Below are 259,472 nucleotides of genomic sequence, written 5' to 3' on the forward strand. Positions count from 1 at the left end.
CCTGATGGCTTGCCACCCCTCGCTTTTAGGATAACAAGTAGATGGCCCTGGATTGTTCTGGCAGTGGGGAGTTCACCTCTGCTTCTCAGAGCTGTAGAAAGTGCTAAGGCAGAAGCCTATGTGTAAGCAGAAAACCGAAGGACATGCCTGCAAGTTTGGAGTGGGACTGGAATAAATACACAGAGACCTGAGCTGCTCTCTGCAAGAATCTTGGGGTGCTGGTGCCCCCCTAGAAATCTGGGTGCAAGGCGGGTGAGCATCCAAGAGGAACACAAAAAGAGAGAATAATCTCAGGATGCTATAAACAAATTTAACAGAGAAAAGCCCAATATGTTTCGGCCTTGTGCTTTTTATCAGGCCTTCTTCGAGGGACTGTAAGAATACACATATGCAACATGGATGAGACAACACAAAAAATAAATTTTCAGTTAGAAAAGCACATTGCAAGCATGGCCTGTTCATACATGCAACAATAGCTGAGTCTAGATATGAGACAACCTTGAGTGAATTGCTCTGTCACGGTAACACCTGTAAGGAACTCTTTTTGTCCAACTATATTAAAAACATAGCCTCCAGCACACCTGACCCGGTCGCCAGTGTTTATAGAGAGATAATCTGCTGAAAATAATGTCTGCAGACGTTGTTACAAGCATGTAACATTTTAACTGTTTTGTACTATTTAAATATATCCACAGGCCTTACTTTCAATGTGCCCTATGAATCATTTATGTGTAATATTGAAACTGTGTTATTATCAATTATTACCTATATTATCTTTAAACCACAATGTAAAGTAGGCTGGTATTATCGCGGCCATGTAGTAAGGGCTGGGGAATCAGGCTTAAGGCTCAGACAATAGTTACAAGCTTGAGGCCACCTCGTGAGTCAAGGTTTGATTTGAAGCAAGAATTTCCTAGCTTATTGTCTATGCCAAGGGTACTGCTAGGGCCAGGCCTCACACAAATCTGCATATAATTGGCACATGTTGATTTATTGGACTCTTCTCCCCGCTGCAGGGGTAATGGACATCTTGACCCTGTGGGGAAGTTTTCCTTGTGTGTCGTGTCTTTTTTTAGATTGTAACCCTGAGGGCAGGGACTGTCTTCTTTGCTAATTGATTGTAAGCCACTCTGAGAGCCTTCTTTTTGGTTGAGGAGCAGGGTAAAAATCTGATAAATAAATAAATAAATGTGGAAATAATTACTAGGGCCGTAGCTAGACCTAAGGTTTATCCCAGGATCATCCCGGGTTCGTCCCTGCCTGAGCGCTGGATGCCCTGCGTAGCGCTTAGATGAACAGGTTTGACCCCAGGACAATCCTGGGATAAACTTTAGGTCTAGCTACGGCCTAGGATTAATTTACATTTCACTGGTGGAAAGTGATCCCAAATAAATTAATTTTACAAAATAATTTGCACCTTGCTATATCAACTCATACCAATGGAAAAAGTTGTGTTCTAAGTTTCATTGCCATGCAGGGAGATATTTATTGTGTGGGGTGGGTGGGGGGTGTTGCAGCAGGTGGGGAGAGAAGTTAACCCTGGCCTCTTCAGCTGCAATCCCCCTTGAAAGAAAATCTTCCATAGGCTCCAATGGATATTCAAGGCCCTGGAGAATAGATCTAGTGTCGTAGGCAATAAATCCAGAGATAGCAATGCCCCTGGCTCACGCTTTTTATTTATTTATTTAATTTATTTATTGCATTTTTATACCGCCCAATAGCTGAAGCTCCCTGGGCGGTTCACAAAAACTAAAACCATTCAAAATATAAAACAAACAGTATAAAAACATGATATAAAATACACATTAAAACTGATTAAAAACATACCATACATGATTAAAACAACTTTAAAACATCCTAAAAACATCCTAAAATTTCATTGGATAGGCCTGCTGGAATAGATTATTTTTATTTATTTATTTATTTATTTATATTTATTTATTTATTATATTTCTCTACCACCCAATAGCCAAAGTTCTCTGGATGGTTCACAACAATTAAAACCACAAAATACAGCATAAAATATTTTATGAAAATTTGAAAGTTTAAAATTACAGTATAAAATCAAACCTATCAGCAATGCAGAGATTTAAAATACAATAACAGATTTGAAAGAACAGAATTCCTAGCAACTATGCTTCTCAAACAAAAGGAGTGATAAAACAAGGCAATCTGAGTCAATGCTAATAAAATTATAAGCACTGTATGATGGGGTGGGGAAATATTAAATCCAACCACTATATTTCACTGGGATCTAGTAACTTTGGTGAAGTTTACATGAACATATGGAGGGAGAAAGAGAGGTTTATCAAATTATACATGATGTGGAGCAAGTGGATACAGAAATGGATAGAGAGCCATGCTGGATCAGACCAAGGGTCCATCTAGTCCAGCACTCTGTTCACACAGTGGCCAACCAGCCATCCGCCAGGGATGAACAAGCAGGACATGGTGCAACAGCACCCTCCCGCCCATGTTCCCCAGCAACTGGTGCACACAGGCTTACTGCCTCGAATACTGGAGATAGCACACAACCATAAGGGCTAGTAGCCATTGATAGCCTTCTCCTCCAGGAATTTATCCAGCCCCCTTTTAACGCCATCCAAATTGGCGGCCATCATCTTGTGGTAGTGAATTCCAAAGTTTAACTTCCTTTTATCTGTCCTGAATCTTCATGGGATGACCCCATTGGGTTCTAGTATTTTGAGGGAGAAAAATGTCTCCTGATCCACTTTTTTACACCTCCTCTTAGCCTCCTTTTTTCTAAGCTGAACAATCCCAGCTGTTGTAACCTTCACTCACAGGGGAAATGCTCCAGCCCCTTAATCATTCTACTTGCCTGTTTCCAGCTCCATAATATCCTTTTTTAAGGTGTGGTGACCAGAACTGTAGAATCACAGAATAGCAGAGTTGGAAGGGGCCTACAAGGCCATCAAGTCCAACACAGTATTCTAAGTGTAGTGGCACCATAGATTTGTATAAAGGCAGTATGATACTGGCAGTTTTATGCTCAATTCCTTTTCTTAGAATCATAGAATAGCAGAGTTGGAAGGGGCCTATAAGGCCATCGAGTCCAACCCCCTGCTCAATGCAGGAATCCACCCTAAAGCATCCCTGACAGGTGGTTGTCCAGCTGCCTCTTGTAATGTAGGCATTATAATCTTATAATGCCTAACATGGAGATTGCCTTCTTTACACTGGATTAACATTTTTATTGAGCTGTCCACCACCACGATATCTCTTTCTTGGTTGGTCACAGCTATCTCAGATCCCATCAAATTATACTTGAAAGTGGGACTTCCCACCCCTCTGCCCCTGTCATGTATCACTTGCTTACATTGAACCACATCTGCCATTTGGATGCCCATTCTCCCAATCTGGAGAGGTCCTTTAGGAGCGTCTCACCATCTCTTTTTGTTCAGCAGGTGCACACCTGGGGCGGGCTCAGCTCCAGAACCTGCCCCCCCCACCCCAAAATGCAGGCCTTAACTTCCATGTCTTTTACCCTCGATCTCAGACGCATGTAGGGGGGAGAGAAGGGACGAGGGCGGAAAGCAGGCTTGCGGGCAGATGGAGGCGCTCTCTGCACACACTCAGAGGTACCCTCTTCTTCCTGGTCACCTCGAATGCCCCGGTTCATGGGTGGTGGGGGGTGATAAAAGAAGGAAGGAAGGAGCGTCTCTGAGAATGTACAGAGTGCGCTGCGTCCACCACCTCCTCCCCAAACATGACGGCTGCGGTGGCAACAGAAGCCGCCAGGAAGCGAGGGAGGCAGCCGGGCCCTCGAGGGTTGCCCCTTTAACGGGCGGGGAGGCGAGGCGAGGCGAGGCGGCGACGGACGGCTGCCTGCCTGGGTGGATGAAGGGCCGGGCCGACGCCGCGGACGTGCCGGTGCCGCCTCCCCCTCCCTCGCTCCCTCTCCGCCCCGAAGGCCCGTCGTGTGAGGAGGAGCCGTCGCCGCCTGATCATTACTGCGCCGCCGCTCCTCCTCCTCCTCCTCCTCCTCTTCTCCAGCTCGCCTGCCTGCCTGCCTGCCTGCCTTCCCTTTTCTGACAAGCCGCCGGCCGCCCGGGCTCCTTTCCTCCCCTCAGGTACGTCGCGGCCGCCGCCGCCGCCGCCGCCGCCTCCCGCTCCCTGCCTCTCAGCGAGAGCGGCCGGTTAGTCAGCGAGCAGCCGGGCCCGGCTGGGAAACGGGCGGGCTGGGGCGGCTGCTTGGCTTTCGTGGCACTGCTGTGGTGGCGGCCGCCGCCACTCCGGATTCCTCCGCCTTGGCCCGCTAGGCCCGACGCCGTGAGGCGAAGTGGCTCAGGACCGGCTGGCGGGGTCTCCCGGCCTCACGCCTCAGGGGTCGCCTCGTGGAAGACGAGGAGGAGGAGGAGGAGGAGGAGGGGATGGGAATTGGGGCGGGGGGCGTTGAAGGGAGCGATCCCCGCTGCCCTCACGCCTCTGCAGGCCCGGCAGCTTTTTTTGGGGGGGGGTTCATTAGGGGAGGAGGCACTGAACCCCCCTTTCTATTGAGTGCTCTCTGACCTCCTGTTTCTCCTGCTCAGAAAGAAGCACCTTTGCAGACCGGGGGGGGGGGAGGAAGGGAAGGCGAGAAGGGGACCCCCCCCTCTTTGCTACACGCCAAGAGGCGTTTGGTTTTGATACACCCCACCCCACGCACCCCAGTGGAGTAACTCCTTGAGCCCACGGACAATTTGCCCAAATCTAAGGGGGGGGGCTCTAGAGGTGGGGGGACACTATGTTCTCTTTTGCCCCCCTTTTTTAAATGGGAGAACCAGGACCCCCAGTTAAAATTATAACCCCTAGAAGGCTTCACTTTTGTCACCTTGTGTGGAAATCATGTTCAGGGTGCAGTGGAGATACAAGGGGGCCCTCCCTGAACTCCCCCCACCCCACAATATGTGCTGAAATGATGTAGGGATCCCCCATATCTATCTATCTGGTTTTAATCCAATATTTTGTCTAAACAAGGCAGTGGTGGTCCAGACTAAGGCAGCAATATTATGCACATAACTGGGAGTAAGTCCGATTGAGCCCAGTGAGGTTTACTTCTGAGTAGACATGCATAGGATTGTACTGCATTTAACAGAGAATACAAGGAGTCCAAGTGAGGTGTCTGGGGTCAGAATGGAGGAAGTCCTTGGGAGGGGGACCTGCAATCCTAGACATATTTAGGGGCCAATGGTTAGGCAGAAAGTCCTACAACTCCCAGCATCCCCCAGTCAGTATGGCTCATTGGAGAATGCTGGGAGTTGTAGGACTTTTTTTCTGTCTAAACATGCAAAGGATTGTACCTTTAATTGGAAGTAAGTCTGTGGGGCTTACTTCTGAGTAGACATGTGTAGAATTTTACTGTGAGGGCTGGATAGGAAATTTTTGTATCTCTGATTGAAAAATGCCAAGCTATGTTTTGATGTATTTGGAGGGTGCATGTCCCTGCTCAGAAAATGTGTGTGTTTTCTTTCCCCATCACTGATCCTAATTCTGGGGTCCTCGTGAGTATGTTTGAGGCTATCAGGACTCTTTTGAGTAAAGTAAGACAGTTTGCTTTCCCAGGAAATTGATAAACTGCACTGAGATGGGTCCATCTCGGGTTCCCTTGCTGACCCCTTGCAGTTGAGGTCAGCAGGGATAGGTTTGGTAACAGGGCCTTTCCTTTCTCAGAGTTGAAAGGGTGATGGGCTTGTGGGAGGTTATGTTGGCGTAAGCCTTGGTATGAATAATTTTTGAAAGACTATTCATGCTTCTGTGCTTGCTGGCCATGGGTGTGGGGTGGTAAACAAAGGCCTAGTTCAGACATAATGTTAAACTATGGATTTAGTGTTACAGGAACACGCTGGTACAAGCTTCGGGAAAGCACGCTCCCCCCTCCTCTGTATGACGGGAGATAGAAAGCATCCACCTTAGAACTATCCACAGTTTCCTGTGATGATTAAACACAGGAGAACTGTGGTTTGTTCTAAAGCAGGAACTCTTAATCTCCTTGCACATACAAAGGAGGGGTGCAGGGAAGCTCATGAGGAACATAGGAAATTGCATTATAGTGAGTCAGAGCATTGGTTTATCTCGGCCTTCCCTAACCTCGTGCCCTCCTGATGTGTTGGACTGCAGCTCCCATGAGCCCCAGTCAGCATGGCCAGTGGAAAGGTATGATGGGAGTTTTAGTCCCAAGCATCTGGATGACACCAGGTTGCCTACTCCTGGTCTATACTGACAGGGATTGTTGAGTTTGGAAAGAAGGAGGCTAAGGGGAGACATGATAGAGGTGTACAAAATGATGCATGGTGTGAAGAATGTGGACAGGGATACATTTTTCCTCTCTCTCAAAATACTAGCACCCGGGTCATTCCATGAAGCGGATTCCTGCATTGAGCAGGGGGTTGGACTCGATGGCCTTGTAGGCCCCTTCCAACTCTGCTATTCTATGACTGCTGGGAGATATAAGGAAGGACTTCTTCACACAGCTCATAATGAAACTACGGAATGTAGTGATGACCAGGTGTAGTGATGGCCACCAATTTAGATAAATTTAGATAAATTCCTGGAGGAGAAGGCTATCAGGGGCTACTAGTTCTGATGGCTGTGTGCTACCTCCAGTTGCTGGGGAACATGGGTGGGAGGGTGCTGTTGCACCTTGTCCTGCTTGTGGGTCTCTAGTTGATAGCTGGCTGGGTACTGTGTGAAGAGTGTGCTGGATTAGATGGACCCTTGGTCTGATCTAGCATGCCTCTTCTTATGTTCTTATGCCAGTCTGTTCCTCTGAAATTCATACAAATTTGGAGTGTTTCTAGCGGTGCCTGGGCTGAGACTGACTTTCAGTTAATGCTATTGTTGACTGTGTAAATTGTAAAAGCACAGTGTCACTGAGCTTAATTTTGTTCGGAGGGGAGTTGTATTAGAACATAAATAAAATAGTCTATATGATAAAATAGATGTAATTAATTTTGTCACTCGTTTTAATGCATTTCTCTCCCCCCTCCTCCATTTTACTTCAGTATCAACATTTAGTACATTTACTTCAGTATCAACATTTATATAAAAGAGGGCAATCTTTCCATTGCATTTAAAAGTGAGCTTCATTTGGTGTTTAAAAATTATGGAAATGGACTTAATGCTGTGGTGGGGAAGTACAGAACTACTGCAGTAATATATCCTGGACGCAACTATTGCTATAATGGTATTCTTCTTCACTCTTGTGTCACAGCTGTATGATGAGCCTGGTATATGCAGTCTTCCTCATGGTTTAGTAATCAGGTTTAGCTTGATAAAACTGCTTTGTTAATAGATTCTCTGAGATCTTTGCTTACTGAGAAGGTTTAGGGACTTGGATTTCTTTAGAAGGAGCGGTGTACTTTGCCTCAAATGTCACTGACTTTAGGGAAGTAGCAGCTTTTAATAGAGCAGCAAATGAAGTCTAGCCCTGCAGTCCTAAATATACTTATCTTGGATCATGTCCCACTCAATTCATTGGAACGTCCTATTTAAGTATGTGCTTTGGGTTGTAGCCTAAGACCAATAGATTGTGTAGTTCCTCTTCCTAAATAAGCTAAAATTACAGTAGTGCTCTTCATCCTCAAAAATGTTTTTCGAAAATTGTAAAGACATCGCATTGACTCCCTGACTGGGTTTGGATGTCATGATAACCAACAGTTATTATTATTATTATTATTATTATTATTATTATTATTATTAATTTATATAGCACCATCAATGTACATGGTGCTGTACAGAGTAAAACAGTTAAATAGTCAATGGTGGGTTATTGTGCCATCTCTTGGGTCTTTTTCCCATCACGGTTGGTTATTCAGCCAAAATAACCAATGCAAATAACCAACGCAAATAACCAGCCCTATGGAGAGTTGATTATTTGAACAACTGTTAGTTATCGTGTCGTATGTCGGGCACAGTTGACTATTTTGTCGCACACGTTTGGTTATTTTCGGCCACTACAGAGTCCCCTGGCAAGAGCAACCAAAGTGGTGGCTGACGCTCTAGTCCAGCTGCAGAACTTGCAATGGCTGATGGGATACCAGCGGGAGGACTGAGGGAGGGAGAGAGGTCGGGGCATGTGTTAATCAAACACACCATTAACTAATAGTCAAGTCGGCACTGGCCTTAATCCACACCACAGTAGATTATAATAATGTCGTGTGGGGATAATCAACCATGGAGTGGACTATTAACTCACCATTGACATTTGTGTTGTCTCAATGCAGCCCCTGACTAGTTCTTGTTCTGTCTCCAGCCTCCCTCTTTTTGGGGAAAAGGCTGTGATGAGGGTAGTCATTCTGCAGTCACTGATGCACTTGGATTCCTACCAGCCTGACTGCTGCTATTGCTATCAGTAATAATAGCATTCCCCACTTTTGTGACTCAAAATGGAACCACCAAAGGTGATTATTCACCCAAGTATGGTACTGAGATTGTGCTTATTGTGCAATTGCCCTGCTTCACTCACGGAATTTGATCAGACATCGTTGTCTTCCACTAGTGATTCTCATGTGGCTTCTAGCTCTTCTCTTACCACAAGAAAATCCATTAAAGAGGAGAAGATAGAAGAGATGGACAATGTCTTGGGGGGGGGTTGGACTTGATGGCCTTATAGGCCCCTTCCAACTCTGCTATTCTATGATTCTAGGAGCTGTGGGTTTGGAAGCACCCTGTCTCTTTGATACTTTAATAACTTTTGGTGATGCTTGATGCTGCTGTTTATAAATGGTGGGACTGGCTCATAATTTCCTTGGGATTTTCCTATAAGGTCTCATTGGAGGATGCTCTGAAGTCATCCCCCCTGTATATGAGACTTGTGGATGGTGAAGGATGAGATTACATCAACTGATTTTCCTGTTCAGCTGCCTGCACTCTTGTTCAGCCTTCCCCAACCTGCTGGCCTCCATATGTGTTAGACTACAACTCCCATAATCCCCAGTCATCATGGAACCTAGGAACCTAAGAAGCTGCCCTTATAGTGAGTCCATCTAGCCCAGTTTTGTCGACACTGACTGGCATCAATGGCTGTTAAGGGTTTCAGGATGGATTCTTTTCTAGCCCTCTCTGGAGAAGCTGGGGATCGAACCTGGGACCTTCTACATGCAAAGCATGTGCCCTATCACACTGAGCTATGGCCCCTCCCATGCTGCCTGTGCATGGCGAGAGTTGTAGTCCAACTCATCTGGAGGGCATCAGGTTGAGGAAGGGTGCAGCTGTTTCCCCTAGGTTTGACTGTGTGTAATTAATGACATTTCATATAGAGATATGTACTAAAAGTACTATAGCATGTCCTGTTACAATTGCTAAGACTTAAGAATGCTCTCATGATTCTTATATGTGCATTGGCTGTATGATAAGGGTGGAGAGAGATGCTTAGTCAAATCTTTTCAATGACAGAATTCTCCCCCTGACCTGCTAGATGTACGGTGAAATCATGTTCATATTTATAAGAACGTGAGGCTGCAGTCCTATGGACACTTACTGGGAATAAATCCCATTGAACCCAGTAGTACTTACTTCTATGTAGTAAGTACTGTACTGTAAGTTTTACTTATGGCAGCCAGGTTGGTCACCGGTGCATCTTGGGGTGAACATGTTACCCAACATTAAAATCACTCCACTGGCTGCCAATTAGTTTCCGGGCAAAGTACAAAGTGTTGGTCATTACCTTTAAAGCCCTAAATGGTTTGGGTCCAGGTTACCTGCGGGATCGCCTTCTCCCATACAGTCCGCCCCACACACTCAGGTCCTCTGGGGTGAATTTACTTCAGTCAGCTAAAACTAGGCTGACATCAGTTTCCCAGAGGACCTTTTCTTCTGTCGCCCCCAGATTGTGGAATGGCCTGCCGGAGGAGATTCGTAAAATTAACTCTCTGTGTGATTTTAAGGCGGCCTTAAAGACTAGCCTTTTCCGGCAGGCCTATCCAGATCAATGTTAAATCAAGAATTTTGAAGATGTATTGATTCCTGTTCTAATGTTGTTCCCCGCCTTGATCCAAAGGGAGAGGCGGGTAAGAAATTATTATTATTATTATTATTATTATTATTATTATTATTATTATTGTAAGTCTTACTAAGCTCATGGGGGTAAATCCCCTTGTAAGTGTGCACAGGACTGCAGTCTTTGAGTTGCATTTTGAAACTCTTGTAAAAGTTTAACCTGATAGTGGGGATGAAAGAGGTGGGATTTTGACCTTATTGTAAGCAGGGCTTTTATCTGTTTCAAACTTATCTGGCAGGATTTTAAAATGTCATGTTACCTAAATATATGAAAACGCCTTGAATGAAATTATTCTTGAGTAATCTGATGAATATGCCAGATACTGTAGACATACTGTATAACTACTGACTCTGCAAACAACTATGGCATGGTAACCTTTTAATCTCACTCGTTGATCTTTTTTCTGTATGCAGGAATCTTTTAACATAAAGAGGGAGGAAAAATGTTTTATGGACATTTCAAGGCACTGAAATATTGCTAACAGGCCTATTCTATGCAGAATTAGGTGTGTGCCCAAACCCATTGGAATCCATGCCCTTGGAAATGCATGACATTGCATAGGAACAAGCTGCAAGCAGTAGTCCATGAACTTCAGCTTGCTTTAATAAGTCGTTTTACCAAAGAAATAAAGTGAAGGGTGGAGAATAGCATGCCTCCAAAATAAATGTCGTTGAAGCATGGTGCTAAGTCTTCATAATGGGGTAGTGTATGTCTTGATTGCAGTATTTGGTCAGCTAAGGAATGTGTTAAGTAAGATTCTTAGTGTGAGTAAGAACTGTAAACCGGAAGTTGGTTCTTGAGAGGATTGTGTGAGGTTTTTTTAGTGGTGATTCCCTTGCGCGCCTTCTTAGGTCGAGTTTTTTCTCTCTCAAGGAAACACTGTCCCACTAAGGATAAGTATACATTTCTTGGACCTCTGTCTTCAAACGTGTTACGAAAAGAAAGCGCTGCAGCTCCCAACCTTTGGAAAAAATGATGCTTGTAACTGACAGACACAATTTCCTTCATTTAATGCTTGCTTGTGCTAAGTAATGTCATTCAAGCTGCACATTCCCCCACTCCCTTTGTTGACTGTTATAGACTAGTCCAGTCTTCCCCAAACTTGTGCCCCCCAGTATCTTCCGGCTGGCTGGAGGGTACTGTGAATTACAGTCCAACACATCTAGAGGGCACCAGGTTGGAGACGGCTGGAATAGACGCCATCGATTGTAAGACGCACACTAATTTCAGTACCACCAACAGAAAAAAGCTTTGATTCTAAGAAATAATAAATGACCTGCGATTCTAAGACGCACCCCGTTTTTAGAGATGTTTATATGGGGAAAAAAGTGCGTCTTAGAATTGAAGAAATACAGTAAGTTGTGGGACTAGTCAGTCTCTTAACAGAATCCTGTAATTTATTTATTTTTTTAAAAAAAATCTCCTCCCTTTGTTCAAGTTGGTTTTGTAATAATTTAATTCTCTCTATTCTGAGCAGTTCCTATTCTTGACACTAAATAAAGACTAAATAGCAGTGGCAGCCATCCTGGATGCTGTTGAAATCCCTCAGCCAGCAGTGCCATTGCATTTGCTGCATTTCTCAGATTGTATGCTGAATTTTCATAATTAAAATAATTCCCCTTTTCTGCATAAACAGGTGAACAGTGGTTTTGGAGGAAATGGCAAATCTGCATTTTATAAAAGTGTGAAAACCCTGTCATTGTTCTTTTATTAAACTTTCTGGATTCTTACTTAGGGCACAATCCTATGCATGTACATTGATGGTACTATATAAATAAATAAATAATAATAATAATGTTTATACAGGAAAAAAGTCCTACAACTCTCAACATTCCCCAGCCAACATGGGGAAATTCTAAACATGCATAGGATTGCTCCCTTAGTCATAGAATTATAGAATAGCAGAGTTGGAAGGGGCCTATAAGGCCATCGAGTCCAACCCCCTACTCAATGCAGGAATCCACCCTAAAGCATTCCTGACAGATGGTTGTCCAGCTGCCTCTTGAATGACTCTAGTATGGGAGAGCCCACAACCTCCCTAGGTAACTGATTCCATTGTCGTACTGCTCTAACAGTCAGGAGGTTTTTCCTGATATCCAGCTGGAAATCTGCTTGCTCACTGGCTCTCTGCCTGTCAAGCAAGCAAGTAGAATCAAATAATCATAGACTAGAAGAGTTGGAAGGGGCCTATAAAGCCATCGAGTCCAACCCCCTGCTCAATCCAGGAATCCACCCTAAAGCATACCTGACAGATGGTTGTCCAGCTGCCTCTTGAAGGCCTCTAGTGTGGGAGAGCCCACAGCCTCCCTAGGTAACTTCTAAAATCTTTTGCTAATATTTGCAAAACTGCCTTAATGCTTGGCTGATAACAGTTCCACTCCATCTGTCTGAAGGCCATCACTTTTGAAAGGTTATTCTGTAAATATTACAAAGTTCAGTCTGTTACGGGGCTGTCCGGCATTCACTCTTCCTCTTGGTTGGGAGCTGTGCCATCTTTCATACCATATCAAAGAGAGAATTGGACTTGCTCAAGCTTGCACAGGGTGGTGTGATAATACAGCAAGCTGTGTAACAGCTCCCCCTCCCTCTCTCAAGTCATTCTGTACTCCACCTATTTCTGCTTTGGAGATTAGACGATCATGGGTCAAAGTACTTCCATTTGCTGCTTGAACCAGATTACAGTATGGTCACTGAAGCTTAGCAGTGGGTGTTAAAATAATTTTGGTAAATATAGGAAGCTTTATGGATACAGAAAAGTCTGTATGCCTAAATTGCAGTGGCCGGGTTGGGGTGGGGGAGAAAGAAGGGAGGGTCGTTTTCTGGAGTTGGGGTAGAAGAGGCATGGAAGTGGATTGCTGAGGCAGGTTATTCATGAAAGTTTCCTTGGCTGCCATTCACTTATGCTCAGACCTGGAAAAATATTTCAAATTCCTAATAGTCAAAAGCAAATAACTAGAAGCTATCCTGTACAATATTGAAGGGGGAGACCCAATTAAATTTCTAAATGCTAGCACAACATTTTTAGGAGCCTACAGCCTTAGGCACCAAGGACTTCTCCTGATCCTGCGAGAAATTGCAAACACACACACATATTATTTTGATAGTGGTTTGAGGATTCATTTAAACTTATTGTTTTCTTTTGTTACTCTGGAATAAAGTGCCGAGTGTTGCTAATTGTTGTCGATTCATGGTGCTGGAGAACCCACTGAAAGGTCACATAGTACTGTGAATGTACATGGTGTTTATAGAGTAACATGAGCAAAAGCCAGGCCCCTGCCCTGAAGAGCTTACAATCTAAATATATTCTCTGGTGCAGCTTGAGAGGCAAAGATAAGTACATGTTGTTATTCATATTGAGGATTATGACTAAGATCTTGATGGATACTTCAAGGAGGAGGTGAATTTTATCCTAGATCTGCATTTTTTTTTTAAAAAAAAGTATTCATGTTTTAGGACTTGCTTCATCTTGTTCAGGTTTTATAAAGCAGACTATAATGTGGGTTACAGTATGCTTTTCTGTTGAAACTACTGTGAACCCAGTCACTTCTAGTCAGAGATTTATCAGCACCCAGAGCTTGGAACGAAACTTCCTCTAGAATCTGGGTTAGATGAGTCCCTCTCCATGTGTTTGTAGATGTACACACTCTCTCATGCATGCACAGGGGCACCCACACGGGAGAGGGGAGGAGGACACAGAGAGAAAGGTGTGTGATAGAGAGAGAATTGGATGAGTTCTTAGAAAGACAGGAGATCAATGATGTACAAAAACAAAACCCCACCATAATAAAGGGGGGGGTGAGAAATAGCGAAAGGAGGCAGTACTTGAAATGATGGTGCTATCATGAAAGGGATAGGACTGCAAAATACGCTTTTTGGATGCTTGTTGAGGCATACTCGATTCGAGGAGATCTTTTGGTTATATTGAAGGGCGGCGAGAAGTAAAATCTCTTATTGGAAGTGATCGGATTCATGACAACATCACAGGCACTCTGTGCATTTTTAAAAATTGATATAATTGTGGAAATAAATGGGAATGAGAGCAAGCTCAGCAACTCCCTCCCCCAAAATTTGAGAAAATTGAATATTTTCTTGAAGTTGGGAGTATCCCCTTTCTGCAGCTCGCGGATGCTTTTGACTATTTTAAGAGGGGGGGGGAAGCTGACCAGGAAAAGTTTGCATTCCTTGGTTTTAAGGTGTTTCATTCTCCATTTGTGCATGAGACGGCTCCACATTCCAGCGAAGAGAATTTGTGTCCTGTTCAGTGTCTGTTTTGGCTCTATTATGAGCTTGCTTCGCAAAGGACCTGAAAGTAACTACCACAGGCAAACAATGCCTAATTGCTCTGCTGCGACTAGCTGGACTTAATGAGTACGGTAGTTTAATTAGATTATATTTGAGTGAATAAGTAAATCTTCAAAATGAGCTTGAAGGCATATTAGCGTGTCAGATAAAGGCTTGGAGAGAGGTTCTAGGCTTGCATCAGTAGAGGCAGCTTTCAATGAGAACTATTGTGGTACACAGTGGCCTTTGCAGGCCACGTAAATTGCAATACCTCCAGGCCTTATTTATCCATGCATGGGACCCCAGAAGGGCCTGGATAAATGTTCTCTTTTTGCCTCTTGGGTTTTTAAAGTACCTGACAGCAGGTACTCCAGGGGGCCCTTGACAATTCATGGGCCCCTCCTACATTGCAGGTCCTCTGCTGTCTTGCGTGGCGGTGCTCTGATCAGTCTTGGGTGGCTAGTTATAGGAACCACCCTTTTAATTCCCCCTGATGTTTGTTTATTTATTTATATGCCAGCTGCGCCCCTTCCTAGAGTCGGAAGACCTAAAGACGGTAGTGCACGCACTGTAACTTCGAGGCTCGACTTCTGCAATGTACTCTACATGGGGCTACCTTTGTGCCTAGTCCGGAAACTTCAACTAGTTCAAAATATGGCAGCCAGGCTGGTCACCGGTACACCTAGGGGTGACCACATTACACCAGTTTTAAAATCTCTTCACTGTCTGCCAATTAGTTTCCGGGCAAAGTATAAAGTGTTGTTTTCACCTTGAAAGCCCTACATGGTTTGGGTCCAGGCTACCTGTGGGATCACCTTCTCCGGTACAATCCGCCCCACACACTCAGGTCCTCTGGGAAGAATTTACTCCAGTCAACAAAAACAAGGCTGACAACTAGTACCCAGAGGACCTTTTCCTATGCCTCTCCCAGATTATAGAATGCCCTGCCAGGAGAGATTCGTCAACTTAACAGTCTTCTGGATTTTAAGAAAGCTATAAAGACTGATCTCTTCCGGCAGGCTTACCCAGTTGAATTTTAAGATGCCATTTAATAATGTGCTGCTTTTAATGATGTATTCGTTTTGAATGTTTTAATTATATGTATTTTATGGCGTTTGCATTTGTGTTGTACCCTGCCTCGATCCGGAGGGAGAGGCGGGTAACAAATAAAATTATTATTATTATTGTTGTTGTTGTTGTTGTTATTATATGTATAAACAGTTCCACATAGAGAGATAACTAAATGGTGTACAATAAATTAAAACACAACATCCAAAAAGTTGTAGTAAAAGTAAATAGATCAATAAAAGAATAGCTGGAAGTAATCATCAGTAAGGAAATGCTTGCCTGAAAATAAAAGTCTTTCAAAAACAAAGTAGTATCGGTGCGTGCCTTATCTCAGTTACAAGGGGCATTTCATTAGGTGGGAGCGTCTGCGTTAAAGGCTCTGTTCTTGGTGGTTTCAAAGCAGATTTCTGACCCATGTGGGGCCATCAGGAGGGCTTCTTTTGAAGACCCTCTGTCATTGGGCAGGATGATAAGGATTTTGTATCATTCCAGGGCATTGTGGGAAATTAATATGGCTCCTAGACTCTGCAGCTCTTTTGAAAAAGACTGGACCAAGGCAGGAATCATCAATGGGTGGACACTGGAACCCAGCTGCTGAATGATGATGCCATTGTGTTGACAGCAGGCCTGCCTTGCAGACCCATCATTGGCTACTGGCGTGTCTATCTTGGTGGGCCACAAATTATACAAGTCTGGGTAGGAGTATTGGATTTATAAAAACCTGGGTTCAAATTCCTGCACTAATATGAAGCTGGGTTCCAAACTGGATGGGGCTATCTACACCTCAGGACCTGATTGTGAACTACCTTGCCAAGGTCAGCTAGTCATGGCAGGGCTTTTTGGGTAGGATGGAAGAACTCTCAGGTTTTGATTTAGAGTGCTTTCAGACAGAAGAAAATCACGTTTCCTTACCATTGCTCTGCTTCTCTTCCACGTTTGAAACGAGCTGAATTACACGGGAAGAGATTAGCGACCACATGGTCTGTTATTTAAAACTCCCCAGTTCATATAGTTCAGTGGGACAGCATCCTCTAGTGGATGTTTTATAGTGCAACTTTCAGAGGAATCGGGTTTTCCTAGGTTTATTTTTGAACGGATTAACTGGGAAAAGGATCAGGAGACACACAGGAGGCTCACAACGTTGTCAAAATAACCCATGAACTTCCATGAGTCATGAGTGTGTTATAAATTGCTTGTTTAAAGAAGCCCTTAAGGTGCATCTTATGAAAACTGACTTTTGGGGTTCTTAAGCCCCTAATGGTTTATACATTATTCTGGTCTCAAATAGCCCTTTGGATAACTTGAGTATGTTGCTGCGTAAACTTTTTCGAATAATCTTCTTTGCTCTGAAGGTGATGGATCAGGAAACTAGTATAGTGCTAGCATATCCTGGTGGTTTGCCTTCATGGTTAAGTTGTTTGTTTCTAAACTATACTAGCACCTAGGTGCATTTTGGGGATCATTTCAAATTCCCAGTGTGCTTGAAGATAATGTTACAGCCGCAGCTATCTTGTCTCAAATCTTGGCTTGGTGGTAGTTATTTCCATGCATGGTATTTCATGAAAGGGATTGATCTCTTCTTGCCAGTCCTGTGAGTTAGTGAGTGGGGTTTTTGCAGGGGTTGTTATTGAAGAATTTAGTGGTGGGAGTGAACCGAGTTTGAGTTAAGAATGTTCCTTAGTGAGGAGAGACCTGGGTGAAAAAAGCAGGGGATGATTTCCAAGTTGCATATAGCTATTTCTCAAAGTTATGGAGTGTCTGTTGCTAGATAATGCCATTGAAGGTAGACTTATTTCTAAACTCCAGTAGGAATTCTTAGTACAATAAAATGATGACCTCAAATGTTCCAAACTTCTTTACTGAGCATAATACCTGTACCAAGCAGGCCACTTTTTGCAGGGGAGACCATGAGAGAGATGGTAGTTCTTTTTCCTTTATGAGGTTCAGTGAGTTCACATTTCCTAACTCACTTTTGTCATGTCTGGACAGTGTAGTGTGGAGAGAACCTGAACTTTAGGCGTTAAGGAAGTTGATGTGTGCTCCACACCTGAAGTATTTTAATATTCACTGCTGAAAGCAGTATTTACCCCCTGGCTAAAGCTGTTTCTTTTATGTACCTGATTTTTGTTTATGATCTAGATTGCATTGGCTGAAACTGGCGTGGCGAGGGGGTCTTCTGTTTTCCTCACTCCAAGCACACCCAGTTTGCACGTAATGACAAGCCATGGTTGTTTAACCTTCTGCCCACTCACTGCTTCTACTTTGCATCCAGTTTCTCAAACAACCCAAGAACCCCATTTAATGTGATGTCCGAACCCGGAACTCTGGGTTGTTGGGGGACAAACAACCCTGAGTTTTAACCCATGGTTTGCTGTTAGGTTTAAACGCTGGGTGGTTTGTGCCTCAACAACCCAGAGTTCCAGGTTTGGATGTCACATTGAACAACCAAGGAACAGGGGGTTGCAGGAACGTTTGAGAAAGCGGATGCAAAGTGGAAACTGCAAGCCCACAAGAGGCAGGACACTTAACAAACCATGAATTGACATTACGTGCAAGCCAGGTCAATGTGAGGATGTTCTGTTGTGGGTAAGTGAAACTGTACATCATGGAGTAGAATGGGAAGAAGACACGGGGAGACTGTTTTCCGCAGCAAGTCTGTGACTGCAGTAACATGAAGTTTGCCCCTAAAGTGTAGTACCATGCATGTCAGGAAGAACAACGTTCAGTCTGCACCTCATCAGTGGTGGGAATGTTAGAGAGTGGTGCACCCGCATTTTAAATTTTAAAAGTACTCTTGGTTTAATTTAATTTATTACCTTTCTATATTGCCTAATAGCCAAAGCTCTCTGGGAGCTTTACAAAGATTAAAAACCTTAAAAATGCAATATTGTAACATAATATAAAAACCATTTGCTGACAAACATATAAACACACACACACACGTTTAACAACCGACAATTTAAAAAAAATCCCCAGACCCATTAAAAACCATGTGCTATCAAATGCTCGAGCGTTGAGGAAGCTCGTAACCTGGTGCCGAAAAGATGACAGTGTTGGCTCCAGGCGGGCCTTACTGGGGAGATTGTTCCATTATCAGGGATTTCAACACTGAGAAAACCCTCTCTTCTGACTTATTGTGTGGCTTTTTCATTCTGTTTTAAAATGCAGGAGATCCAGACATAGTTCTTAGCATCTATACCAGGTTAGAGAAGCATGACTTCTATATGGAAAAGTGAGATGCTTCATCTGCGCATGCTGTTGCCATCCCCTTATGTTTGTGCACATTCTTCAGCATGCTGCAGTGACTGGGATGATTATGTTAAGCCCAGCTGCTGAATAAGCTATGAGTGTCTAAAAAATCTGCCTGTTTCTTTGTTTAGTGGCTTGATCCTGCTTGGAAAAACCTTTATAGCATTGGCCTCTGCTTGCCAGTTGCCCACAGATTAAGTGTGAAGGGCGAACTATTCAGAGCCAACAACTTGACCTGTGGAGTTAAGGGAGCAGACTTGCCCCAAGCACAGTATAAGGGGTTTTTTTTGGAGGCCATTAAGAAAGAAACTGGCTTCTGGGTTAGACAGGAAGTACTTGGTGCCATATTATTAGCAGCAGCAAGAGCTGTGATTTCTCTGCTGCTGCATTTCAGGAAAAAAAAAAGACTTGTTTTGGTTTTCTGACAGTTGATAGCTTTATTGAACGGCGTATTTTGCTTTTAACCAATGTAATAAGTTAATTGATTAACTTGCCTAGGATGGTTTGGTTTCTGTGATTGAAGATATGATTGAATGAGGCAGACCTCCCTCCCCCCCCCCCGCCAGTAATCTTCAACTTCTTGAGATGCAGGTAGCCTTCATTCTCTGTTGTTGTTTTGTCAGCAGGAGGTTTTTAAATTGAGATTTCATTCAAACTCTTAAAGGCCAATGCTACAAATATTTACTCAGCAGTAAACTTTACTATGTTTAATAGAGCTTACAAGTAAATGTTCATAGGATTGTGCTCTTGGATTTTTAATATAATGCCTCCATCTCAGTTATGTTGGCAACTAGGAGGAGGGCTTTCTCCGCTGTGGCACCCCGGTTGTGGAATGAGCTCCCCAGAGAGGTCCGCCTGGCGCCTACACTGTACTCCTTTCGTTGCCAGCCGAAGACGTTTTTATTCTCTCAGTATTTTAAAACTTAATTTTAACTTAAATTTAAATTTTACTGTTTTAACTCTGTATTTTAACCTTATATCAATTTTTGCTGCGTGGTTTTATCCTGGTTGTGCTTTTTATACTGTATTTTGTATTTGTGCTTTTAACTTGTTGGTTGTTTTATTATGGTTTTAATTTTTGTGAACCGCCCAGAGAGCTTCGGCTATTGGGCGGTATAAAAATGTAATAAATAAATAAATAAGTTACATCTGTAACTAGCAGACCGGAGTTGTCGGTCCAGGCAGGAACATATAAATCTGCCACCCAAAATTTCAGATTCCAGCAACAAGGAAACGAGAAATTCCCAGTGTAGTGTGTGTGCAACTGCTGGATTCCAGCTGCAGGCATTGCATTAACTTGTTACGGAATTTGGAGTGGAGTGGAGTACAGGGGTGGAGTAGAAAGAGAAGCCGTGGAAAAAGTGGGGCCCGAAAAGCAGAGAAGCAACTGGGTGGAGCTGAAGAAGGGCTTGGCATCATGCAATGGGAAGGAAGTGATTCGCAGGGTCCTCCGCTCTGTCCACCTTCGTAGGCAAATCCACAAAAGTTACAAACCCGGACATTTTTGCCTGCTTGTGCTGTAAGGCAAATCTCTGTGGCGCATGAAGGGTGTGTGTGGTGGTTGGTGGTGGTGGTGGTGGTGGTGCAGAAGAGAGGACCGACAGTTGATACTTCCTCTTGTTCTCCACAGGCAAAGAAGTGAGTAGTTCTTTTCTCAGGCCTGTCTCATTCGTAGTGATGAAAACTCTCAGTACATGTGATGACTGCTTTAGTCCGGTTACCGATTTCTTTTTCACCCCTAGCTGTGCTCTAAACCTCGGAATATAGGAAGGAAGCTGTTGCAACGTTGTCTCGTCATGCATCACTGCGAAAGGAATATGTCTGTCCTTAGAACTGCGGTTTTGATTTATTTATTTTTGTTCCTTGCGATCTTTCTACCAGATGCCTGGGAGTTTTATCAGCAGCATTCAGTTGCTGGCCTTACAGGATTATTTGAGGGTAGTCACAGCCTATTTCTAATAGTTTTGATCTTAGGAAGATGACTAAGCAGTTGGACACCACTGTGAAGTCCTTTGGGCATAGCTGTAGGCTGACTGATACGTGGCAGCAAAATGGCCTTCATAAATTGGGTTGATCGTTGATCCTGACTGAAGCCCCTCTTCCCCCACCCCTTCCATTCAAAAATAACTTTTTTTCGAACTCTTTAAAACTTAAAGCAGAACTGGAAGCAGTAAAAGGACAAATTTCAGAATTCAAACATTACCTCTGTATAGGAAACACTATGTCTTGGTCCGGTCCTACTGATGATTGTAAAATAGCACCATACAGGCAGGTAGGAATCCTTCTCTGTGACCTGCTAGCTTTCTACATGCAGAGGTTTGGGGGAAACCCATAATCCTCTATCTGTATTTCTAAATGGTCCAGACCTTGGAGGGTTGTGTCGCATAATTTCCCCCACCCCCCAGTCATTTGAATTGGCTCAGAGTTGAGCAGGAAACTAGGATTTGGTTTAAGCAGATTTGCTCTGCACCCTGTATATCTGAAGTAAGTGATTATTGGTGCAGCATTTAATGATCCACAGATCGTCTCTTATTAAAACTTATGCTAGAGCTCTGGTGCATTGGCTCAGTTCAGACAATACGCTTGTCAACGGTGGTTTTAGAACTTCACGGTGGAGTTTTTACACCACCATTGAGAAATGTGTTGTCTGGAGGGAAAACTCCCCATGGTGTAGGGTTTTTTGGGGGAAAACACTCAACATTGAATATCCATGCTGTGCAGAGGAGAGTTCCTGCACAACCATTGTGTTGCGTGTTGTGTGGAGGGCTCTGTGGAGTTTCCCATTGTGTTGAGTGGACTTTTACCACTGGCTAGAGCAAAGAAAGGTGGGAGTGTCGCTCTGGGACAACTGCTGGGATTAGTTTCCCCCCCCCAGCAATGGCTGATGGGATACCATCAGGAGGACCAGGGGAGGAGAGGAACTGTCAATCAAACATTGTGTTGCATTTTACTCAAGTCCACGGGAGCCTACAGCCTACATGTTGTGTGGGGAGAACCCCCTAGAAACTCAACCCTTGAGTGGAGTTTTCTGAACTGAGCCATTAGGATGGCTCAAAATTGTGACAAATGACTCCCTGTTTTCTTTGGATTTGCCATGGTCTGTAAAAGGAGGGTGTCCCTTGCAGCTAAGGAACACTTGGCAACATGCCCCTTGGGGATTCTCTATCTCTGGAGCTTTAGTTCTAAATTGCAAGTTCAAGAATTGGTCGCTGGAGCCACATCACACCGTGAGATTGGAGGAGTTGTACACCAACACTCCTGGCTGCAGCATTGCACAGATATGGACAATGTGCAAGCTACTACATGGTTTTGGTGTAACCTACCGAGTTTTTCATTTATGTTTGAAAACAAAACAACCTTCTAGTCCTCATTGGTAAGAGTTAAAGATTCAAGTGTGCTTGTGTTCTCTGCCTGCATTGTGTTTCTGTTCTATCTGGTGCTACAAGCAGTTTTCTTTGTCTTTCTTATATAATGTGCGAAGAAGGCAACTCTTCCTCTGGAAAAATGGGGAAAAAAAATAAGAAGAAAAATCACTTGGAAGGTTTCCCTAAATTTCTTATTTTTGAAGTGGTTGTGGAAATAGAATAAATGCATGTGTAGTTCTAAATTCTCAAGGGACTAGGTAATTGTCACAGTGAGTTAGCCTATCGCTTCACACTGTAGAATAATTAGTTCCCTAAATTGGAACTTGAGTGGATACTGTTTTCTACTTGTAGAAGTGAAAACCATTTTATTCTCCAAGGCATTTTAAGAATTGTTTTTAGTGGTTTTAGATTACTGCACAATTTTGCTGCTGATTTTACTCTGGTTTTATGTGCTGTAGCGTTTTTACTCTTTGCTGCTTACTTTATTATTGTACTGTTTTTGTTCACTGTTTCATTGTTTGTATTTTATGTTTTTATTTATTTGTATACCGCCAAGAGAACCTGGGTTATTGAGCAGTATAAAAATATGATAAATAAAATAAAATTACCTTGGGGGCATGTAAGTCTTCCCAGGATATGTACATAAAGCAATAATACACACTTGTGGAATTGCTACATGTGATGCTGAACTGTACCTGGGATTAGGGGTATTTCCAACACAGAAAGAGGGCATAATATGTGAAGTAGCCTCAGGATGGGATGAAGAGAAAACTATGTGTAAGGTAAACATTCCAAGTCCTGTAACTAGGAAGGCAAACAATTGTGGGTGCAGTGATACAAGGTAGTTTATATACCATGTTGCTGTTTTTAAATCCTGCTTAACCAGCCTTATTGGGCTCTTGAAACAGTTTACAACAACTAATCATTTGTTGGAGAAGATAAGATTGAGGGGAGACATGATAGCACTCTTCAAATACTTAAAAGATTGTCAGACAGAGGAGGGCCAGGATCTCTTCTCGATCCTCCGAGAGTGCAGGATACGGAATAATGGGCTCAAGTTAAAGGAAGCCAGATTCCAGCTGGACATCAGGAAAAACTTCCTGACTGTTAGAGCAGTACGACAATGGAATCAGTGACCTAGGGAGGTTGTGGGCTTTCCCACACTAAAGGCATTCAAGAGGCAGCTGGACAACCAACTGTCAGGGATGCTTTAGGGTGGATTCCTGCATTGAGCAGGGGGTTGGACTCGATGGCCTTGTAGGCCCCTTCCAACTCTGCTATTCTATGATTCTATGATTATAATCAAAGAACGGAATAAAACCATAGGCTTTATTGAGACTCCTCTTGTTAGTGGGGTGATGTGAGCACTCATCTGCTGCACAGGGGCCTCCCTGCATATGTTTCTGTGATCCCAAAACTAGTTTGCAAAGAATCTGGTCCAATAGTTACTGCTACTTTAGTTTTGGGGGGAAACACACCACTTGCTCATGCTAGTAAAGGTAAAAAAATAATGGCTTGTCTTTTACTGGGCTAGTAAGTATGGATTGGCTGGACTGTGGAAAGAAAATCTTGGCAGCAAAAATGTGCAGGGGACAGACAACCTTATTCCCCCCACTCCACCCCACCAAAGGGATTAGGAGGATTTAGGCTTAAACTGAAGTTTAGAAACATATTTTTGGAAAGACACCAGCAAGTGCTCATAAACATACTGAAAGGTCCTCATTGAACCTCGTCTAATAGTTTTGAAGCTTACATAATAAATTCATAACTACCATTTACATATTGCTTATGTATGTAGCTTAACTGTGTACGTAAATGGTTGCATACGTTGAGCAGGGTAAGCAGTATATAAATTGTAATGCATGTAGTTTCTGCTTGTTGATGCTTACAGCTTTTCTGGGATGTGTTTTGTGGTATGTGGAGAAGTACCTTCTTCAGACTAATTTGTTAGGCTGTCATGGTTGCTTCTTCCCTCTGCAGTTACATACTATCAGTAACGCCTTTCATTCTTGCTATTTAACAATAGTGCTATTGAATCTACAGAAGGTTGACAAAGCAGTTTTCTTCTGTAAACTGCCCATTCTCTTTGTATGTGTGAACAGCAGGCTGAACAGAAACAAAAGACAAAATGTTACTACCAGGTCACTGTGATGTGCTGCTTCAAGTTGAAGACCTATTGGGTTTACAGATAGCAGGCTCCCTTACTAGAAGCTGAGGTCCTTCACTCATTTCTCTCTCCTCATTTTGTTTTATGTTGTTGAAACACAGGCACATCTTTCTCCAGTCAAACTGTAGTTCCTAGGGCAGTCTTAACATACTTTTAAAAATCTCTTTCCCACTCCGATCCAAAATGTGGTTGGCCCATCATTAGGTCTGGATGATGGATTGGGATTATGCTGTGGTTGATTTTTGCTGGGACTGCAGTCTGGGCGGAAAGGCTTAAATTTGCTTGTGTTATGGTCACCATCCAGAACTGGGGGGCAGGGGGGCTGCAGTTGCCATTTAAAATTATATATCTAACAAACCAACATGGGCAAATATTAACTTCTTTATTTAAAATTATTTTTAGGCTGAATTTACGGTTAATACACTCTCTAGTTTGGCCATTGGGACCCACCGGGAATGAAGATTTGATTAAACATAAGAGTAGTACTGCTAGATCAGACTAAAGGATGTAAAGTCAGGGCATCTATATGGATCCTCCTTGTTTAAAAACAGTGTGCTTCTGAATACCAGTTTCTAGGATCTTTGTGTCATGGACATAGAGCACTTGCTTTGCATGCAAAAGTCCTAGATTCTGTCTCCAGTATCTCCAGATGGGGCTGGAAAAATTGCTGCCTCAAACCCTGGAGAGCCAATACTGGGCTAGATGGGCCTGGGGTCTGATTCATCATGAGATAGCTCCCTATAATGAAGTCCTAAACAGCTTGGGACCTCGATACTTGAGGGAGCGCCTCTCCCTAGATCTGCCTGCTCAAGACCTGAGATCTGTCAGAGAAGCCCTTCTCTGTGCCCCACCAACGCGAGATAGACGCTAAGGTGGGACATGGGAGAGCGCTTTCTCTGTGGTGGCACCCCGGCTGTGGAATGCCCTCCCCCTGGAGGCCCGCCTGGCACTGGCACTGCCTTCATTTTGGCACCTGGTTAAAACATGGCTTTTTAACAGAGCCTTTGATGGCTAAATCCACCAGCCTGCACACTATCCTGTTTTAATCATATTTTACTGCTTTAAATTTCATATTGGGTTTAACATATTAATTGTTTAATTAATTGTAAATTTGTAAATTTATATGTATGATTTTATATATAACTTTTTAAATATATATTTACATTTATATGTATGATTATGATTTTATATGTACGCCGCCCTGAGATCCTTGTGATATAGGGCGGGATATAAATGTAGTAGTAGTAGTAGTAATAATAATAATAATAATAATAATAATAATAATAATAATAATAATATAAATAAATAAATTCTTGACTTGGGGAGAGGGCTCATTCCGTCATGCCTTTTTTGTAGGCTCCCCAGCGGCATCTGTCTGGTCACTGTGGGAGCAAGGTGTTGGACCAGAAGAGGTCTCGGTGTGATCCAGGAGGGCTGCTCTTAGGTTCACTTATGCATATGAAAGAGACCTGGAATTGGGTTGTAGTATAGCTGGCCTGCGATGATCCCTGACTGTGTTGGTTATCCAATACGATGTAAGACCAAGCACAGCGGCACAGTATGAATGCGGGAACCGGCCAGTTCAATGTTAAAATACTGGACCAGCTGCTTGGGAAGCTGTCATGCACGGGCCCCTAGAGCTGATACGCTGTTTAAATGCTGCAGGTGGGGGGAAACCGCCACCCACATAGACATCTGTTCGCACTGAAATTTCTGTTCTTGTCTGGCACTTAGCGGAAATTACTAAACAGTCTTAACTTTCTCGGTCATATCCATGCTAACTTCTCTTTGTGCTTTTTGTTTTTGGGAGAACTTAACCCCTCTCCTTTCCTCTTCCCATTTTTAAACTTTTTTTTATTTGGTGCAGTGGTGACATGTTGTTGTAAACCGCCCAGAGAGCTTCGGCTGGGGGGGGCGGTATATAAATGTAATAAAATAAAATAAATAAATAAAATAAATTGGTCCCATAGAGCTGGGACCCTTTTCTGGTCTGAGACCAGAAGGTGAATTTTTGCACTAAACTTCTGTTTTTTGTGTGTGTCCTACACTAATGAGGACACTTAATTCCTCTGTCCTTTCCATTGTTGATTTAAAGAAATAAGATTAAAAGATGGGGAGCATTCTTAGTTCTATATAGAATTGATCCTGTCTTGGGCTCACCTCTGGTTTATAGCTGAAGTTGGAACTGGCCAGGGTATTATTTATTTATTTATTACATTTATATACCGCCCCATAGCTGAAGCTCTCTGGGCGTTTTATTTGTTGGCTAGCATGGGGTGGTGGTGGGGTGAGCAGACCTGAGGCTTGAGGGATCTGATTTGTATTTTACTAGAATGCTGAGGTCTGCTAACCAGACATAGACCCGTAATAGTGGCTGTGTGGCAGAATTAATTATCAACTGAATCCCATCAAAGATATACTGGATTATATACAAATCTACATTTGAGTTGCCATAGATAAAGGATTCTGACAAGTCACTCTGAAACTCACCAGCAGACCCAAACAAAGACCTGGTCAAAGGCAATAAATTATTATTATTTATTACATTTCTATACCATCCCATAGCTGAAGCTCTCTGGGCAGTTTACAAAGAATTAAACATTAAAAACTGATAAACATAGAATCATAAAAATAGACAACACGCAAAGACAATATACATTTAAAAGCAACTTTAAACTTTCAGCCAGGCCTAAAGATAGCTCTGGGGTCAATTAAAAACTCAACTTATGCCTGGGAGAAGAGAAAAGTCTTGACCTGGTGCTGAAAAGGCCACAACGTTAGCACCAAGCGGGCCTCATTGGGGAGATCATTCCATAATTGGGGGGAGGGGGGCAACGCAGAGGAGGCCTTCTCCCTTGCTGCCATCCTCTGAGCTTCCCTCGGAGTAGGTACCTGGAGGAGGACCTTAGTTGTTGAACATGGTGTACAGGCAGGTTCATGTCAGGAGAAGGCGTTCTGTCAGGTATTGTGGTCCCAAGCCATGTAAGTACTCTATTCTCCAAAGAAGGAACATTGGAGCTGAGAGATAAGCAATTAGCACAATGCTAGCCATGGCAGAGTTTTTTTAAACTCCCCTTGCTCTCGTTAAAGTCAGAAACCTTTGGAGATCTACTGCGAACCACCCAAAGATCTACCATTAGCTCCTTGTTCATTCTGCTTATCTCTGGGTTGGCAAATGTAAGAACAAAACTATGCCCTCTTCCCCCTCGCCATTCCAGGACCTTGAAAACTTGCCAAACAGCATTTTTCTATGCACGTATGTGAGAAAGAGGAATGCGCTGCTTCCTATTTGCACAGTGATTAAATTTGAGTATAGTCACATGGGGGACCTTGACTCTCCTCTCTTCTTTGATATGTATTATAGGTAGCTCAGTCTTCAAATCTGTTTGCTGATATTGGGATATGAGTGTGGTTGGTTGTGATTTTACACTACCTTCTCCCTTATAATTTTCCAACATAGCCTTTGTAATCTTGAGATTTGTGCTGGTGCTGCACATCTGAACAAATTAAACACCTCCCCCTTGCTATATCAGTTGCTAGGGTCGCACAGGGCTAGTGTGAGCAAGGATAGGAACAAGCAGTCTGGAGTCTGAACAGTGAACGGACGGACAAGTCCAATACACGTCCCAGCTAACGTTCCACAAATATCTTCATTTGCTAGCCAGGCATCCGTTTGACCTTGCTACCAGTTCCTTACGCCTCCTAGCAAGACGAGTTCTGGAAGGCAAGGCAAGTCTCTCGCTTGTATAGAGGCTTGGATTAGGAAAGAAAAGGCAGGAGAAATACCTGTTTGTGTCTTTCCTTCCCTGAACTGAGGTCAAGTAAGCACTTGTCAGAGGCTTCTGTTGTCAGAGGGTAAAGACGCACGCTCCCCCAGTGAACAGGTGAGTGAAATTCTGGATGCCTCCTTTCAATAAGTGACAGTCTGTCGATTCTATTTATCAATGGGGGGCATGGTGTTGGCCGCGTTCAACCCATGGAGTGTAGGGGTTCTGTGGATCCAGGCCTGCTTCTTGAGAAGCAGGTTGGAGCGGTTCTCAGGAGGGTCTTTTTTCCACCTCCCCTTAGAGTATAGATTCAGTCCCTTCCTGGACATGTCTGACCTTACTATATGACTTATGCTCCTGTCTCTTCCATGCTTGAACACTGCAGCAAGGAGAATACTATTCCAAGGCTACCCTTGGAGACCGCTCCAAGCTTCAGTTGGTGCAGAATGCTGTTGGGTGTTTCCTGACAGATGTTGGGAGATATTGATGTGTACACCTTGTTCTGGCTGGGTACACCGTTCATCAGTTTGCTTCTGGGCAAATTCAAGGTGCTGTTTTTTTTTAAGTGCTAAAGCTCTCCAGCCTGGGGCACTTGGATTTTAAAGACCACTTCTGTCTCTATGAGGCCACCTACCAGCTTGCTGCCCTGTCCTTGTAGTGGGTCAGGATAGTCACAGCTAGAAGGAAACCTTTACAGTCTTGGTCCCCAAACTCTGGAGCCTCCTTCATGAATAGATCTTATGATGTCCATTCCTTAACCCATCTCTTTCAGTTGAAATCTAGCCAAGAGAGCGTGTTTCTGGTTGTTCTGTGACTTTTAATATTTGTTTATGTTTGCATGTGGTTGTTGCGGTGGTGTGAATCTTGCGTTCCACTTGTGTGGAAAAGATATATCCCAGTGTGTTAGCTAATAAGTTGGAGGAATGGCGAGAGGAGAAAGCCTCTGTTTTTGCCTGTTTCCACCTGCCTTGCCCCACGCCCAGCCCCAGAAGCCTTCAGGAGGAAGCAGCAGCTGCTGCCTCTACGTTGGGTGTGTGTGAAGGGCCTTGGGCTGCCTCCAGGACAGCTTGAAGGCATCTACCCAGAGAGAGGCATTTCCCCTCTCCAGGTGCTCGGTTGCCAGGAGATAGCCAGAAGGAGAGAGGCCGGGGGCTGCAGGGGTCTCTTTCTGGGCTCAGGACATGAGACCCTGGGGAGAGGAGGGTCTCTCTTCCATCAGCAGCTTGAGGGTGGGCTGCGCAAAGTGCCCAGTGGGTTCTTTTCGTCCCTCTTTTCGCCATGAGTTTCATGTGGACGAGATGGTCTTACTGGTCCGTCTCTTCACCCAAAACCGCTTAGTGAATCGTTTAATGTGAGCAATGTTGATTTTATTGGTACTGGATCTTGTTAACTGATCTGTTGGTATGCCCTTGTGCTCCTTTACATGGTAATACTTTTAAAACGAACTGTAGTTGAGTTAATATTGTATTATAATGATGGCTGTTGCATTTGTTTCTGTGAACTGCTTTGAGCGCAGTGGATTGTGGAATATAAATTGATTATGACTGTAAGCCGGCCAAGTGTGTGTGGGGGACCCCGTAGTCACTGGGAGCACCTAACATCTGAAAGGGCAGCAGATTTGGGGATAGGTCTGGCTGTCCTGGCAAATTTCAGGCTACGCTGCGTGCATGTGTTCACGCCGAATGGCTACAGTGCTCTTTGCAGTCTCTTGTGTCAAGAGTGGCATAGGGTTTGCATCCATAACGGCTTGCACAAGACTGAAAACCTATATTGCCATGAGCTTGTCACATCAACTCGGTTTGCACATAACTCCTCTCTCGCTTCCTGGGCAGCTAACTGGAACCACAGAATCCTTACGGGAGGGCTCTTTATTTTAGTAATGTACACGTGGCTGTTGAAGCCTTGAGAGGGGAGGGTGGAGCCAGAGCATGGAAAAGTCTCAATGAAGCAGCGCTGGCAATAGGCTGTTCTAAGTTGGAGCTTATAACGTGTTGGCTGTGGATTTGAGTATTTAAGCGGAAAAGCCTCTGCAGATGAAACACGTTTTGTTTTCTTATGATTGCGGAAATGGCGCTGCTTTTCTGTGAGGCTTGGGGGTGGGTGAAATAAGTTAGGATTGGATCTCATCTTATCGTTGCAACACGTAATAACGAGCTGAAGAAGCAAATCGTGAGCAAATTTCCAAAGCTGTGGATTAGCAAACCGGAGAGGAGATTACTACTGTTAAGAACAAAGTGCTGGCGGCTTATCCGTTGCTTTTAAATTTCTGGAAAGCTAATTTTGAAGCGCAGATCTGCCATGGAAATGGATTCTGTGAAATTGGAGGCTTTTTACCTGGGCAGTTAGAAGTATTTTTTTTTAAAAAAAAAAAAGAACAGCAAGATCTTATTTTAAAAAATGGGCTTTAAAAATAAATCCAAATCTAACTTATTTTGATTTTAAAATGAAAGCTGAATCAAATGCAAACACATTATGTCTATACCCGTCTCTTAAAACGGAATCTTCCACTGTTACAATTTTTAAAAAGTTCTTCCCCCCCCCCCAATTTTGCCTTTTAAGAGCCAAGCATTTACAAGGCTGCTTACAAAGTAAAAATTGGGACTAAGTAAAGGGATAGTGGTATTGGGGAATGACCCACCAATTGGAGGCCAGGGGTGAGGATTTAGTGCCTGGCACACAATTCAGATTCCATAATGCTGATGTTTTTGGAGGGTGGGAGGGAGTGAATGCATTCCTGGCTCTTCTGAGTTAGAAATCTGGAGTGTCTGCAGCAGTCTCCAAAATTCAGATGGGAAGGTGGCCATTTCCTCCGCAGCAACTCTTTCCTGAGCCCTGTGTGTGTTTCTCCCTCCGTAGGAATGTCTCATTTCTGTCATCGCCATGCTGGAGGGGAATACTGCTAAGACAGCCATTCCCATCATAGCGCCCTCTGGATAATACGGACTTCACTTCTCTTCTGCCCCGGCCAGTATGGCCAATGGTCAGGAATGCTAGATTTGTAGTTCAAAACAACTGCAGGGCGCCAGGTTGGGGCAGGCTGTGCTAAGCTTATGGCATCTAGGATTAGCTCTTGCTGAACAACCATCCAGTTTGGACAAGGAGGAAGAAGAGAAGAAAGGCAAGAGTTTCAGCTGAGAAATGTTAAAGACCATAAGTCAGCCTTCCTCAACCTGGGGCGCTCCAGATGTGTTGGACTACAACTCCCAGAATGCCCCAGCTGGGGCATTCTGGGAGATGCAGTCCAACACATCTGGAGTGCCCCAGGTTGAGGAAGGCTGCCATAAGTGGTCCTCGCTTGGATCAAACCAAGGATGGTAGTTCATGCTGAAGTGTTTCTTCTTCTTTCCTTTGCTCAACCACTTGCTGCTCTTAAATTTGGATGTTGGCTTGGAAACAAAGGGGCACTATAGCATGATCTTCCTGTTGTCTACCTTGCACAGTGACTATTCCTTCTATGGTTTGTTGATTTAGCGGGTAATTCTTGCTCCCCTCCCTCCCCTTTACCAGTTGGGTCTTTGCCAAAACATTTTAAACCATGTGTACATGCAAACACAGCAACTGGCACAAACTGTGCGCATTTGGCTGGAAATCAGTATAATTTGAGCTCAGACCTCAATGCAGAATTTCATCTTCGTAAGAAGCGGTGTAATTTCACTCCTTCCCAGGCCAGGAAAAATCCCAGGCATCTTAAAGAAAGAAGTCTTCTTTCTTCTCTCCCTGCAAGGAACTGTGGTGAGGGGGGGGGGGAAGAGAACAAAACCCACCCCCAAACTATCATACTTGTGCCTAGGACCCCTCCAGCCCAGATGTCTGAGTCTCTGTGTTTTTCTTTGAACCACTTCTATTCCTACGGGGTTGGAATAGATAGATCTGTCCACTTTGGTTTCTTTTGGTTTCTTATTTTTGCAGTCACCAGTTAATTCTGCACGCCTTTTTTGCATCAGTTCATGACTTCTTTTTTTTTAAAAAAAATGTGCATGAGAATTCATATGCATTTCCATGAGCGTTTCTCCAAGTACATGTATTTTTGTATGCACTTCTGCCCAATATACAAGTTATTTGGAAGCGGTTTTCCAACATATAATGGTGTTTTTGGGGTGGGTGGGTGCATGGGTACATTTCCTACTAATACGTGGATTTTTGAATGCATTTTCTATTTGGAGAACAGCATTGCAACGTTCTGAGACGTGAAAATAGCATAGGATAACTGCATTCTGGTTTGGGAAGTGCAAATATGGTAACTTACTAAAATGCAAGTTGAACAAATTGATCAAAAATCTAGCAGCCAAATGGACCAACTTGGTATAAAGCAGCTTTCTATGTTCTGCTTTTTTAGAGAACCTCCAATCTTTCACCTTGGGAAAGAGCCCTCCTGCTCTGAAATAGTATAAAGGAATATTATAGCTGCTTCTTAAACTATCAATGCCTTCTGCACCATGAGCAGCCGTTGTACCAATCTCTGCTGTGTTTTATGTGGGATCCACACAGCTGTGTTCTCACGTAACACTAAGCCATGGTTTACATTCACCGTGGTGTATTGCTTTAGCCATGAATTGTCTTGCAGATGAATTTTGTTTCTCTCCTGTCCATTTTGCCAGCCTTCAGAGTGTTTTCATTTCCAGACTGCTCTTGCTGGGCATTTCTGTTCCAGAGCAGACAGCAGCAAAGACAAGCCATGGTTCTGGGTTCAGACATCACAACAACCTGTGGTATAAACAAACCAGATTTAGTAAGCCAAAAACAAACCCTGTTTTCTATTTGTGGTTTGTAGCTGTTTAACAAAGCATGGTTTGTTTGCAGGGATGGATTCAGACACACCAACAAGCCAGCTTTCAGCAAATTACACCATGGCTTAGTGTTATGTGCAGACCAGGGCGATGTCATCATCTGTTTATTGTCCTCCTGTATTTTCCCAGTGCTGTTTATTTATTGTTATAGAAAGTCCATTTCTTTTAGACGGTCAGGAGAGGGAGGGTAACACTATCTCCAAGGTGTAGATGCTGCTACCTTTTTAAGAGGTGTGGTTTTGATGTGTGCAGTGGCTTAGTACACAACTCAACACACATTCGCTATAACCTTTGTGGTGGGTGCCCCATGCCTTTTGGTTTTACCAGTCTTAGCAAAATCCTCCTTCAACGAAAGAGCGTTAACCCTAATTTTAAAAATGATTTAAATGACTTTCTCAGTAACCATTTTAGCAACATTTTTTTTTTTAATGAAACGCTTCCAGACCAAAACTAAATATTTTTTTGGGCGTTTCATGGGTAGCAATGCTAAATAAATAGTTGCGTTGTTTACAAAGATTGCTTGGAAATTTTCTTTTTTCCAATGGCTGCTTGGCTGAGTTGGGCCTTTTCTTTCCCCACCTAAAGTGGGGTGGACACACAGAAAAAGTCCCAATGTTGCCAGTAGAGGGGATAGTCAATTGTAATTCTGCTTGCACCGGTGGCTACTGGGGCTAGGAACCATCCATCTGAAGGCAGCCCTTAACTCAGACCTGGAAATGAAGAGCTAAGAAGGCAATGTTGTCTTCACCAACCTGGTGCCCTCCAAATGGGTTGGACTGCAATTCCCATAATTCCCAGCTGGCATAGCTAATGGGAAGTCTGACATAGAGAAATGAGCCAAAACCCAGCACAGTTATTCCATGCTGATTTCTACTTCAGCTGCTCGGTTTCACTGGAAACCTGCTATTTGTATTCTTGCCCCTCCTTAAATTAACAAGATTTGCAGGTTATGTTGCAAAGCTGAAGACTTCAGTTATTTTGCACGATGTCAGAAGCCAGGCACCCAGGTCAGTTGAATAGCTTGAGGGCATCTGATGGTAGCTCACCAGATGGTACAGACTCTCTGGTACGACTGGAATGGAAAACATTTACCTAGAGGGTATTTAGAGGGCTGAGATTATTGTGTTCAGCAAATGGCTTAATTGGATCTGTTCAATCAAGAGAAGAGCAAGAAGATTTGAGTGAGCTTGTCTTCTGCCTGTGTTTAAAAGCAGACCAAACAACTTCATAGCAATAACAACTGTAAGAGCAATACTTAAAACTGAATTCCATTAAAGCTTCTCTCTTAAATGTTAGGGGCGAAAAGGATAATGGTAGAAACGCAGCGCTGCTTTTTTTTTTTTTTTTGGTCAGTTTAAAATTATCCTGCTTGCTTTTTGTGGATTTGTCATAGCAGATCTTAAAAGGTACGAATGCCATTGCATGTCACCTCCCCTTTGATCAAATTCCTTAAGCTTATGTTGACAGCACCCAAAGCAAGCCACTGTCTGCACAAAAACATTCTTGTAGTGGGGAAGAAGAAAGACCGAGGGGACAGGAGCAGGCTGAGGAAACATCGGGGCCTGCTCCTGTTGGACTCTTCCCCCACCCCCACAAGGCAAACTGCCATCTTGGCCCTGTGGGGAAGAAGAAGGACCGACGGGACAGGAGCAGGCCGAGGAAACATCGGGGCCTGCTCCAGTTGGACTCCCCTCCTTCGGGAGCAGGACAATCCCATCAGCCCTTTTCCCAGTCCACTTAATTTCTCTCTCTCTTTACCTCTTCCCTCCTGAACTCCTTTTCCTTGTGTGTCATGTCTTTATTAGACTGTAAGCCTGAGGGCAGGGACTGTCTTTTTTGCTAAGTGTAAGCCGCTCCGAGAGCCTTTTTTGGCTGAGGAGCAGGGTATAAGTATGATAAATAAATAAATAAATAAATAGTTAAAGCTGTACTCTTAAGGTTCTAGGTCTTGTTGCATCATCATGTAAGATGCATCATTGTGTGGAGGGACATCACACACACACACACACACACACACACGTTGGTTTCATTAACTTTCTTTAGAGTTCTTGCAGTCTAAACCAGAGTTCTTGAACCCATTGCACTGGGCCTCTCTAAATGTTATTAAGTACTTCAGAGTGCCTAGGTATCTTTCCTATCCTTACATAAGAAAAGTACCACTGGATCAGAAAGAAAGGCCTATCTGGTCCTGCCTATATCTCATGGTGGCCAATCACATGTCTACGGGAAGCTCACAAGTAGGACCTAAGGACAATAGTTCTCTCTTACTGCTGTTCCTCGGTGACTGGAACAGCAGTAAGAGAATCTGATTCTGGAGGCATAGAGCCAGTAGGACAGAGGGAAGACTTTTCATTAAGTACCCTGGAACCATGGCTCTAAATCTCAAGATGAGGACCTTTGGATTGCACCAGTGCAGCTTGGGAAGAATAGGGGTGATTTGTTCCCTGATGCGTTCACCAGTTAATGACCAGCTGTCCAGCTCTGTGATTCCCTTGACGGGACGCTGGTTGAAAGATCAAGACAGGAAGAAAGGACCTTGGATAGCTGCAAGTGGGTTCTGCTGGCTGAAATTCTCTCCTAATGGAACAGTAGGAGAGTGTTGTCTCAGCAGGGTGTTAAAGGGAACTGAAGCCTTATGTAGGCTGAGAAGACCTGTAGTGTGGTCAGCTCCACCCCTCCGGGAGGAGCTTACTAATTTGTTAAAGAGCCTTTGCCTGATTTTGTAGCTGGAGACTTCTGTGAGGCTGGGGAGATGGAGGTTCTGCCAGAGGACAATGGCAGGGCTGTGTTCTCTGGCCAGGGGGGCTCTGGATAACACACTGACTGTCCTACCACCAAACAAGTAGGCTGTGTCTTGTCCTCATCAGAATCTCCTGCGTAACATTGGAAGGCCCAAGGGCTGGGGAGGTCATTTCGTGATTCCAATCCCTCCACTGAGATGTGAGATGATCAAGTGGTCTGCCCTGCAATCCACAAACCTTCATTCAGTAAATAGACATCTCTTCACACCTGAAGGGAGTGTGAATGCTAGGAGCTATCCTCTAAGCTTAATTAGCCAAACGTAGCTAAATAGACAGTTTCCCCGTCATGCCCGACAGGCTATAATGAACCCCTTTCAGGAAGGGTGTTATGAGTGGCTAGCCTAGCGGACCTCCTCCTGCCTCTTCTCAACTCTGCTTGCTTGACCCTCTGGTGGACTCTGGGATCTGTCAATTCTGATGTTTGCTCCCCCTCCGACAAATACTGAGTTCCCAGGGAGGGGAGGATGATCTCTGAGCCTGGGCCTCCTGTTTGATAAGCTCCTGGGAAGATTCCTCCTCGATTCCTGGAGAGTCTTGGAGAATTTCCTTTCCCACTTCCTGTCTTGGCTGGTATACTTCTTCTTCAGGCTCCGAGTCTGAATCGGAATACACACTAGGAAGACTGGGCCTGATCCTGACAGGTCATGGCATCAGGTAGTCATGATTCAAAGTGTTTCTGAAGTCAGCCCCACATTACCTGAACATAATTGTGTAGTTACGAGGATCCTTGTTTAAAATTCAAATATATTTTCATTTTTTTTTTAAAAAAAAAGACGGCCATTATTTGTGTTTTACAAGATTCACTTCCAGGACTATTGCATATTTGGATTCTAGTTTGCAGAGTTGTAGCAAAGATTAGAAAAGTTCCTTTCCTTCCCTGTTGTTCTTCCCGGTATGTAATATATAGACCTGTTGTCTATATATTTCATACCGTAGGGATGCTTATAACTTGCTTCTATATGCAAAAGATTATATGGATTCCCATTAATATACAAGTTGTATTGGCTCCTTGGACATACAAATATGAAAAAACCCTCTTCATTTTTTTGTTTAACATGCAGAAGTTCTAGTTGAACTTGACTATCGTAGGTGCATGTATAGAGTTGTGGCAAAGAGAAGTCTACTGGGCATATGTAGTTGCTTATTCGTTCAGTCGCTTCCGACTCTTCGTGACTTCATGGACCAGCCCACGCCAGAGCTTTCTGTCGGCCGTTGCCAACCCTAGCTCCCCCAAGGTCAAGTCTGTCACCTCCAGAATATCATCCATCCATCTTGCCCTTGGTCGGCCCCTCTTCCTTTTGCCTTCCACTTTCCTTAGCATCAGCATCTTAAAATATACATGAAAAATTGACTACCTTTGTTCTGTAATAGTGGGTTAAATCTTGATTGGATGAGAAAATAATAACTCTTGCCCAGGGATTGGCAACTGTTGACCTCTGGATTTTTTTTTACTGCAGCTCCCCCATTGGCCATAACTTGGTGCCCTCCAGATGTTATCCAAAACATCTGGAGGGCATGAGATTTCCCATGCCCCTGTAGTGCTTGGGGACAGTCTGTTTGATTGCTGACTAATTCTCCTCTTAAGGATTCATCAGCTTGGTGCAGCTGATTGGTGAAGCCATCATAGTACTCAGGAGTAAGTGGGGTCATGAACATCTAGAGCAAATCCTTAAGAAAGTTCCTGGCTAAAGCCGCCGCCGCCGCCACTGTAACTGAATATTAATGCATCTTCTAGAACCCGCATGATAACTCTTGGAGTTCAAGAATCTGTACAGAATATAAAGAAAGAAGCATACAACTCCCCTGTTGAGGAATTTCATCATTTGGAAGTTCACAGCGGCTTCCTATTTTAAGAAGAAATATGATTTAGTGCTCATTAGCCAGATGGAACGGTACATTTTCCTAGGGTTAGAGATTAAAGTTTGAAAGTTTTCATCTTTTCTGAAAGAATTGGAGCTCTAAGTACTATAACACAATGATCCTTCAGCATGGAAAAGTCTGCACTATTATTAAACTTTGTATGCTTTTTTTTTTTACACTGACGTCTGTGGCGCTTAACTTGATGTTCTAATGAAACAGCTGTCTGTGAGCAAACCCCTGTCTGAGCACCCAAAGGGACTCTACACAACACTTTCTCTCCCTTCCCAAGTCCCTTGGCCTGTGGGTGCTCAGTGTCAGAGTTCCCTCTGGATTTTCAGGAAAAGTAGGAGACTTGGGGTTCCAAGCAGGATATTCCACTAGGAAAGCGGTATATAAAAGGAAGGAGCCACACAACACAACTGCTTTATAGCAGTATTGAAGTGCACTGCAGGATCTACACTACTGCTTTATAGTGGTACTGAAGTGCACTGACAACTGTTGGGGACCATCGACACATCTACACCACGCAGGATATAACACTATGAAAGTCATATGAAAGCAGTCTGTGGTCTGTGTCAATGGGCCCTAACAGTTGTCAGTGCACTTCAATACTGCTATAAAGCAGTCGTGTGGCTCCTGCCTTTTATATACCGCTTTCATAGTGCATTATCCTGCTTGGTGTAGATTAGGCCAATGACATTCGTTACGGCATTTTGGATAACGTGGAATAAAAACCAGGACATAACACTACGAAAGCGGCATAAGGGATGTGTCATGTGTCAATGGGCAATTCAAGCAGTCGTGTGGCTCCTGCCTTTTATACACCGCTTTCATACTGCTTTCATAGTGGAATATCCTGCTTGGTGTAGATGAGCTTTTAGTTGAAGTATGCTATACTGGGGACCATGAAATTCTTTCCCGACTCCCAAGTGTGGAAAAAAAGCAGAACAGTTACCATGTGTGGAGCGAAATGACTGAAGCACCACCAGAGCACAGGCATTCCTTAGTGCGGGAATGGGGAACGTGGGACACTCCAAGTATTGTTGGACTGCAACTCCCATAATCTCTCATCATTGGACTGTAACTCCCATAATCCCTCACCATTGGCTACCCTGGCTAAGGCTGATGCAAGCTGGAGTTTAACAACGCCTGGAGTGCCAGATGTTACCCACCGTGGCTTTCGTGGATTTTTGTGAAAGGAAGCCCTTTTAGTGCCCAACAAAAGTGTTTCTCTCTTTAAAGAAATGGTTGTACGATTGACTCTCACTTCAAGAGTGAGGAGCCATTCCTGCAGCCCAGATATGTGGAGGGACCCAGTGGGAATAGAGCTGTCAAGTGCGGTTGGTTTCCCACACCTGTCTGGGACTGTGGTGTGTGTGTGTGTGTGTGTGTGTGTGTGTGTGTGTGTGTGTGTGTGTGTGTAAGAGTCTTCTGCCTCTCCCCAGAGTAGTTGCCACACTCCTAGTAGAAGGCAGAACAACAGGGTATAAAGCGCATGAACAAGACAAACAACTTAAAACAAACCCTCAGAACATAGCATGGACGTGATTGACTGAAACGTAACTAGTGGGTCAGGGGTGGAAAATGTGTAGCCTTCCAGATTTTGTTGGACTGCAATTCCCACCACCATCATCATCATTATTATTATTATACCCAACTTTTCCTCTTGCAATGAACCCAAGGTGGCATACATAGTCGTCCCCTTCTCCATTTTATCCTCATAACTACCCTGTGAGGTAGGTTAGGCTGTGAGTCAGTGACTGGCCCAAAGTCACCCAGTGAGCTTTATTTATTTATTTATTTTATTTTATTTATTAATTACGTTTCTATACCGCCCAATAGCCGGAGCTCTCTGGGCGGTTCACAAAAATTAAAAACATTCAAAGTATAAAACAACAGTATAAAACCATACTATAAAATACAATTTAAAAGCTCAACCAGATAAAAACAGCAGCAATGCAAAATTACAAATTTAAAACACCAAGTTAAAATTTATTTATAGACTGTTAAAATGCTGAGAGAATAAAAAGGTCTTCACCTGGCGTCTAAAAGCATCTAATGTAGGTGCCAAGCGAACCTCCTTAGGGAGCTCATTCCACAGCCGGGGTGCCACAGCAGAGAAGGCCCTCCTCCTGGTAGCCACCTGTCTCACTTCCTTTGGCAGGGGCTGGCGGAGAAGGACCCCTGAGGATGACCTTAGGGTCCGGGCAGGTACATACGGGAGGAGGCGTTCCTTCAGATAGCCTGGCCCCAAGCTGTTTAGGGCTTTAAATGTTAATACCAGCACTTTATGGCCAAGTCGGGACTAGAACCTGGATCTCCTGAGTCTTGGTCAAACCTCTAACCATGATGCCACACTGGCTTATCATCCCTCACCATTGACTGTGTTGGCAAGCGGCGATGGGAGATGCAGTGCAGCTGTGGGCCTGACCCTTTCCCCCACCCCTCACCCCGGATTGGCTCCTAGTTGGGGAGGAACGCTGGTGCTCCTGAGATCACCCTTGCCAGAAAGTACTGGTGGAACACTTTCCATGGTGAGCAGAATTGTGACCTCTGCTCAGTTGGAAGCCCAGGCTCTTGAGTTGCAAACCCTTCAGGGCCTCGCAAAGCAAATTCTGCTGAATTTCAGAGCAGCCTCCATGTTATTCACTCCCCAATGAAGAGGCCGCGTGAAGGGGTTCCACTAGAAATGCGCAAATGTGTCTCAACTTCGATGGAAGGCCTGAAACCTCCCGTTTCACAGCATGTTCTAAACCAGCCTGCTCCAACCTGGTCTCCTCCAAATCTGTCAGACCGCAACTTCCTTCACTCCCAGCTAGCACGGCCAGGCTGGCTGGGAATGCTGGGAGTTGTGGTCCGACACACTTGGAGGGCACCAGGTTGGCGAAAGCTGTTCTCATCCCTTTGCTTTAAAAAAAGCAAGGAAAAAGCTGGGCTATTTTGGAAATTCTTTGGAGAGGAAGCAGTCAGTGTTGATGTAAGGCCATGCATTGCAAGAATGAGCAACTTAAACTGAGTCAGGGTGGAAAAGTAAATGTCCTGATGAATTTATTCCAAAGGTTTGCTTCAGTCTTAGGAGGAGAATTTCCCTTGTACGTGGCTAGCCAAATAACTAAATTTATGCAAGTCCTCCCACCCTTCCACCATCGTGCGAAACAAGAATTTCAACAGCGGAGTTGCTTAAGAGATCCAGAGCAATATATGTTGGTATTTAGGGTGTGTCCCATAACCTTTAAATTGCTGAAGGCTAGGAGTGGGTGACGGAGTAGCTCCGTCTTCAGTGACTTGTGCAATTTGTACACTTCCCCCAATTTGGAGCCAAACCGCTGCTGGGACAAATGGACTGGTTGGTTTATAGGGCTGTATTCAGGTCTCTGAAGGCACCTTTAGTATGCAAGAAGAGCTCTGTTGGAACTCCGGGCCAGATACCCAGTGTCTTGTTTCCAGTGGTGCCTTTGCAAAATTCACAAGAAGGGTATGGTAGCAGCAGCCTCCCTTTGTTTGTGCCCCACATTCAGTACTCTCAGGTACACTACCCCTGAACATTGAAGTTCCATTTACTGTGGTTGCTGATGAGCCTGCATTTCGTGAATTGATCCAATTCTTTAAAAGACATGAAGCTAATCTAATGTCTGTAATCACATCCTTTGAGCTTGCATTTCATTGCATTTAATGTTTCCCCCTCCCCACTGTTAGTCTTTTTCTGAACACCAGCTTCATTGGGAGACTCTGACTTCTAGTGTTATGAGGGAGGCAGACCTTTCTACTCTTCTTCACATTGTTTATAACTGTATAAACATGTACAGCAGCTTTCCCCAACCTGATGCCCCCCGGATGTGCTGGACAAAGCTCCCAGGATTCCTCAGCTAGCCAGGCCAAATTGGTACCACCACAGAAAAAAAATCCCTGGCCTTCATGAAGAGAGACTGAAAGAACTGGGCATGTTTAGCCTGGAGAAGATAAGATTGAGGGGAGACATAGCACTCTTCAAAGACTTAAAAGGTTGTCACACAGAGGAGGGCCAGGATCTCTTCTCGATCCTCCCAGAGTGCAGGATATGGAATAACGGGCTCAAGTTAAAGGAAGCCAGATTCTGGCTGGACATCAGGAAAAACTTCCTGACTGTTAGAGCAGTACGACAATGGAATCAGTTACCTAGGGAGGTTGTGGGCTCTTCCACACTGGAGGCCTTCAAGAGGCAGCTGGACAACCATCTGTCAGGGATGCTTTAGGGTGGATTCCTGCATTGAGCAGGGGGTTGGACTCGATGGCCTTGTAGGCCCCTTCCAACTCTGCTGTTCTATGATTCTATGCCTACCCACCATTGTGTGGGGTGGGGGTCTTCTGTCCTGGAAGATGGGCAACAAAATTTTAAATAAATAAAATTAAATTAAATAATTCAAGCAGTGCAGGACCTTGGACAAGCTCAGGGGCAGGTGGGCAAGGCTTTTAACGCACCACCGCCCTGGTTCATTTGGATGCGAGCTACCTCCAGAGGCAGCAAGCCTACGTATATGCACCAGTTGCTGGGGAACATGGGTGGGAGGGTGCTTTTGTACCTGTATCCTGCTTGTGGTTCCTGGCTGATGGCTGGTTTGTCTACTATGTGAACAGAGTGCTGGACTAGAATGAACCCTTGGCCTGATACAGCAGGGCTCTTCTGACGTTCTTATGCTCTGAGCCCTCCTGCTTCGTCTGCCTTTTGTCTTTCCATGGAAAACCTGTGGAGTAAGAAAAGAGTGAAATGAGAGCATAGGCAGGTACAAGGAAGGGAGTGACAGAAATAATGTTCAGTGCTAAATGTTTTGCAACAGCTTTACACTTTGACCTGGTTCGCATTGCCACGACACAGGCTCTGAACACCAGACCCGGCTGCGGCTACTCCCTGCTCAAGCCAAGCAGCGCCGCTTGATACGCCTGAGGCAAGGGATAAAAACCACCTTCCTCCAAACTATGTGGAGAAAGGGGTTTAAAATGGAGAAGGATTTTAATATATAAAATAAAACACTGTGAGTTATATGTGCTTAGGTGAATGAATGTTAGAGTGGGTGCTGAATGTGTAAACTTAAGATGATAAATGCCAAACAGACATGTGGGATTTTTGTGGTAGTTTAAAAACAAAACAATCAAAATTTATTTTTAAAAGTTCACAAGCTTTGTTTCAACTAACAACATTTAAAAACCTTTTTGAAACCTTTCATGCAATCCTGTCACTCATTCACATACATGCTTTCCTTCTTCTCACACAATCACTCTTGAGCTTTCTTTATTATCAGTATTGATTGATATACATCAACTACGTGCACACCACACTCCAAAGACATCACTCTCTACCCTGACTCTCAAATTTCCCAAAACTTAAGTACCATAAACACAGAGAGCACTACGGACTCTAAGAGTACCTAACAAGTCTCCCCGAAAAGTTTTCCTGAAAAGAATCTCTCAATCCCCTCAGTCCTTCCCTTATATATCACTCCTCCCCCCTCCCAAAACATTCTAACTCACTCAGGCCAACATTCTAAAAACCACAGACTTACAAACTGCAGACATACATTTGGAATTGACTTGTGGGGTGTAACGCCACACGCATGTCATAACAACCCAGGGTTTTCTTAAACCCTGGGTTGTTGTGAACAACCGAGAGCAAGGGGGCATGCTGGCTCCCCCTGCCTAATCGCTCCCCCTGCAAGCGGGAGGTGCTAAACAACCCAGGAACATTGTGTCCCTGGCTTATTTAGCATTGCATGCGCACTGGGAACGTTGAGTTGCTGAGGGAATTGGGGTCCCGGGTTTGGACTCTGGGTTGCCTCTCCCCCCAAAATTCCTGATTCACACACCACCCTAAACAACTGGGTCCCTGGGTTGTTTAGTTCTTCTTGCAGCAGGAGGGATCAGGAGGCAGTATGCTTCCTTGGTCCTGTTTGTTTGCAAAAATCCAGGGTTGGAAAAAAAAATACCTGGGTGCAAATAGGGCCTTTATGAGAAACGTTGATCATGTAACATTTGAGGACCAGGCAGCTGGACAACCATCTGTCAGGGATGCTTTAGGGTGGATTCCTGCATTGAGCAGGGGGTTGGACTCGAGGGCCTTATAGCCCCCCTTCCAACTCTGCTATTCTATGATTCTATGAACACAAAGTATCTGAAAGCATGAGATAAATGTGCTTCCAGAATCCTTGGCTGGTTGTATATGAACATAAGCAGAGCTCTGCTGGATCAGACCGAGGGTCCATCTAGTCCAGCGCTCTACTCTCACGGTGGCCAACCAGCTGTCAACCGGGAACCAACAAGCAGGTCATGGGTGCAACAGCACCCTCCCACCTATGTTCCCCAGCAAGTAGTAGATATAGACTTATTGCAGATATTGGAGGCACGTTTACCGTGTGTTTAAAGACACACCTGCTCTGTCAATATTGGAGAAGGCATGTGTTTGATCCACAGTGACAGCACAGGGATTTCGCTTCTGGACCACTGAGCAAAACTGCCCCCCCCCCCCAAAAATACTGTCCTACTGGTTGTGTTCACCAACTTCCAAGCCCTGTCGTGTCTTCCGTTTTTCGACTTGCCAAGTCGTACTTTTATTAATCACTTTGGAGCAGTGCCCGTGGAGGTACCTGGGCAGGGCACTAAATGACCTTGAACTGTGAGCCTGGGAAACTAGCAGAGAGGGAAGTCAGTTCATTCTGAACTAGGGCGTGTTTTACAGCCGACGGGTCCCGTGCTTAGCGCATGGCAGGAAAAAAGACGGCAGCACCCATGTCAAACAATGGAAAATAAATGTTAGGATAAGATTATATTCAGTGACCTGTGTCATTTAAAAATGCTTTTTAATATAGAAAGAAAAGATAACTGCACTGGTCTACGAGGGGGAAAAGACTTCATAGACCAGCACGGTTACCTTTGCTTTTTATATGTCTTGGAAAACATTGCATTGAGCCGTTTGGGGCAGAATCTATGGGCCAGAAGGAGATGATTTTCTACCACCCCAAGAAGGACTTGGTTTTGAGAGGGCCCTTTCCCCCAACCACTAGGTAATACTACACAATTTGGCTTCAGTTGAGGATTTTACCTACTGCACCACCTAAAAATTATTTCCGGTTTAAGGCAAAGACTCTCATGAACCATGTGTTTTACCCATTTCTTCTTTGTCCCAGAATACTTGGTGTAATCCGATACCTGCAACATCTACCAGTGACTCATTCATTCAGTCTGCAGTTTCCATGGCCATAAAAACTGCCCGGACCTTTTTACTTCTTTCTTTCTCCTTCCCTCATTGAGCTTGATTAAGAGTTCTGGAGAACCTGAAAGCTTGCACACTCTTTTGCGGCATTTTAGTGATCCTAGTAAAAGGTATTGCCTAACTGTGGATTTTTTTTTAATCCATTGGGATGGGGGCGATGGGACCCCCCAACATAAAAGATATATATTTTTTCTCTTCCAAAAGGATCTGTGTGGCGAATGTTTACAGCTGTAACCTCTGTGTTTTTCTTTCCGGCCAGTGCTAAGTGCTCCTTGTTGTTGGGTACCTTGAGAGAGTTAGTATAGATGGTTCTTTTATTAAATCACTGAGGTTTGAAATTGAATCGTAAGACAAGGGTCTCCGCCGTCATTGCTACTAAACAGCAGGGATGTTAGTGTGGACTTTTCTTCTATTGCTGTTCCCTGTGTAGTGTAGCTAAGTGAATAAAGTATGATTGAGAGTATCTTGGTGATAGATATGGGCTCTCGATCCACAGACTCCTCAACTCTTGACTTTTATTCTTACCGCTGCAGACAAGGCTGTGTATTGTACTCTTGCTGTATAGACTCAAGTTATTATTGTAACATTTGCCATGGTTTTGGAGGTCCCCACCCCACGCAAAGAAAACTTCAGTTTATGCTCCCTCTTTAAGCTTTACGTAAGCTGTCCGCAGGGTGGATTTGATTTAAATCAATTTGATTTAAATCTCGATTTAAATCACTACTCAGAAAGACTCGATTTAATCATGTGACTCCCCCCCCAAAAAAGTGCACTCTATTCACTGAATTTCTTTGAAACTTAGCACTTAAGAGGTAAGGGGTTGATTCTGTGTACGTAGATTTGCAAAGGCACAATGGGATTGTGATCTCTGCAGACACAAATTCACAGTTTTGTGAACTGTAAAACCAAGCATCTGTGATAATATCTTCTAGATAGAAAAATTGCCCAATCTTGCAGAAACGTCTGGAAGAGCATGAGACTGTGAATGGATTAATGGAATTCATTTACCAAAAAAATTAAACTTTGCACGAATATACAGCCTCATGCTACATAATTAAAAACGAATCCTTATTTCATGATGAATAACCTTTGGACTATAATGTATCTTAAATAGAAAACTATCTTTAGATAGATTTTTCCTCAAAAAGCATTTTATTAAAAAAATCATATTTAAATAAAACAAATCGATTTTTTTAAAAAATTGATTTTTATCCACTCTGGCTGTTGGGGGCTTTTTTACCCCCCCCAAATAAACCAAATTTGCTTTCAAATTGGCTTCAGATTTTGGCCTTCTGCTTTTGTATTCAGCTGGGATTATTCAGCTTGGAAAAAAAGGAGGCAGAGGGGAGACATGACTTTGTTGTTTATTCGTTCAGTCGCTTCCGACTCTTTGTGACTTCATGGACCAGCCCACGCCAGAGCTTTCTGTCGGCTGTCGCCACCCCTACCTCCCCCAAGGTCGAGTCCGTCACCTCCAGAATATCACCCATCCATCTTGCCCTTGGTCGGCCCCTCTTCCATTTGCCTTCCACTTTCCCTAGTCTCAGCATCTTCTCCAGGGTGTCCTGTCTTCTCATTATGTGGCCAAAGTACTTCAGTTTTGCCTTTAATATCCTTCCCTCAAGTGAGCAGTCTGGCTTTATTTCCTGGAGTATGGACTGGTTTGATCTTCTTGCAGTCCAAGGCACTCTCAGAATTTTCCTCCCAACGCCACAGTTCAAAAGCATCTATCTTCCTTCACTCAACTAAAGGAGGACAAAGTTATGCATGGTGTGGAGAATGTGGATCTAGAGACATTTTTCTCCCTCTCCCATAATACTAGAACCTAGTAGGGTCGTCCCATGAACCTGATTGGTGGGAGATTCAGGATTCCTGGAGGAGAAGGCTATCCATGGCTACCAGTCCTGATGACTAAGTGCAACCTCCGGTATGAGAGGCAGTAAGCCTGTATACATCAGTTGCTGGGGAACATGGGTGGGAGGGTGCTGTTGCACCGTGTCCTGCTTGTGGGTTACAGTGCTGGACTAGATGGACCCTCGGTCTGATCCAGCATGGCTCTTACGTTCTTACGTTTTACCTTGCTATTGGTTTTATTGTATGAAATTGAATTTTAATAGCTTGGATTTTTAAATACATCTGTCTGCTGTATTTTAAATGTGTTATGAATGTTTGTTAAGGGCATAATCCCATGCATGTTTAGACAGAATAATGTCCTGAGGGGCACGCGTGGATTTGGAAGACGTCTTTCTGGCTAAGGACTCTTTGCCAAACCTCTTGCTTATTGTCTTCTCTTTGTCTTTTACTTTCCTAGATTTATTCTTATCGGCAGTAGTCAAGAGAAAGCACAATGGAATTCTACGAGTCCACCTATTTCCTCGTCCTCGTCCCCTCTGTTGTGATTGCCGTTATCTTCCTCTTCTTCTGGCTTTTCATGAAGGAGACGCTGTACGACGAGGCCCTGGCGAAACAGAAGAGGGACCAAAAGTTCCCGCCTGCCAAGACTGATAAAAAGAAAGCGGAGAAGAAGAAGGGCAAGAAGAAAGAGGCCCAGAACGGGAATCTCCACGAGTCCGACTCGGAGAGCACCCCTCGAGACTTCAGACTCTCTGATGCTTTGGGGGCAGAGGAGGAGCCCGCCGTCCCTGTCTCGCTGGGTGTGACAGAGGCCCCCAGCAGCCTCCGAGAGCGCAAGAAGAAAGAGAAGAAGCACAAAGGTAGCCCAGAGGACCAGGCGCCAAAGGAGTCCGATGGATCCAAGCCTGCTGGGAAGAAAGTGGAACCGGTGCCTGTTACAAAACAGCCTACCCCACCGTCAGATGGAGCCGCGTCCAAAAAGAAAGCTGGACAAAAAAAGCAGAAAAATGGAATAGGTCTGTCCATGTTACAGGGGTGGTTTTTTTTGGGGGGGGAGGGTGGGGGAGTTTAGCCAACTCTCTGTGTTAACTTTATTTAAAACATTATTTTTATCCCTGCTCTTCAGCTTGAAAGGCTCCAAGAGTGATCCATAACTAACAAGAGAGCTCCTGCCCACAACCTTTACAGTCTAAATGACATAACGCAAAAGGAAAGGGGGATGAGGAGGGAAGAGGAAAACAAGGAGACTCGGGCACCAGTCCTTAATGTGACAACGTTCTTGTTATGAAATGAACTGCTCACAATTCAGAAACAGATACTGTCAGCCCTGTGAAAAATGTCTGACAACCATTGACTCCTTATAAACCGCCCAGAGAGCTTCGGCTATGGGGTGGTATATAAATGCAATAAATAAATAAATACCATTGATAGTGGTTATAATGCAGTGGTGGGCAGAAAGCAGATCTAGAGATGTTTTGATGTTCTGGACTTCAACTCCCAGCATTCCTGACTATTTGTCATGCTGGCATGGGTTTCTGGGAGTTGAAGTCCCAAACGTCTGGAGATCTACCTTCTGCCCTGCTATTATACAGCCTGAGGTTGCTGGCTTGCAGGGTGAGGCCTTTCAGCATCTGCCAGCTTCTTGTCCCTCCTGCTGTGACAGGTAAGGCTTGGTGGGGGAAACAGATGACTTCCACCCCTGTACAATTCCATGAATGAGGCAAAGCAATGGTGTGAAAAAAGCCTAGTCTGGAAGCACTCCAGGTCAGGGAAGGCTGAAGTAAAGGGAAGGCAGAATAGTTGCAACACAAAGTCAAAATACAAATGCAGTTTTTAGCCTGCATTTGATCCCTAGTTTGAAGATATAGTAGATGCTTTGGCCTGAAGCTCTCATAAGGACATCAGAAGAGCCCTGATGATGGATCAGACCAAGGGTACATCTTGTCCAGCACTCTGTTCACACAGTGGCCAACCAACTGTTGACCCATAAGCAGGACAAGGTGCAACAGCATCCTTCCACCCAGGTTCCCCAGCAACTGGTGTATATCGGCTTCCTGCCCCAGATACTGCAGGTAGCACATAGCCATCAGGGCTAGTAGCCATTGATAGCCTTCTCCACCAGGTCTTTATTCGACCCCCTTGTAAGGCCATCCAAATTGGTGGCCATCACCACATCTTGTGGTGGTGAATTCCGTAATTTAATTATGCGCTGTGCAAAGAAGTCCTTCCTTTTATTTGTCCTGGATCTCCCACCAATTAGCTTCATGGGGTGACTGCAGTGGGTTCTAGTATTTTGAGAGAGGGAGAAAAAATGTCTCCCTGTCCACGTTCTCCACATCATGCTTAATTTTGTTCACCTCTATCATGTCTCCCCTTAGCCTCCTTTTTTCCCAAGCTATGGACATATAAAATGAAACTTGCATTTATTTATTTTTTGTAAAAGAGCCAGGAATACAGAATCTGTATTTATGCCCATTGAATTTACTTACACGATCAAAAGAGATGTTAAGATCTCATTTCTTGATACTCAGAGAATGGGCAGGGTAAGAAACGTGACTTTTCTGTACGTTTCTATTTGTGAGTAGCCACAAATGTATGTGTTCTTACTGCTGTCTTACACAGAAGGTAGCTGGGAGAAAATCATTACCGCTTTGCATGAGGATCTAGTATCCTCTGCATATCCCAGAATTCCTTAGGTAATAGCAACAGTAAGTTGCGTTAAGTAGTGATGGCCACCAATCTGGATGGCTTCAAAAGGGAGTTGGATAAATTCCTGGAGGCAAAGGCTATCCATGGCTACTAGCCCTGATGGTTGTGTGCTGTCTCCAGTATTCGAGGCAATAAGCCTGTGTGCACCAGTTGCTGGGGAACATGGGCGGGATGGTGCTGTTGCACCATGTCTTGCTTGTTCATCCCTGGCCAATGGCTGGTTGGCCACTGTGTGAATAGAGTGCTGGACGAGATGGACCCTTGGTCTGATCCAGCATCAGGGCACTTCTGATGTTCTTATGTTCTAAGTGTGCAGGTGCCTGGGACGGAAAGAGTGGATAATAGGTTGTGCGTCTTGTGATAACACTGGAAAAATACTATTTTCTTTTTTGGATTTTGAGAGATTTGACGAGAGGCGTGGCCCTTTGTAGACACAGTTCTAAACTGCCGCTTGCTGGCGTGTGTTTTGAAGGCTTCTGCAGGTGAATTCTGCTCTTAGATTGTGATTAAAATATAAGTGTTCAAAGCTAAAATGAAAAATATATATGTGACCCTGGTGTTTACCCAGTGAAATTGGGTATGACCCATCCCAAGCAAAATGCTTTAGGCTGCAATCCTGTACCCACTTAACCTGGGGGGTCAGCTGCATGAAACTCAAGTCTTACTTGTGTTCTGAATAGATGTATTGGATTGTTCTGCTGTTAAAAGTTGTATTGATTTTCAGTGGAGGGGGATTAGAGCATCTCCCACTGAAACCAGAGGGTCTTTAAAAGTGCTTAACTGAGGTTTGCAGCCCACAGTTCCTTTGGACCGAAAGAGCAGGAAGGTTCAAACAGGTAGCATGATTCAGAAACTCTTTGGCAATGCTAAGAGAGCCAGGCAAGCCATTCAGGAAGAAGTTGGCTAAAAAAGCAATCTGTGGGGGAAAAAAGGTGTGTGTGTGTGTGTGTGTGTGTGTGTGTGTGTGTACTTAATGAGATAATATTTGAAATGGATTGCAAGGTACCTTTGTACTAGATGTGCAGTGGGGATTCCCAGAAACGTTGAGAGGATTGATAAAACAGGTTCCCCCCCTTTAGCTAATGTGACAACTGATTGAAAACAACAGAATGAAATTTTATAGGGATAAATGCCAAGTTCTACATTTAGGAAATAGAAACCAAAGGCACAGTTACAAGATGGGGGATACTTCGCTCAGCAATACTACAAATGAGAAGGATCTTGGAATTGTTGTAGATTGCAAGCTGAACAGTGCGATGTGAACAGTGAACAGTGAACAGCCAACAGTGTGATATGACAAATGCTATTTTGGGCTGCATTAATAGAAGTATAGCTTCCAAATCACATGAGGTACTGGTTCCTCTCTATTCGGCCCTGGTTAGGCCTCATCTAGAGTATTGCGTCCAGTTCTGGGCTCCACAATTCAAGAAGGACGCAGACAAGCTGGAGCGTGTTCAGAGGAGGGCAACCAGGATGATCAGGGGTCTGGAAACAAAGCCCTATGAAGAGAGACTGAAAGAACTGGGCAGGTTTAGCCTGGAGAAGAGAAGATTGAGGGGAGACATGATAGCACTCTTCAAATACTTAAAAGGTTGTCACACAGAGAAGGGCCAGGATCTCTTCTCGATCCTCCCAGAGTGCAGGACACGGAATAACGGGCTCAAGTTAAAGGAAGACAGATGGACATCAGGAAAAACTTCCCAACTGTTAGAGCAGTACGACAATGGAATCAGTTGCCTGGTGAGGTTGTGGGCTCTCCCACACTAGAGGCCTTCAAGAGGCAGCTGGACAACCATCTGTCAGGGATGCTTTTGGGTGGATTCCTGCATTGAGCAGGGGGTTGGACTCGATGGCCTTGTAGGCCCTTTCCAACTCTGCTATTCTATGATTCTAGGTGCACAAGATTGGTTCAGCTCAAGCTGGATGGTATTACCTAGTGGTCAGAGAGCGTGGCGTCTGCTTGTGGAGAGGGAACAAAGTTTGTTTCTCAAGAGTTTTGCAGGGTCATAATGACTGTAGTGCTGGGTTGCCGTCTTCCTTCTTCTGTAGCAGTCCTCTCCTGGATGGATAAAATAGGACATCCTCCTAGGTTGGAGCCTTAGCAACTGTGTGGGTTCAGCACAATGCGAGTGAGGCAATACTTTATTATTAACAGAAGGCGTTTCAAAATAGGATGCAACTCTTACTGCTTAGAACCCCCTGGCTTTCTTGAGGAAGAGGCTGTTGTGTATTTCCGTAAGTGCTTTGCCGTATAAAGCCTTATCTTGATTGTAAAATTTCACCTGCTGCCTCTTGCATCAGAATGCTTAATTCATGAGGCTTTTGCACCTCCTGATCTTTTTTGGAAAGAAGTTCTGGCTTAATCTGTGGAATTCAGCTCCGAAAACAGAGGAAATATTCTGTTGGACTAAGCTATGCCGAACTTGACCCCAGCTCCAGATGTTCAGAGAGAGAGAGAGAGAGAGAGAGAGAATAGTTGTGGTATGAGTAACCACTGAGCAGTCTCAGTTGCAGTTCTGTGCTGATATTTAAAGCCTTTTCAGGTGCTTCTGGTAAATTGATTAAAACAGCAAAGGATTTTATGACACCTTAAAGGCTGCCCACATTTATTCTGGCGTATGCATTCGTGGACAGTGACTTCTTCATCAGATGCATGAAGTGTTAGCCTCAAACTGGCAGATCTGTATACTCATGCTGTGTGTGTGAGGGGGGAGAGATGGACACTGTGTTGTCATGGGGAACTGAAATGCAAAAAGTGCAGTCATTGATGATTATCTTTACAGTTACCATTCCATGATAACACAGTCGATAAATTGATCATTGTGCCGTTTTAAGTATTCACACAAAGGAGGGCAACCAGGATGATCAGGGGTCTGGAAACAAAGCCCTATGAAGAGAGACTGAAAGAACTGGGCATGTTTAGCCTGGAGAAGAGAAGATGGAGGGGAGACATGAGAGCACTCTTCAAATACTTGAAAGGTTGTCACACAGAGGAGGGCCAGGATCTCTTCTCGATCCTCCCAGAGTGCAGGACACGGAATAACGGGCTCAAGTTAAAGGAAGCCAGATTCCAGCTGGACATCAGGAAAAACTTCCTGACTGTTAGAGCAGTACAACAATGGAATCAGTTGCCTGTTGAGGTTGTGGGCTCTCCCACACTAGAGGCCTTCAAGAGGCAGCTGGACAGCCATCCATCAGGGATGCTTTAGGGTGGATTCCTGCATTGAGCAGGGGGTTGGACTCGATGGCCTTGTAGGCCCCCTCCAACTCTACTATTCTATGATTCTGATGTCTGCAATTATGATGGGGAAGGCTGTGAATGGAGCTTTTACATGGCAAGGACCATGTGTGGATATTTATTTATTTATTTTAGCACTTTTTTCCCGCCCTTTAGCCAGAAAAGGCTCTCAAGGCGGCTTACAAAAATAATTCTTAAGTCCCTGCCCACAGGCTTACAGTCTTAAAAATAAACATGCCGCAAAAGGAAAGGGGATTGGGAGGGTGGAGGAAAAAGCAGCAGCAGCAAATGTAGACACTAGATTCTTAGTTGGAAAGTTCAGAAGGTCATGGCACACAGTGGAAGGGCTGCCACTTCCTCTCTTCTCCTACTAATAGCCTCATACAGATCCAGTCATGGTAGAGGGATGCCTGGCTACTGCTTCCTTTCCCTCTGATGGCCACAGCAGCGACAGTTAGTAGCAGGAGGGAAATGGGTGTGTGTGTCTCAGCTGGGAGAGAGTGTGTATCTATATGACCTGTGCGTGGACACACAGGGCACCTTTTTTGTGGGCCAGCTGCTGGGCCATTTTTTCCGGTGCACAGCTTTTGGGTAGAGGCGGACAGTGTCACCAATTTTAGTATGTGCCTATCATCATCATCATCATCATCATCATCATCATTATTATTATTATTATTATTATTATTATTATTATTATTATCCTGCCTTTTGCCCAATGCTGGGCCTCAAGGCAGCATCACAAAATTTCAAACATACACATTAAAAACCTATAAATAGAGATATACAAAAGTTAAAAGTATATTAAACATATTCCAATATTAAAACATTAAAACATTTAAAATGACAATTTTAAAAGTCCTTGGCACAGACGGAGGTCCAGACCGTTAAACCAAAGGCCTGCTAGAACAAAAAAGTCTTTGCCTGCCTCCTAAAGCACATCAGGGAGGGAGCCAGTCTAGTTTCCCTGGAAAGGGAGTTCCAGAGTACTGGAGCCGCCACCGAGAAGGCCCTTTCCCGCATTCCCACCAGGTTCCCCACAGGAGCGAATGACACTCAGTTACATGATCAGTGAGTAAAGGTGAATACTTGGACACCATTGGAGTGGTGGCTGTATCTTCTCCTTGTGTCTGGACACCCCAGTCATTGACATTTGAGCCCCAGCCTGAGTTTGATTTTTTTGGTGGGGGGGCCCCCTCGCTAGAGCGTGATAGGAAGTTGCAGAGCTGGCTTGGCAGTGTCGAAATAAAGATATGTACATGCACACACATCTACGCAGAAGAGGGCTATAAAGGCTGATTTGTCTCCTCTTGTCTTTTTTATAGATGACCAGGATGCCAAGAGTGATTCGTTTCTATCTCCAAGCAAAAAGCAAGACCCCGTCCTGCTGCATCATGAGATAAAACAAGAAAGTGGATCAGGAAAGAAGAAAGTTGCAGCAAAGAAACAAAAGACAGATAATGGTAATACACAGCTCTCAGTGTGTGTGTGTGTGTGTGTGTGTGTGTGTTTAAAGTCCCTTTAATCATAAATAGTTTTTGGCAAATGTCCCTGTGCTTAATTTTTGGAAATTGGGCTCAGCACACTGAGGTACATGCCACTTGGTGGTGATGGTGGAGATAGCTCTCTCTCTCACACACACACCCAATGCCATATCAGTATTATTGGGTGGGTGGTGGGTGGGATGGAGTCCTATTCCTTCCCTTCAACGCTTCTTCATAGAATCATAGAATAGCAGAGTTGGAAGGGGCCTACAAGGCCATCGAGTCCAACCCCCTGCTCAATGCAGGAATCCGCCCTAAAGCAACCCTGACAGAGGGTTGTCCAGCTGCCTCTTGAAGGCCTCTAGTGTGGGAGAGCCCACAACTTCACCAGGCAACTGATTCCATTGTCGTACTGCTCTAACAGTCAGGAAGTTTTTCCTGATGTCCAGCTGGAATCTGGCTTCCTGTAACTTGAGCCCGTTATTCCGTGTCCTGCACTCTGGGAGGATCGAGAAAAGATCCTGGCCCTCCTCTGTGTGACAGCCTTTTAAGTATTTGAAGAGTGCTGTCATGTCTCCCCTCAATCTTCTTTTATCACAAACTTACTTGGCAGCAGGGTAATAGCATCGGCACCAAGGCCTTTCTCCTCCTCCTCCTCCCTACCCCTTGGTTGGTGCATGCTGTATTCTGGGTGCCTCCAGTGAAAGATGGCAAGGTGAGAGACACCTTGCTATCTGCTGCCAGGGAAGGTTGGGATGGAAGGCAACCCCAGGAGATTTCTGCGCTTGCTTCGCACTGGTGGAATATAAACTCCCCCAGTTTAGAATTCATTCACATCACAAATGATCAAAACCGACAAAGCCTTCTGGTGATTACGACATAAGCTTTTGCGGCCTAGAGTCCACTTAATTTGGACTGTACTCCACAGAGGCTGGTGCCATAATATAATACATTTGTTGGTCTAAACAACACCAAAATACCTGCCCCTCTGGAAGCTATTGCGAATCGTAAATGTTTTAATGTTGCATGTATGAGCTTGAATCGGCTGCGGGCTGGCCCTTTAAATATGGAAATGCGGAGAAACCTGAAGGTGAACAATTTGGTCTCCCGGGGCATTTTGCTTCTGACCCTGACCCCAAGGTTGCTTTACTTAAGCAAAATGCGTTTGGGGGCAGATAAACCATGAGGTTGCTGAACTGGAGTTCATTGACTGATTTGATTCAATTGGGCTGAAGTCCGACCTGGGTTGACTAAGTGACCGCAGACAGCTATTATCTCCCATGCAGCGATGGGAGAGTCCGGCAGCAGCTACTCATAAGGGTTTGATGTATTTGGACCCCATCTCTGTCTAATGGCTTGTTGTCCCCGAGTGACTGGATCTTGTGAAACTCAATAGATAAGGTTCACGTATGGTATCTCTGCTTCCAATTTATTTATTTCAGCTTTGCCCAGCCAAGCACCCTCCAGACGTTTTGGACTATAACTCCACTCATTCTGGGAATGATGGGAGTGGAAGTCTTAACGCATCTGGAGGACACCTGGTTGAGCAAGTATGAGTCATTAAGTTTATATTTCACCTTTCTCCGCGCTCGTGTTTAATATCTCGTTGCAAGCAGTTCCCCCCTTTACTCTGCGTGCATTTTTAAAATAACTGTATCCTTACTTCTATAAATACCCCTTTTATGTTATATGTATGGTATCCAAACCATCTTCGTTGTTCATTTCATGCAACCTGGTGAAGTAGGCTCTGTGCTAGGAAGTGCAAAAGCAAGGAAAACCCCATGGGGGAGTAAAAAATAGCCAAAGGCAAGGGTGGAACCAAGTAATCTTCAACAATAATATTAGTAAAAGTTTTATTAAAGTGCCTACGCATTTCGAACGCAGTTGCTTTCTAGTCTAGCAGCTTCTGCAGACAACTTCACGAACGTTATAAAGCCCTGAGGAAGAACGCAACCGCGTTCGAAACGCGTCGGCACCTGGCACTTTAATAAAACTTTTACCAGTATTATTGTTGAAGATTACTTGGTTCCACCCTTGCCTTTGGCTATTTTTTTCTGTGCTAGGAAGCCTTCTCCGCCAGGAACGACTTAGCAGTAGGACTCTTCCTCCGCTTTATAGCTACTTTTAAATGCTTAAAGCTCAGCGCAAGCAGTGCGCTCTACTTCTGCTGTTCCTGTTTCCCCTCGCAGGAATGTGCCATGTCACTTCTGTGGTGGGAAGGGATATTGCGACCTGGTGTGCTTGCAGCCACCACTACTTATCTGTCCTGGAAAACTCTGTTTCGCTTTCCCGTAAGCTGCTCAAGGCAGCCGGGTTTGACTCATGGGTCAAGCAAAGGCATGCCAGGAATCCAGGCAGCAGCTTCATGTCAGGGTGTTATCTCGCTCTGCACAAGTCACTCTCTGATGTTGTTCTCTTGGTCACGAGAGCGGCATGGAGATACTCAGAGGATCCTCTTGAAGGGGGCTGAAAGAAGCCCCACGTAGAAACGTACTGTGAGTTTCCACATTCTCTAAGGACACGGTTGGGCAAATTGTGGCCCTCCAGATGGTTTAGCTTCCAGCTTTTTTCATCCTTCACCATTAACTCATCTGGCTAGGGCTGATGATGGGAGTTGTGGTCCCAAATTCCCCTCCCATCTTAGGGCATGAGTAGGGAAGGCCTGGGCCGGTTCCCGTTTGCAGCCAGACTTTTTCCGGCCTGCATTGTCTCAAGGCTCCGTCTCTTTCCAGTGTGCCTTTTTTCCACCTCCTGCTCCTGGCCTGCTGGAGAACAACAAGCCTTGGGTTTACAGGACACGAGTGCAGAAGCTCTTCCAGCTGATTATGTTTCGGAGAAGCTCTTGGGGGCCTCGTTCGAGTGGTGGGTGGAGCCAAAGGCCCAAACCCCAAATATCCAAAATACCTGCTTAGTCCAGCTTAAATCTCTTCCTGCCAATAAGCTAAGCCTTATGAGAGGCATCTCAGCCTTTTAGAATGGGGAAAACTTCACTAAGGCTGGGGAACCTAGAAATGGGGAAAAGGAACGTGGCCTTCTTGGGTTGCACCCCACCCCCACCCCCCGAGGGCTGGATTTGGCCCCCGGATCTGAGGTAACAGCCCAGGAGCGAGGTGTTCCTGGATTGCTGATTGGAAGTGGAAGCGCTGAGCGCGCAAGAGGCGCCACGCTCCTTCCCTGGCCCGTGACCCTGACAACCCACGGTTTAGACGACCCATGGGTTGTCATTAGGTGTGAACTGGGCCATTGTTGGTTGTTCATGATATGAAAACGTTTCCATCGTAACTTCTTTGTATTTATCGAAATGCCCAAGGTGGCTAGCATTCCTACTTGAATACAAAGAGGTTTAAGGCAAAACAAGATGATGATGATGATGATGATGATAATAATAATTTATTTATTTATTTATTAATTACCCTCTGGATCGAGGTGGCGAACAACACCAAATAAAATACAATGCATAAAATTAGTTAAAAGAGCATATAAAACCAATACAATATCAAAATAACAATCACAACATCATAAAATTCTTAGGTTTAAAATTAAGATAAAATAGACAGGAGCAGTAGAAGAAAAATTGCCAACAGTGTGTGATTAAGCAAAAGCAAGCTCTGGCAGGTTGGCTGAAACTGCCTGCTGGAAGCAAAAATATCTCCATGTGGCATCAGAATAATATTGGTGCATGTTTCATAAGAAGAGCCCTGCTGGATCAGACCAGAAGGCCATCTAGTCAAGGACTCTGTTCACACAGTGGCCAACCAGCTGTTGATTGGGAACCCACAAGCAAGACATGGTGCAATAGCACTCTCCTGCCCATGTTCCCCAGCAGCTGGTGTATATAGCCTAACTGCTTTGATACTGGAGATGGCACATAGCCATCAGGACTAGTAGCCATAGAATCATAGAATAGCAGAGTTGGAAGGGGCCTACAAGGCCATCGAGTCCAACCCCCCTGCTCAATGCAGGAATCCACCATGGATAGCCTTCTCCTCCAGGGCCAGATTGATTTGCAGGAATTCTACAAGCTGGGACAGGAGTTCCACAACTTGGGTTTCGCCCACCCCCCCACCCCCAGTGTAGAGCCAAGACAATGTCTTTCTCACAATAAAACCAGCAACAAGTGGCAACTCATGATAACCACCAGCACTAAGCACATGCACACTCCTCAGATCCGTCATTTAAATAAAAACAAATGTCCACTGTATTAAAACCACATTCACAGGTTATTTACAAGGAAACGTTTTCATCACAAGTAAAAAAGTGCTTAGCTTTACTTTAAAACGAGCTCAATCTTGCCCAACTGAGAACAGAAATCACAGCTTAACTCAGGATTTCAAAACATTCAGAAATACGATCTGATTACATGTGGTCACACTAAAAACTTACACACACACACCCCTACCATTAGGTTAGGAAAACCTAAAATGATTCCAGGTTGTTTTAACCTTAACCAAGATAAAGATTAAGTAAGGACCTTGACTCTCACTGAATCATCAGAATGCATTATGCAACATTACTCTAGTTCGTCGCTTAGTGGCACAGACTTCTGGGTGCACAAATGCGCATGGGCTAGAACAACGGGAAAGCTTTAACGGTAGGATATGGTTGGGCAAACCCCATATCTCATCATGACAACTTGGGGCACAATAAAAAATATGGTTAGCATTTATATAGCACTTTCAAGCATTCAAAGTATTTCGCATGCATTCTCTTGTAATCCTTAGAAACAATTTTGTAAAGTTAACTGTTCCTGTTCCTGTACTACAGATAGGAGGAGGGCTGAGGCTTAGAGAGAGTGGCTTGCCTAAGGCTAGCTAATAAGTTCATGCCGGAGGCTAGATTTGAATCGAGGACTTAAGTTTCTTAGAGAGCGATCCTATGGCCCCTAGACAGAATCCGGGAGTCTGTAGTATACTTCAGGTTCCTGGATTTGAGATCAGAGACAGTGCTCAGATCTCAGACCCAGGAGTATGAACTCCCCTCCCCCTGCCTCTCCGAGGTCACGAAGGCAACCTTGCAGAGGATCAAAAAGGGGGAGGGAACTGAGGAAGTGGGGATATGAGCAATCCTCAGTCTTCCACGGCCTCCTTCCCTCGCCTGTCTAGCTAAAACGCAGAGCTATGGGGAGCATGGAGGCAAAGATTGAGAGCCAGTGTGGTATAGTGGCTAAAGCAGCGGTCCCCAACCTTTTTGGCACCAGGGACCGGTTTTGTGGAAGACAGTTTTTCCACGGACCGGGGGGGAGGTGTTGAGGGGATGGTTTTGGGAAGCCCACCCCACCCCCCCTCCAGCGTCCTGGCTTCGCTTCGGCTGGACAGGTGAGATGGCTCCCCGTGCCCAGGTATGCTGGGGTGGGGGTGGGTGGGTGAAAGCTGCTCACCTGCGTGGCCCGGTTCCTAACAGGCCATGGACTGGTACCGGTCCATGGCCCGGGGGTTGGGGACCCCTGTGCTAGAGTGTTGGACTGGGAGTTGGGAGATCGGGGTCCTAGTCCCCACTCGGCCATGGAAACCCACAGGGTGACTTTGGGCCAGTCACAGACTCTCAGCCCAACCTACCTCACAGGGTTGTTGTTGTTGTGAGGATAAAATGGTGAGGAGTAGGATTATGTACGCCGCCTTGGGTTCCTTGGAAGAAAAAAGGCAGGATATATATGTAATAAATAAATAAATAAAATAAAAGATTGGAGGCTTACGGCCATCATCCCCATAGGATTGTGCCCTTAGCCACTGTTTTGAACTGAGCTGGAAGAATGTAAGTGAAGGTATTACTATTACTATTTTTAAAAAGGTGATTAAACAAACACCCATTCCAAATATCCTTTACTATATTCAATGTGTTCCCTCGTTTCCCAGTTGCCCCGTTGGTGGACGAGCCTTTGATTCATGCCACAACTTACATCCCCCTAATGGATAACACCGAGCAGAACCTGCCGGTGGAAAAGAGAGGCGCGGCCGACCTGGCGAAGCAGGACGGGATCGAAGGGCTGCAGAAAAGCAACGCGAAGAAACTGAAGAACGAAACCAATAAAGGTAACGGGGGCCTCGCAGCGGGAGCGACGGCGCGTGGCCGTGGGGTCGGTGCCCCCGACATTCTGAGAACCCGAGGTTTCCTTTCGGTTGAGTTTTCTCTCCCGTGTGGTCGGCAGAAGTGTGACGACATGGGCAGACGTGTGATTTTTTTTGTCAGTGGGTTGCGAGAGGTGCGGATTTCCCTTTCCAGCTGTTCGTAATTGGGAGAGTCTTGCAACTGCATTGACACCCCCCCCATGCTCCCTTCCTCTTCCTCTCCCCCATCTCTGCAGCGTGCCGCTCTGAATCACTTTTCAGTCTAGTTAGTTAGAAATACCGTAGCTATGACAACATAGAATCATAGAATCATAGAATAGCGGAAGGGGCCTACAAGGCCATCGAGTCCAACCCCCTGCTCAATGCAGGAATCCACCCAAAAGCATCCCTGACAGATGGTTGTCCAGCTGCCTCTTGAAGGCCTCTAGTGTGGGAGAGCCCACAACCTCCCTAGGGAACTGATTCCATTGTCGTGCTGCTCTAGCAGTCAGGAAGTTTTTCCTGATGTCCAGCTGGAATCCGGTTTCCTTTAACTTATGTGCATCACAACTGACCCCAGAATAGTTTGTTTGAAATGGATATTGTTCTTATGCTTTTGATGGTTTAAATTTTTTGTTCCGTATTTCTTCGATTGTAAGACGCCATCGATTGTAAGACGCATACTAATTTCAGTACCACCAACAGGAACCCCCCCCCCAAGACACATCCGCGATTCTAAGACGCACCCCATTTTTAGAGATGTTTATATGGAGAAAAAAGTGCGTCTTAGAATTGAAGAAATAGGTATATTTGTTTTTAATGTTCACTGGTTTTAGCTGTTGTAAACCGCCCAGAGAGTTTTGACTATGGGGCAGTATATAAATGATGATGATGATGATGATGATGATGATGATGATAATAATAATAATAATAATAATAATAATAATGAGGGACAGAAGCAGTTTGGGCCGAAAGACTGGACTCGCTATTATCTGGAAACGGAACCGCGAAACGAGCGGGTCTTTGGTGTGAATATCGGACGGAGGGATTGAAGGTACTGCTGCATGTCATTACCGCAGCCGGGGACACACAGCGGTGTTCACACCGGGGATCTCCTTAGCAGACGACGTACCCGCGTGCGTGTGTGTGTGTGTACGCGTTCGTTTCGAAACTCTCGGATGCATTGCAACGTCGATTTGTCTCCCATCCGTAATGTGCGTAGCGTTGCCGAGAGAGGTGCAGCTGATTCTGAAACCTACATCTGGCCAATCGCGACGGCGGGCAGGAAATTGTAGGCGTCGCCGCTGGCCTTGCCCACTCCGCTCTGTTCCTGCAGTCCAGCTGCCCGGTTTCGTTCTGCCTGTGCAACCTTGTGGCTTGCTCTCACGCCCTTCCTGTGTTGTTGATTCTATAATCTGTAGCCTTATCCAAATGTAGCTAATTCTTTCCGTGTGTAGCCTAGGATTTGCCCACCCAAATTAGCAACACTCCCCTTTCTTGAGCAGGAAGCTTCTTGGAGGCACGAGCAAAAGGGTTTCCTGTATTTATTGGAAAACCTCCCCCCCCCCGCCCCCGAGGACACTGTTTTGAAGAAGACGCCTTCCTCTCCGTGGTCAGAATGTGTTGCTGCCTCGTTTGCATTGCCCTGGCCTGTTTTGGTTCAATTTTGATACTGCCGGCAGTTAGGGCTGCTGCTTGCTAGGGTGACCATATGAAATCTGGTCAAGAGGGCAGGGCTCCTGCAGCTTTAACTGTTGTGATGAAGCGGGGATTTCACCAGGGGTTGCCTACATACCAATGACACCTGCTGAAATTCCCTTTTCTATGCAATTGTTAAAGATAAAGGAGCCCTGTCCTCCTTTCCACATGGTCATCCTATTCATGCACCCCCTGGTGAAATTCCCTCTTCATCACAACAGTTAAAGCTGCAGGAGCCCTGCCTTAGAGGGAATTTCACCAGGGGCTGTGTGCATACAAATGACACCTGCTGAAATTCCCTTTTCTCTACAACTGTTAAAGATCCGTTTCAGAAGGCGTCAGTGTTCTCAGGAGCCTTTGGGCTACCTGGGGGCTAAAATAATCCTTCGCAGACTGTTGGATTCTGTATGAAAGTTGGCAACACCTAGCACGAAGGAACACATGTACCCTATTAGGATGAGGCAGGGGTGTTGCACCTCAGGGAACAGGTCCCAATCCATTCTTTTGGGGTTCTTCAGAGGGCCCCCCCAATCACTGATTGATTGGGTAGTTTCCCAGCTTTTGTGTGTGTCCTCCAGCCATTCCAAAAGATTGCAAATGCCTCTCCTAAGACCTTGTTATTGTCAGTGGGCACTTTAAGCTAAAATACGGTGGCATTTTATTTTATGGCTCGGGTCCAGGTTATCTGAAAGACCGTATTCTCCCTTATGAGCCTGCCCGTGCTTTGAGATCTTCTGGAGAAGCCCTTTTTTCAGTCCCACCATCTTCACAGGCGCGCTTGGTGGGAACATGGGAGAGGGCCTTCTCGGTGGCTGCTCCAGTCCTCTGGAACTCTCTTCCTGGGGAAGCTAGGCTGGCTCCCTCCTTGATGGGCTTTCGGAAGCAGGCTAAGACTCATTTGTTCCAGCAGGCCTTTGGAGAGTAATCTGGTCCTCCATCAATGTTAAGGACTTATAATTTTGTCGTGTATTTTAAACATTTATGTTTTATTTTTATTTTGTACATTTCTTTTCCTAGGTTCTACAATGTATGTTTTAAACTTTGTAAAGCCGCCTTGAGGCCCAGTATTGGGCAAAAGGCAGGATACAAATAAATATTATTATTATTATTATTATTATTATTATTATTATTATTATTATTATTTTGGGTTATTTTGGCCCCATTCCTTTTGGCTTCAGCGCTACTCACTGCTGGAATGAGGCCCCCAAGAGCGCCACCCAAGTTGAATTCGGCCCTCGGGCTGAAAAATGGAAATTACTACTCTTGTATTCTACTTAACTTATAGTGGTAATTTCCTCTTTTGTGATGATGCCTACATGACAACCCCACCTGAAAATAAGATTTATGGAGACTTACCATGTCCTTTCGTGCCCATAGAGAGGGGAAGCCATGAGCAAAATGTTCTAGCACAGAAGTGGTAAACCCCCATTGAGTTCAATGGAGCTCACTCCCAGGTACGTGGGAATAGGAATGAGTCCTTTTTAAAATCAGCAAAGGCTATTAGGGTGGGAGGATTCAGTCTGTGGATTGACAGTTGCAATCTCAACGCACCAGAGAGCAAGAAAGTTGCCCTCGGACATAAAAATAACAGTCGCAACATCACCATTATTATTATTATTATTATTATTATTATTATTAGTAGTAGTAGTAGTAGTAGTATGAATAAATTGAGGCCTTAGCTAGACCTACCGGTTAGCCTGCTACGGAGGAGGGAAAATCTTGCTTTGTGTTTATCGCAAGATCCCTCCTCTGTTTACGCGCAACGACCTCAGAAGGAGAGGCGTCGCGCCCGCCATTTTTTTTTTAATCCCAATGGGCGGCTTCTGGCTCCTTGCAAGGATTGCATGGAGCCGGGTCAACCTGCGGCGCCCAGCCACACATTCCGTGGTCTCGGGTTCAGCCCGGGACCGCGGAGAAACCGGGGCCAAAGTGGAGGGCGAGATCCAGGGGCAAAGGAGGGATCATCCTTCCCTGATCCCAGGATCCCCTGTGCGTCATGTGGATGCACAGGGACGATCCTGGGGATCGCCCCAGGATAAAGCCCCTTCTCTCTATGGCCTGAGTTCACTGCAAAACATGGCAGGGGGCGAAAAAGCTTATGTGAAAAATTTATTTATTTATTATATTTATTTATTTATTACATTTTTATACCGCCCAATAGCCGAAGCTCTCTGGGCGGTTCACAGAAATTAAAACCATCATAAAACAACCAACAGGTTAAAAACACAAATACAAAATACAATATAAAAAGCACAACCAGGATAAAACCACGCAGCAAAATTGATATAAGGTTAAAATACAGAGTTAAAACAGTATAATTTAAATTTAAGTTAAAATTAAGTGTTAAAATACTGAGTGAATAAAAAGGTCTTCAGCTGGCGACGAAAGGAGTACAGTGTAGGCGCCAGGCGGACCTCTCTGGGGAGCTCATTCCACAGCCGGGGTGCCACAGCGGAGAAAGCCCTCCTCCTAGTAGCCACCTGTCTCACTTCCTTCGGCAGGGGCTCACGGAGAAGGACCCCTGTGGATGATCTTAAGGTCCGGGCAGGTACATATGGGAGGAGGCGTTCCTTCAAATAACCTGGCCCCAACCGTTTAGGGATTTAAATGTCAATACCAGCACTTTGAATCGGGCCCGGACCGGACCACAAACAAAATGTATGTGTTCCCACCCCGCCCCCCAATGTGTTTTAAGTGTCGCTTCTGGTTTTATTATAGAAAATGCAGAGGTGAAGTTTAAGGACTTTCTCTTGGCTATGAAGAACATGATCTTCACCGAAGAGGAGGCCTTGAGCATAGTGGAGTTGCTAAAAGAGAAAACCAACGTGATACAGGACGTTTTGCAGAAGGTAAGTGATGGCTCGGTGTTTGGGAAAGTGGCTCCTTGGGCAGGTTTGTTAGGCCGTACGGGTGAGGGCTTTTCCTGAAATCCCTCTGTGTGTTTTTTATATATTTAATGAAGTTTATATTGACATTTTTCTATCTTGCTTGCCACCCTGATAGAATTACAGAAGGGTGGGCCAAAAATCTTTAATTAAAGTAAACTTCAGAAAGAAAGCAGATGCCGACCTGATTCACACCTAACAATTACCCATGGCTTATTTAACCCTTATTTAACTCATGCCCTATTCAGGATTTGTGTAGCAGACGAAACTAGATTGTTTACTCAGTCCCTGAGTAGTCGTTTCTCTCCTCCTTTGCCTATTCCCTCCCTATATCCCAAAGGCCTTTGTAGTACTGCCATGTAGAGCGACATATATGTATTTTTGATCACTCTTGCACATTACCTGTGTAGCCTGGTGAAACAACCCATGGTTCTGTATTCACATATAATAACGACCCATGGTTTAAACAAAGCAGAGTTCATAACCCAACAATAAGCCCTGGTTTCTTTTCTTGGTAAACAAATCATGGCTTGTTAGCACAACTGGGTTCACACATCACAACAACTTAGCAATCAACAACCCATGAGTTAAATCAAAGGTCGGGAACCTTTTTTGGCCGTTTGAGAAACTGTCCCGGCACCACCACAAAGCAGCTGCCAGGGAAGGACAAGTAACTTGTTCAAAAGATGAAGTACTAAGTATTTTATTAATTTCATTTCTATACCGCCCAATAGCCAAAGGTCTCTGGGCAGTTCACAAAAACCAAAACCGTAAGTACAGCCTAAAATATAATAGAAAGACTTAACATGACTTATTCCTGACTGTTAGAGCAGTACGACAATGGAACCAGTTACCTAGGGAGATTGTGGGCTCTCCCACACTAGAAGCCTTCAAGAGGAAGCTGGACAACCATCTGTCAGGGACGCTGTAGGGCAGTGGTCCCCAACCTTTTTGGCACCAGGGATCAGTTTCATGGAAGACAATTTTTCCACGGACCGGGTGTGTGTGTGTTGAGGGGATGGTTTTGGGAAGCCCCCCGCCCCCCTCCCCAGTCCAGCCTCCTGGCTTCGCTTCGGCTGGGTGGGTGCCCAGCCTGGGGCGGGTGGGTGGCTTCGGAACGGCGCGCCCAGAAGTTGCTTCTCCAGAGCGGCTTCTGACCGGGGGCGCCGTTCCAAAGCCACCGCCCCCACCCCAGCGTCCTGCCTTCGCTTCGGCTGGGCAGGCGAGATGGCGCCCTGCGCTCAGGTACACTGGGGTGGGTGTGGGTGGGTGAAAGCAGCTCACCTGCGCGGCCCGGTTCCTAACAGGCCATGGACTGGTAGCGGTCCATGGCCCGGGGGTTGGGGACCCCTGCTGTAGGGTGGATTCCTGCATTGAGCAGGGGGTTGGACTCGATGGCCTTTTAGGCCCCTTCCAACTCTACTATTCTATGATTCTATGATTCTAACATCACAATATAAAACCACAATACAAAAATACAACCAGAATAAAACCGAGCTGCAGTTCAGAGATTTAAAATACAGAGGGGAGGCTTAATACACCACGGCCCCATTCAGAAGACACCTTAAACCATGGTTTTAACCATGGTGGGTAAGCCAGAGAGCCTTATTCACCATGGTTAAAGCCATGGTTTAAGGTGTCTTCTGAACGGGGCCAACGACTCTTTTGAACGCACAGTTTATAGCACCAGCAGAAACCTATATCACAGCAATCCTATCTGCTGCTAAGAAAACGTGTTTTTAAAAAGTGGGAGGGGGGATAGGGCACCTTGGTGGGCACCCAGAAAGGTGGCCAGGGGCGCATTGGTCCCCACGTGGCCTACCCTGAGTTAAATAATCCATGTGCTTCGTGTTATATGCGAACCAGGTCACTGTTCCTCCCACACTGCAGGCTATATTCTTTTTACGGACACTGCCGTTAAATATAGTGGACCTCGGAAATTCCGTTCTTGAAGTTCCCATCTTCTGGAGCTCAAGTGAAATCATTTTATTAGGGAAAAACCAGCTGTGGCAAAGTATCGCATGCAGTTGCCTTTGAAGAAAAATTGCGGCCAGCGGAATGCGTTGGGCTTCTGTGTAGTAGTATGTTACTTTTAAGGCATTGTGTCATAGCAGATTTTGGTAGTTTGCTTTTGCTGTTACTCCTTTTGGTGCTTTTTTGCAAACTCTTTTCCTTTTTGGCTGGTTTGGGTTCTTCTCCTTATTCTAACCCCATCTGTTGGGGGCCACCACGGTTAGCCCTTGCTGAATGCGAGATCTGTTTAAGCTTGTCCGGATACCATAATAAACCATGGTTTATCATAACAGGAATGAGCTGTAGCAAACCCCGGGCTCTCCTCCTCCTGCTTTAGTGCAGCCACGAGAAGGAGATGAAACGTTTGTATTCCAATTTTGATTAACGACATTTTCTCCGAACCCTAACCTGTGGTTAATCCTTAACTATGGTTTGTTGAAACAAGACGTAGGGCCTGATCAGACAACATGCTAACCCATGGTTAGGCCGCTAATTTATTTATTTATTTATATTTATTTATTTATTTATTACATTTTTATACCGCCCAATAGCCGAAGCTCTCTGGGCGGTTCACAAAAATTAAAACCATCATAAAACAACCAACAGGTTAAAAGCACAAATACAAAATACAGTATAAAAAGCACAACCAGGATAAAACTACGCAGCAAAATTGATATAAGATTAAAATACAGAATTAAAACAGTAAATTTAAGTTAAAATTAAGTGTTAAAATACTGAGAGAATAAAAAGGTCTTCAGCTGGCGACGGAAGGAGTACAGTGTAGGCGCCAGGCGGACCTCTCTGGGGAGCTCGTTCCACAACCGGGGTGCCACAGCGGAGAAAGCCCTCCTCCTACTAGCCACCTGCCTCACTTCCTTTGGCAGGGGCTCACAGAAAAGGACCCCTGTAGATGATCTTAAGGTCTGGGCAGGTACATATGGGAGGAGGCGTTCCTTCAAATACCCTGGCCCCAAACCGTTTAGGGCTTTAAATGTCAATACCAGCACTTTGAATCGGGCCCGGACCTGGACTGGCAGCCAATGAAGCTGGAAAAGGACTGGCGTAATGTGATCGCATCGGCCAGTCCCTGTTAGTAAACGGGCTGCCCTGTTTTGTACCAGCTGAAGCTTCCGGACCATTTTCAAAGGCAGCCCCACGTATAACGCTAACCCTTTTTCAGCAAATGGTTGGTGAGCATGTTTAAACCATGGTTGTTCGCTGTGGTCTCTGTGCATCACACACATGGGCTCTGCGCCTGCGTGGAGTTAAACCATGGTTATGTAGCCACCATGGTTAGGAATGGTTCACACGACACAGTAAGCCACAATGTTTAGCTTAAAGTGCCTAACCGCTGTGGCTTAGAACAGGGTCATATTCAAAGCATGGGGGTTTGAAGCTGGCTTTTTTCCAGCAAACCATAGTTAAGATTAACCACCGTTTAGGGTTCAGACATAATGTGGAACTGGTCAATCCAAAACGGAAGCACAAGCCTGATGGAACTCCGTCATGATAAACCGTCGTGATACGACTGTGGTTTATTGTGACGTCTCATCCGGCCCTTTGTCTCCTCTTATCTTCATTATGTAGCTGTTGTTTGTTGCAGGCCAATAAGGGAGACGCAGCGACCGCTCTGCATCAGCTGCAAGAAAGGGACAAGCTGCTTGCAGTGATGAAGGAAGACGCTGCCGTCGCAAAGGAGCAGTGCAAACAGCTCTCGCAGGTACGGTGGCTCCCAGGGTGAATCTGTGCACCTTTAAGGGTTCTGGTAGAGCCAGGTCTAACGGGGAGGAGGGAGCTTTATGGAAACACAGGCAAGTTTATCGTTGCTTCTTTTAAGGACTTTCCGTAGAACAAGGTTGGGCGGCCAGGGGTGGGGGTGGGTCTGTGGTGTTGCGCTTTCTGCCGAAGAGGTGGAGAACAAAGCCTAAGTCAAATCCTTGTAAGGGAAATGCAGGTCAAATGCTAAGATGAGGGAGGCGGGAAAGAGATGGTCAGAGGGAAGCACGCATAACTATCTCTACTCACTCCTTAACTATGGTTTGTTGAAACAAGACACATTCAAAGCATGGGGGCTTGAAGCTGCCTTTTTTTTTTTAAAGCAAACCACAGTTAAGATTAACCACAGTTTAGGGTTCAGACGTAACGCGGAACTGGTCAAGCAAAAATGGAAGCACAGGCATTCTCATGGAAAACCATCATGATAGACCATCATGGTAGACTGTGGTTTATTGTGACGTCTCATCTGAGGACGACAACAGCTCCTCGTCCTTATCCTGTTCAGTGCCCTGCCTCCGCCTCCCCCCAGCTAATCAGGAGTAATTCTGCCATGATCTTTCCTCTTCCAGATCCTCCACCCTTCCTAAAATGACTCCCTCATTGCTGCCTTCAATTTCTGGAACCTCCTCCAGAAACAAACATATCCATGGAGCCGCCCCTTTCTCCCTCAAGGTCCTACCTCAAATCGTGGGCCCTGTTCAGAAGACACCTTAAACCATGGCTTTAACCACGGTGATTAAGCCAGAAAGCTGGGCTGTGTTCAGAAGACACCTTAAACCACAGCTTAATGAATAAAGCAAAAAGCCTTATTCACTGTGGTTAAAGCCGTGGTTTAAGGTGTCTTCTGTACACAGCCCGGCTTTCTGGCTTAACTACCATGGTTAAAGTTGTGGTTTAAGGTGTCTTCTGAACACAGCCCAGCTTTCTGGCTTAACCACCATGGTTAAAGCCATGGTTTATGGTGTCTTCTGAACACAGCCTGACTTAACCACCATGGTTAAAGCCATGGTTTAAGGTGTCTTCTGTATACAGCCCGGCTTTCTGGCTTAACTACCATGGTTAAAGCTGTGGTTTAAGGTGTCTTCTGAACACAGCCCAGCTTTCTGGCTTAACTACCATGGTTAAAGCTGTGGTTTATGGTGTCTTCTGAACACAGCCTGACTTTCTGGCTTAACCGCTGTGGTTAAAGCCATGGTTTAAGGTGTCTTCTGAACGGGCCCATTGAGACTTCGGCCTCCTCCCCAGCTTAAATGAAATCTCAGCCTGCGTACTAGCTTTTGCTGGGCATCCTGTGCCTTGAAGCCGTTGGTCTGCCAGAGCGAGACATCATTCGATGTTGCCCTAGGAGCTGGTCTCGGAGAAAGAGCGAAGCACCTTGGTCACGGCGAAGATGAGAGATCGGATCGGCACCCTGGAGAAAGAGCACGGAGCCTTTCAAAACAAAATCCACGCGGGCTACCAAGAAACCCAACAGATGAAAATAAAGGTAAAGACACAACCTTTGTTTCGCGTGGGAATGATCACTTCTGCTTGGCTGGCGGCACAGATGCTTCAGGCGGCAACCGTTGCCTTAAGCAAAGAGCCCTGCATTTTGCTTCTCCAGTGGGGCGTGTGGGATTTTAATGTGAGGTTTCTGGCCCTTCGGAGCAGCCTCTTAGGGACGTTTTAATTCATAAGGCTTAAACTCTTGCACTATCGACACAAGTTCTAGTGCTCCTTCAGAATGCAAATGCCATGTCTTGATGTTCATGCAGAAAAGAAAGCAAATCAGGTGATTTAAGGAGGCATAAACTTGTGTACACCAGTTGCTGGGGAACATGGGTGGGAGGGTGCTGTTGCACCGTGTCCTGCTTGTGGATCCCTGGTCGACAGCTGGTCGTGGACTGTGTGAACAGAGTGCTGGGCTAGATGGACCCTTGGTCTGATCCAGCAGGGCACCTCTTATGTTCTTAAAGTTCAGGTGTGAAAACATTTCTTGACGTGATGGGTGGAAAATGAAAATGAATTTCTAGTCCATCTCAGGGTTCATTCATTCTTCCATCCTGTCCCATTTCTTCATCAATCTGCATATTTATTTATTTTTAGAAACCATGAAAGTTTGCATTATTACTGATGTTTTCACAAAGCATTTTATACACATTTTACTCTGCCAGGCACATTTTTATATTCATTTTGGTACGGTTTTTGAGCTGAGAACTATAGAGCAAAATCCAGAGAGGTGCAAAAACTGCGGTATAATTGTGTTCTGATCTGCGTATTAGTCTGGAGAAATGAACATCAGGTTGCTTCTCTTAAAAATGTGGCCTGGACAAAATCCTCCAGCACCCCGAGCTGGGTGGGGGATAGCTCAGGAGTGGAGCCTCTGCTTTGCATTCAGAAAGTCCCTGGTTCAGTCTCCAGGGTTTCCAGGTAGGGCTGGAAAAACCCTGCCTGAAATCATGAAAAGCTGCTGCTGCCAGTCAGTGTCGACAATACTGGGCTAGATGGACCCAGGGTCTGATGGGATAAGGCCGCTTCCTATTTGGTGGTGGTGGTGAAGGGGGAGGCGGTAGCTCGGTGGTAGACGGCACAATTTGCATGCGGAAAGTTGCGGGTTCGATCCCTGGCATCACCAGGGTAGGGCTTGAAAAATTCCTGCCTGTAGCTCTGGGCAGCTGCTGCTGACAGTCAGTGTCAACAATACTGGGCTAGATGGATCTAGGGTCTGTCTCAGTAGAAGGACCCTTCTGATGTTTTTACCTGTCTTCTAGACCTTGAAGAATGACTGCTATGATAGACCAATAGTATATGGCAGTTTCTTACGTTCTGGAAGGAACAATAAGCACTTCACAGTGTACATTGTGTACACCATGTACATTGATGGTGCTATATAAATAAAAATAATAATAATAATCACAGTGGATAAACCTAAGAAGGGCCATGCTGGATCAGACCAAGGGTCCATCTAGTCCAGCACTCTGTTCACAGAATCATAGAATCATAGAATCGCAGAGTTGGAAGGGGCCTACAAGGCCATCGAGTCCAGCCCCCTGCTCAATGCAGGAATCCACCCTTATTATTATTATTATTATTATTATTATTATTATTATTATTTATTTATTTATTTATATAGCACCATCAATGTACATGGTGCTGTACAGAGTAAAACAGTAAATAGCAAGACCCTGCCGCATAGGCTTACTAAAGCATCCCTGACAGATGCTTGTCCAGCTGCCTCTTGAAGGCCTCTAGTGTGGGAGGCATTCATACAGTGGCCAACCTGCCATTGGCCAGGGACCAACAAGGCAGGACATGGTGCAACAGCACCCTCCCACCCATGTTCCCCAGCAACTGATGCGCACAGCCTTACTGGCTCTGGTACTGGACGTAGCACATAACCATCAGGACTAAAAGCCATGGATAGCCTTCGCCTCCAGGAATTTATCCAACCCCCTTTTAAAGCCATCCAAATGGAAGGCAATTACGACATCTTGTGGTATAGTGAGTTCCGTCATTTAACTGTGCGTTGTGTGAAGAAGTCCTTCCTTTTATTTGTCCTGGTTCTTTGAGACTTTAAAAACGGGATTGTCTCTCTCCCCCCACCCACCCACCCCCATCTCTAGTTTCAGCAACTTCGTGAGCAGATGGAGGCTGAGATCAATCGCCTGAAGCAGGAGAACGGGATCCTGAGAGACGCTGTCAGCACTTCCACCAACCAAATGGAAAGCAAGTACGCTATGGTGGTGCTTTCGGTTCGCATCCGTTTGTGGCTTTTAATCTGAAAGGATGATGAATATGAAAGCTCTTATGATGATGAAGCGGTGGGCGCACATGGTGTTCCAGAAGGCTGGTGGTGCATGGCTTGGTTTCCATCAGATGCCTTCATTAGATGCGTTGCAGTGTATCGAGGGACGTGGAGGCATTGAGGAAAAGGCGCCGATTTTTGGGGTTTCTGTATCGTCGGTCATAAAAATGGGTGTGTCTCCCCACCTCCCATCAACCACAAAGCAGGATGAGAGTTTTTTGAATTCACAGTTTACTGTAGATTCAACTTCTTCCTTGCCTTTTTGCTCATACAATATGTCCGGAAGACCAGTTTTCTGCAAGATCTGGTGATACGTAACGTTCAGTTAGAGGTTCGCTCTTAGTTGTCCATTGGTTTGAGTTTTTGAGCTGTTATGGCATAAATGCACAAGTGCTTCTCCCAGTTTGTTCCAGGGAAACTGGGAAGGAGAATTCCCACCCTTGGGGAACTTAAGGAATTCACAAGTGGGACACTTAAGGCTTGGCTCCAGGTTATCTGAAAGGCCGTATTCTCCCTTACGAGCCTGCCCGTGCTTTGAGATCTTCAGGGACGGCCCTTCTCTCAGTCCCACCACCATCACAGGCACACCTGGTGGGAACGTGGGACAGGGCCTTCTCGCTGGCTGCTCCAGTGCTCTGGAACTCTCTTCCCAGGGAAGTTAGACTGTCTCCCTCCCTGATGTGCTTTTGGGAGCAGGGAAAAACTTTTTTGTTCCGGCAGGCCTTTGGTGAATAATCTGGATCTCTGTTTATGCCAAGGTCTTTTTAAACTGTCATGTATTTTAAATGTTTTAATATTGGAACATATTTCATATATTTTTAACTTTTGTATATTTTTATTCATAGGTTTTAAATGTATACCGTATTTCTTCGATTCTAAGACGCCATCGATTCTAAGGCGCACCCCATTTTTAGAGATGTTAATTTAGGGGAAAAAGTGCGTCTTAGAATCAAAGAAATACTTCCCTCACCGCCCAGCCAACCTCCCCCCCTCCGCTCTTTCTTCTAATGGTTGTGTCCTTTTCTTTTTTCCCTCTGTGAGAGAAGAAACTGCCGTTTGCGCGGGAAGAAGGGGGGGCGTTGAAACAAAGAGTAAACAATATTTTCAGGTGGGGAGAGAGAGGAGAAGACGCAATTAAGGAGCTAAAACGCTTAACTCTCCAGTCCCGCTCTTTACTTGTCTGTGCACCAGGGGACGACGACGCGCGAGTAAGTCCCATGGAAATCGATGGGACTTACGACTAAATTTGACTAACAAAAAACCAGGTGCTTACCCTCCCAGCTCCTCCTCGCTCGCACGGCTCGAGGCTGCTGCAGGAGCTTCCTCTTTTCCTCTTACCGTATTGCTTCGATTCTAAAACGCCATCGATTCTAAGACGCACTCCATTTTTAGAGCTGTTAATTTAGGGGAAAAAGTGCGTCTTAGAATCGAAGAAATACGGTATGTTTTAAATTTTGTAAGGCCGCCTTGAGCCCCAGCATTGGGCAAAAGGCGGGATACAAAAAAGTATAATAAATATAAATAAAGGAATTCACAAGCTCCCCCTCTGACTTCGCCCATTTTCACCCAACTCTCCCCTCCTACCCAAAAACCTTCTCAGAACATTCGCTATGGGGGAGGGGTCGGGGTCTTCACAAGGTGGTGCAGTTCGAGGACTAACCTGGCTTCCGAAAGCAAAAGCAGCCCTCGCAACACTGACAGTGACCCTGTTCAGATGACACGCGGTTAAGCGTTTTGAGCTCAACATTCTGACTTAGCGTGTCGTGTGAACCATTCCTAACTGTGGCGGCAACATAACCACGGTTTAAACACACTTCGGTGCAAATGTGCTTCATTCACGCGGCCAGACCCTGCCTTGCCTATCATGTGAAGGACAACCTCCTGTCTTTGTATCTAGACAGTCGTCGGAACTCAACAAACTGCGCCAGGATTGTGCCCGGCTTGTGAACGAGCTGACGGAAAAGAGCAGCAAACTGCAGCAGGAGGAACTCCTCAAGAAGAATGCGGAACAAGCCGCCAGTCAGCTAAAGGTGAGCGCCATCTTGTCCCCACCGTGGTTGTGGTAGGTAAAGACGTCCTCTGCCCTGGACAGGCAAATCGGAGGCGCTCAAAGCGGCCGGGGGAATTGTGGCTTTTGAAAACTCTCCAGTTAGGCGGCTGCGAACAGGATGCCACCACGATTTCTTAGAGCCTTCGTTGATCTGCAGAGGAGGAATGTGGAAATAATGCAAGTAGCTTCTCCTGAAAGCTGAGAAATGGGCTGGGATTTCGGGAAAGTTGCTCGTGGGAAGAGGAGGTGCATTGGAAACCCCATAATGCCCACCTCCTTGGTCAATTGCTTGGTTCCAAAGCAATGTGAGGTTCTCCTGCCCAAGGCAGCAGCCTCTGATGTCCCCGGAACAAAGCCCTATGAAGAGAGACTGAAAGAACTGGGCAGGTTTAGCCTGGAGAAGAGAAGATGGAGGGGAAACATGATAGCACTCTTCAAATACTTAAAAGGTTGTCACACAGAGGAGGGCCAGGATCTCTTCTCGATCCCCCCAGAGTGCAGGACACAGAATAACAGGCTCAAGTTACAGGAAGCCAGATTCCAGCTGGACAACAGGAAAAACTTCCTGACTGTTAGAGCAGTACGACAATGGAATCAGTTGCCTGGTGAGGTTGTGGGCTCTCCCACACTAGAGGCCTTCAAGAGGCAGCTGGACAAGCATCTGTCAGGGATGCTTTAGGGTGGATTCCTGCATTGAGCAGGGGGTTGGACTCGATGGCCTTGTAGGCCCCTTCCAACTCTACTATTCTATGATTCTATGATTCTATGAAAAGGCCCTCCTGACGGCTGGGGGACCTTGTGGTTCAGCTTTCCAGGGTGGAAGGATGAGAGGCTGCACCCACTCCTTGGAAGACGTCTTATTTATTTTCTCTCATTGCTAACTATCTCTTCTGCCTTCTCTATTCCTTTCCCTATGGAACCGCTGCGTTAATGAGGCCAGCAATCCATCCATCCAAATTTTATTGTACTAGCCGAAGGCCATGACAAATACATCAAAACAAAGCATCCATACATTTATTTATTTATTTATTTATTTATTTATTTTATTCTACTTATATACCGCCCCCATAGCCGGAGCTCTCTGGGCGGTTTACAGAAATTCTAAAATTGAGATAAAAACAAGTATGCAAAATTTAAAATTTTTTTGTGAACCGCCCAGAGAGCTCCGGCTATTGGGCGGTATAGAAATGTAATAAATAAATAAATAATAAATAAATAAATAAATAAAATTTTAAAAACACAGAACATACACACATAAAGCATTAAAAACTGTTAAAAAAAACTAAACATGTGGGTGATTAAGATGTGCCGCCATATGCCTGGGCAAAGAGGAAAGTCTTAACCTGGCGCTGGAAAGATAGCAGCGTTGGCGCCAGGCGAGCCTCGTCAGGGAGATCGTTCCACAGTCTGGGGGCCACCACCGAAAAGGCCCTGTCCCTCGTTGCCACACTCCGAGCCTCTCTCGGAGTAGACATCCGGAGGAGGACCTTAGATGTTGAACGTAGTGACCGGGTATATTCACGTTGGGAGAGGCGTTCCATCAGTATTGTGGTCCCAAGCCATGTAAGGCTTTATAGGTCAAAACCAGCACTTTGAATTGGGCCCGGAAACATACAGGCAGCCAGTGCAAGCAGACCGGAGCAGGTGTTACACGGTTGAACCTTCTGGGTCCCGAAATCAATCTGGCCGCTGCATTTTGCACGAGCTGCAGCTTCCGAACCGTCTTCAAAGGCAGCCCTACGTAGAGTGCGTTGCAGTAATCTAACTTGGAGGTTACCAGAGCATGAACAACTGAAGCCAGGTTATCCCTGTCCATATAAACAGTAATACAAATCCCTTGAAATTACACAGATAACTTGAAATTTACCTTAACTAACACTCAGCTTTCACTCAGCAGTCTGAATCTCCATAGTAGTTTAGGGCAATTTTGTCTAGTTCTCTCTTCCTGATCTTTTTTGCTGCCAGTGCAAACACTTCATGTGTCACATAACTGTTGGTAACACTCAGAAGAAAAAGAACCATTTCTGCCAGGGCATTCCTATATCCGTGTGTTAACAAGGGTTTCAGGAATCTCTCTCTTCGGTCCTTTTTCAGAGGGCAAATTAACATGTAGTGAACAGTGTCTTCCACTTGATGTTGGCCACAGATGCAGAGTCTGCATTCAAATGGCACCTTGTGGTACGTAGCGTCGATCCAGAACTGGAGTTGGCATCACTTGGAATCTCAGTTCAATAAAAGCATTTCTTAGAGCAGCCTTCCTCAACCTGAGGCGCTCCAGATGTGTTGGACTACAACTCCCAGAATGCCCCAGCTGGGGCATTCTGGGAGATGCAGTCCAACACATCTGGAGCGCCCCAGATTGAGGAAGGCTGTCTTAGAGGAACGTGGCCTCAGATTGGACAAATAGCTGGCTCTGAAATGTTCTGTTTTCAAAAGAGGGAACCACCGGGAGAATTTAGAGTTTTGAATTATTTGCAGGTCCTTCCTAGAATCTATCCAAAATAGCCAAACCCTTAGTTGGTTCTTATCCATGTCAAGGACGGGCTTCAGCTCAGGAAAGTAATAGCTATGCAGGAGTTAATGAAGTCAGCTAAAACAGTCCTGCCAGAGGGCAGTTTGACCCCCAAATGGCTCCGAGGACAAACAATGTGCTACTTGTTCAAATAGGCAGAATATGCAACAATTGTATACTCTCCTTTTAATTAGTTACCAGCTCTAGAAGCAGGTCAATAGATTATTTTTTTAAAACAACCCTTTCATTGCCCAAGTGGGTGTCACAGCCATCCTACAAGAATCTAAATACATGCAGAACCAGGGCCCCAGGGACACATCTGAATTTGATCAGTTTGAACCATCAATTACATACGTGTCTGTCCCTGTTTTCTCATTGGTTGTAGTCGGATATAAAAAGGCTTTTCTAAAAAAAAAATTATAACCGGCACCTTCAGCACGGAAGTGCTCCCAATTTTATGCACGTTCAAAGCAATGGAAAACTCACATAAAATCTGTGAAATGGAGAGTAAAACAGCAGATAAAACAAGATAAGAAATAGCTTTCTTTTTTTCTTTTTTACAGAATAGCTTAAGGGTGCATTCCTATGCATGCTTAGACATAAAAATGCCATGCTGGAGTTACAGAGTTTTTACTGTCTTAACATGCATACCTTTGCACCCAAAAAGCATTTAAAAACCAGTATAATAATCAGGTCTTTGCCTGGCACTGGTATGACATCAATTTATTTATTTATTTATTTATTTATTACATTTTTATACCGCCCAATAGCCGAAGCTCTCTGGGCGGTTCACAAAAATTAAAACCATAATAAAACAACCAACAGGTTAAAAGCACAATTACAAAATACAGTATAAAAAGCACAACCAGGATAAAACCACGCAGCAGAAATTGATATAAGATTAAAATACAGAGTTAGAACAATAAAATTTAAATTTAAGTTAAAATTAAGTGTTAAAATACGGAGAGAATAAAAAGGTCTTCAGCTGGCGACGAAAGGAGTACAGTGTAGATGCCAGGCAGACCTCTCTGGGGAGCTCATTCCACAACTGGGGTGCCACAGCGGGGAAAGCCCTCCTTCTAGTAGCCACCTGCCTCACTTCCTTTGGCAGAGGCTCACGGAGAAGGGCTCCTGTAGATGATCTTAAGGTCCGGGCAGGTACATATGGGAGGAGGCGTTCCTTCAAATAACCTGGCCCCAAACCGTTTAGTGCCAGGCAAGCTTTACTGGGAAGAGCATTCCAAAAGCTTGGGAAAAGTATCCTACAACAACATTTGTAATGTTATTGGGGCTGGCCAGACCCTCTGCTGTGACAATTTAAATGTAAGTTAAAATTAAGTGTTAAAATATTGAGAGAATAAAAAGGTCTTCAGCTGGCGACGGAAGGAGTACAGTGTAGGTGCCAGGCGGACCTCTCTGGGGAGCTCATTCCACAGCTGGGGTGCCACAGCGGAGAAGGCCCTCCTCCTAGTAGCCACCTGCTTCACTTCCTTTGGCAGGGGCTCACGGAGAAGGGCCCCTGTAGATGATCTTAAGGTCCGGTTAGGCACATATGGGAGGAGGCGTTCCTTCAAATAACCTGGCCCCAAAGTGTTTAGGGCTTTGAATGTTAATACCAGCACTTTGAATCGGGCCCGGACCTGGACTGGCAGCCTATGAAGTTGTAAAAGGACTGGCGTAATGTGGTCTCGCCGGCCAGCCCCCATAACCTTACCAGGCTTTCCCGCCCCCACAGGTCTTTTCATGTTCACTATGGGCTTCTTTAGATGTCAACCAACAGAGACCACGAGATTTGTAATTGAAAACTTCCCCTCTGGGCAATGCTCCATAATGTTCAATGAAACAGGGCCATCCATTGGCTGTATTATTGTGCAGTGCTGACTTTACAGGCTGGGGATATCCTGCACTATTTTAAATAGTGTATTATCTCTGATCTTTTTAAAAGTGAGATTACGAGGGGAAGGCACAGAAGATGTCCTGGAGGTTAACGGCGTAATGTAAAGGATCCACAAACTTCCATGAGTTGCCAATCATGAACATGCGATAAATCATTCATGTAGAGAAGCTCAAAGAGAGCAGGGCCAAAATGATCAAAACTCTGTTTGTATTTTAACTTAAAACTCTTGCCGCTAGTAACCAAGCTTAAGGGGAGGCAATTCAACTTTTTTGAATGGGGAAGAACTGCACATAAGACTGGGAGCTCAACACATGACCGGGGGTTGTGAGGTAGGGGGCGAGGCCGGAGGAAGGTCGCATGGTTGTGGGGGGAACCCCGGAGGGCCGGATTTGGACCCCGGGGCCGAGGTTCTGTACCCTTGACCTAGATGGTAAGGGCGTTGAATTCTCAGGGTGGGATGAAGTTAACATGACAATCCAAAATAACCTCCAGAGGTGGTGCTCGGCAGGCAAGGGAGACTTCTGGATGACTCAGTGGCTAAATTTAACGTGACATCTTTCTGAACTGTCTCAGTACGTTAGCTCCCTTGGTTTAGCAGGATGGGCTGTATCTGTGTGGGTGCTGGACCACTCTCTTCACGCTTCCTCGCACTTGTGGATGGAAAAGAGGAAAAGCCGCCTGCTTGCACATGGGGGCGGGGAGGGAACGGGCGTGTGAATGGGTGAAAGCCAATGGCTCTTTCTCTAACCGTAGCAGGCGGCTGTTGTCTTTGCCTAGATTCTGGATTCTGTAGCACTCCCAAGTGTGTGATCCAGGAACCTAGGCCAATAAAGACAATCCCTGCAAAAATGCATGATCTACGCTGTTCCATTCTTCCCTTCTCAATCCCCCTTCCTGAAGTATTCGTTCATGTAGCCTCAGTAACTTTTTTCAGAATATCAGGAAAATGAAACAAAAAAGTAGGGTTGGATGGTTTTTGCTTTGCTAAATTTTTGTCCCCAAACGGCGAGAGCAGTAAAAGACCCGAGAGGCTTCTCTTCTCTTCCCTCCTTTCATCTTATTTTCAAATCTCCGGCGTTTTGAGGGGGGATGCAACAACCCAGGGCAGTGATGGGTATTGTTTTCGGTCCCTTTTAACTTCAAGGCGCAACAACAGGAAGCCGAGCGAAGATGGGACGAACTGCAGAGCTATCTCAGGAAACGGACGGCGGAGCACGAGGCGGCCCAGCAAGGTGGGTTCGGAAGGGTCTTCCCTGCCGCGGACGACATCCTGCCTTTTTATCCCTTTCCGTCTGTGGGAAGAAAAATGATTTCTCTAAGGGCCCCTTCATGGGGGTCGACAGAAGCAGGTGCTCCAGCTGGCTGCTCAAGGAAGACACTGGGTTGTATTCAGTGTACAGTTTTACGAGAGATTCAGTTCAGTTCGTTTCAACTAGAATTTACCCGGTTTGCACCTTGCAGAACCGCAGGCCCACGCGAACGCATTCTTTGGTCAAAAACTGTACTTTTCCAAGCTTGTGATTCATTTTGTGCCACAAAGACATAAGAACATCAGAAGTGCCCTGCTGGATCAGACCGAGGGTCCATCTAGTCCAGCACTCTGTTCACACAGTGGCCAACCAGCCGTCGGCCAGGGACCCACAAAGCAGGACATGGTGCAGCAGCACCCTCCCACCCATGTTCCCCAGCAACTGGTGCACATAGGCTTACTGCCTGGAATACTGGAGATAGCACACAACCCTCAGGGCTAGTAGCCATGGAGAGCCTTTGCCTCCAGGAATTTATCCAATCTCCTTTTAAAGCCATCCAAATTGGTGGCCATCACTACATCTTGTGGTAGTGAGTTCCATAATTTAACTCTGCGCTGTGTGAAGAAGTCCTTCCTTTTATTTGTCCTGGATCTCCCACCAATCAGCTTCATGGGATGACCCCACTGGGTTCTAGTATTATGGGAGAGGGAGAAAAATGTCTCCCTATCCACATTTTCCATACCATGCATAATTTTGTACACCTCTATCACGTCTCCCCTTAGCCTCCTTTTTTCCAAGCTAAGCAATCCCACTTGATGTAACCTGCCCTTCTAAGGGAGATGCTCCAGCCCCTTAATCACAACACATACGTTTGAAAACTGTGAACTGAGAAATGTGTACATTTCAAACATGTTTACAACTGATGCGTGCATTTGTAAAAATGCACACACAGAAGGACACAGATCCCTGCAACTTCTTTATTCCCAGGTTCGGAGGTAATATTCCTCCAAATACCAGTGGGAGGTTGGGAATCCGGAGCAGAGGCCCTGTTGGCTTGATTCTGGTGGCCAGTTATGGCATAGATGTCCCCTTGGTCTGATCCTGCAGGGCTCTGAGGCAACCGGGATGATCAGGGGTCTGGAAACAAAGCCCTGTGAGGAGAGACTGAAAGAACTGGGCATATTTAGCCTGGAGAAGCGAAGATGGAGGAGAGACATGATAGCCCTCTTCAAATACTTGAGAAGTTGTCACACAGAGGAGGGCCAGGATCTCTTCTCGATCCTCCCAGAGTGCAGGACACGGAATAACAGGCTCAAGTTAAAGGAAGCCAGATTCTGTGTGGACATCAGGAAAAACTTCCTGACTGTTAGAACAGTATGACAATGGAACCAATGACCTAGGGAGGTCGTGGGCTGTCCCACCCTAGAGGCATTCAGAGGCAGCTGAACATGGATCATAGAATCATAGAATAGCAGAGTTGGAAGGGGCCTACAAGGCCATCGAGTCCAACCCCCTGCTCAATGCAGGAATCCACCCTAAAGCATCCCTGACAGATGGTTGTCCAGCTGCCTCTTGAAGGCCTCTAGAGAAATATTTATTTATTATTTACACTACATACTATATTTATATACCACTCCATATCTAAAATAGATTCTGGAGCAGTGAACATCAGAATAAAACAGTACAATGATTTCAAAAAAACATTACAATGACATATTAACATTGTTCAATTTAAAGCAATTGAACAATAAAAAACGGTGGTTGATCAGCTGAGGAATGCTTCCTGGGAAAGAGCTGTTTGAGGTAGATTCCTGCATGCCTTATAGGCCCCTTCCAACTCTACTGTTCTATGATTCTATGATCCTTTTTACTGAGTGTCGACTTGGTTGGCCAACCTGAGTCTGCTGCCATGAAATAGCCCAAAGGGAGGCAAAGTACTGGTGACTTTTGTAAGTCTAAGCTGTCTAATCACACACACCCCTTTCCACTCCTATTTGTGCTTCTAATGGCAGACGTGCAGAACAAGCTGGTGGCCAAGGACAAAGAAATCCAGAGCCTGCACAGCAAACTTACTGATACGATGGTCTCAAAACAACAAGTAGAACAAAGGATGATGCAAATAATGGAAGCAGAACAGAAGAGGGTCGCATCTGAGGATTCGATCCAGAGACAGGTGCAGGTATGACTCTTAATGCTTGGGTCATGTTTACCTTTGTTCCTCCTCTCCTGGGGCGGGGGAGATCTACACTACTGCTTTTAAAGCGCTTTAAAGCACTTTGAAAACGTTTTGAAACCTGTATATGCAGTGTGTCCTGGGCCCCAACAGTTGTCAAAAATGTTATAAAGCGCTTTAAAGCAGTAGTGTAGATCCCCGCCCTGCTCCTTTCACCTTTCATTCCCCCCCCTTTTTCTTTACTGCACCAGTGTGATAGAATCCTTTCCACTTTATACGTGGATAGTTTGATTATCTCTGTATGGTAAACTTGTAGCAATGGCAGAAATACAAGCGCATCTATCTGGCACTGGGATGATCAGCGAACCGTCTCCTCCTCTCAGCCTGTCTGCTGTAGTATCGGGAGTTTAAGCAGTCCTGATCTGGCGCCACTCAGCATGTGTTCTAATTAATTAATTACATTTCTATACCGCCCCATAGCAGAAGCTCTCTGGGCCCTTCACAACAATTAAAACCACAAAAGGCATCACGAAACAAATTATAAAATATAAACGTTTAAGACTACAGTATAAAGCCCAACCCACAATAAAGCTTAGCAGCAACGCAGATGTTTAAAATGCAATAGCGGAAGAGCTAATGTCACATTATGCAGCTCGTTCTGGGTCCATACCTTTTGATGACTGTCACCCTGGGCAAGTGAAGCGAGGCGCCTGAATGGCCTGCAGCAGACCTTAGCAGGGTATTATTTCAGGTTCCAAGGTCACATAATACAGTGTATTTATTCTAACGCTTATAGCTTGCTCATCTAATTAGAAAACACTCTTGCAGCTTATAAACAATTAAAAAACTGAATTATTAACCCCACCCCACCCCAAATTAAACTGAAAAACGTGATGCCACCAGCTTAACATAATATTCCAAAGATGTTTTGATAGCCAGCTACTAGCTCCAGATCTATGGCTGTTCCTGGGCAATGCATTCCTCATTTAGAGTGAGTTAAGTGTCCTTAATACTACTTACAATAATTTCAGGAACTTGGACGTTGTATGAACATAAGAACATCAGAAGTGCCCTGATGCTGGATCAGACCAAGGGTCCATCTAGTCCAGCACTCTGTTCACACAGTGGCCAACCAGCCTTCGGCCAGGGATGAACAAGCAGGACATGGTACAACTGCAGCCTCCCACCCATGTTCCCCAGCAACTGGAGCACACAGGCTTACTGCCTCGAATACTGGAGATAGCACACCACCACCAGGGCTAGTAGCCATGGATAGCCTTTGCCTCCAGGAATCTATCCAACCCCTTTTTGAAGCCATCCAAATTGGTGGCCATCAGCACACCTTGTGGTAGTGAATCCATAATTTAACTCCGCCCTTTGTGAAGAAGTCCTTCCTCTTATTGAATGTCTCACCAATTCGCTTCATGGGATGACCCCACTGGTTTCTAGTATTTTGAGAGGGGGAGGAAAGTGTCTCCTTATCCACATGCTCCATGATACAGTTTAGGACAGCTTCCAGGTTGAGCCTCGTGTGGCGCAGAGTGGTAGAGCGGCAGTTACTGCAGCTGAAACTCTCCCCACGGCCTGAGTTCGATCCCGGCGGAAGCTGGTTCTCAGCCAGCCGGCTCAGGTCAACTCAGCCTTCCATCCTTCCAAGGTTGGTAAAATGAGTACCCAGCTAGCTGGGGGAAAGGTAGCTGCGACTGGGGAAGGCAACAGCAAACCACCCCGCTACAAAGTCTGCCAAGAAAACGTCAGCGAAAGCAGGCGTCCCTCTAGGAGTCAGCAATGACTCAAGTGCTTTGCACGAGAGGTTCCTTTCCTTTCCTTTCCTTTCCTTTCCTTTCCTTTCCTTTCCTTTCCTTTCCTTTCCTTTCCTTTCCTTTCCCTTTTCCTTCCAGGTTGAACAATTTTAGCCTTGAGCTTTTTGTGTGCGTCCAGAACTCTTTCAGAGCAAAATGCTTCTAAACACTTTACTTGCTTGACCTTCTGTGTCTCCTTTTTCCCCCCTGAAAGGAGCTGATGGAACAGAATGAGGCTTTAAAAGCTCAGCTCCAGAAGTTCCATTCACAGATAGCAGTGCAGGTATGGAAGCTTTGGTGTGATCGATGTCGCTGTCATTGTTGCCTTCCCCTTCCCCTTCAGAAACCAGCACCAAAGTACCTAACTGTGGAGTCGAACGCCAGGAGTGGCAACCCACCACCTTTGCACCCTCTGATTTGTCCGTGCGTTCAGATGGTGAAGGGGTGGCTGGATTGAGTCGAAAGGGAGTAAACCTCTTGGGAAAACCGGCAGCTCGCTGTGGCCAGGTGTAGACGTGACATTGGCTCAGTTCAGACAAGACGTTTCTCAGCGGTGGTTTTAGAACACCACAGTGGAGTTTTTACACCACTGGTTGAGAAACGTTTTGTCTGGCGGGAAAACTCCACCCCACGGTGAAGGTTTTTTTGGGAAACACTCCACACACAATATCCACGTTGTGCTGAGGAGAGTTCCTGCACAACGGTTGTGTTGCGTGTTGCGTGGCATGTTCAGACAACACATTTGTGAACGCAGTGTGAAAACTCCACTCAACGGTTGAGTTTCTAGGGTGTTCTCCCCACACAACATGTTCTGTCTCCACCATTGTGTGACTGTGGGCTACCCGGGAATTGAGTAAAGTCCATCGCAATGTTTGATTGACAGTTCCTCCGCTCTCTGTCCTCTCCCAGTCCTCCCGATGGTATCCCATCAGCCATTGCTGCGAAAAAACAATCCCAGCGGCTCTCCTAGAGCGGCACTCGCTCCTTTCGACGCTCTTGCCAGGGAACTCTGTAGCCAGTGGGAAAAGTCCACTCAACGCAACGGAAAACTCCACGGAGCCTTCCACACAACACAACCGTTGTGCAGGGACTCTCCTCGGCACAGCGTGGGTATTCTGTGTGGAGTGTTTCCCAAAAAACTCCACCGCTGTGTGGACTTTTCCCGCCAGACCACACATTTCTCAACGGTGGTGTAAAATCTCCACCGTGGAGTTCTAAAACTACTGTTGAGAAACGTCTCGTCTGAACTGAGCCAATGACTCCTTAAGGAGATCTGTTTAAAATGGGTTGAAACCTCCTCTTGAATCAGGTATCTGGCTACGAAAAAGGCTGTGTGCACTGACTTTAAATCCCTTTTTAAACATGCGATTTAAACATGTCCAGGCATTCAGAGTGAACGTCTTGTGTTTTTCAGTGGTACCTTCTCTCTTTCAGAGCTCGGCTTCAGCCCTCGCAGAAGAATTGCAGAAAGTGTAAGTATCGCCTTCCCGATGCTGTTTGCGGTTATTAGTTGCTTTACTGAGTAGGGCCCTTCGGCATGTGAGAGAGATTATCCGAAAGGAAATGTCGTAATCTCCAATATTTTTACCCTCTATTGTTACAGATTCCCCTTAGAAGCCATAAACATTCTTCCTAAGGATTTCCCTTTTATACTCAGCGCATTGTTTTGTGCGTTGTTTTAACGGGAGAAATTAGCAGCGTTCCTGATCATTGGCCAAACTGGCTGGGGATGCTGGGATTGATGTCCACAACATCTGGACATCCACAACATCTGGAGGGCCCCATGTTTAGAAAAGCTAATATAAATCATTCCTAAATTAAAAAAAAAGCATGTTCTCAGCCACTGAACTATTCAACACCCATCCCAAGGAAAGTTTCTCTAGCTCTGTCATTCCCACATCCAGTCTTTACAACTGGGCATGTTTAGCCTGGAGAAGAGAAGATTGAGGGGAGACATGATAGCACTCTGCAAATACTTAAAAGGTTGTCACACAGAGGAGGGCCAGGATCTCTTCTCCATCATCCCAGAGTGCAGGATATGGAATAACAGTCTCAAGTTACAGGAAGCCAGATTCCAGCTGGACATCAGGAAAAGCTTCCTGACTGTTAGAGCAGTACAACAATGGAACCCATGACCTAGGGAGGTCGTGGGCTCTCCCACACTAGAGGCAGCTGGACAGCCATCTGTCAGGGATGCTTTAAGGTGGATTCCTGCATTGAGTGGGGGGGGGGTGGACTAGATGGCCTTGTAGGCCCCTTCCAACTCTACTATTCTAGGATTCTATGATTCCAGTCATAGACATTGGATAAAGTTGTTATCTGATAAGGCTTCAATTATGCAATAGGGCGGCTCATCTTTGGCCCCGATTAGGACCTGCAGATCAAAGGAAAGCTCAAGCCAGGTGGGATTAAATACTCTGCCTGTGCTTGCATTTCTGTCCTCTGCCTTGTGAGTAGGAAGGTCAGCTGCTCCTTCAGAGGGAGCGCAACCCCATCCAGAACAGGCAAACACCCCAATTCCCAGACCAGGGAGCCATCAACCCACAGGGTCTCTGTCTTATCGGGATTCAGCTTCTTCTTCTTCTTCTTCTTCTTCTTCTTCTTCTTCTTCTTCTTCTTCTTCTTCTTCTTCTTCTTCTTCTTTATTTATATAGCACCATCAATGTACATGGTGTTGTACAGAGTAAAACAATAAATAGCAAGACCCTGCCGCATAGGCTTACATTCTAATAAAATCATAATAAAACAATAAGGAGGGGAAGAGAATGCTCCAAACGGGCAGTATAAAAGTCAGAGCAAAATCAAGTTTTAAAAGCTTTAGGAAAAAGAAAAGTTTTTTGCTTCAGCTTCTCGGCCTTCATCCAATCCATGACTGTATCCAGGCGCTGGTTCAGAATGTGCACGGCTTCTCCCGAGTCAGATGTCACGGAGAAATAGAGCTGGGTGTCATCATAGAATCATAGAATCATAGAATAGCAGAGTTGGAAGGGGCCTACAAGGCCATCGAGTCCAACCCCCTGCTCAATGCAGGAATCCACCCTAAAGCATCCCTGACAGAGGGTTGTCCAGCTGCCTCTTGAAGGCCTCTAGTGTGGGAGAGGCCACAACCTCCCTAGGTAACTGATTCCATTGTCGCACTGCTCTAACAGTCAGGAAGTTTTTCCTGATGTCCAGCCAGAATCTGGCTTCCTTTAACTTGAGCCCGTTATTCCGTGTCCTGCACTTTTTCCTGGCCCTCCTCTGTGGGACAACCTTTTAAGTATTTGAAGAGTGCTATCATGTCTCCCCTCAATCTTCTCTTCTCCAGGCTAAACATGCCCAGCTCTTTCAGTCTCTCTTCATGGGGCTTTGTTTCCAGACCCCTGATCATCCTGGTTGCCCTCCTCTGAACACGCTCCAGCTTGTCTGCGTCCTTCTTGAATTGTGGAGCCCAGAACTGAACGCAATACTTTAGATGAGGCCTAACCAGGGCCGAATAAAGAGGAACCAGTACCTCACGTACTGCATACGCACCAGCATACTGGTGATACCTTGCCCCAAATTTCCTGATGACCATCCCAGCCAGCCCGCCCCCCTTGCTGGGTTTGCACTGTAGGTAGTATGAGAATAGCTTGACGAGTGTGCAGACGGACATTGCGATAAGCAGTCTGCCAAGACTTATGGTCAAGGTGAAAAAGAAAACGGCTGATGCTTTATTCCAAGTGAAAATAACATCCGTCGTCATCTCATGTCCTGGAGATAAAAAACAACCAACCTCATTGCAGAGTGAGGAGGCAGGAGATAAGAAAGGGGAGGAGAGAAGCCAGATTGGAAGGGAAGTGGTCTAGATATAGGAGCAGAAGAAAAGAGCAGAACCAATTAAACCAATAAAGCCAAATCAAGGTAGCTTAATCACGTTAACCCCTTCCAACCAACCAACCAACAGGCATTGTTGCTCATTTCCAACATGCAGGTAATGACCAACTTCATCCGGCACGTTAATTAGGAAAATCGGGCGGCATGCAACCGGCATGCTGAGGGAATTGCACTGGCTGTGTATTGGCCTCCGGGCCAGGTTTAAGGTTTTGGTACTAGCGTACAAAGCCCTAAACAACTTGGGACCAGGATACCTGAGAGAGCCGCCTTCTCCCTTACCAACCTGCCCTGTCACTGAGGTTGTCAGAAGACATGCTCCTGGTGGTTCTACGTGGACCTGTGGCCCGATTGGAATCCACCAGGAGAAGAGCCTTTAGTGTGGTGGCCCCCTTCTCTGCGGAACTCCCTGCCCCTGGAGGTCAGGCAGGCGCCAGCACTAGGCTGCTTCCGGCGCCTCCTGAAAACAACTCTCTTTCGAGAAGCCTTCCCCAACTATTATTATTATTATTATTATTATTATTATTATTATTATTTATTTATTTATATAGCACCATCAATGTACATGGTGCTGTACAGAGTAAAACAGTAAATAGCAAGGCCCTGCCGCATAGGCTTACAATCTAATAAAATCATAGTAAAACAATAAGGAGGGGAAGAGAATGCCAACAGGCACAGGGTAGGGTAAGCAGGCACAGGGTAGGGTAAAACTAACAGCTTCCGGCGCCTCCTGAAAACAACTCTCTTTCGAGAAGCCTTCCCCAACTGACTAGCCACTGTTTTTCTAGTTCCATTGTTTTTAAGTTGAACAATTTTAATTTGCTGTTTTTAATCTTCTTTCTTTTACTGTTTATACCTGTGTTCACCGCTCTGGAATCTGTGTTAGATAATTGAGCAGTATATAAACATTGTAAATGCTAACAATTTTATTTATTTATTTATTTATTTATTTATTTATTACATTTCTATACCGCCCAATAGCCGAAGCTCCCTGGGCGGTTCACATAATATTAATAATAATGCTTAGTGGAGGTTACTGTGGCTGATTAGCCACCTGTGTGCATGTGAACCCGGTCGGTGCGCAGACTTGGAACTTTCTAGCCCCACCAAGGCACTTTTTCTTTAGTTGGCAGGAAGCTCCCTGTTCGCTTAGGATCTGCCTTGGCCTCCCTCTGGTGGTCTGCCCTGAGAATGGCTCATGTGAAGCCAGAGGAATGCCCCCCCCCCCATGCATCAGTATTGGCTTCTGTAGGACTCCTTACAGGACCAGGCCTCTGGCTCCCGCACTTGTGTTCCTTCCCGGCATCTACACGGGAAGGAACACAAGTGCGGAGTTGCCACCGCAGCTACCGCTGCGCTGAGCACCTAGAGGGATGGGGCACGAACGAGACAGCCAGAGGAGGACAAGGAAAGGGACACAGGGCACCCGAACCACCTCTCCTCCCTCTGGCCACCTGTTCCTTCCCCCCATTTTTTTTATCTGTACCTACGTAGCTTCGCAGATACAGATTTTTAAAAATTGGGGGCAGGAACGGGCCCTGTTCCTCTCCTCTCTCCCCCCCCCATTTTTATTTTGTGTTTACTTACCAGGACACATGGGGCTCTCCTGAGCTCCGGGAGGTCCGCCCCCTTCCCCATCCAGCCAATAGCGACCAATCTGGAGGCGCCATTGGCTGTGACATGCCTCCGCAGACAAAAAAAATCGGGGTAAGTGCCCGGCTTTTTTTCAGTGGAGTCTCTGGGGTTTGCCCCCGGATGGCTTTGCAATGGCAGCTGCGTCATGTAGATGACCCGCCGCTACCGCGAATCCACCTCGGGGGAAACCCATCGTCTAGAAACTCCAGCTGGTTCAAAGAGCTGCAGCCAGATTGTTGACCGGTGCTGGTTACAGGGAGCATACAACTCCCCTGTTAAAACAGCTCCACTGGCTTCCAGTCTGTTTCCGGGCACAATTCAAAGTGCTGGTTATGACCTATAAAGCCCTCTATGGCTCGGGTCCAGGTTATTTGAAAGACCGTATCCTCCCTTATGAGCCTGCCTGTGCTTTGAGATCTTCTGGAGAGGCCCTTCTTTCAGTCCCACCTTCTTCACAGGCACGCTTGGTGGGAACATGGGAGAGGGCCTTCTCGGTGGCTGCTCCGGTGCTCTGGAACTCTCTTCCCGGGGAAGCTAGGCTGGGTCCTTCCTTGATGGGCTTTCGGAAGCAGGCTAAGACTCGTTTGTTCCAGCAGGCCTTTGGAGAATAGTCTGCCCCTCCATCTATGTTAATGTCTTATAATTTTGTTGTGTATTTTAAACGTTTATGGTTTTGTCCCCGTCCCCCCAATGTATATTTTAAACTTTGTGAGGTCGCCTTGAGGCCCAGCATTGGGCAAAAGGTGGGATACAAATAATAATAATAATAATAATAATAATAATAATAATAATAATAATAATAATAATAGACAAGCCCCAGATTGTGTGTTTGGCTGTTGTTGCTGCTTCATGGGCCGTGTGGCTTTGTGTGCATGCACACGCCCACTGTTTTCCGCTTGGTTACTGCATCTGTTGTGCAGAATGTTTGGCAATAATAATAATAATAATAATAATAATATCATTTCTTACCCGCTTCTCCATTTTGATCAAGGCAGGGAACAACAGTAAGTATAAAATACCTAAAATACTGATTAAAAACATAGTATACATTGTTAAAACATCCTAAAAAGCATCCTAAAAGCATCCTTTTGTAAACCGCCCAGAGAGCTTAGGCTATTGGGTGGTATAGGAATGCAATAAATAAATAAACAAATAAATAAATAAATCCTAAAATTCCACTGGATAGGCTTGCCAGAAGAGATCAGTCTTGATAGCTTTCTTGAATGCTAGTAGACTGTCAAGCTGATGAGTCTCCTCCGGCAGGCCATTCCACAGTCTGGGAGCAGCAGAAGAGAAGGTCCCCTGGGTTATGGTTGTCAGCCTAGTCTTTGCTGACTGAAGTCAATTCTTCCCAGAGGACCTGAGTGTGTGGGGCGGATTGTACGGGAGAAGGCGATCCCGCAGGTAGCCTGGACCCAAACCACGTAGGGCTTTAAAGGTGATAACCTTTAAACCAACACTTTGTACTTCGCCCGGAAACTAATTTCCGGGCGAAATTTCCAGGCAAGGCATGTGATGGGTGTGTGTGTAGTTGTGCTCCCCAGATGAAAGGCACGTATCGTTTTTAAAATTCAAGTCCTGGCGCTTGTTGTACGTTCTAAAACCAATCGCTGCTGATGCGGAGTTGTAAGGTGCATCAGTCTGAAGCAGCTATACCAGTAGATGCCACCTACCTTTTGATTCACACTGGATTTTCTTTGGGTTTTTTAATTGTTCGTTTGTCCCTTCTTTTCAACGACAGAATTGCAGAAAAAGATAAACAGATAAGCCAAGCCGAGGAGTCCTTAGCTAACGAACGCCTGAAGCTAACAAGCAAGGAGGAGGATTTCATGGTACGGTAAAAGCTCCAGTGTTATCTGTGGAAAAGTGGGGCAAGTTCACCGCCGAAGCTTTGATCCTGGTGGGTGGACAGAGCGTGGGCATTTTAATCCCAGTATGTGGGATTGAGATCGTGGGTGCGCACGTCACATCTGTGTCTGCGCATGTATGCTGCTGTGGGTCACGTTCCATGTGCACAAGAGCTGAGCCCCATCCTTTCCTCTCCCCTTCCAATGATGGTGGAGTTGACTCGAGGTGGGGGTGTGGCTTTCTTTCCTCTCCCCCTGCCCAAATTTATCACGGGGGGACGGGGCGGGGGGACTGCCTCCTGCTGCTTCCGCTTCCACTCCAGGCCTCCAGGACTTCCTACTCCCTTGCCTCCAAGGGAGGGGACATGCCTGGGCAAGCAAGGCAGAGGTCATAACAAGGCGTGCTCATTCCAAAGCACGCTGAGTCTGGACAGGCTCCTGCTCCTAAGTCTTGAGAGCTAAATTATGCCTTGGGCAGAGGGCTGGGGGATTATGGGAGGTGTAGTCCAACACATCCGGCAGGTACCAAGTTTGGGAAGGCTACTCTAGAAGGCCCTGTTGACGTAAAGATCTGTTGGTTTGCAAAGCCAGTGTGGCGTCGTGGCTAAAGCACCGGGCTGGGAGTCGGGAGATCCGGGTTCTAGTCCCCCCCGCGGCCATGAAAACCCACTGGGTGACTCTTGGGCCAGTCACAGACTCTCAGCCCAGCCCACCTCACAGGGTTGTTAGGTTCCTTGGAGGAAAAAAAGGCGGGATACAAATGCAGTGCAGGGAAAAAAGGAGGGAGGGAGGGAGAACCCCGTAGGAGTGTGCGGAAAAAAGCCAGACGGCAAAAGGTGAAACCGAAAAAGGAGTTCTTAAAGAATGTTATTTCGATAAGGCTTTCTTGAAATAATGTTTATTCAGACAATCCAATGCGTTTCGGACTCCACACCCCCCCCCCCGGGTCCTTCCTCAGGGCAGTCTAAAAACATCATGAAGATATATGCCTTTTAGAAAGAGGTATACATGCAATAATAAATAAATACCTACAATACCTCGGGTTGCTGAGGTGTTGTAAGGGCACTGAAGCAAGCCCAGGCAAGCAGGGAGTGCCTGGCTTGACAGCCGTGGCAGTAACCCTGAACGGCTCCTTCTTCGCAAACCTCTTGGGGGTCACAACCGGCCAGTTTATACTACAGGCACTGTTTGTTTCAGCCCTCTTTGCCATATCCCTGGGTCTGATCTACACGTGCAGCCCAACGAGGTGGTAACGGCGCCACTTCAGATTGCTAGAGGAGATGCCATCTTTGGATGCCCTCTACCCCGTCCCCCTGAGATGCATGACAAAACAGAACCCGCCCTGCGAGTGTGGAGAAGTGAAACAGACGCCCCTCCCCGGCAGAACTAGCCCATTCGAGAGGGAGGTTTTAGCCCAACCTATTCTCTGGTAGGCTAGTTTTCTACTTGCAGAGGGACGTTGTGTGTCTGTGTCTGGTTTTCTTGATGCAAGGGAGCTGCAGTGGGCCTGATCAGACACCACGCCAAGCCGTGGTTAAGCCACTAGCCCTTTTGCAGCAAATGGCCAGTGCCCGTGTTTAAACCGTGGTTACGTAGCCACCATGGTGAGGAATGGTTCACACGACACACTAAGCCATATTGTTTAGCTCAAAACGCTTCACCACTATGGCTCAGTGTGTCATCTGAACACAGGGTCAAACGGAAATGATACTATTCCCCAAAACCATTTCATTCTCCTACATTCGTAGACCTTTTGCAGCAAATGGGCCTCAGCCTGGGCAAACTGGTTTCACAGCCTCCCCGTTGCAAATGGCCAACACAATCCTCTGCGTTGATCTGTCATTAGTTTAGGGAAGGCTTTGAGTGTTAAGATGGTGTGGTTGAACTTGGCCAGCGACCTAGTGTGGAAGAACTGACAGCTAGCCGGGTTTTTTTCCCCCTCCTTCCAGGTTGTACAGAACATTAACATGTCTCTGAAAGTAGAAGTACAAAAGTTTCAGGCGCTCATGAACGAACAGGTAAACTTTTTTAAAAAACACCAAAAAAAACCTGGCATGTCCTGGGGTGAATACTACTTCTGCTCTCTCGGTGATGACCTCGCTCAGCACAAGCAGGAGAAAACTGTGCCAAATGAAAGAGAGAGGGATCGTTTTGTGTCACTGGATGTTAATGGGGTCCCCCGGTTTTGAAGTCCTGCCACTCGCTCCATTAGAATAAGTTTGGTGAATATTATTATTATTATTATTTATTTATATAGCACCATCAATGCACATGGTGCTGTACAGAGTAAAACAGTAAATAGCAAGGCCCTGCCGCATAGGCTTACAATCTAATAAAATCATAGTAAAACAATAAGGAGGGGAAGAGAATGCCAACAGGCACAGGGTAGGGTAAGCAGGCACAGGGTAGGGTAAAACTAACAGTATAAAGTCCGCACAACATCAAGTTTTAAAAGCTTTAGGAAAAAGAAAAGTTTTTAGTTGAGCTTTAAAAGCTGCGGTTGAACTTGTAGTTCTCAAATGTTCTGGAAGAGTGTTCCAGGCGTAAGGGGCAGCAGACGAAAGTGGACGAAGCCGAGCAAGGGAAGTAGAGACCCTTGGGCAGGCGAGAAACATGGCATTAGAGGAGCGAAGAGCACGAGCGGGGCAATAGTGTGAGATGAGAGAGGAGAGATAGGAAGGAGCTAGACCGTGAAAAGCTTTGTAGGTCAACAGGAGAAGTTTAGATTGGATTCTGAAGTGAATTGGAAGCCAATGAAGAGATTTCAGAAGTGGAGTTACATGGTCAGAGCGGCGAGCCAAGAAGATGATCTTTGCAATATCTGCTATTCTTTGCACAGAACTTAATTTTGAACCTGGGCGTTTCCATGGCTCCAAGCGGCTCTCCTTAGCCGTACAAACGCCCTCTGCACGTACTCTGGGGCACTCTCTTCCTGCTTATTTCATGTTTCGCAGCGGAGCCCTAGCTGAAATGTCGCTCTGTTCATTCAGCCCAAACCCAGACTTGCGCATAACATGAACACAGCAGACGGTTGTGCTCCTAGGTCTACATTCTGCTCACGTAAACCTCTCTCGAGACAAGAGGCACTTGGTTTGGATGGCATATAAAGCCGCCTCCCCCAACCTAGGACCCTCTGGGTGAATTGGACTGGGATTTCCATCCTCCCCAGCTAACATCTGGACTGGTGCCAGGTTGGGGAAGGCTGCTTTACACACGTGTTGCAACTGGGGGTCCATGATTCCCCCCCAGTCCTTCAGCTTACCAGTTTCCTTTTGCAAAGACGGGATGCCCCACCTGCGCTGGTGAACAATTCCCGAACACAGAAGAGCATTCTCACTAGCCAGACTTAACGTTCTTCCCTCTAAACTTTCAGATGGCAGATACAACAAAATCCCGCTGCTCAACAGATGTTGTCCCTGTAAAAATACCGAGGTGGAAACCATATCACATGTAGATTTTACCAAGGGGCTAAAAATGATCTTCTGAACCCCATTTTACAATCTTTTCCTGGTCACCCAGCTGAATTCCTAATGTCCCTATTACTTCAGAGCTCAGACAATTCAATCACCGAGCAAGTGGCCTTTTAATAATACTTGTCCTTTTAATAATTAAATGTACGCTCAGTCCTTTTGTAGAGCCTCGTGTGGCACAGAGCGGTAAAGCACCAGTTTCTGCAGCTGAAACTCTCCCCACGGCCTGAGTTCGATCCCAGCGGAAGCTGGTTTCAGGCAGCCGGCTCGGGTCGACTCAGCCTTCCATCCTCCCGAGGTTGGTAAAATGAGTACCCAGTTAGCTGGGGGAAAGGTAATAACGGCCGGGGAAGGCAACGGCAAACCACCCCGCTATGAGGCCTGCCAAGAAAACGTCAGCGAAAGCTGGCGTCCCTCCAAGAGTCAGTAATGACTCAGTGCTTGCACAAAAGGTTCCTTTCCTTTCCTTTTCAGTCCTTTTGTATGTAACTTTTGGTGGAAGGGTCTATTGACTGCAATAAAATTGTTGTTGATCGTAAGGATCGTTCCCTGCTCCCGTTGGATTGAACTGGCCAAGGAATGGCTAAGTGTAGCAGGAGGCTGGAAAAGCCCCTCTTTGCCACAAAGCGAGCTGAGCTGCCTTTGAGCCTCGTGCTGATTCTCACTCTAAAAATCTTGCCACCTTACAAATTTAGAGCAGCTTTGTGCCTTGAGTAGCCGTCGTGGTTCCTACCTGTAGCATTGAAATGACAAACCCGTAGCCCAGGCACGTCTACATACCAACCACCCCCCAACCTGGTGCTGTCCACCTATTTATTTTATTTATTATTTTATATTTATTAAAATGTTTGTATCCCGCCCTATAATCACTGGGCTCTCAGGGTGGCGTACCGATGAAATGAGAACAATATACACATAAGTAATTCACACAGCTAAAAACGTATTCAGTCGTCAGCAAATTAAAACCGGTAGAAAAATTTAAAAGCGATAAAACAATTAAAATCAATTAAAAGTATGTGTAACCATGGAGAATTTAGCCCTTGAAGGCTTTGATAAGAAGCCATGTTTTAACTTGGCGCTGAAATTAAGGCAGTTTCGGCACTAGTCAGGCCTCCAGGGGGAGGGTTTTCCACAACCAGGCTGCCACCACAGAGAAAGCCCTCTTCCACGTCCCACTGTAATGTACGTCTCATGTTGGTGGGACACAGATCTCAAGTTTCAGGCAGGCATCTATAGGGAGAGGCGCTCCCTCAAATACCGAGGTCCCAAGCTGTTTAGGGCTTTGAATGTCATTGCCAACGCCTTGGATTCCAACTGGAAGCGTGTAGGCAACCAGTGCAGTTCTTTTAAGACTGGTGTTATATGGTCTCTATAGAATGTTCCAGTGGGCAGTCTAGCTGCTGCATTTTGCACTAGCTGCAACTTCCGAGTCGTCTTCAAGGGCAACCCCATGTAGAGTGCATTGCAGTAGTCTAATCGGGAAGTTATCAGTGCATGCACTACTGTGGCTAGGGCCACAACGAGACCTAAGGTTTATCCTGGGATCATCCAGGGTTCGGCCCGGCCTGAGCACTGGATCCCCTGTGTGTCACCTAGATGAACAGGTTTGACCCCTGGACAATCCAGGGATAAACCTTAGGTCTAGCTATGGCCTAGGTTGTCCCTGTCCAGGAAGGCCGTAGCTGGCAGATCAGCCAAAACTGACCCCAGTACTCGGGCCACGGAGTCCACCTGGGCCTCCAGTGACAAGGATGGGTCTAGGAGTACTCCCAAGCTACGCACCTGCTCCTTCAGAGGGAGTGCAACCCCATCCAGGTCAGGTCACTTACCCAATTCCCAGACTCGAGAACCACCAATCCACAGAGTTTCCGTTGTATCAGGATTCAGCTTCACTTTATTAACCCTCATCCAGCCCATTACAGCCTCCAGGCACTGATCCAGCACCTTCACCCCCCCAGCCGACTCCGACGACAAGGAGAAGTAGAGCTGAGTATCATCAGCATACTGATGGCACCCAACCCCCAAACCCCTAATGATCTCTCCCCGCCGCTTCACATAGATGTTGAATAGCATGGGGTCTAGAATAGAGCCCCTGTGGCACCCCACGGCTTAATAGCCCTGGGGTGGAGCAGGAATCCCCCAGTACCACTCTCTGGAATCGGCCCTGGAACAGAACCACTGTAACACTGTGCCTCCTACTCCCATCTCGCAGAGCCGGTCCAGTAAGATGCCATGATCCAATGGTATCGAAAGCCGCCGAGAGATCCAGGAAGATCAACAGGGTAGCTCTTCCCCCGTGTCTTTCACCCGGAGTAGGTCGTCGGTCAGAGCCACCAAGGCTGTCGGTCAGAGCCACCAGCTCCCGTCATCCTTTCAGCCAGCATGGCCAATCTGGCGGACACCAGGTTGGGGAAGGCTGGCCTTCACAGATGCTTAAAGGATGCGCCTTTCTCGTTCACCCTTCATAGATTTGCCAGCAACGCCAGTGTAACTGCGGGAAAGGCGGCGGCGGTGGCGTAAAGCGCAGAGGCCGCTTCCGCCTGTGGGGAATTAAGCGCCCGTTGGCCGATCCTTTCGTTGCAGGCAGACGTTCCGCTGCGTTTAGTAGGAGGTCAGCTTGTCCTGAGTGCTCCTCTGCCTTAAAGGGAAAACCCTCCTTTTTTCAAGTCCTTTTCACGCCATTAGGGTAATGGAATTGCTACCCACCCCCCAAACTCCAGATTGGGTTTATGCCAGTTATTATAGGAAACCCCCCCCCCTCCTTTTTGTTTTGTTTTTTGCTACTGGCTTTGGTTCCATTGCGTTTGCTTTCAAAGCCTTCATGCAATCAGATACATCATTATCCAGGCAGGGCAACGTTGCCCGGAGCGTTTCCACTTTCTAACCCATTACCTAAACTAAAGTGCTTTCCTTCCTCCATCTGGCTGCTTCGAAAGCCTCAGAGCTGACCACAGTCCTTTGAGCAGAGACCGAGTGCGTGGAAGTTCCTTTTTTCAGAGGCAGGCAAACCATGTGTTGCTCCTTTGCTTATCAGAGAGAGAGAGAGAGAGAGAGAGAGAGGGAGGAGTGGGTGGGTGGGGGCACAGCAAGAGGCTGTATTTCAGGGATCCCTTAGATGTGGGTGTTTTTGCCGAATCTTGCTGTGATGTGACATATTAAATATTCCTAATCCTCTTTACATCTAGGCTGCCGCTGCGCATGAGCTGGAAAGGATGCAGAAAAGGTAAATAAACAAAGTGGCATTTGAGGAATTGTTTTTTGAGCATTATGGCTGGGGGCGTGGAGCGTGCCTGATATGAGGCGTTGAGTGAGCAAGGGGGAAACACACACACATTTTTTTTAAAGAAAAGCCCCTTTCCTTTTACCCTGTTCTTCAGTACTCATGTCAAAGAGGACAAGATCAGAGCCTTGGAGGAGCAGCTGCAAGGGCACCATGCCAACGCTTCAAACGCAAAGGAGGAACTTCAGGTACCACGTTGCACAGAGCGTATTTACTCACAATGGGTTAGCTGGAGCCCCCTCAGCAGTGGGGCTAGGAAGGCCATGGGAAGGGGGCTGGGTGGTTCTGCAGCACGCTGCAGTGTTCAATCCCAGATCAAATTGGGAAGTATATTGGGTGATATGTGTGTGTGTGTGTGTTGGGGGGTGGGATGCAGTTGGTGATGCAGAGATGGGAAGTGGGGGACCCATCAAGTGGAAATCCTGGCTGAGTGTACAGTGAGCATTGCAGGGTACAGCAGTGCCGTGCAGGGAGCACATCACTATGGGAGTGACTGGGTCCCAGGCTCTGAGCTGAACATGGATTTGAATATGGGGCTTCCTGCCTCCAGGTGTAACAATAATCACTCGAATGCTTGGAGAAGGTGCAGAAGAGGGTGACAAGCTTAGTTTTTCCTGAGTGTGTGTGTGTGTGTGTGTGTGTGTGTGTGTGTGAGAGAGAGAGAGAGAGAGAGAGAGAGAGAGAGAGAGACTGTACAAATAGCCAGAGGAATGCACCTTTGGCTATTTTTTAAAAAATCAAAAAAATCAGGAGACTTAAGGCCAAACGACATATGTTCACGTTATTTTTTAAAAAGTGATTAGCCATGTTTTATTTTTTTTAAAAAAGCAGCCGTGTGACACCAACCTGGACCTTGCACTGAATTCAAGGCCAGTTTCTTGCTGAAGATATCTCACACCCACACATACACCCACACCCCTCTTTGCCTCTGAAGGTGCTGTTTGCAATAATATCCTTAGTAAAGATACTGGATACAGGACTTGGGATGCTGCTGGAGTCTTCTTCTTCTTCTTCTTCTTCTTCTTCTTCTTCTTCTTCTTCTTCTTCTTCTTCTTCTTCTTCTTCTTCTTCTTCTTCTTCTCCTTCTCCTTCTCCTTCTCCTCCTCCTCCTCCTCCTCCTCCTCCTCCTCCTCCTCCTCCTCCTCCTCCTTTGCATTCTTTTCTTTGGGGCAGGGCTCTATCTGGTTGTCTAAATGCCCTTGAAATGCGGCCTGCTGAAGGTGCTGTTTGCAATAATATCCTTAGTAAAGATACTGGATTTTTCCCAGGACTTGGGATGCTGCTGGAGTCGTCGTCTTCTTCTTCTTCTTCTTCTTCTTCTTCTTCTTCTTCTTCTTCTTCTTCTTCTTCTTCTTCTTCTTCTTCTTCTTCTTCTTCTCCTCCTCCTCCTCCTCCTCCTCCTCCTCCTCCTCCTCCTCCTCCTCCTCCTCCTCCTCGTTATTTGCATTCTTTTCTTTGGGGCAGGGCTCTATCTGGTTGTCTAAATGCCCTTGAAATGCGGCCTGCTGAAGGTGCTGTTTGCAATAATATCCTTAGTAAAGATACTGGATTTTTCCCAGGACTTGGGATGCTGCTGGAGTCTTCTTCTTCTTCTTCTTCTTCTTCTTCTTCTTCTTCTTCTTCTTCTTCTTCTTCTTCTTCTTCTTCTTCTTCTTCTTCTTCTTCTTCTTCTCCTCCTCCTCCTCCTCCTCCTCCTCCTCCTCCTCCTCCTCCTCCTCGTTATTTGCATTCTTTTCTTTGGGGCAGGGCTCCATCTGGTTGTCTAAATGCCCTTGAAATGCGGCCTGCTGAAGGTGCTGTTTGCAATAATATCCTTAGTAAAGATACTGGATTTTTCCCAGGAGTTGGGATGCTGCTGGAGTCGTCTTCTTCTTCTTCTTCTTCTTCTTCTTCTTCTTCTTCTTCTTCTTCTTCTTCTTCTTCTTCTTCTTCTTCTTCTTCTTCTTCTTCTTCTCCTCCTCCTCCTCCTCCTCCTCCTCCTCCTCCTCCTCCTCCTCCTCCTCCTCCTCCTCCTCCTCGTTATTTGCATTCTTTTCTTTGGGGCAGGGCTCCATCTGGTTGTCTAAATGCCCTTGAAATGCGGCCTGCTGAAGGTGCTGTTTGCAATAATATCCTTAGTAAAGATACTGGATTTTTCCCAGGACTTGGGATGCTGCTGGAGTCGTCGTCTTCTTCTTCTTCTTCTTCTTCTTCTTCTTCTTCTTCTTCTTCTTCTTCTTCTTCTTCTTCTTCTTCTTCTTCTTCTTCTTCTTCTTCTCCTCCTCCTCCTCCTCCTCCTCCTCCTCCTCCTCCTCCTCCTCCTCCTCGTTATTTGCATTCTTTTCTTTGGGGCAGGGCTCCATCTGGTTGTCTAAATGCCCTTGAAATGCGGCCTGCTGAAGGTGCTGTTTGCAATAATATCCTTAGTAAAGATACTGGATTTTTCCCAGGAGTTGGGATGCTGCTGGAGTCGTCGTCGTCTTCTTCTTCTTCTTCTTCTTCTTCTTCTTCTTCTTCTTCTTCTTCTTCTTCTTCTTCTTCTTCTTCTTCTTCTTCTTCTTCTCCTCCTCCTCCTCCTCCTCCTCCTCCTCCTCCTCCTCCTTTGCATTCTTTTCTTTGGGGCAGGGCTCTATCTGGTTGTCTAAATGCCCTTGAAATGCGGCCTGCTGAATTCAGTGTCTTTTTAAACAAAATAAAAATAAAGGGCCCAGTGCGTACTGAAGTGCCCTCTTGGTCGTCCTCAACCCCTCTATGCCTTTTTACCCCTTATTCTTCCTTCTGCTCAAAGCACTTGACGGACAGCATGTGAGTACATCTGTGTGAAGAGGCTCTGGGAGGCTGAGCGTTGAGGCGGTTTTGAGGTCACATCAGTTGAACCACCTCCGGATGACTGAAGCGAGCGAGTGTTGCGGAGTGTGAGTGTGGGTTGCCCTTTCAGTTCAGTAGCTGGCTCGCCACCCGCGCGGGGATCACTTAACATTCTTTCCCTTGTTCATTCAAAGGCGCCGTTTCTCTTACGTAAAGGAAATGGCAAGATCAGGGAATGCCAAATTGACCAACACGGTCTGGTGATTTCATTCCAGGTTCTAAAGGATCAAAACCAAACTTTGCAGTTGGACGTTCAGAAGCTGCGGGCTCTCTTGTCCGAGCAGGTAATGACAGATCTTTGCTGCTGATAACTACTTCTTTGTTCAGTGATGTCTGTTCATGTGGGTGGAGCTGATTTGGAGGATAGGAAATAGGAGCAAGCAGAGGGATTTTGAAAGGATGCTCAGCCTGTTACTTCGAGTTGCTGCTAAGCCTGCGCTCCGAACTCTTTCCAGATGGGGCGTCCTTTTTCTCCAGGCCTCTGGAAAAATGCCTTCACCCTTGAGAGGTGGGGTGTTTCCAGAGGAGGCTTTTATCATGCAGTCACCCTGTCTCTTTCACATAATTGTACAAGAGGTTGTGGGCTCTCCCACCCTAGAGGCCTTCAAGAGGCAGCCGGACAACCATCTGTCAGGGACGCTTTGAGCAGGGGGTTGGACTCGATGGCCTTGTAGGCCCCTTCCAACTCTACTATTCTATGATTCTATGAAAAAAGGGTTTGGTTCATTTTTGATGCCCAACGGCTGGGAACGGAGGCCAGACTGTAGGGTCACAATATTCCTGCACACTCCAGATGGTAGCAGGGTATTAGCCCCTCTGAGCTCAAGCTACCTGACCTAGAAACGGTCGCTTTGGAGGTGTTAGAAATACAGCTGCCATCCAGTTTGATGGGATCCAATTTGCTGTTGCTTTTGGCTCCTTTTGCTGCTTTCGCTCCTCTAACTTTGCCTCCTGCTGCTTAAGGTAGCAGCCTGCTCTGGGCACACGGAGCTTGCCGCAGCACCCGTCAAAATTGGCTCTTTCCAACGCCTACAAAAGCTTTCGCCGTAAAAAGTACTCACCGCATTTCTTCGATTGTAAGACGCCATCGATTGTAAGACGCACACTAATTTCAGTACCACCAACAGAAAAAAAAAAGCTTTGATTCTAAGAAATAATAAACACACCCACGATTCTAAGACGCACCCCGTTTTTAGAGATGTTTATATAGGGGGAAAAGTGTGTCTTAGAATGGGAGAAATACGGTAAGTGTTTCAGGTGTCACAGAGCGCATGGCCATGTTTTTTATTGACTGTAGACCAACAGGGCTCCTCCTCGTAGAACTTCCAACTGTGAAGTTACAGAAGGGGCGGGAATTGTATTTTTGGGATCCAAGGAGCTCCGTCATCTGGGGACCAAGCAATGCTTCATCAAAGCCAGGGGTGCGGAACCTCAGGCGGGCCAAATACGGCCCACCTGGGTTTCAGGGTTCTTCAGAGGGCCCAGTCCTTTTCTCGTAAGCACCAGCCATTTGCTGGTTTCCTGGATTTTGTGCACTTTTCCCTCCATTCTGGAAGGTTGAAACACCTCTCGGAAGGCTCAGTTACTGGAAGGAAGAGCTTTAAGATGCAGTATACCAGCAGTGGGGGAGGTGGGGTTGCATTTTGAGGCCCACCCCTTTGGCCCTGCTCCCTCTCCCATAATGCTAGGACCCAACGGGGTCCTCCCATGAAGCCGATTGGTGGGAGATTCAGGACAAATAAAAGGAAGGACTTCTTCACAGCCTCGTGTGGCGCAGAGCGGTAAAGCAGCAGTTTCTGCAGCTGAAACTCTCCCCACAGCCTGAGTTCGATCCCAGCGGAAGCTGGTTTCAGGCAGCCAGCTCGGGTCGACTCAGCCTTCCATCCTCCCGAGGTCGGTAAAATGAGTACGCAGTTAGCTGGGGGAAAGGTAATAATGGCCGGGGAAGGCAACGGCAAACCACCCCGCTATAAGGTCCGCCAAGAAAATGTCAGCGAAAGCTGGCGTCCCTCCAAGAGTCAGTAATGACTCAGTGCTTGCACAAGAGGGAAAATGCAGGGTTTTCGAGAGACATGGTGCCAACCTGGTGCCGTTAAGACACCTCCCCTGGTGGGAAGGATACTCCAATTGTCCTGGGAGCGGTTTGAAGGATGGCTGATCCCGGGCACCATTAGGTATTGAATTGATGGTTAACAGAATGGTTATTATCATAGAATAGCAGAGTTGGAAGGGGCCTATAAAGCCATTGAGCCCAACCCCCTGCTCAACGCAGGAATTCACCTTAAAGCATCCCTGACAGGTGGTTGTCCAGCTGCCTCTTGAACACCTCTAGTGTGGGAGAAGAGTCCACAGCCTCCCTAGGTAACTGGTTCCATTGTAGTACTGCTCTAACAGCCAGGAAGTTTTTCCTGATGTCCAGCCGGAATCTGTCTTCCTGTAACTTGAGCCCATGCTTCCGTGTCCTGCACTCTGGGAGGATCGAGAAGAGATCCTGGCCCTCCTCTGTGTGACAACCTTTGAAGTATTTGAAGAGTGCTATCATGTCTCCCCTCCGTCTTCTCTTCTTCGGGCTCAACATGCCCAGTTCTTTCAGTCTCTCCTCATAGGGCTTTTGTTTCCATCCCCACCTGCATTTGGAGAAGGGTAGCGTTTGAATTTTCAGCTGTAGACCTTAAAACGTCTGGCGTGGATTCCGTGTTTGGCCTTGGGATGAGCGGCACAACTGCAAACCATGGGACGCTGAACAGTTACCATATTAACTAAAGTTGCCAACCAAAACTGACTCTCTCTCTCTCTCTCTCTCTCTCTCTCTCTCTCTCTCTCTCCCTCCCTCTCACCCCTGGCTACTTTTTAGGATAATAAAGAGTTGTTGGAGCAAATGGAAAGAAGGTAAGAGATGGGGGAATCGATGGCCTCATTGCTTTCCAAGGAAAATAGAAGCCTTTTTAGAAAACAGGATTTGCTGGGATTTTTGGTCTAAAGACCTGCCGCCCAGTGCGGTGGGGTGGGAGCCTTGCTCTGGGGTGAAGCACGTCCCACCCTGACCGATCCCATCTCTCACATCAGTCCTGTGGGCCCAATCTAGCCCACTTGGGGCCTCCATCCACGCTTCTGTGTTTCCCCTGCCAATCATTGGGCGGCATCCCAGCTTTTACATGTTTTCCCCTCCCCGCTCGAAGAGGCTGTAACGCCTCTCCTAAGGCTTAAGTTACGTGCAGGAAGTGCTTTACGCTCTCATAGGCTGGCATTTTGGCCCCACCCCCTTTTGCCTTCGGCTCCTCCCACTTCTGGAATGCAGCCCCCCAAGAGCTTCTCTGAAATGGAATCTGGGCCCCGGGCGGAAGAGGTGCGACGCCCTTGCGTTAAAGGACCTCAGGTGGGTGGGCTAGGAAAGGCTGCTCCGCTCCAGGCTTGGAAAGCTACTGCCAGCTAGGCCGAATTGTACGGGGCTAGATGAAGCCACGGCCTTGCTCTGATTAAGGCAATGCCATATATTCAGTGCAAGTTCACCCACCGGTAAGCGCCGGATAACTTCATTAAGATATCGTTGCTCCAAAGTAAGTGTATGTAGGATTGTAGTCGTGCTTACCTGATCTCGAGGCAAATTGATTCCTGCCTTGAGCAGGGGGTTGGACTTGATGGCCTCAGAGGCCCCTTCCAACTCCACGATTCCGTGATACTACTCTTCATCTCCCCACACCCCTGCCCCCTTCAGTATTACAGACAAGGATGACAAGATAAAGACGGTCGAAGAACTCCTTGAAGCCGGGCTCATAGAAATGGCAAATAAGGAGGAAGAGCTGAAGGTAACGTCTCTCTAAGAGCCGCACTTATCCTCTTGCTGTGGCATTGAGTAATACTCTGGGCATGTCTACACCATAGCAGGGTAGAGGGAGGGAGGGAGGGGGGAGGATCTCACGATATGATTGTGGGATCCTCCCCCCTCTGGCTACGTGCGGCATCCCGGGAGGAAGAGGACGTTGTGCCCACTGTTTCGTTTCGTTTTTTAATCGGGAAAAAGTGCAGGAGCGCTCTTGCGCAAAATGAAAGTTGTTTGTTTTTTAAAAAAACACCCTCCCCGCTCCCCCCACCCCACCCCCGATGGGCACAGAGCTCCTGAGTTGCTCTGTGCCCCATGCCCGGATCCCAGCTCCTCGTGGTTCCTCGCCAGGAGCCGGGACAAAAACGGGATGCCCAGCCGCACGTCCCGCGGTCTCAGGATCAGCCCAGGATTAAAGGGCAGGGCGATATCCCGGGGCAAGGGTGGGATCATTCCTCCCTGCCCCCGGGATCATCCCTGTGCGTCCACATGACGATCCACGGGATATTGCCCCATCTAGCCATGCCCTGTATTGTACTTCACCCTTATTGTCTGCCCCCCCCCCCCCCAAATCCATAGTAGTGCTTACAAGCCTGGATTACAGCAGCGAGAACTCCTTTGCTTTATTCTGCAGCTGTGCTGACTCGGGGACTCTTCTCTGCTCCTCTTCACTCCTGTCCACGGATCCTGCTTCGGTGGAGGGGCAGTGAAAGACTGGGCAGAGGCAGAGCAGCCCCATTGGGGAGTGGGTTGAATCCCTGGTAGTGCACTCAGCAGCATTGGCTGAGGTCAGCCAACGCCAGATCTCACTGGATGATGGTTTGGCGCTGGGGGACTTCACACAGGAAAAGAGTGGGAAGGCGGGTGCTTTAGGGTGGATTCCTGCATTGAGCAGGGGGTTGGACTCGATGGCCTTGTAGGCCCCTTCCAACTCTGCTATTCTATGATTCTATGATGCCCTCTCAATCATCCTAGAGTGCAGGACACGGAATAATGGGCTCAAGTTACAGGAAGCCAGATTCCGGCTGGACATCAGGAAAAATTTCCTGACTGTTAGAGCAGTACAACAATGGAACCAGTTACCTAGGGCGGTTGTGGGCTCTCCCACACTAGAGGCATTCAAGGGGTAGCTGGACAACCATCTGTCAGGGATGCTTTAGGGTGGATTCCTGCATTGAGCAGGGGGTTGGACTCGATGGCCTTGTAGGCCCCTTCCAACTCTGCTATTCTATGATTCTATGATTCTATGATTCTAATCTCCTGCCCTCATCACTCCATTCTTTCCTCTAGAAGCCTCCTCCCCTGAGCTGGTTGGGGTTTGTGTGTGTGTGTGTGTGTGTGTGTGTGTGGCGGGGGGGGGCTTTTTATTTTTTATTGTGAATTTAACAGAACAGAAAACAAATCGTGGGCGGGGCGAGGGAAGAAAAGAACAAATGTTACATGCATAGAATACACCATTCATAAAAAAGGGGGGGCGGGGAGAGAGAGTTATGCATAGATTTTAGGAAAAGCAGACCAAATATCCATGTTCTTATCCACGCGCAAGTGGCGTCTACATACCACCCGTTCAAATGTTGATAGAGTTGTTAAATCCTCAGTCCATGGCATTATGAGTGCTTCGGCTATTAGGCGGTATAAAAAAATGTAATAAATAAATAAATAAATAAATAAAAAACCCGTTGCTTTTGGCAAATCTATCCAAAGTATTCGAAGTTCACGCTCCTCTTTGCGTCAGTAAGTATCAGTTGCAGCTCTTCAATAGTGAACAATGTGTTTCCTCTTAAAGGCACTGAGAACACAGAACACATTCTTGAAAAGTGAAGTTGAACACCTGCAGGGGGTTCAAACAGAACAGGTAAGTCATCCGTAGCTTAAATGCATTTTGTTTTGGGGGGAAGGAGCGGGGCGAGGCCTTCAGATTGGTTATTGCAAATGAGGAGGGCAACCAGGCTGATCAGGGGCCTGGAAACAAAGCCCTATGAAGAGAGACTGAAAGAACTGGGCATGTTTAGCCTGGAGAAGAGAAGATGGAGGGGAGACATGATAGCACTCTTCAAAGACTTGAAAGGTTGTCACACAGAGGAGGGCCAGGATCTCTTCTCGATCCTCCCAGAGTTCAGGACACGGAATAACGGGCTCAAGTAACAGGAAGCCAGATTCCAGCTGCACATCAGGAAAAACTTCCTGACTGTTAGAGCAGCACGACAATGGAATCAGTTACTGATGGAGGTTGTGGGCTCTCCCATACTAGAGGCATTCAAGAGGCAGCTGGACAACCATCTGTCAGGGATGCTTTAGGGTGGATTCCTTCATTGAGCAGGGGGTTGGACTCGATGGCCTTGTAGGCCCCTTCCAACTCTGCTATTCTATGATTCTATGATAAACTCCTGTTGGAGGATTTCAGTCAAAACGTTATTTATTTATCTCAGTTTACAGCTGACTTTAATCGTTCCATCTAAACACTCGTGTGTCCTTTTGCTTCCTTCTCCGCTCCAGGTTTCCTTTGCATCCTTGGTGGAAGAATTACAAAAAGTGTAAGTAGCACCACGAATCCTGTTCTTCCATACTTTTCCCTTTTGCATTTTTGTTACCCTTGAAATCTAGGTGGGAGGTTGTTTTTTTAAAAAACTACAGGAATGCCCAGAATTTGCTGGGAATGATGGGAGTTATAGTCCAACACATCTGGAGGGTGCCAGATTAGGGAAGGCTGCCGTACCATATGAAGAAAATTACTTGCAATAATGGTCTCTCTGGCACAGTTCAGACAACACGTTACTCAACGCAGTGTGAAAACTCCACTCAACGGTTGAGTTTGTAGTGGGGTTCTCCCCACCCAACATGTTCTAACTGTGGGCTGCCATGGAGTTGAGTGAAATCCATCATGACATTTGATTGACAGTTCCTCCGCCCTCTCTCCTCCTGATGGAATCCCAGCAGTCATTGCTGCAAAAATCCAATCCTGGTGGCTCTCCTAGAGCGGCACTCACTCCTTTCGCCGCTCTTGCCAGGGAACTCTGTAGCCAGTGGGAAAAGTCAACGCAACGCAACGGAAAACTCCATGGAGCCCTCCACACAACACAACGGTTGTGCAGGAATAACAACAACAACAATAACAATAATAATAATGTAATTTTATTTCTTACCCACCTCTCCCTCTGGATCGAGGTGGGGTATAACACAAATACAAAACACCATAAAATACATATAATTGATTAAAAACATAGAAAACTAATACATTATTAAAAGGCAGCACATTATTAAAAGGTATCTTAAAATTCTACTGGGTAGGCCTGCCGGAAGAGATCACTTTATGGCTTTCTTAAGTTGATGAAATCTCTCCCAGCGGGCCATTCCACAGTCTAGGAGCGGCAGAAGAGGAGGTCCTCTGGGTAACAGTTGTCAGCCTTGTTTTTGTTGGCTGGAGTAAATTCTTCCCAGAGGACCTGAGTGTGCGGGGCGGATTGTATGGGAGAAGGCGATCCTGCAGGTAACCTGGACCCAAACCATGTAGGGCTTTAAAGGTGATAACCAACACTTTATACTTCGCTCGGAAACTAATTGGCAGCCAGTGAAGAGATCTTAAAACTGGTGTAATGTGGTCACCCCTAGAGGTACGGGTCACGAGCCTAGCTGTCATGTTTTGTACTAGTTGAAGTTTCCGGACTAGGCACAAAGGTAGCCCTATGTAGAGCGTGTTGCAGAAGTCGAGCCTCAAAGTTACCAGCACGTGCACTACTGTCTTTCGGTCTTCCAACTCTAGGAAGGAACTCTCCTCTGCACAGTGGGGATATTCAGCGTGGAGCGTTTTCCAAAAAACCCTCCACCATTCTAAAACCACTGTTGAGGAACGTGTTGTCTGAACTGAGCCTCTGTAAGCGGAAGGTTCCTTGCTAGCAAAGCTTCTTCAAATAATCCATGCCCAGGTGAATTTAGGGTTGTGACCCAACCTAACCTCTTGTGAATCGGCAGACTTATTAGGAGGTGAATTGAGTAGGTGCTGCCGGTGTGATGCTCTGTAAATTCCTTCAGATGTGATGTATTGTTTCTTGCCTTTCCAAGCCACTTCCTTCCCTTCCTTCTCCCTCTTCCCCCATCTGATGTCCGTGGTGCAAAAGCATGTTCTAAATAAGAACATCAGAAGTGCCCTGATGCTGGATCAGACCAAGGGTCTATCTAGTCCAGCACTCTGTTCACACAGTGACCAACCAGCCATCGGCCAGGGATGAACAAGCAGGACATGGTGCAACAACACCCTCCCACCCATGTTCCCCAGCAACTGGTGCACACAGGCTTACTGCCTCGAATACTGGAGATAGCACCCAATCATCAGGGCTAGTAGCCATGGATAGCCTTCACCTCCAGGAATTTATCCAACTCCCCTTTTAAAGCCATCTGAATTGGTGGCCATCACTACATCTTCTGGTGGTGAGTTCCATAATTTAACTCTGTGCTGTGTGAAGAAGTCCTTCCTTTTATTTGTCCTGGATCTCCCACCAATCAGCTTCATGGGGTGACCCCACTGGGTTCTAGTATTAAACGGCAGGCCTTTACCAGGACAGTCTCTTAATACCTTCTTTGTTGATTTCCTCCTTAAAGGATTAGTGAAAAGGACGGAAAGATCAAGTCTGTGGAGGAGCTGCTTCAGGCTGAAGTCCTTAAAGTTGCAACCAATGAAAATACTGTGATGGTAGGTGCCAGATCCATCGTGCTCTTCCTCTCTGTGGCATTAACTTGCGTGTATTTTCCCCTTGCATCACATTTTAGTAGTGATCGTGTGTTTTTTGCATCCACTCTTATCATTTTCTGTGAAGTGCTGTCTCCATTGTCCAATCTTGTCTTGTTTTGTCATTGAAAAGGCGTTGACACGGGAAATAGAGGCCCTGAAAGAAGAAGTAGGGAAGTCCCACCTTGAGAAGGACACACAGGTAAAGTGGTGCTCAGCCAGCAGCTGGAGATGCTCTTGCGCCGGGCCCTTTGCTTTGCGGCGTTTCTCTCCCAGCCACCTGCTGCTCTTTCCCCCATCTGACTGGAGGCTCTTGGCAGGAGAGGCCTGGCTTGCTTCCATGCTTGTCGTTGAACCAGGCGCTATAAAAATAATGAACTGTTTTAAGTTGACAAATCAGTTTGATCAATTGAAAAAAAAAATTTGCTTCAGTAAAAAGGGGTGCCCTCAACTCATGGATTAGCAGACTTTTAAATGTTCTTTGAATTATTTTAAATTTAGAAGTACGTATAAGAACTGCCGAGGGCAAGCTCTGTCTTCGAAGAGGCATGCCTTCGTGTAGGAGAAGGACTGCCTCTTCTGACAGGATGCTTGCTGCGACTCAAACGGATCATCCCAAAACAAAGGAACAATGCTTAAACGTTTTCCTCATATATGCAAATTTAAATAATAAGAACATCAGAAGAGCCCTACTGCTGGATCAGACCAAGGGTCCATCTAGTCCAGCACTCTGTTCACACGGTGGCCAAACAGCTCCCATCCATGTTCCCCGGCAACTGGTACACACAGGTTTACTGCCTCTGATACTGGTGGTAGTACATAGCCATCAGGACTAGTAGACATTGATAGCCTTCTCGTCCTCCAGGAATTTATCCAACCTCCTTTAAAAGCCACCCAAATTGGTGGCCATCACCACATCTTGTGGTAGTGAATTCCATAGTTGAGCTAAGAGCATCAGAGGAGCCCTACTGCTGGATCAGACCAAGGGTCCATCTAGTCCAGCGCTCTGTTCACACGGTGGCCAAACAGCTGTCAACCAGAGACCAACCAAGCAGGACACGGTGCAACAGCACCCTCCCACCCATGTTCCCCAGCAACTGGTGCACACAGGCTTACTGCCTCAGATACTGGAGGTAGCACATAACCATCAGGGCTAGTAGCCATTGATAGCCTTCTCCTCAACTAATAATTAACTGAAACTCGTATGACTAACTTCTTTAATTGTGTGTGAAAGCCCAGTCTTCTCCCAGCACCAACCTTTTCCACCAGTCGTAGTAGTAGATCTTTACTTCCGCTCATATCTGTCAAGAATTCCATACGTTAAGAGAGCAGCGACACAAATTCTGACTCAGGAGGAAATGTCGTTGCAACTTGAACTTGTTGAAAGTCAAAGCATTAATTATATTTAATATATGTAAAGCTATTTGGGGCGCCTTTTAGGGCATGGACCTCGAAGGCAGCCCATAAGAACGTCAGAAGAGCCCTGATGCTCCATCTAGTCCAGCATCCTGTTCACCCAGCGGCCATCCACCTGCCTGTTGGAAGAAGGTGGCTATGAATGCATTAGCACCCTCCCACCCATGTTCCCCAGCCACTGGTATCCATAGGGCCTGTCAGAAGATACCTTAAACCCTGCTGGTTAAGGCTTTTGGTTCAGCAGCAGGGTTTAAGGTGTCTCGTGCGATGTGTTTTGCTCAACCTTGCTCACTCACTAACCACAGCAGCTCTAACTGCGGCTTAAAGTGTTATGTGTGACAGCACGGCTTGTGGTTATTGTTAACCCCAGAGAACCACAGTTTTGCTAACCTCAGAGCCTGAAGTGTCATCTGAACAGGCCCGGGGGCACCGTGACTCTGATACTGGAAGTAATGTATTTATTTATTTATTTATTACATTTCTATACCGCCCAATAGCTGGAGCTCTCTGGGTAGTTCACAAAAATTAAAACCATTCAAAGTATCAAACAACAGTATAAAACCATAATATAAAATACAATATAATATAAAATACAATATAGCCATCATGACTGGTAGCCATTGATAGCCTTCCCCCCCCACCCCCCGTGACTTTGTCCAGTTCCCTTTTAAAGCCATCCATGTTGGTGGCCGTCGCTACATCTTGTGGTAGCAAATTTCCATAATTTAACTGTAGAAACTACGTGCTGTATAAACAACCATAAAATATGATTGATTCACGAGAAGATCTCTTCCGCCCCGCTCTTGACTCTGTCTACAGAGATCTGCAGCATCTTAAGGAGCCCCAGATGCTGTCTAGGGGCCCATAGGAGTGCTCTCTCCATGTATTTAAGATATTTGTGCTCAGTTCCTCAGTCAAAGCCGCTTGCAACAAAAATTAGAGCTTTCTAAGCGGGGATTTTGTGAAAGAAAGAAAGAATAATCGAGCACGAAATAAATAGAATATTGTTTTGACCGTAGGCCTTAACTCCCCTCCACCACTACATTTTTTTTCCTTCTAGGGCTATTCGTTTTTTGCTTTACAGTAAATGGTTCACAGGCTTGAAATCTGATCTTTCCTTGGCCTTAAGAACATCAGAAGTGCCCTGATGCTGGGTCAGACCATGGGTCCATCTAGTCCAGCACTCTGTTCACACAGTGGCCAACCAGCTGTCAACCATGGACCAACCAAGCAGGACATGGTGCAGCAGCACCCTCCACCCATGTTCCCCAGCAACTGGTGCACACAGGCTTATTGCCTCGAGTACTGGAGATAGCACCCAACCATCAGGGCTAGTAGCCATGGATAGCCTTCTCCTCCAGGAATTTATCCAACCCCCTTTTAAAGCCATCCAAATTGGTGGCCAACACTACATCTTGTGGTAGTGAGTTCCATAATTTAAATATGCACTGTGAGACGAAGTCCTTCCTATTATTTGTCCCGAATTATTTGTCCTGCTTAAATAGTCCCCCATTGACTAACATGTCCCCTGTCGGGAAGAAACCATCCCACGGTTAGTTACAGTATTTTCTAGAAATAACCCACAGAGATAACCAACGCCATGCAGAGTTGACTTATCTGCACAACCGTTGATTATCATGTTGTGTGGATTATTTCTCATGCTTGCAGAGTCCTGAGGCAAGAGTGGCCTTGCTATTTATAATTACTCTGTGCTTCATTTCACAGTAACTAGATATACCTTGTCGTTTGCTCTTTCTGTAGATATCGGTGGCCCAAGAAGTCAAAGATCTTCAGAACCTGTAAGTATCGCTGCCAACTGAAATTGTAGGTATAAGTATCCAGCCATTCTGATTAAAAGGATAACTTTTTTGTTTTCACAATAAGAGAGGGGTCGGTGTCTTTATATAGTCCAAGTGGTAATTTCTACAGGTGGTCTTTGGGGACTATTCTTGCATGATCTACCATCGGAGACCTCTTTAGCTTAACCAAAGTCTTTGATTTGAATTAGGTAGTTGGGAGTTAATCCAAGGACGTTGTGATTTTAAAAGCAAGGCGAAAGCGCTGCGATAATTTGGGGCTCAGCAATTTAATGCTGATTAAATTGCCGTTTTGCTAGCACGTGGGTGCATAAGGATTGGGATATTCCATCCAGATTAGGGAGAGCAGTCCAGAGCTGTACCTCTTCGGCACCTTGGGGCTGTCTGTACACCCGGAGGAGGACCTTAGATGTTGAACGTAGCGACCGGGTGCATTCGCGTCGGGAGAGGCGTTCCGACATGTATTGTGGTCCCAAGCCATGTAAGGCTTTATAGGTCAAAACCAGCACCTTGAATTGGGCTCGGAAACATACAGGCAGGCAGCACAAACAGCCCTGCGCCCTGAAGACAGCCCCCTTCTGGTTAGAACCAAACACCGCACTGGTCCTTCAGAATACGTTTAGCAAAGGGTTATTTCGGTCGGCTTCCAATAACAGCACTTGTAGTCAGTGTTATTATTTAGTTTTTACATTTATATCCCATCTTTCCGCCAATGAGCCCAAAGCAGAAAAAGTGATCTGTCTGCTCGTCCTCTTCGTTTTATCCTCTCCACCGCTCTGTGTGGTTAGGCTGAGAATCAGCGAGTGGTGCGAAGTCCCACTGTGAGCTTCATGGCTGCGTGCGGGACTAGAACCCGGATCTCCCGAGGCTGACTCTGTATAAAGGGGCTTCATGCAAGCCGCCAGGGGCTGAGTTTTCATTATTTATTATCCCCTCCCCTCCACTTAATGCCCTTCCTTTCCTGCTTTGTATATTAAAGCAGCTAACAACCCACGGGTTCATAAGAATACAAAACCATTATCAACAAAAGGCAGTTCAGCAAACCTGGAAAATCAAAATGCACAACAGCAGGATATAGAAGCTTGTGCCTCATTATTGCTAAATGCTCAACCTCTGTTCCTCCCAGAAGGCTCCCTAGAAAGGAGAGAAGAAAAGGTGTCAGATGGACAACAACTGTTTTGATGCAGGAGTTTTTCTCTGTTCTATAATAAAACAGATTTGAGTAATGTAGACACTTCCAAGTTGTTATTTTATTTATTTATTTATTTTATTACATTTATATACCGCCCCACAGCCGAAGCTCTCTGGGCGGTTTACAACAATTAAAAACAGTCAACATTAAAAGTATACAAAATTTAAAAACCATCAAAAACATAAAAACAGCAGTATAAAAACAACAGTATCCATTTAAAAACAACAATTTTGGGGTCCATTAAAAACAAACTTAACGTTGTTAAATGCTGTTAAAATGCCTGGGAGAAGAGAAAAGTCTTGACCTGGCGCCGAAAAGATAACAATGTTGGCGCCAGGTGGGCCTCATCGGGAAGATCATCCCACAGTCAGGGGGCAACCACGGAAAAGGCCCTCTCCCTTGTGGCCATCTTCCGAGCTTCCCTCGGAGTAGGCACTCGGAGGAGGACCGTAGATGTTGAGCTCAGTGTACGGGTAGGTTCATGTCGGGAGAGGCGTTCTGTCAGGTATTGTAGACCCAAGCCATGTTATCATAGGATCATAGAATCGCAGAGTTGGAAGGGGCCTACAAGGCCATCAAGACCAACCCCCTGCTCAATGCAGGAATCCACCCTAAAGCATCCCTGACAGATGCTTGTCCAGCTGCCTCTTGAAGGCCTCTAGTGTGGGAGAGCCCACAACCTCACCAGGCAACTGATTCCATTGTCATACTGCTCTAACAGTCAGGAAGTTTTTCCTGATGTCCAACTGGAATCTGGCTTCCTTTAACTTATCCTGTGCGCTGGTTGCTTTCCCTTTTAATTCGTGCCGCGGCTGCTGCTGCCCTTTGACCTCTTGCACGCTATGGATAGCCCGTCTCACCTTGAGCTTTTGAGGAGCTGAAGCAAATAAACTGTCCCATTTTGTGACTGTGGACCAGACTCCAGCAAAGAACGCAGCCTCGTCTATTGTGCATCTGGGCTTTTTAATCATGTCTTTTGGGCTTCTCTTGCAAAGACAGGTTAGGATGATTTCTTTGTGTGGGTGTTTTTTTAAAAAAATACTGAGCCTTTTCTTCTCTTGCGCTTCCCCTGGCAGACTGAAGGGGAAAGAGGAACAAGTGAGAAGTCTGGAGGCGTCGTTGAAAGAAAAGGAGAGCGAGATCACGAAGGAAGGAGAGCGGCTTCAGGTAGAATCTCGCGAAATTCTGGACGCTCTTTTGGGGCCCTGCAGGACAGCAGAACCTGAACGTTTTATCTGATGCCTTTTTTTAATTATTATTGCCCAAAGGGTCAACAGGATACACTGCAACACTTGAACGACAAAGTGAAGGAACTTGAGCGGCTGAATTCTCAGCAGGTGGGGGAATAGTTACCTTGCGTCCTCTCGATTGTGTGACTGCCAAAAGTTGTTTAATTTAGCCCGAAGTTTTTCATTGCACTGTCTCAGCTGGCCTTCCTCAGCCGGGTGCTCTCCGTATGTGTTGGACTACAACTCCGATGAGCACCACCCAGCATGGCCATTGGCCATACTATCTGGGAGTGATGGGAGTTGTAGTCCAAAACATTGGGAGGGCAACAGGTTGGCTGAAGGCTCATCTAAGCAATCATTCCAAGGCAGACAGGCTGGAGGGGGTTCAGAGGAGGGCAACGAGGATGATCAGGGGTCTGGAAACAAAGCCCTATGAAGAGAGACTGAAAGAACTGGGCATGTTTAGTCTGGAGAAGAGAAGATGGAGGGGAGACATGAGAGCACTCTTCAAATACTTAAGAGGTTGTCACACAGAGGAGGGCCAGGATCTCTTCTCGACCCTCTTAGAGTGCAGGACACGGAATAACGGGCTCAAGTTACAGGAAGCCAGATTCCAGCTGGACATCAGGAAAAACTTCCTGACTGTTAGAGCAGTACGACAATGGAACCAGTTACCTAGGGAGGTTGTGGGCTCCCCCACACTAGAGGCCTTCAAGAGGCAGCTGGACAACCATCTGCCAGGGATGCTTTAGGGTGGATTCCTGCATTGAGCAGGGGGTTGGACTCGATGGCCTTGTAGGCCCCTTCCAACTCTGCTATTCTATGATTCTATGATCTCTGGGTAAAATGACCTCATGGCTGTTTCTGCCTGCAAACCTGGAGAGCCACTTCCAGATACCACGATTGAGCTAAACAGATGCAGTATAAGTTCTATAGAATGTTATCCTATAGCCACTAATGTTACCTCTTGACAAACATAACCCATGAAACTGGGCATGTTTATCCTGGAGAAGAGAAGATTGAGGGGAGACATGGCAGCACTCTTCAAGGACTTGAAAGGTTGTCACACAGAGGAGGGCCAGGATCTCTTCTCGATCTTCCCAGACTGCAGGACACGGAATAACGGGCTCAAGTTACAGCCTGGATAGTAACATACTGAAGTATTACAAGTAGTGCTAGACCTGTTGCATAAAATAGCTCCTTGTCGTTCCAAAACCCACCTTATCAGGTGTGACAGGAGGGCATATATAAAAGCTACTAGCTTGAGAAACAGCTTGAATTCAGTTGGCTTTTTATAGCCTTTTCAAAAAGCAACAGAGTAGTGGCTAAAACGATTCAAAAACAATTTTCTGTACTTCATATGTATGTACATGTTAGTATACCACTGAGGAAGACCACATTGGGTCGAAACGCGTTTGGTTTTATTGTTTATTGTTTTTAATTGATGGTTTTATGTAATACTATGTAGTTCAGATGTTTTTGAAGTATACTGGACAGCTTTGGTACATAATATTGTATATTAAAGATACCTTAAGCACTTGCCTCAAGTTACAGGAAGCCAGATTCCAGCTGGACATCAGAAAAAACTTCCTGACTGTTAGAGCAGTACGACAATGGAATCAGTTACCTAGGGTGGTTGTGGGCTTTCCTACACTAGAGGCCTTCAAGAGGCAGCTGGACAACCATCTGTCAGGGATGCTCTAGGTTGGATTCCTGCATTGAGCAGGGGGTTGGACTCGATGGCCTTGTAGGCCCCTTCCAACTCTACTGTTCTATGATTCTAGGGCAGCCTTCCTCAACCTGGAGCGCTCCAGATGTGTTGGACTGCACCTCCCAGAATGCCCCTGGGAGTTGTAGTCCAACACATCTGGAGCGCCCCAGGTTGAGGAAGGCTGTTCTAGGGCTTATATTACAGATGGCAAATGCCCACATATGGAATGGCCTTAAGGGGCACAAGCAGGAGTTATTTTGAGGATGTTCTGGGGAAGTCTCTGATTCAATTAAACTCGGCCATAAAGTCTCTAGGCGATCTTGTGTATTTATTCCCATTCATATCTCACCGATCTCTTTCCTGTTAGGCTTCTGTTTCTTCGTCGATCCAGGACCTTGAGGCTCTGTAAGTAAGCCAAGTGCTTCTTCCTCCAACATTCTTTGATCTTCATTCCACCTGTTAGCCGTCCGGCTTTGTTTTTGAATGTGTGACTGTGTGTTTTTACTTCTTTACATTGCCGCTGTCTTTTACTCTGGCTTTTACTTCGATTTTATTCTTTTTTTAAAATGCTAGGGGTTTTATCTTTTATCATGTTGTATTTTTTTTTGTTTTTTTTTTGTTTAACTTTTGCGAACCGCCCAGAGAGCTTTGGCTATGGGAAGCTGTAGAAATGTAGTAAGTAAAATGAATAAATAAATTCATGCTAAACTCCTGATACAGTTGGGAGCAGGGTGAGCGAAAGAGACCACATTACATGAATTACTGGGGGCTGCCTAGACAGTCTGAAAGCCCCACGGTGGGGGGTGCTGCGTCGGTTATATGACGCAGGAGTCACCTTGCAGCCATCGCGGGGCTGTCCCGCGAAGCTGTGACTTAAAAAAGTTGGAGACTTTGCCGCCCTGCGAGTACAGCACCTCTGTCTTCTATCCTCGCTCCGGAGTTGCGGCGGAGGCGTTCCCGGGTGGATGGTGATCCCTGATTGGTCGCTGTCCGTCTGGACGGCGGGCATGCTCGGTGTGCCAATGGCCGCCGGAAATCCCACACCCTCCCTCCGCTTCGGGATTAGCTGCTGCAACCCTGTTGCAGAAAAAGCGCGGGATCTGGCTTAAGGCGGCGGCGGCGGCAACCCGGCACTGCATAGGCTTCCCCCAAGTCTGGGCTAAAAGAGCTTTTGGCACCAGCCAAAGGCACTTTCCTAAGGAGCGGCTCCTGCTGAAAATAGCAGACGGCTGCCTGCTGTCCTTCAAATGCGCAGCGAGAGTTCGGCACATGGCTTGTTGCCAAGCGGGCCGTTACTTGGGGAACCTGGAAAAGTTCTTGCCATGTAAACCGTTTTTCGTGCGATTGAGCCCTGATGTTGCTTGCTAAGCCACCCTGGGCGAGAGCGTTCCGCCTCGGGCGATGTGTTAAAATACCTGAAGTGTCTTCGGGCCAGTTCACCCGTCGCGCCCCAGGGCACCCTGGCAGGAACTGTCTTTGGAGCTCTGCTGGAGGAGAGGTCCTGTCGTTCTGTAAGCCAGGGGTGGGGAACCTCTTTTAGCCCGAGGGCCGGACTCTGCGTGAGAGAAGCTCTCGGGGGCCGCGTTCCAGGGGAGGGCGTGGCCAAAGGCAAAAGGGGCGGGGCCAAAAAGGGCAGCATATTTTAGTTTAAAGGTCTTCTGCCGTTAACTGAGCCTTAGGAGATGCATTTCAGCCTTTTACACAAAAGCCAGGAAACCATCAGACAATTCTGGGTTCGGGGGGGGGGGGGAGGAAGTGGCATCAGAGGGAGGGAGTGTGACCACCAGGAGGGCTGGGTTGGGAAGTGAAGTGGTCCAGGTTTGGCCCCTGGGCCCCTGAGGTTCAAGACCCCTGCTGTAACTACCATATTTCTTCGATTCTAAGACGCCATCGATTCTAAGACGCACCCCATTTTTAGAGATGTTTATTGGGGAAAAAAGGGCATCTTAGAATCGGAGAAATACTTCCCTCACCGCCCAGCCAACCTCCTCCCCCCCTCCGTGCTTTCTTCTGATGGTTGTGTCCTTTTCTTTTTTCCCTCTGTGAGAGAAGAAACCGCCGTTTGTGCGTGAAGAAGGGGGGGGCGTTGAAACAAAGAGTAAACAATATTTTCAGGCGGGGAGAGAGAGGAGAAGACGCAATTAAGGAGCTAAAACGCTTAACTCTCCAGTCCCGCTCTTTACTTGTCTGTGCACCAGGGGACGACGACACGCGAGTAAGTCCCATGGAAATCGATGGGACTTACGAATAAATTTGCCTAACAAAAAACCAGGCGCTTACCTCCCAGCACCTCCTCGCTCGCACGGCTCGAGGCTGCTGCAGGAGCTTCCTCTTTTCCTCTTACCGTATTGCTTCGATTCTAAGACGCCATCGATTCTAAGACGCACTCCATTTTTAGAGCTGTTTATTTAGGGGGGAAAGTGCGTCTTAGAATCGAAGAAATACGGTACTGTGTGGAGACCACACTTCATTCGTTCCCTTCTTTTTCCTTCCTTCAAAGTCGCAACTTTGCCTCTCCCGTGAGCAAACCTATGGTATTTCCCAAACTCTGTCCGCAGTGAAACCAGCATAAATGTCTTCTCTGGCGAGCCGCTTTGCTTCGATAACGAAGAGCAGGATGCAGCCGTTAAAGAGGAAATAAAGAAATGGTGTGAATCGTGGCTCTGACTTGTTCTTGAGCAGCAAACGCCACTAACTTTTGAAACTGTGTTCACACAGGCTGAAGGGGAAGCAGGAAGAAGTGCAGAAGATGGAGAGCTTATTAGATGAGAGGGGGAAGGAAATCACTCACCAAAGGAAAGAGTTGCAGGTGACGGCGTCACGGCCTTAGGAGGAGCCGGCTGGGGGTGGCGTGAACTGGGCAGCTAGGCTTTAACGCGGATTCCCTCTCTTGCAGGCTGTACAGGAGGAGAATCGGTTACTGAGAGCACAGATCCAGGAAATACAGCAAGAAAACGGCGAACAGGTATTTCTCCGGGCTGCAGGTTATTGGGGCGGGGAGTGAGAAGGAGGGATAGGAATATAGCATGTTGCCTGTGTTTAAAATAACATTGGTTGAGATATCTGGGAACTAAAACCAGCCGGCCTGTCTAAATCAGGGGTCCCCAACCCCCAGGCCACAGACCGGGACCGGTCCGTGGCCTGTTAGGAACCGGGCCGTGCAGGTGAGCTGCTTTCACCCCCCCACCCCCACCCCCACCCCAGCATACCTGGTCGCAGGGCGCCATCTCGCCTGCCCAGCCGAAGCGAAGCCAGGACGCTGGGGTGAGCGGCTTCGGAACGGCGCGCCCAGCCGGAAGCTGCTCTGGGAGAGCGACTTCCAGGCGCGCCGTTCCGAAGCCGCCTGCCCCAGCGTCCTGGCTTCGCTTCGGCTGGGCGAAGCGAAGGCAGGGCGGTGGATTGGGGGGGGGGGCGGGAGGGGCTTCCCAAAACCATCCCCTCAAACCCGCCCCCCAGTCCGTGGAAAAATGGTCTTCCACGAAACCGGTCCCTGGTGCCAAAATGGTTGGGGACCGCTGGTCTCAATCACCCTACTGACTCCTTCCCATGTTCTGTGATAGAGGAACGGTAGTTTTCGCTGTACCATGTCTTGGGAGGTTCTGAGCTCGCTGGGTGCTTGGCCTCTTTCCTCTTGCTGCACTGCGCTCATGCGCTCATCCTCTTCCAGTCATCCCCCTGGGACTCTTTGGCCTTCCAAACAGCCGTGCGTTTGCGGGGTGAGAAAGTGGTGGATTGGGCCCCTCTCCGCCCTTCCTTGCCCTAGCCCAGTTCCATGGCAGTGCCTCTCAGCGGCTTTCGATACCATCGACCGTGGTATCCTTCTGGGCCGCCTTGCTGGGATGGGACTTGGAGGCACTGTTTTACAGTGGCTCCATTTCTTCCTGGATGGACGGATCCAGAAGGTGGTACTCTCCTTTGCCATTGGCCTGTGGAGTCCCTCAGGGCTCTGTTTTGTCCCCCATGCTATTTAACATATACATGAAACCGTTGGGAGAGGTTATACGGAGTTGTGGGGTGCGGTTCCACCAGTATGCTGATGACACCCAACTCTACTACTCCTTTCCACCCAATTCCAAGGAAGCGGTTTCTGTGCTAAACTGGTGTCTGTTGGCAGTAATGGATTGGATGAGGGCTAACAAATTGAAGCTTAATCCAGATAAGACAGAGGTGCTCCTGGTCAGTCGAAAGGCAGATCAGGGAATAGGGATTCAGCTTGTGATGGATGGGGTTACACTCCCCCTGAAGACACAGGTCCACAGCTTGGGTGCACTTCTGGATTCAGCCCTGAGCCTGGATGCCCAGGTTTCGGCAGTGGCCAGGAGTGCATTTGCACAGTTTAAGCTAGTGCGCCAGCTGCGCCCGTTTGTAGAGATGTCAGACCTGGCCACGGTGACACATGCCTTATTTACATCCCGATTGGATTACTGTAACGCGCTCTACGTGGGGCTGCCTTTGAAGAGTGTTCGGAAACTCCAGCTGGTTCAAAGAGCTGCAGCCAGATTGTTGACCGGGGCTGGTTACAGGGAGCGGACAACTCCCCTGTTAAAACAGCTCCACTGGCTTCCAGTCTGTTTCCGGGCACAATTCAAAGTGCTGGTTATGACCTATAAAGCTCTATATGGCTCGGGTCCAGGTTATCTGAAAGACCGTATCCTCCCTTATGAGCCTGCCCGTGCTTTGAGATCTTCTGGAGAAGCCCTTCTTTCAGTCCCACCATCTTCACAGGCGCGCTTGGTGGGAACATGGGAGAGGGCATGCAAGAGGTCGACGTGTTTAGGTGCTTGATATCTGTGAGCCCACAGGGTGGTCCATGCTCCAGAAATTTGGATGGGGTCTCTGAAGTCAGGTCTGTAATAGGAAGGGGCTTCATCTCTTCTTACAGTCTCTTCCCTGACTGGCCCTTAACTAGGGCGGGGGTACAGACACTGTGTCCAGTGGGTGGGTCACTTCTCTCCCTCCCTCTCCAGCTCCTGAGTTGAAAAACCAAATGTACTTCAGCTTCTGACTCCAAGGCTAGCTCCAGAGTCTGGGTACCTACTGTTTGGATGGTTTAGCTTGGAAAAAAAGGAGGCTAAGGGGAAACCTGAAAGAGGTGTACAAAATCATGCATGGTGTGGAGAACGTGGATAGGGAGACATTTTTTCTCCCTCTCTCAAAATACTAGAACCCAATGGGGTCATCCCGTGAAGCTGATTGGTGGGAGATTCAGAACGGATAAAAGGAAAGACTTCTTCACACAGCGCAGAGTTAAATTATGGAACTCACTACCACAAGATGTAGTGATGGCCACCAATCTGGATGGCTTTAAAAGGGGGTTGGATAAATTCCTGGAGGCAAAGGCTATCCATGGCTACTAGCCCTGTGCTATCTCCAGTATTCGAGGCAGTAAGCCTGTGTGCACCAGTTGCTCGGGAACATGGGTGGGAGTGGACTGTTGCACCATGTCCTGCTTTGTTCATCCCTGGACGATGGCTGGTTGGCCACTGTGTGAACGGAGTGCTGGGCTAGATGGACCCTTGGTCTGATCCTTGGTCTGATGTTCTTCAAGGAAGACCCTTCCTTTGGCTTTTGCAGGAGTCATAGGAACATAAGAAGCTGCCATATACAGAATCAGACCCTTGGTCCATCTAACCCAGCCTTCCTCAACCTGGGGCGCTCCAGATGTGTTGGACTACAACTCCCAGAATGCCCCAGCCAGCTCTGCTGGCTGGGGCATTCTGGGAGATGCAGTCCAACACATCTAGAGCGTCCCAGGTTGAGGAAGGCTGATCTCACCCAATATTGTTGACGCTGACTGGCAGCAGTGGCTCCCCAGGGTTTCAGGATGGGTTCTTTCCTTGCCCTCTCTGGAGAAGCTGGAGGGGTGGGTGGGTTGGACCTGGGACCATCTGCAGGCAAAGCAGCTGCTCTACCACTGAGCCCCAGTGCGAGAGGAAGAGAAAGGCCAGAGACTCAGAACAGTTATTATTATTATTATTTATTTATATAGCACCATCAATGTACATGGTGCTGTACAGAGTGTACAGGGGGAAAGCGCTCTACTGCATGGTCAGCGGCTTACAACCATCGTTGCATTGCTTTGGTAAACCACATAACAGCCCTGTCAGGGAGAACATTATCGGCAGAGGATGCTGGAGTGGAGCTGAAAGACACTCGGTTGCCTAAAGCCACCTGCTAAGTTTAGGACAGAACTGGAGGTTCGATCCAGTGAATCCAGTTATCAGCCCCTGGGCATGATATAGAGACAAGCCCCCTTTGGCCACTGCAGTCCAAAGCAGCGTATTTCTGGGGTCTTCACCCTGGTGGGTGCCCATGGATCTCTCTCTTGGTGCCCACCAGGTGCTCCCTACCCCTCCTGGTTTTTATTTTATCTCTTAAGCTTCTTTTAAAATTAAAACTTTTTATTTTATTTTGGGGCATGGGGAGGAGGCTGGCAAAGTGAAGGGCTGCCTTCCAGCACCCGTCTTCATTTCATTTCATTTCATTTCATTTCATTTCATTTATTGCATTTTTATACCGCCCAATAGCCGAAGCTCTCTGGGCGGTTTACAAAAATTAAAAACTACAACAATATTTAACAATGTACAAATCAACAATATCACAATAATATTCAAAATATACTAAATGTGCATGTACAGCAAAACAAACCAGGTAAGGAAAAAAAAGCCTTCAGCTCCAGCCTTGCTTTAAAGTCTCCAGGTTGGGGGGGAGAAGAGGGGAGCAGGTGGAATAGCTCACCCTTGATGGTCCAGCATTTCTCCCCCAGAAGCAGGGGGAGAATTTATTTGGGTTCAAAAGAGCAGCTTCGTGTTCTGGAGCTCAAACTCCGCCTCTGTTTTTGTTTGTTTTTATACCGAGGTTCGTGGGCGGGTTGCTTTTCTTTTAGTCTTCCCCCGGTTTGACTTTCTGAGGAATGAGTGTTCTGCGACCAGCCACGCCCATCGTGGCAGCCATTTTGTGAGAGTGCCCACGACACACCCTCTCACTTTTTGCAAGGGTGCCCTCAGACCCCAAAAAAGGTTTGAGGATTCCTGGCAGATTTGATACTGATTTAACCAGGAAGGCTGCGGCCTACTTCTGTTAAGTGACGCGTGCTAATCTCTTTCAGGAATCTCTGGCCATCAGGAACGAACAACTTCTACAGCTGTAAGTTGTTAGTAGCCCAACTAAGCTGCGATGTGTGCTTTTGCGTGGGTGAACAGGAAGATATTTGTCATGATGGGCTGGGCACTGTTCCATCGCTAGTGACTCTTGCCTTTGCAGTGCAGCGGCATCCTGGGGTCATATCCCAGAATGCATTGGCATATCCGATACAGCTTTATGGGCCTTGGGGAATTTTGCAAGAAGGTGTGCAAGGAAGACATTGAGGATAGCTACCTTGGGCACCATTTGGTGGAAATGCAGGAAAGACTGTTAGCAAATATGTACAAATGAATGTAACTGATGACAACAGTGCTTGTGTTCACACAGTCGTGATCTGTTGCAGTGAAAATGTCTCCCAAATCCAGCCTGTGGAGCTCTTGAAGGAATCTCTCTCCCGCCCCCCCCCCCGCCCCCCAGGGAATCCCTTGCTGTTATCTCCTACCTGAGATTGGAAATAACAGGGAGGGATTCCCCTTTGCCCCGTATCCCTCCAGTTGAGCAGGGGATATCCAGAGATTGGAGTAAACTTTGGGAGGTGGGGGGACTCAGCTACACGACTCCACTGTAATATGTAATTTGGCCTTCGTTTCTTGTTTTTGAAAGGGCAGGTTTTCTAGCCCTCATGGTCTGAGAGCAAATCTCAAACACGTGCAGGCATATTGGGCTTGTACTTCCGGGGTTCGTGGAGTCGTGTTCTCTCGGGAGGCCGGCATGCTCAGGCTTTAACACAATGCAGCCTTGGGACTCTTTCCTCTCTCTTTTGTACTTGATTCAGCATTACTGGGAAAGAGGAGGAGATCGCCAGCCTCCAAAAGGAGCTGGGCTCCTTGAAACACGCGGTGGAGCAGCAGAGGCAAAAGAACAATGTAAGTAACTGCTCCCCTCATACTTCTTACGTAAGGCGTTTCTTGCCAGTCCTTTGGCAGAGACTCCCTGGCTCAGCCTCCACTCGCTGCTGAGCAGGAAGAACTAGTCCCGCTCTCCCCAACCTGGGCACTCTCTAGATCTGGAGGACTGCAACTTCCGTTATCACCAGGCTGATGGGAGTTGTGGTCCACTACATTTGGAGGGCGCTGGGTTGGGGAAAGCTGGCTTATTGAATGTGTGCAGAGGAAAGGGCTTCTGGGGGGCCGGGTTGTGGACGGCTGGGAGGTATTTGCTCCGTCCGAGGAAGTGAGCTTTCGTCACCCGGCGTGTCTTCCACTGACCTGCTCCAGAGACCCTTTGGCTCGGCTCGCCTCACCCCCGATCCTTGTGCTGTTGCTTCACATGCACTGAAACCTTCAGGGCAGCGAGAGCTGTTTTTCTACAAGGCTCTGTGTGCGCGGTGCTCTAGGTTCAGCTGGCTTCCCCTCTGGAATGTTCCGGAGCCCAGCCTGTCTCTAAGATGCACTGCATCGCCTTCCACCACGCCACTGGAGGAGAAGACTGCGACGGCTGTGCATTTGCGGTCCCCAGCCTTGTGAGTGGGGACAGAACGGAGGTGCATGATCAGGCTGCCGTCCGTTCCTCCCCCCCCTTCCCCCCCCCAGTTCTTAGGGGACCATAATACCCTCCCGTATTGTCCTGAAGAGATGATACAAGAACAAAGTCCTGCCCCGATTTGGACTAGACAGTCTGCAAGGTGAATGGCCGAGCCGGGCTTTGTGGTGGCTGGAATATTTGTCAGGAGGTTTTACAGCGGATGACAGCTTAGCTTGAAAACGAGAATCAGACTGAAGGGCGTCTGCTGAATGACCGCGGCCACTTCCGCCCTGCAGTTCCCTGCTGGGTCCCCTTTGGAGCAGTGCCACTCACTCTGCCGTTGTGTCCCCAGACGTCTGCTCCATCTGCTGCAGCCTACCCAGGCTGCAACAGGCTGGCTGGGGGGGTGTAGCCCCATACATCTTGAGGGCCCCAGGTTGGGGAAGGCTGATCTCTTCTCTCCTCTTTTAGCAGTGTTTAGAAACCCCAATAAGTACTGGAAAATTGTGTTTGCAGATGGTGATCTATGCCTTTCTGCTATTGAGCATGTTGTTAATTGCCTGTGTTATTTCACAATGAGAAATATGAAATATTTCATATTTCTTAATATTCCCATTAGGGCTAAGCTGTGAGCCTGGATGTCTCCCGTTCAAAGGGGCTTTGGGCAAGTCATTCTCTTTCCCAGTATAACACACACACACACACATCTCACTCCCCAGTATCTGCAACATGGGGGGAAGGTAACCTTGCCGTAGCCTTACAGATTGGTTGAGATAACACGTGCAAAGTGCTTTGAACCCATGATAGCACCAGACAAGGGCTTACGGTTAGCTAGCAAATAAGTGCAGCTGCCACCTTAAACACTCCTTAAACAGAGCGGAAAGTGCAGGGAACAAATATTTTAACCAACAAGAAGGTTAGTTCCTTGTCGGCCCCGTTGATCCGGACAATGCAGCATGGATTGGAACAGCGTTGTGCCTCTCTTAGCAACAGCCAGCAACGTGAAAGGAAGCTGAACATATAAAGTTACCTTTCACCGAGCCAGAACGTTGATTCACCCAGCCCGGCACTGCATACTTTGGCCGGTGGGCCCCCTACCTGCCACCCTGGGTGTTTAAGGTCTCTTCGTCCTGTTATTTCTGAGGTTAGGAGCCTGGGGTGCTGCAGAGGTGCTTGGATGCCGACTCCCATCAGCCCCAGCCAACATGACCCATGGTCAGGGGCGATGGGCATTGTATGCCACCCGGAAGGCCACAGGTTCCCATGTTACCTTTTTAGATTATTTTATAACAGGATACGAGGGACTGAACTGGCGACCTTTGGAGTACAAAGCATCTGCTTTCTCGTTGAGCTGCGGACCTTCCCTGAGGCGATGGCCATAACTCTGAGAGCGGCTGCTTCTGGTGGTCCCCTGCCCTGACACAAATGGCCCTGAGTTGTCCCCGCCATTCAGTTTCCGTTGATTTCTGGGTTACGCAGCTGACAAAACTTGCCTGGATCTCTTCTCGATCCTCTGAGAGTGCAGGACACTGAATCATGGGCTCAAGTGACAGGAAGCCAGATTCCGGCTGGGCATCAGGAAAAACTTCCTGACGGTTAGAGTGGTACGACAATGGAACCAACTCCCTAGGGAGGTCGTGGGCTCTCCCACACTAGAGTCATTCAAGAGGCAGCTGGACAACCATCTGTCAGGCATGCTTTAGGGGGGATTCCTGCATTGAGCAGGGGGTTGGTCTCGATGGCCTTGTAGGCCCCTTCCCACTTGTCGTAAATCACCGACGTTACAGAGATAAGAAGGCCAGAAATGCCAATAAACAGTCCGTAGTCGAAAGCTGAACTATCTCTCCAAAACCGGGTCAACAATACTGAAATCAGGAAAGCAACAAAGCGTAGTCAAAGTCCGGTCCAAGGTCAAGTTAGGTCCAGGCAAGGTTCAGGAGCTGGTCAGCAAGCAACAAGGACAACAATTACTTCCAGCACCACTCGGAAGCCCTTGCATGTCTTATATTGGGATGGTGGGGATTGGGGATTGCAGTCCGCTGCATTCGCCTGCAGCCAGCTTCTGCCTGTTGCTGGACAAAAGCCCTTCCTCAAACACTCCCAGGCTCAGCTCTTCCTCCTTCCTGCTCTGTCTCAAGCTGAGGCACAACACCGCTCTACAATTCTACGATTCTATGCCACTTGGTTGTCGCTTGGTCTGGTGTGTGCGTGTGTGGATTTGCGCCCGTGTCTGTTGCTCCCTTTCGAATACCTCTTCTTTTTCTTCCTCGGAAATGCAGTCAGAGTGTGGGATGGCGGGTAGAACTGCCATGGGAGCCCTCTAGAGCCAGGAATACTTAGATTGCCGTGGGGCGGGGTGGGGTGGGGCTGGCGGAAGGCAGGAAGGAAGAACTAGCCGTATATTCTTATTATTTACTTATTTTGCTTTTTGAGGTTTTTCCATGCCAGCTCTTCTCTTTTTTAACATCACACTCGTCTTTTGCTAGCGTGCCTCATCTTAACCGAGCACGGTGCCCATTTTGCAGTAGCCCGCAACCCCAAATGCAAACGCTTTCTCTCTCCCTCTCCCTCTCCCTCTCTGAAGTGAAAGCAGAAAACCGTTTGATTATTGGCTGAACTGAAACCATTCTTTCTAAAAACGATTAGGACCTTCGGGAGAAAAACTGGGAAGCCATGGAAGCCTTGGCCTCAACTGAAAAATTGCTGCAGGACAAAGTGAACAAGACTTCCAAGGTTGTAATAGTACTAACTGCTAGAAACAATGCATTGAAGCTAGAAGTGATTCCGCAGCCGCCTTCTAGAATCAGATGAAAGCGTTTAGCTTTTACTGCAGTTTTTAAGTACACTCTGTTCTTCTGAATGCTCTCCTTTTCTCTCTCGTGTGTTGTCCTTTTCACCTCTGCTTGTGCCTGTCATCTTAAACCTCCTCTCGGTTGCTTTCTCTCTCTCTCTCTCTCTTTTATTTGTGAGCATGCTGTTTTGCTTCGGTTTTGTTGGGAACAGCTGTTTAGAGCCGTAGGGCCGCGTTCCTCCCTCTGCAGGGTTCGCCTTGTAGCCGCCGGCCTCTTGTAGACTACCCCAACTTTCCCTTGGCCCAAAGAAACTTCCCTTTCACATAAGGGCTGCCCACGGGCTTTAAGAAAGAAAAAGAACACAACTCTCCACTTACTGCCATTAAAAAGACGCTTGAAATTAAACACACAGGCCCGATCCACCCTTATTAAGCGCAGAGGGTAGTGACCAGTGTTAGTCGTGTATGGAAAGGAAGGAAAGGAACCTCTCGTGCAAGCACTGAGTCATTACTGACTCTTGAAGGGACGCCAGCTTTCGCTGACGTTTTCTTGGCAGGCCTTATAGCGGGGTGGTTCGCCGTTGCCTTCCCCGGCCATGATTACCTTTCCCCCAGCTAACTGGGTACTCATTTTACCGACCTCGGGAGGATGGAAGGCTGAGTCGACCCGAGCCGGCTGCCTGAAACCAGCTTCCGCTGGGATCGAACTCAGGTCGTGGGGAGAGTTTCAGCTGCAGAAACTGCTGCTTTACCGCTCTGCACCACACGAGGCTCATATTAGTCGTGTATAGACCCATTTAAATTAATGTGTTTTCAGTTATTTGTGACTAACGCAAGTCTCGTTCATTTCAGTGGGTCTACTGTTATTTTCATAGAACTGCCAGAAACACATGTGTAACACCCTCTCCATTAAATTCATGAAATCCCAAAATTGTCACCTTGCTGCCACGGTGACTCCTGATCAAGTCTCACTGGTCCACTGCAATACTTGTATGAATGGGAGGGGGAAAAGCACCAAGTAACAGGTGTAGATACTAGGAGATAAGTTCTGGTGCTATGAGGTTTGCAAAAAACTTTTATATGTGGTGGCTTACTGTATACAAATCTGAGTTTAATATATCTGTATCATTAATGATACTTTGGGTGTTGTTCCTTTCTTCATTTTAATGGCATTTGCTTTTAAATTGTTCTAGTTCCTGACGAAGGAGTCTTTAACCCGAAACGTTGAGCTCTTTGGACATCGATAAAAGTTGTTTGCAAACCTCACAGCCTCAAAGCTTGTCTCCTATCTACACCCCCTAGAATCCTTGCCAGATTCAGGAACACACACTTAATTCTCACTACAGATAAAACTTCACACCATCCAAACTGATTTTTTTTGAAGACCTAAAATCTTCCTACCGTATCAAAGGGGCGTATAATGGTTGAGTAACATGGAAATGTTGCAACAAAGATCTGACAATGGTGGCTATCCTACTAACCCAACTCGGCTGCTCCTGCCAGCAAAAGTAGCTAAACTAACCAGAAACTAAAGAGAAGGTGAAAGATTTGCATTATACCCAAACCGGTTCTCCTAGTATGTCACTCCCTTCGCGAACCAAGATTGGGAAACCAGCATCAAATCCTGGCTTCAGATGCTGGTTTGTTAGGGGAGTGACATACCAGGAGTCCGGGTTCAGACAGAACAGGGAGTTTTTGCTCCCTAACAACTTAAAGACATGAGAAGAGCTATTTTGGATCAGACCAAGGATTCATCTAGTTCACACAGTGGCCAACTAGCTGTCGACCAGGAATCCACAAGCAGGACATGAGTGCAACAGCACCCTCCCACCCATGTTCCCCAGCAATTATTATTATTATTATTATTATTATTATTATTATTATTATTATTATTTGCATTTCTATACCGCCCAACAGCCGAAGCTCCCTGGGCGGTTCACAAAAACTAAAACCGTTCAAAGTATAAAACAAACAGTATAAAAACATGATATAAAATACACATTAAAAACTGCTGTATATAGGCTTACTGCCTCTGATACTGGAGGTAGTGCTGGGAATCTCAACGTAGCAGAGTTTAGAAAGTCTTTGTTCAAAGAAATATTCACGCCAGAGGTTTCACTTCAGTACAGAGCTTTACTGAGATATAAAACAGCGTTCTCCAGTACATTCAGTTTTCTCCATACACAACACAGCATATCATGACACGTACATCTCCGAGTTCAGACATGATTAAAATTACAACTCTTTATGTACACTTTCATATCTCCATGACTCTATGAGCAATTGTCCAATTATTCAGTTAGCTGAATCTTCATTTCTTATCTGTGACCTTTCCAGATTCTTCATGAGTCAGTAGCACCTGTCACGGCTTTATGCCCAAGTCCAAGTCCACCAGGGCTGCAACTAATCTGTGGATAAATTTTGTATCTCAACAGGTAGCACATAGGAATCAGGACTAGTAGCCAAATGATGGCCTTCTCCTCCAGGAGTTTATCCAACCCCCTTTTAAAGCCATCCAAATTGGTGGCCAACACTGCATCTTGTGTTAGTGAGTTCCATAGTTTAACTATGCGCTGTGTCAAGATGTCCTTCCTTTTATCTGTCGAGAATCTCCCACCCATCAGCTTCATGGGATGACCCCACTGGGTTCTAGTATTATAGGAGAGGGGGGTAAAAGGTCCCCCTACCCACATTCTCCGCACCATGCATCATTTAGTACACTTCCCTCTTTAGTTTCTGGTCAGCTTAGCCGCTGCGACTTGCAGGAGGAGCTAAATGAGCACAAAACGGGGCTACTCTTGAATGCCAAGCCAGAGTTCTCAACGATGCCAGCCTATTATTGACCTCTGAACATGACCACCAGGAGTGGCTAAACTTCCCCCAGAGTGCTCAAAGCCCCTCACTGTAAGAGACCTCCCTGGCTTGCCAAACGTTCTCCGTGCTCTGCGAGCCCCGGAAAAGTTAAGTCTGGGACTTCTCAGCACAGGACCGAGAAGCGTGTCCGTGCGGTGGCATCATCCTGTGCTTGTGGCTGGGCCACGCCACCATGATTCACAGCCAGGCAGGTGGCCGAGTAGCCCTGGGCTGTATCTGCAGTGTTGCCCCTCCGTCGCTGGATGTGTTGGGATCAGCTGCAGGCAGTGGCGTAGCAGATCCGGGGATTACGAAAAGTTCCGGCCCTTTCTTACTAGCAGGGGGACGCTGACATCGTTGCCCCCCACCTACCCACCCAGAATTCCTGGCTGCAATTCTCACAATAACTGATAAGAAATGAATTTTCCCTACAACGATATTATAAGGCATAGTATTTTGAGGTAGCTTGGTCTTAAAAGGCCAATGAAGATTTCGCTTTACAAAACACTTGCCGGTGGCAGTGGTGAAAACTATTAGAACTGGGCGTTGATATGGATCAACCCAGCTGCCTGCATTTTTGTGCTCTCCTTGGGAGGGGGGCGCGGCTAAGGGGACTGTCATGATGAGTGCCTGCACTTCCAAATTTACCACTACGCCACTGGCTGTGGCCGCCAAGAGGCTGCTGGGATAGCCTTCAGAGGTGGCACATGGTGAGGGGTAGTGGTGGTTGTCCCTTGCTGCAGTGCAGCCTCCTGCAACCTGTTTCCCTCCAGGTGTGTTAGACTGCAACTCTCATAACTCCCGTTTTATTTTGGTTGCATACTGTAGTTTTAAATGCTTAAACGTTTTAGATTACGTTTTGTCGTGCTGCATTTTATGGTTTCAGTTGTTGTGAACTGCCCAGAGAGCTCCGGCTATTGGGTGATGTAGAAAGAAAGAACGCATCAATGGGAATTGTAGTCCAGCGTATCTGGGTGATATAGAAAGAAATAATCAATCCCCCAGCCTACTAGACTGGCTGGGGGATTATGGGAATTGTAGTCCAACATATCTGGGCGATATAGAAAGAAAGAAAGAAAGAAAGAAAGAAAGAAAGAAAGAAAGAAAGAAAGAATCAATCCCCCAGCTAACTAGACTGACTGGGGGATTATGGGAATTGTACTCCAACATATCTGGGTATTATAGAAAGAAAGAAAGAAAGAAAGAATCAATCCCCCAGCTAGCTAGACTGACTGGGGGATTATGGGAATTGTAGTTCATCATATCTGGGTGATTTAGGAAGGAAGGAAGGAAGGAAGGAAGGAAGGAAGGAAGAATCAATCCCCCAGCCAGCTAGACTGACTGGGGGATTATGGGAATTGTAGTCCAACATATCTGGGGTTTAAAGAAAGAATGAACCAATCCCCCAGCCAGCTGGACTGACTAGGGGATTATGGGAATTGTACTCCAGCATATCTGGGTGATTTAGGAAGGAAGGAAGGAAGGATCAATCTCCCAGCCAGCTAGACTGACTGGGGGATTATGGGAATTGTAGCCCGATGTATGTGAAGGGCTCCAGGTCGAGGAAGGCTGCCATCAGGTTTGCTTGAGTGGCTTAACTACCTGTCCCAAAGCACCTGATGCACACTTAGTCCACTGCAGGCGCTTGGGTTGTAACCCGTCCAGTCGTAGAGGAGGGGAATGGCTTCCTTACTTCCACACCCGGGACGCAGCCCAGACAGAGGGAATGACGGCCTGGTTCACACGTGCGATATGCATCACTTGATGGTGGCCCTGCTAAGGGATGAGTTGCATGTGTGAAGGAGCTACATCTGCATCTGTCACGGCAGAACAGTCCTTATTTTTTGTCTGTTTGGGTCACGTCAAAGGTGGTACTTTTTTCAGCAAAGGCGATCCACCCGTTCAGCTGAGAGCCCAGCCATGAGGACTCAAGGGGCGTGCCTGCATGTTCTTCAGCTTAACAAGCAAACGAAGCTGAAACTCTCTTTTGAAAGTGATATTTGGGTGGTCTGTTGCCTCCCAAGTTTTCCGGATGGCAGTTCCTGTGTAATATTGCATGGGATTTCCATCACCTATTGATAGAAGGGGGATAAAATTGGAGGGGGGAGGGGCACAAAATAGTTCTTGCTTTGATGCCAGCTTTTGCCAGCTTCAATAGCAAAATATTTATGCAGCTTAATTGCCAAATAAATAGGGCATTTTGAATCTTTGGTTCCAGAATTGCTTGAGTCTCCCCAAAACTGCAGCCCCTGTTGCTTTCTTGGCCTGCTCCAAACCTGCATTAAGACCGACACCAGAATCTTGGGCTATATTGTTTTTGGGGGTATCAAATCTAGATTAGGGTGACCCTGTGGAAAGGAGGACTGGGCTCCTGTATCTTTAACAGTTCCACAGAAAAGGGAATTCCAGCAGGTATTTTTATGCCTGCAGCACATGGTGACATTCCCTCTTCATCACAACAGTGGAAGCTATAGGAGCCCTTGCCCTCTTTTGTAGCTGGTCACTCAGGGCTCCTGCAGCTTTAACTGTTGTGATGAAGAGGGGATGTCACCAGGTGCTGCATGCTTATAAATGACACCTGCTGGAATTCCCTTTTCTGTGGAACTGTTAAAGATACAGGAGCCCTGTCCTCCTTTCCATATAGTCCCCCTAATCTAGATGTAATTAAAAGCCAAGAGCAAAAAAAGAAGAAGAAAGAAGTGTCAAAAATATATATAAAAAAGAGGTGACACCCACCCCGTGAAAAAAAGAAAAAAGGGTGCCAAGAAAAGAAACTGAAATGGAAGCACCTTTTTTGCCACAGAAGAACTTAGCAGTTGTCAAAATTTCAATGACTCCTAGTCATGATGGCTCCATGCCACCTCCAGTATCAGATATATACAAAACTGCCCAAGGCACGCAACTATGCGATATACACATAGTGATAGACAGTAGTAATAAACCTTATTTATTTACCAATATACAAATATATATATAATTGGTGCGCTACTGGTTCCTAACACCAACACTTCTCGATCCTCCCAGAGTGCAGGACACGGAATAACGGGCTCAAGTTACAGTAAGCCAGATTCCAGCTGGACATCAGGAAAAACTTCCTGACTGTTAGAGCAGTACGACAATGGAATCAGTTACCTAGGGAGGTTGTGGGCTCTCCCACACTAGAGGCCTTCAAGAGGCAGCTGGACAACCCTCTGTCAGGGATGCTTTAGGGTGGATTCCTGCATTGAGCAGGGGGTTGGACTCGACGGCCTTGTAGGACCCTTCCAACTCTGCTATTCTATGATTCTATGATTCTATATGTATTTGTAAATAAATAAGGTTTATTACTACTGCCTATCACTATATGTATATCGTGTAGTTGCGTGCCTTGGGCACTTTTGTATGTATTAGATTCCTTATACTACTGCCTTCCCCTTGTTTGAATGAACCTCCAGTATCAGAGGCAGTATGTCTCCGGCCACCAGCAGTGGAGGGCCGGTGTGCTCGTGCCCTTCGTATGGATGTCCCATTAGGGCATCTGGTTGACCACTTTGGGGACAGGACGCTGGACTCGACGGACCCTTGGTCTGATCCAGCAGGGGCTCTTCGTGCGTCCTTAGGTTCACTCCCAGTGAAGGTTTTGTTGAAAGGTGTTGGGCACTGAACAACAACAGAAGTCTTCCTGGCACCTGTTTGGGGATCACCCCATCCCTCACCCCAGTCTTGCTTTTTAAAAGTCAAGTGCAACAGTATGTAATTTGGGCGCCCGTTAAACGTTACCGTCGTGGAAGGCTTCCGCGTGCCCTTGGCCCCGCTGGCAACACATTGTGCCATCTTAAAAGCGAGCAAAGGCAGGAGAAGAACAAACTCAAAGGATGCTTTTCTGGGAAACTCCTCAAAAGCACAACCTGCCCTGAAGCAGGCCTCCGTGTGACGGATGCGAAGGCGACAGGCGAAACAGTTTTTGGCCCTCTAAACTAGCGTGATTAAACTAGGGAGTTTTTAGGCCGAGGTGGATCTGGCCCGTGGGGTGGAATTTTTGCATTGACGTGTCCTTTTTCCCCCTCCCCTCTCTCTTTCCCTTTGTCAATCTAGGAGAGGCAGCAGTCTGTGGAGGTGGCTGAAGCGGAGATGAGAGGAGTTCTGCAGAAGCTGTTCCCCGTCGTGTCTCTCCCTTCCACCTTGGTAAGATGCACCACAGGGCTGGGTTGATCCGGCGGCCAGCTGGCTGCGTTTCTAAGCCAGGGCTGTTTGCTTTGCAGGCACTGCCGAAGAATGAGACAGTCGGGCCTTGCTGGCTCAGAGCTTTTGATGTGCACCACCAGGGGCGCCTGTTAACTGATCTGCTTTGCAGTGGTCATAGAATCATAGAATAGTAGTGTTAGAAGGGGCCTATAAGGCCATCGAGTTCAAACCCCCCCCCCAGTCATTGCAGGAATCCACCCTAAAGCATCCCTGACAGATGGTTGCCCAGCTGCCTCTTGAATGCCTCTAGTGTGGGAGAGCCCACAACCTCCCTAGGTAACTGGTTCCATTGTCGTACTGCTCTAACAGTCAGGAAGTTTTTCCTGATGTCCAGCTGGAATCTGGCTTCCTGTAACTTGAGCCCTTTATTCTATGTCCTGCACTCTGGGAGGATCGAGAAGAGATCCTGGCCCTCCTCCTCCTGGCCCATCCTAGAGGCCTTCAAGAGGCAGCTGGACAACCACCTGTCAGGGATGCTTTAGGGTGGATTCCTGCATTGAGCAGGGGGTTGGACTCGATGGCCTTATAGGCCCCTTCCAACTCTACTAATCTTTGATTCTATGATTCCTAAGTGCCTGGTGGAACAACAACAACAACAGCACCTTTCACTTACCTCCATAAGACACTGGGAACCAGTTTGCATGATGTTCACCCATAGTTTATGTAACCTGTGGTTAACCCATGGTTTGTTGCCCTACTCAGGATTTGTCTGGCAGACTATCGAACTAACCACAGTTTGTTTTCTCAATCCCTGGGTTGAGGAGTGTATTCCTCAGTTCTGGAGCTACCACATGAAAGGCCCTGCTCCTAGTAAATAACTGTTTTCTCCCCACAGAGGACAGAACCTGGGGCAGATTTTAGGAGTGTGTACTGCAATAGACGCAATTGGGGTTATTATTATTATTATTTATTTATTTATATAGCACCATCAATGTACATGGTGCTGTACAGAGTAAAACAGTAAATAGCAAGACCCTGCCGCATAGGCTTACAATCTAATAAAAATCTAATAAAAACCATAGTAAAACAATAAGGAGGGGAAGAGAATGCCAACAGGTACAGGGTAGGGTAAGCAGGCACAGGGTAGGGTAAAACTAACAGTAGAAAGTAACAGAAGAAGTCTGCACAACATCAAGTTTTAAGAGCTTTAGGAAAAAGAAAAGTTTTTAGTTGAGCTTTAAAAGCTGCGGTTGAACTTGTAGTTCTCAAATGTTCTGGAAGAGCGTTCCAGGCGTAAGGGGCAGCAGAAGAAAATGGACGAAGCCGAGCAAGGGAAGTAGAGGCCCTTGGGCAGGCGAGAAACATGGCATCAGAGGAGCGAAGAGCACGAGCGGGGCAATAGTGTGAGATGAGAGAGGAGAGATAGGAAGGAGCTAGACCGTGAAAAGCTTTGAAGGTCAACAGGAGAAGTTTATATTGGATTCTGAAGTGAATTGGAAGCCAATGAAGAGATTTCAGAAGCGGAGTAACATGGTCAGAGCGGCGAGCCAGGATAATTCCTACCAAAATCAAACTCTGCCTCTTACAATGGGTTAAGCACCAATGTCAGCAACGGGGCTCTCTCCCTTCATTTTATGTCTTAATGGATAAACTGGCAACAGTGTGGCACTTACAAGCTGTTGTTCTGTCATCTCTAGCTAGCTATACCTTTTGTTTTTTTAATCTTCAATGCCTCTTTCCTTGCACAGAACCACAGCGAATGGATGCGTGGGTTTGAAAAGGCGGTAAGAGACCATACAAAAGAGACCTCTCGACCGGAGGAAGTTAAGGTTAGTACAAACTGTTTGTGTATTGTGCTTTTTAACTGCCACCGTTCCTGATGGCAGGGAGGAAACCGATCTCCTGTGCTTGGGAATTGCCTCAAAAGTTTTGAGATCCAGGCGCTTACAGGTGGCTTCTGGTGGGGGAACTCTCAGACAGGTTTAACAGCAACTGTCGTGTTTTCCAGAACCTCCCGCTTTATTGGGAGACAATAAAGAGGTCTGCCATGGAATCCACAAAGCTTGATTCAGGCAATAAACATCTCTTCCCACCTGAAGAGCCTCGTGTGGCGCAGAGCGGTAAAGCAGCAGTTTCTGCAGCCGAAACTCTCCCCACGGCCTGAGTTCGATCCCAGCGGAAGCTGGTTTCAGGCAGCCGGCTCGGGTTGACTCAGCCTTCCATCCTCCCGAGGTCGGTAAAATGAGTACCCAGTTAGCTGGGGGAAAGGTAATAAAGGCCGGGGAAGGCAATGGCAAACCACCCTGCTATAAGGCCTGCCAAGAAAACGTCAGCGAAAGCTGGCATCCCTCCAAGTGTCAGTAATGACTCAGCGCTTGCACGAGAGGTTCCTTTCCTTTCCTTTTTCCCACCTGAAGAGAGTCCAACCTCTAGGAAATTCCCTCTAGGCAAAACTCTGCACACTAAGAGAGACCATTGTCATTTCAAGAAAAACGGAAAGCCTTTTCCCAGAATGCTTTAACTTCAGGGAGGCTGGTTCTGAAGGCACCTTTGGTGAGAAGCTAGACGGGCCGACCTTCTCTCAACTTCCTTTAGCTCCGCCCATTTTAGTCTGCAGCGTACTCTAGGATCAGCTAGCTTTTCAGTGCCCTCCCCTTCGGAAGAATACTGACTTCCTACAGACAGTGTGTTGTTAACGTTTTCAGAGATAAGGTCTGGCGAAGGTCCATTCCCAGCTGGTGAGGAGTCCATGAGAGTCACACACATCCTCCCCATATAGGCTAGTATGTTTTTGGCGTCATCTCTTCTGCTTCAGAATCTGATTCTTATTGATCGCCTGAAACTCCTTCGCCCAACCCCTTTGAATGTGGGGTTTTACCCCATTCCTAAAGGTGGAAATGCCTCTCCTAAGGGCTTAGGGCTCATCTACACCAAGCAGGATATCCCACTATGAAAGTGGTATATGAAAGGCAGGAGCCGCACTACTGCTGCATAGAGGTATTGAAGTCCACTGACAGGTGTTGGGACCCATTTTCACATACCATATACTGCTTTCATACCATTTTCATAGTGTTATATCCTGCTTGGTGTAGAGCTGTCATTTATTTATTTATTACATTTTTATCCCACCCAATAGCCGAAGCTCTCTAGGCGGTTCACCAAAATTAAAACCATAATAAAACTACCAACAGTCTAAGAACACAAATACAAAATACCGTATAAAAAGCACAACCAGGATAAAACCACGCAGCAGAAGTTGATATAAGATTAAAATACAGAATTAAAGCAGTAAAATTGAAATGTAAGTTAAAATTAGTTGTTAAAATACTGAGAGAATAAAAAGGCCTTCAGCTGGCGATGAAAGGAGTACAGTGTAGGCGCTAGACGGACCTCACTGAGGAGCTCATTCCACAGCTGGGGTGCCACAGTGGAGAAAGCCCTCCTCCAACTGGGCCCAAACAGTTGTCAATGCACTTCAGTACCACTATGAAGCAGTAGTGTAGATCCTGCAGTGCAGTTCAGTACCACTATGAAGCAGTCGTGTAGATCCTGCGGTGCACTTCAGTACCACTATGAAGCAGTCGTGTAGATCCTGCGGTGCACTTCAGTACCACTGTGAAGCAGTCGTGTAGATCCTGCGGTGCACTTCAGTACCACTGTGAAGCAGTCGTGTAGATCCTGCTGTGCACTTCAATACCACTGTGAAGCAGTCATGTAGATCCTGCGGTGCACTTCAGTAGCACTATAAAGCAGTAGCGTAGATCCTGCAGTGGACTTCAGTACCACTGTGAAGCAGTCGCGTAGATCCTGCAGTGCACTTCAGTACCACTGTGAAGCAGTCGTGTAGATCCTGCAGTGGACTTCAGTACCACTGTGAAGCAGTCGCGTAGATCCTGCAGTGCACTTCAGTACCACTGTGAAGCAGTCGCGTAGATCCTGCAGTGCACTTCAGTACCACTGTGAAGCAGTCGCGTAGATCCTGCAGTGGACTTCAGTACCACTGTGAAGCAGTCGCGTAGATCCTGCAGTGCACTTCAGTACCACTGTGAAGCAGTCGCGTAGATCCTGCAGTGCACTTCAGTACCACTGTGAAGCAGTCGCGTAGATCCTGCAGTGCACTTCAGTACCACTGTGAAGCAGTCGCGTAGATCCTGCAGTGCACTTCAGTACCACTGTGAAGCAGTCGCGTAGATCCTGCAGTGCACTTCAGTACCACTGTGAAGCAGTCGTGTAGATCCTGCAGTGGACTTCAGTACCACTGTGAAGCAGTCGCGTAGATCCTGCAGTGGACTTCAGTACCACTGTGAAGCAGTCGCGTAGATCCTGCAGTGCACTTCAGTACCACTGTGAAGCAGTCGCGTAGATCCTGCAGTGGACTTCAGTACCACTGTGAAGCAGTCGCGTAGATCCTGCAGTGCACTTCAGTACCACTGTGAAGCAGTCGCGTAGATCCTGCAGTGCACTTCAATACCACTGTGAAGCAGTCGCGTAGATCCTGCAGTGCACTTCAATACCACTGTGAAGCAGTCGCGTAGATCCTGCAGTGCACTTCAATACCACTGTGAAGCAGTAGCGTAGATCCTGCAGTGCACTTCAGTACCACTGTGAAGCAGTCGCGTAGATCCTGCAGTGCACTTCAGTACCACTGTGAAGCAGTCGCGTAGATCCTGCAGTGCACTTCAGTACCACTGTGAAGCAGTCGTGTAGATCCTGCAGTGGACTTCAGTACCACTGTGAAGCAGTCGTGTAGATCCTGCAGTGGACTTCAATACCACTGTGAAGCAGTCGTGTAGATCCTGCAGTGCACTTCAGTACCACTGTGAAGCAGTAGCGTAGATCCTGCAGTGGACTTCAGTACCACTGTGAAGCAGTCGTGTAGATCCTGCAGTGGACTTCAGTACCACTGTGAAGCAGTCGTGTAGATCCTGCAGTGCACTTCAATACCACTGTGAAGCAGTCGTGTAGATCCTGCAGTGGACTTCAATACCACTGTGAAGCAGTAGCGTAGATCCTGCAGTGCACTTCAGTACCACTGTGAAGCAGTAGCGTAGATCCTGCAGTGGACTTCAGTACCACTGTGAAGCAGTAGCGTAGATCCTGCAGTGGACTTCAGTACCACTGTGAAGCAGTCGTGTAGATCCTGCAGTGCACTTCAATACCACTGTGAAGCAGTCGTGTAGATCCTGCAGTGCACTTCAATACCACAATAAAGCAGTAGTGTAGATCCTGCAGTGCACTTCAGTACCACTATGAAGCAGTCATGTGGCTCCTGCCTTTTATACACACCTTTCATACCTGCTATGTCCTGCTTGGTGTAGATGAGCCCATAGTTACTGGCAGTAAGAGCTGTAAGCTAAAAGATGTGGGTATTTTGGCCCCGCCCTTCTTGCCTTTCGCTCCACCCACCATTGGAACACGGCCCCTGAGAGCTTTTCCGACATGGAATTCGGCTCTTGGGCTGAAAGAGGTCCAACACCCCTGCGCTAATGGAAGTTCTCCTGCCTTGGAAGCATTTTCACCTGCGTCCATAGGCATTTTGACCGGAACAAACTGGGAGCGCCTCCTTGCGCCTCATGTGCGTGGAACCTTTTTGTCTCAACAGGCCATGGAGCAGAAGTTGAAGGAGGCAGACGAGTTGCACGTCATGCTGCAGCTGGAGTGCGAGAAGTACAAAGTGGTCCTGGCAGAGACGGTAGGAGAACATTCCTTGTACATCCTGGTTGTGCCCAGCGGGATTCCCACCTGCTGCTGTGTCCTGTGGGCATCGAAGTAACTCAAATTCTGTGTTACTAGGAGGGGATCTTGCAGCGGCTACAGAGGAGTGTGGAAGAGGAGGAGAGCAAATGGAAAATAAAAACTGAGGAATTGCAGAAGGAACTCCAGCAGGTATTTTGGGAAGATCCCGCTCTCAGGGTCATCTCTGGGTCTTCTCCCACCACACCCCCAGCCCCCCCCCAAAAGCCCTTTGTAGCCACTGCATTTTGGAATAAAGGTGCAGCTACTTGGAGATCACTAGAATACTCTGCTCAGAGTTCAGCTATTGACAACAGGTGTCTTCCCACAGTTCCATGTTATGTTTTATCTATTTAGAAAATGTACCACCTGCCTCTCAACATAGCAATAGTTAAGGCGGAGAACAAAAATAAGAAGAAATCTGAAGGAGGATATAGGCAGAAAAGAAAGCAATAAACAAAATAGAGACGTTAAACAGAGAAGTTTCTCCAAGGAAACAAGACTTTAAAAGGACCAAGACTTGATAAGCTCTGATTAGGCAATTGGCTACAAGATTTGGGGGCCACCACGGAGAGGCACCGCTCTGCAGTGGCCATGAAACTTGATAGCAGATAAAACTATTAGTAGATTTTGGATCTTTAAGAGCTTCTTTGGGAGGAACCAGAGGCCAATGGCGAAATTCCAGCTTTCAATGCAGAAGTTCCCAGATTCAGCCCTTGGCATCTCCAGGTTAGAAGATCGGGTACCAGGTGATGGGAAAGGGTCTCTCAGAGCCCGAGTCCCTGGAGAGGAGCTTACACTCAGAGCACGCGACGCTGGGCTTGATAGGCAAAGCGTTTGATCGCCAACAGTGCGATATGGCTGCAAGAAAGGCAAATGCTATTTTGGGCTGCATTAATAGAAGTATAGCTTTCAATTCACGTGAGGTACTGGTTCCTCTCTATTCGGCCCTGGTTAGGCCTCATCTAGAGTATTGCGTCCAGTTCTGGGCTCCACAATTCAAGAAGGACGCAGACAAGCTGGAGCGTGTTCAGAGGAGGGCAACCAGGATGCTCAGGGGTCTGGAAACAAAGCCCTATGAAGAGAGACTGAAAGAACTGGGCATGTTTAGCCTGGAGAAGAGAAGATTAAGGGGAGACATGATAGCACTCTTCAAATACTTGAAGACATGGAATAACGGGCTCAAGTTAAAGGAAGCCAGATTCCAGCTGGACATCAGGAAAAACTTCCTGACTGTTAGAGCAGTACGACAATGGAATCAGTTACCTAGGGGGGTTGTGGGCTCTCCCACACTAGAGGCCTTCAAGAGGCAGCTGGACAACCCTCTGTCAGGGATGCTTTAGGGTGGATTCCTGCATTGAGCAGGGGGTTGGACTTGATGGCCTTGTAGGCCCCTTCCAACTCTGCTATTCTATGATTCTATGATTCTATGGTGTGAGACATCTTCCTTCATTCCTGTGGAGTGTTTGTCTGGGTGAAGGTGCTCTCTCAAGTATCCTGGGCCCAGCACCCAAAGGGCACATAAAGAATCTGGCGCAAAAGACATGGGATTGGAGAAGTCTAAGCAAAAGGACTCACTTTGAATACCAGGACGGAACAGAGCTCATTTATTTATTTATTTATTTATTTATTACATTTTTATACCGCCCAATAGCCGAAGCTCTCTGGGCGGTTCACAAAAATTAAAATCATGAAGAGCATAAAAACAACCAACAATCTAAAAACACAAATACAAAATACAATATAAAAAGCAATATATAACCAGTCTCTAGGATTTTGTATATAGAAATTAGTTTTGTATGTTTTTAAAAGCTCATGGCCTTTCCTCGCAAAAATCCACTCCTGGTTACCACAAGGTTTTTTTTTAACGTCAGCAGTGTAATTTTAGAACGGTGGGCAGGACAGCCATTGTTAAAGAAAAAAAGCAGGCGTCGTTAATGGGTCTGTGACAATATAATAAATGGTGATGACGAATTGGGAGTCAGGCCCCGGCATCTCAGTTTGTAGGGTTCGAGGTCCCAGGTCCTGCAATGAGCAGGGGGTTGGACTCGATGGCCTTATAGGCCCTTTCCAACTCTACTATTCTATGATTCTAGGTTTCAGGTACTGGTGAGACTTTGGAGTCCTACTCCCAGTTAGAGGAGGCAATAGCAGGCTGGGATCATATATTCATAAGAACATAAGAAGGGCCGTGCTGGATCAGACTGAGGGTCCATCTAGTCCAGCACTCTGTTCACACAGTGGCCAACCAGCCACTGGACAGTCCTCAATTTGAAGGTGTCTTGTCTTCTTTTTGAAGGACTCTCCAGTCCAAATCTGGTTTAAAGAATCGTAAGAAGGGAGATGCCTGAAATTAAGAACGTAAGAAGAGCCCTGATGCTGGATCAGACCAAGGGTCCTTCCAGTCCTGCACTCTGTTTACACAGTGGCCAACCAGCTGTCGACCAGGGACCTACAAAGCAGGACATGGTGCAACAGCACCCTCCCACCCATGTTCCCCAGCAACTGGGGCACAAAGGCTCATTGCCTCAGAGAGTGGAGGTAGCGCATAACCATTCGACATACGATGGGAGTTTGTTGCAAGCAACGAACAGCCATCTCTCTTTCATACAGCATATTATAGTAATACGTGAACATTTCCAAGCAATCAGCCAAGCGATATGTGAATTAGCAAATCTGTAATCAGATACAAAAATAGCGATATGTTCTCAAAGTAAGATCAAGGGATTTAATCATGTAGTTGTTGTTGTTGTTTTTAAAATGTGGTATTTCCATGGCTTTCCTTGCCTTTATCAGTATAAATTAATCTCTGAAAGATGATTTTGGATTATGCATCTAGCGAGTGCTTTCTGAAGCTCACTTGATGCAAATGGGGAAGGAAAAAAACCCTCCAAGAGGAGGCCAGCAGCACTCCAGTGTTAACTAGCAAAGACCATCTGCTACTGCATTATCATCTTCTGTAGAGTTAAATGATCTGGGCTTAGTGGTTCCTAGTTCAGGGAGAGGAGCCCTCTCTGCTGTTTAGACAAAGGAAGTTTTCTCGGATACTGAGCACTCCTCTAAATGAGCATTTTACTGCACACTTATGATTGTCCACTCAAGGAAGTCGGTTTCATGTCGATTTCATGATCTTGTCAACAACCAGGATGTCTCCTGCTGAATCCTCTGGAAATCCCGGGATAAAAAGAACCACTTTTAAAGTGGTAATAGCTGGGAAACCGCAGGATCTTCCGCCACTAGGTGGTGCTGTCTCAATAGAACTCAACGAAACTGAACGGAGGGAAGTATTCCATTGAAACCCCTTGTTGCCCCTCTCCTTCTGTGTAATGCAGCCCATAACAATCACGCTAAAAAACCAGGAAGCAGAAAAGTCCCGGGTAAACAACGCAATTTCCCTTAATGTAAAGATGCCCTGAGAAGCTGGTGTGACCATCATACAGATAGTCACCAAGGCCGAAAAAATCCTCCCCAAAAAGCTATTATCTTATTTTTTTCTTTTTCTTTTTAAAAGCTGCAAGTAAAAATGTTAGGGCACCTTCCGTATGAAAAAATGCTACAATGTTTGGAGGGTTACTAATCTAGAACAGGGATGGGGAGAAAGTTGATTTGGATCTCCCGGTAGATTACTGGGTGATTTGCAGTAGATCTGCAAGCACTTCCAACACTTGATTTGTTTAATAATAGCAATAACAAAATGACTTTTCCCACCTAAATGAGACTGTTGAAATGAAGAACGCTTCAGTTAAGCAGGAGTGGACTTTATGCAAAAGGGCTGTGAGCTCAGTTCAGTTCTGGTATTGAAAAAGAATTCTAAGGCTCCAAATATGCTCAGAGGCACCCTGTTCTTTCATTCTAAGTGAACGTCTTTCGCACCTGGCTCTGGCTGTGGTTTCTTGAGGTTCTAGTAAAGATACAAAGTAGATCTGACAAGGCTGATTTCTTCCAATTCCAATCTAGACCAGAGATTACTAATTGGATGGGATAAAACGATCCATGATTTGGGGAGTGTGAATACAGAACCTTCACCCTCTCTCATGATACAAGAGGGAGCATCCAATATTAGTCCTATGTAGACTGGACCCATAGAAATGAATGAGACGAACCTAAATCCCATTCATTTCAATGGGCCTACTTTATGTAGGACTAACAATGGATACAACCCAAGAACTCTGCATCCCCTGATGAAATGGTCCAGCAGTAGATTCAGAACAGATGAAATGAAGCGCAGTGCTCTTTTGTGAAAACATAATGGGCTCAAGTGACAAGAAGCCAGATTCCAGCTGGACATCAGGAAAAACTTCCTCACTGTTAGAGCAGTATGACAATGGAACTAGTTACCTAGGGAGGTGGTGGGCTCTCCCACACTAGAGGCCTTCAAGAGGCAGCTGGACAACCATCTGTCAGGGATGCTTTAAGGTGGATTCCTGCATTGAGCAGGGGGTTGGACTCGATGGCCTTGTAGGTCCCGTCTAACTCTACTATTCTATGATTCTATGTAAAGCAGTTTACAATAAAAACATAACAAATGAATCCAATGGCAGTCACAACGAGAGCAGTCTGAAGCCAATTGATGACGGTGAAAGCAGACTAGTAAAAAACAGCCCACAGCAGTCGTCCATTAAAAGCCTTGAAGAATGGCAAAGACTGAATTGCTTGTTTTTCCTCCTAAACCTTCTCCTCATCTCTCATTCTCTCTTACTGTCAATGATGTTACGCTTACTCCGGTCAAGGAAGCTCGTAGCCTTGGCTTTATCTTCGACTCCTCGCTCTCCTTTATTCCTCATATTGAGGCAGTAGCTAAATCTTGTCGATTTTTCCTGTATAATATTGCCAGGATTCGATCATTTTTGTCTGTCTCTTCTGCCAAGACGCTTGTTCATGCACTGGTTATTTCACGGTTGGACTACTGCAACCTTCTTCTCTCTGGCCTTCCTTCTTCTCACATCAGTCCGTTGGTTTCTGTTCACCACTCTGCCGCAAAGATCATCTTCTTGGCTCGCCGCTCCGACCATGTTACTCCGCTTCTGAAATCTCTTCATTGGCTTCCAATTCACTTCAGAATCCACTATAAACTTCTCCTGTTAACCTTCAAAGCTTTTCACGGTCTAGCTCCTTCCTATCTCTCCTCTCTCATCTCACACTATTGCCCCGCTCGTGCTCTTCGCTCCTCTGATGCCATGCTTCTCGCCTGCCCAAGGGCCTCTACTTCCCTTGCTCGGCTTCGTCCATTTTCGTCTGCTGCCCCTTACGCCTGGAACGCTCTTCCAGAACATTTGAGAACTACAAGTTCAACCACAGCTTTTAAAGCTCAACTAAAAACTTTTCTTTTTCCTAAAGCTTTTAAAACTTGATGTTGTGCAGACTTCTACTGTTACTTTCTACTGTTAGTTTTTCCCTACCCTGTGCCTGCTTACCCTTCCCTGTACCTGTTTGCATTCTCTTCCCCTCCTTATTGTTTTACTATGATTTTATTAGATTGTAAGCCTATGCGGCAGGGTCTTGCTATTTACTGTTTTACTCTGTACAGCACCATGTACATTGATGGTGCTATATAAATAAATAATAATAATAATAATAATAATAATAATAATAATAATAGAATGCAAAGTTCTTGCCTTAACCATCTGAATGCTGGGTGTCTGTATTTATCTAATTGCAGATGCGCTCCACGGTCACTCCTTTGGAGCAGGAAGTAGAAAGATTAAAGGAAGAAATCAAAGAAGTTGATTCCGTACGTTTCATTTTGTTTCATCTATCTCCGCATTGGAATTGTTTTCACTCCAAATTGGTTATGAGCGCAGAATGGCCGGGTTCAATCCCAGTTCGAGATACCATAATTTATTAGACCCTCCTTTTCCCTCTCTCCTCCTCTCATGCACCTGGCTTTGGTGAAGGCTTCCTGCTTTCTTAAACCTCAGTTTGCTATGGGAAATTGGTTTAAGGACTCCCAGTAAGCCAAGATATGGAACTAGGTTCTGTCTGAATCTGGCATAATCTGTAAACTGTAGATTAAATAGCAACCACCTCGTTCAGAATTTTTAAACTTGGCCGCTGCAATATGAAAATTCCGTCACCTAATTTTAAGTTGTCAGGGTTGAGCGTTACAGATTCGTGCCCACCTGTAGTTCCGAGGAAGTAACTTGAAAGATGGACCAGGCGTTATTCCAATCAAGATGCAACATTTTGGCTAGTATTCCAAGCGTCACTGGTGCTGGGGAGTAATGTCCTTCTTATGTTTAGTAGTAGATGGCTGATGTCTCAGCCAGGGATGGATGGATTCACCCCCTGCTGGAGCCGCCGGGGCATCCGGCAAGACATCCGGACGCAGACAAGCTGGAGCATGTTCAGAGGAGGGCAAGCAGGATGATCAGGGGTCTGGAAACAAAGCCCTATGAAGAGAGACTGAAAGAACTGGGCACGTTTAGCCTGGAGAAGAGAAGATGGAGGGGAGACAGGATAGCACTCTTCAAATACTTAAAAGGTTGTCACACAGAGGAGGGCCAGGATCTCTTCTCGATCCTCCCAGAGTGCAGGACACGGAATAACGGGCTCAAGTTAAAGGAAGCCAGATTCCAGTTGGACATCAGGAAAAACTTCCTGACTGTTAGAGCAGTGCGACAATGGAATCAGTTGCCTGGTGAGGTTGTGGCCTCTCCCACACTAGAGGCCTTCAAGAGGCAGCTGGACAACCATCTGTCAGGGATGCTTTAGGGTGGATTCCTGCATGGAGCAGGGGCTTGGACTCGATGGCCTTGTAGGCCCCTTCCAACTCTGCTATTCTATGATTCTAAGTGCTGTGCCACCGCCCGTCCCTTTAGCAAGCTGCCATTTTGCGCAACCATGGATGCTCACTATCCTGCGTAAAAAGGTCTTTTCTGCAAATGGCGGCCATATAGATGCCATTTATGCCAGTTTAGAGGTGTGAATTCACACCTGTAATTGTGTAAATGGCAGCTATACTGCTGCCATTTCCGTAAAAGACCTTGTACGCAGGATAACGAGCTGCCATTTTTACACAAAATGGTGGCTTGCTAACAGGATGGGCGGCGGCATGCCACTTGCTGGACACTCCAGCAGCTTGTGCGGTGAGTTGGGGGCAGGCGGCTGGCAGGGTCCACAGACACCCAGCCGACTCTGTGTGTGTGTGTGTGTGTGAGACTCCACCCCCTGTATCGGATGCCCGCAACATCCCTATTCTTAGTTTGAAGTGAACAAGTAGAACCATCTGAAAGCGACATGAATGCCTGCATAACTTTGTGGCTTCGTGTTTTTCGCAGCTGAAAAAGGAGCGAGAGCATTTGGAACACGAACTGGAGAAGGCAGAAGTCGAGCGGTCGACGTACGTTTTGGAAGTCCGAGAGGTAAACCGCCCGTTGAAATGTGGCCGCCATTTTGGCCTCCCTCCCTCCCTCCGTCCCCCGCCCACCCGAGCATGAATTTGTTCGGCCCAAGAGCGACCCGCTTGCTCGGCAAAGGAGCTGGGGCGTTTCTTTGCTTGCGATGTCAGGATAGATGGACACACTGAGCAGGAGCCGTGGGGGAAAGGGCGGCGGGGGGACGGGATACGGGACCCAAGGAGATGCACCCTAAAGCCTCTGACCAACTTCATTTCAGCTCAAAGATCTGTTGACTGAATTGCAGAAAAAACTTGATGATTCATATTCTGAAGCAGTAAGGCAGAATGAACAGTTGAATTTGGTAAGAGGCCTTGTCCTCCGCTGAGTGCGTGTTTTCCAAAGGGGAGGACCCTTTCCACATCCTCTCTGTCTGCTAACCCCTTCAGCTCAGACTTTGTCCACTGCAACCACTTTGACAGCCTTTCTCTTGCCTCTGAATAACAACGCGACAAGTGCTTAAGCGTCCTGCGTTATTTCATCCTCCTTACCTTCAAGCCTTCATGTTCCCATAGCTTATGAATTCGGAAAACTGCTCCCACAGGAGTGGGCTTGGCTAGTGGTGTGGAATTGCCAGTTGATCTAAATTAGGCATTAGACAAGACCGGTGAGAGTCTTCGGACCCGTTCAGACAACACGCTAAGCCATGGTTAGGCTGCTAACCCTTTTGCAGCAATGGATAGTGAGCGTGTTTAAACTCTGGTTATGTAGTCGCCATGGTTAGGAATGGTTCACACGACATGCTAAGCCATTATGCTTAGCTCAAAATGCTTAACCACCGTGGCTTAGCGTGCTGTCTGAACAGGGCCTTAGAGGGTTTGGGGTGGGGTCTGTTTTGGAGTGCACATTCCTCTTAAAGGAAGTCCATGTGGCGAAGGGTAAAACTCTGGAATATGCAAGTGACACAGAACACGGCGCAATGTCGCTTACCTGCTTGTGGAGGGCTAGTCCTTCTGAGTTATAGCCAACGTTAGTCTTTCTTTGAGTAGACCTATTGGAATGCGTGGGACTTAACTTGGACAAAGTTTGGATACAACCTCTGTCTCCATCGAAACTGATTGAACATGGAGGCTGAGGCCATCAAAGATCGTACTCTATGGGAAGAAAGGGAATAACTGGAGGCTCCATCTCAGTTGTCCAGGGTTCGAAAATCCTGGCGGAGACTGGAGCTCCTCCTGGTTATAAAAGCCAGATCTGCTTGGTGGGAGAAGAGCGTAAAGGAAAGATCAGAGCAGCCAACCTCTTCCGGAGCTGAACAATCTGGAGTTGTAATGCGTGGCAGCTGTTGGGAATGGCTTCCATATATTGCATGGCTTTTTTCAGAATTCCAGGAACAGGTTGGATTCATGTCACTTGCGGCGTTGTTTTCGTGAGTCTTCCAGAACCAAGAACGAAAGGTCGAGCCCCGTCAGGGGAAAGGAACGTTTAAGTTTCAGGTTCATCTTGAATGTGGAAATACACCCCCCAACACACACACACACATGCACTCTCCATCATTCCCATTGGGAGAATATAGTTTGAGTGCTGTGTGTCCTCACATGTAGATATCGTATTTAATCGCACTTTGGAAAAACTCTGAAACTGACCAGATATTCAGTTTTTGGGAGGGGATCCTGATGCCTTTAGAGCCATTGATTCGGAGAGAACAAAGCAGGGTCAAATGCATAGGAATAGAATGATGAAGAAGTTAGAAGTTCTAATAGAATGATGAAGGTGCTAGAAGTTCTGATAGAATGACGAAGGTGCTAGAAGTTTTGATAGAATGACGAAGGTGCTAGAAGTTCTGACAGAATGACGAAGGTGCTAGAAGTTCTGATAGAATGACGAAGGTGCTAGAAGTTCTGATAGAATGACGAAGGTGCTAGAAGTTCTGATAGAATGATGAAAGTCCTAGAAGTTCTGATAGAATGATGAAGGTGCTAGAAGTTCTAATAGAATAATAAAGGTGCTAGAAGTTCTGATAGAATGACGAAGGTGCTAGAAGTTCTGATAGAATTATGAAGATGCTAGAAGTCCTAACCAGTTCATTGGCTAGCCTGTCCAGTCCCTGGGAAGATGATGTCAGACCAAATGTCGATGGATCTGGTCAGTTTGCTCCTCCGTAGGCCTTAAGCCGATCACCGGCGACCATGAAATAGAAGCATATTTGTGAAAAGCCTCGTGCAAATTCACTGGTGACGCTGGCGTTAAAACTGATCAGGAATCCATTTAGGGTTCTTTGACTGATTCTAACATCCCTCCCCTTTTTTCAGGCTTCTGTAGTTGTTATTCCTTTCCATCTACTCTGCCGATGGAATCTCTCACCACCTGATCCTCTTTGTAGCACGCTTGACTAATCTCCACTGTGTGTGTGTGAACGTGTCCTTGTCTCTTTCTCCTCCCAAGTGCTGCTCTAACCCAAGGAGGATGTGTTCAACTGGCCTTGTCTTCTCTCTTACAGCTGAAAACCCAGCTGAACGAGACGTTATCCAAACTCAAAACTGATCAGAATGAGAGGCAGTGCCTAGCTGTTGACTTGCCTAAGGTGAGGACTTGGAACCTTGTGCTGTTGATGGTTTACCTGCCCAGGGAGAAGGTGGTCAACCCATTCTGGGCGGCGTTCCATTCCACCCTGAAGGGCCATGTCAGCATTCTATGGTGCTCATAGATTCGGCTTTGTCACTGGAACATGTAGTGCCAGTTCAGGTTGTTACGCCAGCTGTGACTTCTCCTGGACAGAGCCTGGTCGCAGTTAACTACACTTCAGTAACCTACAGGCTAGACTACTTCAGTGCAGTGGGGCTGTGCTTTGAAGACTGTTTGGAAACATCTGTTCAAAATGATGCTTCTAGGTGAAGAACAGGGGATTGTCCGTGGGGAACACGTACCTCACCGGTTCTCCAACAGCTTCCCTGGCCACGGGTCTGTTTCCAAGCTCAATTCAAGTGGCTAGTGCTCGTTTTTAAAGCCCTTGTAAACTGGGTACCTGAAGGATTGCCTTCTCCCACATCTGGATATTAAGGTAGTTTTCTGAGATGCTACCCTGGCTGTCACCGTCATCAGAAATCAGGCAGATTGTGACTGGGGAAAGGGCCTTTAATAGAATCATAGGATAGTAGAGTTGGAAGGGGCCTCTAAGGCCATCGAGTCCAATGCAGGAATCCACCCTAAAACATCCCTGACAGATGGTTGCCCAGCTGCCTCTTGAAGGCCTCTAGTGTGGGAGAGCCCACAACCTCCCTAGGGAACTGGTTCCATTGTCGTACTGCTCTAATAGTCAGGAAATTTTTCCTGATGTCCAGCCAGAATGTGGCTTCCTGTAACTTGAGCCCATTGTTCCGTGTCCTGGATCAGTTACGGGGCTTCACCTTTGGAGCACCCGCCCCAGGGAGACTCGCTTGGCACCCCACCCTTCATCTTTCCAGTGGCCTTTTTTCACCTCTGGTTAATTCTGGGTGTATTTGGCAGCTGTGACTTTGCTGAGCAGCAGGGCAATTTCTAAATGAAATAAATCCCTTCAAATGCACAGCTGGAAAACTTGCTTCACGTGGGTTAACCCAGCCTTCCCCAAGCTGGTGGCTCCAGATGTGTTGGACTACAACTCCCATCATGCTAGCTGGGGGGATAATGGCAGTTGTAGTCCAGCACATTTGGAGATAACCAGGTTGGTGACATTTGGTTTAAGTTCTGTACTTGCTGTTCTGGAAACTATGGTTCCTGAGTAGGGATGGGTCAGAGATTCACTCCATTGGGGTTTTTATTTTACAGATCCACACCACCCAGAACCAAACACGGAATTAGGTGCTATTTATGGTTGGAAATCTGTACTTTTCTGGGCTTGTGATGCATTCCGCAGAAGGAAAGAAATGCGTTCGACAAAATGCACGCATTTGAAAAATGTGCAAAACCCCATTGCAGAAACACATTTTAGTCCATGCATTTTAAAGAATTCATTTACTTAATTTATGATATATTAAAGTCTGTCCAAAGATATGTATGGATTTTCCGCCATTAAAAAAACCCCAAAATCTAGATGGAACCCACACAGAATGGACTTGGAGGTGGAAAAGACGAAAGTCTGTTGAAACAGACCTGATAAATCCGCCCACCTTTACTCTTGATTGGCTGTAGCCAACCGTAGCTTTCCAACTTTTTGTTCTGACTTTATACTGTTAGTTTTACCCTACCCTGTGCCTGTTTGCATTCTCTTCCCCTCCTTATTGTTTTATTATGATTTTATTAGAATGTAAGCCTATGCGGCAGGGTCTTGCTATTTACTGTTTTACTCTGTACAGCACCATGTACATTGATGGTGCTATATAAATAAATAAATAATAATAATAATAATAACTGGAGTGAACCACTGTTGTACACGTGTTCGCAAGTGTCTTATCTTTAGATGTTCACCTAAAACTGTAATCAACCGATATGTATGCCATAAGCACGATAGAGCACTCCAAAAATGAAACAAACAACCAAATTTAAAGTGTTATTTATTTATTTAAGCATTTTTATCCTGCCCTTCAGACAAAAAGGCTCTCAAGGCGGCTTACCAAAATATTTCTTGACGGTCCCTGCCCACAGGCTTACAATCTAAAAAAAAACATGACACAAAAGGAAAGGGGATTGGGAGGGAGGAGGAGAATGTTATATATAAATGTTATAGCTTTAAAAACATTGTGTGTGTGTGTGTGTGTGTGTGAATGTGTGTGTGTGTGTGTGTGTACACACACACATTTATACACACACACACACACACACACACACACATACACACAGATTTTAAAAGTTGAAACATTTCGATATAAATCACCAGCGTCAGTCACAAATAAGAGTCTGCTACCATACCATTTATAAGCTGAGCCGGAACCAATCCAGAACAGGCCAAACCTCAATGAGGGAACAGCGATTAACAATCAATACTTGTATTCCACAGCCAATCAAGACGGATTAATGCACACCATGGCTTGTTTCATCTCATCCTTTACATTGATATCAGCTTTTAGCTTATCAGTGAACACGGGCTTCCTTAATCTTTCTCCTTTGGAGGCTCCAAGGAATGCAATGTATGATGAGCCTTTTCCCCACTGAAAAATCGTCGGCCTTCTGCCTTTCTCCCCTGCCCTGGAAATCCTGCGGTTGGCACTCCTGGTATAGCCCACTGTGATGCACAGTGCTGCAATTTATTAAACTGTGAATATATTTTAATCTACTGCTTTTCCTTTAAGGCCCAGGAATCGCTGCTGACTCTAGAAAGGGAAATAGGAAAAGCTGCTGGGGACACGAACGTGATAGAGAACAGCGACGTCTGCTCACAGACGGTGAGTGTTTGCTAGGGGATGGGAATGAAACATCATGTGGCGTTACCTGCAGTTGAGGACTAGCAGCTGGAAGGTTTGGCATTTGAGACTTGCTCTGCATCACTTGGGCTCCACCCGTAGAAAAGAGGGTGTTTGTGGACGAGGCATTTACCCATGCCTCGGTCATGGAATTTTACGGGGTGATCCAGGTGCTGTCATCCACGTGTAACCCTCCCGTGTTTCCTGATCTCTTCCCCCGTCTTTTTTTCAACCGCAGAAAATCTGTTAAGGATGGGTGGAACAGAATAACTGCACAATGTCTTCTAACTGGTAACTTTAGAATCGCTGTGTCTCAAATCTTTTGTAAACTGCCCAGAGAGCTTTGGATATGGGGTGGTATAGAAATAATAATAATAAATAATAATGTATTTCTTTGATTGTAAGACGCCATCGATTGTAAGACGCACACTAATTTCAGAACCACCAACAGAAACCGCCCCCCCATGATTCTAAGACACACCCCATTTTTAGAGATGTTTATATGAGGAAAAAAGTGCGTCTTAGAATCGAAGAAATAGGTAGTAGTAGTAGTAGTAGTAGTAATAATAATAATAATAATAATACAGGGTCAAGTTATAGATACCAAGAACTACCAAAAGTAAATCATAAAAGATAACAGTGTAACAACAGATTTATGTAGGAAATGTCATCAGTTCCAAGAAACAACAGACCATGTAACAGGAGGATGTAAAATTCTGATAGGAATGAAATATATGGACAGGTACATACAGCTGCAAAAATAATTCAACCACTGGCCATCAAATTCAACCTCATCAGACAACCTACACCATACTATACATACTCACCTGAAACTATCTTGGAAAATGCAGATCATAGACTATACTGGGACAGAACAATTCATATGGACAAGGCAATACTTTGCAACTGACCAGACCTGTCATAAATAAAAAAGAAAAACTCACATACCTCGTCGACAGCAATACTGAATGACAAAAATATTACTGAAAAGGAAGCGGAAGAGAGAAAAATATACACCACTGGCCATGGCAGTCAAAGAACTATGGTAACAGGAAAAGGTCATAATAATCCCGTTAGTCACATCAGTCACTGGCATCACATCAAAAAACTACAGAAAACCTCCAGAAACCGGGCCTACCAAAATACATCCACACCAACATCATACTTAAAATGTGCTCAATTGTCAGGAAATTCCTGAAACTGTAAAAGACAGCATGACTCGGCAATGCCTGTTATGTCTGTCTAGAAAAAACACCACAAGCGAGAACAGAGAGATGACCATCAAAGCACCCAGGAACGTAGGAGCTGCAACCCGGCCCTTGCGGTAGATCATGGATTTCCCTGTTTGGCATCTTTTTATGCCTCGACTTGAGGCCCAAGCCATGCCCCATCATCAGAGAGCCTCTTTTGGAGGTCTGCAGGTGACACATGGCAAGGTGGTGCCCCCTTGCTTATTTGGGCCTGGGGTTTATGCATGATCAGGGGCAGGCAGAAGGTAGATCTCTGGGAGATTTGCAACTGATCGTCTAAAGATTTCTGGCTCCCAGTTGATTAATAATAGCAGCGACAGGAACAGAACGACTCCCACCCCACTCCCTCTGTAAATTATGCCACTGACATGAATATATCGGGAGATATGAGGGGAGACATGAGAGCACTCTTCAAATACTTGAAAGGTATTTGAAGAGTGCCAGGGTCTCAGAGGAGGGCCAGGGTCTCTCCTTGATCCTCCCAGAGTGCAGGACACGGAATAACGGGCTCAAGTTAAAAGAAGCCAGATTCCGGCTGGACATCAGGGAAAACTTCCTGACTGTTAGAGTAGTATGACAATGGAACCAGTTACCTAGGGAGGTTGTGGGCTCTCCCACACTAGAGGCCTTCAAGAGGCAGCTGGACAACCATCTGTCAGGGATGCTTTAAGATGGATTCCTGCACTGAGCGGGGGGTTGGAATCGATGGCCTTGTAGGCCCCTTTCAACTCTGCTATTTTATGATTCTATGATTTTATTTATTTATTTATTACATTTTTATACCGCCCAATAGCTGAAGCTCTCTGGGAGGTTCACAAAAATTAAAACCATAATAAAACAACCAACAGGTTAAAAGCACAATTACAAAATACAGTATAAAAAGCACAACCAGGATAAAACATGATATCTTTGAATAACCTGGAGCAGGTCTATGTGTGGACGTTCTAGTCCTCAAAGACAAATTTCTGGGCTCGGAAACGCTTTAATTCCACGGGTGTATCTTTTGCACCAGACTCTGACTGCTGGATCTTGGAGTTCTAGTGAAAAACTAAGTAGATCCCTTGCCCAAGTCTAGATGAACAGAACTGGCCAATTGCCATGTGTTACACCCTGTCCTACCAGCAGATGGCAGGGTGGTAACGTACTGGCAAGCCAACCAATATTTTGGTACACGTGTCCAAGAATTAAGTTTCGTTTCGCGAACCATCCGAACGTGGCCCATTTGCAAACCTGCAAATGCAGTTACTTGAAAACGTTCGCACGTTCCCAAACTTACGATCGCACTTGGAAAAAAATGCATATTTCTAAAAATGCGTATTTTGAAATCGCTTTAAAAAACAAAACCTGAACAAAGACATTTTTACGCTTCAGTCAGTGGGGGGTGGGGAGGAAGTGTAGCTTTTTGAAACGAGCCCCAAAAGGGAGCCCAACGGAACGTTTGAAGTGCAGGTCATAGAATTTTGGCAATCTTGAACAATTCTTGTTCCCTCCCATCCCTGAATTGTAGCGTAAGCCCCACCTTTGCCCTATGCATTTAAATTGAGACGGAACCCAGTGTAGAGAACCTGCAGCTCTGTCCCTCTGCCTCTGGGGTTTGTGCACACCCCTGTCCATATTGGGGTGGGAGGTGGGGGACTTAAAGACCCCCTGCCTGTGCTTTGGACTCTGCTCTTGAGGAGCGTCACGGCTGAGTGCTGGCCCAGAGCTCTCGAGGAGGGAGCTTTGGAGTTTACGTGTAGGAGGATGGCCGTGGCGTGGAAGCGGGAGAAGCGTCTGCGAGGGCTGAGCCCAAACTCTGGCGCTGAACCTTGCTTCCCGCTGCCCCCTCCCTCCCGTGATTTACCTCTCATCTAGAGTATTGCGTCCAGTTCTGGGCTCCACAATTCAAGAAGGACGCAGACAAGCTGGAGCGTGTTCAGAGGAGGGCAACCAGGATGATCAGGGGTCTGGAAACAAAGCCCCATGAAGAGAGACTGAAAGAACTGGGCATGTTTAGCCTGGAGAAGAGAAGATGGAGGGGGGACAGGATAGCACTCTTCAAATACTTCAAAGGTTGTCACACAGAGGAGGGCCAGGATCTCTTCTCGATCCTCCCAGAGTGCAGGACACGGAATAACGGGCTCAAGTTAAAGGAAGCCAGATTCCAGCTGGACATCAGGAAAAACGTCCTGACTGTTAGAGCAGTACGACAATGGAACCAGTGACCTAGGGAGGTTGTGAGCTCTCTCACCCTAGAGGCCTTCAAGAGGCAGCTGGACAACCACCTGTCAGGGATGCTTTAGGGTGGATTCCTGCATTGAGCAGGGGGTTGGACTCGATGGCCTTGTAGGCCCCTTCCAACTCCGCTATTCTATGGTTCTATGATTTCGATGCCTTGCGTTTTGTTCACTGCTCTCTCCCCCCTCCCGTTTCAGGCAGGGCCCGATAAAAGCCTCAACATCGCCGTGAGCCTAAGCCAGGACGTGGCCCATCTCAAGAAGCTGCTTGCGTCCGTCGGCCAAATGCTCACAAAGGGAAAAGAACACTACCAGCTCCTAGGTAAGGAGGGTTTCCTCGGAAGCCGCCGCCTGCCTTTCCTGGGCCGTGGGGAGGGGGATTATACTGCAGGGCGGAGAGGAGGGTGGGAGCCCGGTCCCCACATGGCGGCCAAGCGAGGGGGTCTGGTGGAGCGTGCTACTTCTGGGCTGCAGGCAGGGATGCCACCGTGGAATGTTCATGTAAAATAGCACCTCCGGGAGAACGCATTCCTATCTGTGCTGGGGGTGTCGTGGTTCATATCAATCGGGGAACATTCTTACACCCCAGTCTGAAGTGGTACAGTCCACTACGCCATCTCTGGCCTCCACAGGAATGGGGAACTTGGCCCTCCAAGGGAGAGGAGGCAGGAGAACAACTGTGCCTCCTCCTCAAAGAGCGCTTTGTTCCTCCCGTGTCTTCCCCAGTCAGGGAAGGGGGAGCAAAGCTGGCTCAGGCCTCAGCCGGTGCCCTTAGGTGGAGTCCGCGGCACTCCTCCGTGGCGTTTCCCGATGGAGGAAGGTGAGGAAAGAGCGAGGCTGGCGGCTTCTCCAGGCGCCTCTCTGCAGGAGGAGTCAGGGAGCAGTGGTTCTGTGCCCCTCGGTGCAACCGAGGAAGGGTTCTCTCTCTCTCTCTCTCTGCGGGGTTTGCTCCGTGCCTCTCTGTGCTAGGAGAAAAGAAAGGGGTTGGCTCATGTCAGGAGGTGTGGTTTTGGGGCAGAGCCTTCAGGAGGGGGTCCCTGGAGACAATCCGGCCGTCAGGATGAATCCAGTACCCCCCCCTCGCCCCCTGCTCTGCTGCCTCATTCTTCTGCATGTAGAGAATTTTGCTAGGTGGCTCCGTATTTTGAGTCTGAACTGAACGCCCTATTTGACTGGAAAGGAATCCTTCCCCTGGGTTAGACCCTGGCAGCCCTGTGCGAGAATTTCATTCCCGTGAATGTGAACGTAAGCAGGAGCGTAATTCTCGGGAGACATCCCCAATTCCCCGAGCTTGTGTTCTCGCTCAAAAGTGTGCATCTGCACAAGTTCACTTTCTCCACGCCACTAAAGCATTTCAAGACTTTAGCCTATGGCCGGGGGTGCGGGGAGAGTCTATGCCCCTCTGGAGAGCGTGCTAGGAAAATTGCACATATCTTTTTGTGTTTGAAAATTCGCACTCGCATTCAGGAACGAGAACGAGGCGAAACGAGCCTCGAGGTGCGGATGGAAGAACCTCAGCTAGCTTGAACGTGGCTCGTTCTCCCATCCCTAAATCCTAAGGAACGGGTTGCTTCCCCCCCCCCCTCGGCACAGTGCAACTTGGCTTCATTGCTTGAGCCACCTGTTCTGTGTGAATTAAAGCCAGGGCTCGAATCGCAGCAAAGCATCTCTGAACTGGGGGGCAACTTCTCCCCTGCCTTATTGTAGATGAAAACCTCCACAGGCCTTCCCCAACTCTGATTTCGGTGGGTTGTTTCCAAAGAGCCAAAAACCCGAATTCTGAGGAAGGAGAGTGCCTGTTCTGGCCCTTGGGCTGGTCTCCGTTTCTAAGTCCCTTTTGTAAATGCAAACTCTGAAATCAGTATTTCAAGTCAGGACAGCCTGGGGTGTGGATTTTCATACTGTGTGTATATTTTGATAGGGTGGATTCCTGCATTGAGCAGGGGGTTGGACTCGATGGCCTTAGAGGCCCCTTCCAACTCTACTATTCTATGATTCTATATTGCTCATTGCCACAAAAGCAAATTTTGACATTCAGATTCTGAACTGACCATTTATTTTATTTTATTTATTATTACATTTATAGCCCACCTTTTTTTCCTCCAAGGAACCCAAGGTGGCACACATAACCCTCCTTTTCATTTTATCCTTACAACAACAGCCCTGCGGGGTGGGGCTGGGCTGAGAGTCCGTGACTGGCCTAAAGTTACCCAGTGGGCTTTCATGGCCAAGTGGGGATTGGAACCCAGATCTCCCGACTCCCAGTCCAAAATTCTAACCACTAGGCAACACTGGCTCTGAATATTCAGTTGTTGTTGTTAATTTGGGCTCACCATTTTCCTCCACCCATGATGGATAGTGGAATGGGGCAGGGCGGGGGTCTTCATAAAAGCCTGGATTTCTATAAAAAGCTTTAAAAGGCAGCCTCCCTCAACCTGGGGCGCTCCAGATGTGTTGGACTACAACTCCCAGAATGCCCCAGCCAGCTCTGGGGCATTCTGGGAGATGCAGTCCAACACATCTGGAGCGCCCCAGGTTGAGGGAGGCTGCCTTAAGGACTTCTGGCCCTTTGCCTCTCTCCTCTCTTTTCTTCTATCAACGTAAATGATGTCTTAACAATACTTTCTCTGAAGTTATGACTCCTTCCTCTGTTTATATAATTAAAGATATTTTGCACCAGTTTTCTTCTCCCAACCTCTGAGCTTATCTTTGTTTCTGTTTTTGTTCTGTTTTTTTCTCACTTGCAGAATGAAATCATGGGGAGATCGTTAATTATGGGGGTAGCAGAAGGCCCTGTATTTTATATTTTGCCAAATGAAAGCCTTATTTATGTGTTCGCCCTTTCTACTTCGTCACACACTGAACAGAGTTTTGTCTTTTCTACTCCTTGTTAGACTACTGATTTAAACAAGATGATGAAGAAGAAGACTCTGCAGACACCTCCAGAGTTTTAGTTTTATAATAAATAATTAAAAAAAAAACAGTTTGGATAATTAGAGCTTTACATTCCTGGAGCTACAGTAAATGTGTAACCTTTTATCTTTGCTATGCTCAGTAAAACTTGTTCAGACACACACACCTGACGTGGTAACAGCAGCAGCAGCAGCGAACAATAACATTTTAATACTGACGGTCTACGCTGTTTTACTTAGAACGATTTTGGGGAGTTGCAGCCTTTGACTTCCACCTTCAAGTAAACACTCCTCCTCCTCTGTCTCTCCTTTTTTTTTTTTTTTTGGTTGCTATTGTAATCAGTTTTTGTAATGGTGTCGGCGAATAAAGGGATGCTTATTACACAGACTGTACTGTTGTGTGTTTGATACGGGATTTCCTAAAGGGAGCTAATTTTTAAATGATTTATTATCAAACGATGTGGATAAACATGTAATGGGGCTTGGCTAAATTACATGATAGCACTCTTCAGATACTTGAAAGGTTGTCACGCAGAGGAGGACGCAGAATAATGGGCTCAAGTGACAGGAAGCCAGATTCTGGCTGGACATCAGGAAAAACTTCCTGACTGTTAGAGCAGCACGACAAAACGTCAGGAAAAATTTCCTGACTGTTAGAGCAGCACGGCAAAACATCAGGAAAAACTTCCTGACTGTTAGAGCAGCACGACAAAACATCAGGAAAAACTTCCTGGCTGTTAGAGCAGCACAACAATGGAACCAATGACCTAGGGAGGTCGTGGGTTCTCCCATACGAGAGGCCTTCAAGAGGCAGCTGGACAGCCATCTGTCAGGAATGCTTTTAGGTGGATTCCTGCATTGAGCAGGGGGTTGGACTCGTTGGCCTTGTAGGCCCCTTCCAACTCCGCTATTCTATGATTCTGACCAGTGCAAAGATCAGTAAACAGGCGGTGGTGCACATCAAAAGCTTATAGGCCCCTTATAGGCTCCTTCCTACTCTACTGTTCTATGATACAGCATAAGAGCTTTGTTGGATCCGACCAAAGGGCTTGTGTAGTCCAGAGTTCTGTTTCTCTCCGTGGCCAACCGGACACCTCCTTGAAGCCCAGAAATAAAACGTGACGGAATATCCCTCTCCCAGTGTGGTTCTATAACAGTTTGTACGTGTCTGAACCTGCATGTAGCTGTCATGACTAGCAGTAGTCACGGATGGCCTTCTCCTCCATGAATCTGTCTGATCTCCTTTCAAAGCCATCGAAGGTAGGGAATTCCACGGTTTCACTAGGTGCTGCGTGAAGAAGCACTTCCCTTTCACCTGCCCTGAATGTCCCACCATTCGGCTTGATTGCATGACCCCAGTTTCGAATATGATTAGATACAGAGAAAACCACCTCTGTATCCCCTTTTCCCACTCTGCGCATCGTTTCATTAACCTCTTTCCATGTCTTCTACCGTTCTGCCGCCCTTTACTCGCCTTGTTTGTAGACTCCCAAGCCCCTTTTCCTCCACCAGTCTCCTGATGCTGTGTTTGCCCTTTTCCAACTGCACAATATATCTTTTCCTGAGAGGCGGTGAACAGAACTGCACGCCGAACTCCCAAGAATGGTCACGCCATGTATTTATAGTATTACGCCATTAGCGTTTTAAAATGTTTGATCCCTCTGCCTATAACCTCCAGCATGGAATATGAGAATGGCGGTCCGCAAGTCCCTCTCATCCAGATTACAGGTCTGCTAAGGCAGCCTTCCTCAACCTGGGGCGCTCCAGATGTGTTGGACTGCATCTCCCAGAATGCCCCAGCCAGCTTGTGGTTAAGCTAGGGTGACCCTATGGAAAGGAGGACGGGGCTCCTGTATCTTTAACAGTTGCATAGAAAAGGGAATTTCAGCAGGTGTCATTTGTAGGCATGCTGCACCAGGTGGAATTCCCTCTTCATCACAACAGTTAAAGCTGCAGGAGCTGTACTAGAGTGACCAGATATAAAAGAAGGCAGGGTACATGCGCACACACACACTGCTCAGCAATTTCATTCCGTCCCCGGCTAAATACGATTAATTCAGCCAATGTAAGCCAGGAGTTGGTGGAGAGGATGCCCAGTGGGCGAGATTACAAACTCTCCTGTCTACACAGGCTTGTTCATCTTGTTCCTAGAGAGTACGCACAAGCAGTACACAATAAAGCACACTTCGATAACATTCCATGAGGTGTGGGAAACACTCACTGCTGCTGCTGGTTCTGGCCATGGTGGGAGAGGGGGAGTGCAGGGCTGGTTGGTTGTGCATTTCTGCTCGGACTCACAAAAGTCATCCAGTGTGGAAGTGCTGCTGGGCTGGCTGGCATCATGAGTGAGTAAACTTCTACACTTGAGTCAGGCAGGCTCTTCATTTCAGTCAAACTGTTACTCCTATTGGCTGGCTGGGCTTCCAGTGCAGGGGTGGTGACTCCTTGTCATCGCCATCGTCCTCCTCCAAGCCACGTAGCCTCCTACAGGGAAGCTGTTGTTGCCTTGCCTTGACTCGCTTCAATGTGCCCAACTGACAGTGGTGTGTGTGCGTGCCACTTCCTCGTCCTGCAATACTCCTGCCCTCTCTCTGAGGATGGGCAAGCTGTGTGCTGCTGTTCTGGCATTTATTATTTTATATTTACTTATTTATTGCGCTAAGTGCTTTTATCCTGCTGCATTGTTTCCCTCTCCCTCGCCACACAAGTCAAGGCACGTGAGGTGCCTGAGAGGACATTTGAGTTCAGACTTTAAAAATTCCCTATAAATCACTGCAAGCAGGGATCTGCTCCCAACTTGGCATGCCTAAAGCCCTCTTTAAAAGCTGTCACGGTGCCAATCACGGGACAGAACAATTCATCATGACAAAACAATACCTTGCAACCAACCAGACATAACTATCATAGACAAAAAAGAAAAACACACACACCTCGTCGACATAGCAATACCGAATGACAAAAATGTTGAAAAGGAAGAGGAAAGAGAAAAAAAATATACACCACTGGCCGTGGAAGTCAAAGAACTATGGCAACAGGAAAAGGTCACACTTATCCCGTTAGTCACATCGGTCACTGGCATCACATCAAAAAACTATACAGAACTCCTTCAGAAACTGGGCCTACCAAAATACATCGACACCAACATCCAGAAAGCAGTCATACTTAAAACATGCTCAATTGTCAGGAAATTCCTGAATCTGTAAAAGACAGCATGACTTGGCAATGCCTAACATGTCCGCCTAGAAAATCACCATGAGCGAGAAAGAATAATAATAATAATAATCTATATAAATAAAAATGTAAATGTTCGTTCGAAACAGATGTTATATCTCCGAAAGTTCTTCACCGATTGCTTTGAAATTTTGACACAACGTTGCATTCGAATACGCGAGCGTTGTTATGTAACTATGTTCTATATGGGGTCAAAAGTTTGTCTTAAAATCGAAGAAATAGGCCTCCTAAAAACCAGTCCTGCTGATCATTGTGACATCGCCAACCAGTAGGCCAATCCACTGCCTCTGCCTTCTCTCCTATTTGCATGTTCTCTCCTATTTGCTCTTATAGGTCATTGTGACATCGCCAACCAGTAGGCCAATCCACTGCCTCTGCCTCCTCTCCTATTTGCATGTTCTCTCACAATTGGCTGAGTGAATATAGATGTCACACCTGTGACAGTTACACGTTCTGAAGAAAGGTAACTGCCAGGAGTTTCCACTAACCTCCTCACCGTAAAAACATCCTTTTTTAAAAACCAAACAGTAGGCCAATCCACTGCCTCTGCCTCCTCTCCTATTTGCATGTTCTCTCCTATTTGCTCTTATAGGTCATAGAAGCAACAATCTTGACAGGACCTTTCAAAGGTGAAGATGTCCTCATTCCTCGCATTCCTATGATTCCAACAGATATGCCATTTCAATTTAAGAGATTGCTATTCCCAATTCGATTGGCGTTTGCAATCACCATCAACAAAGCTCAGGGCCAGTCTTTAGAATTGTGCGGTTTAGATCTAGACATGGATTGGTTCTCACATGGACAATTATATGTTGTGTGTTCTAGAGTCGGCAAACCAATCTCTATATCTACACAGACAATGGAACAATTAAAAATATTGTATATCCACAAGCATTGTGAAATTAAACATATTTGAAACATCCGCTTTGTCTTTTCTTTCTTTTCAATTTAACCAGACTGAGCCACAGCAACGCGTGGCAGGGTACAGCTAATAATAATAATAATAATAATAATAATAATAATAATAATAATAATAGGTTTGTTTTTTTATTTTATTTTTACCAATGAGCTACTCAGGACTGGATCAAGGCAATAATGGGAGCTAGGCTATTTACTTTGGTTCTCACAGGCCCCTTATCAGAGTCGGTCTTTCCTTTCCCCTATTTTTTTATAGTTTGAATCTTTTGACTTTTTCTCTCCACAGTGGTATCCCCACCCACCCCACAAAAAGCCCAATTGGGACATTTCGGAGTTGGGTTTTCATGAACTACGTCCATGCACCTTTATATTTTAGACAAAAATGCCGGACTTCGCCGAAGAGTCAGCTATTGTGTGGGCCCCGGCGCGGAAGAGGGGTGTTAGCCCGTCACCATGGCAACCTGTATTTGAATTCAGAGCAGTGGCCTTGGCACGTTTTCAGGCGCGAGGACTGTAAGGGACCCGTGTTCGAAAGCCCTGGTAATCTCCCTCAATAGGCCTGATTGTTAACACGTTGACGGACGCCAACGTAATCATTAACTATGTTCCATAAGAAGTAATTGAGGCAGTTTGTGTTTCTCTGTCCTTCTCGTGAACTGTGAAATTCATGGAACGCGGAGCCGTACAATGAGGGAGGCGTAAAGCAGAAAGCAGACCCAGCTTCTGATCGGCTTCGTTTTCAGAGAAAATAAAGTTTGCATTTCAGACACACAGGTTGTTACACAAAACCATCTGTATATGGGGGGTGGGGGCACATTTTCCATTCCTCGCCGTTTCATTATAAGTGCACAGATGGTTCCGCTCAGGAGGACGCTGGCCTTTCTCTTCGCGTGCCTCTGGATGCAGAACTTATTTTGTGCTTTTCACAACCTGCCTTAAGAATACTAGTTGGCAGGGCTGGAGAAACCATTCATGCTAAGTCAACTCCAGGGTAGGAGACCCAGCAAATCAGTTACCGTGGAGATCCCAGTTTGAAGCCAGGGACCTCGAAGCAGGAAGTGAGACCTGGCTTTTGAGAAGCAAAATTATATACTCTAGAACAAAGCTTTCCAAACTGTGTGTCACGACACGTTAGTGTGTCAGCTGCAGTGTGTAGGTGTGTCACGCGAACGTAGCGAGAAACCTCTGAGTCTATGTGAAATAAGCAATATCAACTTGCATGCATTTTTACGCAGCAAAAGTGCTGATTAGTACGGTGCACTAGTATATCCCCTTTCCATCGTATCTGTGTATGCACACCGCGGTCGAGGGATCATACAGGTACTGCGCATGCACAGGATGTATAATTGGGTTGAAACAGCTGATTCTGCGTCACTTCCGGTGACACAGCTGCACCTGAAGTGACACATTCGAGAAATCCCATGGGTCCAGTTTTTTCATAGAACACCGTCTCAACCGCCGCTCGACAAAATTGGTTCAATGTGAAAAGTCTTGGAAATGAATGTTATTATCTTGCAAATCATATATTTTAAAAAATATAATGAAAGGTTTTCATTTATATGAAAATACATGATCCCCATACATGATCAGGGGTCTGGAAACAAAGCCCTATGAAGAAAGACTGAAAGAACTGGGCATGTTTAGCCTGGAGAAGAGAAGATGGAGGGGAGACATGAGAGCACTCTTCAAATACTTAAAAGGTTGTCACACAGAGGAGGGCCAGGATCTCCTCTCGATCCTCCCAGAGTGCAGGACACGGAATAACGGGCTCAAGTTAACGGAAGCCAGATTCCAGCTGGACATTAGGAAAAGCGTCCAGACTGTTAGAGCAGTATGACAATGGAATCAGTTACCTAGGGAGGTTGTGGGCTCTCCCACCCTCGAGGCCTTCAAGAGGCAGCTGGACAACCCTCTGTCAGGGATACGTTAGGGTGGATTCCTGCATTAAGCAGGGGGTTGGACTCGATGGCCTTGTAGGCCCCTTCCAACTCTGCTATTCTATAATTCTATGATTTCGTTATTACAGTTTATGTATGTGTCCGTATCACTTATAAGGAGTTAGTTTAACCTCCGGTTTGCTAGTAAAACTGAATTACTGTGTCGCAAAATGATGCATGTCTAAAAGGTGTGTCACCAACATGAAAAGTTTGGAAAGCTCTGCTCTAGAACTAGATGCCTAATCAGATGTGCTAACCAGGGGTGTGCACGGACCCCCCGCTCCGCTTCACTTCCAGATCCGCAATTTGCGGATCGGGCCGCTCCGCCCCGCCCCCGCTCCGCCTATGTCCACTCCGCTCCGCTCGGAGCTCTGGATCCGGATCGGAGCTCCGTTCCCCCCAAATAGGCTTGCATTAAGCTAAAAAATTATACTACTTTTTTTCTGTTAAAGTTAGAAACCTCAAGTTTGGCACCATGACACCTCATGGAGGTATACACACGCACGCCGAGACTCAAGGCAGTCCCATCATCCCCTGATTTTTGGGGAATTTATGAAAACCGGGCACCCCATTCACACCCCTTTCCATAGCTCAGTTAATTTGCACTTTAGAAACCTCAAACTCGCCACCATGATAGCTTGTCCAGGGATACATACGCACGCCAAGACTCAAGGCAGTCCCAGCGGCAGAGCCCGGTAAAGGACCAAGGAAGAGGGGGACCTTACCTGCCTCCGTCCGTGGTCCATCGCCGTCTTCAATTGAGCCACCGGTTCCACCAGGAAGTCTGGGCCGCAAGCGCCCCAGGCTTCCTGGTGGAACCACGGGCTCAATTGAAGACGCCGATGGACCGCGGACGGAGGCAGGTAAGGGAGAGGAGGGCGGGGAGGGGGGTTACCGGGCCCTGCCGCTGTCGCCACATGGGCGACAGCGGCAGGGCCTGGTAAACCCACTTACCTTTCCGGCGGAGCTCCGGATCGAGGCGAAGGATCCGCCTTCACCTCAATCCTCTTCGCCACGCTCTGCCGGCCCCCCAATCCTCTTCGCCTCCGCCTTAAGGGCAGGTGAAGCCCCCCGCTCCGCTCCTGCTTCTCCGGTCCGATTAGAAGCGGAGCACATCCCTAGTGCTAACTTGAGAATCGGGGTTATAATAGCTTGGTGTGATCTGTTGCTCTCCCCAGATCCATATTGTGTCTGTCAAAACTTGATTACGCATTCAGGCTCCGAACGGGCTTTTGTAACAAACACATTTATTTGAGTTACTTACAACTTCCTGGCAGGGTTCTAAATATATGCCTATAGCAAGGATTCTTCTAGTATAAGGGAAGAAAGGGAGGCAGGAATGTGGAAGCGAAGGCGTCCTTAAGGGGAGGGAGTGCTGTTCATTGTGCACAGATAATAACACCATTGATGGACTGCTGTGTGCTAAATTTACAAAGGAATAATGCTTTTTAAGGTTTCATAGGGACATAAGAAGAGCCACGCTGGATCAGACCAAGAGTTCATCTAGTCCAGGACTCTGTTCACACAGTGGCCAACCAGTTGCTCATAGAATCATAGAATCATAGATAGCAGAGTTGGAAGGGGCCTACAAGGCCATCGAGTCCAACCCCTTGCTCAGTGCAGGAATCCACCCTAAAGCATCCCTGACAGATGCTGCCTCTTGAAGGCCTCTAGTGTGGGAGAGCCCACAACCTCCTTAGGTAACTGATTCCATTGTCGTACTGCTCTAATGGTCAGGAAGTTTTTCCTGGTTTCCAGCTGGAATCTGGCTTCCTTTAACTTGAGCCCGTTATTCCGTGTCCTGCACTCTGGGAGGATCGAGAAGAGATCCCCCCAGAGTTTCATGGGAAACTCCCAAGCAGGACATGAGGGCAACAGAACTTGTGTACACCTAGGTAACTGGTGTACATAAGCATCCCGCTTCTGATACTGGAGGTAACATATAGCCATTGATAGCCTTCTCCAGGAATTTGTCTAACCCCCTCTTAAAGCCACCCAAATTGCTGGCCATCACTTCATCTTGGGATAGCGAATTCCATATTTTGACCTTGCATTGTTTGAAGAAGTCCTTCCTTTTATCTGTCCAGAATTTCTCAACAGCCAGCTTCATGGAACGACCCCATTGGATGCTAGTACGGGCTGAAGTTACAGGAAGTCAGAATAACAGGCTGAAGTTACAGGAAGTCAGATTCCGGCTGGACATCAGGAAAAACTTCCTGACTGTTAGAGCAGTACGACAATGGAATCAGTTACCTAGGGAGGTTGTGGGCTCTCCCACCCTAGAGGCCTTCAAGAGGCAGCTGGACAACCATCTGTCAGGGATGCTTTAGGGTGGATTCCTGCATTGAGCAGGGGGTTGGACTCGATGGCCTTGTAGGCCCCTTCCAACTCTGCTATTCTATGATTCTATGATACTAGTATTGTAAGAGATGGAGAAAAAATGTCTCCTTGTGCACTTTCTCCACACCCTGCATAATTTTGTACACCTGCATTGAGTCTCTCCTCACTCGCCTCTTTTCTAAGCTATTATTATTATTATTATTATTTATTTATATAGCACCATCGATGTACATGGTGCTGTACAGATAACACAGTAAATAGCAAGACCCTGCCGCATAGGCTTACAATCTAATAAAGTTGTAGTAAACAATAAGAAGGGAAAGAGAATGCAAACAGGCACAGGGAAGTGTAAACAGGCACCGGGAAGGGTGAAGCTAACAGTATAGAGTCAGAACAAACTCAAAGTTTAAAAGCTATAGGGAAAAGAAAAGTTTTTAGCTGTGTTTTAAAAGCTGTGATTGAGTTGGTAGTTCTCAGGTGTTCTGGAAGAGCATTCCAGGCATGAGGGGCAGCAGAGGAAAATGGACGAAGCCGAGCAAGGGAAGTAGAGACCCTTGGGCAGGCAAGAAGCATGGCATCAGAGGAGCGAAGAGCACGAGCGGGGCAATAGTGAGAGAGGAGAGAGGAGAGATAGGAAGGAGCTAGACAGTGAAAAGCTTTGTAGGTCAACAGGAGAAGTTTATATTGGATTCTGGAATGAATTGGGAGCCAATGAAGAGATTTCAGAAGCGGAGTGACATGGTCAGAGCGGCGGGCCAAGAAGATGATCTTAGCGGCAGAGTGGTGAACAGAAACCAACGGACTGATGTGAGAAGAAGGAAGGCCAGAGAGAAGAAGGTTGCAGTAGTCCAACCGAGAGATAACCAGTGCGTGAACAAGAGTCTTGGCAGAAGAGACAGACAAAAATGGTCGAATCCTGGCAATATTATACAGGAAGAAACGACAAGATTTAGCTACTGCCTCAATATGAGGAATAAAGGAGAGCGAGGAGTTGAAGATAAAGCCAATGCTGTAACTTTTCCTTAGACAGGAGTTGCTCCACCCTTGATCATTTTAGTTGCCATTTTCTGTACTTGGCAGAATTCTACAACGTCCTTTTTCAGGTGCGCTGACCAGACCTGTGTACAGTAATCCAAGCGTGGTCCACACTATAGGTGTGGGCAATACGTATAAGGGCAATACAATCTTGGCAGTTTTATTTTCGATTCCCTTTCCAATTGGACCTATCATGGAATTTGCCTTTTACACAGCAGCTGCACACTGGGTGGACATTTCAATCGAGCTGTGTCCACCACAAACCCAAGATCTCTGTCTTGATCAGTCACTGCTAGCTCAGATCGCATCAGTGTATATCTTAGAATCATAGAATCATAGAATAGCAGAGTTGGAAGGGGCCTACAAGGCCATCGAGTCCAACCCCCTGCTCAATCCAGGAATCCACCCTAAAGCATCCCTGACAGAGGGCTGTCCAGCTGCCTCTTGAAGGCCTCTAGTGTGGGAGAGCCCACCACCTCCCTAGGTAGCTGATTCCACTGTCGCACTGCTCTAACAGTCAGGAAGTTTTTCCTGATGTCCAGTTGGGATCTGGCTTCCTTTAACTTGAGCCCGTTATTCCGTGTCCTGCACTCTGGGAGAATCGAGAAGAGATCCTGGCCCTCCTCTGTGTCACAACCTTTTAAGTATTTGAAGAGTGCTATCATGTCTCCCCTCCATCTTCTCTTCTCCAGGCTAAACATGCCCAGTTCTTTCAGTCTCTCTTCATAGGGCTTTGTTTCTAGACCTCTGATCATCCTGGTTGCCCTCTTCTGAACACGCTCCAGCTTGTCTGCGTCCTTCTTGAATTGTGGAGCCCAGAACTGGACGCAATACTCTAGATGAGGCCTAACCAGGGCCGAATAGAGAGGAACCAGTACCTCATGTGATTTGGAAGCTATACTTCTATTAATGCAGCCCAAAATAGCATTTGCCGTTCTTGCAGCCATATCGCACTGTTGGCTCATATTCAGCTTGTGATCTACAACAATTCCAAGATCTTTCTCATTTGTAGTATTGCTGAGCCAAGTGCATATATATATATGCATCACGTTACACTGGCTTACGTCAAACTGCTTTTGTCATTTTGTTGCCCAAGTGTACAAATCCCACCTCTAGGACATTCCCACTGGGGTGCAATGTGATGGGACAATAAGGAGTCCTGCAAATGGATATTTTGCCGTCTGTAAATAATATTTTAAAATGATGTCAATAGTGGTATCCTTCTCCCTTCCTGCAGGGAGCTCAAGGGCAATTTATGAGAATCTCCTGCTCATCTCCGTTTTATCTTCACAACAACTCTGTCAGGTAGGTTTGGCTGAGAAAGGGCGGCCAGCGAGAGGGCACCCAAGGAGGCAAAGCCTCAAAATGGTGCTAGAAATGAATCTTCATCTAACTATAATCTTCATGGAATAATAAAACGCCCAACACATTTCAGCAGGTGACAACCTTCTGTGGGGGCACACAATTAAGTTTCGCCAGTCAAAGCAAAGCAATGTTTTTTCCTTTGTTTCTTTCATCTGAGGCTAGAGAGTTTCCTGCCTGAGCGGAGTTGGGAATCCAGATTTCTCCTCTTTCCTAGTCTGATATAATAACCACACCACCAACCATCCCCAACCTGGCGCTCTCCAAACGTGTTGGACTACAATTCCTAGCATCTGGAGAGTGCCAGGTTGGGAAAGACTGCAACAACCTGACTATCAGCACTATATGTTGGAGGCACTTTACATACATAAACATATGATTATTATTTCTGACTGTTACTATTCCAGACTGACTTCCTGACTGTTAGAGCAGTACGATGATGGAATCAGTTACCTAGGGAGGTGGTGGGCTCTCCCACACTAGAGGCCTTCAAGAGGCAACAGGACAAGCATCTGTCAGGGATGCTTTAGGGTGGATTCCTGCATTGAGCAGAGGGTTGGACTCAATGGCCTTGTAGGCCCCTTCCAACTCTGCTATTCTATGATTCTATGATTACATTTATATCCCACCTTTTTTCCTCCAAGGAACCCAAGGCGGCGTACATCCTCCTCCTCCTCTCCATTTCTATCCTCACAACAACAACCCTGTGAGGTAGGCTGGGCTGAGAGTCTGTGACTGGCCCAAAGTCACCCAGTGGGTTTCCATGGTCGAGTGGGGACTAGAACCCGGATCTCCCGACTCCCAGCCCAACACTTTAGCCACTACACCACACTGGCAACCCTGAAAGGTAGTTCAGTATTACTGCTTCTAGATTGCAAAGCAGGTGGTGGAAGAGGAGACAGAAAGTGGCGTGTCCAGGAACCCGGGGCGGGGAGGACACCTCTCATTTTAGAAATCAGCCGCTGGTTTTTGGTGTGGAGCGTTTCGCTGCCTCTAAGGCGCCATAAACGTCACACGTTTCCCCCCTGTCCCTGTGGGCTCATTCTCCGCCTGCTCCTAAACTAGGCCGACGGTATCGTAAGGGCCATGTGTCCAATTTTCCCTCCGACAAATTACTCTGCGATTTCACGGGCCAGGGACAGCTGTCTCTGTTTGAGCCGGTCCATTGTTCTGCCTTAATTTGATTTTCATTGTGTGAGTGCCGGCGTCGATAAACTCGGTTACGATTCCTGCTGCCGACACCTTGCCCTTTCTTTCGGAAGGGGCTGAATTGCAATTGCGCCATTATTATGATTATGATTATCCCGAGCGGGATCCATGCCAGCCCATCGGGTCGGTGTGGGGCGTTTGCTTCAGTGGCAAAATAAAGAACCCTTTTTTGTCCAGTTGGAAAACAGGTTGTTCACAAAAGCTTTGGGCTGTCCCCAAATATGGGAATTCGTAGACGAGGCGGCCTTAAAAGACTTTGATAGGTTGCTGCAAATAATAACATCCGCTCCTTGTACTGTGCAAAGCTGGTCGGTCGGTCATGCACTGGACACCCCCGGAGTAGCTACATCCATCACGTGGAATGGTCAAATTTACATCAGTCCCCAGGCACAATGGGGACAATGGCTGCCATCCAGCCACCCCTGCTGTGGCGCAACCTCCATTCATCTCAATGGATTGTCCCAGATAGGTGACAGCCCAGGGGTCGATGATTCATTTCTCTTTCCCTGAAAAAACAGGAGCACTCTGGTCTTTGCTCCAGCATTCATGTTCTAGCGGGGGAAGCCATTTACATGGTAATAACAGCAGGCTTCCTTGCAGTTAGTCCTTAATTAAAGAGAACATGACATTTTATTCAGGGAGGGATGCTTTCCCAGCCTCACATGTTGAGCAAAATTCGCTTGCGAAGTTCGGAACAGTAACATGCAAAAGCAATGTTTGGTTCTGGGACAGCAGAGCTGTATTGGGGATGCAGGGGTGGGTTTTTTTTTTAGTCGCTCTGGTTCTGCAGGCAATGCCTGTCCACTAGGACTTTAACTCCAGTGGAGGCTGGTGGCTCAGATATCTGTGGACTTCTGTAGAGTTCTGGCTGAAACCCCCGAGCTCCTTTGGAGTTCTGACTGGTTCTGACTGAACCCCAGAGCAGGTTCACTGCCCCATATACAACTCCCCTGTTAAATAGGGTGACCATATTTTGGAAACCAAAAAGGAGGACAACATGGTCGCCATGTCAAAATTATTTTTAAAAAATAATTTTAAAACCTCAAACTTTTTTTAAAACTCAATGGTTAGACAGATCTGTTTCAAACTTGGCATGGCTAAAGTCCTTGTTAAGAGCAATCATGGTGCCAAGTTTCATCTCTTATCTTTAAAAAATAACATTTTTTTTAAAAAAAATAAATCCTCAAATTTTAAAAAAATTCCTAAAAATCAATGGATGAACAGATCTGTTTCAAATTTGATATGGCTAAAGCTCTACCTAAAAGCTATCATGGTGCCAACTTTCATCTCTTTATCTTTAAAAATGACAATTTTAAAAATAATAATTTTAAATCCTCCATTTTTAAAAAAATTCCTTAAAAATCAATGGATGAACGGATCTGTTTCAAATTTGGTATGATTAAAGCCTTTCCTAAGAGCTACCAAGTTTCATGTCTTTATCTTGAAAAATGACAGAATTATAAGCATTTTTGTTAATTCCCATTAGAGCTGCTCTTTGGGGGGGGAAACTGGATTCACCTCCCCCTCCCGGATTTGTCATCAAAACCCCGGGCAAATCCGGGCAAATCCGGTCATATGGTCACCCTACTGTTAAAACAGCTTCACTGGCTTCTGGTCTGTTTCTGGGCCCAATTCAAAGTGCTGTTTATCACCTATAAAGCCCTTTACAGCTCGGGTCCAGGTTATCTGAAAGACTGTATACTGCCATATGAGCCTGCCCATGCTCTGAGATCTTCTGGACAGGCCTTTCTCTCAGTCCCACCAACATCCCAGGCACGCCTGATGGGTATGCGGGAGAGGGCCTTCTCGGTGGCTGCTCCAAGGCTCTGGAACTCCCTTCCCAGGGAGGCTAGGCTGGCTCACTGTGTGCTACAGTTTCGGAGGCAGGCAAAAACTTTTTTGTTTCAGCAGGCTTTTGGAACTATACTGGACCTGTGTTAATGTATTGGAAACACCGCCTCCCCCCTTTTAAGCTGTTACAGTTTTTTTTAATTTTTTAATATGTTTTTAATTTTACTGTAGGTTTAATTCTATTTTAACTTTTGTAATTTATATTTATATGTTTTAAATGTACGTGTTTTAATCTTGTAAACCACCCTGAATACTGGGAAAAAGGCAGGACCAACCAGATTGTCAGGGAATAGTAAGCAAGCTTTTGAGTTCTCCAAATTGTGAGAAATATGACTCAGAAATGTTGAGCTTTCTGTGCATATTCCCAGCACAAGTCAGGTGACCTGGGAGTGTAGTGCAGTGGTTAGTGCATTGAACCAGCACCAGGGAGATGTGAATTCCAACACCCCACCTTCTAGCTATAAAATACACGGGGTCACTTTGGGCGAGTCACTGACTAGGTTTGCCCAATACGCTAACACAGTCAGTGTTTGAGTGCGGTTTGTTTTGAGATGCGCGCTGTTTGTTGAACCTTGGGCTAGTGTGTTGTCTGAACCCAGGGCATTTTTTTGCAGGGTGGCTTGTTAACCATACAGTGTGGCTTGTTAACCACCCTGAACAACCCTCAAGGTGGCTTGTCTGAGAAAAATAAGCACACTGCCTAGTTAACAAATCACCCTGCAGAAAATGCCCTGGGTTCGGACAACACGCCAATCCACGGTTCAACAATCAACCCACGGTCTAAAACAACCCACACTCAACCACTGAGTGTGGATTAGCGTGTTGTGTGAACCCAGCTGGTATCTCATAACTTGGCCTTGCCCAGCCTGGTGTCCTCCAGATGTGTCGGACTACGTTCCCATCATCCCCAGGCAGCCTGGCCTAGCTTATCCACCCTCACAGGGTTGTTGCAAAAGGGAGGAGCCATGCACACTGCCCTGGACAACGTGGGGAATGGAAGGCAGGATAAAAAGGTAACAAATAAAACTTTACTTTCTGCCTTTTGGAAATGTGAACCGGCCTGCCGTCCTATAACGCAATACGGTAGAACAGCAATCTGTTCCTCTCCGAAGGTGGCGGTGTCATTGCCACCTCTCTGGCTCTTTGTGGAGCAAACTGCTGAGAGCTGAAATTTATCTCTTGCTTTTCTGCTCCTGCAGACGTGAATTAAAATCACGTCTGCTTGGGCGGATGCACAGCTATAGATCTTGATTCTTTTGGACGGAGGGAATAAATTGCTGGGGAAAGTACCCTAAAAGCTGCCTGATCTTAACAGCAAAGCACGGCGGTAAAAGCAGAGACTTTTCTTCCCAAATGTAGCCAGACTGTAACGGTGCTGCTGTGTTTGCCAATGAAGAGTAATGAGATAATAAAGGAACGTTTCACAAGGGGAAGTGGCTGGTGGCGTTCGGGAGGCCCGTCAGATGACGAGGCTGCGAGAGTCGGAGAGGCAGTGGTTTAATTTAACGGCTCAGTTCTTCTCTGCAGAGCACGGCGCTTGTTTTTGCACCGGAGTTGGATTGAGGGAGGAAGGCCCGTTTGAAGGCTGCTTACACAAGCAACCCTTGAATCGGGCCTCTGCATTATCTGAACGATCAGCCAGGATTTGCAGCCATCGTTCCACAACAGCAGCAGTTGTTTCGGGGTTAACCGGAGCACAGGATGAGTAAAACCATGGGGCCATCAAGTCCAGCAGTGCCCTAGCATAACAGGTAGCGGTTCTCCGGGAGTTCATGGAGAGACCTTCCACACACCCCTAGTGCCTGAGATCCTTTAACTCAGGCATGGGCAATGGGCGGCTGGAGAGATATCGGTGGATTGCAAGTCCCATCACCCCCAGCCTTAGCTATGCTGGCTAGAACTGATGGGATCTGCAGTCCAAATCCATCTGGAGGACCACCCCTTCCTCACTCCAGCTTTAATTGGAGATGTCAGGGGTTCCTTTTGGTTGCCTTTTCTTTGTTACCCTTCTTTCAAAATAAAATAAAATTTCATGAGACAAGAGATGTGTCTTGGGGAAGTGAGTTCCATAGTTTAACTCTGCGCTGTGTGAAAAAGATCCTCCTTTTGTCTGCCCTGAATCTCCCACCCATTGGCTTCATGGCGTGACCCCCGTTGGGTTCTAGTATTATGGGAGAGGGATTCCTCTGAAATTGACTTAAGCCATGGCTAGACCTACCTGGTATAGTGCGATGGTGTGTGTGTGTGAGGATCTCCCGATGTGGTTATTGCGAGATCTTCCCTCTGTCTACACGCGACGCACAACGTCCTAGGAAGAACATGACGTCGCACATGCCATTTTTTAAAAAGGGGACAGAGCACACAAGCGCTCGTGCAGAAAAGGGTAAGTTTTTTTTAAAAAAGTAAATTTTCCCGCTCCCACCACCCCACCCGCAATATGCACAGAGCTCCTGAGGAGCTCTGTACCCCGTGCCCGGCTCCCTGCAGTTACTCGTGAGGAGCTGGGACAAACCGTGAAGTCCGCCCACATGTTCCGTGGTCTCGGGATCATCCCGAAACCGCGGAAAAAGCGGGCTAAAAGGCTATGCCGATATCCCAGAGCGAGGGAGGAATCATCCCTCCCTGCTCCTGGGATGCCCTGTGCATCATGTAGACACACAGGGATGATCCTGGGACAATCCCCGGGATATCGGCTGGTCTAGCTATGCCCTTAGTTTAACTCTGTGCTACGTGAAGAGAAGTCTGTCCTTTGGTCTGTCCTGAATCTCCCATCCATTGGCTTCATGGGAAAACTCCAGCCTGTCAGTGATGGAGCCAGGGACAAAGGCATGGTCCAGGACAAGGAGGGATCAAATTCCAAATGTCAGACAGCGGAACAAATTCCAAATTCCAAATGAGCAGACAGCGGAACAAAAGATACTTGAAAGGTTGTCACACAGAGGTGGGCCAGGATCTCTTCTCCATCCTCCCAGAGTGCAGGACACGGAATAATGGGCTCAAATTAAAGGAAGCCAGATTCCAGCTGGACATCAGGAAAAACTTCCTGACTGTTAGAGCAGTACGACAATGGAATTAATTACCTAGGGAGGTTGTGGGATCTCCCACACTAGAGGCCTTCAAGAGGCAGCTGGACAACCATCTGTCAGGGATGCTTTAGGGTGGATTCCTGCACTGAGCAGGGGGTTGGACTCGATGGCCTTGTAGGCCCCTTCCAACTCTGCTATTCTAAGAAATGTCCACCCCTTGTTCTGCTTTAGCAGCGCCTTCCCTGAGCTAACAGAACATCAACCCGCCTGCATGTTCCTCGCCCCGAACTCGCCCGTCATCTCGTCCATTACACAAGACGGCAGGCGCTTTTCAGCTTCTATGCAGCACCTAGCACAGAGCCAGCGCTGCCGAGCTGAGCGCTGAACGACCGTCCTGGTCATAGCTTTGACTGTTGGTGGCGCTGAGTCACCAGCCATTGAAACAGCTAAGCTGTAATTAGAATGCACTTTCCCAGGGAGAGGATTAATTAGATGCGACTTTCCGGAGCTAATGTGCATTTTGTGGCTGAGTTGTTCTTTTTGCCAGCTGAGGCCGACTTTGCACCCAGCTGCGAGGATTTCCTCCTGGGACCCTTTTCCCAGTGTGCCTCGCGCATTACTTACGGCTGGCAGAAGAGACCCATTTCCGGCTTTGGGGAGCCTCTCCGGCCCTCTGTGGTGCAGTGAAAGACCGAGGGCACGATCCATTGGGAAGTTCTCCTGTGCAAGCGCCGTGGGAATGAAGAGAGTGGTTTGCTCCGTACCGGCGTGGGCCTGTCCCCCACATTTTGGAGATGCTCATTGCTACTGAAGATTGCAGCAGGATATCGCTGTTCTCTGTTCTTCCTGAGGGGTTGTCAGGTCCTGCCTCTACATTTAATTGTCCCGAGCAATGATGAAGACTGTTGTGCCCCCTGCCTTGTTCCTCCTCCCCAGTGGTTCTTTTGCCCCTCACCCCCCCTGCTGCTCTGGCCAGGAATATTCTAATGTTGCCTTGCAGTAGGCAGGGTGGCCACTTGACCATCATCCTAAAAAGAGGATACAGAGTTGTGTAAAATCTACTTCTGCTCATTTATATGTACAAATGCAAATGTAGATGCCGCCGTTTAAATAGAAATGCACTTTTATAGTGGAGAAGACTGGGGCCTGGTGCTCTGTGTGTTCACGTCTGCCGTCCAAGTGCTAATTGTGGATGTTGGCAACTTAGTTAAACAGTGCATAGTTAAACTAGGGAACTTACTACCACGGGATGTGGTGATGGCCACCAGTTTGGATGGCTTTAAAGGGGGGTTGGATAAATTCCTGGAGGAAGAGGCTATCAGTGGCTATGTGCTACCTCCGTATCAGAAGCAGTAAGTCTATGTACACCAGCTGCTGGGGAACATGGGTGGGAGGGTGCTGTTGCACCCGTGTCCTGCTTGTGGGTCCCTGGTTGACAACTGGCTGGCCACTGTGTGAACAGAGTGCTGGACTGGAAGGACCCTTGGTCTGATCCAGCATCAGGGCTCTTCTTACGTTCTTATTTATTTATTTTATTTATTCATTACATTTCTATACCGCCCAAAAGCTGGAGCTCTCTGGGCGGTTCACAAAAATTAAAAACATTCAAAGTATAAAACAACAGTATAAAAGCATAATATAAAATACAATATAAAAACTCAACCAGATAAAAACAGCAGCAACGCAAAATTACGAATTTAAAACACCAAGTTAAAATTTATTTATAGACTGTTAAAATGCTGGGAGAATAAAAAGGTCTTCACCTGGCATCTAAAAGCATCTAATGTAGGTGCCAAGCGAACCTCCTTAGGGAGCTCATTCCACAGCCGGGGTGCCACAGCAGAGAAGGCCCTCCTCCTGGTAGCCACCTGCCTCACTTCCTTTGGCAGGGGCTCGCGGAGAAGCACCCCTGAGGATGACCTTTGGGTCCAGGCAGGTACATATGGAAGGAGGCGTTCCTTCAGATAGCCTGGCCCCAAGCCGTTTAGGGCTTTAAATGTAGGGTGACCAACTGTCAGGATTTCCCCGGATTTGTCCTGGTTTTTGTTCTTTCCATGGTGTCAGGGGGGATTTTCTATAATTTTCAATAATGTCCTGGAATGACACACCTTCCCCTTTAAGGCTGCCATTAGCATGGCAGGAGGGAATGACATGCTTTCTTGAGGCACATCATTCCTCTCACCCCGAGCTCCAATTGAGGTCTTAAAGGGGAAAGTGGGTCATTCGTGGACATTATAGAAAAGGCCCCAATTGGAGTGGATGGTGGTGGTGCAGAATGAAATCCTTTCCCTTCCTCCACGCCAATCGGGTTCTTTAAGGTGGCGGGGGAATAACGTACTTTCTGCAGGACTCGGAAAGCTGCTTCCCCACACACACACACTAGGTGTCCTCTTTTTTGGTTTCCCAAATATGGTCACCCTATTAAATGTCAATACCAGCACTTAATTTCAGGCATCTCCCTTCTTATGGTTCTTTAAACCAGATTTGGACTGGAGAGTCCTTCAAAATGAAGACAAGACACCTTCAAATTGAGGACTGTCCTCTGTAAAAGAGAACACATGACCACTGCAGGTAGGGGAGGAATGTGGGTGAAAAGAACAGCTGTAAGGCATAGCAACGGCAGCCTCACCCAGTGCCTTGATGGAGGAGGGGTGGGCAGATTTCAGGCTTATGGGATCTGCTACTACTGCAATCTTTTTCACTAGATCTTGCGATCCGCCAAGTATTGATGTAGTGGCTCAGTGGAGCAGATGTATACTTAATGATGGTGCCTGTGTGCACCAGTTACTGGGGAACATGGGTGGGAGGGAGGGTGCTGTTGCACCATGTCCTGCTTGTTCATCCCTGGCCAACGGCTGGTTGGCCACTGTGTGAACAGAGTGCTGGACTAGATGGACCCATGGTCTGATCCAGCATGGCTCTTCTGATGTTCTTAAAGGAGGATAAAGGGCAGAGACCCTATGTGGTGTTGTGGCTATAGTGCTGGACTGGGACTCGGGAGACCCAGGTTCTATTCCCCGCTCGGCCATGTGGCGTACCGGGTGATTTTAAGCGAGACACGAACTCTTGGCCTAGCCTATCTCACCGGGTTGTTGTGAGGACAGGGTGGAGAGGAGGAGGATCATGTACTCTTGCCTTGGTTTCCTTGGAGAAAAGGTGGGGGCATAAACGTAACAAATTAAAAATAGAATACCTTGCAGTGCAGGCTCTGCCCAGGAATTAGTTTTCATTATCAGAACGAGTTTCTCAGATTTTTTTAAGAATCCATTCCTGGTTCCTCCCCCCAATCCCCCAGCCAGCCTTGCTCAAAACACCAATTTTCTTTGTTTGGCAACCAAAGCAAGAGAGGCGGGGATGTTTAATTCTTGCTAAATCAACCTGTAGATGCTAATCTACTTTTGGCCCACCCGTCCCTCGGAAGATATAAAGATACAACTGGGACCTGCAGGATGGAGTGAGTCTATTCACGATGTCTTATATAGAATCATAGAATAGCAGAGTTGGAAGACTGCTCTAACAGTCAGGAAGTTTTTCCTGATGTCCAGCTGGAATCTGGCTTCCTTTAACTTGAGCCCGTTATTCCGTGTCCTGCACTCTGGGAGGATCGAGAAGAGATCCTGGCCCTCCTCTGTGTGACAACCTTTTAAGTCTTTGAAGAGTGCTATCATGTCTCCCCTCCATCTTCTCTTCTCCAGGCTAAACATGCCCAGTTCTTTCAGTGTCTCTTCATAGGGCTTTGTTTCCAGACCCCTGATCATCCTGGTTGCCCTCCTCTGAACACGCTCCAGCTTGTCTGCGTCCTTCTTGAAGCGTGGTGCCCAGAACTGCCTATCTCTCCTCTCTCATCTCACACTATTGCCCCGCTCGTGCTCTTCGCTCCTCTGATGCCATGCTTCTTGCCTGCCCAAGGGTCTCTACTTCCCTTGCTCGGCTTCGTCCATTTTCCTCTGCTGCCCCTCATGCCTGGAATGCTCTTCCAGAACACCTGAGAACTACCAACTCAATCACAGCTTTTAAAACACAGCTAAACACTTTTCTTTTCCCTATAGCTTTTAAACTTTGAGTTTGTTCTGACTCTATACTGTTAGCTTCACCCTTCCCGGTGCCTGTTTACACTTCCCTGTGCCTGTTTGCATTCTCCTTCCCTTCTTATTGTTTACTACAACTTTATTAGATTGTAAGCCTATGCGGCAGGGTCTTGCTATTTACTGTGTTATCTGTACAGCACCATATACATCGATGGTGCTATATAAATAAATAATAATAATAATAATAATAACTGGACGCAATACTCTAGATGAGGCCTAACCAGGGCTGAATAGAGAGGAACCAGCACCTCACATGATTTGGAAGCTATACTTCTATTAATGCAGCCCAAAATAGCACTGGCCTTTCTTGCAGCCATATCGCACTGTGCGATCTCCAATCTATCCCCCCCACCACAGATTTTCAGTCTCTCCCCCCGCCCCCCATCTTCCAAAAGTCAGCTTTTTGTGCCTACTGAGCTTGCTTAAACTTCACTGGACTTAGGCTGGATCTAAACTATTGTTTTTATAGGGGTGTTTTACAGGGCACAATTTACATTCCATATACCGCTTTCGTAGTGTTACTTCTTGTTTTTATTCCACATTCGTATGATTCGACACAAGGTGTAGATCTGGCCTTGGGTGCATCCCCAAGTGTGTGATTCTAAAGGGTTTTTTTGGGGGGAAGGGGGCTAGTTCTGCAAACGTTGACATCCCCCCCTCCACGCCTGCCCACCCACTCCCTTGTGCATGGGTGGCTTTACTATTAGTGTGGGTAGGGATTCAATTATAGCAAAAGGTTTTAAGCGGTCAAGTCTTTCCATGTCTCTGTTCTATATTACCAGGGCACCCATGTGCAGTGATGAAACACTGTAAAAAAAAGGAGTGTAAGTGATATGATCATATATAAACAGTTTAATCAAGATGGTTTTTGTTTGGTGTTTTACCTTCAGGTTTAAAAAGTTTTTTGGTGTAGTTTCAGAAATTTGCGCTGGCTGCTGGCTTTTACCTTGGCTATTTTTTTAAAAAAAATTTTTTGGTTTCAGTGCATTTTAAGCTAAAGGTTTTTATATTATATTCTACCAATGCACAAAAGTAGGGATGTGCTCCGCTTCTAATCAAACCGGCGAATTAGAAGCGGAGCGGGGTGCTTCGCCTCCCCTTAAAGTGGAGGCGAAGAGGATTGGGGGGCCGGCGGAGCGTTGCGAAGAGGATCGAGGTGAAGGCGGATCCTTCACCTCGATCTGGAGCTCCGCAAGAAAGGTAAGTGGGGTTTACCGGGCCCTGCCGCTGTCACTGTCGCCCATGCGGCGACAGCGGCAGGGCCCGGTAAACCCCCCCTCCTCTCCCTTACCTGCGTCCGTCCGCGGTCCCTTGGCTTCTTCAATTGAGCCCGCGGCTCAACCAGGAAGTCTAGGCCGCTCTTGCGGCCCAGACTTCCTGGTTAAGCCACGGGCTCAATTGAAGAAGCCGAGGGACCGCGGACGGACGCAGGTAAGGCCCCCCTCCCCCTTGGTCCCTTACCGGGCTCTGCAGGTAAGGGAGAGGAGGGAGGGGGCCTTACCTGGCGCCACTCCCCTCCACTGCGGAGCTCTGATTCGGAGCTGGAGCTCCGCGGCGAAGAGGAGCGGACTATGGGCGGAGCGGCGTGGAGTGGGCCTGATCCGAAATTTTTGGATCGGCCCGTGGGGCGGATCGGGGGGTCCGTGCACACCGCTACACAAAAGCACGGGTACCCATCAATGAAACCTGACCAAAAGAACCTTGATGCAATCATGTGCACCATCATGCAAAAAACTACTTTTTTTTTGCAGTGTTTCATCAATGCCTGTTGGTAACAGAGAGGGGCAAAAGACACAAAGGAATGGAAGGAGCTGAATGCTGCTGTACACAACACATGCACCAATTTTGCAATTAATTTCAGAAATTATAGTAATTCAGCCAGACTGCAGAAGAGGAAATCGGTGAAGAAAGAGCAAACCCACAAATTAATAAATGGGAGGAAAGGGGGAAATCTCTTGCCCTTGTGGTTTTTTTCCTTAATTACCTCCATTTTTACATAAATTACAGGCACTCATAGGGTGACCATATGGAAAGGAGGACAGGGCACCTGTATGTTTAACACTTGTATAGAAAAGAAAATTTCAGCAGGTGTCATTTGTCTGCATACCGCGCCTGGGGAAGTCCCCTTTTCATCACAGCAGTTAAAGCTACAGGAGCCCTGCCCTCTTTTGTACCTGGTCAAGTGGGCAGGGCTCCTGCAGCTTTAACTGCTGTGATGAAGAGGGAGTTTCACTAGGTGCTGCATGCCCACAAATGACACCTACTTAAATTCCCTTTTCTATGCAACTGTGAAAGACACAGGAGCCCTGCCCTCCTTTCCATAGGGTCACCCTACTCTTAACGGTACAGGAGCAGGGCCCATTAAAGTGGGAAACCCTCCCTCTGCCCTCTGCCTCTGAAAGATCTTTGACCTCTCATCCCTTTGAACTGGCAACCACAAATCCTCCCCTATTGTTTACGGCTGATGGCCAAAGAGTTAACAAGAGCATCCATGCACGCAGGAAGGTATATTGTTTTCCATCTATTATACTGATAAAGAGGAGAAAGGAAGTGAGCATTTCTTGCCATTTCGTTTGATGGGAAAATAACAAATGGAGAGAAAAACATAATACAGTTCGTCTTTCCTGAAGCACCGGCAAGGCAATTGTTTTTGGAGCAAACATAATTTCCAGTCCTCCCAGTGGTGCTAACAATACACAGTTATCTCTTCTGGAAATCCCATATAGTTTAAGTCACAGCTGGATCCAGCTGTGCTTTGTGATGTGCGAAAGAGCCAAGGGCCCTGATTAAACGGATGAGAAGCGGCAGGAGCTCAGCAGTTATGAAAAATTGGGGGCAAGTGGAGGTGTGATAGTCAAGGCTGTCAACGTCTTTATGTTTCTGGCATAGCGGCACACCGGATTGCCAATGTTTCAGCTGGCTTCTGCAGCTGCGCCTTTAACGTTGGCGTGATAGGACGGAATGAGCAGGTAAAGCTTTTCTCAGCCTGTAGATTAAAAGGGGGGCAATATTTTAATTGCTGCAGATCAAACTGCTTTTTCTGCCACCAGGTTAGCTGAAAAGATGGCAATCACAACTAGTCAAGTGAGGGATTTAGTGGATGGAGCAGCATTGAGCTTTCTGACAAAGCCAAACAGCTGCCCTTTAACACATGTTGATACGGTGCTAATCACAACAATACTAAATAATACCGAGGGGCTTGTTTTCAAAAATAAATAAATCATGTTTCTAGCCCCTATGCCTGCATTAGTACAGCTGGCAATGCCTTGTGAAAACTCCGCAGGCTCTTTGCCCAGCTGCAGAGGTGATTAAAGTGACCTAAGGCCTTTATATTCTTTCTTTCTTTCTTACGTTTATATCCCACTTTTTTTACTCCAAGGAACCCAAGGCGGTGTACATAATCCCCCTCCTCTTCTCTATTTTATCCTCACAGCAACAACCCTGTGAGGTGGGTTGGGCTGAGAGTCTGTGACTGGCCCAAAGTCTCCCAGTGGGTTTCCATGGCCGAGTGGAGACTAGAACCCGGATCTCCAGACGCCCAGTCCAATACTCTAAACACTGCTTCACACTGGCCCCCACGTGGTAAGGCATTATGAAGGCCTTTGAACACTTCAAAGCACTATATAAATGTTGTTGTTATTATTATTATTATTATTATTATTATTATTATTATTATTTTTGTTGTTGTTGTTGTTGTTGTTGTTTATTTATTTAAAACATTTATATCCCGCCCTATATCACTAAGATCTCAGGGCGGCGTACAGATAAAAGCATACAATATAAAAACAGTAAATATACACAGCTAAAAACAAATTAAACCATAAACCAAGTTAAAGCGATATATAATTTAAAAGCAGTAAAACTATTAAAACAATTAAAACAATGTGCCAAGTGAATTCAACCATTAAAAGCTTTGTTAAAAAGCCATGTTTTCACTTCAGCATTGGTGCCAGTCGGGCCTCCAAGCGTTGGTGCCAGTCGGGCCTCCAAGGGGAGGGCATTCCACAGTCAGGGTGCCACCACAGAGAAGGCCCTCTCCCTTGTCCCAACATAGCGAATGTGTTGTGCTGGTGGGATGCGGAGAAGGGCTCCTCCAACAGATCTGAGGTCTTGGGCAGGCATATATAAGGAGAGGCGCTCTCTCAAGTATCGAGGTCCCAAGCTGTTTAGGGCTTTAAACGTCATTATCAACACCTTGAATTCCGACCGGAAGCGTATAGGCAGCCAGTGCAGCTCCTTTTAGACCGGTGTTATGTGGTCTCTGTAAGATGTATTATTATTATTTATTTATTTATTTATTTATTTATTTATTTATATAGCACCATCAATGTACATGGTGCTGTACAGATTACACAGTAAATAGCAAGACCCTGCCGCGTAGGCTTACAATCCCACCAGCAGTCTAGCTGCTGCATTTTGCACTAGCTGCAACTTCCGAGTCTGACTGGTCACTGTGGGAAAGAGGTTGCTAGACTAAATGCACATTTGGTCTCATGTCTCATGCTGCAAGCCTTTTGTGTTTTTATATATTAAAGAAATTAAGACCAATGGCAAATCAGTTAGGGTGACCCTATGAAAAGGAGGACAGGGCTCCTTAACAGTTGCATAGAAAAGGGAATTTCAACAGGTGTCCTTTGTAGGCATGCAGCACCTGGCGAAATTCCCTCTTCATCACAACCATTAAAGCTGCAGGAGCCCTGCCCTCTTTTGTATCTGGTCACTCTAGTATAGTGCTTGCAGCTTTTACTGCTGTGATGAAGAGGGAATTTCACCAGGTGCTGCCTGCATACCAATGACACCTGCTGAAATTCCCTTTTCTATGCAAATGTTAAAAGATACAGGAGCTCTGTTCTCCTTTCCTTACGGTCACCCTAGAAATCATACAACAATAATGAATTTATTTATTCAGTTAAAAAACCATAGGCTGCCTTTCTGCCAAATGACAGTCAGGGTGCCTTAACAACATTTAAAAAAAAGTATCAAATATCATACAAATGATAGGAGGAGGGCTTTCTCTGCTGTGGCACCCCGGTTGTGGAACGAGCTCCCCAGAGAGGTCCGCCTGGTGCCTACACTGTACTCCTTTCGTCACTAGCTGAAGTCCTTTTTATTCACTCAGTATTTTATTTATTTATTTTATTTTATTTTAGTACATTTATATACCGCCCCCCAGCCGAAGCTCTCTGGGCGGTTTACAACAATTAAAAATAGTAAACATTAAAAGTACACAAAAATTTAAAAAAACATAAAAACAGTATAAAAACAACAACAGTATCCATTTAAAACAACAATTCTGGGGTCCATTAAAAACAAACTTAACGTTATTAAATGCTGCTTAAAATGCCTGGGAGAAGAGATGCTATCAGATCTGGGGTGTATGCAGCACGGGGACTTTTAGGTCACTGGAACTCTGAGGTTTGATAACCGGACTTTTTCTCTCTCTTTTTAACATTTAATATTAACTTAAATTTAAATCTTACTGGTTTAACTCTGTATTTTAATCTTATATCAATTTTGCTGCGTTGTTTTATCCTGGTTGTGCTTTTTATATTGTATTTTCTATTTGTGCTTTTAACCTGTTGGTTGTTTTATTATGGTTTTAATTTTTGTGAACCGCCCAGAGAGCTTCGGCTATTGGGCGGTATAAAAATGTAATAAATAATAAATAAATAAATAAATGCAAACATAAAAGTAGAAAGGAGCAAAGAGGCCGTCCAGCTGGAGAAAGCCATAGTTGCAAGGTTCGTGCACTGAGCAAGGGGTCAGGCTAGATGTACTCCAGGGTTTCTTCCAAATCTGAAATGCTATGATTCTAAGAACGAAAGCACAACATTATACAATGCTACAAATGAAAAGCAGCAATTAAATAATTCAACCACCAGAAAACAAGCTCCACAAGCTCATTCATGCATAAACATAACGAAGGAAGAAATTAAACCATACAACAAAATAAAATTAACCGCAAGAATTATTGTGGCGTTGCCCGACAATCGAGTATCTTGTATATATCTAGTTTGGTATGTTTGGTGAGTATGGAATGTTAGAACTGAGTGGGTGTGGTTTGTGATGTAATAGGTAGGGTGCGGGGGGGGGAAGGCGTATATAAAGAGTGACTGAGGGGAGTAGCAGGGAGTTAAAGTTGTTGTTGTGTGGGAATTGCTGCGGAGTGAGAGGAGATTAATTGCTAGGGATTTAGGACTGGCGTGGAGAGAGAAAGAGAGAGAGAAAGAGAGGTGGTTGGTTGGTGGGGAGTTTGGATTAGGCAGGATTGGAAGCATTATATTTTCATTTGAAGCTTTTAACATTACAATAAACTTATTATTATTATTTTGTTGGCTATTCATTACCACATGTCAGCTTGGCATTATTTACCTGCCTCACAGGCCATAGCTAGACAGGGCTTTATCCCAGGGCGAACCCCGGGATCGTCCCTGTGCGTCCACATGACGCACGGGGGATCCTGGGATCCGGGAGGAATGATCCCGCCTTTGCCCTGGGATCTTGCCCTCGCCTTTGGCCCCGATTTTTCTGTGGTCCCGGGCTGAGCCTGAGACTGTTGAATGTGTGGCTGGGTGCTGTGGCTTGACTCGGCTCTGCGTGATTCCTCGTGATTCCTGCGCCACGCACGGGGCGCAGAGCTCCTCAGGTGCACGGCGCCCATCGGGGGTAGGGTGGGGGGAGCAGGGAAATTAAATTATTTTTTTAAAAAATGCTTACCTTTTGTGCACGAGTGTTTGTGCGCTGCTGTTCCTTTAAAAAAATTAAAAATGGCGGGCGTGACACTGCTCCTTCTGAGGTCGTCGTGCGTCACGTGTAGACAGAGGAGGGATCTCGCGTAAAACACAACGTGAGATCTTCCCTCCTCCGTTGCGGGATAACAGGTAGGTCTAGCTAAGGCCACAGTTATCAAACACCCACACCAGAATATACCCACAGTACCTTTAAAAACAGATCCTATGTTTAACCTGTTAGCTAGGGGAATCATAGCTCAGGTTTTCAAGTGGTGGCGCTTGGCCTGAAAAGGGTTTATGCAGCAGGCCTAGTATAGGTGTAACGTCGCAGTTATCCACCCAAAGTCTGGATAAACAGGACAGGCGTAGCTAACCTGGGAGGGTGTTTGTTCAGGTTACAACCAGAGAAACCTCTCTCTTTGCAGTAGCCAACCATCTGAGCGGCACAGGTGAGAGCACCTGGAAAAGGGCATCCCATAAGCACCTCAGTTGTCAGTTTGGGCTCATCTACACCAAGCAGGATATTCCACTATGAAAGCAGTATATAAAAGGCAGGAGCCACACGACTGCTTTATAGCGGTACTGAACTGCACTGTAGGATCTACACTACTGCTTTATAGTGGTACTGAAGTGCACTGACAACTGTTGGGGCCCAGGACACATCTACACCAAGCAGGATATAGCACCATAAAAGTGGTATGAAAGCAGTATATGGTATACGTCAATGGGCCCCAACAGTTGTCAGTGCACTTCAATGCTGCTATAAAGCGGTAGTGTGGCTCCTGCCTTTTGTATACCGCTTTCATAGTGGAATATCCTGCTTGGTGTAGATGAGCCCTTAGTTTCATGCAGGAGTAAGCCGTCCTTCCGGTAGCCTGGTCCCACCCAGACCAGGGCGCCTAGGGCAGCCTTCCTCAACTAGTGCCCTCTAGATATGTTGGACAACAACTCCCAGCATTCCTGACTCTTGGCCATGCTAGTGAGGCCTCATGGGAGCTGAGGTCCAAAGTATCTGGGGAACACCAAATTGGGGAAGACTGATCAAGGGCTGGGAAGCTAAATAACAATGCATTCATACCACAACTTTGAAAAGCCACCTCAACACCTCTATTCTTACATGTTACAAAACCTTCGAACAAGAGCTGTTGCAAAATCAGTTTTCACAAGGTAGGGTGGCCATGTGTCCTCTTTTAGAGAGGGCAATCCTCTATTTGACAGGCTGCCAGAGAAGTGTCCTTAATTTGAAGAACTATTTGGGAAGATGCAGAAGGACGCAGGTTGCAATTCTGGCATCTCCAGGGAAAAAAAACCCTCCTCCCAGAAACCATGGAAAACCGCTGCCAGTCAGTGGCCCCGTTCAGACAACCTGTTAAACAATGATGGTGAAGCATTTTGAGCTTAGTGTGTCATGTGAACCATGACTAAGTGTGTTGTGTGAACCATTCCTAACCATGGTGGCTACATAACCACGGTTTAAACGTGCTCACTAACTGCTTGCTTCAAAGGGGTGAGCGGCCTCACCATGGCATAGTGCGCAAGATGGACCAAGGGTCTGACTCAGTATAAGGCAGTATCCAATGTTCTTTGCTCTTATGACCGTCTGGTCCATTCCAGTTTAAAAGTAAAGAAGTATAAGAAATTAGGGTTGTGCACGGACCTCCTGATCCTCTTCGGGCTAATCCGCCCGTCCCTGGCGGCGCCAGGTAAGCCAACCCCCCACCCCCTTACCTGTGTCTGTTGTCGCGGGCTTCAATTGAGGCCCCGGCTTGAAGCTGGAAGAGGCCTCGGCCTTCACTTTGGGCTTCAACCGGGGCCTCAATTGAATTGTGCGACGGACCGCGATGGACGCAGGTAAGCCTCCCTCCTCCCTTGCCCCCTTACCTGGCTCCATCACCGCCATTGCTACATGGATGGTGGCGCCGGTGGCGCCAGGTAGGTCAACCCCCCTGCCCCCTTACCTGTGTCCGTCACGGTCCGTCACAGGCTTCAATTGAGACCCCGGCTTGAAGCTGGACGAGGCCTTGGTAAATAAATGCGATTTTCCCCGTGTGATGACACTCATTGTCCAACACTTCAGCCAGCACTCCAGCTCAAAGGGTAGTTGTACCCTTCCTTTTTTTGCTTACACATCCAACTCCTCTCCACCACCCTGCATCCAGAGAACAACATATACCGATGACGGGGAACAAATTTCGTTCTTTAAAAATCTGTATTTGCACAGAAAGGTTAACACGACGGGCAGGTGATATCGCTGGCAGCTGAACAGTCTTATCTCAGCATGCCATGAATTAATGATCGCTTCTGCCATCTGGGAGAACTTAACCCTGCCAAGTAAGAGTTCGGCTGGTTTAATTGGACACGTTTGGGAAAGGCAGCCTAGTAGAAATACTTCACTCTGCACAGAGAGGGAGAGAGACTGTTTGCATTTGAAAGCAGAAAAAGGAGTTTGATCAGAGGCACGTGGAGATCAAAACTGAGTTTAGTCCATAGGTGCGCGCAAGGGGTGTGCCAGGTGTGGCCTGGCACACCCTAATGTCTCAAGCAATAAGCGGCTAATTGAGAGGGGCATTGAGTAGGGATCCATAGGGAGATCCAAGCACAGTGGGAACAGTCTTCCGGCTGCCCTCTGACTATGGAGTAGGACATCAGTGCATTCAGTGTTTAATAAATAAATGAATAATAATTAGGGCTGTGCTCCGCTTCTCTTCAGGTTCGAGAAGCAGAAGCGGATTGGGGTGCTTCACCTCCCCTTAAGGTGGAGGTGAAGAGGATCAGGGGGGGCAGTGAAGCATCACGGAGCGGATCAAGATGAAGGCGGATTCTTCGCCTCAATCTGGAGCTCCAAAAAAGAGGTAAGGGGGCAGGGGGGTGTTACCTGGTCCGTCACGGCCCGTCGCCGGCTTCACTAGAGCCCGTGGCTCAACCCGGAAGTGTAGGCCCCAGGCGGCAGGGGGGAAGGGTCTTACCTGCATTCGTCTGTGGTCCGTCCGTGGCTTGGTCTTCCTGTTTGAGTCCTCGGGCTCAGTTGAAGCAGCTGCTGGACAGACGCAGGTAAGGGGGGAGGAGGGAGGGGACCTTACCTGGCACCGCCGACACCGCTGCGGAGCTCCGATTCGGATCCGGAGCTCCGCAGCGAAGTGAAGCGGACCACTGGCGAATCGGCGTGAAGCGGAGTGGACCCAATCTGGAAGTTGCGGATCGGGGGGGGGGGGGTCCGAGCACAGCCCTAATAATAATAATGTCCTTTATGATTGATATTCAATAAATATTTGCCTTTAAAAAAAAACACCTGGGTGCACATAGTAATGAAATGTCCTGCACTTGCTTATGGTTTAGTCTGAATTATTTCAAGGAAGGAGCTGGCTGTAAGATCAGAACAGATTATCTTTGGGATGAAAACAATGGGGAAACAACTGTGATGGGTGTGGGGGCTGGCTGTGGGGTGGGGTGGGGTGGGGTGGGGGTCCCTTCCTAGAGTCCAGCATCTTTGTTTCCTAAGATTGCCAACTTTTCTTTTTTTAAATGGCTCTGCTAGAAATTAAGCAAGGGAGGGTTCCCCACCCCCCGGCATGGAAATAAAGTGATGCAAAAAGTTTTACCTCTTAAGTGTCTGCCTTCATATATGCAACTGTTAAAAAGGTCACAGCAAGGAAAATGTGTCAGCCTTCCTGGTCTCAAGCTGTCCTGCTCATCCATGGCACAGTGGTTCTGGTATAGGATGATGATATTGTAGTCCAAACCAGCTCCCTGTGAGTAGTCACTTGTGTCGACAAAAGAAACGCTCCAGTGTTGGTTTAAGAGAAGTTTTACTTCAGGGACAAGTAATTTTCCATCCTAGGGTAGGATGGCTGAGGTCAGCCGTGAGGTCAGCAGTCCATGCAGGCAGGAAAAAAGAAGAAGGAAGTAGAGGGAGGAGACAGGAAAGGGTAAAGGAAGCATCCCAGCAATCCCCTCCCACCTTGTTCAGGTACACATTAACACTTTAGCCTGTAATCCGAGTTCTGCTAACAAGAAGAAGACTCAGCCATGATAGGCATCCAGTCCTGAAGTCATCTGGAACCCCTAGAACAGAGCTTTCCAAACTGTGTGTCGTGACACGTTAGTGCATCAGCTGCAATGTGTAGGTGTGTCAAGCGAACATAGCGAGAAACCTCTGAGTCTATGTGAAATAAGCAATACCAACTTGCATGCATTTTTACGCAGCAACGGTGCCGATTAGTACGGTGCACTAGTATATCCCCCTTCCATCGTATCCGTGTATGCACACCACGGTCGAGGGATCATACAGGTACTGCGCATGCGCAGTATGCATAATCGGGTCGAAACAGCTGATTCCGCATCACTTCTGCTGACGCAGCTGCACCTGAAGTGACGCATTCGAGAAATCCCACGGGTCCAGTTTTTTGATAGAACACCGTCTCAACCGCCGCTCGATCGCAGCTCGACAAAATTGGTTCAATGTGAAAAGTCTTGGAAATGTATGTTATTATCTTGCAAATCATATATTTTAAAAAATATAAATGAAAGGTTTTCATGAGATATGTTGCGTCCCCATGCATTTCGTTATTACAATTTATGTATGTGTTCGTATCTCTTATAAGGGGTTAGTTTAACCCAGTGGTTCCCAAAGTGGGCGGTACTGCCCCCTTGGGGGCGGTGGGATTGTATAGGGGGGCGTTAAGAGGCAAGGGGGGCGGCAGGGGGGCGCTCAAGGTGGTTTTTCCATACCAGGAGTTTTGGTTACAGAAGGAAATTTCTGATCACTCTCCTGCACTATGGAGAGTGGTTCAGAAGCTCCTGGTTGCATTTCCAACATCATATTTGGTGGAATGTGGTTTTAATGCGGTTTGCCTACTTCTCTCCAAACAAAGAAATCGACTCCAGATTACTAAACGTGGTGATTTAAGACTCATGTTAAGTGACTTTAAACCAGACATTGGGAAACTGCTATCACTTTATAAAGCCCATCCATCACGTTAAGAATTTACAGAATAGTGAGGTACTCTACCCTAGTTACTAAATGTGATATCTAATATTCTTGCTAAATGACTATCAGATTTCGAAAAGATGATATCACTGCATCAAGTTCATCAATTATGTTTAATTGCATAAACTAAAAAAAATGTAATTGGATTTTGAATAAATCTTCAATTAATTGTTACTGTTTTGAATTTTGTTATTATCTTCCTTAGTGGGTCGTTGAAAACCACTATTCTGAATAATGATTTTTATAGTGTAGGGTAGGGGGCACTGGGCATGAGTTTGTGGAACCAAGGGGGCGGTGACCTGAAAAAGTTTGGGAACCACTGGTTTAACCTCTGGTTTGCTTGTAAAACTGAATTACTGTGTTGCGAAATGATGCATGTCTAAAAAGTGTGTCACCAACATGAAAAGTTTGGAAAGCTCTGCCCTGGAATATGTGTCTTGTGGTGGACGTTGCTGAAACTTTGTTGTATCAGACCAAAATAAATCTGAAGCAGACTCTAATCTAAGACTCTGAGTTGCTGAGGTTGGGCTTCCCCCGTTGTTGAGAGATCTTGAAAGAAAGCGGTCTTGGAGACCACAAGGCAGCCTTGAACCTGCAAAGTCTCTGAAGCCCACTTGGCAGGTGGGACACAGGGGCTCCTTGGTGGGCCAAATCCTGATAAGAAAGAGCCGTCCATGGTGTTTGATTAAAGAGGAACAATTATGCATCACCAAAAAGGGGGGCAAAAGAGGGCACCAATTTGTAACATTTGCATATTCAAATGTACATGTATGGGTGAAAATTTAGAAATAACTATTATTTAAATAGAAAGACATGGCATCTCATCATAGTTCTAGCATTGCTAGAATCATAGAACAGTAGAGTTGGAAGGGGCCTATAAGGCCGTCGAGTCAACCCCCTGCTCAAAGCAGGAATCCAAAACATAGCTGATTTGTGGGCCTGCTCACTGTACTGTCCAAGTGCTCACTTTTCATGGGTACTCCAAGCCCCCTGGAGTCTCTATCCTTATAGTTCTGTAACTTCAAACCAAACTTGGGCCTAATCTACACCAAGCAGGATGTTGCACTATGAAAGCAGTATGAAAGCGGTATATAAGAGGCAGGAGCCACACCAAGCAGGATGGAGCACTGTGAAAGTGGAAGAGGAATATGGTCTGTGTCAATGGGCCCCAACAGTTATCAGTGCACTTCAATACCGCTATAAAGCAGTCGTGTGGCTCCTGCCTTTTATACACCGCTTTCATACTGCAATATCCTGCTTGGTGTAGATTAGATCCTGGACTGGTCAACCCATTAAATAGAGGTTCAATTCCTTTTATTACAGTCAACAGACCAATAAAACATATAAAAACATATAAAAACACATAATAAATATTTTAAATACATGAAATTAAAACAGAGTATGATTACATGAGCCTCCTTAAAGTTCTGTGCTAGAAGCAAAGGAAAATCATGCCACCATAACTGATCTGGTAAGGATTGCGTGATTAAGAAATTTGGCAACTTGTTCAGTGGTATGCTTATCTTGACCCTGTAAAAGGACTGACATAAGGGTCACGGACGATCGTCCAGGTAATCGTTGCGTGAAAGGATGGATAAGGGCTTTTCTTGCCTCCTGATAGAAGCTGCAGTTGAATAATACATGGGAGATAGATTCCACCTCCTCGTTGTTACGGGGCAGCATCTATCTGATAGTGGGACTTTCCCAAATCTGCCCTCCATTACCCTAGAAGGCATAGCATTGAGCCTTGCTAGGGAAAATGCCCGCCTATATTTGGGTATAGATAACCAGCTTAAATACAGAGGTACACTCTTCTTGGCCTTTTGGCTAAGATCAAGTGTAGTATCTGTTCTTATCAGTTTAATATCTGATATGTCCTCTATTTGAGGACTATATATTAAATGGATTTTTGGAACAAATAGAGGTCACCTTCAAATAGAGGGCCGTCCCAGGGCCTAAAGGGGACAGGATGATCAATGTAGCCTAGTGTTGTGTCCCAAACAATATGAAGACACTTCTTAATATGATCCAACACATCTTTATTTGATAGAAAGGAATTCAGATTGTAACGGAGAGAAGACATACCCCTGCCACGGAATACCCTTCTCTAAGGCTTGCTACGTTTGTCAGCTGTTTTATTAGCCAGTTTGGCAGAAGCAACTAGAGCATGAACAGAAAGCTTGTTTACCAAAATGGAAATTCTAGCTGACCCCAACTTTCCTGTCTGTCTTATAAAAGGAACTTGACATTTCAAAGTTCACTCAGAATGAATGTTATTTCTGCACCCGTACAAGATTTTTTAAAATTAACAGTTCAACTCCAGCATCAACATGGCTTCGCTTATGCTAAGATAAAGCTCAAGCTATCACACTAGATACTAGGGATGTGCTCCGCTTCTCTTCGGTTCAGAGAAGCAGGAGCGAGGTGGCCTAATTCGCCTCCGGAAAAGGCGGAAGCGAAGAGAGGGGGGGGGCTGCGGATCGAGGCGAAGAGGATCGCCTCAATCTGGAGCTTCGCCTGCAGGTAAGTGGGGGGGGAGGGGGACTAATCTGGCGCTGCCGGTGCCGCCATCCATGTGGCGGCAGCGCCAGGTAAAGGAGCAGGGAGGAGGGACACTTACCTTCCTCCGTCGTGGGCATCAATTGAGGCCCCGGTTGAAGCCGGAAGTGAAGGCCGAAGCCTCTTCCGGCTTCAACCGGGGCCTCAATTGGAGCCCGCGATGGAGGAAGGTAAGGGGGCGGGGGCAGGGGCAGGGGCCTGGCCTACCTGGCGCCACCGGCGCCGCCATCCATGTGACGGCGGCGCCGCCAGGTAAGGGAGCAGGGAGGAGGGACGCTTACCTTCCTCCGTCGCGGGCTTCAATTGAGGCCCCGGTTGAAGCCGGCCTCTTCCGGCTTCAACCGGGGCCTCAATTGAAGCCCGCGATGGAGGAAGGTAAGGGGGCGGGGTGGGTGGGTGGCTTACCTTGCGCCGCCGCTGCCGTCCATATAGTGATGGCGGCGAAGCTGGATCTCGCTCCGCGGAGCGGAGCGGGAGACGGGCGGAGCGGTGCGAAGAGGATCGGCCCCGATCCGGATTTTCCGGATTGGGCCACGAAGCGGATTGGGGGGGTCCGTGCACACCCCTACTAGATACATATACATATACTATACTAGGTATATAATTCTAGGTATGTGTATCTAGTAGGTCTCATATACTAGGGTGCAGGGGTGGCATAAAACGTTTTGCTGCCTGAGGTGGAGCAGCAAATGGTTCCTGCCGCCCAGTCTGCTGGTCAAGTTATTTTGGCCCCTGAGGCAGAAATTTCCACAAGTGCCTCTGCCCCTCCCTGGCCGTAAATATACAACAATAATACATTAAGCAATTAAATATTTTCTGCCCTTTTACGACCCCCAAATTAGCTGCCTCACTCTGCCTGAGTGACGATAGTTCGTTGGATAAAATCGGAGAGCAGCCTCTCCTACTGGGAGTAGTTGAAGAACTTTAGCCCAACTTTTTCTTCGCCTCAGAGCTTTATCAAGACCTGCAGACCCCATGAATACCCCCTTTGGCCTGCTGCAGTCCCCATGCGGGAAAGGCAAATGACTGACCAGGAATGTCAATGGTTAAAAAAGAAAGGGGGGAAAAAGCCTGAACAGGCACACTCACTTTAAATAAAACTTTAGTTTTTCCCAGAGGCCTGGCGCTTCGGTCAGGGTAGTAACTTGTCAAAAAGAAAATTCCCTTAAGAGCCATAGGAAGTGTTTGAGAAACCATATGCAGCAGCTTATTAAGGCTCTGGCCTCATCTGTTACCTTATTTATCACTTCAATTTGCTGCTAAGAAAACATATAGAGAAAAGGGGAAAAGGCTACACATGAAACAAAAGTATAGCTTGCCCAATACAGGCACCAACCAAAAAGAAAAAAAGGGGGGGAAGGAGGCCGGGCTGTGCCGGTCCGGGCCTACCATTGTGCCTGGTGAGGTGAGGCCTGTGGCCTCCCTCCCTCAGCTATTTTATGAAACATTAAATACCAATTCATAGAATCACAGAATTGTAGAATGGCAGAGTTGGAAGGGGCCTACAAGGCCATCGAGTCCAACCGCCTGCTCAATGCAGGAATCCACCCTAAAGCATCCCTGACAGATGGTTGTCCAGCTGCCTCTTGAAGGCCTCTAGTTGTTACTTAGCTTATTTTCATATTTTTATCACTGTGGTTGTGATGGTGGGGTTCCATTCAGATTTTCTGCCTCAGGCACCAGGTTGGCCTTTTTAAGCCTCTGAGTCCCAGATGGTTTCCTCCTGTTCTCAATTACGAGGGTGTACTCTTTGTCAGTGTTGACGTGTCGCCATCATGAGTGAGGCCTAGGGCCATTGGACCTATTGCCCCCTTCCCCGAAAAAGGGGCCTGTGATTCAGCAAAGAGATTTTTGCGAAGTGATCAAAGTCAGCCTTATTGTGAGGCAACAAAGCGAGAGGGCAAATTCAGTGTTCAATGAGAGCTATTAAATGTGACAGTGGGAGACAGACAGATTGGACTTATGGGCTAGGGTGACCATATGAAAAGGAGGACAGGGCTCCTGTATCTTTAACAGTTGTATTGAAAAGGAATTTTCAGCAGGTGTCATTTGTATATATGGGGAACCTGGTGAAATTTCCTCTTCATCACAACAGTTAAAGTTAGAGGTGCCCTGCCCTCTGTTAAATCTGGTCATTCTAGTACAGCTCCTGCACCTTTAACTGTTGTGATGAAGACAGAATTTCACCAGGTTCCCTTTTCTATGCAACTGTTAAAGATACACGAGCCCTGTCCTCCTTTTCATATGGTCACTCTGCTTATGGCGCACAATCCACCAAGAAGCTCTCCTGCTCAAAACCCACTGAAATGCAAATATACAATTCAGGGTGGCCCTGTGATCCTTTTTTTTTTTACAGAGGACAATCCTGTATTTGAAGTAGGGATGTGCTCCGCTTCTAATCGGACCGTAGAAGCAGGAGCGGAGCGGGGGGCTTCGCCTGCCCTTAAGGCAGAGGCGAAGAGGATTGGGGGGCCGGAGTAGCGCAGCGAAGAGGATCTAGGTGAAGGCGGATCCTTCGCCTCAATCCGGAGCTCCGCTGGAAAGGTAAGTGGGGTTTACCAGGCCCTGCCGCTGTCGCCCATGCGGCAACGGCAGCAGGGCCCGGTAATCCCCCCCCTGCCCTCCTCTCCCTTACCTGCCTCCGTCTGCGGTCCGTCAGCGTCTTCAATTGAGCCCGTGGTTCCAGCAGGAAGTCTGGGCCGCTTGTGGCCCAGACTTCCTGGTGGAACCGCGGGCTCAATTGAAGACAGCGACGGACCGCGGATGGAGGCAGGTAAGGTCCCCCTCTCCCTTGGTCCCTTACCGGGCTCTGCCACCGTCGCCGCATGGGTGGCGATGGCGGCAGGGCCCGGTAACCCCCCTATGGGGGGTGGAACGGAGCTCCGATCCGGATCCGGAGCTCCGAGCGGAGCGGAGTGGGCACAGGCGGAGTGGGGGCGGGGCGGAGCGGCCCGATCCAAAAATGGCGGATCTGAAAGTGAAGCGGAGTGGGGGGTCCGTGCACACCCCTAATTTGAAGGGCTGTCAGAGAACCATTCTCTGTTTGAGGGGCTCTCCAGTCCAAGTCTGGTTTAAAGATAAAGAACCATAAAAAGAGAGATTCTTGAAGTTGCCCATCAACACATCGAGGATAAAGTTGCTCACCTTTGTGCTGACTTGAACGCTGGTATTGATTCAGAGTCTGATGAGGTGACCAGTGCATTGTCTTGTCCTGTTTTGAGGGATCAGTTTCAGTTTTTGGAGCCTGAGGACGTGGACAAGACGCTTGCATCTGTTCGACCCACCACAGGCTCTGCCCATCTTGGCTTGTTCAAGCTAGCCATGTGGGGGTCGACCGACTGGGTCAGGGGAGCGATGAATTCCTCACTGCGTGATGGGGTGGTCCCTGCTGCTTTCAAGGAGGCAGTGGTGCGACCACTCCTGAAAAAACCCTCTCTTGACTCAGAGATTTATGCCAACTACCGTCCGGTCGCAAATACTCCATTTTTGAGCAAGGTGCAGGTGATCTTGGATGAAACTGATTATTTGGATCCATTCCAGTCTGGATTCAGGCCTGGCTTTGGGACAGAATTGGCCTTGATCGCCCTGATGGATGACCTTCTTCGAGACAGAGGCAAGGGGAGTGTGACCCTATTACTTCTTCTCAATCTCTCAGCGGCTTTTGATACCATTGACCATGGTATTCTCCTGGACTGCCTTCGTGAGTTGGGAGTTGGAGGCACTGATCTACAGTGGTTCAACTCCTACTTGCAGGGTTGGCTCCAGAGAATAGCATTGAGTGACTATACTTCAGCAGCATGGCACCTGAACTGTGGCATGCCACAGGGCACCATCTTGTCCCCAACGCTATTCAATGTCTATATGAAGCCGTTGGGAGCAGTCATCAGGAGACTTGGGGCAAAGTGTCACCAGTACTCTGATGACACCCAGCTCTATTTCTCTGTAACATCTGAATCTGGAGAGGCCCTGCTATGATTAACATCTGAGACATTCCATAATTGGGGGAGCCACCACTGAAGGCCCTCTCCCTTTTGCCATCCTTGAAACTTCTTCGGAAGAGGGTCCCAGAGGAGGACCTATGATGGGCTGTTTGATGCATCAGTTGAATCGTTTATGGTTGCCAATGAATGTTTTAGTTGTTCTGTGGAATGGCTACGTTTTAGCTGTTTTAAATTTTGCATGCTTTGGTTTTGTTGTAAATTGAAGAAGGTGTCAAAGAAATCCTAATAATAATAATAATAATAATAATAATAATAATAATAATGATGATGATGATGATGATGCCACCTGATCTATGTGCTAGGAAAACCTTTACCCTCCTTAATTCAGCAAGCGAGGCTACTGTCCAGTGCACAAGAGTCGAAAGGAGCAAACTCTATATATGGTTGCAGCTCCAGTTGCCTTGCATTGGAACCTATTTTTTAATACTTTAATTAACATGTTTATGATGGATTTATTTTGAAGATTGATTATGCCCTGGCTTTTGATCAAATTATTCTCAAAGTGGATTACATCCCCCTCCCCAAACTGATATACTCACAAGCAGGCAGCTGTCTGTCCTTGGAACCATGGGAATTGTAGTCCAACATTGCTGGAGGACACCATCTTGGGGAAAGCGCTTCTAGATGGAGGGTAGAGTTCCCCCAGGTTGCAACTGGAGATTTCCCCATTACCTTTGTATAGGGTGACCATATGAAAAGGAGGACAGGGCTCCTGTATCTTTAACAGTTGTATAGAAAGGGGAATTTCAGCAGGTGCCATTTGTATGCCTGCAGCACCTGGTGAAATTCCCTCTTCATCACAACAGTTAAAGCTGCAGGAGCCCTGTCCTCTTTTGTATCAGGTCAAGAAGGCAGTGCCCTGCAGCTTCAATTGTTGTGATGAAGAGGGAATTTCACCAGGTGCTGCAGGCATACAAACGGCACCTGCTGAAATTCCCTTTTCAATACAACTGTTAAAGACAAAGGAGCCCTGTCCTCCTTTTCATATGGTCACCCTACCTTTATATCTGATTCTTTCCTTCACCCCATTCCTGGAATTCTGCTTGCTACAGCAGGTAGGAAAGGTTAGGTGAGAAGCAGATTAAAGGGAGCTGGAGACCAAAAACATGCAGAATTTATGGGTAATGTGAGCTTCGATTCAAGAGAAGATTGAAAGGCACATTTGGAATCACTGGGTGGAACACTGACAGCCCTAAGTAAAGTATGAAAGGAGGTGATGATTTCATAAAATTTGGGGCAACCTTCATGTCTTTTTTTAAAAACACACACACACACACACACACTGTACTTTAAAGGATCTGTCACGATTGCATACACCATTTCTCACAAAGCTGTCTAGCCACCTGTTCTGATGTGTGCAAATAATTGTTTAATTATAGTTTATATCCCCCGGGCCTGGGGTGTCAGAATTTCTTAATGTGACCTGTGCCAAACATATATCAGCCCTCCGAGACAGGCGTGCGTGATCTGCCGCTAAAGAAGAAATTAAATAGAAACAGCCTGATCTGAGGTTGACAGGCTGGCCTTTTCTATATTGATTCCAACCAATCCCAGGTCTGATTTTGGGCTGGAGGTGTTTTTAATTATAAGCAAGCCAAATCTAGGGGTAGCTTTTGCAATGTTTTTAAAATGATAATTTTTAATTGGCTGCTGTTTGTTTTACTGCTTCTTTTAGAGGGTACATTTTTGTGGACCATATCCTGAGTTCCTATCTGTTTATCATTTTTATGGGTGTATCATGTTATGTGTGTACTCATTTCATCTTTTTATTTGTATGCCACTTTCCCACAAAATTGTGCCCAAAGTGGCTCGCAACTTAACAAAGAAGAAAAATAACAATAATTTACAAGGTGTCAAAGAGCAATGAATGCAACAACGTTCAAAAAACACAATAGAAACAATTGCGAATAAAGCTAATGATGGCAGATAAATACATAGAAGAAATATCAATAAATATATAACATCCTATAAAACAGTACAAATGAACTAAACTAATCCAACAACTGAGCACTAAGAGGAGAGAGAATAAAGCACAAAACAAAAATGTTAACAAATATAAATAAATCTCCATTCCACACCAGAGTTCTCCACAATTAGTCTACAGGTTGGCAGCCACACACCTCTCCCTTGTAGCAGAGTTGCTCTCTCCTAGGTCTCATAGAATCATAGTATAGTAGAGTTGGAAGGGGCCTATAAGGCCATCGAGTCCAACCCCCTGCTCAATGCAGGAATCCACCCTAAAGCATCCCTGACAGATGGCTGTCCAGCTGCCTCCTGAATGCCTCTAGTATGGGAGAGCCAACAACCTCCTTAGGTAACTGATTCCATTGTCGTACTGCTCTAACAGTCAGGAAGTTTTTCCTGATGCCCAGCTGGAATCTGGCTTCCTTTAACTTGAGCCCGTTATTCCGTGTCCTGCACTCTGGGAGGATCGAGAAGAGATCCTGGCCCTCCTCTGTGTGACAACCTTCTAAGTCCTTGAAGAGTGCTCTCATGTCTCCCCTCAATCTTCTCTTCTCCAGGCTAAACATGGCCAGTTCTTTCAGTCTCTCTTCATGGGGCTTTGCTTCCAGACCCCTGATCATCCTGGTTGCCCTCCTCTGAACACGCTCCAGCTTGTCTCAACTGTACCTCCTCTCATATTTTTTGGTGGAACTCCCAAGAGTCTTCTCTTGCCACCAAACTATGACTTATGGTCATGACCACTACAAATTGCTATTATTCCTTCAGGACATTCCATAAATAACATTTCTTCAGCAGGAGATATCGAAAAATGCTTTATCCTCTATGTGGCTCCATAACAATGGCATAATGCCAGCAGAAAGGTGGTGGGTTGACCATTGAACTAAAAAAAATTAAAATTAAAAGTGCCATGGTGTGTCTTCAGAACATAGGTTTGTCAGGTAAAAGGCTCAAGTCACCAGTGGCCTTGACCATCCTGGCTCTCTGCCAAAACCTGTTAAATGTAGATATTATATTGTAAATTATGCCAATAAAGTATTCTGTGTTCCGGCTGCTTCCCCCCCCCCCCCCCGGCTCCATAATAATAACTTCAGAGCACATGTATGCAACAGTTCCCCGCATCCACTGAGACCTGCTTCCCTACTATATGGTATTCAGATATCTGGGCAATGCTGGTGCCGCTATAAAGCAGTACTGTAGATCTTGCCCATATGACAGTTTACAGCGCTGTAAATGCGCACTTTAGAATTTTTGGATGGATGACGCAGCTGCAAATGTGAAGCCATCCAAGGGCAAATCCTGGCAAATCCTATCCAAAAAAGTCGGGCGTTTACCCCAAATTCATAGAATCATAGAATAGCAGAATTGGAAGGTGCCTACAAGGTCATCGAGACCAATCCCCTGCTCAATGCAGGAATCCACCCTAAAGCATCCCTGACAGATGGTTGTCCAGCTGCCTCTTGAAGGCCTCTAGTGTGGGAGAGCCCACAACCTCCCTAGGGAACTGATTCCATTGTTGCACTGCTCTAACAGTCAGGAAGTTTTTCCTGATGTCCAGCTAGAATCTGGCTTCCTTTAACTTGAGCCCGTTATTCCGTGTCCTGCACTCTGGGAGGATCGAGAAGTGATCCTGGCCCTCCTCTGTGTGACAACCTTTCAAGTATTTGAAGAGTGCTATCATGTCTCCCCTCAATCTTCTCTTCTCCAGGTTAAACATGCCCAGTTATTTCAGTCTCTCTTCATAGGGCTTTGTTTCCAGACCCCTGATCATCCTGGTTCCCTGGTTCTTTGGTAGCAGAAACAGCTCCGTGGCTGTAAAAAACCCCCCCTCCAAAAAACCCACATAAAAATGGGGGGGGGGAAGAGAGTGGAGAGGAACAGTGCTGTTCCTCCCCCGCTTTTTATTTTGTGCTCTAAATCTGCAGAGCTCTACTGAAACAAATATAAATTTGAGAGGACCGGGCAACTGTCAATCTGAATATGTGGAGCTCCGCAGATTGGGCTGTTTAAATTTAAAAAAAAAGGGGGGGGGAGGGACGCCCCCCTCCTTTCCTCCCCCCTGTTTCTTTTTTTAAAAAAACTTTTCATAGGCGCTGGGCAGGAAAATTCGCACTTGCCTTCCTTCCTGTGCAGATACCAGGAAGGCAGGCAAATGTGGGTGCAAGGCACCGCCTGGTTCCAAAGCGCCTCAGTATAGACAGGGGCCTAGCCCTAGAATCAAGAAAGAAAAAAGCCTCCTCTAAAGGTAGCAATCTGTAATCCCCTGGGCAAGAGAAACGAAGGATACTCTATGCTGATGTGATATGGCCCCTTTTATGCTCAGCCACTGATTTAGCAACACTGCTGGGGATGTTTGCATGTGCAGTTGCCGCCGTAATTATTAGCAGTGGGCTGGCAATTAGTGTACGGCATGAATGCATATTTTGCAAGGCCCTGTTTGCAGCCCAGGTGGGACCCGTGTGCTGTGGGGGTGGGCCTGCCACCTGGGCAGAGGCCTCTGCCTGCATTCCCCCCCACCCCCCGAGGAGCGGCTTTATCTGAACTGTAACCAGATAGGCAGCAAATGGGCCCTTGGTGGAATAATGTAATTAAGCTTCAAGGAAACAATTAGAAGGAACGTGGTGATTAGCAGCTAATCGTGCCCCTAGAACATTAGCAGGTGCTCGATTTGCCTGGGGAACCAGATCTCTCGCTGGAGATGCAAGATGGAGATTAGGGCTTAAGATAAACACTTCGTCTGGGAAGAATTGCCTGGTTTGGGGGCAGTAATGCATCCATCTTACGTTGAGAGAAAACTCATTAAAAATGGTGGATTTCATCATCAACCCTATTTGTAGTCTGGGGCTAGTGGAACGTCTAGCGGACAGACAAGGTGCTTCCATGATATTTTGAGAGTACTCCAATGAGGCACACCGAAACAGCTCTAATTTGGGGGTTTAGGAAGTGGTTTTGTACTCATTTACACCAAAGATCTGGAGTAATTACCAGATTAAGAATGTAAGAACATAAGAAAAGTCATGCTGGATCAGACCAAGGGTCCATCTAGTCCAGACTTCTGTTCACACAGTGGCCAAACAGCTGCTGACCAGGAACCCACAAGATTCATAGCCATTTTCATCAACCATTGGTGAATGTTGAGATTTATTAAAGGCCACTGGTAAATGTCAATAACAAGCCTGATAATTTCTAACATTTACCAGCAAATTCCAAGAATATCCAGTGGCCTTCAGGAAATGATCCTGTGATATATATTCCTCTGTACGAGGATACTACAGACTGTGGTCTTGTGCAGAGGGTAACCGAGTCCAAAAATGAGGGCGGGGTGGGATAGCTAATACCCTGGAAAACAGAAACAAACTTCAAAGTGATCTTGAAAGGCTGGAGTGCTGGGCTGAAAACAACAGAATGAAATTTAATAGGGATAAATGCCAAATTCTACATTTAGGAAATAGAAACCAAAGGCACAGTTAAAAGATGGGGGATACTTGGCTCAGCAATACTACAAACGAGAAGGATCTTGGAATTGTTGTAGATTGCAAGCTGAATATGAGCCAACAGTGCGATAGGGCTGCAAGAAAGGCAAATGCTATTTTGGGCTGCATTAATAGAAGTATAGCTTCCAAATCGTGTGAGGTATTGGTTCCTCTCTATTCGGCCCTGGTTAGGCCTCATCTAGAGTATTGCGTCCAGTTCTGGGCTCCACAATTCAAGAAGGATGCAGACAAGCTGGAGCGTGTTCAGAGGAGGGCAACCAGGAGGATCAGGGCTCTGGAAACAAAGCCCTATGAAGAGAGACTTAAAGAACTGGGCATGTTTAGCCTGGAGAAGAGAAGATTGAGGGAAGACATGATAGCACTCTTCAAATACTTAAAAGGTTATCACACAGAGGAGGGCCAGGATCTCTTCTCGATCATCCCAGAGTGCAGGACACGGAATAACGGGCTCAAGTTAAAGGAAACCGGATTCCAGCTGGACATCAGGAAAAACTTCCTGACTGTTAGAGCAGTACGACAATGGAATCAGTTACCTAGGGAGGTGGTGGGCTCTCCCACACTAGAGGCCTTCAAGAGGCAGCTGGACAACCATCTGTCAGGGATGCTTTAGGGTGGATTCCTGCATTGAGCAGGGGGTTGGACTCGATGGCCTTGTAGGCCCCTTCCAACTCTGCTATTCTATGTTTCGATGATGATGATGATGATTTATGTATTGCATTTTTATACCGCCCAACAGCCGAAGTTCCCTGGGCTGTTCACAAAAACTAAAACCATTCCAAGTATAAAACAAACAGTATAAAAACATGATATAATATACACATTAAAAACTGATTAAAAACATACCATACATGATTAAAATATCTTTAAAACATTAAAACATTCTAAAATTTCACTGGATAGGCCTGCCGGAATAGAGCAGTCTTTATTGCTTTTTTAAATCCTAAAAGACCCTCAAGTTGACGAATTTCCTCTTGCAGGCCATTCCACAGTCTTTGAGTTGGGATCCCCACTGCCAGCCCATCATGTGTTCACGGTTGTATCTGCATAGTGACCTGCGTGGGTACACCTGCATGTGCACAGCTCCCCATACCCAATCCGTTCCCTGCCAGAACTTGGGGATGTGTACATGTGTTTCACTGCAAATAGGACCGTGAATGCAGGGGAGGTTTTGAATGGGATCCGTGAGTGCAAACCTAATTTTAATCTGGCCTTTGAGAAGAGCAGATGCAAAAAATGAAACAAAGGGTATCAGAAAGAGCTCCCCGAACCAGCACAGTGTTTTTGGCAGATAAGGAAGTGGTGAGTGTTGCACAAACCAGATATTTAATTGAAAGGTCATCAGGGGTGTCCAAGGGAAGAGCTGATAATGCCAGCATCAGATATTAGATTTCAGCAGTTTTACAGGAGGAAGATATGAAGCTAGGGCTGTGGTCATTGGAGGGCAGAAACGGAGGAGGAGGAAGAAGAGGAGGCACATGCAGAAGAATGATGTCAAAGCAAAGTGAATGGAAAGTGGAAAAGATGCCATGGGAGAATGCCACATTGGAAGTCTGACTATTCTTTTCTTCTCCAAAAGCTGGACATAAAATCACTGGTAAAGGTAACCTCAGATACGGAGATTATGGACTCTGGACAGATGATATAAATCCAGTGGTAGTTCCACACAGGGCCGGTGCCAGACTATTTTGCGCCCTAGGCAGGCGCGCCATTCTGAAGCCGCTGCTCCGCCCCTCAACCCCAGCGTCCTGGCTTCGAAGCCAGGAGCGGCTTCCGGCTGGGTGCTGGTTTTGAAGCCAGAATGCTGGGGTTGGGGGGCGGCCGGGGGCGGGGGGGGCGGCTTCGGATCAGCGTGCCCGGAAGTCGCTCTAGGAGAGCGGCTTCCGGGTGCGCCGTTTAGCGCCCTCCTTTGCTTGGTGCTCTAGGCCGCCGCCTGAGTTGCCTCTATGGCAGTGCTGGCCCTGGTTCCACAGTGGTGCTATGTGTGCCATGGGATTCCATCCCTCAGGAGATTTGCTGAGATGGCTGCCAAAAATGGTGGTAGATAGTAGAATGGACTGCATCACATCAGACTGCAAGGAGGGGGATACCATTTCTTACAGGGAGGTTTTTGCTCCAGTAAAAACCTCCTTGTAAGAAAAACCAAAGGCAAAAACATCTAGGATAGCAGAGAGAAAGGTTCTAGTCTTGCTGCTCTCTAGGGTGGCCCAGTGCTGGATTTAGGAACAAGCGAAGTAAGGCATGGCTTAGAGTCTCATATTATGAAGCGGTGTCTAAATATGTTGGAGATAACTAATATGTATGATGTTGGAAAGCCTGGTGTGACTTTCCAGCATCATACATCATATGACTACAGAAGAGTTGCTTTATACAGAGAGAAAGCGTGGCAACAGAACATTTTGTATTGGAAGCAATAAGCACAAAATAGAGCCAGTGAAGAAGAAGTTCAGAACAATTTACTTTATACACATCTTCAGAGAAGGCTATATAATACTGTTTATTACAAGCACCCTCTAATGCTTGTGGTAGCTTTTCATTATCCTTTCTATTATAATGTAATATATATTTTTTCTCTTTACTTTTATGGTATGGCGCCTCTGAATTGTGACATGTCTTAGGGCCTCAGCATGTTTTAATCTGGCCCTGGGGTGGCCACTTGTCAATTGCCAAAAGAAAAAAAGAGGCTATGCGTCTCCCCACCGGCACACACACACACACACACACACACAGAGGGGATAAAAGAGGACACCCTATTTGCATAAGCTAATGTGCATATATAACCACACATTTAGGCCGTAGCTAGACCTAAGGTTTATCCCAGGATTGTCCTGGGGTCAAACCGGTTCATCTAAGTGCCACACAGGGCATCCAGCGCTCAGGCAGGGACGAACCCAGGATGATCCTGGGATAAACCTTAGGTCTAGCTACGGCCTTAGAAACCATGATTGTAATTTAAACAGAAGTACAATTTCATAGTAGGGAAGACAGTGACCAGGAGACCTGTGTGTTGTCCAACTGCTAAGTCTTCCATAACCCTTTGCTTATATTAATCCCTTCAGATATCTCTAATGGGATAGCAGGGGATGGTAAAAAAATCCTCCTTTCTTAGTTTGCCAAAATCCACATTCAAGAAACTATTTAGTTGGCTACTGTCCAAAATCTGTTCCTCACTCAATAATGTATCTGATAGGTCAATAAGGAAGTTTGGTTGCATCTCCATAAAAACCTCCTGCTTGTACTTCGACTTGAGGGAGAGAATTTTTTGCTTCTTAGTAAAATCAGTTATCTTTGTTTGCTTTGTTCCTGTACTGGCTTTTCCACATCTCCCGAGCATATCATCTCTACAATTACAATTTCGGCTGGCGTCCATAGGAAGTGATAGAGACGACAGAGCACTAGTATTCGTTTCTAATGGAAGACGTTCCTGCAGTAGCCCCAGGCACCGATTGTTCCTTTTAAATCCAGTCATAGGAGTTATAGACAACGGTGTGGTCCTCTGTATCTGCTGTAGAACTGGAGGAGATAATGTTATGTCCAGAATTTCCCCGTCACTAGAGAGAGGCAATTCCATTGTGCTCCTAATTTAAATTAGCTCTGCCCGCTCTTCAACTGCTAAGTAGCAACAACCAACTTCAGGTGTCTCCCTTCTTCTGGTTCTTTATCATCAAACCAGACTTGGATTGGAGAGTCCTTCCGAAAGAGGACACCTTCGAATAGAGGATGGTCCTCCGGCAGCCCATGAAATATTTTATTTATTTATTTATTACATTTCTATACCGCCCAATAGCCAGAGCTCTCTGGGCGGTTAACAAAAATTAAAAACATTAAAAGTATAAAACAACAGTATAAAATAGTATAAAACAGTATAAAAACAGTATAAAATAGAGGACTGTTCTCTGTAAAAGAGGACACACGGCCTCCCTATGGCTCCCTATTGTCCCAGTTATCTCTATGCATGCTGCTGTTTTTGAAGGGCAGTGGAAGGTCAACCACTTTTATTTATTTTATTTATTTATTTATTGCAATTTTATACCGGCCAATAGCCGAAGCTCTCTGGGTGGTTTACAAAAAGTAAAACCATGAAAGCCGTTCAAAATATAAAACAAACAGTATAAAAGCATAATATAAAATACAATATAAAAACACAACCAGGATAAAATCGAGCAGCAATGCAGAAATTAATACAGATTTAAAATACGAATTTAAAACAGCAAAGTTAAAATTAAGATGCTAGACTGTTAAACTGCTGAGAAAATTTCACCTGGTGTCTGAAAGAGTATAGTGTAGGTGCTAGGCGAACCTCTTTAGGGAGCTCATTGCACAGCCTGGGTGCCACAGCAGAGAAGGCCCTCCTCCTGGTAGCCCTCTGCCTCACTTCCTTTGGCAGGGGCTCACGGAGAAGGGGCTCACCTTAGGGTCCAGGCAGGTACATATGGGAGGAGGCATTCCTTCAGATAGCTTGGGCCCAAGCCGTTTAGGATTAAAACACATGTAAGCAGTCCAATACAAACACGGTCCAAAGGTGAGCAGTCACAAAACAAAGGTTCGAATCACCTGAGCTGCTAGAAAGATGTTGTTCCAGCAGCTTGCAAGTTCAAATGGAAAGCTCATATAGCTAGAACTTCTAGAGTCTCACCCTTGGCTCAGTTGCAGGTCATCAGCACTTTGGCAAAAGCAATTTGTTCATGGGGAAGACCTTTACTCATGGTTACTATGGATCTTGAGCATGTGCTTCACCTTCATATGGCAGCCTGTGCCTCCATCTTAGTTTCCACCTCTGCTACCATGGGTAAGGACTCAGGGGTCCCATCTGGGGGTTTCTTAGAGTTCACTGCTATTGAAGGACCCCATGCATCTTCTTCACTGATGCCAGAGATGCCCAGGGCCTCACTAAAGTCGAGGCCTCCCACATGGTCCGTACACTTTGCCGGGTCTTCATCTGAAGACTCACCCTGGCCTATACAAGGGGGCCTTCAGTAGCAACTTGAGCTTGCTGAAGTTTTAATAGCAGGAGAGGCTGCGACTTTTTCTCTCCTTCGGTTATATCAAGCTTCTTAGTCATTGCCTCTGTTGTGCCTGTGTGTGCATATCTGGGGTCCGACAGCTGCTTCAATGCACCGTGAAGGATGTTTCAATATAACCTTCCCCTGGGATGTAAAACAATCATCGTTTCTGATCCCCTGCCAAACAGACCCAGCCCGCACACTGCGACAAAGTGACTTTATTCCCAGTTTAACCAGGCAGTAATTTTATTTGGCAGGGAGCGCGCTGCACCGTCCTGGTCCTCTAATGCTCATACTGGGAACTTGCTCACCGATCTCTCAGCTCGTCTATCATTATATGGCATCTATCTGCCTCTCTAGATCTAGGAGGACTCTCTGTAGACTTTTGTGGGCAGGGGGAGTTGAACCCAAAGATCTGAGTCCTTGGAAAGATGCAGAACATCTAAGGTCAGGGTAAAAGGGACTCAGAATATATTATTATTATTGTTGTTGTTGTTGTTGTTGTTGTTGTTGTTGTTTTTAAAATGTATGTTGTCTTTGTATGCTGTCAGTTACCTAGGGAGGTGGGGGGCTCTCCCACACTAGAGGCCTTCAAGAGGCAGCTGGACAACCATCTGTCAGGGATGCTTTAGGGGGGATTCCTGCATTGAGCGGGGGGTTGGACTCGATGGCCTTATAGGCCCCTTCCAACTCTACTATTCTATGATTCTATGAGAGCCAGGGAGCAAGCAGGCCGTGGTGTCTCCTGCTCCTCCTTCTCAACACCAGCATTGTCTGGGCCAAAGCGAGAGGCAGGCGAACAAGCAGGTGGCCATGATGCAACTCCAGTGGGCTCTTGCCAGTGGGCCCCTGTGTTAGGGTGACCATATGCAAAGGAGGACAGGGCTCCTGTGTCTTTAACAGCTGCATTGACAAGGGAATTTCAGCAGGTGTCCTTTGTAGGCATGCATGAAATTCCCTCTTCATCACAGCAGTTAAAGCTGCAGGAGCCCTGCCCTTTTTTATACGGGAATGGCCAGAGACAAAAGAGGGCAGGTCTCCTGCAGCTTTAACTGTGGTGACGAAGAGGGAATTTCACCAGATGCTGCATGCCTACAAATGACACCTGCTGAAATTGCCTTTTCTAGACAGCTGTGAAAGATACAGGAGCCCTGTCCTCCTTTCCATAGGGTCACCCTACCCTGTTTGGATGTGGGCCCTTGGTGGGTGCCTGACCATGCCTACTGTTGATGCCTGTCCTGTTCATTGCAATGCACCGTCAAGTAGCATCCAAGTCTGGGTGTCTTGGCCAATCAGCCAGAGTGTTGGTGGTTGCTGCAGACCGCTGTGGACTTCCTGTCTGGTGATAAGTGAGTGGATTTCGTTTCCTGTTTATGTTGTACAAAGAGAGAAAAGGCTGCTGTGCTTGGAGAGATTCTTTGCTGCCTGCTAGGGCTTGCCAGCCAGAGCCTCTGAGATGGATCTGTCTAATTAAAGCGCCGACAACTGGAATTTCTGGAACAACATTTGCTGTTCTCATAAAGAGGCATCCCCAAAGCTTTGGGATGCGCCGTCCCGTCCAAGTCTGACATTTTGATTTCATCCTTATCATTTTGGAAGGGGCCCGGGGATGCGTATAGGGAATCGCTGTGTGAGAAATATGGCAGGATGACTTACAAATTAGCTTTTAATCAACAGTTTTTTTTAATATTAATTAATAATGCATAAACAGCTTGGAGGAGAAAGCTTCATAATTACGGCTCGTCTTCGGAGCCCAAAGAGTCCATTGCAGACTGCATAATATGTTAATCAGCATAAAATGCAATAAGGAGAAGCCTCTTTTAATTATGTAATGGGCCTCATTACAATGCATAATCAACAAAGCCGCCAAACGGGTCCACCAGCAGCTTTTATCTACCTCCGTGCGTGCTTGTGTGTGTGCGCGCGTGTGTATAACAAATCAAGTTTTGTTTGATGAAGAAAATCTGTTGGAATGGACAGGTTTCTAATCGCTCTCAGCCCATCTCTCTGTCTCTAGGAACGCACTGAAAGGACGAGGGTCCGTTTGTTTTACAAACAGCTCTCAAGCTGTGGAAATAATTGGCAGGGGAGGGGAAAGAGATTCATAAATATTTGCTCTATTTAGGCAAGACAGTTTGTTCTGGCTATCCGAGAGCGAACCTGTCAAGGCCTCCTTGTGTAGGGTGACCCTATGAAAAGGAGGACAGGGCTCCTGTATCTTTAACAGTTGCATAGAAAAGGGAATTTCAGCAGGTGTCATTTGTATATATGGAGAACCTGGTGAAATTCCCTCTTCATCACCACAGTTAAAGCTGCAGGAGCTATACTAGGGTGACCGGATTTAAAAGAGGGCAGGGCACCTGCAGCTTTAACTGTGGTGATGAAGAGGGAATTTCACCAGGTTCTCCATATATACAAACGACACCTGCTGAAATTCCCTTTTCAATACAACTGTTAATGAAACAGGAGCCCTGTCCTCTTTTTCATATGGTCACCCTAACCTTGTGTAAAGTATCGCTGAGCACTGTGGTGGAAGGTCTGGAATTATCAGCAGGTGATCTCTCCTTACAAGTCCATTTTTCTTCCCATGGCAAATTCAGCTGGAAAACCCATAATTCAAGGGCTGATACACTTATGCATATTTATCGCTTGATGACATGCAAGTATATGGACGTGTGTGATCAGGTCCCCTGATAGCATGGAGCACCTGCTCATATTCAGCTCCTCACCCTTTGCAAGTATCCGTGCTGAATATATGGACTCTGAGTAGCTGGGATTAGTAGTAGGGCATCCGTAGGGTGACCATATGGAAAAGGAGGACAGGGCTCCTGCACTCTCTCAATTCAGCACTAATTGTGTCAGACAATAGGGTGTGCGTGGGCACACCTGGCACACCCCTTGCGCACACCTATGCCTATGGAAAGGAGGACAGGGCTCCTGCATCTTTATTTATTTATTTATTTATTTATTTTATTACATTTATATACCGCCCCACAGCCGAAGCTCTCTGGGTGGTTTACAACAATTAAAAATGGTAAACATTAAAAGTATACAAAATTTAAAAACCATCAAAAACATAAAAAACAGTATAAAAACAACAGTATCCATTTAAAAACAACAATTCTGGGGTCCATTAAAAACAAACTTAACGTTGTTAAATGCTGTTAAAATGCCTGGGAGAAGAGAAAAATCTTGACCTGGCGCCGAAAAGATAACAATGTTGGCGCCAGGCGAGCCTCATCGGGGAGATCATTCCACAGTTGGGGGGCAACCACTGAAAAGGCCCTCTTTAACAGTTGTATAGAAAAGGGAATTTCAGCAGGTGTCATTTGTATATATGGAGAACCTGGTGACATTCCCTCTTCATCACAACAGTTAAAGCTGCAGGAGCCCTGCCCTCTTTTGTATCTGGTCACACTAGTATAGCTAGAGAGAGAGGAGCAATTTCATTCCCCTTCTTGACCCGTTCCCAATTTTTAGCCGAAGATTCTCAGTACAGCATTTTCCATCTCCCATTGGTGTTATCAACACCCTTTGAGCCCCACTTCCCCATCCACCCTGCCAAATCATTTGCTGGGTATAGTACAGAGGTGGGCAACTTCCATGGTGTGTGTGTGTGTGTGTGTCCGTGTCCGTGTGTGTCCAGAGACTAATCCCCTAACCCAGTGTTTCTCAACCTTTTTCCAACCGTGGCTCCCTTCCGACCTTGTTTCCTTCCTGTGACCTCCCTGTCCTACCGGTAGAAAGGTAGCTATTTAAATGTTTTGTTTGTAAATAGAACATGTTTTATTTATATTTTTTATAATTTATAAAAAATACAATTACATAAAAATTTATACTTTAAGTATTTCTCGATCAATGTGACCCTTGTGCTTGATGACCAGAAACAAGCTTTTTTTAAAAAATATCCGGTTCTATTGCTGTGAGGGAAAACCGAAGATCACCTCTGTCCATTATGTTAAGGCGATTCCGCGTTAGGCTGAGTAAATAATTCACACGACTGAAACCTGATTCTACCAAATACGAAGCAGGAAATGCCATGAAAAACAATTTTGCTTTATCCCAAAGCTGTGGAAACTTTTTAGATATTGTACTCTTTATCCAAAAATGGTGTTTTTCTTGACTGAAAGTTACTTTGGCTGCTCTGTCGCTCTAGGAGCGCTTCTTGCAAAGAAACATCAATGTCAGCAGCGTTCACAGCAAATGGATCAACTACCCAGGCCGGAATATCCATGTCCGGCAGATCATGGAAACGAACTTCCATATCATTATAAAACTGCTTCAAATGATCCACATACACAATTATTTCATCTTTCAATTCATCACTAACTGCCTGCCAAAGAGGAAAACTGGGCGAATTCTCGACGTCCAATATTGGTGGCACACAGCTTGACTTTCCCAAGAAACCCTGTAATAATCTCCTTGCTTGAAAAAAGGTCACAATTCCTGCCCCGTAGTTGTTTGTTTAACAAATTGAGCTTTTCGAAGACATCACACAGGTAAAATATATCACATTTAGCGGAGGTTATCCTTGCCTCATTTCTCTGTTCACTTCACTTCTCTGTTTTCTTTTTTCTTTTCTGCTTTCTTTTCTCGGTTACTTCTCTGTTTTCTTCACTTCTCTGTTTTCTATTTTCTTTTCTTTTTCTTTTCTTGGTCATTTCTCTGTTTTCTTCACTTCTCTGTTTTCTATTTTCTTTTCTTTTCCTTTTCTCGGTCACTTCTCTGTTTTCTTCACTTCTCACTTCCCTCTGTGGCCCCCTAGTCTTGTGCCGTAGCCCCCCATTTATGTGATTTTCACCTGTGCCCCCCTTGGAATACCCACGGGCCCCCCAGGGGGCCATATGGCCCCCGGTTGAGAAACGCTGCCCTAACCCACGAGGGGCCACACCCCTCCTGCTGTTCCTGAAATTGCTCCACTCCCTGGTTTTGTGGGAGCGCGTGCCTTGGTTCCAAGCAAAATTGCTTTCCGTAGAAGCTTGATTTTGGTGTGTGCTTTGCCAAATCCCTTGTTTCTAAGCCACCAGGCTGTAAAAATTCTGCAGCAATTCGCCAGTTTGGGGTTGAAACCCTGCTGAGTTTCAGTGCCAATGGGGATGCAAAAAGGGCCACGGGTCGGGCCCCCGCATGTGGCTCGCGGACCACGTTGAGCCTGCCCTTTCCCTAGGAAGACAGAAAGCGTCGGCACAGTGCTGTCATCCCTTCCATGTTTCTCCATCGCTTGCATCACTTCCCGCTCGTAACTCTTACATGAAACTCAGCCCCTCCGAATATTTTAAAAGAAATAAATCTTGGCTCTTCTCTTTAGTGAGTTTTGCCAGCTCTCATTTGATGTCTCAGACTGGATTATTAATTTAGATTAGAAACAGCAGAACTCCAATTATCTCCGTCCTCCCGGGGCCCACCTTTAAACACGCCTTTTAGCATCCTTGACAGAAGTTCTCTCCTGAGGCTCCTGGCCTTCTCATTTAACTCTTTCCTTGCTGGCAACGGCTTTCCTACTTTGGAACATTTGGTCGTTTTCACAGGCACATTTGCTGCATCGAAGTGGTTTCTTAAAAACACTGTAAAAGATTTATTTGTTCTCTCTTCCTCCTCAAATTAGAAGTTGTTGCATTCGGTTGGGATGTACAGCCCCTTTACTCTAGAGTAGGCTTATCAAAGGCTACTGAGACGCCATATGCAAGGTGAATGTTTATCTCTTGTGTGAATGGTGTGGCTTTGGTCTTCTAGCCCAGGAATGGGACCTTATACCCATGGCCCAAATTTGGCCCTCTTGGAGTCCCAAGCCAGCCCTCTGAATTGGGACCCCAAGGCTGTTTTCTGCTCTCCCTTCTTATTCTTCTTCATCTTGAAGCCAGACTTAGATGGCACTTAAAAGAGAGAACACCTTCAAAGAGAGGGCTGACCTCCATAAAGTATGACAGATGTCCACCCTATGAGAGAGTAGGGGCGGGGAACAGGCGGAGGCAGGTAAGTGGGGAAGGGGGGGTACAAAATGGGGGTTGAATATTGATCCAGACCTCCGGATCTTGCTCCGGATCTGGATCCGGATCGGATCGGGGGAGGTCCAGATCGACCTGAACTGGTTTGGGTCCGGATTGGGGTCCATAGCGGTTTGGGTAGGGGGTGCACAGCCCTATTTAAAATGCAACTCTGGGGAAAAAAACACCCAATACTAGGGTGGCCATATGGGTTTTTGATGGCAAATCTGGGAGGGGGAGGGGAAATCCGGATTTTTTTCCCCAAAGAGCAGCTCTAATGGGAATTAACAAAAATGCTTATAACTCCGTCATTTTTTAAGACAAAGGCATGAAACTTGGCACAATGGTAGCTCTTAGGAAGGGCTTTAGTCATACCAAATTTGAAACAGATCCGTTCATCCATTGATATTTTAGGAATTTTTTAAAAAATTAGGTTTTAAAATTATAATTTTTAAAACTGTCATTTTTAAAGATAAAGAGCTGAAAGTTGGCGCCATGATAGCTTTTAGGTAGAGCTTTAGCCATACCAAATTTGAAACAGATCTGGGGCCAGTAGCAAACCCTGTTAACAACAACAGCAGCTTGCAATGAGTGAAGATACAGTCAGAAAAGATATTTGAGGGAAGGGGAGAATGTAACACACAGAGTATAGCAAAAGCTTCAAAGTACAGCAAAACCTACAAAAGTAGGAGTGAGTGAAGTTAATTTCAGATACATTGAATCTCTCACTTGTTCTTTATTTCAGTGATTTTAACATTAAGATGTTATGTAGAATAGATTTGTCTTAAATGTGTGCTGTAAAATCAGACATGTGACCAAGGCTATGTTCAGGTGGGCACGCCCCCTTGGTACTGGACACGCCCCCTTGGGGGCGACCATGTTGTCCTCCTTTTTGGTTTCCAAAATATGGTCACCCTACCCAATACCAGAGACCACTGTTCTCTGAAATGAAAACTGGAACTCCCCAATTGCTGATGAGGACTGAAATGTTGAACATTTTATCATTTCAGGAGTGAGTTGGGTGACACCTGTGTGCGATTTATGACTTCTAGATTTTAAAGAAACCTGATCTCTGGGTTATAAATATATACATTGAGGTTATTATTTCAAACTCAATCCCATACTTATTTTTCTCTGTCGAGTGATGGAAGGTAGATAGAATGAAAAGCAGGATTCAGGTGAAAGGTTAACATATTTGCAAGCAAGAAATGTTTGCATAAATTCCTAGTTTAAATTCACCACCTCGGCATGAAAATATGCAGCAGAACCCTGAAAGCATGAGTTGTATTCTTACCTCTTGTATCGGATATGTTCTTGTACATGTTAGCTGACCTAAGCAGTTCTGCTTTACATAACAGCTATGGCCTCTCCTGGACATGGTGGCACAGCCATTAGTAACCTCAACGCTGGATTACTGCAATGTGCTCTATGTGGGGCTGCCCTTAAGGCTGTTGTTCGGAGCTGCCCCTTTTCAGCACGCAAGTCCTCTGCTGAGGGAACTGCTCTGGCTGCCTGTTCCCTATCGGGCCAGGTTTAAGGTTCTAGTACTAGTTACAAAGCTCTAAACAACTTGGAATCAGGATACCTGAGAGAGCGCCTTCTCCCTCACCAACCGGCCTGGTCACTGAGGTCATGTTCCTGGTGGTTCCATGTGTCTAATTGGAGTCCACCAGGAGAAGAGCCTTCAGCGTGGTGGCCCCCATCCTATGGAATTCCCTGCTTTTGGAGACCAGACAGGCACCAACGTTGTGCTGCTTCTGGTGCCTCCTGAAGAATCATAGAATCATAGAATAGCAGAGTTGGAAGGGGCCTACAAGGCCATCGAGTCCAACCCCCTGCTCAATGCAGGAATCCACCCTAAAGCATCCCTGACAGATGGCTGTCCATAGAAACAGATGTTGTCCATAGAAACATGGACATTGTTGTTTCAGGAAGCTTCCCTTGAGTGACTGGCCAGGTTTTTACCTGTACCGGGTATTTATCAGAACTTACCGTATTTCTTCAATTCTAAGACACACTTCCCCCCCCCCCCATATAAACATCTCTAAAAACGGGGTGCGTCTTAGAATCGCGGGTGTGTCTTAGGTTTTTTTTTCTGTTGGTGGTACTGAAATTAGTGTGCGTTTTACAATCGATGGCATCTTACAATCGAAGAAATACGGTAGTTCTTTTAGAAATTGTATTTTTAATTGGTATTTTTTATTCTTTTGTTCTTTTTGTTGTTCACCACTTCAAAATCTTTTGAAATAGGAGCGATATATAAATATTGTAAATAAACAAACAAATAAATAAACAAGTGTTCTATAAGAAACCCCCCTTTTTTGCAATCTGAGCATGTACAAAGTGACTTTCCCCATTCAGCCTCAGCGTCTCCTGTTTTTCTAATTAAACTCATCTAAAATGTAAAATTTTAAGGATTGAAACAGCATGTTTTCAAATCCAGATTTTGAATTTCAGCATTTGAAATTCAGATCAAGGTGGAGTTTGATTAAGCCCAAGTGTCAGGATCTGGGAAGTTAGCTTCCAGGACATGAGGAGAACTGGTTGATAGCCCAAGTGGTCCCAAATGTGGAGGCGTCAAGTTCCAGAGCAGCAATCTAGGAACAGGGAGCAGGTACTTGGTAAACAATGTCCTCATACCAGAGGCGTCTTGTTTACACTGAGGCGGAAACTCTGAGGTGAAGGGGCTTTATAGGGCCTGATGGACAGGGATTGGCCCTTTGGGTCAGCTGACAGAATGTTCAGCCAGGCTGGTACTGCAGCCTAGAGGGCACTCTTGCATCATCCATCTTAGGGCCAAACTACACATTAGGCCAGTGGGGGCTGGTGACTCTGACATTGGTGGGGCTGTAAATCCGCTTCGGGTTTTAGCCAGAACGCTAAAGGAGCTATTCAAGGTGCAGAGCTGAAACTCGGAAAGAATTCTGACTGAAACTCGGGATGAATTCACCACCCCACCATTATCAGAGTCACCAGCCTCCAGTGCATTAGGCTGATTTTGGATCGGGACAAGTGAGGTCTGGAAGAAGAGGATTAATCCCCCCCACCCGTTTTTAGTCAATGGAAGGGGTAATTTGGGAGCGGGGGAATGGGTGGGGTGTGTGAAAAGTTTAATCCTCCCCTCCTGTAGTGTGCTGGTTACACTAGTATAGTTACACTCAGGTAAGACAAATCCCACAAACCTCGTCTGCATGCCACAAGTAACCAGGGCTTGTGGCTTGATTGACTGATTGATTGAATTTGCATCCTGCCTTTTTTCCTCCAAGGAACTCAAGGCAGCGTACATAATCCTCCTCCTCTTCATTTTATCCTCACAACAATAACCCTGTGAGGTGGGTTAGGCTGAGAGTCTGTGCCTGGCCCAAAGGCACCCAGTGAGTTTCCGTGGCCGAGTGGGGACTAGAACCCGGATCACCTGACTCCCAGTCCGAAACTTTAGCCACTACACTACATGGGCTCAAATTTATTTATTTATTTATTTATTTATTTATTACATTTTTTTATACCCCCCAATAGCCGACGCTCTCAGGAAATCCACACGTCGTACTGAGGCCGCTTCCATGTGACCCCAGTGCGACCCCAAAGCGGTCGTGTAACTTGCCTGGCGAAAAGATGAGGAAGTGGCGTCCTTGCCGCCGCCGCCACCGCCGCCACCCACCTTCCTCCTCGCTGCCGGCTCGGAGAGCTCTTTTTGAAGAAGGCGGGTGGAGAGCTTCTTCCGCTCTCCACCCCGCCTTCTTCCGCCGGGCTCTCCGTCCCGGCCGGTGAGGAGGAAGGTGGGTGGTGGCGGCGGCAAGGACGCCGCTTCCTCGTCTTTTCGCCAGGCAAGTTACACGACCGCTTTGGGGTCGCACTGGGGCCGCATGGAAGCGGCCTCAGTACGACGTGTGGATTCCCCCCGGGTGGTTCACAAAAATTAAAACCATTTCATAAATTTCACAGGCACATTTGAGAAGCACCGTGCCTCCCTTCGCAGTTGTTTTAGCCTTTCTGGAGCCTTTGAAATAAACATCGTTTTCAGGGGATGTTTGCCAAAGGAAGACAGATTGGAGCGGCTGGACCACTTGTCTTCTCCAGAGCCCTCTGCGTTCCTGCCTGAGGAATCGTACCTGTCCGTGAGCTGCCAAAGGACTCCCACCTGGCTCCTTTTCCACAGCTCCAATCCCTCTCATCCCACATCTGCCTTGCGCGTGACTCATTAGCATTTTCTAAATCGTAGAGGCCCGGCTCCTGCAGAGACCTCTTAAAAGCTGAGTCCATCACTGTCAAACCTTTTAGCCAGTTAACAGAACCGGCGCTGGTAATTCCAGCAGTCGTCTTTAAAAGCTCTCCTCACGTTTTCTGCCCATTCATCTTTGTTTGGGCTCCAGGTTTCCTCTGGCAAAGCCTGATAAGGTGTTCAGGAAATGGAGCTGATGACCGCCACGGCAAAACAAATTCAAATGATGGAACGGGAAGGAAGAGTGGATGAGGTGGAGGACCGGAAAAGAGAGGTCCCCCCCTCTCTCAACAGGGGCCTTGAGGGATCAACCACATTCTTTGCAAATTCTCTTCTTGTTGGAAAAGGGAGAAAACTCCCCGACTTTCAGGGATGGGATTGTAAGGAGCATATGTAGGATAACAACAGGAAAAGGAACAGCGTATAAGGAAGGAAGGGGGATGTGAAGAAATGTGGATCCTTTTGGAATCTCAGCTCCAGGCTGCTTCCCCCTGATTTTTCTTCTTTCTTCCAGAACACAACCTATTTTTGGATGCCCTTGGTACCTGCAGAGACAGAGGACGTGATGGCAATTCATTTTCAATTTGCTCACGCAAGCCTTTTCTTCTTTTCTGGCTGGGAAAAAGGAGAGACCAGGGGTGAAACGAGTGTGCCTTTTTGGAAATGCGTCGGCAACCCGGGTCATGGTGCTAACCTTTAAATTAAAAGCTCCATCACACCGGGGGTTAACATGCTCCCTCCCATCGCTTCTCCGCCCGTGTTTTCGTTCCTCAGTTACTTCCTCTTTCAAAAGAGGAAGTACACAACGAGCACGAGGTCCATTGAGTCCGCTGCTCTAATGGCGCCGCTTCTCCTGCACACAGCAGGAGAGAGCAGCAATTACGTGTTTAAAAATACATTGGACTTAAAGACGGGTTCTTTTTGTCACGCAAGGAAGGCCGGAAGGGGCGGAAGGGGCGCGGGAGGCAGACGACGTCATGGGAGGGACCTGAGCAAACTCCGTGAGTGCCCAGTAAGGAGCGTGCACTAAAACACTCGTCGGATGGAGTTTTAAGAAGGGACAGCATCTGTGGGCACAGGCCAGGCAATGGCGCTGCCAATAGATGGTGGAATACACTTTGCACAGCGTGATATTGTGGGCGCTTTTCCTCCAAAGAAGCATCAGGCTGGAATAGGGCTTTAGGGAGGCTGAAGAAACCTTAGTGGCTTAATTGATTTAAATCTGCACATATTTGCATATGAATAAAACAATACTTAAGAAATAATAATAATAATCTCTTATTTATGGCATTTAGGCTACAATCCCTTTGACCTCAGGAATCCTGAGGTCAAAGGATGGTGTGGGTCTCACTCTCTGCCCACAGCAGGCGAGGTCCACATTTCATTCCTCCAAAGCTGGTGAAGACCTTGGGGCTCTCTAAACGCTCAGAAAGTCCTGGGGTGGTTGCACAGTGGCGCAGCGTCGGTTATATGACGCAGCTGCAGTCGCGCACCAACCCTGAGGTTTCCCACTGAAGCTGTGGAGAGAAAAAAGTCGGGGACTCACCCTGACTTTTTTCTCTGGAGCGAGGCGAGAATGCGCAAGACGGCATCAAGAGCCTCGCTCTGGAGTCGCAGTGTCCAGGCAGTGCCTGGAGGAAGGCGACCTGCGATTCGTCACCTTCCACTAGGAAGAGGGTGGGAGCGGCTCAGGTCCTGGGTCGGCCACCCAGAAACCCTGTGCTCCCTCCTCAAGGAAGGAAAATCACAGGGTTTCCGAGGGCCGCCATGCCAACCCAGCACCTTGAACACATCCCCCTTCTTTTCTAGGAAGGCACTGAGTGCGTCATTTTGATTTGCTATTTTAATGCTGACCTATGTGCCCAGCCTCGTATGCTCATTTAAGGATAGACGAATCCAGCAATTTTGATTTCTCATTTTTCTAACCTTAAATTCAGTTCATCCTAAATGTTCAGAATTTTCCCAATCTTAAATTCAATTCAACCAAAATCTTTTTTTTTTAAAACAACAACAACATTAGATTGAAAATCCGTAGGCATGTTTTCCACAATATATGCATTTTTTCTCACAATTTTGCCTAATACGCCTTTGGGCTTTTTTTTAAAAAATTGTCCCAATACAATACAACACATTTTGAAATGTTTTTTGCACTTCCTAACGTACACATAGTTGAATGCAGTTTTGATGGGCTTCAAAATATACCTTTGGTTTCTATTTCCTAAATGTAGAACTATTTCCTAAATGTAGAAGGCTATCCATGGCTATCTCATAGCCATGGATAGCCTTCTCCTTCAGGCATGTACCCAACCCCCTTTTAAAGCCCTCCAAATTGGTGGCCATCACTACATCTTGTGTTAGCGAATTCTATATTTCTGCGCTTTGTGAAGAAGTCTTTCCTTTTACTTGTCCTGAATCTCCTACCAACCAGTTTCATGGGATGACCCCACTGGATTCTAATATTATGAGAGAGGGAGAAAAATACCTCCCTATCTGCTTTCATTGCTCCTTCCGTACTCATGTATAACATGAAGCGTAAGTAGGTTATTTTGTGGAATACAGATTGGGGTCTTCTACTGTGCCAGAGAGAACTCTGCACAGATGGATTGCTGCCTCCCCAGTTCTTTCCCCTGCTCCAGCCACCTGCACAGCCTTCCACAACACCCAGCATTTTTCAGTGGATTCCACAGAAACTTCCCCATTTATCCTGCACAGCTTTGCCTAGCTTGCAAAATTGGAAAAGATGGCATCAGAAGCTGATTACCAGGAGTCGGGCTGATATCAAAAGTAACAAAAAGAAAGAAAGCCGCTTTTCTTCTCTTTTCTGTCCTTTCAGATACAAGCTTATATATGTTTTCAGTCCTGAACATTGCTGAAATAATGTTTTCCATGCTTGCTGGAAAAGATCAGATATAGAACTCGCAGACACAAAATTAATGTGCCTGCATAGTGTTCTGTTCCACTGATGGCTGCAGTTCATCCAGTCTTCTGGAGACATCTACTTTTATTTATTTATTTATTTATTTATTTATTACATTTTTATACCGCCCAATAGCCGAAGCTCTCTGGGCGGTTCACAAAAATTAAAACCACAATAAAACAAACAACAGGTTAAAAGCACAATCACAAAATACAGTATAAAAAGCACAACCAGGATAAAACCATGCGGCAAAATTGATATAAGGTTAAAATACGGAGTTAAAACAGTAAAATTTAAATTTAAATTAAGATTAAGTGTTGTTTTGGTCCCACTCTCCACACATTCAGCCAGTGGGTCAGAAGGGGCTCTATGCACTTCCACTTCCATGTCTGTCAGGACTGTTGTTGTTATTATTATTATTATTATTATTTATTTATTTATTTATTTATTTATATAGCACCATCAATGTACATGGTGCTGTACAGAGTAAAACAATAAAATAGCAAGACCCTGCCGCATAGGCTTACGTTCTAATAAAATCATAATAAAACAATAAGGAGGGGAAGAGAATGCACCAAACAGGCACAGGGTAGAGTAAAACTAACAGTATAAAAGTCAGAACAAAATCAAGTTTTAAAAGATATAGGAAAAAGAAAAGTTTTTAGCTGAGCTTTAAAAGCTGCGATTGAACTTGTAGTTCTCAAATGTTCTGGAAGAGCGTTCCAGGCATAAGGGGCAGCAGAAGAAAATGGACGAAGCCGAGCAAGGGAAGTAGAGACCCTTGGGCAGGCGAGAAACATGGCATCAGAGGAGCGAAGAGCACGAGCGGGGCAATAGTGTGAGATGAGAGAGGAGAGATAGGAAGGAGCTAGACTGTGAATGTGTGGATTCTGCTGAGCTGGTCCACCAGAAAGTCAGTGTGAGTGTGGGGTGGGACTCACTGTACAACTATGTGACTCCTTCGCACATCCTTTTTAATCAATCAATTAATTAATTTTATTTATTTATTTATTACATTTATATACCGCCCCCATAGCCGAAGCTCTCTGGGCGGTTTACAAAAGTTAAAAAGAGTGAACATTAAAAAAGTATACAAAATTTAAAACCGTCGAAAATATAAAAACAACAGTATAAAACAACAGTATCCATTTAAACAACAACAGTTCTGGGGTCCATTAAAAAACAACGTGTGTGTGTGTGTGTGGGGAATCACCCTAACTCTCCCCCTTTGTGGTGTGGTGATTAGAGTGTTGGACTACAGCTGAGACCGGTTGTACAAATGGACGTCCGCATGATTTCGGGATGTTAGAGAAATTTGCAACAGACTTAAATGAGTTCAGCTTTTTATGGATCAGACCCGTGGATTCCGCTGTGGACTAGCCTTTTCCAAGTCGTGTGGAATCTGTGGACTTGCAGACTGTTTAAAAACAAAAACAAAAACTTTTGGGAGGATTTGCACAAATTCTCATTGAGAGGGCAGGGCTCCTGCAGCTTTAACTGTTGTGATGAAGATGGGATTTCACCAAGTGCTGCAGGCATACCAATGACACCTGCTGAAATTCCCTTTTCTATGCAACTGTTTAAGATACAGGTCCTCCTTTCCATAGGGTCACCCTACAGTTGCATTAACGCACATTAGTGCAATTGCAAATTAGCACTAATGTGCATTAGTGCAGATATGAATTAGGCTAAAGCATATTAGTGCAAATGGAACAAAATTCTCATATCCCCCTGCAAATAATCGCATTACCTCAACCAGAAGAAGATGGAATAGAAGACATAATTGACAACATGCATAACACAGACGGAATGAATTTGACAAAATCTGCATACCCTTGGCTTGAATAATCTTAGATTTAGCCCTCTTTTCCCACTTCCCATAGGTTGTCAGAAGTGGCTGAGGACCCAATGACGAAAAGAACTACTCGAAAGACATGGATACCACCTGACTTTGCTTTTGTAAATTTTACTAGGAATAAAGTGAGGCGTGCAGGCAGAAATTCTATCCTTCCCAATTCAATATTAATTCATTGGTTACTTGGCAGTAGTGGGTTGCCACAGCTCACGTGTGTGACATCATTCAGGCCTTGCTGAGCTGTAATTGGCTGAGCGACTTGGAAGTGGACTGATGATCCTGTTACAAAGCTGGAATTCCTGATTGGGACCAACAACACAGGACATGGTGCAACAGCACCCTCCCACCCATGTTCCCCAGCAACTGGTGCACACAGGCTTACTGCCTCGAATACTGGAGATAGCACACAACCACCAGGGCTAGGAGCCATTGACAGCTTTGCCTCTAGGAATTTATCCAACCCCCTTTTAAAGCCATCCAAATTGGTGGCCATCACTACATCTTGTGGTAGTGAGTTCCATAAGACACTGATCAGTTTGCATCCCAAGGGTGAGGATAGATATCCTTTTGCCCAAACCTAAAAAAAGTTTTCCTGTTGAAGAGTACAACTCTGGTGCTTGGGCAATAACTTTTTAGATCCAGACTTGACTGGTTTCCTTTTAGAAACGATAAAGTTCCAGCTTATTTATTCTCTGGGATAGCATGCACACAGGATTAATAGAGGTAAACAGCTTCTTGTGCTGTCAAACCCAGCTTTGGAATTCACTAGTGGTGGCCACTAGTTTAGATAGCTTCAAGAAAGGCTTAATTAAGACAATGTTTGCTGAGAATTCAGTAAGGCACAGGAGTAGTTCATGTTGCGTTCAATCAAACCCACCATGGAAAAAGTTCATTAATTAGTTAATCTAATGTTTGTTGAGAATGCACTAAGGCATGAAGGTATTTCATGCAGCACTTAGCTGAATCAATACCTTATTGAAAAAACCAGAGCCAATAAAACTATATGCAAATAACTAAAGCGTTCTGTGCACTGTGCTTTAAAGATGAAAAAGAATTCATTCCAAGGAAAAGCTACAGGAATGAGAAGATAAAGCAAATATTCTGCTTTCTAACAAGCCAAAAGCTTTCACAAGAGTCTTTTATCTTAATTAATCTTTAGAAAGATCACCTATAATAAGACAGTGTTATACTCCTGCACCCCGGTCCTTAGTGGGGTGAACTTGAAAGGGCTACAGCACTTCCTCAGACTTCAGTTTCCTAGAAGGAAGGCACTGGAGACATGTGGCATTACTTTACATTGTGCTCAGGATGAAGGCCTACCACGGCACAACTCCAAGCAAAACTTTGCTTCCACTCCTCTGCCCAGCAATCCTTGTTCTGCAAGACAAAAGCCAATCTCGCCTTTTTGTCTTAGGTTTACCTTTCCCAGATCAGCTCCCTCCTAGCCCCTCGGGCCTTGTAGAACAAAAAGGTTACCCATTCAAGAATTACAGTGTGTGTTGTGTGTGTTGGAGGGGATTCCTCAATCTTTTTTTTACTTAGAGACACTGAGTAGTAAGGGATCCTTGGAGGTAATTTAGTTTGACCCCCAACCACATAACAATAAAAAGATAGGGAAAGGTGGGTGTAGCATAGCACCTTCTGCAACGGCGTCTTCACCAACAGGGCCTGGACGAAATGATCTCTCTTCTCTTCCTTCTCATAGAATCATAGAATAGCGGAGTTGGAAGGGGCCTACAAGGCCATCGAGTCCAACCCCCCACTCGGTGCAGGAATCCACCCTAAAGCATAATTGACAGATGGTTGTCCAGCTGCCTCTTGAAGGCCTCTAGTGTGGGAGAGCCCACAACCTCCTTAGGTAACTGGTTCCATTGTCGTACTGCTCTAACAGTTAGGAAGTTTTTCCTGATGTCCAGCCGGAATCTGGCTTCCTGTCACTTGAGCCCATTCTTCCGTGTCCTGCACTCTGGGAAGATCGAGAAGAGATCCTGGCCCTCCTCTGACAACCTTTCAAGTATTTGAAGAGTGCTGTCATGTCTCTCCTCAATCTTGAAGGGATCCGCACGTCGCTCCCAGAGCGCTTCTATGCGACCCTAGTGCACCCAAAAAACGATAGTCTGACTTCCCTGTAAAAGAAACGAGGAAGAGCCATCTATGCCGCCGCCACCGCCGATGAGGAGAGCTCTCAGCCGGCGAGGAGAGCTCGGCAAAAGAAGGTGGGGTAGAGAGCTTCTTCCGCTCTTCACCCCGCCTTCTTTTGCTGAGCTCTCCTCGCCGCCGCCGCCGCCGGCATGGACAGCTCTTCCTCGTTTCTTTTACAGGGAAGTCAGACTATTGTTTTCGGGGTGCACTGGGGTCGCATAGAAGCGCTCTGGGAGCGATGTGCGGATCCCCCCTTCTCTTCTCCAGGCTAAACAGGCCCAGTTGTTTCCGTCTCCCCTGGGAGGATGGAAAGACTTGCTGTCAATGACTGTTGAGGTGCTGGAGAGACACCGCGGCAACACGGCTGGTGCCAAGGGTCGGCGTGTTTAGGCTCCTGAAGAAGGCCAATAGCCCACTAGGGCCCATGGACAAGAACTCTCTGGACTTGCTGCTCCTCGTCAGCATTGCAACTTGCTTGCTTCTCGGTCCGGCCCAGATAATGATGGTGATGAGAAGGAGGAGGAGCAGATGCTAGGGCTTACTTGCTCCCTGGCTCTCTGCCTATCAACTACGCAAGCAAGAGCAAGGATGAGGAAGACGATGATGAGCGATACCACCGGTGACACTGGTGGTAAGAAAGCAGCCTTGCTGAGGAAGGACCCTCCATTGAGGGTGTCATCCTCCTACCCAAGGAGCCGAAAGCTGTAATCAGCACTGCACGGCAATAAAGTGGGAGGGGAGATCTTCCCCCTCTCTGCCTCCCTCATCGCTCTGCATTCTATTCGTAGAATCACAGAATCATAGAATAGTTAGGGTGACCTTATGAAAAGGAGGACCGGGCTCCTGTATCTTTAACAGTTGCATAGAAAAGGGAATTTCAGCAGGTGCCATTTGTGTATATGGAGAACCTGGTGAAATTCCCTCTGCATCACATCAGTTAAAGCTGCAGGAGCTCTACTAGAGTGACCAGATTTCAAAGAGGGCAGGGCACCTGCAACTTTAACTGTTGTGATGAAGACGAAACTTCACCAGCTTCCCTATATATACAAATAACACCTGCTGAAATTCCCTTTTCTATGCTAACTGTTAAAGATACAGGAGCCCTGTCCTCCTTTTCATATGGTCACCCTAGAATAGTAAAGTTGGAAGGGGCCTATAAGGCCATCAAGTTCATTCTTATAGTGAATGAAAAATCAATGAAAAACAGAGAGCTTTTTAACGCCTGATATATATATATATATATATATATATATATATATATATATATATATATATTTACACACACACACACACACACACACACATTTGCAAGTAATTTTAGCTCTGCCGTAAAATACGTAAAATATGTACAAAATACGTACAAAAGTTCTGACTTTGATACTGTTAGTTTTACTCTACTTTGTGCCTGTTTGGTGCATTCTCTTCCCCTTCTTATTGTTTTATTATGATTTTATTAGAATGTAAGCCTATGTGGCAGGGTTTTGCTATTTTATTGTTTTACTCTGTACAGCACCATGTACATTGATGGTGCTATATAAATAATAATAATAATAATAATAATAATAATAATAATAATATTTTATTTTATTATTTTATTTTTATTTATTACATTTTTATACCGCCCAATAGCCGAAGCTCTCTGGGCGGTTCACAAAAATTAAAATCATCATAAAACAACCAACAAGTTAAAAATACAAATACAAAATACAATATAAAAAGCACAACCAGGATAAAACCACGCAGCAAAATTGATATAAGGTTAAAATACAGAGTTAAAACAGTATAATTTAAATTTAAGTTAAAATTAAGTGTTAAAATACTGAGTGAATAAAAAGGTCTTCAGCTGGCGACGAAAGGAGTACAGTGTAGGCGCCAGGCGGACCTCTCTGGGGAGCTCATTCCACAACCGGGGTGCCACAGCAGAGAAAGCCCTCCTCCTAGTAGCCACCTGCCTCACTTCCTTTGGCAGGGGCTCACGGAGAAGGGCCCCTGTAGATGATCTTAAGGTCCGGGTAGGTACATATGGGAGGAGGCGTTCCTTCAAATAACCTGGCCCCAAACCGTTTAGGGCTTTAAATGTCAATACCAGCACTTTGAATCGGGCCCGGACCTGGACTGGCAGCCAATGAAGTTGTAAAAGGACTGGCGTAATGTGATCTCGCCAGCCAGTCCCTGTTAGTAAACGGGCTGCCCTGTTTTGTACCAGCTGAAGCTTCCGGACCGTTTTCAAAGGCAGCCCCACGTATAACGCATTGCAGTAATCCAAACGAGAGGTTATCAGAGCATGGATAACTGTAGCTAGGCTATCACTGTCCAGATAAGGGCGCAGTTGGTATATCAGCCTAAGCTGATAAAAGGTGCTCTTTGCCACTGAGTTCACCTGTGCCTCAAGTGACAGTTCTGGATCGAAGAGCACCCCCAAACTACGGACCCGATCCTTTAGGGAGAGTGCAACCCCGTCCAGGACAGGGCAAACATCACCTCGCCGGACAAATGAACCACCCGCTAACAGTACCTCCGTCTTGTCTGGATTGAGTCTCAGTTTGTTAGCCCTCATCCAGTCCATTACCGTGCCCAGGCACTGGTTCAGAACAGTCACTGCCTCACCTGGGTTTGATGAAAAGGAAAGGTAGAGCTGGGTGTCATCCGCATATTGATGACACCTCAGTCCACATCTCCGGATAACCTCCCCCAGCGGCTTCATGTATATGTTAAACAGCATAGGGGATAAAATAGAGCCCTGCGGAACCCCATGGCTTAGGAGCCACGGCACAGAGCAATAATCCCCCAGCACCACCTTCTGGAATCGGCCATCCAAGTAGGAGCGGAACCACTGCAACGCAGTACCTCCAACTCCCAGTTCAGACAACCTATCCAGAAGGATACCATGGTCGATGGTATCGAAGGCCGCTGAGAGGTCCAGGAGAACCAACAGGGTCGCACTCCCCCTGTCTCTCTCCCGACAGAGGTCATCCCACAGGGCGACCAAGGCAGTTTCTGTTCCAAAACCAGGCCTGAAACCCGATTGAAATGGATCTAGATAATCCGTTTCATTCAAGAGTGCCTGGAGTTGTCCTGCAACCACCCGCTCAAGCACCTTGCCCAGGAAAGGGATATTAGCCACCGGCCTGTAGTTGTTAACATCTTCCGGGTCCAGATTAGGCTTCTTCAGGAGTGGTCTAATTACCGCCTCTTTTAAAGAGGCCGGCACCACTCCCTCTCTCAAGGAGGCATTTACAACCTCCTGGACCCAGCCGGCGATCCCCTCCTTATTTGATGTAATGAGCCACGAGGGGCAAGGGTCAAGCACACAGGTGGTCGACCGGACTTGGCCAAGCACCTTGTCCACATCCTCGGGCCTCAATAACTGAAACTCACCCAATAAAACTGAGCCGGACGGCGCTCTGAACGCCTCTACTAGTGGTGCTGCATTAAGTGTGGTGTCCAATTCATGACGAATCTGAGCGACTTTATCTTCAAAGTGCCGTGCAAACTCGTCACAGCGTGCTACCGAGGGTTCAACTATCTCACGCCCTGGCCCAGAGTGTAACAGGCCACGAACCACTCGGAAAAGCTCCGCCGGACGACACCGAGAAGACGCAATGCTGGTGGAAAAGAACTGCCTCTTTGCCACCCTCACCGCCACAGAGTAGGCTCGATAGTGAGCTCTAGCCCGTGTTCGATCATCATAATAATAATAATGGGAACAATGGTGCACATTCGTGTATTTGTAGTGAAACATGTCCCCGGTTGCGTATTTTCCCTACAGGGTGTTTATCACAAAAAGCAATTTCAAGGCACAGGCCAGGGTGGAGGGAGGGCTGGGATTGGTGACACGGAGATTATCTCCATTTAGGTGGAAAAAAGTCACATTGAGGGCAGCTCTCAGTTTGATTTGTGACTTTGGAGACCTCCCTTTTCTTTTCACTCAGCTGACCACCGCAGCTCCACAGCTGGTGACGTGTGCGTAAATAAACCTCAGAACGGACCCGGGACTCCTTGGCAGCCCCCCTCCCCTCTGGGAGCCATTATGAACATCTGCTATTTCGTAAGACAGCTGCTGTCAGTCTTCTCAGGGGTGAAAGCGGTGTCAGAAGTTAGTGCAACCAGGGTCAGCAGCGAAGTCACATTTTTCACACTCAGTGCTCCATGTTTGAAGTACTAAACCATTACAGCTGGTTTACGGCATGGCAGGGTTGGAAATGCCTTGGTGAAAGTCATCTTTCAAGTTTTGGGGTTGGGATGCAACCCGCCTGTTAAATGATTGCATTGATTAGGAACATAAACTTTGCCTTGCGGGATCAGACTGACAGCTTGCTAGTTCTGTATTCTGGGTCCAGCCGGATGCGGACGAAGAGAACGGTGCTCCTCTGTCTGTGTCTTCCTTCTTTTTATTCCAAGTAATTGGAGCTCAGAATGAGAGTATCTTGGCTTAGAGTTTCTTTCTCCCTGAACTCTTCTCTAATTTGTTTACCACCATCATTGTAAGTTCAGAGGTGGCAACTTGTGAACCTTGGCTAAATTTCAAAAGTCCTCTGCAAGAAATCAAGGGAGGATCTACGCTACTGCTTTGAAACGGTTTATAAACGTTATAACAGTAGTGACAACTGTTGAGGCCCAGGACACACTCCCTAGGCAGTCTTCAAAACGTTTTCAAAGTTTTTATATCCTGCTTAGTGTAGATTGATGGTGCTATATAAAATAATAATAATAATAATAATAATAATAATAATAATAATAATAATAATAATAATAATAATAATAATAATCTGGCACAGGTCAGGCCACGGGTAAGAGCGATCTGTCCTTTTCCGGGCAGACTGCTGGACAAGGAGGAAGAGAAAAAGGGAGTGGTAGAAAGAGAGAGAAAGAGGTGGCAGAAAAAGAGAGAAATGGGTGGCAGAAAGAGAGTGAAAGGGGTGGCAGAAAGAGAGAGAAGGGGTGGCAGAAAGAGAGAAAGAGGTGGCAGAAAGAGAGAGAAATGGGTGGCAGAAAGAGAGAGAAAGGGGTGGCAGAAAGAGAGAGAAAGGGGTGGCAGAAAGAGAGAGTAAGGGGTGGCAGAAAGAGAGAGAAAGGGGTGGCAGAAAGAGAGAGAAAGGGGTGGCAGAAAGAGAGAAATGGGTGGCAGAAAGAGAGAGAAAGGGGTGGCAGAAAGAGAGAGAAAGAGGTGGCAGAAAGAGAGAGAAAAGGGTGGCAGAAAGAGAGAGAAAGGGGTGGCAGAAAGAGAGAAAGAGGTGGCAGAAAGCGAGAGAAATGGGTGGCAGAAAGAGAGAGAAAGGGGTGGCAGAAAGAGAGAGAAAAAGGTGGCAGAAAGAGAGAGAAATGGGTGGCAGAAAGAGAGAAAGAGGTGGCAGAAAGAGAGTGAAAGGGGTGGCAGAAAGAGAGAGAAGGGGTGGCAGAAAGAGAGAAAGAGGTGGCAGAAAGAGAGAGAAATGGGTGGCAGAAAGAGAGAGAAAGGGGTGGCAGAAAGAGAGAGAAAGGGGTGGCAGAAAGAGAGAGTAAGGGGTGGCAGAAAGAGAGAGAAAGGGGTGGCAGAAAGAGAGAGAAAGGGGTGGCAGAAAGAGAGAAATGGGTGGCAGAAAGAGAGAGAAAGGGGTGGCAGAAAGAGAGAGAAAGAGGTGGCAGAAAGAGAGAGAAAAGGGTGGCAGAAAGAGAGAGAAAGGGGTGGCAGAAAGAGAGAAAGAGGTGGCAGAAAGCGAGAGAAATGGGTGGCAGAAAGAGAGAGAAAGGGGTGGCAGAAAGAGAGAGAAAAAGGTGGCAGAAAGAGAGAGAAATGGGTGGCAGAAAGAGAGAAAGAGGTGGCAGAAAGAGAGAGAAAGGGGTGGCAGAAAGAGAGAGAAAGGGGTGGCAGAAAGAGAGAGAAAGGGGTGGCAGAAAGAGAGAAAGGGGTGAACTGGCTGCCTGTTTGCTACCGAGCCACATACAAGGTTCTGTTGTTATCCTACAAAGCCCTAAACAATTTGGGACCAGGATACTTAGCAGACCACCTTCCCTTATATACACCCAGATGACAACTACGATCCTCAGAGGAGGCCCTGCAGTCCATTTCGAGATGAACAGAATTTCACTAGGGGTGTGCACGGACCCCCCGCTCCGCTTCACTTGCAGATCCGCCATTTTCCGGATCGGGCCGCTCCGCCCCGCCCCGCCCACTTCCGCTCCGCTCCGCTCGGAGCTCCGGATCCGGATCCGGATCTCCGTTTTCCCCCCCCATAGGCTTGCATTGAAAGCTAAAAAATTATACAACTTTTTTTTGGTTCAAGTTAGAAACCTCACGTTTGGCACCATGACACCTCATGGGGGTATACACAAGCATGCCAAGTTTCAAAGCAATCCCATCATCCCCTGATTTTTGGGGAATTTTTGAAAATCGGGCACCCCATTCACACCCCTTTCCATAGCTCCGTCAATTTGCACGTTAGAAACCTCAAACACGCCACCATGAAAGCTTATCCAGGGATACATACGCACGCCGAGACTCAAGGCAGTCCCATCATCCCCTGATTTTTGGGGAATTTATGAAAATCCAACACCCCTTTCCATAGCTCCGTCAATTTTGCACGTTAAAAAAAAACCTCAAACTCACCACCATGACAGCTTATCCAAGGCAGTCCCATCATCCCCTGTTTTTTGGCGGGGCTTAAACCTGCAAAATTTGGAACTTCCAAAACTCCAAGTGAGCGCAGGAAGGACTTCTCCCCTGAGTCAAAGCCACACACACACAACATCCCTGCGAGGTGGGCAGGGGAGGAGGGAGGGAAGGCAGGCAGGCATGCAGCTGGCATTTCTGGGGGCATAAGGAAGTGAGCCAAGGATAAGCCAGTAATGCATATAAAATGGAATAAATCAATAAATAAACAAAGGAGGGGTGGAATTAAAAGCAGCAGTGTTGCTCAATAAACAGAAAGAAGAACTTTAAAAAAAAGGCTATATCTGTCTTTTACCAGCAATAGGGGGACGTGCCCGGGGGAGGGGGAAGCAGCTGCCAGTTCAACTCAAGACAGCCACCAACAGCTCTGAGATTAAGAAGTAAACGCTCACTTCAACTCATAACAGGCATCGCTCCACCACTAAGAAGTAAACGCTCACTTCGACTCATAATAGGCATTGCTCCACCGTTTTACTCTCTTTGGAAGGCTCTAATGGCCTTCCAGTGCAGGAGAGAGTGGGGGCACGTCCACGATGAGATGCCCTAGGGGAGCTCATCCCCTTGCACCACATCTATTCAGTTGTTCACCAAGGTTAGGGTGGGGAGCAGTGCTGTGTTTCTATCTCTTATTCTTGGCTTAGTATATGATTTCAGGTTGTGTTTGTGCATTTGGTGGGGCTACTGTTTTAAAAAACACTGGGAAAAGTCCGTTCAGATGAAGAGAGAAGTTTCCCAGAATCCCAAGTTACCCGTTTTGCCTATGCCCTCCTCTAACTTTGGGATCATGTGATCATGACCAGGAGCTGACTCTGCCCCTCAGCCCTTTGAAAAAGGTATTTTTCCCGCCGATTTTTTAAAAACGTCTAGCGCGCGACCCGCACGACGCAGAAAGTTGAGAGTAGTCTCAAAATGACCCCCATCCACGACTCTCTGTGCACAAGAATTTTCAGAACGATAGCTTAAAAACCAACCCAGTCATGCCCGAGTCTTTCCCGCAATGCAATCCTATGGGCGAAAAGCCGAAAATGCCGTTTGAGCCGCGCGGTTGACCCGATTTTCAAAAAAATATAGCACGCGACCCGCACGACGCAGAGAGGTGAGAGTGGTCTCAAAATGACCCCCATCCACGACTCTCTGAGCACAAGAATTTCCAGAATGATAGCTTCAAAAAGAACGTAGTTATCCGCGATTATTTGCCGCAATGCAATCCTATGGCGAAATGTTTTCAAGATGGCGACTGGAGCGCTCCGCCTGAACTAGGAGCTCCGAAAAATGGTCGCTTCTCTTCGCCTTGCTTCTAGGGGTCCGCGGTCCGCTCCTACTCCGCCTCTGGGTAAGGCGGAGCAGGCCAATCCGCTACTGCTTCTACGCTCCTAATCGGAGCGGATCACACCCCTAAATTTCACCATGAAGAACCTCAGCAGCAGGGCCTTCTCTGTGGCGGCCCCCACCCTCTGGAAATCCCTCCGTCATGCAGTTCGGGAGGCGGAAAACATAATATCTTTTAAACGCCTCCTGAAGAAATACCTTTTTACACAGGCTTTCCCTGGTCTTTAATGTAGCTGGTTTTATATTGCCTTTTAGACTTTTTAATGTTTTAAATTGATATTTGTATTTTATTTATATTTGTTTTTGACTGTGCACTGCCCAGACAGCTTTGGCTGATGGGCAGTGTAAAAATGTAATAAATAAATAAATAAATAAATAAATAAATAAAATCTTAGCATCATAGAATCATAGAATAGCAGTTGGAAAGGGCTTACAAGGCCATCAAGTCCAACCCCCTGCTCAATGCAGGAATCCCCCCTAAAGCATCCCTGACAGATGGTTGTCCAGCTGCCTCTTGAAGGCCTCTAGTGTGGGAGAGCCCACCACCTCCCTAGGTAACTGATTCCATTGTCGTACTGCTCTAACAGTCAGGAAGTTTTTCCTGATGTCCAGCCAGAATCTGGCTTCCTGTCACTTGAGCCCGTTATTCCGTGTCCTGCACTCTGGGAGGATCGAGAAGAGATCCTGGCCCTCCTCTGTGTGACAACCTTTCAAGTATTTGAAGAGTGCTCTCATGTCTCCCCTCCATCTTCTCTTCTCCAGGCTAAACATGCCCAGTTCTTTCAGTCTCTCTTCACAGGGCTTTGTTTCCAGACCCCGATCATCCTGGTTGCCACTAGAGGCAGACTTCCTGAACCAGCTCATCGCAGTCCATTCAGGTTGAAGCCAAGGGAGATGAGGTCCCAGGGTATGGTCTGAAGGCACACAAGCCAGCCACATTGCTGAAGCTAAGCAGGTCTGTGGGCTGGTCAATGCTTGGAAGTGAGGCCACCTCGGAACCACATGTGGCCACCTTGAGTTCCATGATGGAAGGAAAGCAGGATACACATAAATAAATAGTAAACAGAGGGGCAGAATTCTACAACAGTCCACTGCTGTGGGACATCCCACCATCAGAATTGAGTAGAAAGTGGCTACAGGTTTACACCATGGCAGGGGCAGAAGGTTTTCGTGTGCTAGTTTTGAATATTCCTGGGCCCGAGGATCTAAGAATTTGCACAGAGATGTTCCTTCTGCCGGAGTGGGTGGGTATACCACAGAGATAACACACCCTTGAACAACCCCCGCACAGCTAAGGGTAGCGCCTCACCCCCCCCCACAAATTGACACCAGGAGGGGTGGGTGAGCGATTCGTCCCCCTCCCTGCTTCCTGCAGCTTTTATGTTATGAACAGATGTGATCCACCCAGGGAGAGGCACTTAGAGCTATTCTGTTCTAAGCCACTGGCATTTTAAGTGTTTTGCGAGTAGGACAGCTGGGAAAACAAAACAAAGGACAGAGAGACAGAGAGAGAAAGAGAGAGAGCTTTTTAAAAATTATTTTTATACTTGTTTGTTGTATCAGGTGCATCTTTCCTCACACAAGCGAGATGAAAACAGGCAGGGCCTAGAGCGCCTCATTAGCTGTCCTCTTCCCGCCTTTATAACTAAGAGAGTAATTAGGTTTTGTGGCAAAGATGGATTATGCAGACCCAGGCGTGAGGATACTAATCTCTCTGTATTTCTGAGGACAGCAGAAAGTGGAAATACGGGGACGGGGACGGCGGCAGGAAGAGGCGTCCGTCTTACGAAGCGCCGCGCTGAGACGCGAAGCTGAATGCGCGAGATTCGATTGGCCGGTTTTAATGCACTCCATTAAAAATATATATTAAAAAAAAAAATCAAACATGGATTTCAGTTGCCAAATGACATTTCAATCCACATATTAAGAATAGAATATCCATGGGGACTTAGGAAATAGCTTCTGTTTGCAGCACGGGGATTAGGCACGAACATAGCAGCCCGACTTACAAATACCCAGTCTGTGGTAGGAAATAGATCCCATTTAATGTGGCCAGGCAGTATAAATTAATCATTTAGACCGCCGTTTAGACCAGAAGTGCATAACCTTTTCAGCCCCAGGGGTTGCATCAGCTGCAGACTTGTTTCCTAGCTTTTCTGCAGTCCCCCCACCCCCCACAATCTTCTAAAAGGCTAAAATGCCTCTCCTAAGACTTGAGTTACTGGAAGCTTTCAGTTAAAATGTGCTGGTATCTTTGTCCCTGCCCCTTTTGCCTTTCGCCCCGCCCACTGCTAGAATGCGGCCCCCGAGAGCGTCTTCAATATGGAATTTGGCCTTCAGGGTGAAAGAGGTTCATCCCCACCCCTGGGTTAGAGGATCTATTTATTTATTTATTGCATTTATACTCCACCTTTCCCCAAGGCAGCGTACGTAACCCTCCTCTCCATTTTATCCTCACAGCAACAACCTTGTGAGGTAGGCTGGGCTGAGAGTCTGTGACTGGCCCAAAGTCACCCAGTGGGTTTCCATGGCTGAATGGGGACTAGAACCCTGATCTCCCGACTCCCAGTCGAACACCTTAGCCATTATGTCACACTGGGTCCTATCTTCCTATCATTATGGGTTGCTGGGGGGAAATTCTTCATTTAGTTCACACGTTCATGCAAACTTCCCTGATTTTGCACTTTTGGATTGATTAGGCAGGGGTGCATTACTTGGGGCCTGTGGGCCTCATGTGACCCACCAGGGTCTCAAAACTGCCCCACAGAGGCTTGTGGGATTCTTCCAGGGGGCGGAGCTTGACCCACCTAGAGGAATCCCTTCTTCTTCTTCTTCTTCTTCTTCTTCTTCTTCTTCTTCTTCTTCTTCTTCTTCTTCTTCTTCGAGATTGAATACATGAACTGAATATCCATCGCCGTTCAAAATTCACACGTCTCTGACTTTTGCAATAGAGTTCTCCAACAATAACAATAATAAATTGCACAAAAATCCATGGATTAGGGAAAAGCAGAGACAGAAAAAGCATTTATTAGTGAAAATAATATTTAAAATGCATTACGTTAGGACAATTGCTAGAAAAAAAATGTGTATTTCAGACATTGTGAATAATTTTATTTTTTTTATGTGTTTACTTCATTTATGTCCCAACTTTTTTCCTTCAAGGAATTCAAGGAACACAGAGGAGGGCCAGGATCTCTTCTCGATCCTCCCAGAGTGCAGGACACGGAATAATGGGCTCAAGTTAAAGGAAGCCAGATTCCGGCTGGACATCAAGAAAAACTTCCTTACTGTTAGAGCAGTGCGACGGTGGAATCAGTTACCTAGGGAGGTCGTGAGCTCTATTCCCACACTAGAGGCCTTCAAGAGGCAGCTGGACAAGCATCTGTCAGGGATGCTTTAGGGTGGATTCCTGCATTGAGCAGGGGGTTGGACTCGATGGCCTTGTAGGCCCCTTCCAACTCTGCTATTCTATGATTCTATGATTCTAAGGCAGTGTACATAATCCGCCTCCTCTCCATTTTATCTTCACAACAACAACCCTGTGAGGTAGGTTGGACTGAGAGCCTGTGACTGGCCCAAAGTCACCCAGTGAGCTTCATGGCCGAATGGGGATTAGAACCCGGATCTCGCGATTCTCAGTCCAGCACTCTAGCCGCTACACCACACTGGCTCTAAAAATAGATGTATTAGGAGAAATGCACACAAAGAAATGTACGAATTTTCTTTCAAATTTAACCCCCCCCCCAAGATTCTCAGTGTTTAAAATGAACCAAATTTAAGATTGGAAAAATGAAAAGAAAAGAAAACCCCCTGAGAGAACCTGAACCTGACAGAGTCCATCCTGAACCATCAGTGCTGGTGCTGATGACCTGGCTAGGGTCATGGATTCCGCACGTTTGGGCATGATCTCCTAGCCAGCTGTCTTTTCTTGTGATCCAGGTGGAAAGAGAGGAGCCATCCAAAGACTCATTCCATATTTCAGGTATTTCAACTCTAGCTGAAATTTTCTGGCTGGCACCCCTCAGAGATGGATCTTCTCCCACTTAAGACCTTTAGTAAATCCTAACAGCAGCCGTACCAAAAGGGTTTATACAGAACCAGGGGAGGCACAACCAGGCTGATGGCCCTATATCCTTTGGATTAGAATGTCATTATCATGTCGTTAAAGCTCAGATGTGGCTGGAGCACTAAGGACCCCCCTATTGCTGTATCTATTGGGTAGTGTATTAGAGCATGCCATTTAATTAAAAAACTCATTTATTTGCGCATGAATAATATTTAAGGATTGCTGCGGTACATTATTCTCTTTAGTTACAACCCCCTCGAACCTTTCATCTGTGTCCTGATAGCGAGTTCCCTAGGAAGCACATGGGTATTGATGTCTTTAACCCTAAGATGCTGAATCTTGAATAGGGGTGTTGGAAACATCTATAACAGAATCAAATGAGCTCAGATTGCTATTAATTTGATCCATGGATTTTTGCAATGGACTAGCTTGTCCCAAGTCAGACAGATTCCACGGACTTGCAGACTTTTTTTTTTTTACTTTCCTGAATTTTATTTATTTATTTATTTGTTTATTGCGTTTTTATACCGCCCAATAGCTGAAGCTCTCTGGGCGGTTCACAAAAATTAAAACCATTCAAAGTGTAAAACAAACAGTATAAAAACATGATATAGAATACAATATAAAAGCATAACCATGCAGTGCAGTGCAGAAATACAAATTTAAAATACAAATTTATACCACAAATTATGCAGTCGAGTTACCCACATTTGGGGAAATTGCAGGGGTCAGCACACCCGGAATGCAATGGATGAGCCTCACCCTGGGAAAACCACCTTCGTGATCATGGTGTCTCCACTGCCAGGTAATTTTACGCAAATTTAGTCATTAAAAAATATGTAAAATTAAAAAAAAACCCTAATGCCTGAAAATGCACATAAAATGCACATTTCCCCCATAAGCTAAAGCATGAAAATGCATGGTTAGGTGGGGTTTTTTTGTGTGTTTTTTTTGCACATTGGGCGTTTTCACAAGTGCGATTTTGCATGACTACAAATTTGCACAAATTTAGGAAATTGGGGGGAAAAACCCACGATTCCATCAATGAGTGGACAAGGGAACAAAAGGTACGTGACAATCTGCACTCATGAGGGAAAGGATTTTACAAAAACTGGACACCCCTAACCTCGAAGAGCGTTCAGAAACATCATCTATCCCAAAATGCAGCAGTCAGGTTGTGGACTGACAGGTTGTAGGTTGTATCTGTAGCTCCAGGTTGTAAGTGAAAAAGGCCCTAGGCTGCAGACTAGCATCTGCCTCAGGAAGCGTCTAATACAGAGAAATGCAGGTTCCCAGCTTCCATGAAGTCCTGGCACTTACATTGAAAGCGCTGCATCTTAGGGCTAACCTACACAGTATGTTAAATATGTAGCCATTTTGTTTACCTTAGTCTAAGCTAGGGTGACCAACTGTCAGGATTTCCCCGGATTTGTCCTGGTTTTTGGTCTTTCCATGGTGTCAGGGGGGATTTTCTATAATTTTCAATAATGTCCTGGAATGACACACCTTCCCCTTTAAGGCTGCCATAAGCATGGCAGGAGGGAATGACATGCTTTCTTGAGGCACATCATTCCCCCACCTTGAGCTCCAATTGAGGTCTTAAAGGGGAAAGTGGGTCATTCGTGGACATTATAGAAAAGGCCCCAATTGGAGTGGATGGTGGTGGTGCAGAATGAAATCCTTTCCCCTCCTCCACTCCAATCAGGTTCTTTAAGGTGGCGGGGGAATAACGTACTTTCTGCAGGACTCAGAAAGCTGCTTCCCCACACACACACTAGGTGTCCTCTTTTTTGGTTTCCCAAATATGGTCACCCTAGTCTAAGCACGTAATTAAATTCGAAAAAATTTTCCCCAATCAATCCTTCCAATTTAGCCCCCCCGCCCACACGCATACTGCTGTGACTAAAAGACCCCAAATACCCCTCCATTGGTGCCAACGGAGACTGCTTTTTCCAGATTGGTTTTGCTCACGCAAACAAAATAATAAGCCTCAGCTGCAAGCTACAGAGGGTGTAGTGCTCCATCAGACGAGCGTTTCATTGCACGCTCGTTGCTGGGCACTGACGGATTTTCGCGGCTCTCTCTCACAACGTCGTCTGCCTCCCTGTGCACCTCCCACCTCTTCTGGCCGCAAAAAAACACCCAGAAAGTCCGATATATATACTTTTTAAAGATGGAAGTTACCGCTATCTCCTGCTCTGTGCACCTCACTGAATGTGCCACGTGCACGTTGTTTACTTCCTCTTTTGAAAGAGGAAGTATCAAGCAACGAAAGCGGGGGCGGAGAAGTGATGGCAGGGAAGTGTGATTCCCTCCCACCCACCCCCCGTCTGATGGAGCCCGCAGTCTAGCCCTTACAGGGCTTCAGTCTGGAGGTTGCCAAGGTATGTATAGCTGTGGTTGAGTCATAATCGAACAGGAGCACCAGTGATAGAAAACCCTGTTCATGAGATGCCTGTGGGCTTGGAGGAGGTTACCTGCGTCTGATGAACCAGACAGTGTTCACGAAAGCTTATGCCAGAATAAATTTGTTAGTCTTTAAGGTGCCACACGACTCTTTGTTACTTTTGCTCTGGGCTTAGGTCGCCAAAGGAACGGATGAGTCATTGATGCTAAAGCCGCCCAGTTCGTGAGCACTGCTGTGTGTTTACCCAGAATGGTGGGAAACAGGACAGAAGGATTATGCTGAGGCTTTGAAAACACAAAAGGGTGTGTTGATATGAATGGCAGAGGAACCGGGCTGTTGAAAGAGTAACATTTGGGTGCGTTAAAGCAAAAGATACACAGCAAAGTCCCTTTTTCATGTCTAAAACCCATTCAAAGCAAACTTCTACTGTGGCAGACGGCAAAAGCAAGAAGAGGCGTCTTTGCTTAGAGCAAGCATGTCAGGATGGAGATCCTTCCATGGTGGCGTGAATTAGAACCTCTGCCGTCGCTGCACTTGGGAACATAAGAACATAAGAAGAGCCCTGATGCTGGATCAGACCGAGGGTCCATCTCGTCCAGCACTCTGTTCATGCAGTGGCCAACCAGCCGTCGGCCAGGGACCAACAAAGCAGGACATGGTGCAATAGCACCCTCCCACCCATGTTCCCCAGCAACTGGTGCACACAGGCTTACAGCTTCGGATACTGGAGGTGGTACATAGCCATCAGGGCTAGTAGCCATTGATAGTCTTTGCCTCCAGGAACTTATCCGACCCCCTTTTAAAGCCATCCAAATTGGTGGCCATCACCATATCCTGTGGTAGTGAGTTCCATAATTTAAATCTGTTCATGAATGCGTTTTGGAGGATCCAGCTTAGGAGCGACAATACTTTTGCGACTGCATTTGGCACTCCGGAGAATTCAGGACTGTAAAAGAGAGTTTCTGACAGAGAAAGAGGGAGAGGGGGTGGGGGTGTGGAGAGTGGGGGGAGGAGGAAATAACCTGATCTATTACTCTGACCTTTTCAAAGGTCACATTTTTTCCAGATAAGATGAGCTTCAGCTTTCTGTTTTACAGTCATAAGAAAACACGCAGGCACTGGGGCACATGGTGGGCGAAAGAGGCGATCCGTCAACTGAACTATTAAAACCATTGAAATGGACTTTCTTGCTTGGCAGCCTGGTAGCTTAATCCACGCAGGGCCGGATGAATAATGATGCTGAGCAGGACAGAGAGCTATAGCTAGAGTAGCATTATAGGTACAGCTGTTCACCAGGGTGTGTGCATGTGTGTGTGTGGAGGAGCAACAGGGGCCAGCAGCGAACAACGTTAAGAGTGGATAATATTAAACTGGGATACTGAGGCAAGTAGTTCCCATGTTCTTTGTGCTTTTGGTGGGGAGGGGTGTGCTGTATTTCCAACTGCTGGCCACTACCACCCCCCATGATGCTTGAAATTATTTGTACAACAGCAATGGGTAAATTTATTTATTTACTGTTGTCGTTCACCTCACCGTTTTTATCCCCACCGCAACAACACTGTGAGGTAGGTTAGGCCGAGAGTCAGGGACTAGGGGGTGGGCGAAATGGCACCATGTCCACTTCAATGGGCCCCCTGCCTGGCCTCTGTGGCTGCCTGTTCTGCTGGCTGGGTTTCACAAGCCTCCATGGAGCGCTTGGGAGGATCCTGAGGCCTTGGGAAGGGTGCAGCCGCCGCCGCAATCACGCAGTTCCTCCTTTTGCGCCAAATGGTGGCCACCATTAGCGTGGAAGGGGGAAATGCGCAGTTTCCGGAGCCTTGGGAAATCGCGTGTTCCCTTCTTGCCCCAGTGGGGGTATTAAAGGTCCCATTGACGCAAGAGTAATAGGGCCTTTAAGGCCCCCATTGGCACGGGGGTGGTGGAAATGCGCAATTTCCCCTTTTGCGCCAATGGCGACCGGCATTAATTCAGGGGGAAAGTGCGTGACGTCGGCAGCCGTGGCGGGCGGCTGCTGAGCACTCACAGGTGCTCACAGGTGCTCAGGTCCGCTTCTGTGTTCATGCTGAGCAAGTAAGACTGGGGCCTTAGCTAGACCTACTTAGGGTGACCCTATGAAAAGGAGGACAGGGCTCCTGTATCTTTAACTGTTGCATTGAAAAGGGAATTTCAGCAGGTGTCCTTTGTATATATGGAGAACCTGGTGAAATTCCCTATTCATCACAACAGTTAAAGCTGCAGGGGCTGGATTTAAAAGAGGGCAGGGCATCTGCAGCTTTAACTGTGGTGATGAAGAGGAAATTTCACCAGGTGCTGCATGCATACCAATGACACCTGCTGAAATTCCCTTTTCAATACAACTGTTAAAGATACAGGAGCCCTGTCCTCCTTTTTATATGGTCACCCTAGACCTACTGGTCTAGCGGGATGGAGGGATGAAGATCTCGTAATATTTTATTGTGAGGTCTCCCCCTCTGTTCACACACGGCGCGTGATGACCTCAGAGGGAGAGGCGTTGCGCCCGCCATTTTGTTTTTTTCTTAAAGAAGATGCGCACGAGCACTTGTACGCAAAAGGTAAGGTTTTGTGGGTTTTTTTTTTTAAAAAAACCCTGCTCCCCCCCATCCTATCCCTGATGGACGCGGGTCCCGGGTCCTTGCGAGGAACCAGGACAAGCTGCAACACCCAGCCACACATTCTGCGGTCTCGGGAGCAGCCTAGGACCGCAGAAAAACCTGGCTCAAAGGGTAGGGCGAGATCCCGGGGCGAGGGAGGGATCATCCCTCCCTGATTCCGGGATCCCCTGTACATCATGTGGATACACAGGGACGATCCTGGGATTTCACCCCGGGATTTTGCCCCGTCTAGCTATGGCCTGGGTCCGTGAAGGCCAGATGCAGGGGGTCAGCTGCCCTCATGGACCCAATCAGACGTTAGCATCAACCCTATCAGGGACTGGCCCAAAGTTACCCAGTGAGCTCCCTGGCTGAGTGGGGACTAGGTTCTGGATCTCCTGAGTCCCCAGTCCAGCACACGAACCGCTGCACCACAACTGGCCCCATATGAAGCCTTTACAGGCGGCCTAGACAGGTCCCTGTGTGCAAAGAGCTTACAATCTAAAATAGACTGCAGTGAAAGAACAGAGGGAGGAAAGAATGTGAACAAATGCCGTTGTGAGTTCGTAATGGGTGATTTACAGTTGAGAATTAAGAGGAATGATGTAGTTATAAGGGATAATTATTTGGTGTCCCCCCCCCTCCCCAAATATAAAATGTGTGCCTATTTTCCTCCTCGCACCTCCTAGCTCCTTTAAATTAGTCATCGGCAGAGAACGTCATGGCTGATTTGGGCTCCCTGTCAAATTTCCACTCTGGAATCTACTTTCAGTGTGTAGGCCTGGAAAAACAGGGTCTCTGAGCATGAGCAGACTGTACGGGTCTGACTACACAATAACTGCATCCCACCAGACTTGAGATCAGAGACCCGGGCCCCTGAAACAATAGGCGTGGTCTGTAGTCACTCCTGAGCCCCTGCACTTCTCCAGTTTAGAAATGAAACACTGAGCAGCGTACATGAGTGAAAGGAACCGGCAATGCTGCTGCTGCAGAAAAAGGGCACCAACCTAGAAACGTCTGGCCAAGGGAGCTCATTGTTGTTGGTGCTGAGTGGGCAGAGCGACCCCAGCCGTCTGCAAAGCAGCCAGGCTCCGGAATGTGTGCAATGCGTTTTGTCAGGCACCCCACCTACGCGGTCGGACTCAAAGACTCTGGTCTTAGGTTGACTTAAGGATTATCCCAGGCAAATGGAGGGCTCGTCCCTGCCTGCTCCAGGGATCCCCTGTGTGTCATTTGGATGCACAGGGATGATCCCGGGATATAGGCCTGGTCTAGCCATGGCCCCTGACTTTGTGCAAGAAACCCTTTTCCAGAGATTTGGGGGTATTACTGCAGAGTCCTCAGCTGCAGTGGAGGCTGGTGGCTCTGATACCAGTGGGGCAGTGACTCTGCTCCATGTTCTAGACAGAACCAGCCAGGACTTTAAGGGCTTTGAGAGAAACCTGGAGGAGACGAGGGCCAGGATCTCTTCTCGATCCTCCCAGAGTGCAGGACACGGAATAACGGGCTCAAGTTAAAGGAAGCCAGATTCCAGCTGGACATCAGGAAAAACTTCCTGACTGTTAGAGCTGTACGACAATGGAACCAGTGACCTACGGAGGTTGTGGGGTCTCCCACACTAGAGGCCTTCAAGAGGCAGCTGGACAACCATCTGTAAGGGATGCTTTAACGTGGATTCCTGCATTGAGGAGGGGTTTGGACTTGATGGCCTTATAGGCCCCTTCCAACTCTGCTATTCTATGATTCTATGATTTTATGAGATTCACCGCCTCGCTGACATCGGACCCACCAGCCACTACTGGTCAGTTATTTATGTATGTTTCTATTTATTTATTTAATCCATTTATCAATGCAGGAATCCACCCTAAAGCATACTTGACAGATGGTTGTCCAGCTGCCTCTTGAAGGCCTCTAGTGTGGGAGAGCCCACCACCTCCCTACGTAACTGGTTCCATCGTCATACTGCTCTAACCGTCAGGAAGTTTTTCCTGATGTCCAGCCGGAATCTGACTTCCGTTAACTTGAGCCCGTTATTCCGTGTCCTGCACTCTGGGATGATTGCTTTGCACAGCTAAAAGACATCTTGAAGCAGTTAACAATGCAAGATTAAAATAAAGGGGGCAAAAACCCATTGAAAGCCAGAAAATGCTTTGTCTAGAAGTTCCGTTGATTTGATCTAGTCCAGAGGTGTTGAAGCTCCAGCGCATGGGCCAAATCCCAACCTGACCCCCCAAACATTCCCCATTCCTTGGCATCATCCCTTTCCCTCAGCTGCTGATCCTCTGGTGGCTTCCTGGTGTTTGCACAAGTTGCCCCCCCATTATAAAATAATAAATTAATAATAATAAATTTATTTCTTACCTGCCTCTCCACTTTGATCGAGGCAGGGAACAACAATAAACGATAAAACACGTAAAAGGCTGAAATGCGTCTCTTTTAATACTTTGTTACTGGCAGTAAGAGCTTAAAATAGGCTGGGATTTTTGGCCCCGCCCCATAGCCTTTGGCCCCGCCCACCCTGGGGACACGGCCCCTGAGAGCTTCTCTGGAATTGCATCTGGCCCTCCAGCTGAAAGAGGTTCGACACTGTCGGTCTAGTCAATTTCACCACTCTGTTGATTTTATTTATTTATTTATTACATTTCTATACTGCCCAATAGCCAAAGCTCCCTGGGCAGTTTACAACAATTAAAACCATTCAAAGTATAAAACAAACAGTATAAAAACATGATATAAAATACAATATAAAAGCACAACTAGGATAAAGTCAGCAGCGGTGCAGAAACACAAATTTAAAATACAAATTTAAAACAGCAAAGTTAAAATTGAATTGATAGACTATTAAAATGCTGAGAGAATAGAAAGGTCTTCACCTGGTGTCTGAAAGAATATAGCTTAGGTGCCAGGCGAACCTCCTTAGGGAGCTCATTCCACAGCCGGGGTGCCACAGCAGAGAAGGCCCTCCTCCTGGTAGCTACCTGCCTCACTTCCTTTGGCAGGGGCTTGCGGGGAAGGACCCCTGAGCATGACCTTAGGGTCCGGGCAGGTACATACGGGAGGAGGCGTTCCTTCAGATAGCCTGGCCCCAAGCCGTTTAGGGCTTTAAATGTTAATACCAGCACTTTGAATCGGGCCTGGGCCTGGACCTGGACTGGCAGCCCATGAAGCTGGAAAAGGACTGGTGTGATGTGGTCTCGTCGGCCAGTCCCTGTTAGTAACCGCGCTGCCTTGTTTTGTACCAGTTGAAGTTTCCGGACCGTTTTCAAAGGCAGCCCCACATATAACGCATTGCAGTAATCCAAACGAGAGGTTATCAGAGCATGGATCACTGTAGCTAGGCTATCTCCGTCCAGATAAGGTATATCAGCCTAAGCTGATAAAAGGTGCTCTTTGCCACTGAGTTCACCTGTGCCTCAAGTGACAGTTCTGGATCCAAGAGCACCCCCAAACTACGGACCCGATCCTTTAGGGAGAGTGCAACCCCATCCAGGACAGGGCAAACATCACCTCGCCGGACAGATGAACCACCCGCTAACAGTACCTCCGTCTTGTCTGGATTGAGTCTCAGTTTGTTAGCTCTCATCCAGTCCATTACCGTGCCCAGGCACTGGTTCAGAACAGCCACTGCCTCACCTGGGTTTGATGAAAAGGAAAGGTAGAGCTGGGTATCATCCGCATATTGATGACACCTCAGTCCACATCTCCAGATAACCTCCCCCAGCGGCTTCATGTATATGTTAAACAAAATAGGGGATGTAAGCCTATGCGGCAGGGTCTTGCTATTTACTGTTTTACTCTGTACAGCACCATGTACATTGATGGTGCTATATAAACAAATAAATAAATTAATAATAATAATAATAATAATAATAATAATAATAATAATAATTTCTTTATGATTAGGAGAGGAGAGTGTAATTATTAGGAATATTATTATTATTATTATTATTATTATTATTAGGGTGTAATGATTAGGGTGTAATGATAATAATTAGGTTGTAATGATTAGGAGAGGAGGGTGTAAGCGTGTCCAGAGGAGGGCAACCAGGATGATCAGGGGTCTGGAAACAAAGCCCTATGAAGAGAGACTGAAAGAACTGGGCAGGTTTAGCCTGGAGAAGAGAAGATGGAGGGGAGACATGATAGCACTCTTCAAATACTTAAAAGGTTGTCACACAGAGGAGGGCCAGGATCTCTTCTCGATCCTCCCAGAGTGCAGGACACGGAATAACGGGCTCAAGTTAAAGGAAGCCAGATTCCAGCTGGACATCAGGAAAAACTCCCTGACTGTTAGAGCAGTACGACAATGGAATCGGTTACCTGGGGAGGTTGTGGGCTCTCCCACCCTAGAGGCAGCTGGACAAGCATCTGTCGGGGATGCTTTAGGGTGGATTCCTGCATTGAGCAGGGGGTTGGACTCGATGGCCTTGTAGGCCCCTTCCAACTCTGCTATTCTATGATTCTATGATTCTAGGAACGGGGGAAGTAGAAGGGGGTCTCCTCCCGCTTCTCCCCACCCTATACCAAGGGTCCCTTGTTGCCTATACTTGGGGTCAAGTTGTTGAAGCTGGAACTATGCCATGGCAGGAACAAGCGGCGGGTGGGAATCGCCTGTCTGCAGCTACCGAATGCCACCAGTGTCTCTTGCCAAGACGCCTCGGGAGAATTTACATGGCTCAGGACTGCAGGCAGGAGAGCACGTTATCTGGGAAAGATCCAGCACCTCCTTCCCCCCCCGCCCCCATGGCCTTATTTAACAAGAGCCTCGTGCACCTACGGCTAAATGAGGCTCGTTGTAATCTAATCAAAGAGCTGCTTTGTAGGGCTTAATTTCTGCTGAATTCTCAGCATTCTCCTACCTACTTCCAGGGACACCCACAGGGAGACAACGGCAGCCTCTCGACCCCGCGCTGGATAAACAGCAAAAACAACCCCTGGGGTTACAGCTGTTCCTTGTCTCTGAGCAAACCAACCCTCTCAAACTCACACCACATTTCACATTAAACCCGGCGCGTACAATTGGGAACGCCGCTCTTAAGCGAATGGCTTTTCCAGGCTTGGGGTGGGAGGCAGGCGAGAAAGTGTGTCCTCCGGCCTGCTTTCTGGACTGCCCCCGTCGGTCTCACTTTGCAGGGGTGGGTAGGGTGACCATATGGAAAGGAGGACAGGGGCTCCTGTATCTTTAACAGCGGGTGTCATTTGTATGCATGCAGCACCTGGTGAAATACCCTCTTCATCACAACAGTTAAAGCTGCAGGAGCCCTATCCTGAGTGACCAGATACAAAGGAGGGCATCACTGTTGTGATGAAGAGGGAATTTACCATTTTTAACTGTGTAAACTGCCCAGAGAGCTTCGGCTCTGGGGCGGTATATAAATGTAATAAATAAATAAATAAATTTCACCAGGTGCTGCATGCCTACAAAGGACGGCTGCTGAAATTCCCCCTTCAACACAACTGTTAAAGATGCAAGAGCACGGTCCTCCTTTCCATATGGTCACCCTATCCAAAATTAAGATACACAGAATGTTGTATTTTTGAATGCGCATGGGCAAAAAGGCCGTTTTATTTATTTATTGCAGTTTTATACCGCCCAATAGCCGAAGCTCCCTTTTCACACATCACAGCGAGTGCATTATTCTAGGAGCGCGTATCATTTTTTAAAAACCACAAATTAATCCATTTCCCCCAGCACTTCTGCCTAATTCAAAGTTCCAAGAATTGTAGGGATGAACTTTCTTCTCCAAATTTGTTTTGGCAGCAGTTTGAGTGTGGGTGCAGGAGATCTTGTCGGGTGAAGTGAGTTGTATGTGTGCAACCTTCTTGTATTCAGTCCTGCCCTGTCTAACTTCTTTGGGGCTTTTCGCCTGGCTATAATGTCCTCATTCTCTGCCTCTTCATGATATCATGCTAATTGGATTAAGAGAGAGGTGCTCGTTATCAAAAGAAATAGCAAGCAACCAAGGCGGCCTCAATTACTCTACTGCAAAATCTCAGATAATTTAATAGTGGCATAAATGATGACAATGCCAGCTGTATTAATTGGAAGGGTTACCATTGACCTACGTTGATGCTAAAAAAAAAAACCTCCACCCTTTTTTATTGCAAGGTGCTTATGGGGAAAAGCCTGTTTTCAAATTTAGCATTGATTTGACTGTTCTCTCAGCTGGTAACTCCAAAAGCAATGCAGGTTGCCAAAGTGTTTATATCTTCTGCTCTTTCACCTGTTCTGTGAATTTTTTATTTTTCCTTCGAAGAAGTCTCAGGTTCCTGACTGTTAAAGCATTACCACAATGTAATCAGTTACCTAAGAAGGTTGTGGGCTCTTCCACACTAGAGGCCTTCAAAAGGCAGCTGGACAACCATCTATCAGGGATGCTTTAGGGTGGATTCCTGCATTGAGCAGGGGGTTGGACTTGATGGCCTTGTAGGACCCTTCCAACTCTGCTATTCTATGATTCTATGATTCTACGACTTCAAATGGGGGTAGAAATCAACCATAATCATTTATTTATTTATTTATTTATTACATTTCTATACCATTGCATAGCCAAAACTCTCTGGGTGGTTTACAAAGATTAAAATATTAATCATTAAAAATCAATATACAAACTTTAAAACCATAAAAGCATAAAAACAGATAATAAATAAATAAATAAATAAATAAATTCAGAGTTAGGATTATAGGGTTGAGTAAGAGAGAAGGACATGTTTGTGGTGATTGTACAGGGATTGTTTGAGAGAGTGATTTTGGAGTATTATGTATGAAAGAACCTGTATCGATAGAGTCATTTAAGAGTTACGTGTTCATCATTCAACAAATTATTATTGAAATTAATACAGCTTTTTTGTTTATAAAATCCTATGCCTTCTGCTCTTGGCTATGTAAGGGGGAAGTAATGAAGGATAAAGAATAAAACCTATGAGTCCTTACAGCTTGAGGACAGAGTAAAGGGTTGGACCTCAGCCTTAATAAAGGCCCTGGTGGCAACGAAATCATGTATGTATGAGAGAAGGTGGTTCCTGCTGGGGAGTAATAGTGGAGGAATTCTCACTGAAGAAAGGTGGGAACACCACAGGCAGCAACCCAAGAAAAAGGAGATGCTGTGTTAATAGAATTTTCACTTAACATCCTGTTGTGCGGACATTCAACACTCACAGTCATAGTTCCTTCCCTGTGCCAGGTCGACTTCTATGGGGTTTTCCACAGAGTCACTGTTGGTGACTTGTAAGGTTTCGGCACATGGCGTCTTCTTTATGGGGAAGCCAAGGCTGGAAAGGTTCTAACACAGAGTCAAAGAGAGGCCAGGATCTAAGCCAGTAGGGTTCACTCTAAGAGCATACCACCAGGCAAGGATGAGTACAAACTGAGGCCTTTGCTAGACCAGCCTATATCCCGAGGTGATACCCGGGATCGCCCCTGTGCATCCAGATGATGCACAGGGGAACCTGAGCTCAGGCAGGGATCAACCCTGCCTGGCCCCGGGATATAGGCTACCCCTTTGGGCCCGGTTTTTCCACGGCCCGAGACCGTGGAAGGTGTGGTCCATTTCCCCGGCTTCACCCCGGCTCTGCGCAGTTACTTGCGCATAGCCGGGAGCGCTGTGCCCATCGAGGCTAGGGTGGGGGGAGTGGGGAATCTATTTTTTTATTATTAAAAAAAAAACCCTACCTGAGTCGCTCAAGCGCTCGTGTGCTGGCTCCTTTAAAAATTAAAAAAATGGCGGACGCAACGGCTCTCTTCTTGAACTCGTCGCGCCTCAAGTGTAAACGAGGGCGAGATCTCGCGTTATTCATAGCACAAGGTCTCCCCTCCTCTCCCCCAGATTTCCCCCTAGTTCTAGCAAAGGCCTGAGTGTGGCGTTACCCCACAATTGTATATATCTAGGTTAGTATGTCTGGTAAGTAAGTAGGGAATGTTAGAACTGAGTGGGTGTGGTTTATGAGGTAATAGGTGCGGGGGGGGGGGAAGGAGTATATAAGGAGAGTGTTGGGAGTTTGTGAGATGTGAGTTTGAGAGTTGGAGTGTGTGTGAGGAGAGTTGTTTAGTTGTAGAGTAAGAAGAATTTGGATTCTAGGGATTTGGGATTGGTGTAAAGAGAGTGAGGTGGCTGGTGTGTGTGGAGTTTAGATTAGGCAGGATTGAGAGTATTATATTTTGGTTTAAAGCTTTTGAATAACAATAAACTTATTATTATTCTGATAGCTACCAAATACCACATGTCAGCTTATTATTATTTATTTATATAGCGCCATCAGTGTACACGGTGCTGTACAGAGTAAAACAATAAAATAGCAAGACCCTGCCGCATAGGCTTACATTCTAATAGAATCATAATAAAACAATAAGAAGGGGAAGAGAATGCACCAAACAGGCACAGGGCAGAGTGAAACTAACAGTATAAAAGCAAGATCAAAATCAAGTTTTATTTACCTGCCTTACAGTTATCAAACACCCACACCAGATTATACCCACAGCGTATTTAGAGCAGATCCTATATTAAACCTGTTTCCGTCATAGCCAGGGGAAAAGTTTTATTTAACTCTCTCTCTCGGGTTTTCAAGTGGTGGCACTTGGCCTGAGGAGGGTTTATGCGACGGGCCTAGCATAAAGGGTCGTTGATGTCGCACTGAGTCTTATAGCCTGGAGTAAAGGAATCCTTTATTCATCAGGAGACTTCCTCCACAACTGGGTGCTCCTTCTCACAGCGATGGGTAGAAGCTCTATCTGCACTTTCAATTTCCCCAGCGCGCCCATCTTTGGGGAGACAGATCCGTCCACACACGAAATCCCTCATCTGCTACATTTGCTCTAAATGGACTGATCCTTCTTCCTTGTGAACACTGTTATGGAAAAATAACTGATTTCCCACTACTCCCTTCGCCCATCTCTTCTTCCAAGATCCCTCATTTCCCTTTCCCAAAATGCCACCCTTGGGTGATTTCTAAGTGATTTAGATGAGTAGAATAGAATCCCTACTCCCAGGTAGGAGAGAAAAGTCCCATTTACCTATTTGGGTAAGGTGGCTTACTCAGGGGTAAAGACGAGCCCTAGCCGCTGGTTAAATCACCAGGCGCTTGACACACCCACACCCACCCACACACCTCTTATTTCCTTTCCCCATGGCTCAGTGGAAAACCAGGGAGAGAAATAAGAGGTGGGAATCTCGCCCATCGAAAGGAATGTCAGGCGCCAAAGGAGGGTGAAGCAGGAAGGTTTCTGCCATGTAGGCAAGGTGGGACAGGAATGTCCCAGGGGACATTGTGAGGGGGGGGGAACCAGGGAGGGAGTGGTGGACAGGGATTAGTGAAAGACAATGGAATACGTGACAGGAAGGTCCCAGGATTCATTACTAAGGGAATCATGTGATAATGGAGTTTGCAAAGTCAATAGGGTCTCTCACCCATCTGGGCATGTCAAGAAAACAAAGAGGAAGATCAGCTGTGACGATCTGAGCAAGCAACCAATTATTGGCATACAATGTTTCCCCCTTGTATAAAATGAAACGTAAACTTCTGTTCCGGGCCCTTTCCCTTACATTGACAAGGGAGAGGGACCTTTGTACAAAGAGATTTTTGGTACCTGAGGTGGAAATAAACTTTCCTTTTGAAAACCTGCATCCGGATGGTTTTTTTTTAAATTTGGCTCCATTGGTTCGTATTCCACAATATTTATAACAACACCGTTGTTCCACATTTTTGAGGTTCCTTCGGCGATCCAATGAAAGCACTAAGCTGACCTGGCTCTACCGGAGAGAATGCTGCAGGGAGGGCAGACCAATTTCATTAATTTTTTGGCTGTGTGTGTGTGTGTGTGTGTGTGTGTGTGTGTGTGTGTGTGTGGCTTCTCATCTTTTCTTTCTGTTACTTTTTGTGCTGGTTGTTGCTTCTTTGTTTGTCGCAGTTTGTGGGCAGCTCATTTTTGTCTTTGAAAGACGGGCTCTGTGATACGGAGCGGGACTTTGCCGCCTTCCCTCTACAAGGTTTTGTGCCTCGCTTTCCCCACGTTCTGCCTTCTGCTTTATTCCTTCTCTGATTGACGCCGCACTGTGGGCTGGTGAGAAAACGGTCCCCTTTATTCATTGTTGCTCCTGCTGGGCTCTGCGCCTCACTGACTCCGCTGAGTTGCAGATGAGCCCAGGAAAACGCAGAGAAACCCAAACGAGATCACAGACAGGAAGCTCAAACCAGTTCTTTCCAGAGATCGACCTGTGCGGTTCCCACTGAGGCTTTGTGGTAGCAGGGACTGGCCGGCAAGACCATATCACACCAGTCCTTCTACAACTTCGGCCGTAGCTAGACCTGAGGTAGGGTGACCATATTTGGGAAACCAAAAAAGAGGACACCTAGTGTGTGTGTGGGGAAGCAGCTTTCTGAGTCCTGCAGAAAGTACGTTATTCCCCCGCCACCTTAAAGAACCCGATTGGAGTGGAGGAGGGGAAAGGATTTCATTCTGCACCACCACCATCCACTCCAATTGGGGCCTTTTCTATAATGTCCACGAATGGCCCACTTTCCCCTTTAAGACCTCAATTGGAGCTCGGGGTGGGGGAATGATGTGCCTCAAGAAAGCACGTCATTCCCTCCTGCCATGCTAATGGCAGCCTTAAAGGGGAAGGTGTGTCATTCCAGGACATTATTGAAAATTATAGAAAATCCCCCCTGACACCATGGAAAGAACAAAAACCAGGACAAATCCGGGGAAATCCTGACAGTTGGTCACCCTACCTAAGGTTTATCCCAGGATCATCTCAGGTTCGTCCCTGCCTGAGCTCTGGATGCCCTATGTGGCACTTGGATGAACAGGTTTGACCCCAGGACAATAAACTACAGCCTTCATTGGCTGCCAGTCCAGGTCTGGGCCCAATTCAAAGTGCTGGTACTAACATTCAAAGCCCTAAACGGCTTGGGGCCCTGTTATTTGAAGGAACACCTCCTCCCATATGTACCTGCCCGGACCTTAAGATCATCTACAGGGGTTCTTCTCCGCCAGCCCCTGCCAAAGGAAGTGAGGCACGTGGCTACCAGGAGGAGGGCCTTCTCTGCTGTGGCACCCCGGCTGTGGAACGAGCTCCCCAGAGAGGTTTGCTTGGCGCCTACAGTGTATTCCTTTCGTCGCCAGCTGAAGACCTTTTTATTTTCTCAGCCTTTTAACACTTAATTTAACTTAAATTTAAACTTTGCTGTTTTAATTCTACATTTTAACCTATATCAATTTTTGCTGTGTGGTTTTAATCCTGGTTGTGCTTTTTATATTGTATTTTGTATTCATGTTTTTAAATTGTTGAGTGTTTTTATGCTTTTCATGGTTTTAATTTTTGTGAACCGCCCAGAGAGCTTCGGCTATTGGGAGGTATAGAAATGTAATAAATAAATAAATAAATAGCAGTGGTGGGGGCGTTGTGTAGGAGTGGGGGTGATGGCAGGCAGAATCGATTTTTCAGCTTTCCTAATAGAAAATGCAGCCCTAAATGCAGGGGTGAGGAAAGGCCACACCCTCCCCAGAAGGCCACGCCCTCTTCTTTGGCCCCACCCCTTCTCTCTATCCACCAGTTGTTGTTGGTTTTCAGCTTTTTCTACTGTGTTTTCCCCATTCTGGAAAGTTGAAATGCCTCTCCTAAGGCTTTACTTGCTGGCAGTATGAATTATTATTATTATTATTATTATTATTATTATTATTATTATTATTATTATTTCTTACCCGTCTCTCCCTCTGGATCGAGGCGGGGAACAACACTGAATACAAAATATAAAATACATAAAACTGATTAAAAACATAAAAAATACATTATTAAAATCTCAAATTTTTAAAGGCATTAAGCTACCATATGCTGGTTTTTTTCTTTTTGGCCCCACCCACTTTGCCTTTGAATTGGACATTTCCCACCTCTTTCAGCTTGAGGGCCAAATTCAGTTTCAGAGAATTTGAAACTTGGATAAAGTTGCACAAATCTCTTGTTTGATAGGGATTATTTTGTTTGTGTTTTTAAATGACACACCTTTCTACAATAATGCACTCACTGTGATCATAGAATCATAGAATAGCAGAGTTGGAAGGGGCCTACAAGGCCATTGAGTCCAACCCCCTGCTCAATGCAGGAATCCACCCTAAAACAACCTTTTGGCCCATGGGCAATAAAAAACACAACATTCTGTATATCTTAATTTTGGATAGGGTGACCCTATGGAAAGGAGGATAGGGCTCCTGTATCTTTAACAGTTGCATTGAAAAGGGAATTTCAGCAGGTGTCATTTGTAGGCATGCAGCCCCTGGTGAAATTCCCTCTTTATCACACCAGTTAAAGCCGCAGGAGCCCTGCCCTCTTGACCAGATACAAAAAGGACAGGGCTCCTGCAGCTTTAACTAGTGTGGAGGGAATTTCACCAGGTTCTCCCTATATACAAATGGCATCTGCTGAAATTCCCTTTTCTATGCAACTGTTAAAGATACAGGAGCCCTGTCACCCTTTTCATAGGGTCACCCTATGTTTGATCAGTGATTGATTTGTGCCAGTTTCCCATTTGCGCAGAGCAAACGCAATCACAAACATGAAAGTGGACCGAGGTGAGGACCAAGACCATGTTTGGAGAAATCTGGCGATCTCGAACGTTGCTCATTTGCCCATCCCTATGAAGTATTTCCCGTTTATTGTCCTGATGCTTCTCCCAAGCTATTCAAATGGATGCTCTCCCCTTCTAGGGCTTTTCTGCACAGCAAAGAGACAGAGAATCCCTTTATAAGCGCACACACGCAAATCTGATAGATATGTATATTTTTTCACATTGCAGAACCCAGGTTTTCCTAGTGCAGAATTTTAATCGTATCGCTGCAGAGTTTTGTCTGGATGTGTGTACATGAGGCCGGTTTAAGGCTTCTCATTTGGATAAATGTGAAATAGAACTTCAGTTTAGCTCTTGAGCTCCGTGGGACATAGCTTCCAGCGATTGCCCCTGCTAGCAGAGAGATTTCGCAGGCTAACAGGCCTGCAGAGGAGTGTCGTAGCACCTTAGAAACAATCAATGCGAAGATCACTTAGCTTGAAACAAGGGGAGTGGCGCAGCAGGAGCGGACGCTGACTTGCGCTGGCAATGTTATGAGACTGATGGAGAGAGAGAGAGAGAGAGACACCTGGAGGGGGTGTCGCAGCAGACGGTAAAGGCCAGAACTTGACAACCGTTCAAGAAAGCTAGAAACAAAGTCGGGTTTCCCTGAGCAACTTGAGGGCTGCACCAACAGTGAGAGGACTTGGATCACTCCTTTTCGTGCCTTCCCAAAAAGAGGGGGGGGGGGGAGAATAAATGGTGCTTGTGTGCTCATCGAATGTAATTCCACATTAAAACCGGTGGCGATGGCTCTGCTTTAGCTGCGGTGATGCAAACTGACGAAGCAGGCTGACCAAGCAGTTGAGTCTTGAATTTCCCTCTGCCCCCATGGATCAGTAGTTTCATGAGGAGAAAGTAGGAGGACAACAAAGTGAAGATAAATTTGAGGGGGTATGGTAGGGATTTATTAATTATACAAATAAAGAAGAAAGTGGGAGAACACCCGCACCGGCACACTTAGAAATATGGAAAACATAGGTGGAAGGGCAAAGAGAGTTAGGCCGTAGCTAGACCTAAGGTTTATCCCAGGATCATCCCGGGTTCGTCCCTACCTGAGCGCTGGATGCCCTGTGTGGCACTTAGATGAACAGGTATGACCCCAGGACAATCCTGGGATAAACCTTAGGTCTAGCTACGGCCTTAGTCTCGGGGTGCCCTAAGTGGAATTGTATTGAATGGAATTTAAATGAAATCAAATTAACTAACTAATGTTAAATATTTTTACCCAGGCTTGTATAAATTTGTATTATTTCGTAATTATATATATATATATATATATATATATATATATAGACTCCAAATGTATATATGCGATACATTAGTTGACCCTCGTAACCAGAATCACACAATAATAAAAACATTATTCAATAATAATAATAATGAGGAGGACCTCTTTACTCGTGACGAGCCTTCCTTTGCAACTGGGCACTCCTTCTCCCTGTGTTTGTTCTGGCCTGCTTCTTGAGATGCTATAGTTCTTGGGGGCCAGGTGGTCATTCAACCTTCATCTCAGAAGTGGAATTCCCTTGTGGGGATGGACCCACGCCTCATCCTGGTCTCCTGGCTTGGGCTACACCTTGATACTATTTGTCTCTGGAAGCTCTAGTTCCTCCTCCAAAGTGGATTCCTCCAGTGGGAGCATGAGAGATGACACAGTTCTACCTTAGGGATGGTGCCCTGACCCAGCGTGATCCATGCAATGCTGTTCTTGGTAGAAGCTCTACATGCCCTCTTGATTTCCCCAGTGGAACCATCTTTGAGAAGACTGCTCTGTCCGCACCTGAGATGTTTCTCTTTCTCTCTCCTTCTCTCTCTTTCTCTCTCTCCTTCTCTCTCTCTTTCTCTCTCCTCTCTCTCCTTCTCTCTCTCTCTCTTTCTCTCTCTCCTTCTCTCTCTCTCCTTCTCTCTCTCCTTCTCTCTCTCTCTTTCTCTCTCTCTCCTCTCTCTCTCCTTCTCTCTCTCCTCTCTCTCCTTCTCTTTCTCTCTCTTTCTCTCCCTCTCTCCCTCTCTCTCTATCCTTCTCTCTCTCTCTCTCTCTCTCTCTCTCTCCTTCTCTCTTTCTCTCTCTTCTTCTCTCTCTCTCCTTCTCTCTCTCCTTCTCTCTCTCTCCTTCACTCTCTCTCTTTCTCTCTCTCCTTCTCTCTCTCTCCTTCTCTCTCTCCTCTGTACTCAAAGGATTGCTTCTTCTTAACTTCCAGGTGTCATTGACCCATATATTTGAGGTGGCCCAATTAAAGCACCAAGCTGACCTGGGTCTATATGAGAGAACGCTGGGCAAGGCTGGCCTGGCTTAGCCTCCCCCACCCTGGTACCCTCCAATGGCCATGGTTGGCTGGGAATGAGGAGGATTTCAGTTCAACTCATCAGGTTGGGAAAAGCTGACTTAGCTTTTCAACAGCCCAGGGACCTGCCATGTTTGCTTCTCCTCATGTCTCATTGAAGGATCATAGAAATGTTGAGTTAGAAGGGACCATAAGGATCCCAGCACACAGGCATGGGCACACGATGGGAAGATTTTTCTTACTTGTCAATGAGGGCTTTATTATTATTATTATTATTATTATTATTATTATTATTATTATTATTATTATTATTACTACTACTATCATCATCATCATCATCATCATCATCATCATGCTTTAGGGTGGATTCCTGCATTGAGCAGGGGGTTGGACTCGATGGCCTTGTAGGCCCCTTCCAACTCTGCTATTCTATGATTCTATGATTCTATGATCATCATCTACATACCACCCCATAGCTGAAGGTCTCTGGGTGGTTTACAAAGATTAAAACAGTGAACACTAAAAACCAACACTAAAACTAAAAAACAAAATAAAAAACCCCATAAGAAGCATAAAAACAGACAATATCCATTTAAAACAACTATTCTGGGGTCAGATAAAAACTCAACATATGCTGTTAAATGCTTGGGAGAAGAGAGAAGTCTTGACCCGGGCAGGATCTACACTACTGCTTTAAAGCGCTTTATAATAGGGATGTGCTCTGCTTCTAATCGGACCGGCGAATTAGAAGCGGAGCGGGGGGCTTCGCCTGCCCTTAAGGCGGAGGCGAAGAGGATTGGGGGGGCCGGCGGAGCATGGCGAAGAGGATCGAGGTGAAGGGCGGATCCTTC

The 259,472-nt window shown here is 46.4% G+C and overlaps 1 protein-coding gene, 1 non-coding gene and 1 pseudogene across 9 annotated transcripts; 2 read left to right on the forward strand and 1 right to left on the reverse strand.

The window, feature by feature from the left end:
• The first annotated feature begins 3,886 nt into the window (after nucleotides 1-3,886).
• On the forward strand, nucleotides 3,887-160,211 carry KTN1 (kinectin 1). 8 transcript variants are annotated; one of them, XM_063118173.1, is made up of 44 exons: nucleotides 3,887-4,091; nucleotides 46,894-47,452; nucleotides 53,706-53,843; nucleotides 59,717-59,893; nucleotides 64,325-64,455; nucleotides 68,108-68,224; nucleotides 69,626-69,766; nucleotides 71,883-71,989; nucleotides 73,962-74,094; nucleotides 79,668-79,755; nucleotides 81,786-81,952; nucleotides 83,963-84,031; nucleotides 85,183-85,220; nucleotides 90,977-91,067; nucleotides 93,032-93,100; nucleotides 97,738-97,775; nucleotides 97,930-98,020; nucleotides 100,895-100,963; nucleotides 103,534-103,568; nucleotides 104,395-104,485; nucleotides 106,286-106,354; nucleotides 106,996-107,033; nucleotides 109,096-109,186; nucleotides 109,356-109,424; nucleotides 112,400-112,437; nucleotides 114,724-114,814; nucleotides 114,916-114,984; nucleotides 116,955-116,992; nucleotides 119,306-119,396; nucleotides 119,484-119,552; nucleotides 123,696-123,733; nucleotides 124,506-124,596; nucleotides 127,841-127,927; nucleotides 134,913-135,002; nucleotides 136,751-136,831; nucleotides 140,605-140,694; nucleotides 140,796-140,888; nucleotides 146,395-146,466; nucleotides 148,013-148,096; nucleotides 148,350-148,433; nucleotides 150,570-150,653; nucleotides 153,337-153,429; nucleotides 157,112-157,235; nucleotides 159,661-160,211. In XM_063118173.1, exons 2-44 carry the CDS (start codon nucleotides 46,930-46,932, stop codon nucleotides 159,663-159,665), a joined length of 4,092 nt encoding a protein of 1,363 aa, XP_062974243.1. In that variant the 5' UTR covers nucleotides 3,887-4,091; nucleotides 46,894-46,929; the 3' UTR covers nucleotides 159,666-160,211. The 8 variants fall into 8 exon arrangements, with proteins under 8 accessions (XP_062974243.1, XP_062974242.1, XP_062974246.1 ...); XM_063118172.1 differs by having other exon boundaries at nucleotides 159,808-160,211; XM_063118176.1 differs by lacking the exon at nucleotides 148,350-148,433 and having other exon boundaries at nucleotides 159,808-160,211.
• A 34,136-nt stretch (nucleotides 160,212-194,347) lies between these two features.
• LOC134393863 (U2 spliceosomal RNA) lies at nucleotides 194,348-194,474 on the forward strand (annotated as a pseudogene).
• A 44,894-nt stretch (nucleotides 194,475-239,368) lies between these two features.
• On the reverse strand, nucleotides 239,369-239,530 carry LOC134393854 (U1 spliceosomal RNA). Its single transcript, XR_010025132.1, has one exon. It is a non-coding gene; the product is annotated as a U1 spliceosomal RNA (small nuclear RNA).
• Between the last annotated feature and the right edge of the window lie 19,942 nt (nucleotides 239,531-259,472).

The sequence above is a fragment of the Elgaria multicarinata genome, chromosome 2 (assembly GCF_023053635.1).
Source record: "Elgaria multicarinata webbii isolate HBS135686 ecotype San Diego chromosome 2, rElgMul1.1.pri, whole genome shotgun sequence".
Taxonomy (NCBI): Eukaryota; Metazoa; Chordata; class Lepidosauria; order Squamata; family Anguidae; genus Elgaria; species Elgaria multicarinata.

Excerpts from the sequence above, each read along its gene's own strand:
- KTN1 (XM_063118172.1), top strand. The coding sequence starts at position 46,930 with ATGGAATTCTACGAGTCCACCTATTTCCTCGTCCTCGTCCCCTCTGTT. Across the intron at positions 103,569-104,394 it reads TTGGAGCAAATGGAAAGAAG|TATTACAGACAAGGATGACA; the intron begins GTAAGAGATGGG and ends TGCCCCCTTCAG. Across the intron at positions 153,430-157,111 it reads GCGACGTCTGCTCACAGACG|GCAGGGCCCGATAAAAGCCT; the intron begins GTGAGTGTTTGC and ends CTCCCGTTTCAG.